At 39.1% G+C, this 288358-nt stretch overlaps 8 protein-coding genes and 10 non-coding genes across 25 annotated transcripts in view; 11 read left to right on the forward strand and 7 right to left on the reverse strand.

Moving 5' to 3' along the window:
* The first annotated feature begins 5190 nt into the window (after window positions 1-5190).
* On the forward strand, window positions 5191-32477 carry LOC146314725 (dihydropyrimidinase-related protein 5-like). Its single transcript, XM_084737307.1, has 14 exons — window positions 5191-5205; window positions 15922-16036; window positions 17584-17733; window positions 26251-26409; window positions 27720-27899; window positions 28062-28130; window positions 28809-28853; window positions 28938-29013; window positions 29135-29291; window positions 29446-29587; window positions 30155-30297; window positions 30377-30584; window positions 31277-31457; window positions 31566-32477. The coding sequence occupies exons 2-14, from the start codon at window positions 15938-15940 to the stop codon at window positions 31649-31651; spliced, it is 1695 nt and encodes a 564-aa protein (XP_084593433.1). The 5' UTR covers window positions 5191-5205; window positions 15922-15937; the 3' UTR covers window positions 31652-32477.
* Window positions 32478-34892: 2415 nt separating this feature from the next.
* LOC146314726 (microtubule-associated protein RP/EB family member 3-like) lies at window positions 34893-46466 on the forward strand. Of its 3 annotated transcripts, none has more exons than XM_084737646.1 (9): window positions 34893-35019; window positions 39249-39316; window positions 41248-41375; window positions 41475-41620; window positions 42436-42586; window positions 42690-42731; window positions 43756-43892; window positions 44442-44594; window positions 45206-46466. In XM_084737646.1, exons 3-9 carry the CDS (start codon window positions 41255-41257, stop codon window positions 45272-45274), a joined length of 819 nt encoding a protein of 272 aa, XP_084593772.1. In that variant the 5' UTR covers window positions 34893-35019; window positions 39249-39316; window positions 41248-41254; the 3' UTR covers window positions 45275-46466. The 3 variants fall into 3 exon arrangements, with proteins under 3 accessions (XP_084593772.1, XP_084593773.1, XP_084593774.1); XM_084737647.1 differs by having other exon boundaries at window positions 41251-41375; XM_084737648.1 differs by lacking the exon at window positions 42690-42731 and having other exon boundaries at window positions 34900-35019.
* Window positions 46467-49290: 2824 nt separating this feature from the next.
* On the forward strand, window positions 49291-71045 carry tmem214 (transmembrane protein 214). The gene is made up of 17 exons (XM_084737325.1): window positions 49291-49506; window positions 59081-59274; window positions 59722-59872; window positions 60039-60173; window positions 60850-60932; window positions 61125-61230; window positions 63684-63765; window positions 65018-65119; window positions 65666-65807; window positions 66540-66631; window positions 66820-66868; window positions 67103-67210; window positions 67602-67719; window positions 67844-67940; window positions 68607-68775; window positions 68951-69102; window positions 69789-71045. The coding sequence occupies exons 1-17, from the start codon at window positions 49350-49352 to the stop codon at window positions 69913-69915; spliced, it is 2064 nt and encodes a 687-aa protein (XP_084593451.1). The 5' UTR covers window positions 49291-49349; the 3' UTR covers window positions 69916-71045.
* Window positions 71046-72822: 1777 nt separating this feature from the next.
* Window positions 72823-72911, forward strand: trnay-gua (transfer RNA tyrosine (anticodon GUA)). Its single transcript is given in 2 exon segments — window positions 72823-72859; window positions 72876-72911. It is a non-coding gene; the product is annotated as a tRNA-Tyr (tRNA).
* Window positions 72912-74471: 1560 nt separating this feature from the next.
* trnad-guc (transfer RNA aspartic acid (anticodon GUC)) lies at window positions 74472-74543 on the reverse strand. The gene has a single exon. It is a non-coding gene; the product is annotated as a tRNA-Asp (tRNA).
* Window positions 74544-75115: 572 nt separating this feature from the next.
* On the reverse strand, window positions 75116-75187 carry trnad-guc (transfer RNA aspartic acid (anticodon GUC)). Its single transcript has one exon. It is a non-coding gene; the product is annotated as a tRNA-Asp (tRNA).
* Window positions 75188-75577: 390 nt separating this feature from the next.
* On the forward strand, window positions 75578-75649 carry trnad-guc (transfer RNA aspartic acid (anticodon GUC)). Its single transcript has one exon. It is a non-coding gene; the product is annotated as a tRNA-Asp (tRNA).
* A 747-nt stretch (window positions 75650-76396) lies between these two features.
* trnaa-agc (transfer RNA alanine (anticodon AGC)) lies at window positions 76397-76469 on the forward strand. Its single transcript has one exon. It is a non-coding gene; the product is annotated as a tRNA-Ala (tRNA).
* A 1478-nt stretch (window positions 76470-77947) lies between these two features.
* LOC146314733 (5S ribosomal RNA) lies at window positions 77948-78066 on the forward strand. Its single transcript, XR_014771980.1, has one exon. It is a non-coding gene; the product is annotated as a 5S ribosomal RNA (ribosomal RNA).
* A 3312-nt stretch (window positions 78067-81378) lies between these two features.
* LOC146314734 (connector enhancer of kinase suppressor of ras 3-like) lies at window positions 81379-130686 on the forward strand. Its single transcript, XM_084737273.1, has 13 exons — window positions 81379-81604; window positions 103718-103881; window positions 112891-113093; window positions 114499-114586; window positions 118674-118715; window positions 121364-121483; window positions 121847-121906; window positions 122182-122250; window positions 122619-122768; window positions 125025-125155; window positions 125354-125535; window positions 126696-126782; window positions 127843-130686. The coding sequence occupies exons 1-13, from the start codon at window positions 81553-81555 to the stop codon at window positions 128148-128150; spliced, it is 1656 nt and encodes a 551-aa protein (XP_084593399.1). The 5' UTR covers window positions 81379-81552; the 3' UTR covers window positions 128151-130686.
* Window positions 130687-132461: 1775 nt separating this feature from the next.
* On the forward strand, window positions 132462-142859 carry LOC146314735 (interactor protein for cytohesin exchange factors 1-like). Its single transcript, XM_084737274.1, has 9 exons — window positions 132462-132720; window positions 135126-135297; window positions 137580-137653; window positions 138745-138816; window positions 139671-139726; window positions 141206-141297; window positions 141399-141630; window positions 141918-142090; window positions 142461-142859. Exons 2-9 carry the CDS (start codon window positions 135139-135141, stop codon window positions 142635-142637), a joined length of 1035 nt encoding a protein of 344 aa, XP_084593400.1. The 5' UTR covers window positions 132462-132720; window positions 135126-135138; the 3' UTR covers window positions 142638-142859.
* Window positions 142860-143535: 676 nt separating this feature from the next.
* On the reverse strand, window positions 143536-150226 carry rps7 (ribosomal protein S7). The gene is made up of 7 exons (XM_084736919.1): window positions 150157-150226; window positions 149378-149463; window positions 148339-148410; window positions 147618-147761; window positions 146519-146583; window positions 144843-144993; window positions 143536-143647 (listed from the first exon to the last, which is right to left on the reverse strand). Exons 2-7 carry the CDS (start codon window positions 149450-149452, stop codon window positions 143570-143572), a joined length of 585 nt encoding a protein of 194 aa, XP_084593045.1. The 5' UTR covers window positions 149453-149463; window positions 150157-150226; the 3' UTR covers window positions 143536-143569.
* LOC146314737 (small nucleolar RNA SNORA73 family) lies at window positions 144489-144708 on the reverse strand. Its single transcript, XR_014771991.1, has one exon. It is a non-coding gene; the product is annotated as a small nucleolar RNA SNORA73 family (small nucleolar RNA).
* LOC146314738 (small nucleolar RNA SNORA73 family) lies at window positions 145453-145673 on the reverse strand. Its single transcript, XR_014771992.1, has one exon. It is a non-coding gene; the product is annotated as a small nucleolar RNA SNORA73 family (small nucleolar RNA).
* LOC146314739 (small nucleolar RNA SNORA73 family) lies at window positions 146855-147074 on the reverse strand. Its single transcript, XR_014771990.1, has one exon. It is a non-coding gene; the product is annotated as a small nucleolar RNA SNORA73 family (small nucleolar RNA).
* On the reverse strand, window positions 147971-148190 carry LOC146314740 (small nucleolar RNA SNORA73 family). Its single transcript, XR_014771993.1, has one exon. It is a non-coding gene; the product is annotated as a small nucleolar RNA SNORA73 family (small nucleolar RNA).
* A 141-nt stretch (window positions 150227-150367) lies between the features above and the next one.
* rnaseh1 (ribonuclease H1) lies at window positions 150368-155801 on the forward strand. 2 transcript variants are annotated; one of them, XM_084736918.1, is made up of 9 exons: window positions 150369-150536; window positions 150716-150817; window positions 151217-151341; window positions 151808-151987; window positions 152241-152340; window positions 152458-152512; window positions 153784-153868; window positions 154017-154141; window positions 155521-155801. In XM_084736918.1, the coding sequence occupies exons 2-9, from the start codon at window positions 150753-150755 to the stop codon at window positions 155635-155637; spliced, it is 852 nt and encodes a 283-aa protein (XP_084593044.1). In that variant the 5' UTR covers window positions 150369-150536; window positions 150716-150752; the 3' UTR covers window positions 155638-155801. The 2 variants fall into 2 exon arrangements, with proteins under 2 accessions (XP_084593043.1, XP_084593044.1); XM_084736917.1 differs by having other exon boundaries at window positions 150368-150817.
* A 49257-nt stretch (window positions 155802-205058) lies between these two features.
* Window positions 205059-288358, forward strand: part of myt1la (myelin transcription factor 1-like, a) — a 103716-nt gene continuing 20416 nt past the window's right edge. For 3 of the 5 annotated variants that reach the window (XM_084737764.1, XM_084737769.1, XM_084737767.1), the window contains exons 1-14: window positions 205059-205197; window positions 232596-232684; window positions 234186-234240; window positions 235109-235142; window positions 239817-239879; window positions 258810-259339; window positions 263579-264212; window positions 267349-267767; window positions 274052-274186; window positions 278295-278385; window positions 281146-281256; window positions 282256-282476; window positions 287076-287374; window positions 288091-288108. In XM_084737764.1, the coding sequence (XP_084593890.1) occupies window positions 232655-232684; window positions 234186-234240; window positions 235109-235142; window positions 239817-239879; window positions 258810-259339; window positions 263579-264212; window positions 267349-267767; window positions 274052-274186; window positions 278295-278385; window positions 281146-281256; window positions 282256-282476; window positions 287076-287374; window positions 288091-288108 (2640 nt within the window). In that variant the 5' untranslated portion in view covers window positions 205059-205197; window positions 232596-232654. The remainder of the gene's footprint in view (window positions 205198-232595; window positions 232685-234185; window positions 234241-235108; window positions 235143-239816; window positions 239880-258809; window positions 259340-263578; window positions 264213-267348; window positions 267768-274051; window positions 274187-278294; window positions 278386-281145; window positions 281257-282255; window positions 282477-287075; window positions 287375-288090; window positions 288109-288358) is intronic. The other 2 variants (XM_084737766.1, XM_084737768.1) reach the window with 1 other exon arrangement.

Consider the following 288358-nt stretch of genomic DNA (forward strand, 5'->3'; position numbering starts at 1 on the left):
AATTTTGGTAATATTCCATATTCCTGACCTCAAGATCATAAACAAAATGAATTAACTGAACATTTTCTGATCTCGTCACTTGTTCTTGTTTCACTTAATCTACAGATGATTTTCTCTGTTAATCCTTTGGTCTAAAAAAAAACATCAGCAAATTGTGAAAAATACCACAAAATATCACAAGCTCCCCTGAGGTCTTCAAATGTCTCGTTTGTTCAATTAATAGACTGAAACCCAAATATATTCAGTTTACTGTCATAAAAGTTCCCAAAAAACTGAAAAATTATGTTTCTCTTTTTCAAATTCCAGGATCAAAATATTCAATTTTGAGAAGCTGGAGATTTTTTATTCATTTATGTTTTTAATAACTTTTAACAATTAATCAAAGTTGTTGTTGCAGATTAACTTTCTGTCGATGAATGAACCAATCAGTCGACTAATCGTTCCAGTGTTTCTCTTTTCCTCTGCAGCTGAAAAATGACATTGAAGTGTATAAACTGCAGTTCATCAGAAGGCCACATGAGGCAGAATCCTAAAGCGAGTCAATCCTCATAGACCCCCATATTAAAATACAGCAGAAGTAAACATGTTTACAGCCCGGTATTTGTTTGTTTATTTGCACATTAAAATCAAACTATATTTAAGTAAAATACTAAACGTATAGTTTTAAGTTATAGCAGTGGTTCCAAACTTTGCCAGGGGGTCCAAACATAAGTCTGAGGGGCCACCAGAAGATTAAAGGCGTAAAAAAAAAAATCTGCCACAGAAAATTGTTTACTTATTTTTTTGTTTGGTGAAATATTGGATACTCTGACCTCATCTTGGCTTTTAAAATCCCCTAAAGGAGACAACCAGCAAAGATTAGTCTTCGGTTGAACTGCTCACAAACTGCATCTACGCTTTAAGGCGCTGCTTCATCTGCAGGGGTCACAAGCTAAAAAGGCTGGGAACCACTGTGGCGTGACGTAATATAAGAACCGACCAAAATATGAGAGATTTAAGTATTTTTAAAATAAGCTCTGTGGGACTTTAAAGAAGATTTTTGTCCAGGGGCCTCATTACAGAAGAAAATCCTAAACTGCTTGTCCTATTTTAGGAAAAATCCTTTCTTCCTCTCACACAAGCAGTTCCTTAACTCAAAGCTGTGTAACTAAAGCTGTAACCTTGATTCTTCAATCAGCACTCGTTCTGTCAGGCCTGTGTCTGTCTTTAGGATGTACAAGAGGCTGCCTGTATCCATGACAACGGCTGTCTCACTTCACTTGCCGTAATGGACAAGGGGAAAGGGGCGTTTAATTTTAGCTTTGATGAGTCCGAGGCCTTAATCAGGTCGTTGGAGGAGAAGAAACTCCACCTTTTTTTGGGGGGCTTGAGTAGCCTTTCAACCATAATATGTAAGTGTTTTGGTGTTCCCATCTTCACTGTCGTTGTCATAGAGACCAAACAACAGCCGTGATGCCTTTTTCGGCGGAGTCCTAACTTACACTGTAGACACCAATTCGCTCGCTTTACTGAAAAATTTATTGTAAACAGCTTGTAAATAACTTTGAGCTGGCCCAACTTAAAAATATAAGTTAAATGAACTTAACCGAATTGGTTTTAACTCACACACAATGCATGCTGGGAAGTCAGTTAATATGTTGCAAAGGAACTCTTGACTCTTGACTTAATGTTCAAAAATTACGTAATTCTCAAGTATTTGTGTCAAGTGAACAAGTTTTTGTGTGAGTTTAACTCCACTGAATATTTGAAATGTGTCATAGATGAATCGTCGTTTACAGCTCTGTTCTTCAGTTTGGACATTTCTGTGACATTTTAATTCCTATTCTAAGATATAATAAGATTTTTATTCCTAAATGCATCCACAACACACGTTTCTGTCATTCCAAAAATCCTAAAGTGAGATAAAATAGGATTGCAGACTTATGATTTTGCTGTAACGAGGCCCCAGATGACTGAAAACATTAATATCATAAACTGTAAGAAGTTCAGTTTCCTGAAATAAAAGGTGTGGGTGGGCTGAAATGAACTGCTCATAATTCATCAACATATACATCCTGTGATGAGGGCTAACAGATAGCTTCATTTTAAAGCCTCAAACGGCCCCAAAACTTGGAAACCACTGGTTCAAAACAAAACAAGGGCAGAAGTTCAGGCGGTGTTGTTTCCACACGGATCTGTTTGAGAGTGCAGTGGGACAAAAGTGAGAGCGGAGTGGAGTTGATATTTTTAACTGATGGGTGACACGGTGATGATGTTTCTGTTCGCCTATCGACAGCTTTTAGGCTAGGTGTTCTCCACACTGATACACTTGTTAACACATACACACAAAACACTGTTATTAACACACAGAGCGACCGACGCTCGCACGCAGAGACACATGCACAACACCTTCAGATACAACGCTGTGGCGCATTCAGACACTCATCTCATGGACTAAATGAAAGATGAGCTTTTAGGAAAAGGAGGACCTGGTGGTGTTTCAAAAGGTGCTAAAATTTTATCTGAAAATAAGAAAAATATATTGTTAGGAGTATAAATCAAGTTTGTCTTTACAATGACTGTATTTAAGTTTGTCGTAGTAATGAAAAGGCACTATTATTATTTTACTCTTGTATGAATATGAACTAATTAAAAAGGCATTTTAACTTTGTACTTGAACAATGTAAGAAATGAAACGTGAATAAAAAAAAAGACTGTTTCTTGTGATTTAGTCTAAAGGCTCTGTGTTATCTATCTTTATGTCAGTTAATAATAGTTTAACTACTCAGATCCAATTCAGAAATCTATTTTAGTTTTTTTTTAACAGCTTCTTTAACTGTCTTTCATGTCACTTTGTTGAGGTTTGTTGAGGTTCAGCAAAATGTGCTGACTTGAAATCAGCACAATAACACTCAGCGTTTTCCTCGTGTCTGTGTGTGTGTGTGTGTGTGTGTGTGTGTGTGTGTGTGTGTGTGTGTACAGAACAGATGAAACTCTCACTAGTGACAGTTTGTCGACTTGTGAGAGTTTGTTGAGCACAGCAGGAGCTACAACACCAGAAACTCTATGCAGGTTATTTTTAACAAGTCAAAAAAAACAAAACAAAACAATGATTTAGAAGTCAGAATTGTTACATCTCTAATGTCACTCTATGTCTGTTGACTTTAAAGTTATGATGCATGTGCAAAGAACGTAAATGTTCAGTGTTTCCAGTGTGTTGAATGGATAACTGCTTAGAAGCGTTTGAAGGGGTGTACATATGACTGCCATGACACTGTCATAACTAGAACATGTCAGTTGTCATGAACATGAAATCATAGAGTTGGAAAAAAAAATTGGATTGTCAAGCAGACAGACTGACTTAGACTGTAATTAAAACAGTCATAAAGGTTGCATGCACCTGACAAACTTAACTGTATCACAGTCTATGTAGTCCAGCTTAACTGAATACAAACGTGACATTATTTTAAAAAAGTGAATTAAATACCATAGGGAATAGCCAATAATCATCATGTTATGACTCATGTTATCATCAGTCATAACATGAGCTGCATGTTACCTGCAAGATAATAGTTTGCTAATCTAGACACAAATTATTTATCATATCATACTTAAATATTCAGTAAACCATCAGCTCTGGCTCCTGCTGCTGTGAATTTTGATCTGCAGGCAGTTCAGACAGACAGTGAATTATTCATCAGTTCACACCTGTAATAAATCTGTGTTCACACGCTGCTCTCACATGTTTAATTCCCATCACAGCCCCAGTCAGACATGCTGCCAAGGAGGAGCGACCAGTCTCCATACTGTGGTCCTTCAGCCCCATATTGTCGCCTTCAAGTGCTCCTTGTTAGCTCTTCTGGGTGCAAGCGCCGCATTCAAGTGCTCTGGGTCAGAAATAATACCAACCAAACTGGATGCTGTGGTTTAAGAGGATTTTGTGTATATATGTGTGTGTGTGTGTGTGTGTGTGTGTGTGTGTGTGTGTGTGTGTGTGTGTGTGTGTGTGTGTGTGGTGTTTCATCCCAGAGATCAATCAGTACAGCTTTTATTTTGTGATGCAAAAAAGAACTAAATAAAAAAAAATGTAGTTTCCCATCAGAGGGGTAGGCTGATTGATGTTTTCATCCATTTACAGCTTTGAAATTAAATATCAGGGGGAAGTTTAATATTTTCTGCTATTCTACGCAGCATTAGTAGATGGTTCATTGATCTAATTTTAGCCACCTGGCTTCAAATTAGTTTTTTTTTAACCATTCACTGACAGAGCATCATTTTTATTCTTTGTAACTTATAAAATTAAACATGGTAGTACTGATGTGGGCCTCTAAAGCCCAGTGGGATATTGGACAGTATGTATTGATTAACTTTACAAAATACTTTTCAGTTAAATACAAGATAAGATTTTACTGAGCTCCTTTAGGAAATCTGCATGTTACAGCAAATTAAAAAAAAAAAAAAAAGAAATGTTATGCAGATGTCTACATCTTAGACTATAGAAATGTATGCTAATATAGTTTATATATGCAGAAATAATGAGTTATGTAGTGCAGCTCTTATTGAGGTAGTGCAGTGATTTGTTAAAGTCTTATTTATGTGGAAAACATGTAATTACAATTAAAATAAAATATATTAATAATTGTATACTGGGCAACCTTAACTGAGGAGGATTATATGATATGATTGAAAGCTCCAGAACGACTGCAAATGTACATTTTGGAAAAAATGATTTGTCAACTGAGTCCAAAATTATGACTGAACTTTCAATCTCAGCATATTTAAATTAAAAATACATAATTTCTCTGCAAATACAATATTTATTTTAATAGTTTGGGTTTATAGTTTTCTACATTTACCTGAACTTCAGCTATTAGATTTAATCATTAAAAATATTCACAATTCATGTAATCAATTGGATTGTCAGTTCATCAGATAGTATGCGCATTATTTCCGACAGCATATGAAGGCAGCATGTGTCTCCGGAGGCTCGAGACACGCCCCTGTCTACTGAGGAGAGGAGACCCCTTCGCTCGTCAATTCTCGTCTCCTATTGGTCGCATATTCCGTTGCTCAGGTTCGAGCGGCTCCTGATTGGCTGCTGCCGGACTGTCGGCATTGAAGCATCTGCGGCTCGCGCTGTGCCAGCTGTCCTCGCGCACTCGGCTAGTGCTGGGCAACGGAGAGAAGCTCCTACTGAGGAGGGTCTGGGAATCTGGAAAAAAAAGGGTAAGAAGCCAAAAAAGATGTGGAAAAATTAGGACGACAGGGGTTTATTTTGATGTTCGACAAGAACTGAATGGATTTATCATCAATATTTGTATTTAGACCGTTAAAAATCGTTTTTATATCTCGTCTGACGTTAATAACCACAGCGTTCTGACGTTAATAACCGTTGATTTTCCATTTGGTTTAACGTTAGCGTAATATCAGAGGGTTTTCTGGATCTCATTTTGATTTTCAGTCGCCTAATGATGTAATTATCTGTTTGCAGGTGAATGTGAATTAATTAATGCGAGTCTTTTATTTGCTGAATGACATTTGAATGAAATTGTGTGAATTTCATATAAATCCGGAGAAAAATGGAAGATTGGTTGTGTGTTGCAAGCTAGCATCGTATGCCTTTCGGCGACGAATTTGTGTGTGTGTGTGTGTGTGTGTGTGTGTGTGTGTGTGTGTGTGTGTGTGTGTGTGTGGCGTGCCATCAGTGCAATAAGGCTGTGTGTGTGTGTGTGTGTGTGTGTGTGTGTGTGAAATGGTCGTTATGTAAGTCTGTTGTTCGTTTATAGGTTATTTCTGTTCTACCAAATATATTGAGTCACAGTGATGATGATGAGGAGGGTCTGGAGTCGTCATGCATACAAACGAGCCTGCTGGTGTGTGTGTGTGTGTGCACCGTGATCGTTTTGTGTGTGCTTGGGAACGTCATGTGAACTGAACAGGTGATTTGATCTTATTTTTCTGTTGGATTTTAACTGACGTATTATGGATCAGGGGGTGTTGAAGCCTTCATCATTTGGTTTAAGGATCCTCAAGGGTACTTTTAGGGGCTCAAGGGGTTTTCAGTGCAGCACAATGAATTGAATATATTAGACAGCATCCTAATTAGATGATGTAACCTGTTTGCCTACACATGGTATAATCCATTAGGGTTCCATCTATTCTGTTACTATAATTAATCCCTTTTTGATGAGTTGCTTTATCTTTTAGTCTGCAAAGGCTTGCGACAGGATGAAGCAGAAGAGAAAGCAAATCCTCACATTGAGAGGTTGTAATTAGAAAATATTTTTTTCATTTGATAAATGGGCAGCATGTTGATCCAATGTGCAAGAAGGCTTCTTGGTTCAGACCTCTTTGGCCACCATGTGTGGAGTTTGCATGTTGTCATCATGCCTGTATGGTGTTCTCCCATAGTCCAAAGACATGCAGGTTAGACTACAGTAACTGAGGCTCTAAATTGCCTGTAGGTGTGAAATATTGACTGTATATAAAGATGGATGATGTGTCTCCACTTCCTCCCCCTTAGGGGTGTGCCATATCATGTTGTTCAAGATATATAGTTATATTTTTTTCATGATAAAATCATATTGTGATGATAATATAATATTATAAATTCATATCACGATAAGGCCATATTAGGGTGGAGGAGTTAGTTTCAAAAGGGAAGAGACTTCAGTACTGTAGTAGTATCAGTAGTATTGATTAATCGGTTTGAGCATTTTTTTATTTTAAAAAAAAGTCGAGAATTTCTGATTCCAGCTTAAATGTAAAAATTTTATTGACTCCTCTGTCACAATAAACTGAAGAGCTTTGGGTTGTGGGTAACACAAGATGTTTGATGATGTCATTCTGGGATTTGGCAAACTGTGGTCGACATTTTTCATAATTTTCTGACATGTTATAGATCAAACAACAGTATTTTGTCATATAATCAAGAGTATTGCTATTGTAAAATATGATACTACTACAGCTCCAAAAATGAAGCCAAAATATCCCCGATATGAGTGCTATCATCTTGTGCTGGTGAAGTCATTTGTAGTGTGCACAGTTGTGACCAGAGTTAGGGAAAATGAGAGAAAACATCTTTGGGAAAAGCTTATTTGATGTGTGCTTTCATTTTTTAGTTTGGCCCATGTCCTATATGCTAACATGGAGGGCGCGGGATTTATGACCTACAGTATACTGCAGTGAGCCACCAGGGGGCAGTCGAGATCTTTTGGCCTCACTTTTGTGGAGATGTCATGTTGTCCATCTTCTGTCAATGATGTGAATAGCTAGGATATGAAACAAAAAAGAGTTTTAGATATTAAATGGATGGATATTTGGCAAATGGCTTGTGTCTATCGACTCTTGCCAATTCTATGTCTGTTGCACTGACCACTTTTTTCAAACCATATATGGTATAGACTTTTACATATTTCAATCAAGTAGAAAAAATGTCAAGGAGTAGATCTTACTGTCATATTTGAAGTAGCATCCTGAGGTCCGAAGGCCTGGTTATGCTTCAAACAAACTAGATTGTTCTACATGTGGTTTGAGCACGTCTGAAGTCAAAAGTGTTAAAATTTGGTTTAAATGTCCAACACTCAGAGGTGGGGTGAAAAGCCTGCTGTTATAGTCAAGGGCGAGACCCAATGAATCATGCACACTTTCAGACAGTCTTTCCTCAAAGGCACTGGTGGTGTTATACAAAAAGTGATGGACTGAAGTTGTTATGTGAAGGATTAACAAAGAGAGCTTTAGAGAGAATTTCAAACCCTGAAGGCTTTCCCACCTCAACGCACCTGGTTTGTCACTGTATGAGGTGTGTGTGATTGTCAGTTTGAGAGACTAAAGAGACTCTTAAAAAATGATTCAGAATGATTAATTGCATATCAATATAATTGGAGATTAATTCAATAGCTGATGACTAATGAATTATGACAACTAATCATTGCAGATTTGTGTAAATTAAACATTTTGGTACTAGAAAAATCAATTTTTTTTCCACTCGATGGAGTTGAGGGATGGTTTTATGACAATATTGGTCAGTCTCTCTGCTTGACAAACACATTTTACTGCATTAAAAATAATTTAAGTAAGATGACCTAACAGAAAAACTTTATCTCATTAGATAAAACAGATGTTGTTTACCTGGGGGATAAAAATTGCAGTTGAAAAAATGTAATTACAATATATGTTATTGCAATAAATCACCGTAACATCATATTGTGACTTAAGTATCAGGATAGTATTGTATCATGATATAAGTCTCAATGATTACTGACTTAAATATGATGATTATACCGATTCCCACCTCTACTATTTGGCCTGTTGATGGCACTGAAGGAAAGGTCAAAGGTCAGACACAAAAAAGAAGTTATTCCTTTGATAACTTCTTTAGTTGACTTGAAACAGGGGAGAGTAAGGGTTAAGATGAGACTAAGATGGAGTACTAAAAAGATAATAGACCTGAATTTCTTTCCCAAAAACATACAAAATCCAACATGATGAGAGTGTGTGTAGAGAGACTGAGGTGCCCCTAATCCTCTGAGTGATGGCCTACTTATTTATGTGACCGCTGTTGTTATTGTCTGTTTATCTATGTGTGACTCACTAATGGCTCATTCATCCATGAACCTCCAGTAGCTCCCACAACTCTTTAAACCGTATCCTCTGTGTGTGTGTGTGTGTGCTTAATGTTTATTTTTAATCGCCGATTGGTCGTAAAGTCGTTCAATGCACGTTTGTTCTGGATTTTTAAATAGCTCTTGTGTTCACACACACTGGCTCACACATATTCAAGGTAGTACACCCAAACATATGTACTGACTCTCACACGCACAGGGACTGTGCACCGTCCCTCCCTGTGGCGATTACTCTTCAGATCAAGCAGGAGTCAGCAGCTGTCCACTCCTTTCTTCTCACTTACAGCATGCATCAACACACATCTCCATACCACACATGAAGCCTGCACTTGTTCAGAAACAGACATGTGAGGATGTCAGCAGCTACTATGTCACATTTAACATGCAAGCGTTTTTTCTGAAAATAAAGTTGACTTTTCTTCATTACAATAAAATTTTGCTTCAGTTTTGTTTAGAATCACAATTAGAATACTAGGTTATGTTAATTTGATCTTTTTAGTTTACTTTTTTTGGTCACAGTAGGCGTTTTGTAGTCATAATGTTGGTGTTTCATCAATGATAGACAGTAACACTACAGAAATTGTTTGATTCTTAAATGAAAGAATCGAGAATGTCTTTTCTTGTACAGTATTGTTTATGATGCAGAAATGATTCTTACCTGAAAGACTAGCATGCAGGGTTTTATTAGGAAACTGTGAAATGGTTGTGTGTTTGGTATGACCATATTGTTATGAAGTCATGTATCTGTGTGTGACATTGTGACGATGTGACTTTGGGAGTCTGGACTAAATCTGCCTGCTGCTCCTCATTCATTATTAATTAACACCCCCATTTAAAAAAAGCTGTCTGCATGGGTGTGGCTCTGTGTGTGTAATTGTGAGCACAATGTGTGTGTGTGTGCTGTGTGCATGTGGGAGCTGATTTGTGTACACGCATATGTATGTTGCATTGCATGTGTGTGTTGAAGCAGCTGGTCACAGGGTGAGTGAGAATTGCTGCCTGGTGTGGCACCGTTTGTCTGAGTGTCTCTCTCTTTGGCTTTCTGTCTGTCATACCTGCCATGAGACAGCAGAAAGCGAACACACACACACGCACACACACACACACACACATACTGTGGACCTGCAGTGTAGAAGTCTAAAATAGACCTTGGCTTTTCAGCCTGGTGGTCTAAATTTGTAATTTTTGAATGCAGTTATGCCGTCTTTCCTCTGAATCGTACATCTCGCCTCAACTCGACTCGGCTGATTGTCATGGCAACTCTGGCTGAGGCTGCTGTGACATCATTTTCAATGTAATACAAACACACAGAAACAATTGATTATATCCTTTCATCAACAGCCAAATAGGTTGGTTTTGAGGGCTGCCATCAAAATCTGGTCGATTGAAAAAAAAATAGCAGGAGCAATTTGTGGTCAGTGTGCAGGGTGTCCATGTTGCGATATTCTCTGACCAACCAGTGGTCTGCATTGTTCTCACCCCTCTATTTAGTATTGGCTCAGCTCACTTGGAACCTTGACCAAGCTGATACAGAAAGATGGACCAGGTGCCAAGTACTATCTACAACTTCTGACGATGGAAAACCAAAAAAGAGTGAACAGATTTGAGTCATGCACAACATACGTGAAGCCACGCCAACAGTACAGACAAGAGATGAAATTATATTAAAACTTCATATGACTATTGTAGTGGCCAAAATTATTATCAGTTATATCTTGGTATTGTTAAAATTGGCTGAAAATAGGCCTGGGCAATATAGCTTAAAAGCCTATCACAATAGTGAAGTTTCATATCAGTCAGTATCAGTTATTAATTATTGATCATGTAGCTTGTGACTGACTACAAGTTGTGTACTGCAAGTAGTAGAAGTGGCTAAGGTGATAAAATGAAAAAAAAAAATCACAATGTTTTTGACCAAATGCCTTGATATTGTAACAATATTGTTGGAATGACTATTGGTGCTTTCACAAAATATTAACTCAATGAGATGTTTTGATAATTAGTGTCTGTTATGACTTACTGGGTAAAGGCAAATAATAGAGCAGCTAGAACAGTCTGGTAAGTTCAGAAAATTATATCACTTTATTGTAATGCAGCCTTTAAAAACAGGAAAAGACAATACTTTTGCCATAGCACGATATAACTATATCCAAAATCTATCACAGTATCTAGTCTCATATCATGATATGATATAATATTGATATATTGCCCACCCCTAGCTAAAAATGTTCAAAAAGTACTGATACACACACAGAAATAAGGTTTATATTGACAACCTCTGCAACAGTGTTTACATTGACACACAACAAACCTGCTCTCCTGCTGCATCTGGGAGACTGTTTGCTTAACTTTTACAGACACATTCAGAATTAACAAAGTAACTGTGACAAAGAGCGACATTCTACTAATGATGACACCTCACAGCGCATCATGTCGCCTTACATCACATCACAGCACCTCATAACACCTCACATTGCCTTATGTCCTATAGCCTTTCCTCAGTCACCTTGTGTCACATCAAGCCTCAAGTCGACTCGCATCACTTCAAGTTGGCCCACTTCTGTGTTAAAAAAGTCCTTTTTCCTAATGCAAAAAGCACCAGGTTAGGACAAACAGATCTTTTTTTGGTAGAAGAAAAATTAGACATTTAATGAAAAATTAGCAGAAGTACACTAATTAAGTGAAAGCACTTATTCGTGAGGCTGGACAATCAGTCCAACAGGTCAGATTGTCTGATGCTGAATCTGCCACTGATTAAGTTCTGATTTGAGACAACTGTGCTTGAAACTGTGCATCAAAACTAGAATCGATGGTCTGCCACATAGAATAGACATTCTGATTTTTGTATGTCTTTCCTTTGTGCAGCTGAAGGGCTCACTGTCTGCCTTTGTGAGTATTAAAGGTGTCACTGTGTCCAGAATGTCAATTATATAAGTTGACTTTAATTTCCTTGGACTTTACAGTCCTCACAGATGCACAAAGCTCCCAGTGTCCAGTGCAGAGCTCTGTTTAGTCAGCGTTCCCATTCCCCCACACACAGTCAGTCAGCTGTGTGGGTTTGGACAGAGCTGACTGGAAAATAGTGACAACAACAGCCTTTAAATATCAGTAATAGATTTTCATGTAGACATCTCTCTCTGTCTCTGTCTGTCAACCTCACTATATTTCAAAATTTCTCATTGTGCTGTGGTGAAATTTTTGATATTGGGGACCATCAAAATGACAACAAACACAGCATACCATTTGTCCAGTAAATGTAATCAGAATCATCCAAAGTATTTGCCATTTTGTTTTTGTCGTAAACAGGTTTGAGTCTGACTGTATTTATTGTGGCAGAGACACTGATTTGTGAATGGTGGCCAGACAGGCTGGTAATTCACTTTCTATACAAGTGACAGATGTCTAGCTGAATCAGTATCACCTACATCAAAAAGAAACATACATGGGTCATCTGTCAAAAATGTGCTTCAACTTCTAGTTAATATTCAGCAGCTTTTGAAACTAGAGTCAGAACATTTCACAACTATTGTGTTAAATATTTCCTAAAGTATTTCCTTCTCTGTAATCTAAAGAAATAAAGTACTTGACGCACTATTCTATGTAATAAACAAACACAGTTATAGGGCTGAACAAGTAATCACAGCCATTTAAACATAAAACTTGAAATGTAGTCTTTTATATAACCCACACATTAAAGAGTACGGGTAGGTGAAGGACTCAGCCGCAGTTATATCAGTGCATGAATGTTAGCCTATACATACCCTTCTTTTACTGTTTACAACAAAAAAAAATAGTTTAATTACACTGATTTGCCTGATGGGGGCACTACAGTTAAAGGCCAGAAGGTTTATTGAAAATTATCCAAACAAGGGCTGCAAATAGTTTTTAATATCCACCTCATTGTGTTGTTTTTGTAAACAAGAACTTGCAAATCAGTCTTGGTGTTTTAGTATGCCTCACCATACCATGACATACAACTGTGTGTGTGTGTGTGTGTGTGTGTGTGTGTGTGTGTGTGTGTGTCTTTGCAGGCTTTTCCACTGAAAGCACTCCAGTTCCCATCTCCTGGGAAACCAATCTTTTATTCTGGCTGCCAGGCCTTTAGGGCCTTTCCATACTGCGCCCCCACCCCCACACCCCCAATCACCATGTTTACCACCATCACTTTATTTTTCATCTCTACACAATCATCCCCTTCTACTCTTCTTCCATCAGTGGACTTTCTGTTTCTAGCCTTAATCCTCCGCCTCTCTCTTTTTAAGTTCTCTATCTCTTTTTCACTCCTTCTTTTCACATCAATTTTCTCTGAGCTCGACTGGAGTCTGACCTGGTGCCCAGTGATTTCTGTTCATTGCTGAAGCAATAGGCTTATAGTGTGCCTCAGAGCAAAGCCAGATAATACACATATTTTGTTATTCTCTTCTTTAGTCTCTTCTTATTATTCTCTTTGTCAGCACTGAGCTTACTATCACACTGTGGCACTAACCATTGATCTACCAGGCATGTGTGGACTATTTTGGTATCTACATGATCTTTGTATTACTTAAAAAGTAACTTGGCCGGCAGGAAAACTGAAACTTAAGTGGGAATTTCTTACTTACCTTCCACCTTTTGGACCCATTTTTGTCTCATGTGGTTAGGGTGCAAATATTAGGCTCTAGATTTTTTTCTTCTCTCCTCATTATTCTGTTCACTGTTCTCTTTCTTGTCCTGTCGCTCCCCTCCTCTCTCCTCTCCTGCCACTCTCTATTCTCCTCCATCTCTTTGAGTTGATTCTGTGTGACTGGGAGGCCTTTGTGTCCCACCATCAAACACATTGCATACAGCCATCCATGCAGAATACACACATATACACAGAGGGATGTTTGTATAAGAACCTCTCAGTTTGTTGATCCCATCAGCTGCATCTGAAAGTGTCACATATTGGACCAATAACTGGTAAAATGCATGTGTCCAAATACACATGTCGCATACAGTATACTTTGTAATACATAGATATTTATTAAAAAAAAACAAAAACACAACAGTAACATTTCTGTCATTAGACAATACTGCAGATTGTCTTAAAATCCCAAACCACAAGATTCAGCTTTATTACTGTAATTATAAAATGTTTTAACCTTTAGAAATGAAACATCAAGAGCCTACATTGAATAGGGGTCTATAAAACTTTCAAAACCACCTAAACTGAGTGCGACATGTACCGTAACACAACCTGAAATTACCATTGCCAGGAGTTATCATTATCTTTTGTAAAGGAGGGGGCAGGGACAAGAAATGCTCCCAAATACCACCAGGCACTTTTCATTTTGAAAAGTGCTCATTATGCAACATACAGTAGAAATGCCTGAAATTAGGTTAATTAGAGCCATGTTTCTTAACCAAAAGGCCAGAGGATCATTAAAATTCACCTTGTTTTATATATATGCAAGAAGCAGGGCTGCAGTTATTTTCATTATTGACTAGTCTGCAGATTATTTTCTGAATTAATCATTTGATATATAAAATTAGGGATGGACCAGTACCACTCATTTTGCAGATTAAGTACAAACAACAAAGTACATTTGGGTACTAGAAGATACCGATACCCATATGAATACAATGAGTTTAAAAACATGTTTTATTTTTATCAGATAAATTTAACAAATTGTTGTTGCTGTTTCCTGCTGCTAGTATCAGCAAGCTCCTTGAACTTTGCATCAGCTTGGTTTTTAGATGCTTTATCAAATTGTTTGTGTTGAAGGAGCTACTCTTAGTTTAGTTATATGAGCACGAGTACATGAGAACAGTATCAGATGGATACCTGATATAAAATGTTAGAAAATTGTGAAAATAAGAGCCCAAGATGGCATATTTAGATTCCATGCAGGACGGCCTCACACTAGAAAAGTTGGAACAAGAGAATGTTTAGAATATTTGCTTAAAAAATTACTTAAATGATTAATAAATTATTAAAATGTTATTAGTCAGATATGTTTTCTGTTGATTGAGTAGTTGTTTTCATTAGAGCATGTCCAGACTGTCCACTAAAATCAGAAGTTATATTTGATTCCTTGTTATCAATCTTTAGTAAAGGGAAATTTCTAAACAGCGTTAATACTAGTCTTTTAAACCCACCTGCCTTTCTCCAAAATGCTGGCAAGACAAGTGGGTTTTCTGGTTAGTAAGGAGGGTTCCATCAGTCCATGCAGTACTCTGAGAATCTGTCATATTCCCGCTGAAACTGTAATAGATTTGTAAATTATAGATTCTCTGCTTGTCCCTTAATATTTCATAGGCCGAGCTGACACACTAAAAGCTGGGAGGAAGTTTTCTGCCTCCCGAGACAAAAACACAGAATATATGTGTCAGGAACTGTAACTCAGCAGAAAATGCAAGATGACCAGGCTGGTGTAATTATAGATGATTGTCCTTTTATGTTTTGGCATTCAGAGGCAGCATTGGACCAGTCTGTTTTTTTTTACTGAGTGTAAACTGTAGAGGACATATCCATTCAACTTCTGCAACAATGGCTGTGAAACGCATTTATTGTCACAAGCCACATGAGACTTGATACTTGCCTTCCAAGGCTCCACAACACCACTCGGGATGCTATTAACTGTTTTGGATTTATTCTTGTTGGCAGTGGCCTTAGATTTGTTGTGGGAGGACTATGAAATTAATCTTTGGAAATGCCAAGTTCTGCTGCTGCCACAGACATCCAGGTTTTTAAAAACTAATGCTGTCCTTTACTGTACATGAGTTTTCTTTTTACATTGTTCTATTGAAGAAATTAATTACTGGATAGAATTTTTTTTCAAGTATGGTTCACCTCTGAAGCAACATTTGCACTGATACAAGCAAAATTCCACTTTAGGTCTACTTAGAAATGTCCTGGCCTACACATCATGTTTTTACAGACTAATAAAAACATCATTGTTTGGTATAGATCCTTGCAAAAATCACACCATAATGATGTTTTAAATGAAAGTGAGAATAATGATGTAAAAAATTAGTATTCCCTCTAATATTGCAAATCATATCACAATACAATATTAGTTAAAATAATTGCAATTAGATGTTTTTTAGAATCGTTCAACCCTAATTTGTGCCCAGAAATATTTGACATTTTTGTGGAAGGAGTGTTCAGAATTCAGAAAAAATGAATGCAACTCATACATGCAAAATGAGTGATGCAGCTGTATTTTTCTTGGTTGTTTAACGTGCATTCCTTTCCCACAAGAAGCTTCCTGTATGGGGCTCAAACTGTGTCTACATTCTGGTCTACACCTTTGTAATGTAATATTGATGTCAAATGCCTTTTTTGCTCAATTTTTAGGACTCTGGCTGCCAACATGGGGTCGATGCGTATCCTCATCAAGGGAGGGAAGGTGGTCAATGATGACTTCACCCAGGAAGCAGATGTCTATATTGAGAACGGCATCATTCAGCAGGTACAACACATTTACTCACACAGACTGTATAAATGCATTTTACTGAAGTCCATGCATGCTCACAAAATACCTTCTGTATCAAAAGTATGTTATATCCTTTATTTATCTTTATTTATCTGTCATGCACACACATGCACACACACTTTGACCCATGCACTCACTGTCCTGTATACCCCCAGCTGCTGGTGTGACTCATTTCACAGTAATACTGTATGAAGAGAATGAACCTCTCAGTGAACTCGGTGGCTCTACGTGATGATTGTGAAGGCTATAATTAGCTCTCGGAGTGTTGTCATGGAAATAAGCATCGGCTTATGTGAAGGGGATGCATTTGACTCAGAAACTTGGAAAGCTCGTCTGTACTCCTATTAAATCACTACACAGCCATGGTAGCTCATGAGCTTATACACTTTGTCAATGCTTATTTCCATCACAATGACAGTATTGCTGAGGATCATGTCAGTGGGTGCCATCCTGTTAACAAATGAGGTTTGGTTCCTTAAGTTTAAGACGGTTAGCACAGATAAACAAAAATCATGCTACTACAAAAGAGCCATTGAAGAATCTAAGAAAATGCACGTGTGGGATAAGGGTGGTGTGGTTGCTTGATACCAGACCAAGAGTTTACAGGCAGTTAGCAGTTCTGTGAGGCTGTAAAGGCTATGAGGCCTAAAGGTCTGGTGTATAAGATTTACTGGGATATGCTGAGGATCTAAGTATGTTTTCATTCCTGTATAATCACCTGAAAATAAAAATCTGTTTTTTGTTTCCTCAAATGAACTGTTTATATCTGCAGAGGACACAGGTCCACGTTCATGGTGGTTGCCATTTTGTACTGCCATGTTTCTACAGTAGCCCTAAACGGAAAACGGAACACTGGCTCTAGAGACAGCCTTTAGTGTTTTTTGCAAATTCCATGGCCACCGTATTTGCAGTCTGGAAGTGTTAAATGCCACTAAATCCTACACACTTGTCCTTAGAAGCTAAATACTAGTGTGACAATGCTGTCATGTTGATGTTAAGCAGACAACGTTTACCATGTTCACCATCTTGGTTTAGCATGTTAGCATGCTAACAGCTGAGGCTTATGGGAATGTCACTGTTTTTTCAGGTATTTGATTAGTCATAAATGTATGGGACAAATTAAATTAAATTAAATTAAATGATGATGATGGTGGCACTGATATGATGATGATAGTTACGGGATCACTGAAGTTATGAGGATTCATCCTGAGGAGGAGATTAATGTGTGCACCTGATTCTGTGGCTATTCATCCAGTAGTTGTTGAGATATTTAGTCTGGACCAAACCTCACTGTGGTATAATGTGCCATATAAAACCTCTATATTGACCAAAGAACCTTTGATTGACCCTCTTAAATATCTCCATTCAGTCTCTGTTTATAATTTAACGTACTTTATTAAAAGTACACTGACTCAAACACAGATGCCCTTAATAGTACTTTATAGTCATCATATATTCAGTGGTTCCGATGACATCATGGGGACAAAATCCATTTTAAGAAAAATTTGTGTTGTCCATGGCAGGTTGGAAAGGAGCTGATGATACCAGGCGGTGCAAAGGTGATTGATGCCTCTGGAAAGCTGGTGTTGCCGGGCGGTATTGACACCAGCGTGCATCTGCAGGAGACTTTCATGAACGCCAGCATTCAGGATGACTTCTACAGTGGGACCAAGGTAGGCACTCACACACACGCACACAAGACAGTGTTATGACTAGGCTTGTGAGCATGCCTGTGATTAAACACATTTAGAAACCAGTGACAGCTGTCACACACAGACATACTTTCTCTCCCTCTCACTCTCTGTCTTTTCTGCACTCAAACCTTCACCCTGTGTTCAGCGTCATACGCTCATCAAGACTAATGACCACATATGTTCTCACACTGGTCCTATTGGAAATAAATCCAAACAGCTGCCACAAGTTTCTGGTTGAAAGACAAGACTTCTCACACACGCTCACACACAGCTGTTCGGTCTTCATTCGTGCTGGGCTTATTAGTTCAATTCCTATTCTATGGATGCTCTGCATGTTTTCCACTGATCCCCAGAGACTTGGAGCTGAGAGGATGATTTAATAATTAGGAGACTTAAAAATTCAAAAGGGGAAGTGTAATTGTTGCCTGCAGCGGTATGTGTTGGAGGATGTTGTGGGCTGTTTTTGTTTTTGTTGCCTGACAGACTTTTATCACTGGGAGGGTTTAAGTCAGGGGTGTCAACTGTGTTTACAAGGGTGTGGCAGTTGTTATACATGAGGCAAGCTGGGAGCAAAGATCAAGCAAAATGACAGAAATCCATTGTGTAACCTTGTCTAAAACAGTCAATTAACAGCAATTGTGCATTTAGGACCAATGTTCCTTCCTCTGACTATGATTTGCTCAGTGAAGTAGGTCAAATAATTCATTACATTTACAAAATGATCATTGCACCACTGGGCTTCTACAAAATGAGGAGAGGATAAAGAGTGCCTGAAGAGAGCTTGGGTTTCAATTTTGTAAAGCTAAGAGAAAATGTTACAAGTGCCTGGCAAACATTTTCCTTCTGTCTTCTATCATCTTAAAATTTGTATCGGCAAATTAAGGTAATTATTTCTCATGTATTAAATGCAGCCCGTATTGGGTGTCACATTATACAAGATACATTTGTATAAAGTATAATCACAAACTTACCTTTTTTCTTACATAAATATAATGAGATAAAATTATGTAGTTGCTTGTTGTTATTGTTGTTGTATGTGTCAGACAGAGAAAAGTAAACCTGTAATGATGTTTAGGTTTCTACAGCAAAATGATTTTGCTCATAGCATATAAAATATTATGCTAACAAATTATGCCAGCAGCAATTCATTGCAACTGTTAAAATCTACTTCTTCGTCGTCTCATACTCTTTATGCAGCTTGTTGAGACACTGTTGTTAAGTTTATTTTTTTGTTTGGATGTTTGTACAAATGCGATTTTAGGCCCATAGCCATAATGTTGCAGCACAAAATAAAGAGTAATCAAAAAGTTTTGCAAAGGTATCCAATAGTCCCAATATTTTTTTGTCTCCCAGAATACTACAAGTAAGATGTTCAGGTGGAGCTTGTGCTGTATCATCAGCCTACTGTAAGTTATGTAACATGACAGTCTGCAGCTGGGTGAGTTAGTAACAGATGGTTAACTCAACATGTCTCTCGTTTGGGGTCTATCATTATCGGTATCAGCAGATATCCAAATTCAGGTATTGGATCGGAACTGGAAAAAGTGAATCAGTGCCTCTCTGTTTGTTTGTTTCATCCATCCATCCATCCAGCAACTGAATGTTTGGAGAAGCATTTCTCCGGCCCTTCTTCTTCAGGACACTGCCAGTGCATCTGGAAGATTTCGTGGTAGCCTAAATGATATAAACTGCAGGGACTTTGCAGTATCTCAGTGAAAGGAGGTCGGAGTCTAATGGAATGCCAGCTGAAGTGGGGTGAGAGGAATTCAGGGTTTTAATCGTCCGGATGCCAGCTTTACTCCAGCAACCCCCCAGTCACCAACCCCTACCCACTGACCTTGCTGCCATGGCAACTAACCCCCACTCTTAGTGTGGAAATCAGAGGGAGCAAATGTGTGTGTGTGTGTGTGTGTGTGTGTGTGTGTGTGTGTGTGTGTGTGTGTGTGTGTGTGTGTGTGTGTGTGTGCGCACGCATGACCATAGTAGTATTGTGTGGTCTCTATGGTGACTGCGTTACTGCGGCAACATCTCATGTGCAATTGTGATGAACCCCAAAACTATTTCCCTCTGCATCCTCTTCCCTCCCTCCTATCGTTTTGTAACAGTCTGCTCTTCTCACGCTATCCTTCCTTCCTCCTCTCTTCCCTCCACTCTGTTTCCTCTGCTTCACCCCCTGCTGTTTCACCCACTACTCCCCTCCAGTATAGACTCACCCTGACTTGCACAAGAAGGGCGATTTATATAACAGAGTTGACTGGTTGACTGAAATTTGAAAGAAAGGACATGCAGTGTAGATACAGACCCATTTATACACTTCTGGTACCAGTTTTGTGTCCAGATATTGAGTTGTACAGTATGTACACACGACAGTAACAAATCTCAGATCACACCAGATATGCATATTAGTGATGACAACAATTATTCAATGATTAATTAATCAGTCATTAAGAATTTGACAGATCAAGTAATTTTAATCAATCTACTATCAAATAAAGATCTGAACTATAACAGAGATTAATTTTATGAGCCCATTCTGCATGTTATCTGATACTTGAGTATATACTGTTTATTTAATATGTAGACCTTTACATCTTTATATGTTCAATTGAATATGTAATGCTGTCAGAGGATATTCACTATATTGCTGTGGAAAAAAGCTTTGATTGAGGGGCAAAAAACACATTTGATATAAGCAAAACGTCTAATTAATTATTCATGTTATCAATGATCGATTAAGGAAAGTTTTAACAATTTGCGACCAACAAGGATTTTCCAGAGTAAAACTGATATTTTATCCGATACAAGGGTATAATAAAGTAGACTATCCGCTGCACGCTGAAAGACAGTCATGAAAATGCTTACCTTGCTTTTTATAAGATGTATGAACTCAGTGAACCTGAACCTGGTTTTCAGCTTTGCTGCAAGACAGCTGATAAGAAAACAAACATCTTCACAAGGCAACTAAGTTTATGCACCTATATACAGATGTTTTTTTCCAAGATTTTCTCATGACATTTATATTTTGTTTTAACTGTTTTACAGTCAGAAACCTGGTTGAACATCATTTAATTCCAATCTGCAACCCAAAATCCCCTTTAACACTGCAACATTTTATACTTGTATTATTATTGTGACTATAAACAAAATACAGTATACTGTTTGTTTAATCCCCTCTCACTGTGATTCACAGTCAGTCTTCTGTAGTACTGATCAATTTAGTGTTGGGTGATATGACGGTGTAAACTGTGACACAGTCTACCATGGTGCCCCGGTAGCAGAGTCCTCAGCATGGCTGTGGTTTCTGTACCAGTCTGTGGCACTTTGCTGTGTGCCTTGTGTGACTTCCACCTCTCTCTCCCCTGTTTTTTCCTGTCTATCTACAAGCTGTCCTGTCAAATAAAAGCTAAAAGCCCCAAAAAATAATCTTTAAAAAAATAATAATTGTGTCCACCGGTTAGAGATTTGGCAAAACCATTTTCACAGCAGGAGCTGTTCTCACGTGTTCGCGTGATCTCGAGAATCCAGCTGCCTCACAAGGTAATGGGATTTCAGCAGCAGGACTGCTTACCACGTTCCCACATCATGTGAAAGTGACAGTTAATAACAGAGTGCACCTCTAAGCTGGTTTGCCACAGAGCAAGGGCATCTCAACCAGGCTTGTATTTATTTGCACCTATTAAAACATACACTTGAAATTGTTGTTCTCTTTTAAATTTTGAAAGAATATTAGTTTTACTGTTTTGAGACTTTTGGGTATTTTTTACTGAAGTGTTGTCTCAGATGAGGCAGTTGGTTTTTTTTGTATGAAAGTTCCAAATAAAATATGAAAATAATCAAATGTGATGAAGCCCAACCCTATGATCAATCATATGCATCATATTAGAAATTCAGGTTGACTGCTGTGGATCAGATCAGATTTTTTTTTCTAAATCATTAGCAGGGCAGCTCAGTATCTCTCTCAGCAGGCACTGCAGAGATCTTTTTCATGTCTCTGCAGGCAGGAGAGGCAGAAGGAGGTGAGGAGGAGGAGGAGGGGATGAAAGACGGTGAGGCGTTGAGCTGTAATGTGAAGTATGAGAGGTGCTGATAGAGACTGATCAGAGAGTTTCAGTAATAATCTCTCTGACACTGATAGCCTCTCAGTCCAACATGCAGGGACCCTCTCATCCCCTCAGATCAGTCATGTCTCACTCACACTATCCCCCACTCTCCCCTTCATTCATACATACAGTACATGTAGCTTTTCTTGTACTCACTTAATAATTTCTGTGTGGTTATTGGTTATAAAAAAATTCTATGCATACTGCAAACTTAGTTGGCAACTAATGATTATTTCCCATCACAATTAATTCAATTAATTATTTGCCCATAAAATATAAAAAAAATATTGTGTCTTTATTAATGTTAGATCAGTTCATTAATCTGCCAGTTATTTTCTCAATTTTTGGTCAATAAAATGTAAGGAAATGGTCCTTTCAATCACAATTTCCTAAAGCTCAGGATGTTAAGATGACTCGTTGTCATAGCCAACAGTCCCAAACACAAAGATATTTAATTTAATTTAACAGAAGTAATAATCACATTTAAGAAGTTGGAACCAGTGAATTTTTTGCTCCTTTGCTTAAACTGTTATTTCGATTATCAACATAGATATCATTGGCATGATTTCAGCTCTATTTCAAATTGGTCGTTCTTTTCAGACTAACATTTTAAAATTTTAAATGGAGTGAGAAATTACAATTAGTTATAAGGTTGTGAGTGAATAGTTTTCTGTCATTATCACACTGTTTTGTTTTGTTGTATAAACAGTCATTTGTATGTGTGCGCTTCACATTCTGCTGCCAACACCAACACACACCGACAGATGCATGTTTCCACTCACCCCCGCTCTGTCTGTCTGTTTTATTTTCTTGTCAGGGGATTATCTTCACAGTAGGGGTTGGGGGTCTTTAATAGAGTGGAGGATTCATGTTAAAACATTGTTTGGGGTTTATGTGTCACCATCCACTTTAGCCGTGCTGTCAAGGATCAGTGATACGTTTAAGGAACCAAAGGGGGGAGTACAGTGTGTTGGATTTACTGCAGCTTGACAGCTGTTAAATTAAAACCAACATAGATGATATGATGGTGTAGTGTATTACAACAGGATAAGCACACAGCTACACCATATGTATAGAAATATTTTCACACATTTTTTGTTTGTCTAACACAATGACACCTAAGTGTGTTGTGTTACAATAATAAATCTGTTTCTGTTTTGATAAATGCACAATAATACCACATGCTTACTTAATAATTGCTGCAGCTGCAAAAAACGTGAAAACCATTTAAGAGTGATAACATGGCTGTTTACATTCATCACAACACACAGTGATGATGTTTGTATTTACATAATGTTTTTATTAAATAGTATGTGAAGTAAAATCCTAGTATTTTACAATAATTTGACCAGGTCTAGCATTTTTGGACATTTTTAAATCTTGAGTAGAATGGGCGGGTGTGGACAAAACTTGTCAAACCCTTCTCAAAACTGAGAAACCCAGTGTAATGATGGATTGGATGAAAAGGTTAATGAAGGAACAAAAACTGAAGTTTTGCCAAGTGAAATGTCTAAAAACTGTCTGGTTTGTCTGATTTCTACACTGTGTTGGATGAGAGGTTTCATCAGCAGCACCAGTTACAAACAGTTTCATCAGAGCTGTGCAGACTGATTATGTATTACAAACTATAACTGCCTGTCACTGATGATTTGGTACTTCTTTAATCTCTTTAGCAGGTTTGTAATTTAGAACGGTCTAAAATTAGATGTTTATTTAGTGACTGTAGTTACAGAGGCTCCCTAAAAAGAGGAAAGAGGGCAGGATAAAAGATATTTCATCCTTCAGACATTTTCTTTATTCCTGCTTGGCAGAGAAGAAGCTTCTACTAACTTCTGCAAACCTGAAAAATGCACAATTATAATGTTCAATATAGTAAAGTTGCCACAATACCAGAATTTTAAACTTCACAGTAAAAAGAAGTCCTATGCACACAAAATAGGATATTTTTTAAATAAACCTGCACGACATGCTGGTACAGTAAAAGTCAATGAATATTGTATTTCAAGCGTGACAATAAAGACTGGACCAAACTGGGGTCTTGAATGAGGACTTGTATGATTTTTCTTTTTAGCTTCTGTACTTTTGATTCTATCAAATGTTAGTATTCTATGGTTAAACATGTGGCATCAAACAAGTGTCAAAGTTTAAATCAATATGTTTGACAAAATTACAATATACCATGCATATCCCTTTATTTAGTTTCTCTTGCTGCTTGCACAACCCCTCTTTTTTTTGAGAAGTGCACTGGCAGTAAATTTTAATTAAGGCCATGCAGACAGACAGTAAATCCCACAATCCCCAGCTGCGTCCATGTTCACACACATACACATGCAGTCACACACATACTGACAGTGATCAATGACACTACACTCTTCATGCGCACACATATGCAGGGACCGTAGATGCTGATGCTGCAGACGGGTTACTATGGTAATGGGAAACCTGATAGCTTGTTGGCTGGTGAAGCTGTCATTTAAAAGCAGATGACCCGCCCCTGTCTGCGACACGTCTGGAGTCTGGAGAAACGACTCCACGCTGACACGAGGCGGTAGAAATGATAGAGAATGACTGCTGTTTTGGTTGCAAGCACCTGTTTGGGTTTTTAGTTCGACTCAGCTGAACTGAAAATAACTGAAGACAGTCTGTGTGGTGCAGGGAGAAAGACGGCATGTTGCATGTTTTTATCTATTTCTGTTCATTTCCTCTGTCATAAATTATTTTTGCCTGTTTTTTTTTCCATCATGCCTCAGTGCAATATCGCTGTTAGAGGATAGATAAAGGATATTGAACGGGTGACTGTCAGTGCAGTTTTGGATGGAAAGAGGAGGAGGCGGCGTAGGAGGAGGGTTGGGACATGCGACAGGCATGGCTGAGCAGTATCTGTTGTCATGGCTACACAAAAGTGCATTTACTATTCAGTCGACTGAGACGAAGTCACTGCAGACCAATCCCTTCACTTCATCAGTTTTCCAGCCTGTCCTCACCTTCTTCCATCCTTCCTCCCTCTCTTTTCTTTTTTGTCTTCTCTTCCCTAACTTTCTCCTCTTTCTTCCTCTTTTTAATCACTCCTTTCACATCCTCTTCGTATCATTTTCATGTTTCATGTCTTGGAGCTGTTATGAAAATCAGGCTTCAGATTCAAAACAATTGCTGTTGGTACAGAGTGTTTGAAGAATTTGTGTTTTTATAAAGGCTCTTCTTAAGTACCCATCCTAATATTTTCATAGAATTAGCCTAGTCTCTAATTTTGTAAGAGTTTTGTTAATGGAATGCAGTGAAATGGAGAATAAGAGAGTTATCAGTCTATTGATATTACCATTATACTAAGAAAACAAACCATCATTATCAATTATTTTGATTTTAGGAATCTCATATTTTATTGTGCAAAACTAAGCATAATACAATACAAAGTTCTACATCACACTCATTTTTCCAAAGCAAGACAAGCTAAAATACTGTACATCTGTCAGATGCAAGTTGTGACAGGTGTTATAATATCCCTGCCAACTTAAACCATATGTTTTGGTCATGTCCTGATCTGGCAGCTTTTTGGTCTGTGATCTTTAAAACACTATCAGAGGCACTTAATATTGATTACAACCCAATGCAGCTGCAGCAGCATTATTTGGTATCACATACAGAAGACACTGACATAATATTAATATACTCAACATCAACAAATCAACAATCACTCACACTGGTCCAGGGACAAATTCCCCTCCATCTGGGATGTAATTTTGACATATTTAAGTAAACTTAAAACCATGCTTGCTACCCCTTAGAAGTCTTCTCAAATGTAGGGTATTTATTTAGTTTTTCTTAATTTGTATGTACAACAAGGGCCCGGACAAAGCATAGTTTGTTTGCTATTTTTAAAATGATATTTATCAGAATATAAGCAGTTAGTTAGGATTTAGTTCTGTGCTTTGTCAAACATTTGGCCTGTCCTACATGGGATGACAAGACACTTCTTTAGATGCTCTGGTAACACAATATAATATACAAAACAAGCATTTCAAAGGAATTGTATAGAACAGAATAGCAGTAGAAAGATAAGAAATGAAAACAAGCTTTCAGTTTATCCTCATCTCTGTGGTTTTCTAGCTAGTAACTTGTAACTAAGTAACTTAAATGTTTTGTATGTGAATAGTCAAGTGAGTCTTTGTGTCAGTTTATGTACAGCCACTAACAAGTAGAACTTATTATGATGAGCAAACAGTTTATAAAGAAAGACTATTGCTTATTGTCACTAGGACAAACAGTGTCTATATTCTGTACAGTAGAATCATTGTTCTCGTCAATCAGTCTCTTTTTTCTCTTTCTCTGCCTCTCATTTTCCTTCTCCCTCCTTTCTTCCTCCCTGTCTCACCTCTCCTCACCCCCTCACCTCACCCAGGCGGCTCTGATGGGTGGTACCACCATGGTGATGTCTCTGGTCTTGCCTGAACAACACTGCTCCCTGCTGGACGCCTACGAGAAGTGCCGGGTTGTTGGCGACGCCAAGGCGTGCTGCGACTATGCTCTGCATGTTGGGGTGACCTGGTGGGGACCAAAGGTAAGAGCCAAACAGCACCAGTGAAAAGCATGGACACACTTCCACTTATATTTTATAACAAATGTCAATCTTGGCTGTTTTGCTCCACAAGCTTTTATCCTGGCTGAATGAATAATAAAGCAGTCACCCCATTTTCATTTATGGGTTAAATGTGAAATGACCTAGATTAAACCATACATGAACTAGGTTAACACACATGCTCACTGGGCACATTAGGCAGATTCTCTGAGTCAACATGCCTCATTCAGCCTTTGGCTTTGATGTCTGTGTAGTATCGTCTGCTGACTTTGTACATGTGCCCCATCTCATTTCATACAGTAACACTGTATAAACTCTCGCTGTTAATAACATCCTTGTAATACCATGATATAATGTCAATTAGAGCTGCAAAGGATGATTGTCATTATCGATTGTCGAATCAACACCTGTGTTTACCCTACTGTTTCATGACAAAATGGCTGTTGTGAAAAAGGCCTGTTGATCAGTCATTTGGTTCATTAAACATCATCATTAAACATGTCTTCAAATGTCTGATTTGTCCAACCAACAATCCAAAACCCAAAAATTTTTAGTTTAGAATGATTCCATGATCATTTAATTGTTTCAGCTAATGGAACTATGTTGCTTGTAATTGCCTTTTATAATACCCTGCTAGTGTTTATAATAGCTGATACATAAAGAGACTATTAACTTGTCTGTCAACACTTAATATTAATTTATGTCTTTAGTTTTTGTGACTGCAGCTAGAGTTACAAGAAATTAGAATAAGCCAACACTTTAAATTTCCTCCTGAAGCTTGCTAATTAGTTAGCTTTGATGTAAACCAGGAGGGATATATGTTTAATGTGTGCTGCATCAAGTCAGTTTAAAGCTATAATGGCATTTTAAATGAATGATGGTGCTACATATCAAGTGCTTCTTTCATATGGATGAAGTCTCTCTTCATTTGAATTTTGATGACCCCTTTCACTGCAGTATAGTTATAATATTTTCCTGTTAAACACCATATTGTTTCTGTTGACTACATTTTGATTGAATTAAATGTGCGGTGAATGTCTCTGTGGAACTGAGATACTTGCCAATGTGAATGCAGTGTGATCTCATTCTGGCTGCTCTCCAAGCTCATTTCATGCCCCACATAACACACACACACACACACACACACACACACACACACACACACAGACACATGCACGCACACACTAACACACAGTTTCTCTTTCTGTCTGTGCCCACATTCACACCGGCTTATCCTCTTCGCTGTCTGCCTTTGTCAGATCCTTGACCTTTGACCTTCATCCTGTGCTCAGGTGCGTAACGAGATGGAGACCCTGGTGAGGGAGCATGGCGTGAACTCATTCCAGATGTTCATGGCCTACAAAGATATGATGATGCTGAGGGACTCTGAGCTCTACCAGGTGCTGCAGACCTGTAAGGACATCGGGGCCATCGCACGTGTCCACGCTGAGAACGGAGAGCTGGTGGCAGAGGTGCACATCCCACAAACACTCAAATAACCACACAAATATTGACTCCCTTCATATATTCCTCTTAGAAACAGATCTCCAGCACAATGAAAATTGAGATACTTACTATTATATTAACTTACATTAGCTATTTTAGCCACTAAAGTGTGTGTTGTGTGTTGTTAGAGTGCCAAAGAAGCTTTGGATTTGGGCATCAGTGGACCAGAGGGTATTGAGATCAGTCGACCAGAGGAGGTAAAATGCTTTTAACATCACTGCTTATCACTCAATTATTTTTCATTACCTGGGAACCCTGCTAAAGTTACATGAACCAAAATAATTTGGAATTTTTATATATTTAGTTTACCTTTTTGTACCCTTAAAAGGTATTAAAACTTCCTCCACTCCACCCCTCCCCACCATAGACCCATTTTGTCATTTTGAGTTTGGGGTTGGGGCGGCGGATCTTTGGAGAGTCATAAATCTGGAATAAACTGTTTATTTTCTTTTGGCGCCTATTCAAATTTTGAAACGTTGTAATTGAAGTCTATGATGGTTATTACCATGCTCAATTATGTCTCATAAGTTGTTGTAGCGGTTTTTGGGTTGACACAATTTATTACAAAGATTTGGTGTAAAATTGAATAATTGTTGACTGCTTGAGAATTAATTAAAATGGTCAATCCCTCCAAAATACCACATGAAGACACCGAGACCCTCAGGAACATCGCAGAAAACATCATGCTGTGATTTTTCATTACAAACAGTTTCAGTGATTGGATTGTGAGAAGTTCTGTTCTTGAAAAGATGATAAACAAGCTGACCATAATCATACATAGTTTCTTAGGATAGAAGTTCATAATAAAGTGCTATATATGTTTGTCTATCGAGTACATTCTCATTTTGGTATTCTGTCTGTCTTATTGTCTACAGCTGGAGTCTGAGGCTACCCACAGAGCTGTCACCATCGCCAACAGGGTAAACAGATACAAAAGCAGATTTTAATATCCTTTCTGTGTGCAGGAGTCTGTATGTTATCAATAAATGAACTTGTGATTACAGGCTCGTTGCCCGATCTACCTGGTGAATGTGTCCAGTATGTCTGCTGGAGATATGATTGCTGCCGCTAAGATGCAAGGTGAGTCACAACAAAACAACACTAGCATTAAGATTTTATCAGTGGTGATGATATGAACTAGATGATCTTCTTCTAACAAGCCACTTTCCTCTTTTGTTTTCTTTCTCTTGTGTTTCTGCAGGTAAGGTGGTTCATGCAGAGACCACAGTAGCTCATGCAGTGCTGAATGGGATGCAGTATTACCACCAGGACTGGGCTCATGCCGCCGCTCACGTCATTGTCCCTCCTCTCCGTCTCGACCCTAACACGCCCGGCTACCTCATGGGCCTGCTGGGCAAGTATGTGATCAATACAGTCATGAATGTACTGTCCTTGTAAAACCCTAAAATAAAATACAGTACTGGCATATTTTTTTTTATCATACAGGAGGTCAATAATTAGTGATTATTTAGATTTGTATTGTCAGTGAAACTGCATATGTCTTGTTTCCAGCGACACTCTGAGTGTCGTGGCATCAGAGCACCGTCCATTCAGCATCAAGCAGAGAGCTTTGGGCAAGGATGACTTCACAAAGATCCCTCATGGAGTGGCTGGAGTCCAGGACAGGATGAGTGTCATTTGGGAGAGGGGAGTGGTATGTACACACACATACAGTTCACACACACACACGCACACACACACACACACACACACACACACACACACACACACACACACACACACACACGCACACACACATACAGTTCACACAAACCTGCAAGCAAGTTTATGTTTATCATTTAGTGACATATTTTAGTCACCATGTCCATTGCCTTAGGTATTGTTGCAGAGCAGCAGGTTTTACTGCAACTACTTTCACAATATGATAGTATAACGTGGTGACAAATAATCATATTAAAACAGCTTTGGAAACTAGATTTTAGTAATACACATGAGAACTCTGGACAACTATGGAAGTCTTCAACTTAGAATTTCTTGACACATCAATTTTTAAGTGATGCTGCCAGTGTATCCACATCCTTTCAGTGTCAATTTGTGTTTGTAGTAGTACTGGCTTATATTAACTCTTGATGGTAACCAAACAGAGTAAAGTCTAAACATGACCACAGTCTAAAACAAGCTGCCAAATTGTAATGTAACAACATTCAGATGTTACAGTTGTATTTTTCCATACATCTTTTTAACGCATTATTGCCTGCAGGTTACAGGAAAAATGGATGAGAATCGTTTTGTGGCAGTGACGAGCTCCAACGCTGCAAAGATCTACAACCTGTACCCACGCAAGGGTCGTATCATCCCCGGGGCCGATGCTGACGTGGTGGTCTGGGACCCAGACGCAACAAGGTAACACACGCTCATAATTATTGCTTGATTTAGTGGAGAACAAACACACTGGCATTAAATGGTTCGTCTGTCTGTGCAGGACGATCTCTGTGACCACTCAGGTGCAGGGCGGAGACTTCAACCTGTACGAGGGGGTACGCTGCCACGGTGTTCCCCTGGTCACCATCAGCCGAGGACGTTTGGTGTGCGAGAACGGCGTGTTCATGTGTGCCGAGGGCTCTGGAAAGTTCTACCCACAGCGCACCTTCCCTGACTACCTCTACAAGAAGATGGTGCAGAGAGAAAAGGTGTGTTCACTTTTGTTTGTGTTTCTGCCATCTGATAAAAACTGAATCAAATTATGTTACTAAAAGTTTCTCAGAAAGTTAGGTAGCTCCGTGAGTACACCAGGGCTCACGCTGTGCTATGCTGTGTCAGCCGACAGCGAACCTACTGCAAACACACCCATCATACTGTGTCTAACTGCACTGATTTGACAGTCCATATAAAGGATTTAATGCTCTTGCTCTCTCTGCACGCTGACACTGTTTTTCTGCTGCTGCTGTCTGCAAAAACTTCCTCCATCCTGTCCTGCTGGGTTTGGTTCTGCTCTGTTTTACACTGAACGGTTTATACTGCTCACTTATGGGAATTATTTTTTAATGCTTTATGCATTTCATAAGCTAAATATATTTGTAAGCACATTTTGAAGTATCACATTAGAAAACGTTGATGCAAATGGAAGAATTTCAAAAAACTCTCAATTTTGCAAAAAGGTTTTTATCCCAGAATAACAAATTTGCTTTTTATACTTAATCAGAGATACAAGCAGGGTAGTAAAATAGCTTTTTAAAATGTGAACATTTACCAGCCATTGACAGATAAATGTTTAAATCATCAGTCACTCAGTAGTAAATTGTTTTGTGTCTGAAGACTTGCATGACTCAACATTCCAGGCTTGTTTTCTGTTTTTATTCTTTACTTTTCACCTCTGTTTCAGACTCAGGCTTATAAAGGAGTTGCCAGGGATCCCTACTCTGGCGACGTGGCCAAGGTGGCGAACACTCTGAAGAAGGAGCTCGGTTTAGGCCCCATAGATGGAGAGACGCCCAGCAAAGGGGGTGGCACTCGAGTGCACCAGGGAGTGCGAGACCTCCATGAGTCCTCCTTTAGCCTCTCAGGTAGGCTGGAATAAAACTAATAATATTCTGGTTGTTTAATAAAAGGTCTGTAGCTTCGATGATTTTTTTGTGCTCACGCTTAAGGAAGAATTAATGTTTTTCTCACAGGGTCTCAAGTTGACGACCACATCCCGAAGAGGTCCTCAGCTCGGATCCTGGCCCCTCCCGGCGGTCGCTCCAGTGGTATCTGGTAATCGCCGGTGCTGGAGCTTCACCCGTCCAAACCCACCTTGTTTTGTATTATTCTCAGCAACCAGGAAAACTGCACTGATTTTCAATCACAGGATTAATGTTAAGAAGGGAAAATAAATTGAAGCACGTGTCTGTGATTGGTGAAATCTGACGATCAGTGATCTGCCAAAGTGACTTTTACTAATCTAATTTGTGTCTTAATTGGAGTGACTGACCTGATTAATTACATGAGAGTGAAGGGCTACCTATGAATTTGAAATGTTTTCCCAAATTCAAGCTGATCATACTAACATTGACAAAGTCTGCTCATTATCACCCTGTTGCTCGTATCCCGTGAAAAAAAGCTGTGAAAGATCAAAACCAGTACAGTTTTTAATGGTTTCCACTGAAGTGATGTCGACTGAATTATTTAAAAATAGTAGAACTGGATTCAGTGAAATATCTATTATACCCCTGTCACACACATACACACACACAAACATACAGTACACTGTAGACACCATAGCTTTAGACTCATACGAAGATGTGTGGATTCTGTTTGTGATTAAACACCCACTGTGCTCGGCCTCCTGCCGGGTTCCTCCAACAGTGTTTTTATTTCCGATGGATGAACTGTGCTGTGTGGTGGTGAAATCCAACTGCTTCGAACACAGTGTGATCTTAGCTACACTCTCTAAATAGAGTCAGACTCGACCTTATCCATCCTTATATTTTCACTGCCTCCGACTGAAACAACACTCACATATCCCAGAAACATCCCTGCCTCACCTGCAACGTAGCAGGGTCTATAGACCGAGTTACAGACGTATGAACTGACCTGAGATTACAGCTAAATGTGGTCATTTCTGTCATGAAAATATGGTATCTGTAGACCCTGCAAAATGCTAGAATACTGAAAGGATGAAAAGAACATGATTTAAGGATCATAGAGGGGATAACAAGAAGGGAAGGCGTTGTGTGACTTTGCTACTGATAATACAGAACATAAGAGTAACGTTTGATGTAGTTTACATCAAGAAAGTTGAATGCAGTGCCTTCTCAGTCACCAGAGAGATCACTGAGTGAAAACAGCTGGAGCTGTTGGACTGCTGAAAACAGTAGGGGCCTCATTTATCAGACTGTGTGTAAAGCAAGCTCTAAATCTGCGCATAAGAACTCATAAATTAGCGCCAACAGGCTCATTTAGACAATGAAAAAGGGGTTAATTACCACAAACAGCTCTGTAAAGCATTTGGGCATCTTTCAGCTCATTGTTTTGGTTTTATAGCTCACAACTAAACTGTTTCAGTTCACTCTCACTGCTCTCAACAACCCTGTTTCCATCCATAAAGTTCCTATAAACCCACTGTACTCTACTCCTCCACCACCAAACAACAGACAGACAAAACTAGCAACTAGCCAGTGGCAAAAATTGATCATATCACAATATCAACGAAAGAGCCAGGATTTTTCCCTCGAGAGTTGGTGGAGACCAAAACAAAGTTTGAAGGAGAGTAAATTTATGTACATGAGTGTTCACCAAAACCAGGGACTTATCCATAAAAGACTCACTGACGAGCAAGAACCTTGTTAGATTTAAAGGAAACTCTCCTGAAAAGATTGAAAGTTTGAATAATCCTATGTATAAATTGTCCAATAGTAGGTCAAATTTGGCAAGTGTTTTATCTGTGAATATGCTTGTCTACAACGTAGCATCAAACACAAGACAAATCTTAGACATGAGATTCTCTGTGTGCTAATGAGCTTTTCCAGTTTATGTACACAATTGTCCGTACGCACAGTTGATAAATGACGCTCCAGATTGTGCATAGAAGGAACAGAAAGTAACTGAATGAGATCATATTATGTTGTTGAGTTTCAGTAGCATCTCACAAACGTTATTTTGGAAGCAAACTTTGTATTTATAGGAAAATAAAGTGGCATTGTATTTAGAGAAGTGTGTGTCTACAGAGCAGGAAGATTGAGCTGCACAGGCTGAAGAAAACCACTGATCCTCTTTCTCACCTCTTGATGATGTCTCATTCCTGCCTAGCAGTATTATATTTATACATGATCATGTCTTCTTGTCTGTGAACTATATATTTAGGATGTTTGTTTTGTTTTTTTTTAGTTTAATGAATAAATGTGCCAATGTGAATCACCCGTGCCACACCCACACCTACACCCATGCATGAAGAGCACCACATGGAGACGGAGGAGTGAAATGTCTCCTGAACGCCACAGGCTCACAACAACTGGTGCTGTTTTTTTACGATGACCTATAATGGCGTTATTTTATTGTTGGATGGTTTTATTGTTTTGAAGGCACTGTGACTGGTCAGTGGCTGTGTGTGTTTGTAGATCCTTGTTGTGTTGGACAGTGAACCTGTTGAATCTGTAAGTGGCTGCTTGTTTCTTACCACAAGAGTAACGGCAAAAGAATAAAGTGATTAAAAAAAAAAAACTTCGAGTCTTCATATGTTTTTTTTTCTTTTCATATTTTTCTGACATTGGCCATTCAGCAATGAGTATTTTAACTTTTGGTACTTTTGGTACTTTTGTATATTTTGATGCTAATTGGCTACTTTTGTCCCTGTTGTTTTATAACATCTACAAAACTGAAAAAAAAAAAAATCTAAAACTAGTACTTCTCCTGATATCTGATATCTGTCTTTTTAAAGTAAATGCGAACTTTTATTCAAAGGTGGTGACAAACTGAGAAGAGGCAAATGGGTCTTTAAAAAAAACAAAACATTTCATTAACAATGCTAGTGCTAATGCCAGGGGATCAGAACATTGACAGAAATTATTATTAAGCACATAAAAATGTTATATAGGGTGCATAAATTAAAGTTTTGAGGGCTTTCTAATTTTTTAAATATATGACTGATTTAATGCAGTGGTTCCCAGACTTTCTTTTTGATATGCCCCCCCCTTCAGAAGCTGGAGAAAATCCAGCCCCCACCACCCCACAGTTATCAATAATTAACAATAATTGGTGAGGCAAATGATTAAAACAGAATGTATTGTTTGAACTCATTTTCAAAAGTTTTGTTTAATGCGAGAATGTGTAATTTCGCGAATCAAATTGATGATATAATATTGATGTGCTTTAAAAGAAGACTAACTGTGGGTCACCTCAATCACCAAACTTGAGCCGCAGTCACGCCGCTGCACCTCTTCTCCATCATGGCTGCTCCCGGGACTCCAGCTTCACTAAACTTAATACAAAAATCCTGCAACTCTGCTGCGCATGCGCACTGCCAACGGCTTAGGTGAGCGCAGTCTCGCGCAGCTTGCTGAGGCAACAGTCGGGGTTATAGCAACGGAAAAGCCCATCAGCGGAGCAGACACAACGGGACGGCTGAGAGAGGGACGCTGTCGGACTTCAGTGAGTAATATTAACTCAACTTAACTTAAAATGTGTTTCTTTACGGTTGAAATCAGTTTATTTAACGGTTTGTTTAATTTACGTCTCAGATAAATACTTATATGATCCGGGTGGTGACAGTTATCCTCTCACTGGTAATGTGCGTGTGTGTGTGTTACTGAAAAGGCCTTCAGAGGGGGGTAACAGTAAACGTCAGGAGAGAAGAAAGTCTCGTTTTCAGTTCCGCTTGGATGTATTTTGAGTTCATTAACATCGCTGGGGTGAAATAAAGTCTCTAAATTCAACAACAATAACAGCCAGTCGCAGTGTAATATTAGCAGTGTAACTAGTTAGCTTGGAGCTAGCAGCATGACAATACAGTCACACACACACACACACACACACACAGACGCAGCAGTGCCTGTCGCACCGACCGACCTAACGTCAACTGTCACAACAGACGGGCTGAGCCGTGAAACTGACTGGCACCAGGCTGGATCACTAAACAGACGCACGAGGGTTAAACTACAGCGGTTATAACGTACTTTTATAACGCTTGCACCGAAAAACGTTATTGTATCTGCTGACCCAGAGTGCCTTCTGGTACAGTAACTGTCAACCTGAAAAGGCATTTTACTGGTGGTTAAATTAATTGTCTTAATAGGACAATAAAAAAAAACGATGTTTGTAAAGAGTTTGAGATTCGTTATAACCAGTTAAGTAAAAACGTTGTATTTACATCAGTTATTATAAACGTATTTCGCCTTTATTCTCATTTTGTAAATCTGAAATAGGTTCCGTATTAAATAAGTTTTCAAAGTGCTGGTAGTCAGAAAACATTTGTTCAGATGTACCTTGATTAATATTTAGTTGCTTTAGAAAATATATTTATTTTTAATATAAGATTAACTTTATAGTGGCCACAACAGGGAAATCCACTCGTTACAGGTTGAACGAAAAAGAATGAACGATAAATAAAAATACGAATGAAAAAAATATAAACATAAATATACACACAAACATTATACTCTAGAAACTCTTTTCACTTAAATATATAGATAATGGTATAGAAAAATTGAGTAAATATACTACATATATAGCATGTAACATTATACTAAGATAAAAAAAAAATAATTAAAAGAAATATTGCCCTGCAAAATGGATAATTGCTCAGAGATTTGGTTTTAAAGGATACAAGCTGATAGTTGCATGATATGAATAGTTGTGAATAATGCAATTATTTGCATTGCAATTGCAATGTCTTAATACTGTTATGAGAACAATTTAAGACTCTGAGGGACTTGTCAGATTCAGTTATGAACAGGGTTCAACAACATGGCTACTACTTGCCTGAAGTAAATTTTACTTGCCCCCACACTAATTCTTTTATTAGTGGTTATTAAATCACAACAAAGACTAAAGATAATTGGCATGTTTAATGTAGGGCTGCAACATATATAAAATGTCAGAAAATAGTCAAAAATGTCCATTTTGGTGTGTCAAAGTCCAGTGCGATGTCTTTAAATGTCTCATTTTGTCTCTCTAAAAACCCCAAAATATTAAGTTTATTATGAAAAAAAATGGAGAAAAGTGGGAAATGTATATCTATATTCTTGTTCCTTTACATTTACTTATATGCTGCTAAGTGGAGTGGATTACTGCCAAACTAAATTCTGTTGTGTTTATGCAACAATAAAAGCATCTATCTCTCTATCTGATTATCTGATAGGATGTTTTACTTTCCCAGGTCAAACAAACAGTCCTTACTATTGAGACCTGTGATGTGCCTGGTTTCAGGCTTTTTTTTACTAATTAATTTGTAAAACTTTTATGTAATGTTTAACAAGCTCGACATGAAACTCCTACTTTTCTGGAAGGGCACATTTGACGTTTGTCGACTCTAAAATTAAAATCATTTAATTAATTCATTATAATGCCCCTGATTCTGGAGCTGCTTTGTACTTGTATGTGCAGAAGTGTGTCAATCTCCTGTTCTTCTCATTTTATTTAACAGCTTTACAGTCTGTTAGTACTGTGATATGGCAGCACTACAGTGTTGATAAGGTTAAAGGTTTAGCTTTATTGTCATTATATAATACAAGATTGCACAATGAAATGCAGTTGTAACCCACATACACACTACACACACAGACAGTGTTACATCATATCAGTTTTATTATACTTCACCACATAGCCTACTTTCTTTTAATAACAACTGCTGGTGGTTACGATGATTCCTCCATAGTGTTTAGACAGGGTCACAAATTCTGATAGCTGAAAAGAAGAAAAACTATTCCATTTAGTGTCGCAGTGGTTATTCTCATTATTAATGACTCTGTCTGTTATGTCCCTCATTGATCATTTGGTCTACAAATAAATAATATCATAAAATAAAAGGTCCATCAAACTTTCCAGCAGCCCAAGTCGAAAAATTTAGAATTATTTTATTGGACCAATGGCCAAAACCCAACCCCAAAATATATTCAATTTAATATAATAAAGACTGAGAAAAGAGCCACATTTGAGGAGTTTTATTTTTGCATTTGTGCTTAAAAATAATTGATTTGATTATCAGAATAGTTGCCAATGCATTTTCTCAGATGCAAAAAAAAAAAAAAAAAGTGGCGTGATGTGTTGAACATCTGGGGAACGTTCTGGAAATAGGATCTGTCAGTTGGGAAAGTCCAGGTTTAGGGTTGCACTCTTAAATTAAAGTGTAATCATGCTTCTTATTATAAACAACTGACACTATCCTCATGGCATGTATAAATAATAAATGATCATCATAACTAATATAATAGACAAACTCTGAGTCAACTGTAGACATTTTTTAACAACTTAAACAAAACCGGGGAAGTCTTGTTCGTCTGTAAAGTATTGATCTTACAATTAGGGCTGCAATTAATGGTTTAAAATAGTTCTGTCTATTAATGGTTTGAAAATGTTCTTCACATGTTCCCAGAGTCATTGGTGATATCACAGTTAAAAACTAAAAGAAATTAATTATACCACCAAACTAAAGCAGGAAGTCTGCAATTTTAGGGGCTGCAATCATCTTATATTTGTTGATTTAAAAAAAAACATTTTTCTGTCGATTAAATAAAAGTTTCAACAGTTGTTTCAGCCTTACTGAATAGCCAGTAGTTATTGCTACTAATGGAGGGTTTGTCTTTCACATACCAGTATCTAAAGAGGTCTTAGTAACCTGACAGTTGTTTGTAGCACTGTGTGTGCAGTTTGTTTCGTAAATGGACGAGAAAGTCGGGGAGAAAAATTAACTCTTATACAAATAGGCCTTTAGTGACTTTGATTTTGCAATTTCTAATCTACAGGTCACTCAAAAAGGTAGATTTGTGAGGTAAAAGGACACTGTGTGAATCCATCAAAACCAGCATGAAGAGTAGCTGCAACCGCAACCAGATTAGCAGCATTTTCCTGGTGGACAGTGTTACCTCTGTGTAGCCCTGCAGGCAGGAAGTGATTGTCCAGCACAACATCCTGTATGATGTTTATTTTGGAGGCAGTTGGTTCACCAGAAAAATGCTTTGTTATTGTTGGATTTGTCCTTATCTCAGTGTGATGAATCAGAACTGTATTGGTTTCTGTGTTTGTTGGATACACCTGCTGGTGATCTCAGCTGCCTTCGTGAACTATGATTGGTTACAGCATGTTGAACCTGGGCTAAAAGGATTAACTGTGACAGAGATTAGTGGCCTCACAGGTGAACTAGTGACTGACTGCTAGTTCATCTCAGGTGTGTGTGTCTCACTTGGCTACCTTGGGGAGGTGCTGTTGAGCAGGACATTAGACCACTCTGACCATTCATTAGAAAGGCAGGTATAGAGGAACGCATGTTTTCATTTTCATTGAAAAACATATAAAAATAAGTTTAATGAATGGTGTGATTTTTGCAGATATCTGCACCAAACAAAGATGTCGTCTGTAGAATATGATTTGCATGCCAGGACATCTCTGCAGCATGACTATGTTTAATTTAAAATAGTATTTTGACCCACATTTGGCCTTTAACAAATGTTGTATCTCTTGGGATTTGAAAAGTAAGCTGTATTGTAATTTTCTGTAAAATTCTGATTAATTGTGTAGTTCTAGAATATACAAAGACAAATGTCAGTGATTTTCAGAAAAAAACAACAACTTAGATTTTTAGAGTTGCCTGTAAAGTAATTTTAATGATTGATTATCTGCACAGTAGCCAGACTGATCTACACAATACTGGTTTCTGTCTCCAGGTCTTTCTATAAGGTGGTCCACCACAACCAGATTTGAACAGTTCACACCCAACACACACCCAGCACAGGTGAGTAGTTTTTGTTTTGTACTACAAAAGTAAAAGAGAATTAAATGTTCAACAGTAATATAAAATACTGCATATGACTCCTCTCTTATTGTATCGATGCAGAGAGTGGATTAAGTGATTCTACAATTTTAATGAAAAAAATGTGATGGTTGCACTTCATAATTCTTTTTAATGAAGTCTGTGTTTCTTCAAAAGGAGATTAATTGGAGTCAGAAGTTTATTTTCTAAATATAACATGCTTCCTGTCACATTTCACCAGTTCTTTCATAACTTTGTTGCTGTTTTGTCTCTCTTATCTTTATTGAAATAATTTGCATCATATGATCGCCACAGCTTTAGAGGGGATACAACACAGAGTCAGAAAAGCTCTTTCCCCTGAAGCAGTCGATCTGTTTGTAAGTTTAAATGGAGACAGAAGTCACACAGCTCACCTCATCCCAGCAAACCTGGAATAATATCTGACATCTCCTCCGTCACTTTGATCTTTGAGTTGTTTTTCTGTACCTTTCACTTTTAACATAAAGCAGCATAACAGATGCAAGGCTGTAACATGAAGATACAGACAGAAATGCTACACAAATATGACCGATTTATCACTCTTATCTGAAAAATAAGAAAGATAGTAAGAAAAGTGTGAAAACCAAGCTATAACCGTGAACATTACATAGACAAACCAATAATAACATACTTGAAAAAAGCAGCAGACGTTCTGTAATATGAGGCATTTATCAATAAAAATGAATTATTATGGAAAAAACAAGAGTGAGAGAAATAAAGCATAAAATAGAGTAATTACAAATATAACAGAGGCGTCACAGAGGTGAGCTGTGGGTTAGTCACAAGTTTAACAAGCTGAGTCACGGTTGACTGGGAGTCCAATCTTGGAAAGAGTGGATTTTCTTGAAAAGTTACAGTTACATAGCATTATAGCTGTATTTTATATTTAAGAATATATTTAAGAATGCATACACATCTTATGTATGCAAAGCTTAGTATTTTTAAATGAGTAAATTTACAGATATAGTTGCAAACACTTAGCAGTCACTCAGTCAGTCCAACTGTGCAGCACTTTTCAAGCAAACAAAATGTAACACAATGATAAAACAATATCCATTAATAAATAAAAACTGCAAACTGTAGCTTAGAAGTAAAATGATAAAATACTAAAATGTGTGATATGTGTTGAAATGAGTAAAACCAAAAATAAAAGGTAAAGTGTTTAAAGGAGAACAATACAGAACATAAAAATAAAAACGTTAATACTAAGAAGATTATATACCAATGAGAAAAACAGTAAAACAGGCTAAAATGTATAAATGAATAGTCATTAAATGAATAAATAAGTAAAGTTAAATTAGACTAAAAAGGTTTATCACCAGTCTCTGCTGCCCTCAGGTCTTCAGGCAGCTGTTCGTGGACCGTAGTAATAAAAGGATGTTTCACCGTGGGTTTCTGTTCTAACTTTGGGGATTTTTAAAAGGACACTACCAGAAGACCCGAGGGTTCGAGAAGGTTCATAAGATCAAAACAAGTCTGATAAACAGCTAGGACCAAGACTGTTTTATAAACCAATAAAAGGATCCTCAAATCAGTTGGTGTAATGTGTTCTCTCTTTCTGTTCCTTGTCAGAACACGTGCAGCTGAGTTTTGTAGTAATTGTAATTGAGCTATATTATTTTTAGGAAGACCAGAAGGTAAAACATCACAGTAGTCAATTATGCAGGTAATAGAAACATGCATTAGTGTCTCTGTCGCACGCTGGCGATGTTCTCAGGATGATAAAATGAAGTTTTAGTTAAGTTTCTAATGTGTGATTCAAAATTAAGAACCAAATCTATTTAATCTAAAAGTTATCAGCCTTCATTATCATCCACCATTCAGCTGTTGCATGTAATATCTCTGCACGTGTCTGTGTGTGTGTTGTTGTGAAGCAGGAGGATGGCGGTGAATGTCTACTCCACCTCTATGACCATAGAGAACCTGAGTCGTCATGACATGTTGGCGTGGGTAAACGACTCTCTACAGCTCACCTACACAAAGATCGAGCAGCTCGGTTCAGGTAAACACACACAGTTTGTTTATGTTGAGCTTGTAGGTAAATTCAAAATGTTTATTTAGCTCTGAAAGTGAATCTGTGTGTGTGTATTTTTGTTCCCAGGTGCTGCTTACTGTCAGTTCATGGACATGCTGTTCCCAGGGTGCATATTGTTGAAAAAAGTCAAGTTCAATGCCAAGTTGGAACACGAATACATCCACAATTTCAAGGTCTTACAGGCTGCATTCAAGAGAATGAATGTGGACAAGGTGAGAGCACACACACACTCACACACACACACACAATATGGAAGTTGAGATGAAATACATCAAAGACAAAGAGAAGGAAGAGACCTTTAAGAAGCACGAGCAATAAAAGAATTACTATCATGACATAACCCCTTTACTATGATATCAATACGTGTGTGTAAAAATGCTACATTACAGTTTTCATAACTTGATCCTTTTACTTGTGAACCTTTTTCAGAGTGAAGCTCTCTGGTCAAAGACACCTCTAGCAACATGTACTGCATAGCTGAGGAGTTACAAAAGAAAGTTTTTAATGGAAACTTATAGTTGAAAAAATAGTTCCTTGTTTTAATTATTTCTTTAGGTAGTTATGTCTTTATTTTAACTGCAGTCAGTGTGACAGAAATAAGTAGGGTAGGGTTCCGAAATCTGGTGCTAACATGGCACTGGTTCCTATACAGTCAATACCTTCTGGACCGATTCACAGCGCAGATTATGATGCCTCATTTCAGAGCCACATGCCAAAAAGAAAAAATCAGGCCTGAGCAATAAATCAGAATCGAGCACTAAGGCCTGCACTGTGAACGTAGCCTTAAAGATGGCCACTGAGATGCCCCAAAATAATAATGTGTAGTTATCATCTTATCCCCAAATTTTTGATCACAAGCTTGCCCCTCTGTTCCCTTTGCAGTACTTTGTCATTTTCCAGAACTTTTTTTTAGATCCGTCTGCAGCTGCTGCTCTTTAAATAACATCATATAGACCGTAACAGCTCTGTGAAATCTGTCTACAGCACTTCATTCCCCTCTGTTCGTTTTCTTCTGTCTCTCTCTCAGATCATCCCTGTGGAGAGGCTGGTGAAGGGGAAGTTCCAGGACAACTTTGAGTTCCTTCAGTGGTTTAAGAAGTTTTTTGATGCCAACTATGACGGGAAAGAATACGACCCTCTACTGATACGGCAGGGCCAGGAGGGAACGCCGCCTCCAGGTATAATAGTGTGTGTCCGATACAATCAGCTGTATGTGAACTCAAAAGCTTTATTTCATTGCCCTCACCTCTTCATGCAACCACATCCCCACCTCTAACCCAGGCGAACCCATTCTCCACAAACCTAAAAGACCCTCACGCTCAGGTAACCTCACCTGCATCCAGCATGTGTGTGTGCTTGTCAGTGCTTCCAGAGTGTCTTACCTCCATTAAACTCTGAGTTACTTGGATTGATCTGTTCTTGCTGGTTGTGTGTGGTATTAGGGGCTCTGGTTGTATCTCTGTAATTACTTCAATTCATTTCAAACCTTTATTTAAACTCAAAGAATCATTCAGGTTGCCCTCATTTACATGATGTCAAGTTATAGACTAGTTAAAAATAAATCGGACAAAATATGGATGTTCCAATACCAAACGTTTTGAAACCAATGCTAGTGAATTTCCACAATTCAATCGATCAATCCCTAATTTAATACCACAGTAAAAGAATGTGACAAAAATTCAGGCATTGTTGTTTTTCTTTGCCTCCTTAAACAAAAAAAGCTTTTTTAAGGCCTTGAGGCTGAGAAAAATTTTGCAAATTGAGAACATTCTGGTCGTCTTCTCTTGAAAGGGCTTATTGACGGTTAGGACTTGGCTTTTAAGTTAGAAGTCAGTTTAGCTTTGGGGTAATCATGGCGGTTGTTTTCTGTGTGTGCATTGGCAGCACAACAACAATAACCTGAAATCCTTCATCAGTCTCTACACTGCATCTGTTCAGCCCCACTACTTCTGCACTCTCAAATCTGTTTGACAATAATCACACCCCAATATGCAACACTGTACTTACACATGAATGAAAAACCTTAAGACTTGAAGCATAAAAGAGTGTTTTGGATTACATTTACGAATATATAATGTTAGTGAAGCTAACTGTCACAGAAGACTAAAGAAACCAAAAAATATTCACATTTAAGAATCAGAAAATTGTTACTTTTTTCTTTAAAAAATTACTCAAGTTTATTAATTGAAATAGTTCATAATTCATTTATAATCGATTAATTGTTGCATCTCTAAATGAAGTGAATCTGTCATCTCACATAGATAACTGTCGGCCGACTGAAAATAACACAGCCTAAATGCATAGACAAGTGTGGATATATAAATGTGTGTGTGTGTCTTTCTTCAAGGCCCCATGAGAACATCTCCCACGGTACCGAAGAATGTTCCCACCCCCCAGAGGCAGATCAACGTCGCAGCAGCCCGCAGGAGCGCTCCCATGACCCGCAATGGAGGAGACGCAGAGCTCATAGAGCTCAACCAGCAGGTACCTCTGGTGTGATCTGTTCAGCCATTTATAAAAACAACTTTTGACGCCCCACCAAGATACCTGCTTCCCTGTGCAGGTCTCACATTAAATTGCATGATTAATGGAACCCTTCAGTGTTCAGGAAGGTGCTGGCGGTTTGGACGTTTGTCAGAATTGCGCTGTGACGCTCGTTTCACTTTGAGGACGCTTTTTGGCACGCACAGTGTCATGTTGAGAATGCCAAATGGTCTCCGCTTGGCCCAACACTGCTCTCTAATTATGAAATACCAACACAAGGTCACTGTGCCCAGTCTGTGCCATGATGAAAACAGGTTGACTCAACATATTCTCACATTGTTACGGGCTGTTAATCTTTTTTAAAGTCTGTTAAAGTAAATTAAGTTGCATTATTTGATGCTGTAATACAACATACATTTTCATTTGAATGACATCAAATTTACAGACTTTTTTGAGATATCTTTAGGTTAAACCATAAACCACAATATTATATCTTCTCACGTTTCTTTTAGGTATATTAATTGTCTTTATTGCTGTCTTTGTTTATAGCTGCTGGATATGAAGCTGACTGTAGAGGGACTGGAGAAGGAGAGGGATTTCTACTTCGGAAAGCTGAGAGACATCGAGCTCATCTGCCAGGAACACGAAAACGATAACAACCCAACTCTCAGTCAAATCATGGATACACTGTACGCTACAGAGGTGAATACAGTCACATCACACACACGGAGAACATGCATCCAGAGAGAATTTTATACTTTCACAGTGAGAGTGAGTGGCAGAAAAATGAATTGGGATTACCGTTTAGGTGACCAGTAAATAATTTGTAATCACAGCGTAGTGCCGTGTTTACATCTCTGTGTTTTTTATGTGTACTGGCTGAGAATAATGTGACCCTTAATGTTTACAACCAGTGAATCAAATTTGTGTTCAAATAATGTGCTCATGATGCAGTTCTATGTCCAGTAAAAAACATTTTTAGCTAGTAAATCTTCTTACCTGCTATAAGCAGCAGAGCCAAAAATTTAGTTTTGGCCCCGGGTGGTGGTCAGCCTCAACAACACCAACAAGAACAGATTTAATGGGCTCAAAATCCATAAAAATATATAAAATAAAATAAAAATTCTTTTGCCAGAGGTTGTTCAAAAATTACAGTAACATAAGAATAAAACACTAGAGCAAAGGTTATAAGGAGTAAATGCTTGAAACAGTGCCTGATAGAACAACAATTAAATAAATTGACTAAAATACAAAAGTTATGACTTTTGTGACTGCTTATTATAGCATACACTGACCTCAGCCTTCTTTTGCAGGAGGGATTTGCACCACCAGACGATGATGAGATTGACGAAGGGGCACAGGGAGACCAGGAAGAGTTCTGAACTCTTCGTCCTCCCTTCATCACCTTCATCAACCTGTCCCTACGTCTTACCCTTTAACCTACCTGATTATTATCGTCATAATCCCCGTTTCCCCCCTTTATTTTATTTTTTACAGTCCCCCTCCCTATAATTCTCCCATCCTGTCTGCGGCTGTCCATATCCATGACGATGTTGTTGCACAGCCTAGCTTCCCAAACTCGTACTAGCAAAGGACACTTAACCCAGACCTGTCTGGACCAGGGCCCAGCAGCCTCGACTTATTCTAACCTGTTACCAGAGAGGACAGCTGCAACGCTAGTCTGCAAAAGGTTTAAAGTTTATAGCAAAGAGATTACAGGGATGCAGCACTGACAGCCTGGAGCCAACAGTGCTATCAATCTGTCTGTCTCGAGGGGCAGGTCACTTCCTCTCACCATGCACTTTGATTGGTGACCACACACAGACGCACACTTGTATCAGGGTTCATGCAGAGTTTATATATGAAAACACACAACGTTCTCCACACAATGTGATCGGTTTTAGGATGTTTTGGCTGTAAATTTGACAAGGTGAGATTATAAATGGTGTTAAGCCCCATAGGAGAGAGGCCTGCACATATATTTTGAACATATTGCATTTGATGACACATGTGAACGTACATTTAGCCTATAAACATATCACAGACTTTGAACTGCTCACATGTACATGCATAAAAGAAGTCATCATTCCGAGGTAAAGACACCACAGAGTATGCTATTATTCATCATGTTGTCCCCACCAGAGAGGGTTTGCTCATGAAACTGCTTTGATAGCTTGTTTATGAGACAGCATTACAGTATGTATTTATGTTTTTATTTATTTATCTTCTTTTTTTTAATCTGCTCTCTACAGTTTCTGAAAAAAAAAAAAAAAAAAAAAGCGGTTTTGGATTTGGGGAAATTGAAGGTCTTGCACTAAATGTAGCGAAAACAAACCGACTGAAATGCTCCAAAATGCCAACATGCAGTGACTGGCTGTAGCCAGGAAGATACAGGAAGATGCTATTTTATATTTTGTAGATTTCTTTTAAAGAGGTTTGTTTTTTATATGCATTGAGTTCCTCAATGGCCAAGTCAGAGGCATCAGTGTAAAAATTATTTATCAGACAAATGTCAGGCTTTGAATTCTATGAATGAACAAATGTAAAAGAAACAAAGGTAAGACTACAGACAGACACTACTAAATACTAATGTTTGACTGTGTTAATTGAGTTAAACATTGTAGCTGCTATCGTTATTTTTCTGTTGCTATTTAATTGAGTTTTGTTGCAAAGCGTTAAAACACCACAGTGGCTGCCGAGGCACTATGGGTGTGGCTTATTGTGACTGACAGCCAGGCTGAGTGTGATTGACAGTAGTTGGACCAGTCCGAGAGAACAAAACATCAAACCCTCTCTCACCGTTTGTCGTCATGGCGGCCATGTGATAAACTTGCATCATTTGGAATTACTGCTGGAATGAAATAAAGCTCTGAGGTTCAAGAAAAGTAACAAACTTTATTGTTGTGTGTGATATCTGCCATGTAGGTGCTGTGTTTCTCACTGTTATTATTATCTTATTATTCCCCATGCAGATCAGTGTTAAAGGGATAGTTGAAGAGGGCTTGTATGAGGTGATTATCCACAGTCAGTGTATTACCTACAGTAGACGGTGGTCGACACATCCCCAGTTTGGAGAAACAGCAGGATTACCAGTGTAGGAAGCTAAGCAATGTGCTGCTGTGGACAGGGTCGGCAGCAAAACGTGTTTTAACCAGCTAAGAAACGGCCAGACTAAAGAAAATCACCATCAGTTTAAGTGTACGCTATAGTTAGAATATTTTCACCGCCTTTACTTTGCCGTCAGACAGCCTTTTCCAACGGGAAAACTACATTATATATGCCAAATATTACCCTTTCCAAAGCCACCAGACTCCTTTAACAAAACAGTAATTTTACCTGGTAGAACATGGGAGTTGCTGGTTGATTAATTAGTTTGTTTGTGAATGTGTTGGCGAATCCAAACCAACACCAAAGTCACACAATAACACAAACTAACTAAGCGATCAAGGCTGTGATAGACCAGCAACTCCTGTGTTCTGCAAGGTAAAATTGCTGTTTTTGTCGAAGGAGTCTGGTGGCAGGAAGAGAGCATTTGATGAGCGACATTCCTTAAGTTTACCATCGGGAAAGGCTTTCTGACAGCAGGGTAAAGCGGTGAAAATATTCTAAATATAGCATACACTTAAACGTATGTCTTTTTAGGTGGCTTAAATATGTTTTGCTGCTCAGAAGATTTGAACTATCCCTTTAAGCTCTGGCAAACTCTTAACAGCACAAATACTAATAGTGAAAACACAAGGATGTTAAGCCATTATGTTGCCTAGAAATCATTTGTACTTGAAAAACTATTCTTGGATCCAGAGGGAGGGTTTTTTTTCTGCTAAGGAACAAAAAGTACAATTGACTTGAAAACGATTAACATATTGACCCAGCAGGACGTCCACTGTGGTCGACGGTTAAACTTTCACTCAGATCAAATGGACGAGGTCTAAGGAGAGAGGTCCAGAGGGTTTGTGCCAAACACTAAGTGACTCATTTGAGCGACACTAAGTGGCTCTTTTGAGAGACGCTGCAGCCAAAACTCACCGTCTGTTCCACACACGGCAGCCAGACAGAAAACTGCGGCAGGGCCTCGGTTTAAGTGGACCTTGGCACTTGTCAATGATGGAGACTACAACAGAGAGCTTAAAGGAGGAGGAGATAATACATTTCTAGTGCAGGAGTTTAACTGGATACTCACTTTAATCTGCTGTCCATCATTACCTCTGTATCGCTGCATCATTCTGTTCATATCTCAGATCCAGTTTATGTCCAGAATAGACTCACAGAAAGAATGAAATGAGCTGAACATTTTTAATTTAAAAAAAAAAAAAGAGCTCTTATTTATTATAAAGAGTTTTATCAACAATTTTTGGAAGTACAGAATTTTATGTTTTTCACACTCAAAAAATCAAGTTTTTCCAAAAATGACAAATTATGTCAGCAAAAGGTTATAGGTCTGCAAAAAAGTTTATTTCTAAACTTGAATTAAAACTCAAAACAATTAGTTTATCTAAGGGATAACGTATACTGAGCAGGTCATTATTGTGAAATAAACCCAACAGGATGCAGGACCCTGATGCAAAGTGGAGGGGTCTTGAATCACCCCAATTTACACATGTATGTGATAAAAAAAAAAAAACCATGACACTCATATATGTGACACAAAATAATAATTTTGAAATGATTTTGTGGCTTTATTTTGCAATTGTCACCTGTTCGCTGTACATTATCCTGTTTGTTATGTGGTTATGTACCAAAAAAATCAATAATTTGACACAAAGTATTAATTTTGAAATGCTTTTAGTGATTTTATTGTCCTAGAGTTTATGATCAGAACTGTGTCCACACCAACAGCCTGTTATACAGAAATAACAGACCTTAGACTGCTGTAATTGACCAATTAGAATGGAGTATTTGACAATGCCATATAATAATTGAAGATCAGTTAGGATTTTTTTTAAATGACTTTTAAAAAATAATCAATTAATCGATTAATCATTGAAGGTGTAAGCATGTTATATCTGATAGATTTTGCTGTGAATATATCAGTGTTTTGGGTTTAATGATAAATGCTGGTTCAAATCAAAACAGGCGCCATTTTTAAATATACTTTAGGGCAACAGTGATTTCCCTGTATCACTGTGTTAGGAAAAAAAACACATACAAACTTTGATATGAACGTAGAGAAAACTTAAATTTATTTTGAAATACTCGGGGTTAGTTGAGGTGAATTTTTAAAATGTGCATGAACATGTAGGAACTTGTCTACTTCCCCCGGAGAATTTAAACTAACGGTCCAAACGCATCACTCTGACGTCAGGTCGACAAAGAGACGTGGCACGCGGACAGTTAAATGATTCGGTAGCAGTTGAGTGAGTGAGCTCGAGATCAGCAGCGTCCTGCCGTCGTTCAGGGAGGAAGTAGTCAGGAAGTCACGGTACCCCGAAGAAGTAGCACCCGATCTGGAGCAGAGACATGGCATCAAATAATGGCTCAGTCGGCAAATGGGAGGTCGTGGGGAAGGGGAAAGGGAAGAAGAGTAACAGCTCAGGAGGAGCGAAGAACCCGACTGACAAGAAACCCGGCGGCGGGGGAAGGAAAGCCCTGGGCGAATCTAACCAGCCATCCAGACGTAAGTGAACATGGCCCTGCTGCTGCTGCTAGCTGCTCTGTGACCCATTTACCTCACTGCTAAAGTTCAAAATGAAAGGAGAGAGATGGCGACAGCTGTTCTGCTGTTTAAACTAACTAAACCGTATGTTTTAACATGTACTTTCTGATGTCTTAATAGTAATACTGGAAATGACGATGGCTCGTAGCTGTCATCTGACTTGACAAGCTAGCCACTGTTAGCATAGCATCGCGCAGTAACGGTACTTCCTAGGATCTTTTTTTTTCTTGTCTTGTTTGTTTGTTTGTTTGTTTACCAGTTTATCTGCGTGGCCATAATCACCCATTTCTGCTGACACATTCATTTCAAAATAAGAGCAAACTGGCCTTTCTGGACTGTGTGCTGCTGCCACATACAGCTGGAATGAATTGCTAGCCAGCAGTTAGCTTCCTTGCTAGCAACCTTTCAGACAGCAGTGTGTCAACACAGGCAACGTCATCACTGAGGAGCTGCATCTCTGAAACATGTGTTAGCTGCTTTCTGTCACCCTTTTCTCTTTGTTCTTCTGTTATACTTTTAAATGCATCTCCAGGGTGTTGTCATAATGTAGTTGAACGGTAAAATATTAGGTTAATTAATTATTAAAGCATTTGCTAATTCCCACTTAGCTTACACAGACAGCTGTCGATGCTCTGAGTGGTCACTTATCAGTGTGGCTATTTAAAGGCACAGTTCACCCCCAGATCAGAAATGCATATTTAAACTTTTACCTGCAATTCTATTTATACATCTACATCTGTATTGTTTTAGTGTGAGTTGCTGAGGTATCATCTGTAGTGACGTCTGCTCTTTCTCAAATATAATGGAAGTAGATGGCCCTCGGCTTGTGGTGCTCAAAGTGCTGAAAAAACTACATTTGTAAAACTCAGCAGAAATGATTCTTTCCAGAAATTATCACCCAGTTTCTCAAAATAATCCACATCCCCCGTTGTGAGCAGTTTTATGTAGAAATTAGTTTCTTTCTACAAAACTACACCCGTCGACCATGTCACTGCACAGAAGGAAGTTGGGTTAGGCCGTATCATGATGGCTGACAGTCATAGACCACTGAGCCTTCTGCCACATTAAAATCTTGATTTAAAAGCTTTCTGTGTTTGAGGTAGTATGTCCCCTCAGGGTTGCCATAGAGTTGTTCCATATTTGATGTGGGAGAGAAGATAAAAAGAACCTGTTTCTGCTGTTCATAGCACTATTTCTCCATGTTGTATTTATTATTTTATTTTTAAACACAACTAAATTACTGACATGTGGTGCTGACTCCAGCAACAGTATCATCACCCAGTGCATTGTTTTACTGTGGATTTTGTCGTCTGCCAATTTGGTAGACGTGGCCAGACCTTAGGAGAAAGTGTATATCTACTCATGGACAAGAGGTTACAGCTCTGTTTAGGAGGACGCATTAATGTTTACATGGCTTGCTTTCATGAACATGAGTAGGTGCGAGCTTCTCTCTGTGTGGTGATATGGTTGGCGGTCGTAAAGAGAAAATTGTTCCTGCATGAAACTGCTCACAACAAAGTCTGTGGATTAGCTTGAGTCACTGTGTCATGATTTCTGGAAAGTGGTGCTTTGAGCACCACAAGCTGAATGCCATATAGGTTCATTAAATTGGCAAATATATCCAAAACTCAGCCACTGACACCAAAACAATCTAGATGATTAAATAGCACCACAGGTAACAGGAAAATATGTATTTTTGATTTTGAGGACTGTCCCTTTTAAAGGTCATGTTTTCCCCTTGTATGATTAATTGAAGAATGGGGTTGGCAGTATTCTATATTTTGCTTACTGTCAGCAGATCTGGTGAAATGAACAAATATTCAGTTGATCACGCTAACAAGTACCTTATTGTTTATGCAATTGCCACCTGATACAATTTATTCCTCCACTGTTGTACAAAGTCTATTAGAAACATACTGTTGCACTTGAGGACACTGCTACTTCATCAACACGGGACTTTCACTGGCCTCATAAAGATTAGTTCACTAAATGTGAGCTGTATGAATATGCCTCTGAAAATAGTCACCACCAAATGCATGATTTTCTTGTTTGAGTAACAACAGTCCCCAACTGTTTTAGACAATTATTTATCCTGAAAAGACAATCAAAATATATATTTGTGACCCATTTTTGAAGCTTTACGCCTTCAGTTGGAATTAATGGGCCTGAGGCTTAGTGCCACTGACCGTCAGGAAATTGTAAAATATTAAGAAGCACACTAACACATTAATGGTTTTGTTGACAGTGATAATATATACAGCATAAGGCCATCCTTGTCCTGTAAGGATAAAGAGTTGACAGTCAAATTATCTCTCTATACACTAATTTTGCACTGTTATAGTGTAAGGTAGGTGGTGGCAATGCACATGAATTACCAGCTGTGTAAACTGGCCAACTGTCTGGGGTCCCAGAAGTCCAGGGGCCCTGAAAACTTCAGGCTTACTCTGTGCCTGTCAGTTTTCAGCTTATCTTTCCACCACCAACAAAGTAGTCCAACATCAGCCGACATAATAAGGGCATAATGATGTGACATGGTTTATGACCTGATTTTGAAGCCCTGTCTTGAAGGGTGGACCCTGTGTTAAAATTAAGATCTATATTATCAGTTTTGTTCTCATGCGTTACCTGTTCTAGAAGTAATTTGTGTTTAATCAACTTTCCATACAGTAAACATGGTACCAGGTAGTTTTCTAGTATAGAAAAACTATTGGTTGGTTAATGGTAGAGATGTTTGGATACCATTTATTCATTCCAGTGCTGATCTAATACCAATGCATTAAAAATTTTTGTTATTGTTTTTACCAGTTCTATATGATTAAACCTGAATGGCCGTGATATAATGAACAAATACATATAGAGAATGCCACAGAACATGATTTCACCATGCTAAAAATGGTGTAGGAAGTGTTAAGTTGCAGGGTCCAATCAGATTGATGCATAGACTTGCATACTCGTCAATACCGGTATCAGTATTGGAACAGTCCCAGTTAATGGGGGACAAGCAGCTCATTTTTGCACTATGGACCTCAGCAGGTTAATCTGCCCATAAACAACATCGCAGTAATCACATTAACTCTGTTTGCTGTGTGAAAATTCCTTCTCGGCTCACGCTACTAGACCCTGTGATGGATTGTTTGTTTTTATATTCAGCATACTTTACATTTGGTAGACCTGTCAACAACTACCCTCACCTACTGCTCCTTCTCCACAGGTATGGCTGTGGGTGAAGTAATGGGTGTCAGAGAAGATAAGATCTCACTCAGTCACTGCTATTTGTTTATGCACCAGTTTTATCAGTGAATCAGCCTGTCCAAAGTCTGTCTGCCTGGTCACTGTGACTGTGTCAGAGATGAGGTGGTGTAAAGATTTTGTGTAAAAGAAATGCACTTCTATTTTTGATTTATACACACTCTAACCACCCCCATAATATTTATGTGAAGTATTTCATCTAAATTGCTATTTACATAGCGTAAATATTTCTGGGGAAGCACACTATCCCTTCAAAGTGTGCTTTAGCATTAGCAGGCTCTTTGAAGGACCATCAATATTGTAATCAGCTCACTAAATCTTAGTTGATTTCCTTGAAGTCTCCCACACTTGAATCATGAGACCATTACTGTTGAGTTTGTGGTTTCGGCATGTTCAAAATAATCCTGTGGCCTCAGGTTCGGCTTGAGGCTTTTGTATCTGTTAGAGCAGGCTTTGTGGGTTGTGCGACTTTACAACAAGGCAACACCAGAAAGAAGGACGTGACTAATATAATGCTTTATTTTGCTTGAAACAGTTTGTACAAGGTGAGACTAGATGAGCCAAGAGTCTTCTTCTTAAACTGCTTAAGTTGACTGTTAACTGCTGACAAAAAAAAGTAAAAATGTATATTTTCTTAGCCTCTGCTTTGCAGCCTTTGGTCTAGTTTCTAACGTCTGTTTACATCCATAGCTTCACCTCCAGGAGGTCATGTTTAAGACAGCTGGTATGATACCTATATTGGACTTGTTCCACATTACGTGTCTGAGCAAGTTATAAGATATCTGACGAGGACTCTTCTTTCAACAGAAGTGAATATGTCAAGTCTAACATGTCATTCTGTTGATTTACATACCACATGCTGTTTTGATGGTATTTTAAATGGGTAAAAAAAACAATGTCAGGCATCATGCTAAAAATATTTTCATTTTTTCCCACAAACTTTATTTTTTTGGTCCTTAGCTGCTTGATAGAAATTGCAAACTCAAATTTGCTGCATAGTAATGATCTCTGTAGAAAGAGGTTAATAGGAGGTTAATATCTGTATTGGTATTACTCAGTTTTTCCAGTTCTCCTCTCAGCACGATTCATGTGTTTCTGAAATAGGCCAATGCCAGACTGCCAGACAAAATTTGGGAATCCCACTGTTATGACAGTGTACACTGAGAAAGAAGTGTGATCAGAGAAGAAGACTTGTCTTGCTGCAGTCTGTTCTAAGTTGTTGAGAAGCTTCTGAAAGTGGTTTTCTCCATGTCTATATGTGAAGCATCCTGTCAGCTATTCTTCTGCTGGTGTGAGAATCCAATCGAGTCCAACAGCCCTCTAAGAGGGCATCTACTCAGGTTACACTCCCACCACAACCCAAGACCCTCTGCTGACAGACCCCAGAGCTGTGTCTGACATCCCTCTCATTCACTTACTCAGTACTCCCTGTTGAATAGTTTGCTCTTTAGTGAGCAGCATTGTAATTGGAAAAGTCGGACACTGATTGATCATTGTCATTTTGCATCAGTGGCAGGTGTAGAGTCACACCACAGTAATGTTTGCATCCACAGGGTTTCCATGCACATTTTCAATTTGCGTACAAAAAAACCTCAGTAGAAGCACTAAAAAATGTTCTTACACTTGGAGGAAGTGGAAAAATTTGTGTATTGTATTCATGTATTTGGAGAATACTAACACGTCTAATAAATACTCCCTTCTACATATTTTCCTTTTTCCTTCTCTGACTTCTCCTTGTTCTTTTCCCCATCAGCACATTTACATTTACATTTACTTGTGTCACCAGCAGTTGAACAGCTCTGAGAATTGTTAAGTATGTTTTATTGAAGTGGTCAAGATGTTTTTTAAGTAGAGCTGATTGATGATCCATTGATATCTGTTGTGTTAAGACATCCAATCATCACTGTCACCATTAAACTATGCAATGCAAAGTTTCATTATAGTTGTGGATGGAACGGTGCATACATTTCTTTCATAGATTTTCTGATAGTTATGTAAAAACTGAGCAACATTGCATTCCTGGATTGTTTAAAAATATGTAGTATTCATGCCATTGACACCAATTTTTTGATTTGTGGGAATTTAAGGGCCACAGATTTCGAACACTTAAACGTAATGGCTGACTCTAAACGTAGTGCACATAATAGATAGGGAGCAATTTCAGACGCAGCCCAAGTCGCCCATCTTTACACGGCTTGTGTGGCAAGAACTGTCTGCATTTTTAACTCGGTGTGCGTAGTTAGTAGTTGTTGGTGCATGCCAACATTTAAGGTGAGATACCAGTCCAGATAAAAAGATAAGCTGCACTCAGCTGAACCTTTATTTCTCAAATATCCTGTCTCACAAGTTTTCTGTCCAGCTGTGTTCTTGAACATCTGATCTAATTAAGGTCAACAGGTCATCATGATAAGCTAATGCTAGCATGTGTTTGATCAAGAGAGCTTGATCAAAACCGTTGCAAGACATTTTTTGTGCAGTGTTAGGACATAAAGTTGTGCCAAGGCTATGTTGGTTTCCATACCAGCCTGTGATTACACTTTGTGACTTGTTATATTTTAAAGACTGGAGATGCCTTGTGTTTAATCCTTCAAGGTTTTCACTGAGACGGTAGATAGGAGAGAATAGGAATTACGCCCACAAGGACACAAGACTAACATTCTTGAATTTCTATTCACACTGTGTAGTGTCCGCGTGCCAGAAGAGCCCAAGATGCATCATAATTCAATCAGAATCATTAAGCCAATTTGGAAAGTGTGTTGTACAGGCTGCAAAACTTTAAATCACTCTGCAGGTGAAAAACTGATCAGGTTTTCACACCTTCATATTGCTTTCTGTTTTTGTGTTTATTTTGTTATTCTTGCTTTGCTTGTTTAGCTCATTGAACTAACTCCAACATATTCCTCTGAGAGGACACTCCTCTCTTTCTCTTGTGGTGTCTGACATTTACAAAGACACATGGCAAATCTCCAAGTAGTTTGTTGGATTGATGTGGTTTTTCTTTCATTTAATTAAGTTGTCTAGATTCTTGGAAATTCTGTCTTGGCAGATACTCGGGCGGCTCACTTTGTCTTATTTAATTACTGCAGGAGAAGTACATTTTGACAAAACAGTTTCTTCATTAGGAAGTACTGTAGCAAACAAATAATGGTGCCAAATGCTCGACACAGGTGCATTTGGAAGTGTCTGGACATGTCTTTGTGATTACTGTGGACTGCATCATGTAAAATCTAAGCCTTGTAGATATACGTTCATGAGAATTGTCAATTATATTGATTTCAGGAAAAATCTTGTTAAAGCATAATCATTCCACCAGACAGTCTGATGTTTCAGCAAATGTTCTTCATTCATTTTATTTGAGTAAAGTAATATTTATAGAGACACTGTAAGCCTTTCACAGTTATAATGTTTATATGATGTTCAGCATGTATCATGTTAACATGTTAACAGGATGCATTTACGTCAGTCAGAGCAATGAAGTATGTGATGTAGCGCCGCCACTTGGGATTGTGCTTGGCCATTTTTTCAAGCAGTAAAAAAAATTCTGTCTGGTCATAAACATTCTCAAATTTCAGCCAAATTCACTAATATAGTATGTTTCTGAAAACATTTTAGGTGAGAAATAGGCAATGCTGGAAAAGAATATTGATTGAGTGAGACTGGCCTCACTTGTTGTTTCTCTTTTGTATTTCACCGTAGCAGGTGTCTTGTTGTGTCACGAGCTGTGACTTGAAATGACTGACTTCCTGACACTTAAGGATATTTGTTTAGTATTAATAGACATGAGCACCTGGTCAGATTACTTCATTCCTCTTTCAGTGCTTTCCATGTTTTCTAAGCTGAGGCATTCACAGAGACAGAGACAACTGGCTTCAGTGTGGTGGAAAAAATACACTGAAATGTTACTCATGTGTTCAGTCTGCCTGTTGAGATGAGTTTATTTCAGTTCAGGGAAGTGAATAATACTCCTGGCTGACCAGCTTATGAATAGAGAAGTTATGGCAACAGAGTCACTGAAAATCTACGCTGTGATGAAATAAGTTCCTTCTTTGCGTCACAGCCCTGTGTTGTGCCCACACACACACACACACACACCCGATATAGATTTAGGTTTGTCAGCAACATGTACAGTACAGCTGAATGATCAGTGAACAACTGGTGACCTCTGTCAACACCGACTCAAGTCTGTGGGAGGATCTGACTGGGATTCTTCTGTGCAGACGAGTGGACTCAGAGTTAAATTCTGGAAATAGCTTTACTGCATGAGTTAGGATTAGAGCCCAATGGAGCAGCTTACTAAACAAATAATAACTGTAATATTAATAGAGCGGGTTTCAATGAGATAGACCGGGTAAGGCTAGCAATAATAGGCATTTTTCCAATTTTTTTAAACATTCTTTGAAAAGACCAAAACCAACAATAAAATTAAATTGTCCTACAAGCCTGAGCTTATTCCTCTGTGACATAGATCATTGTTGACCAAAAATGAGATTAAGTAGCATTTTTAAAGAGCATATAATGTTGGGAGGAGTTCAATTTGAATGTTGGAATGACATCATGCTGTTGCTAGCTAGGTAACAAATGAATCTTAGCTCTTTGCTGCTAAAAGTTAAAGTTAATGGGTAGATGTCATAATATGGTTGTTTGGTTGTATGGCTGGTTCAAGTCTGTGTAAGCGCATTTAATATTTTGTTTCACAGGAAGAAAACATGTTTAGATTTTCTTCTAAGAATACAAGGAAATGTATTGTTTTTTGTTTGTTTGTTTGTTTTTTGCATATTTTGTTGAGTAGCTGCAGAATATGACTGGGGATTTGATCTAATGTGATCTATGTGATGTTTCAGTTCAGTTCAAATTAAATTGAATTGTTTGTTCAGTACAGTGAACATTGTCCCACATAAACCTTCCAGCTGCCTTAAATAAAAAAAATTGTATTAATCTGCTGCAGAAAATAGTCCCCATTAAAATGCACTTTCCACTCCTGTACTTGTAACCTGTACTGAAAAACCGACCTACTAATTTGTGGCCTGTCTTGGAAGATGTTTATCTTCCTGGGAAAAAAATAAATAAAAATAAACTTTGGACTGATAGTTGGAGTCTTGTACAGGTCCAGTTTTGCAAGCCCACACCCGCAAAGTAGAGTGACAGAGCTGATCTGTTAGCTGCAGTTATCTCGAGTCAAATCCAGATCCACCCAAAATCATTGTCCTTTGATCCCCAATTAAATACACAAGCTACATAGTCACACGCATGAACTCCTGCAGCTCCCAGTGTGTTTTCTCAGTGACGATGTACGTAGCTTGCTATCAAAAATTAATACTTTTTTGCACTTTTTACAAGCAAAGCACCTGACAATGTCGATCTCTCACACTCTCTGATCTCACCAATTTTTTCCCAAATGTCCAACAATGTTTGCCCACAATTTCATATTCTCTATTGGTTATTTTTGCCTGTATGTCATCCATTTTAATGCACTAGCTAACAGCTACCCTGCATAGCTTTCAAATCAGGTATGTCCTATTATTTGGTCAGATGTGAATTTAGGCATCAAATGTTGTGTCATAGTCTTTCGCAACACAAAAAATACTGGTGGCTGATAATAGTAACTGATTTAGATATTAAAAATACTGCCCAGTCATTTTCATACCTAATTTTGTTTGTTTGTGTTTGTTTCCTACATATATATATTTTTTCATCCATTACACAATTTTTTGTGTAATCCTGGAAATTAAAAATAATAATAGTTTAGTAAAATAAAATAAAAACTTTGGTGAATACCAGATATTTAAAGTGGAAATCATTATTGTTTTGATATTTAATATTGGTCTGCAGGCCTAAAATATCAGCTATTAGCTAACTTAGTATACATTACATATATACATTTATTTTTATTTGCTCTTCAAAACTTAAAACTGGTCAAACTCTAATATGAACTCAGTTGAAATGGGCACAGTTTGTTTACCAGTGGGATCTTAGCGAGTAACACACAGTTCCCCTGTACCCAGAATGCTGCTGGTGCTTAACTCTGTCCCTTTGTGAATTGTAATGAGTGTTGCATGAATATTGTCTGGGAGCCCATTACGCAAGCTATAGAGGGAGGGTAGGAGCGCTGAATGTGAGGGGAGGGAGCAGCCAGGGAGGGGAATGACACAGTTTCATGGATTAACTTGATTTTATAGAAGACCAAAGAAGTTCTAAAAGAGGCTGCGTTTAAAAAAAAAAAAGTACAGACGCTCATATCCACACAGAGGAGTGTCTTACTTAACCGCTGCTGCCTTGTTTCCTTCAGCACCCCTGAAGATGTCAGAGACTCTGTATGACGGCTTTGAGAAGATGGGGAAGAAACAGAACAAGGAGCAGGTTCCACCAGCAGCCGAGCCTGAAAATAAGAAGCCCTCATCAAACAAATCATCCAAGAAATCACACTCCAGCAATACAGTCACCCCCACAACTCACAAGACCCTTGAGGAAGCCTTCAAAGCCGTGAGTAATGCGCATACGTGTCTGTTTTCTCTCATCGTATTGACAGTCTTTTTAAAACTTCCTTGTTGCTAAGAAATTGGGACGCTGAAATTTGTTTTAGGTTTATACAAAGCTGAACAGTCGTATTTCTTGTATTTCTTGCAGTTTAATGAGAGGAGAATCAAATATTGGACTATTTTGAAGATTTGGTGTGTGCTTTTTGCCCTAAAACACTGTTTGTGGCTAAAATTTAAGATTAAAACTGATATGTCAGTGAAGTGAAAATAGATGTTATTGTAAATCTTCCAAAAGCCATAAATACCTTCATGCAAACACGTACAATGCTGCATTGTGGCATCCTCAAAGCAAATTTATCACATGCTGAAATGCAGTCTCATCTTTGCATAATGGTTGTGTTGTTTCTGAGTGAACAGCCTGAATGTTTTCTCTGTCCTGTTCTCTCTTTAGTTGGATGTCGGGGACCTGAAGCAGCAGTTGGCTCGCAGTCAGACACTGTTTCCAGAGAACCCATCAGTGTGGGTCAAAGACCTGGCAGGATACCTCAACCTCAATCTGACGGCACCAGAGACTGAGCCCACTCTCAGCAGCTACACTCACGGTCGGTTAACTCCGGATTTATTTTGTTTCAAAACAAGATTAAGAACAAAATATTGTGCACATGCAATAAAGCCCAGACAAACTATCTGTAAATAAAATGTTTAAAGACACATGATAATCAAAAGACTCTTATTTTATGATGAAGTTTTGTATCTTTTTGTCCCCAGATTACCCATACTGCCTTACAGGAAAAGAGCTGAAGGGTGTGATCAAAGGCCTCATTGGGAACTGCAGTGACATTCTGCCAGATTTCTTCGACCACTGTGTTTATACTATGCTCAGGGAGCTGGACAGACAGTCAGGTAAGAGTTGGGTTTTGGAAGTAGTTTGTGGTCACTTACTGTTGTGTCAAACCATCTCTGCCGTTTCCCCCCATATCTTAAAGGAGCAATATTTGGAAATTGCATGTCCAAAAAATTAGTGCAAATAGTGAGTTGTAGCAGTAGACGGTCGAATCCCTGGTTGAAGCGAGTTGCTTCCATCTGCCTCCTTCTACCCAAACCTGAGGAACTCAGGCAGGTTGCAGGAACACCGCAGGAGCACAAGACAGATGCAACCTTGTGAATTGACAATAACAAGCAACAACAAGTTCTGCACTGTAAGCTGATTGACTGTCAGTTAGCTAAGTCCATTGACCTGAAAACAAAAGCTCACTGCTCTGGAAATACACACTCTGGAGTTTGAGTTCAGTGACTGTCTCACTGCTGCCAATACCCATTAACATATTGCTCAAATAAACCATTATAAACATCTACTCCTTCTAAAAGACTACTAATGATTTCTTACTACTCATAAACAGACACTTACTCACTCGGTAAATATTCAGCATTAGTTTTAATTCTAATTAACATGAAACAGGCAAATAAAACAACAAGTTACTGACCAGAATAGAAATCTAAAAGGAGGACACCGTGGCTATGGTGTTGGTTTTGTATTTCAACTTAACATGTTTCCTTTGCTTGTCTTCTCTGTTTCCAGGAGAACCTCTGCATGGCTACAGAGTTTGCATTCAGGCAATCCTACAGGACAAACCCAGAATAGCCACCCAAAACCTGCCAGCGGTGAGTGCATGTCCTTGAGTCCTGCGGATAACTGGCGGGTTACTGCTTCACTGCCCTTGTCTGCTCTGAATGTACAATTTCTTTTTCAAACTCACGGTTTCACTTTACGACTGAGCACTTGGGATTTGTCTTTTGCAATAACCTTGAAACAACGTTCTAATGTCTCACTCTCCCCCTTTCTTTCCTCTTCAGTATTTGGAGTTACTGCGGTCAGTTCAGAATCGTCCAGTGAAGTGTTTGACCATCATGTGGGCTCTTGGCCAAGCTGGATTTTATGACCTCAGCCAAGGACTAAGAGGTAATAGTCAGCCAAACCCTTACCCAAAGAATTTGTACACATTTACACACAGCTATGAAGCATTATACTCCTTCTGTCATTGACTTTTTTTTTTTTTTTAACAATGACAGAAAAATCTGTCCACTGTCCATCATTTTCACTGATTAGGATGCTAAGGGAGATCTACCTTAGCATTAAGTAATTCACACGCAATACTGACAATTCCCACCTGAGGACCACCTGTAGTAGGAGGCCTTGGAGCATGTCTGTGAACACTACAGGTCACAGAGGGGTGTAGCTGCACTCCTGGTGCAGAAGGAGCGCATGTTGTGGGTTTTCCTCCCGGTGAAATGAGTATTTGCAGGAACGGGAAATCCCACGTTCAGAGAGTCTTACCGACGTCTAATCAATTCCCTGAGAGAAATGTGTCCCGACTTCAAATCACCAGCCGAAGTGCTGCTGGGAATTCCAGTCTCCAGTGTGGCAGCAGAGCACGGGTTTCAGAACAAAATTAAAATAATCATTAAAAGTTGTTGTTGAAAAATCCATTGACTTCTTGTAAATGGATTGCTTGATTTGTATTTTATTCTGTAAAATTGCATCATTCATATTTGCCTGTTTAGGTGCAATGGATGCTGTTTTGATGCTCTCTGCTGTCACTGCAAAGGAAAAATAATTGATCTTCATGTGGTGCTAACAAGAAAAGTGACACATGGTCTCTGTCTTTGTTAATCTTTTCCCTCTGTGGCCTTATAAATGCATTAGGGCTGGGTTTAAAAAAAAGATTTGTTTCAAATTGGATTTTCCCTTTTTATGGACTAATATTGATTCATAAAATCCCAAAATTGATCTTTTAATACATGTATTTTCTCCTGTGGATGTGTAGTACAGCCTTCAGTTTTAACCCTGTTAGTTTTACGCGATCAGCCTTTCATGTGAGAGCTCATCTCAAAATGAAGAATTCACAACGTAAAATAAAATATTTTGCTCTGTTCAAGGGGGGAGGGTCGTCCCATAGGGAGGACAGGCCATCCCCACAAAACAATGGTAGAGGAAACACTGTTAACGTAACTGTTCTGGGATCAGTTCTTAACATAAACATAATATTTTTAATAATGCACCAAGTTAGAGGGTTCCTTGTTCCTTGATATTGATATTTGATCAAATTGGGACCTTGTAAATCAAATCAATTTGAGAATAGATACCCAGCCCTGAGATGCATTATCTGTAAGTTTGTTCTGTATATTAGCCTAAATGTTGTGATCAATTTCTTTTTTAATTACATGCTGGTGCTAATGCTGGGTAAGACATTAATTATGACAGAACATTAACAATCCTGTTCATCAAAGTAATGGACAATGAGAAAGTCTAAAACAACCTCTGGTAGATGCAGTATTTCTTCATTTTTACATCATCAGTCCTCGTCTGTGTCCGTCTCCCCTTTCTCCCACTTGCTCAACAATATGTGCTGGCAGAAATTGTGGGTCGGGGTTTAATGAAGCAACAGGGCACATTCAAGCAGTAAAACATCCACTGACAGCCATCTGCCAGCTTCAGCACACGATAACTCCAAAAACTGCTCCAAGTCTTTGCCTGGTATTTTGTGAGGTGGGAGAGAGGTGGGTGTCAGTGTGTGGGCATGGGAGGATGAATATTCTTGGAAAATTACGTAACAAGCTTGATCTGCAAAATAAGACTATTGAGTACCGTTTGACTCGCCCAAGGCGAGGGAAGACTGAGTTCAACTCATTCTCAGGCCATTTACAAAGCTACAAATGTTTATTATCTTTTTTTTGTTTAATTTTTTTTTCAGTGTGTTGATGATATGTCAACCAGCAATACGAGTCAAGAGAGTAAAAATATGGTACATTTTCAATCCCAGGGGGAAAAAAAGAGAAAAAAAAACTGTCTTGTGGCAAAAATAGTCTCTTAGCCTCATTTTCATTTAGAGTTACTCTGCTTCTTTCCATACCATTTATCTTGATGTTGGACTGTTTTATCAGAATAAATCCCCTCCAATGTGAGAGTTCCTGTTGAGGAACACTCTAACCCTTGTCATCAAGAATCTCTATCTGAGCTCCAGACTTTGATATGATTAGACTTGCCAAATATACACAGCTTGACCTGATAATGAAATATTTCCAGTGCAATATGCAATGGGAATGTGGAAGTATAGAATCTAAAATAGCAACAGTGAATGTCAGGAGAACAAAATGAGTGCGTTCAACATTACAGACTTATGAAACAGTGCAGCATATGAGGGATGATTTGTTGCACAGAATCATCCTTCATGCTGCTTTAGTTTTTATCATATTAGCTAACTTAATGATTCATTTCATCATGCTACTTAAATAATTAAGCATACAAGAACTCATGTTTTGCTGCTGCAGTTGCTCTTGGCCAAGTGTTGACACATTTAATGCCAGAACTAAAAGTTCCCGTGTGATGAATCAAGTTCTTTATTTGTGTTTCAGTGTGGCTGGGAATCATGCTGCCTGTGCTGGGAGTGAAGTCCTTGTCGTCTTATGCCATTGCATATCTGGAGAGACTTCTTCTGTAAGTAATTCTAAGGAATATGTGGCTTATTTATTTTTTGTTTGGCTTAGTTAATGTAAAATACAACAAAACATTCTTTTATTTTCATTACACCTAAAATGTGACTGCTGAATGTGAGGTGTTTTCAGACCAAAGAGTTCTTGAGACTCTCGGAGAGAAATGTTTACATTTTCTACAAGGCTGATGTTTTAAATGATAATTCTAGTCAACCAATCAACATCCACTTCTGTCTGGACCTTTACTGTACATTTCTACACTGTTACGTTGATTCTGCAAACAAAAGTGGCCCAAATCTGATCGGCTTTTTCTCTCAAACATGACTCAGATCTGTTTTTTTTTTGTTTTTTTTTATGCACAAATCACATGAAATCTGATCTTTTTAATTCTGATTAGAGCCGCTTTCATATGTGGTCCTAAATCAGATACAGGTCTCATTTTTGAAATGCAACCTCAGTGTGAACATTCATATCAGAATTCATGTGACTTATATGCCTTCAAGAAAGGCGTCGACTGATGAAGTTAAAATTAGCTTTTAACATCCTGATCTTTTGGATTTAATCTGTTTCTGCGTGCTGCATGTGAAGTGTTTGTTATTCTTCTTTTGCGCATGCGGGTCACTTCAGGACTGTGAACAGTTCATACTGAAATCTGATATTGGCCACATTTAAAGACCCCCGTCTGTGAAAATCACATTCCTAACCTTGTTAACGTGTCCATGTGGTGTTTTTCATGTTTAAAGAGAACATATCAGACACAGTTTATTTCTTCTTGCAGATCATTTTAGAATGTTTAAAACATGACTGGATGTGGACTTAAAAAATAGTATTGACAGTCAATCTGAGCAGTAAATCAGAACTGAGCACTTTCCCTTGTGCTCGGAGAGTAGCTACTCTGAAGTAGGAACTAAAAACATCTTTACAGCGTTCTAAGAACTACGATTTGGAACTACATTCCCAGCTCTTGTGTGGGTCCTGCTTGAGTTGCTCCTCCAACTGAGCTCAGAGCTATGAAAACGTTCCTCCAGTCTGAAATCACCTTATGAAATCATAGTACAAAGATAACAAAGACACCTCAAGTTAAGCTTTCAGTTTTTCCATGATTGTGCCTTTGTGTCTTTTGAATTAATTTTGTGTGTAGTTAGTATGATTTCCTCAGGCTCTTAACAAAAGAACTCAATGTTTTACATGTTTGACTAAATTAAACTATACCCTGACTCTTACATTTGTACTAATTTGTTTTTAACTTTCTCCAGACTTCATGCAAACCTGACAAAGGGATTTGGCATCATGGGTCCTAAAGAGTTCTTTCCTTTGCTGGATTTTGCCTTCATGCCTAAGAATGCCCTGTCATCAAGGTAAATATAATCTAACGCGAAACACAGTTCTCAGTCATAACATTTTTCTTTCGTCCGTTGTGGAATAATCCCACGTGTAAAGCGTGACTACATAGTGTTGGAATAAGTGGGTGTAGACAGTGGATGGTTGAGAATTCAGCCCGGATGCTTGACCCTAAATTACAGTTCATCTGACAACCACAAGATGTGGGAAGAGAAGAGGAGAGTGACTGTGTGCACTGAAGCGAGGTCATCTCTCTTTTAGTACTGAAACATTTTGAATATGCGAGTTTCTGCTTTTTATCTTCTGGTTAATTCTCCCGTTGGGCAATTCATTTTTTCCACCTGTAAGAGCTGCTGACATCCTCATTCACACCGTTTGATTTTTTGAATCCAGGTGATTTTGTAAAGGATATATTTTTGTTATCTCCTTATTGGATCTAAAAGCATTTCTCGTGTATGTATTTGAACACACCGACCACAGCTTTAACAGTGATCTTTACTTCCCAGTGGCTGTTTGCTGCCGATAATAAAACCGATAATAAAACCGTTTTTGTTTGTGTTCAGTCTGCAGGAGCAGCTGAGGCGTCTGTACCCTCGACTGAAGGTCCTCGCATTTGGAGCCAAACCAGAGAGCACATTACACACATACCTGCCATCATTTCTGTCCAGAGCCACGCCGCACTGTCCAGATGACATGAAGAGAGAGGTAACACACGCACATGTGCACACACACACACCCCTAATGTGTGGTAGACTTCACACAGATCTTTTCTATTGAATATTGCTGCTGGAGTTTAGTTTAGTTTGGTGCATCAGAATAAATCATATTGATAAGTGACCTGTCATATAGTGGGCTTTTATGGCCTCATTGTGGAGACCACCAGCGCCACAAACATTCAAGCACATTCTAGCAGATTAGCTTAGCTATTGGCTATGCTTAAAGGAAAAACATAAGTGTTTATAACCACTGTCTAGCAACTTCCTTCCCAAGGTTAAGTGGCCATATATTGCTGCAGACAAATAACAAACTGCAAACTGTTTTCTCAGGACAATAAAATATTTCATGAAAGTATTTCATGAAATAAAAACAAGTTGTGAATTTTGGAAATTATTACATCTGTGTTTTTACAATAAATTCTGACATTTTGGACACAATGTTCTGGAGTTACTGGCTCACACAAGTCAGAAAACATCCTATACAGTCACAGTTGGAAGCTAGTTCTATAAATAATTATAAAATAAATAGGTTAGTGTAGACAAATCTTTATCTGCAACTGTGCACAAATTTTTTTAGCAACATAGATATGAGACATTCTTGAGTAGGATGTGGTCTTGATCTGCTGTCACTGTCATTATCAAAATTAATGGAATTGAATCAGAAATTGAAAAGTTGACTCTTTCTGTTCCTCTGTCTTCCTCCCGCTCGTGTTTTTTGCAGCTGCTCAGCAGTATGACGGAGTGTTTGTGTGTGGATGTACAGAGTCTAGGAGTGTGGAGGCAGCTCTATACCAAACACTTACCCCAGTCCAGGTGAGTTATAAACCCTTATTTTTCTTTTCAAACTGTGAAAAGCGGAAAGAAAGCAAGAATGTTCTGTGGCAAACGCATATCTTACTGTTACATTTCCACAGATGCAAAATGCATTTGTGTGTTAAATATAGCCTCTGTGATAATTCTGGATTTCAAGCTGACCTTCTCTTCTCTCTTCTCTTCTCCAGTCTGCTGTTGAATCATTTATTGAAGTCCTGGAATATCCTGCCACCAAAGGTACGACTCCTGTCACAAGGTCTAATGGTTCATAAACCAAACTCACCTCCCTGGAGATAGTTTAATTAGAGGATTAGGGCGCGTTCACACTTCTGCTGACGCTTAGAGTCACAGCTTTATTAATTAATTCAAGCTCGGTGTCATGCAGCAGCAGGCTCAGAGTAAAGAATAGAGGATTAACTGTGTTTCTTCCGTTTTGTGTCTGACTAATTGTGCTTTATTTTCCATCTTTAGCTTCGTAAGAACCTTGAAGAAACAATCCAGTCTTTCAGAGTGACCAATGAGGAGATGAGAGACACTGTCGAATCTCAGGATCTTCAGGAGTGCAATAACCTGTGCCAGGTAAGACAGACAGTCACTTTAAAAAACAATAAATGTCTTTTTTTTTTCATAGAGATATTGGGAATTCTGAGGTATTGGACTTAGATTAGATAATGATTAAAACTTGCTTTAATATCAAACTTCAATCTAAAATGTAGTTTGCTGAGTTCTGGGTTTGATTTTTAGACAGAAAACAGTCTAATTAAACACTTATCTATGCCATATCATCACATGGACACTTTTAAGTTAACATGCTTATCAAGTTTATGTATATACACATCAAGTTTTTCCCACTTTCATTCACAAAAGAGCTCTAGAATATGTTTTATGAATGTACTCAACACTTGATTTTCCAAAACAGAAGCAGAAATTTGGATTTTTTTTCCCTCACTTTTTCCTCTTCTGTCTCCAGAATCTGCAGGTAAAGATGCGAGGTCGTGGCTTCCCCTGGTCCAAACTGCTCATGGTTCTGCTCGTGTTCGCTGCCGGCTTCATCACTCATGACATCAGATCCCATGGCTCCTTCGCAGGTCTGTTCGAGTCCTCTTTACCCCTCACAGAACCTAGTTTTCATTTTTGTTTTTCAGGTCTTAACATTGTGTGTTGTTTGTGTGTGTGTGTGTGTGTGTGTGTGTGTGTGTGTGCACATTTCAGATTCCACCACAGCCAGGCATCTTCGCAGCTCAGGGGTCACAGCCGTATCTCAGCAGGCCTGGGGCAAAATAACAGTCTACAGCAAACAAGGCTTCAGGTATGACCTCAAACATTCAGGATCAACTCCTAACATACAGTATGTGTACGTGAAGCAAGCATTTGACCAATTCACCATGTATTAGTAGGTCTCCCCTCTGACAAATGAACCAAATTACTGTCAGTCGTGTGACACGTATTGGTAGAATTTGTCTCTTGCTCTTTTTTTAGGCTTTGTCCCAGTTGACTCTTGCACACTGTGTCTGACCAGTCAAACCAGAGTATAAAAATAGCTCTGTATCAAGCACGCTTTCAGATTCACTTCCTGTACACAAAGCAGTCTTTGTTTCTGCTAACACTGAGTCAGTTAAGTAAAATATTTCCTTGTAGTTTACCTGAAGTTACTTTGAACATCAATGAAGCTGTACAGTGATATAGCTAATATATTTTTAAAACAATGCAGTAGCAATTAGTCAAATTTTAATTTCAATTACAGGCTTCCCATGATCATTAAAACAAGATAATGGAAATAAAATGGTTATTGTGCTGCATGCTGTGGTGGTGTTGCATTTTGTCTTGTGTTGTAAATGCGGCACACCCTTCCTTTTCAGCCAGTTTCAGATCAATGGCCAAAGGGACCTTGACAAATAAATCTTTAAAATCACCGGATGTTCATACAAATACACCATTTAACTTTGTATATTGTGTGTTTTTGTATCCTCTGTAGCTGGTTGGAGACAAACACTCCCCATTATTACTCTGAGTGTGTGCGGGTCGTGGGGCCACTAATGGAACAAGGTCTGGAAAAAGCAAAAACGGCAGCCATCTTCATCTCCGAAAACACCACGCAGTTTATTCTCTGGGTCAAAGAAAAGACACCGCAGGCCATCGAATGGGTAAGGACGTGAAACTGTCCCCCCCTGCTGTGTAAATGGACCCGTTGTCCATTTAGGGGTTAATGAGGCAGACTGAATGTGTTTTCTCTTCAATCAAAGAGTTGGACTTGACAAAATGGAACAGTCCTGTTTTATGTCACTGATGAGCGTCTCACCTCTGTGTATCTTTGCCCAGGTGAACACCAACACTCCAGACAGCGTGTTCCAGGTGTTGGCATATTTAAAGGAGCTCCTCCTCTCCCTCCATCAGAACTACATCCTGCCAGCGCTGGCGTACATAACTGAGCTGCTGCAGCGAGCATGGACCAGCCTACAGGACTCCTGCAAGTCAGTACCTTTTTAACCATTGGTCTAAGAAGACCCAGCTGGGTTTTTATTTTCTAGATCTTTACAATAGACTAATTTTATCTGTTAGTATTCTAGGTATTCCTCAATTAACTTGTTTTTAATGATCACAATTCTTTATTTTCCTGTTTCTTTTCTTAGTTTTTGAATAAAAATAACTTTACTAATCTAATGCACAACATGGGTCACTTCCTATGTGATTTCATGCATTGCTGTGTTCTAAATCAGTGGTTCTAAACCTTTTCGAGTCAAGAACCCCAGAATAATCAGGTGGGTATTTGTGACTATCCTCCGTCTGCCTGAGACTTAAGCGATTACTGTATAATATATGTAAGCTAACAAAATCCATATTTTTGAGTGATTTGACTGATTTTGAATGTCTTATAGAGGGTTATGTTGGTGAGAGCTGCTTCCTGGCTCTCCCTCTGGGGAGGTTTTGGGTGAACTTTCCCTTTAATGGTGCAGCCCACTTCAGTAAATCACTAGTTTGAAACTAGATGTAGTTCCTAAGAGCTTATGAGGACCACATAAACTCAGTGATGAATTTACAGACAGCTGGTGCATCCCAATCCTGATACCAGAATCAAACACTGCATTCACTGTCTTTTTATCCGTAGGTATCAGAGCAGTTTTTTAAAAAAAAGTGCTGTTCTTTGTTTTCCCTGCAGCGGTGAGGTGTCAGTATCGTGTCTGCAGGGTCACGCTGTGTCCTTCACCAACTCCACGTGGCAGCTGCTCCAACACACGACCTCGGCCATCAAGACGTGGGCTCAGGAGCTGCTGACACGAGCGTGATGACATCACAGATGCTGACTCATTTACAAACACACAGAATTTACACACATGAAGTTATATTCACACACACACATACACACGCTGACCCAATCTGTGGCTGCCTTCCAGTGCGTCGGCTCCCCTTCGCAAGCCGTGATTGGACACTGTGGGGTCAGACAAACAAACTCTCACTCAGAAAGGACCCTTCTGTCTCTTGTTTTGGCTCAATTTTTAAATCAGTTTGCTGTTGTATAGATGTTCTTTTCTACCAATCTCTTTTTGTCACTGCTGGATGCAGAGGTCGTATCTTTCTCTCTGTCCCTGAGTTTTCTACTGCAAATTTCAGCTGTTGCTTTAACCGTTGGGTTAAACAAATTGTGTAATTTATAGAAGATGTAGGTTTGTAGATGATTTATAAAACATTTTTATTTAAAGATATTAAAAAAAAAATGTTATGTGAAAACTTAAAGGTAAAGGGCAGGGAAAAGACCAAAAAAACATATTCCAGACTTCTCCAAGCCACTGAAGACTTTGTCAGCTAACTTCTGAGGTCCACTTCATCTCCACACACTGTGGTCACGTGCGTAAAGCCTTCAGCATGAAAAATATTGTGGGTAAATGGTCCCGTCTGTCGGTGGATTGACTCCATCAGAAGTGGACATCACAAAACGGGACACAAGGAGTCTCGCATCAGTCCAGAATGTCCAGAAGAAGAAATCTGCCTGCTGTCTTATCTGTCCTGCACATCTCCTCGTCTCGTCTTTGCTGCTTCATTGTCTGACTGCTGCTGTTTCTCGTGCTTGTTCATTCGCCATCAGAAGCTCAGCACCTGAGCGCCTATAAAAGCAGCTCTGCGGTCAGTGTACTCATACTTGAAGGCTGATGATGTTCTGTGTGTGTTTGTGTGTTGAGTGCCTGCGTGGATCAACAAGCTCTTTCTCTGAAATGGGATCATGATTAACCCCCGTGCCAACATCCTCCCGCAGGCCGAAATATGATTAGAGAATAAAACCCTCCTCTGGGCAAAGCAAACATTTCTGACCAGCTGATTCACTAACCCCTCCTCGTAGACAAGATGTTTGGATGGATATGGCGATGACTAATGTCTTACTTTGTAATGTAAATGATTTATAATAAAGACTTCAACCCTGTTCACGGTTGGTTGGTTCATATGTTTCTCTTAAGTAAGAATACTGGTTCAGAAAACATTGGGCCTCATTCACCAATATCTTTCTAAGTTTTTTCATAAATATGTTATGAGCGATTCAAAGAAAAGTCTGAGTGAGATTCATTAAAGTATTCTTGGATTATCTTTGTGATTAACAGTAGTTACCATGTTCATGCGTTAAAGAAGCGCTACTTGAGTACTTAGTTTGTATTCAACATGTTGCATAATTTGAAAGCCCAAAAGGTCACAACAATGCCTCTGTGTTTATCAAATATTTGATTTGATTTGCAAATGAGGTGTGCACCCAGGTCCCATTCATCTGCCCCACATCTGAGCTCAGATGTTGTCCTGAACAACACCAAATGTTAAGACACATTTAATTATGATTATTTTTTTAATATTTAAGAGAATGCAGCTATGCACTGAAACCTGTTTGATTCTTTTTTAGTTGTGCTTTTTAAGATTATTGTAAGCTATAAATGATCACACTTTAAAGTCAAATTATGCATTTTAAAATATGACAGTTTTGTAAAATACTGAAAATTATTATTACATGTATTTGTAAATGAGTAAGATTTTTTTTTTTATTTAATTCCTATAATATTCTTTTAACTGGAATATATACATATATATATATATATATATATATGTTCATACCAAAAGACAAATCCAACAAAAGAAAACATTGGTGAATGCTAGAATCCTCATGAAAACTGCCTAAGTGGGTTTTAAGAACACATTTCTTCTAAAGAACAGTTGCTGAATGAGGCCCAGTCTTACCAGTCCAGTGACGACTGTAAACTCAATCTACTGATGAAGAACATGAGGTAATGTTGGAAAGCTCCAGAATGGCCACTAAACAGACCTTCTGCTTATTTTGTCAACTTCTGTTCCTAAACTCAATGATTTTTGAAGCTCAAGAATTAATGTGTCAATCTGCATCTTTATCTTCTGTCCCATTAATTATTACTGATATAATTTCCTGGAACTTTCCCACAACAATATTAATGAAGATCTTGTAAAGATTTCCCACCAATAGACCATCCACAGTCTTTGCCAGACACCAGTTATTACGCACAACAGCATTCCTACCAAGATGTTGACAAAATGTTGGTAACAGGAAAATTAATCAGACATTATTTTTATTGACAAAAAGTGCTTCACACAATTAAAACAACTAGAAATGAGTAGAGAACTATAATAAGAATATAATCCATTAAAAACAGGTACTTCGGAGACACAAGAGGCCAATAAAATAATAAAAAATAAAATAAATTAAATGGTTAATAAATAAATAGATTAAATAAAAGAATATACCAAAGACTAAAATGTATAAATAAAAAGTGCAATAAATAAATTGCATTTCAAAGTCAGAGTTAAAAGGCAGGTGTTGAGTTTGAGAATTTAGGGGCTTTGCACCATGACAGTACAGTGTAAAATAATGCAGGTCCTGCAGTTTTGAGATCTTTCCATGACCAGGGAACTTTGAGGATACCAGAATCCCTCATTAAGCTAAAGAGGCCATACAGCACAGTAGCAATGACGCAGTTCAATAAGGCACACCTGGCAGGTAAGATTACAGCTCAGTTTTTTAATATGAAGTCTGAAACAAGGTTTAGATAAACCTACAAATATGATAAACAAGTTGAAATGAAAAGCAAATAATTTCGGCCAGTTCTGTGTTCCTGTGTAAGATATACATAACAGATGGAGTGAAGGTTCAACTGTAGCCAGATTGTTTTCCGTTATGAATAACAGCTCCTTCGATAGCTCAGTTGGTAGAGCGGAGGACTGTAGAGTGTAAACACAAGACATCCTTAGGTCGCTGGTTCAAATCCGGCTCGAAGGAGGTGGTTACTTTTAGTTTTTAAGTCAAAACACCGCCAAACACGCTAGCTAGCTCTGTTGCGGAGCGCATTTGCGGAGGCGGAGCTAACGTTAGCTTAGCAGTGCTGCAAGCTAGCTAGCTGTTGTTACATTAAATTTAGGGAAGTTAGCAGAGATAACCGTTGGTTCCGGTATTAATAAGAAACAAAATAATAATGTTTTTGAATATTCTAAATACTAATTGTTGGGTGCCCGGTGCTAATAATACTCGTAATATACAACTTTACCATAAATATATCCATATTTAGCACTTTGAAATATAGAAAGCACATACACTTGTAAATTTGTAAACATTTGTAAATATCTTCTTTTGTGTATGTTCAACATAGCTATTAAGGTTCATATTAGAAGTATAAAATCCCGTTAAATGGGACAGTTATGCCACCTGGAGTCGTAAATGGTCATGTCTGGAAAGGAACCATAAAATCTCGCGAGATTTTTACGCGTTGTTTTTTTTAATTGTGCAAGTTGTACTAACTAATTATGATTCAAAACGTGACAACGCTGCGGATAAACCTGGGTACGTTTAGCGACAGAAAACACTTCGTTATGGTTGGGAAAGATCTTAGTTGTGGTTAAATTGATCACTCTCGTGAGATCTTTCGCGGGTAGGGCTCCGAAAGTAACCGGTGTAAATTGGTATCTGTTAATAGCGAAGGATTATGGGTAATTCTCAATCGCGAAGTGGGATTTGCGTCAAGGTAACGTGTTGGTGAATGTTCGTCGACAAAATAAAGGTAACTGACTTTAAAAGCACATAAATGTTGGGCTGTCCTATACTGGCTGGATATTATTTATTGCAGATTAAGTTTTATGTTTTTAATAAGTCTTCAGTTGTTTTTTTATGGTTTATTGCTAGTTAGTTAAATCCCGTCAGCTAGAGCTAAGCTAGCTAATGGTAAGGTAATGCCGTCTAACAAGACAGAGCATGCGCTATTTGTGAGACGACCTTTCTGACTCTAGTGGTTACTGACCGCCTGTGTTTTGTAATGCAACATGTTGTTATAGAATGAATCTTCACCCTGGTGACGGCTATAAATAGGCTATTTTGTTTTTGAAGGCGAGGGGTGTCAACCTGGTCAGGATGTAGAGGCAGGTGCATGACTTAAAACGTTTGGGATGTGCTGCATTTAACGATCACTGTGTGAATGTCTTATACAGAATATAGATTTTAAAAAGTGTAAACATGCTGTATCAAGAAAGCAACAGAGGATTTACCACAGCACACACAACACCAGCTGTTACCACCATCCTGACCAGCTCCCGGAGACAGAAGACATCTCACAAAGGTAACATATGCATTATTATGGAATATGTATAGAAGATTTTTCAATTTTTAACTTCTTCATACCTTGATAATGATGTAACATTAAATGTAAGGGGCCTTGATAACATTTAAATAACACTGAAAAGCTGAAGTCACAATTTTGTAGTGATTTTGATAACAAAGAAATGTTTTCTTGTTCCCTTTGTGTATTTAGTCCTATCAAAAAATGGATACAATGGTAGAAAATAATGTTTACTCCCCGTCGGGGAATCGAACCCCGGTCTTCCGCGTGACAGGCGGAGATACTGTCCACTATACTAACGAGGAAGTGATACGTGAGAAAGGGTGACTACATCCACAAAACCAGTGGTCTGTTGGCCTTTGTTAGTTAAACGTTTAATCATTTCTGTAGCCTACGTACTGTTTTTTTTTTGTTTGTTTGTTTGTTTGTGTGAATTCATTTCAGCAATTTTTATATTGTGGTCTTTTGACAGGAGAGATGACAATGTAAATACATTCACCATATCAGAGGGCTGTTACTGTTTAACATAAGTCTGACATTTAGTCAATATTGAATATTTCATTTGGGGCATGAAACAGAGCAGCTTGTTGGAGAAACTGTTTGACTTTTGATAGTGTCGTCTTTGTTTCCATATACTCCACTTAGCACTTTTTTGCACACCGTGCTGTTATAGCTTGAACTCAATCTGTGATGTTTCTTTAGGCATCTGAGAAAGGGAATACATTTGGTTTATTTTTACAACAAACCTGCTCCAGCGCACTGAAAATCTTAAGAGTGGTCATGACAACATAAAACAAACCTTTAAGATAAAAACTTTGTCATTTGCTTTGTCTTTACACTTACCAAAAATTGAAACCAGAGAGAAAACAAATGTACACTCCCCGTCGGGGAATCGAACCCCGGTCTTCCGCGTGACAGGCGGAGATACTGTCCACTATACTAACGAGGAAAGGCCTGTAAGGTCATGTGACCACATCCCAGAATTCAGTGCGCTGTCAATGGTTAATTATTCATTTTATGATTCTTTCTTTCTTTCGATTTTTTTTTTTTTTCCAGTATCTCTGTTTATTTATTCATGAACAATTTTGTCTGCTTTGTTGGTCTTAATGAGACGCTGCTGCGGAGAAACCACTTTACAGCACTGAAACAGTCATTTAAAAGAGGATGTTACTGTAAAGAGAAAGATCTTTTTCACAGCAGCCATTTGGACATGAAATATTAGGTAAACACGGGTGTTACTAATGACACTTATCAGTGTTACACCATAACCATGAACATCATGTTGAACAACAACGGGTCAGTGACCTCTCGGATGTGGTCACTCCACTTATCAGGCCTCTCCTCGTTAGTATAGTGGACAGTATCTCCGCCTGTCACGCGGAAGACCGGGGTTCGATTCCCCGACGGGGAGTTTACATTTGTTTTCTTTAGTTACTACTTTTGGGGAATAAGCAGTTACAGAATGATTTTTTTTTTTTTTTTTTTTAAAGATCATTTTTTGGGCTTTTGCCTTATTTGGCTAGGAATCGCTGATGATATGACAGGGAAGAGAGAGGGAGAATGACATGCAGCAAATGGGCTACAGGTGGGAATCAAACCAGCAACTCCTGCAGACGACCAGCAGCCTCAATACATGGGGAGAATGCGCTATCAACTGAGCTATGGGAGCTCCCCAAGATGAATAAATTTTAACTTTCTGTAACCAGTAATCAGTAACATGCACAATGAAGAATTAACACATACAAATTCCGCAAGAGTGTCTCAAGTCAAGGATTCCCTTCTTAATACAGCTGTTGTAAATTCGCACCTGCATTGAGTAGTTATAGCAAGGAATTATGGGTAATTATCCAAAACATTGGATTTTCTAGAAGGTTACATGTCCATGGTCAAAATAATGATAAATAACTTAAAAGGCACATAATAGTTGAGCTGGTTGTTGATTCGAAAAACAATAATTTTGTGCTCTCTATTCCTATCTGGGATCAAACCACAGATGCTGTCCAGTGGTTTTTGTCTTTTGGTTTTGAGTTTCTTAGATCTTAAAATTTGTTAAGCTACAACCAAAGTTGTAGATTGAGTATCTTGAATCAAAATCTCCCAAGTAAGAGTGTTGTTGGGGATACCATTCAATTAGAATACAATTTTGAATGGTAACCAAGGGGGATTAGCTCAAATGGTAGAGCGCTCGCTTAGCATGCGAGAGGTAGCGGGATCGATGCCCGCATCCTCCAATTCCCTTTCTATTAAACAAAGTGGAGTCATCACACTGCTCTAAAAACCTACACTTAGCCCATGCGAGGTTGAAAACCATAGACCGGTTTAACCCCTCCCCTTCCTGTCTAAAATACTTGAGCACGCAGTCTTTAATAGTGTCTGTATTCCTCTCCAAGAACAACCCCTATGAGCTGAATCAGTCTGGCTTTAATCAGGGTCACTCTACCCAGACTGCACTCCTGTCAGTAACAACATCCCTGCGTTTAGCTAGACCTGCTGGTCAGTCCTCAGCTCTACTGCTGTCAAATCTGTCAGCTGCATTTGACACAGTTGACCACCAAATCCTCCTCTCCACACTCACTGAGCTTGGTATCTCAGGTTCTTCCCTCCGCTGGTTCATGTCCAACCTCTCTGGGAGATATTTTAGAGTATCTTGGAGGGAAGAGGTGTTCAAACTGCACAACTTATCCACAGGGGTTCCTCAAGGGTCACTGCTCAGCCCTCTTCTTCTCAATATACTAGGGGTGTCCCGATCCGATATTGATATCAGATATCGGTCCGATATCAGCCAAAAACTGCGTATCGGATTTTATCGGACTGCATCTAAAATCTCCAATATAAGTGCTCCGATAAGCAGTCCATTTTCCGCTCCAGCACTTCTATCCATAGGTGACTCTGGGTGGTGACTATTGTTCTCTGTTTGAGTAACATCACTTGATCAAGCCTTTTCTAACATTCCACACTACAAAATAAGTAATAAAAGTATGTATGATTCGTGCTGATAGCGTATCGGATCGATATCGGTATCAGCCAATACTCAAGGCTGCAATATTGGTATCGTATCGGAAGTGAAAAAGTTGTATCGGGACATCCCTACAATATACACCACCTCTCTTGGTGCAATAATCCACTCCCATGGTTTCTTTATTATTGCTATGCTGATGATACCCAGCTCTTCCTGTCATTCCCTCTGGAGAACCACACAGTTTCTGCTCGCATCTTCTAATGCCTAGCTCAGGGGTCTGCAACCTGAGGGTCCAGAGCCACATGTGGCTCTTCAGCTCCTCTTCCCTGTGACTTTGGCAAAAAATTATATGGAATTGAATAACTTTATATTTTTAAAATATTTTTCATATTTCATTGTCGTAGGTTTATGAAAATGTTGAGACAGCTCAAAATTTCAAGCCAACATACTACATATATAGTACATCAGTTTTGAGCCCAAGTCAAAAAGTTTTACCAACTACTGATCTTTTGTTGAGATAATTTTCTTCTTTAGATAAATTTAAATATTTGAATTTTAGAAGCACCAAATTGTTATATTTAAAAAAAACTATAGTGTAAACCATTTAGCAGCAAGCGTGGCAATGAATATGGTTTTGAGCTCCTTGGCTCTCCCTGCCTGGAGTGAACGGGGCTTAACAATGAGGACTAGCCATGTGCCCCAGTGGTGAGGGGGACATGTATAAGTAGCGTATCGGTGGTTGCTTTCCTCGCTTACGGCCATACCACCCTGAACACGCCCGATCTCGTCTGATCTCGGAAGCTAAGCAGGGTAGGGCCTGGTTAGTACTTGGATGGGAGACCGCCTGGGAATACCAGGTGCTGTAAGCTTTTCTCCCTCCTTCTTCTTCCTCTTTTCTTTTCTCCCTCACTTCCCGGCACGGACAGCAGAGGGCGCTGCTGCTGCTTCAGTGGAGGCATGCAGGGCTTCGTGAAACAGAGCAGCTCGCTGGACAAAGTGCCCGACCTTTGACAGCCTTGACCTCCTCTCTCAGTATACTCCATTTAGCAGCAAGTGTGGCGATGAATATGGTTTTGAGCCCCTTGGCTCTCCCTGCCTGGAGTGAACGGGGCTTCAGAATGACTGCCCACGTGCCCCAGTGGTGAGGGGGACATGTATGAGGAGCGTATCGGTGGCTGCTTCCCTCGACCTTTGACAGCTTTGACCAGTTGAGTCAAATGCCAAAACAATTTCGATCTGTGAACAGCACCACAGGCTAAATGATAACCTATAAGTTCCTAACACTGACAGATAAAAAAAAAATCATTTATTGCAACATTTACAAGTCAATATCCCATTTTTAAATCCTTCATGCCTTCATTCACTTATCATTTCCATGTCCAAGTTAAAACAACAATTTAACGGTGCCTGAATAGGCAACCAAGCTTTTTATCATGATGCATTTATGTGGTGTTAGACATAAACAAATGTTCATATGCTTCTTTTAATCATCAAATTTAAAATGGGGATTGTTTCCTATCACAACATTTGTGTCTTCTACATTTTGTAATTATATTATTATGCGATTTAGAACATTTCTTTTTTTACTTAAGGTGTTTTGTAACTGGATTAGCTTTAAGGTAAATTTGTGACTTCTGACATTGTGCTATTTTAGAGGAAAACTGACTTGAGTTTTACAACATATTAACAAAAATGTTATAAAAATAGAAGCAATTAGTGACATTAGCAATATTAGCCTGTAGTTCCCACAATAAAGGGGATAGTTTAAGAACAGTGGAAATTTAAATATTTATATATAAATATTTTAAATAAATCAAATTTCTGTTGCAACAGTTATGTTGCAGTTATGTTCATTTTTCAGATTTCCCTTTTATCTTTGCTTCTTTTTTTCAAAATCATTTTTTTACTTTTGTTTTTTTGTTTTCAAATGTGTTTCCAACACTTTCAGATTATATTCATTTTTTTTCTTTTCTGTCTTCTCCCCCACTTGATGTTTTGAACTTCCTTGTGTCTGTCAGTGAGCACAGCGCAATGTTCTCTTCCCATGGGAAACATCTGCAGACCCTAAAAAAGCTTAACAAGCCAACACCCAGAACTCATAACAGAGCTGCTTCTGAGCTCAGAAGATTAAAGACCTGATTAGAGGCTGAAGGAAGATTTTTAATGTGATAATCTCTCATATGAAGGTTTTGTTTCAAACAGAGGTCGAGAGGCTGGAGAAAACCTCTATATCCATTAAGTTATCTATCTTTGCATGCACTTAATGTTACCAAAGTGCAACATGCAGATGAACAAATTAAATGAAAGCACATGTGAGTTTTTCCATGTCATTATGACTCATAATAACATTTAATAATTATTGATAACTTGCTCTTGCTCCTGCTATTGTTAAGTTTTAAAGTTGGTCCATAAGGTGTTCTGTCTTTCTAGTACAATAATAAATAAATAAATTGCATTAAAGACAAGTTGGAGGCACTACATAGATTCACAAGATTAACAGCTCTAAAGATTATCAAGTGTTGATGAGTTTCTTTCTTATTAAGTTTGTAAATTTTCTCTCATTAATATGGATTTTTGGTTTGTCCGTTCAGTAGAAACTTTGTGACCTCCGTGGAAGAGGAGCCACTCACTCTGTAGATATAAACATCTCATTCTAAGGTCACAAAAACACCATTATTTTTTATTTCCATGTGATTTTACACAAATGAAAACCTACTTATGAACATTATATTCCACTTCTGCAATCATTCTGCCATTAGATCCTCCTAAATCGTACATATTGGGTCTTTAAACAATACATGTTCAACACATACAACGTGAGAAATATTACAGCACAAGTTAAATTCTCTTTTCTTTTTTTCTGTCTTCTTTTTTCTGAAAAGAAAATATATATGGAAAAAAAAGAAAATGCACTAGACTGGGATGGTGAAGAAAGGACCATTGTACACATGAAGGGCAGCTAATGTTGAGAGGTTTATTATCACCCATGAAATCCTGCACATGTGAGTAAAGTACGTTTTAAAAATGTTATTCACTATATCAAAATTCATACATGAGTCTGAGTTTTGCAGCTCCTCTTTCAAGTTTTTCAGGCCTGTAGTGTGTCAGACTCCTGCCGCAGGTTGGCGTATTCATCCTGAAGCTGACTGTGTCTCATGTTGAGACATACATGTCATATTCTCTCCTTGGAACTGGGGTGTCCTCTTCACCCTAAGTGCAGAAAACTTTACAAAAGATCAGCATATGCAGCAACCATGGCAGACACAAGTTTACAATTAATCAGTTCATTTTAAGACAACAATATATTCATACCAGGACGGTGATCCACGCAGCATTCTTGTTCTGGAGTATCTGAAGCAGCAGGTGAATTTGGTGGGGAGGTTAAAATCTCATCTTAACCTCTTTTTCCTGTGGTACCTTAAAAGTGAAAGTAATAAAGTAATGAAAGTAAGAGAGTAACGTGCAATACACTGATCAGTATCTGAAAGCAAGCAGCTGTATGCACCAACGCATGCTGACTGCTGCACCCAGAGTGCAAGACGAAGCGCAACCACATGCTGTCAGACTCACCAACATGACTTAATGTAGCAATGTTATGTGTCTGTTACATCACTAATTTATTATTTATTTTATTATTTATTATTATTTGCATTATTCTCTGTTTCCGGGTGCATATCATACCAGTATTTATATATATTGCATTACCATATGGCATAATATATCCTCATAAACACTTTTTTTTTAACACACACTGTTAAGCCATCTCTAATGTGCAGTTACCTGGTGCAATATTTCGAATATTTACATGTTCTGCTATTAAATCAATCATCTGTACAATATTCAAACTGTAAATCATCACTGTGAAATTTTTACTGCTTGTATATAGTCCACCAGTGGAGTATCGATTCTGACAACCGGACATCTGGTGCTGGTAAAACGTCTAATTAAATGTTTACAACTTTCTAACTCGCCTGAATGACCATATGACTGGCAGAGAACACTACTTCCGTTGCCAAAGAGCGTGCGCATCCTTTTGATAACCGTAAAGACGTCTACTGCCCGTCTTTCCCGCGGTCCATGAAAGCAGCATCATCATACTCTTATGGGATTGGAGGAGAATGAGCGAGGGGCGTGGTTAACGCGCTGGTAACCTGACGCCTGCTCCACGCGCCGCTCGGCTCGTGTGTTCACTGTAAACTTTCTGCACGAGCCCGTGTTCCCTCAGTCTGTCAGTGAGCGGAGGACCGTTGGACCGCTGGAGCCGTACAGGAACGGAGCTAATTGATCATGTCTGATTAACGGTTTAAATTCAGTAGTTTGGAGAAGCGAGAGATCATTTAAAACCTGCCGGAGAGATGGAGGCTGTGAGTAAGTGGAGCCCGCAACAAGTGGTGGACTGGATGAAAGGTAAGAGCTGCCAAATAGCGAGACTGATGTTATCTCATGGGTCACTGTTAGCTACCTAACGGTCCTGAGTTTCGTGTTTTCGGTCAGGATTAAATAAAGTTCACCGCCTACTGGAAGGTTTGACGTTATTAAGGAAAGTCTGAAGTTTTGAAGTTATTTGTTAGCTGCGAAATCCCATAACTAATTCACCAACTTAATCCAGCAAATCAAAAACAATAGTTATTAAGCCTTAAATTCAATTACTAAGCTAATATGAGCTAAGCTAGCTTGACTGTGGGAATTACAAGTGTATGCATGCCATGATATGACATATTTACGCTATAGTATGAAAGTATGGTGTTATGAAAGATAACAGTCCAGCATTAAGCTGTTGGTGACAGGGCTGCAACTATCCATTATATTCCTTATCGATTAATCCGATGATTATTTTCACGATTAATAGAAATAGTGAAAAATGCTCATCATAATTTCCTAGAGCACACAGTGATTAGCGCTGCAACAATTAATTGATTATTCATTGATTAGTAAATTAATCAAAGTATTTTCATTATCAGTTAACTGGTCTGAGTAGTTTTTAAAGAAAAAAAGTCAAAGTTCTGTGATTCCAGCTTCTGAAATGTGAATATGCTCTGGTTCCTTCACTTCTTTATGATCGTAAACTGAATATCTTTGTGGTGAGAGTAAAACCAGACATCATTGAGGACGTCATCTTGGGCTTTGGGAATCACTGGTCAATATTTTTCACTGTTTTCTGACATTTTAAAAGAAACGATCGATTAATCAGGAAAATAATATAATAAATTGACTGATTACTCAACTATAAAATAATTATTAGTTGCAGCCCTTGAAGTGATGTCTTGAAATTGCTTCTTTTTAGATTAGTTGTCAACTGTTAAATCAATCACATGCTATTTTTAATCAGTTTGAGTAATTAAGAAAAGTCAAAATTCTCTGATTTCAGCTTCCTAAACATGAATTTTCTACTTTCTTTAGGGCTGCAACCAACAATTATTGTCATTAGCCTATCCATGAGTCTTTGGATTATTTTCTCTATTAATTGATTGTTTGGTCTGTAAAATGTAAGAAAATCTTAAATTGTTGATCACATTCTCAAATGTTTTGTCAAACAAACTAAAAATATTTATTTTACTGTCACAGATAAGTAACCAATCCTGAAAATATTCACATTGGTTATCAAAGTAGTTGACAGTTACTAGGTGATTAAAAATTGATTAATTGTTGCAGCTCCACTTTGTGCACTACTATGGACAGTAAACATCTTCAATATCTTTGGGTTATGGGCAAAACAAGACATTTGAGGATGTCATCTTGGGCTATGGGAAACACTGATCAACATTTTTCACGTTTTTTTTTTTTTTACATTTTATGGTTCAAACAATTTATTGACTTAATTGATCAAATTATTGACAGTTTAATTGATTAAGGAAATAAATGTTTGTTGCAGGCCTAGAAATTTTTGCCTGAAAAGTGACTAAAAGGATTAATTTATTATCAAAACAGCTGTCAATTGATTACTTTCAACTGACTAATGAATTGACTTTTGCTGCAGGTCTAGATGACTTATTAGGGTTACTTGAGGAAACCTTTGGGGTTTTACTGCGATGTGTTTAAACAGTTTTACTTAAATTTGCAAATCAGACTTCTGAGTCTTTCTCCAGTCCAGTGTTAGTCTCTGTATTGACATTGTTGTCAATCCATATTGACCTGAAAGCAGGTTATGTTTTAGATTGCACCTTTATGTTGGATTCAGGGCTGCTTTTCCCTTGAAATTTCTAGAGCTGATACTATACCTGAATTTTGGTACTTTGAGAAATCTAAATGTGCTTTTCCTCAGAACATTTATACATTTACTAAAAGAATACAATATTTTTAAATGTCTAAACATGAGCAGCAGCCCATGAACACAGTTTAAATAGGCCAACAAAATTCTACTTTAAATCAGGAACGAAGGAAAGAGTAAGATGACAAATGAAATTCAGTGGCAGCTTTCAGTACTTGACAGTTTTTACTGTATGTAATGATGGTCCAGGTTAATTAGGCTTGTTTTGTGTGTGTGTGTGTGTGTGTGTGTGTGTGTGTGTCCAACAATGTCTGTGTATGTGTGTTGGCTCAGTAACAGGTTGTTACCTTGTTTACTCCTTTTACTGTCATGTTTCTGCCATCAGTGCAGCTACACAGATGATGAGAAATAAAACTTGTTGAGTAGCAGCTGGATGGGACACACACACACACACACACACACACACACACACTCACACTCACATAGTGTGTCATTGAGCAATAAACAGGCTCGACCAGTTAACAGATGACCCATAAAATGACAATCAGGTTATAATTCTGGTTTGATAACGACCTGCTTTTAATTAGCAGAAGGTTTGAACAAGAAGCTGCACTGTTGTGTGATCTAAGTCACAGTTTGTGTCTCTTATGTGATAACTGTTTTTTTATTTCAATATTTTAGATTGTTGCATTCGTGATGCCACTCAGTTGGAAATCTATTGCATTAGATGAGGTTTTTGTGCACATTTTGCAATATTTAATAAAAAAAATAGATGATGGTGGCTGGAACTTAAACTTTTAGTTCAAGACTATTTTCAGCAGCAAATAACAGTGAACATGGTCAGTCTTTGGATGTGTTCTGGAAAGTGTCTTGGAAAATTAATTATTTAGATATAGGGGACATTTTGCTTTTAGTTGAAAGATGTCAGTCAGAAATGTTAGCACCTTACTTGTCCTTCTGGTTTCTTGTTTGGCTTTTAAAGTTATGGGAAGAAAGATTTTGCTGAAAAATATGTTTATACTCAAAATAAGATATTTAGAAATAGGGGCTTGGTCTTGATAGTGCCATTCAGGTGTCACAAATATCAACAAATATCTTTACAAATATCAACGCTCTTCTATTTTTTCACATACCTTAAATCTGAGGCTTTCTTCTGGCTGGAGGCAAATCAGATTTGTTTCTCAAATTAGATCTTTAAGACAGACTGTCTGCATTGTCATTTGCAAGTGATAAGATTAGATTTGTGTGTCCAGACATCATCAACCTATCTCCATGGGTTGCTGTGGTAACAACGTAGGCATCAGTAGCTGATGAACATTCACTAGTGAACAGAACTTTTCGGCCAAACTCTGCAGCGTCCTCTGTATGGCTCTGCTCGTAGCAGCATGGATACTGCTCAGCCGCTCTGATGCACCTCTGACACATTGGATTTGACATTGTCATGTTGTGAGTGACGTAAAAGACCCTTTAAAATTCAATGTGAGTGGCCAGACTGAGACGCATCTTTAGAAATCTGATTGGAATAGCAAAAATCTTATTTTATGGGGTTTCTCTGCCATCCAGACGTAAATAAATATCAAATAAAATCAATCCAGATATTTCAAAAATTGGATTTGGGCTGGCAGTCTGAACAAGGTCTAAGTGTCTTGTTGTGGAGCTCTGACAGTCAGCGGTTGTGTCTGTAGCTTTGGCCCGCTTTTGTACAAGTTGAATTTACTGTTGTGAAAAAATGAGCGTCCATTCAGCCTCTGACGGCACATAAACACAAAACACACAGACTGATACACAAAGCAGAGCTGAGTGTTGTTTGTGGTCAGTGAAGACCCAGACAATCCCAGCTCTTGACAAAGGTCAGCCTCCTGCTGTGTGGAGGGTCAGGAGGTTGGCGCCCGCAACTGTTTAACCACATGTGTGTCAGACTTTTGTTCTGCATGAAAAGAGTCAGAAACACATAGGGGTCAGTCACATGACCTGGATGGCTCCATTAAGCTCGTTCTGTCCCTGTGTTCCCTGAGCAGACACACGTCCTCGTATTGAATTTTGATTTTATTTCTTAATTATAGAAACTAAAGTTGTCAGTGACCCAGATGCTGTTCCTGTTGCATTTATAGTGTAACCACAGAGCAGATTGCTCCCTCCGGCCATAGGCTGTCAGGGTGTGTGTGGTGTGTGTCTGTGCGTCTGATCACTCACATCATACAACGCAAGCAACAGGTTCTTTTCATGGTGGGAGGTTCAGGCGGTCTCGTTAAAATGCTTCTGTTTGATCTGGAGTTGGTTCCCACCAGCTGGCGGTCACTGAGCCGCTGCAGCTGACCACAAACACCACAAACACTTGAGCCAGGATCCTGGAATGGTCCTGGAATATCACAGAAGCTGTGTTCCTGCAGAGGGATAGTCAGGGAATTCCATGGATTCTTTAGGGGAAGTCAGGGAATGCTGTAGTCCTCTTTTTTGCAGTCTTGCAGGGAAGAATATTCGGAGAATAGACTTAGAATTAGTAGAATATTTATTATTACACAATTAGGGTAGGGTAACATTTGGAAAATGTCAAGCTGCAACACACTGATTTGCCCATCAAAAGAAAATGAATTACCAATATTGGTAATTCCACAAGTTCTGTGTTTTTGGTCCATTCATTTTCAGTCTCAGTTTATTTTACCTCTGCTTACTGTCTTCCTGTCACAGCTGAGCTTGAAACTAATCAGGGATGATGTATGGTATGCACGCTACATGATCATTGTGACTATGTAGGAGGCTGATATTGAAATAAAAATACAAGAAAAATAAACTTAATTTAAAGGAGAAGTGTGTGATTTCCAGTGGCATCTAACGTTCAAACCTTAGATTGCAACTAAGAGGATTTACCCCGACACCGCCCCTCTCTCACCAAGAGTACGGTGGACTGTGAAAACGTTTGTCCTCCATCAGCGATTTCCATCGTGTAAACGCTATGTCGATGTTGATTCGTGTTTTTGCCGTTTCCTGTCATGCTTGCATTTACTTTCTTCGCGTCTCCGCTTCTTGGATGACGGGGATTCACTGTCCGCTGCTTTTTGTTCTGGTACAGTGTATGTATGATCCTCCATTTGTCAAAACTGTGCCAGTCAAGTTTCACGACGCTAAATGGTCTGCCAGCAATCACCCGCGTCTATCTTCCCCGTCTCCTTCCGTGTTTACGCTGCGGCGTCTACGTAAGGTCGCCATGGGCTTCCCAAGACTCACTGTTAGTGCAGTTTGTCTGCTCTGCGCTGTCATAGACGGCGCAGGATGATGATCTCTGTAAGTCGACCCGACCGTATGTAACTATAAATGGCTATTTCTAAAGTAACGGGAACATATCGATTATGAGTTTACGTTGATTGATAATAATAAATAACCTACTTATATATAATATATCTCATTTATGTACATAAATTCCTGTAATTATTACACACTGGTCCTTTAAATGCCATTTTAGTCATATCATATTCATTTGAAATTTTGTGTTCTTTTGATAGTTTTATGTTTCATAATTAATTTATTTCATTAAAAAAAAAAAATAATTGACATTCCTCTGTGTACTATTAGAGGCAATTTGTGTACCACCATTGGTACTCATGCCACAGTTTGAGAAGCCAGGATTTAAAGCTAACTTTTGGTGGATTTAGGAGAAATCTACAGATTATAGACAAAGTGTAATTAATGTTTATTTTAGAAGTTTTCTTTCCACTAGTCCGAATGTTTTACTGTTGCCATAGTCTACACCAGGACCCGAGTACCTGATTTTGTTCTGTCATCTTTAGAATGGCAATAAAAAAATCTTTATCCTTACGTAAGCAATATAGATCTGTGACAAGTGCATGACTCTTTAGGCCTCTTGCCATAAAGCCTTTTTCATATAATTAAATATCCTATAACAATCTTTTAACACTAGGAGATTACTAGGCGTAGAGCAGCTTATGTGTTCACATATATATGGTCAAAGAATAAGGAGAACCAAGAATCTGACAGAGCATTTTGGACTCATTTCAGTCCAAACCCAAATAAGTTTGATGATCTGAACAGTCAAGACAAACAGTCTTGATGTGGCTCTCACATCAGAGTCTCTCTTGTGTTAGTGGAGCAAACTGATCAGACAGCTGTAGCTCAGAGGTAAACACATACATGTCAGCGTGTTCAGACAAATCCACATACTTCTCTGCTCGTCTGGCAGGTGCAGTGATGTCAGGCTGGTTCGAGCTGTTAGGAATAAATCATGAGCGTGAATACCTCTGCCTGTACGGCCACGACTGTCTCTGAAATACTGATTCGGTATTAAACCAGTTAGTATTGGGTTTGAAATACCAATACATTATTGGAATACATTATGTTATCATCATATTATAATTTAAAGGAGAAGTCTGTAATATATTTACTGCAATAAATCATAAAATGAGATTGACAGAAAATAATAAGTATCTATCTTGACAATTGATTAATTGTTAAGGTACTTTTTCAAGCAAATATGCCAAACATTCCCTGGTTTTAGTCTCTAAGTTAAGAGGATTTGCCTCTTTCTTTGTCTTCTGTGATAATAAACTTAATCTCTTCACTGTTGGTTTGACAAAACAAGCAATTTGATTGTTTGTCTCTTTGGGATTTAGAAAATTTTGATAGTTTTTTGCAATGTTTTGGCATTTTACAGATCAACCAATTAATTGATTAATTAAGAAAAATGGAATAAGAGTGGTAGACTTTTCTTTGTTTTTGCTCAAGTGCAGCAGTCCGGTGTTAAATCTTTGTTTGGGAACCCCTTGATGCATTATAACCATGAACATGTATGATTGTTCATAAGTATAATTATCACCAAAAACAAACCTCTTATGCGTTTGTCCACAGATTTCCATCCAATCTCAGTACATTTCTTTATCTTTATGAGGAATTTTGCTATCAGACAGCTGAAAACATAATAACACACTGTGTGATTTAAAACCTGTCAAACCCCTGATCGTATATTCACCTCTAACAGGATTTTAATTTGCACTTCATGAAAAGCCGACAGAGTTTGTAAAATCTGATTGTTACCGTGTACTTTGACTCTTTGACCCTCCTGTTCCTCTTCGCCAAAACAAACTTGTTTTATCTTTGAAAATGGTGAACGCTGGAGACCGGCCAAAACTCTGCATCATTGTGCTTTCAGTTTGAAGAATTTCATCCAACAAAGACCTTCCTGCCTGTTTCTTTATTTTTGACATGAAGGAAGGAAGGTCACAGGTCTGTGAGACTGAGAAGCATATTTTAATAACAGTTATTGAACAATGTGCATTCATTTATCCTTACAGAAGCTCACACGGCTGTAAATATCTCTTATCTCTAATCTGGTTTTATCATTGAAACCTCCCGTCATAAACTGTCAAACCAGTTACCGTACCGTCACAGTTTCACCACAGATATCTTCATTTTAAATCCAAATAAGAGCAGTTTGAAGGGTGTGATTGCAGCTCCAGTTGGTTTCTTTTGGTTGAGTAGTTGAAGTGGAAAAGGTAACTTGTTTTGTGTTTTGTATTCGGTTTTGATTCACACTGACCAGTCTAAAGGCAGCCAGAGCCTAGAAATGAGTCACGTGACTCCCAACGAGGGATTTACGGCAGAGTTGGTTCTTCTGCTCAGCAGGGCTGCAAAAGAATGATTATTGAAATTGCAATGTCTTGGTATCAAAATCATAGTATGAAGCCATGTCTTTTTCAGAGCCACAGGATGCAACATCCAATCAAAAATCATTCAAATCTAAAATATCAATAACTGACTTAAAAATCCATGAAGTGAGACAATGTATCTGAGCATTGACTACGTTTACGTGCACAGTAATTTTCCACTATTAATCCCAATATGACAATATAATACCCGTCAACATATCCTGTTTGGATATTCTTAAATTAATTCAAAACTTAATATGAGAAAAAGTTGAAAATGAGGGGGGGAAAAAGGAGAAAAAAAATGTGCAAAATATGTGCAAAATTGGCAAAACCTAGAAGGAACATAGGTGTACAAAATTCCAAATTACAGCATAAAAGGAAAGGATTGTTCGTCCATATTTTGATATTTTCCCTCCAGCAGCCTCCTACCAAACCCTCACCTGTAATAAAAATGTAATAATTCTAAATTAAATAAACATGATAACAGTAATAACAATTATAAGATGGATCTAAAAATTAAAAATACAAATAAAATACTTTGGAGAACTTTAATTTCTGTTCACTAAAATGTCAGAAATAAATTACTAAAACCCAAAGTGAAGTCTGACCAGCAGTCAAAAGGCTTCAAATATTTAAAACATATTTAAGTTGTGATATGAAACAGAAAAGAGCATCAAAGCCTCACATTGTTAAAGCTACACATACATATGGAATATGGTACTAATATATGTATATTTATGGAAAAATACATCATGAGTTGCATCTATCGCCTCCTACCCATAGTCCTTTGTGTTTTGATGACAACGGCCCTTGAATAGATCAGCAAACAAATAGAAAACAAAGCCTGCTCTCCGGTCTGCACCTGTCTCACTACAGGACTCACCTTAGTGAGGGTAGACAGGTGTGATATTTTAACTCATCAGCTGGATTGAATCCAACATCTCATCCTGTAAAACGAGATTACAGAAACTCTCAGGCTTTGTCCTGATGAGGAGGATCCGAGGTGCATGTGATGAGGTTCAGAAGCAGAAAATGAATGTTGGCTGTTTGATCAGTGGGAGGAGAACCTCTGTCACCTGAGAACGTCGTCACCGTGGCATGATGTAGTCCAGCAGGCAGAGCAAAGCACCAGTGTTGGACAAACTACTTTCAAAATGTATTACATGTATAACATATTATTAGTTACATGCAGTTGAAAGTGATGCTACTTTACAGCATTACTGCCTGTGTAGAGTAATGCATTGCACGACTTTTGCATTACCTTCACCAAACGTACGAGTAGGCATTAAAAAGTGGAGGCAGGTATTGTTGTTTCATAGTGGTATCCCTGCAGGTGCCCCTATATTGCAACACTGATGGTCATAATATGTTTCAGTCATTCCCCTCCACCCTGTGTCCTCTGCAGCTTCATGCAGGGTTGCATCTCACCTGCATCGCATCACCATCTGTGATCTGAAATGTTTATTATGCTTCAAGTATGAAGTGTAAAGTGTGCAGCTCTCTGACTCTCTGCTCTGTTTTGTATAGTAGATTAAAATACTTTATTGTAGTGAGCAGTGACGGCCCACATTTCCCATAATGCCTGTAGTGCTGACTAAGTGGTTTGTTAAGTTTGCTGCTTTATGTCCCAAAATGCAAATTCTTCTTTGTTAGTTTGTCTGTTCAGAACATGGTAGTTTATGTTGGTACTTGTTATTTTTGTGCTGGTTTATAGTTTGAACCATCAGTAAGTTGGCTGTTATATTTCTTGACACCAGCTGTATTTAAGCCATTCCACTTCTGAAATGAATCTGGTTTCCTTGGTAACGTGATACTAGATATAGTAAATGTAATACGTTACACAACTTTGTCGCAGCTAAAAGTTGGATATTATTGTAAAGTGTTACTTCTTGTGTTAATTCTTTTAACAAAATATTACAAGAATAACTTTGTAATGTGTTATCTATCAACAATGTTGGAGACATTAACAGCATTTTGATAGTTTAAAATAACAGGATTGCTATGATATTCTATCGGTATGTGGACACCCAAAACAAGTATGTGGGCGACTGAGCATGAGCATTATTACTTCTGGCCATGTAGTGAAAAGAAAAAAGGTGACTGAACCTTTAACCGTAATGATCCATCAGCAGCTGAAGTGTCTGAAGTCGAATTTTAACAAATTTGAGCCAAAATTAATGGCTAAGGAAAGGAATGGGAAAGGAAATCCATCCGTAAAGTGACTGGTGATTTAGAAAATGTTGATTGACAAAAAAAGGAGAAATCTGTATTATATTGTCCGTAATAAATCATAAAATGATCATGATATGTGATCAGAGGTTAAGGAAATTGCTTAAGTTTCTGACAACAATATTACAGCCATGATGTCCTTTGAAATTTCTTGTCCAACCAGTAAATTGTGTTTATTGTCTACCCATTTCACACTTCGTAATTTGGACTCCAGTACTTATTTTTGGATCTGCATTTCCAACATTTTGCTCCTTTTAGGTCCACTTACTAGTCTTTTTCAGAGCTTTCACCCATGTTTCGCGTTCTTCCTCAGCAGGTGGAGAAAGTTTTAGTTATGATTATTTTTGTTAGTTGAGTCAAGCTCACCCATAGATGTTGATAACACAGGACTGTATGAAGAAATTGAATCTGCAAAGCTAGAAAGTTATCAAGATAATTTGAGTACTGCTGGTATCTTTCGTGCCAGTTGTTCATCTGTCCTAAGTATTGTCTTTCCTGGATGTTTGCAAGGAAAACAGAGTGAGGTTACTGTGAAGTGATGAGAGGTTATCAAATGACTCACTAGAAACCGTCATTACATTCATTGCACTGCTTTTAACCGTAATTACTCCCATGAAAATGGACTGTAAGGTGATTTCCATCAAAGCATCCATCAGCTGGCTTATAGATTTGTTTGTTTCGTCGCTGTTGGTCTCCCACCCAACGCTTGTCTTATCAGTGAAACTGAGGTCACTGAGGGAGTGCGGTGAATCAGAGGAAACATCCAGATTCTCTTCGCTGAGCGCCTCTTCCTGCTTTTTTTTCTCCCACATTTGTGAGTAACTTTAAAGTCGTTCAGTAGTGAGAGGGTCCAGAGCCACGTTTACATGGGCCTGATAGATACAGTAACATATAACACTCATACAAATTCTCTATAAAACAAAAATATGTTGCACTGGTGCTGCAACAAACATAGTTTAATTTTTTATGTTCTGTTTTTGTAATCAAACCAGTGTCCCACCATCAAACTAAATTCTAGACCCTAAAATGTCTTCAAAAGGCTTATTTTGTTGGAAAACTGATGAAACGCTAAATGTATTTTTAAATTCTAATGATATAAACATGGAGTTAAGTGCTTGTAAGTAGAAAAAAACCTTCCCATGGTCCTGCTGGAGTGAATCAGACATAATGGTTTCTGTGGGAACTTTGCTATGTAATATCACCCCCCATGATTCATGTAACGCCTCATTAATGGATGCTAGTAAAACAGTCTATAACAGTTGTTCAACCTGCGTCAGAACAAACAGCCGCAGAAACCTCAACATCATAACAAACTGGGCGATAAAAAACCTGCAGGACTGGTCCCATGATATGTGACAGACATCAGCTCTGTACCATCATTTTATGGCAACATAATCCTCTGGTTGGTTGTATGCATCAGTGTGTGCGTTCGTCCACCACTTAGTTTGGATGTTCCTGACCTTGTTCCTGATCTGATCTATTTGCTTTCAGTTCATGACAAGGATGTGTCTAAAACTGATGACTGAATTCTTGTTAACCTCAACTGTACTTTGAAATTTAAGCCAACAAAATGTGATAACTTACAAATGTCAACAAAGTCACACTAACATGCCATATAGTCTAAAGTTTGCATAATCAAGACAGTGTGTTGATTGCATCTGATTGTTTTAATACTGTATAAGTGATTTTACTTTTTGTCTTTTAATACATTTGAAAAAAACAAACAAACACAAAAGGTGTGAAATTTTAAGCTACTGTACATGATGACATGATGGACATGAGGTTAACATTTAATTAAATAATTCTTAATCTTAATAAATTCTGGTGCTGCATAAAAACATAAAACCACAATCAACAAAAACCAAAATGGGAAACATACTGTACTTTAAAGAGAAACACTCGGCAACTACAGAGACACTTTCACAGTGCAATGATGTAAAAAATGCATGTAGAAGAATGCGCAAAGTCACAAAACTAACTTGTCTTAAAGTCATTTTCCAATCAGATTTTGAAGAAAAATACAAATAAATGTATCTTTTTTTCTATTTTTGTGTATATTGCTAAATATGTGGATTTTCCATTTCATGTCAACTTCAAAGTACAGCTGAAGCTGATGAAATCCAAGATCCAATTCTGGCAGTATAGAGTCTGACAGGCTGAGTCTGAGGTGTCTTACAATTGGCCTTCGTACAGAAGATAAATCCTCTTGATTTACATGTTCTTCCATATGATGCCTAATTCAGGACAAAGCCAAAGGAAAGTGTTTATGTTTTTATGCTGAAGCTGCAAAGTACAAAGACTGGAAATTGGGGAAACAGCTAGGATGGCTCTGTTACATGGCCACCTAACAGTACAGATAAAGCTAAATTAGTGACATGTTGTACCCTATTTGTTTAATCTGTACAAAAAAACAGAACATAAAAATATCAGTTTACTGTTTAACAAGGGATTATGGGAACTAGACAGGCAGCACCAATTACTTCTTACTTCTTAAGAAGTAATTGGCCCAGTTACGTTAGCCACCTGCAAGCTGAGGCTTCATATTTAGTGTGCAGATTTAAGAGTGGTATCAATCTCCTCATCCAACTCTCGGTAGGAAAGCAAATAGCGTATATCTCGCATAGAATTTATCTCAGGGCCCTTTTCATATAGAGCAGACTGTACTCTGTAATATTATTTACAGAGACCCAACAGTTCCCACCATGAGCAAGCACAAAGGTTACAGTGGTGAGGAAAAACTCCCTGTCCAGGGTGAACGATCTCAATCTGCTGATTGAGCGAACAGGATAGCTTCACAGGGCAGCACCTCTCTGCAGTACCCTGCACAGGTCTCAGTCAGTTTGTTAGACATTTTAATTCAGACAGTTACAATGATAACCATCCATTACAGTAGATTGACACTGCTGATCTGTGCTGTGGACTCACAGCTCTGCTCTGCTCTGCACACAATGACCTCCCACAATTCCTGTTTGTTTGAGTTCATAAGACTGCTGAGTCCAAACCTCAACGCTCAAGGAAATCCTTTTTCCTCTTGAATAGTGTTTGTTCAACAGAGAGTGTCGCTCCCCCCCCCCCGCAGCATTGTACCAGTGAGATGAGATGAATGGCCAGGGCGTGTGTGTATGTGTGTGATATAGTGAAGGGTTTATAGAGGCCCAGTGAAGCTATGAATAGCCTTAGTGCTCTTTTGCCACTTTTCCTCTCTGCTCTCCACCCTCGTCCTGTTGTGATGGAGGTGGGGTGAATAAATATTCCTTTTGTTGCCCCCAGCTGGGGTGTGTTGGGTGCGAACTCCATCTTTGTGCTTCAACAACACAACACGTGCCATTTGTTGTAATGAACAGGCAACGTACTGTAGAGAGATTAACTGGGGCTGTTCAACCGCTCAGAAAAAATGTTACTGAGCAGTTTCATCTCATCTGGAGTTTGTTTAGTCAAAATGAACAAGAATAAACCAAAAGTCAAACTGTTATTTACCCTGTTTTAAATATTGTTGGAGTTTCAAATTTTGAAATGTCCCTCTAGTTATTTGTTGTTTGGTTTTACATAAAAAAGAATTTAAATTAAGAATTGACTCAGTTTCATTATACCAAAAGTTACTTCCCAGCTTTATCTATTTAAGTACAAAGAAAAGCAAGTTAACAAACTGTGTATGTAAAAACAGTGAAAGTTAAGTTACAGTAGAGCTACAGTGGTATACCAGTATCACAGTATAGAGTGGTATGAAGATTGACAGTTGTCATATAATGTACAGTTGTGCATCTGTGGTATTTAATTCTACTGTATTAGTGTTATTTAAACATATTATATTCCTAATAACTATTTTAACTATTGATGTTTAATGCATTATCATTAGCAGGCATTCGATCAACAGGGGTTTCTGTTCTGGTCATGGTAACCTCTGCAAACCTGTGCCTGCTGCAGTGTTGTTGTTTCCGTCCATATGTCACGTTTTCATTGGTCCATTTGCGAGCAGATAGTCTTATTAAAAAATGCAGATTAAAGGTTTGGATATTAATTGAAATTTTAGGCCTGCTTAGTAGTGAATTATGATTTTAAAAGTATATTTTATCATTATTGAAATGATAATATGTAGATTAATTGATAATGAAAATAATCATTAGTTGCAGCCCCAGCTGGTCACTTTTTTCATGTTTCTGCAGTAAATAGGGCAAATATTTGTCAAATATTCCCTGTCTGTGAGAGGATTTTCTGGGTGGGATGCTGTGTAATAACACTCTGTAAAATGAGGCCAAACATCATGTTTGTTTTGATCTTTCTGACAATGATTAACCGGACTGTTTATGAGCAGCTGGAGTTTCACCTGCAGCTCTTTTTACTGACTTCCTCACGTGTTTTGCTGGAGCCTGACAGGCTCTCCCACTTTATCATCAGGTTGCCATAAAAATACTTTGAGTTATTGCCGGGACAGGAATTTAGGGGACAGGCCATAACTGTAACTATGTCAACAAACTACAGCTTATTGACGGATAAGATTTACTACAGGTTTACTACAACTGATGCCTCAACAGTTTTTATGTGATGCCTGAAAATATGCTGAAAAAATGAATTCAAGAGGAAAGACTTTTATCTGACTTTAAGATTTTTCAAATTCACAAAATGGTGCAGATAGAAAAATCCTTGTTTTCTTGAAAGCCAGTATGAACACAAACTGGATCAGAACTAAAATGAATTGAAATAAAGTGAACCGAGACTTTAAATGTGAAAGTTCCTTAAGTGTCAAACCGTGAAAAATAGACCCAGACAGAAAGTAGGCTGTACTATATATAGACAGACATGTTCCTGTATTTTGCAAAAAGAAACATAAATACTCAAATACAAAGTCTATTGATGTTCTAGCAAAATGTTTTTGCATCTTGAAACAACTGCATTCATATTGAGAAACATTAGGTGAACTATTGATTGCTCAGCAGGTGTAATATCAGGTAATATTGGATATTATTAAACATTTATTGGTCCATAACTACATCAAGAGAGGTTGACTTTGTGGTTAGTAAGGTTGTTTATTTTTCCCATAAAAGACATTTTATCAGGTTACTGATCATAAGCTGTGCAGTGCAGTGAGGGTTTTGAGGTAAGGCAGTGGTTTTGTCCCTGCAGTAAGAGGTAAAATGTTCCCACCCTGAGTTTCTGCTCCTGCTGCCTGTTGGTACACGGAGAGTTTCCCAGCAGCAACTGACTGACAGGAAGACAGAGGCCCAGAGTCGTCTGCAAACACAAGATTGGTTGGAGACGAGACCACAGACAGGGAAATTCACTTTTGTTACATCTGTGATAAAAGCAAGCTGTGTAAACTGGGTTTCTGGAAATTCACTGGAAAAACATCCATCCTTGCAGGTTTAAAGTCTGAAAATCCTAATTTTCTTCTTACAATTTACCAAGTTACTTGTTTCTAAGGTTGTCTCTAATCTGTGATCATTTTATCTTAAGATTTTGGTAATATCAAGAAAAACACAGGTACAGTTTGGAGACTGTTGAGATGTACTGGAAATCAGAGAACGTTCTCTTTTGTCAGTCTCCAATCTGCTTTCATGTTGAGTCAAATTTATTCTGTCAACAAACAGGTCGGTTTCAAAGTGCTTTACAAAGAGCAAAGGCCAGAGATCCAGATTAAAGCAGGCTGTTTTCTCATGTGAACTGTGCTGTGGCGTTGGCGAGCTCAGAGCTGATGAAGATTAAGATTTGTGGTGTATCACAAAACATGAGAAATGGTTCTGCCGCTGAACGTTAGTCTTGTTAATAGATGAACATGAGATAATATGATATTATGATGATTCAAAAGTTCTGGAACTCTTGGAAACACAGGCAATGATTCAGAGGACTTAATCATTCTGGAAAGTTTAGAAGGAGTTGCTGTATACCATAGACATACAGTAACCATGTATTCTTTGGAGAGGTTGTGCCCCCCCCAATACTAAGAAAATACCAATGTGAGCACCAAGCAACACTTGCATAATAATATTGTTGGCAGCAAGTCGCATGTTGTATCAGAGTTTGTCCAGGGTGAGAAAAAAGTATTTGTGGATCTTGGCTCATCAGCCAACCTTCTGAGGTGTCTGTCTCTGTTTGGTTACACTAAAACTAACACTGGCAATCATCGATAACCAGTATCATAAAGCTGGTTAACTCCCGTCTTTGACTGTTAACACTGGTGTTTCCAGCTAAGAGCAGGAGGCACAGGTTGTTAACCTTTACATTACAAGCCACATAATCAGAAACATGAATGAAGTATTGAGATTAGATTAAAACAGTCAGTTGATAGATTATAGTGACAATTAAGAGTGATATTCAGCAAAGGAATTGTAAATGATATAATCACATCACTAGAACATAAAAAGAAAAACAGAAATAGTAAAGACACATCCTCCTGGATGAGCATCATCAGACATTAGTGCTTCATTTTTTGTAATGTGCAGAGTTAAATGTACAGATCTGGTAAAATGCTTTGTTTGGTTTGTAGGGAGCCTGAATTTGTTCAAATAGAACTTTCTTTGGCCTCAGGAGGGACAGTTGGATCTTTTAACCGAGTGAGGTGAGATCAGCAGCTGATCTGCTTCCAGCATCAGAATCTCCCTGTTTGTTGAGCAACAACAAGATCAGGTTATAAATATTTCATCATCTGAGTCTGAACCTGATCTCAAAAAACGCTGCAAATAACAATCCTTATCAAATCATTCATTCTTTTCTCTTAGTAACCAAAAAGTTAAAGCAAATGTGTTAAAAATGGGATGATTTTGCAGCATTTGAATCCTTTTCATTGCCATCTAAAATTTCTTGGAAACAAGTAATCTCCAAAGTTTTAAAGAAAACTATTCAAACTCATACGAATATCTGAAACAAATAAATTAAATCTCAGATCTGAGCCCTTTTTGGAGGATTTCTGATTCTTGTTTTAAGACATGACTGGATATGGCCTGGGAACAATGCAGATTTAAATATCAAAAGTCAAAAAGCTTAAGAAACGTAATGAAAATATTAAAATGACAGAAGCATTTGAAAGGTGAAAGAATAAGCAGTCTAAAATTTATTCAGGTTTATTTAAACCATCTTAACGTTGCACAACTTGTCAGGACTCATTCTTTGCAGTGTTGGTGCTACAGCCTCGCTGTGTTTCATTAATCGTGCTGCCTGAGAAGCATCTCTGAAGCCAAAAACGCAAACCGCTCAGCAGTATTTCAGCGCCGTGATCCCGCTCGTTCCCCAGCGTGTGCCAACCGCTTGAAGCCGCTTTCCAAGAGTTTGGGCTGAGCGCCAAACCCGACTGCAATCTTCAAAATCCGGAATGAGAAAAATGTCTCAACTGTCATTTTATTTCTCACGAGAACATTGGATCCAGCTCTGGATGTTGGCACTGGGCCAGGCTTTGTTTTATATTCAAACTCAGTTGAACCTGCTTGGATCAATGTTCTTTTTCTACAATGCAAATTATGTCTTTACCCTTGTTTTTCACAATAGTTTAAACTGTGGAGAATTCACTTTCATTTGTTTTAAAAATGTCAAAATAAGATGACTGCCATGACCTTGAGCGAACAGTTGAAGCTGGTCAACGTGGAACTGAAACCATCCATATTATCCCAGTTGACCTGGCGGTTTGTGCTCATGTTAAAGGAATAATCCCACCTAAAGGCCCAACAGAAGCTCAGATCTGCTGGTTAAGGTTTCTGTTCTCTGCAGGGAGGCTTGGCCCAGCGCTGTCATGCTTTCATTAGCAGGTGATTTGGCTGTCGCGTGACATTTAGCCGCCCCTGCTGTGCAGCTGAGAGATTATCGGCCTCCTCGGGTGTCAGTAATGTGATCCAGGCTGTCGCCAACACATTCCTGTTGACCACAAACTCTCACTGACCGCCGTCCAACTCTGACAAACAACAGTGAAAGGACTTTTGTTTGAAATATGGTCATATTTTTACCATCAGTCAAACTTTTTGGAGGGGTGTGCTGCAGGCAGTGGCTCTGAATATTTCTCTGAGCGAGCTGGGAGTGAGGGAATATCATGGATGTTTGCAACTGGCATCTTTCCAGGAACATGCAGGAGCAGAACATGTTTTTTACACGTGTCACAAATTTGTTGCAGCAGCTCAACACGAGCAGAAAGCAAAACAAACCAGTAAAGAAGGAGCAGAGAAGTTTTTAGTATAGATGTTCAGGGATGCCTCTACAGTCTTTCAATTAAGTTCAGTTTTCATTCGCTATCTGACATCCCATCTTTCCTTTTTGCCTGATGTGTGACAAAATTTAAATTTGATTGGGATTAAAAAAAAAATAGCTATATTTGAAATGCATCACTGCTTTCACAGTTAAAATTGAAATGAAAACTTAATTTGCAGATAAATTTCATAGTCAGCTTCATACAGTTGAAGGAACAGCTGCTTTTCTTAGCTTTTTATTTTATACATTGAAGACTTTTTCACTGTTAAAGCTGGGGTTCTTTCTTTCATGACCAGATATTCTACCTATTCTTTTCTCAATGAACTGATTGATATTTGATAAAATAACAGAAAATAATGTTTAACGTCTTTAAATGCAACATCTTCTCACTCCCACCTTGTCAGATATGGCAGCTTGGTCCGTGGCCCTACACTTCAAATGGAGACACTTGACGTATCCCTCTAGCATCAGTTTTTCATGTACAAGGCTCCACAGTCAAGAAGTTTACAATAATAAATATGCAATGTCTGGGTAAACTTTCAAAATAAAGGCACAAAAATTTCTTTACATATTTGTTTACTAAAGATAATTAGAGTTAAAGTTATGGAATGTATGCAAGTTATGTATTTAAGTTGTGTGATGTATGTAAGTACAAGACATGAACACATCTCCTGGGAGAAAGTCCTGTGTTTGTTAAACCGTAATAGGGGTGTAAAAAAAACATAACGGTACACTTCCTGTGATATTATGTTTTGTGATAAGACATCGATTCTCATAAACACTAAAGTATTATATTGTGAAACATGCAAAGCAGTGGCAGTGGTTCATTTTGTGTTATCAGTGTTGTCGCTGTTCTGATTACACTAGATCTGAAACAATTAATTGATTATCAATCGATTATTCCCTAAATTCTCTGATTTCAGCTTCATAAGTGAATATTTCTTGTTTTTTTTACTCCTGTTGGACATTAAACTGAATATTTTTGAGTTGTGCACAAAACAAGAAATTCAAGAACGACATTTTATGCTTTGGGAAACACTGATCAACATTTTTCACCATTTTCCAACATTTTAAAACAAACTATTAATCTATTAATCAAGAAAATAATCAAACGATTTATCAAGTATGAAAATAATCATTAGTTGCAGCACTAGATTTCACAAAAAGTAAACTTTTTAATCTCAGATTTTATGCATATAGTAGTGCGTGTATCATGACATGTATCACTAACTGATCCACTCTACCTCCTTCATACGTGGACTTTATCAATCTGTATACTATGTCACCTGACTTGGATTGTACATCAGAACATAATGATAGATGGGTACCCACAGAAATGACTCTTGAGTGGCACATTTTGAAACATAGGACCACTGACCGAGCTGCTGTATTCGTGGAAGTAAGAAGGGAGTAATACCTTGGATCAGTCCAAAGCCCTAAAATATTCATTTTAGTTTCATATAAGACAAAGAAAAGCTACAAGACGGATGTTTCTGGATGCAGAACCAGAAAATGTTTGGCATGTTGGTTCTATGAATGACTTAAATGCTTATCAAATTGTTGGAAGTTATTCAACTGATCAATGAACTGACTAATCCTAAAAGCTGATACACACTACAGATATCTCAAGGCGCCAAAAGTGCTTCATTAAAAAGGTTAATTCGTTACCTTGCATGGTTTTAGCTGTAGCTTTTGAACATAAAGAAACGAGTAAACAAACCAGCTTGCTCTGTATTGTCTCACTGTCTCTCAGTGCATTGCTGTTGATGTATCTGGGTGTCAGAGGTGTTAGCTGGTGAAAGCTCCGAGGTGTCACATCAGCACTTAAGTTAAGGAGGAATTTTCCTCCCTGCTGGCAGTGTGAGTGTCGGCCATCTGTCGTCCTGCGTGTCCATCTGAAGACAAACAGGAGTCACAGTTTCTTTGGGACACTTTAATTACCACATGCAGGGGCAGTTGTTTTCTTCTCCACCGTTCACACCAGCTCAGGCATTTTGTTGGCCAGCTGATGTCCGGCCCCGCTGCTGAGGGCTTCACAACATCTGCCATTTGGTGGACACTCAAGAGCTTTCTCAAACTAACATGTATTTTTAGTTTAGGATGATGACAGGCCATCGACAGTGTTGCTGCCTTGTGCACAAGTTTTTTTTTTAACATTTAGCCAACATTTTTTTCACTATTGAATAATATGCCAGTTATTTTCACAGTTACTTGTTTGCTATATAAAATATTTATCAAACTTTCTCAGAGCCAGAGGTCATATCTTCAGATTGCTTGTTTGTTTCACCAACAATCCCAAATCCCAGAGATATTTAATTCATTAGAATGGAAGAAAGAAAGAACTGGAAGATCACATTTTACCACCTGGAAATGACTTAAATGAAATTGTTGCTGAAGAATCTTTTGTCTGTCAATTAATCTATAAATTGTTTCAGCTGTAGATTGAACAAAGTTGTGTGTTTTGATAGTTCTGACTTTTAAAAGTGACAATCAGAAGATTTGAACCTCTCTGCTGTATTCTAATAAATGTTAGTTTCTGTTTAGCCTAATGTGTTCATTTTTATTTATTTATGTGTTTATTTTAATTGTTTGTTCTTAGATGCCACTGCATGTAGCAGGAACAGTTGTTTTTAGTGGTTATTTTTTTGTCCATGACAATTTCTTTTACATTGGTCAGACTAATAATCATGTTTGGTTTTAAAACATTCAATCAATCAAGGATTACTTAACCAGAGTTTAGTTTAAAGTTGTGTAACAGAGGTGACAATTGTTTATCAGACAGCTTGAGATAAATTTAATTATTGTATTAGTTTAATACCAATAATGTGACCTTCTACGGTATGAAAAAGTGCTAAATAAGTAATTAATTTGACACCTTCTTTTGTGTCTCAGCATTTTACAAACTAAACACATCCTCTCACCCCCTGGGCTGAACATGTTGTCATGTTGTACTGATGTGTGTCAGTAGTAGCATGTGTTGGATGTTGGTTGATGTCCCTCCATTGATCCAGCGGTGAAAACTCTTTTATCTCATCTCCTGCTGCTGCCGTTCACTGAGAGGTCAGAGGTCACAGTTCAGGGTCGGGCACAGAGTGGCGCCGCTGGAGCTGGCGGCGTCTCGCTCAAAGTCAAACGAGGTCACGAGGATTGAATCATGTCGGTCCAGAACGGTCCAGGTCTTCATGGCTATTTCTGCAGAATGGATTTATTATTATTGAGGCATTCGATGTTAATTGGTTGTTTTAATGATGTCATCATACTTTTTAAAAATTCGTGGAGGTTGCTCTGATGTTGAATAATAAAAGTTGTTGAATTTTGGATATCAGAAATAATCCTGACAATTGCTGTTTTCAGCATCTGAAATGTGAGGATTTGCTGCTTTTCTTTGCCATTTATGGCATTAAATGAAGAGTCTTTGGGTTTTGGACTGTTGGTTGGACAAAAGAGGCAAACAGAAGACAGTCACATTGGGCTCTGAGAAATTGTGATGAACATTTTTCACTTTTTTTTGACATTTTATAGACTAAATTATAACGTTACACCCCTACACTGAATGTTGTTTTAAGTCAAAACCAGTTATCTCTTTTCTTATTTTAGTCAGTTTTGGCATTTTTATAAACACCATGATTTATTGTATGTGATTGTTTCTTCACAGCCTGACAGGAGCTACTTAAAGCCTACAGATTTAGAAATATAGACATGGTTTTGCTGTAATTTAGGGCTGAAACTAAACTTTTCTTAATGGTGAAACATCATTTGATGTTGATGAATGTTGATGACGACGGGGTCAAACCTGTGACCTCCTGTGTGCAGGACGGTAGGATTTGTCTGTCTGTATAAACCCAGACTAGTGATCTTGTGGATCCTGAGGTGGGGTGTGGTGAGGTAGCGGGACAGTGTTAGCGCTGTTGGCCGTCACAGTGATGGATCAGCAGGAAGAGTCAATACATGAGTGTTGACTCATCAGCTCTGTTTGCTGTCAAACTTGAATGGATCATAACAGACGACTTTCACTGAAACTCAGCTGCTGAAAGGATCTCTGTTAGTATCGTTTACTCTCTCGCATATGCACAGGACTTACCATCTTCCTCCTCATGTGCTTTACTGCATTCCAGACAAATATTCCAATATAAATATGTTTTTTATGACCTGTTTAACAGAAAAACGTTGCCAATAAAACTGCCTACAGAAAGCACAGAAATACTTTGTGGTTTCCTTGGTGTCCCCTCTCAGTGTGTTGTGTCTCTGTGTGTCCCTCAGGTCTGGACGACAGCCTGCAGCAGTACATCCCGTCCTTCCAGCGGCAGCAGGTGGACGGGGAGAAGCTGCTCAGGATGTCCCACCAGGAGCTGCTTACTCTGGGCGTATCGCGGGTCGGACACCAGGAGCTGGTGCTGGAGGCCGTGGATCTGCTCTGCGCCCTGGTCAGTAACCCGCCACAGTGTCACGTCTTTTCAAACTTCACTGTCAGGGTCTTTCCTTAGGATAAATATTGGGGTAACGTCACACTAAAGCTCACAGTACAGCAGGCATGTTTTATGAATTTTAAATAGTTGACAGTACTGTATGACTGACCTGTTGTTATTGTTTTTCTTACTTCTATGTGGGATAATCAAGTTCTCTGTTTTGTGCACTAAAATCCCCATAATGCTTTAGGAGATTAATGCAGGAAGTGTAATGTTGCCATGGAAACAGTGATTGAGCTGTGGGCTTCAACTTGAGACTTGATTTTTTTTTAAGGCTATATTTGTTTTAGAGCCAGATAGATTTATCTGTCAGCCAATTTTATTGACCCAAAATTGACCTATCACAGATCAGTCTATATCACTATCGGTGTATATGTCTGATATGTACCGATGTGAAAACTTTTATTTTACAGAACATTATGCAAATTGTTTTTATTATCATATTTTCTGATTTTTTTGTTCCCTAATATTGGCATTGGCATCGGCCCCAAATATCTAGCATCAGTTAGGCTTTAACTTGTAACATTTTGGCTAGTTTGCACCATGAAAATACACGCTAAATTAGCTGTTAGCAGTTCCTATTTGTGCTGTAACCATGAAAAAGGCAACTATTACTGGAATACTTTGGTACTCAGGAAAACATGAGGATTATGAGGGATCCAGGGAGATATTTCCAAGGAACATGACTTGCATTAGACAGTGTTGATACATACCAGCTTTGCTCACTGGTGTTCGCAGTACAGATGATTTGGGCTGGGCTCAATTTACTAGCATGGTTTAGCAAAGAGTCAACAACTGACAAAAGCTTTGAGTTCTGTTCACCACACGCTGAGATGTAGACAGAAGCTCTGTACCAAACCCAAACATCTGTGTTCTGTCACACCCCAAATAAATATTTGAAGCTGCAAGAGGCAGCTTCGCACACAGGGGACCTCAAGTTACAGCAAGTTGTCTGAATTTTTTATCTGACTTTTTTTTTAAACTTCAGAATCCACCAGAAATTTATAGTCCATTACACAGTTCCAAACCAGCAGGTGTTTAGTCACATAAGGAGAGTAAAGGGACATCCTCCTTTTTTCCTTTGGACATAACAGAGTATATGCATACAAATCTTAAACAATACATCGGAAAACAGTGGTTTTCATGGTAAATACCAGTGATCGGTGGTATAAAAGCACTAATGCTAAGGTTGCCTGTAAATTTCCATCTAAGGATGTCTTATATATACTATTATAATATGCTTTGCTAGAAGGTCCTTAGTCACTGTTTTCCTTTAAGGGACCTATATCAGTCTCTTAAAAGTGAAATAATTTGTGGAACATAAGACAAAGGATGAATTTATGGTGATTTAAAAGAAAGAGGAGATACCAAGATGCATTTTTCTGGACAGAGAAAACCCATTGGACACTGAGTGATGTGCAACTTGTTAGAGAGTCTAGATTTCATGTCAGCAATAGCAACTTTGTAGCTAGCTAGCCAAATGTTAACATAACTCTATCTCATAAAATAACATGATGTAAGTACTGTATATCATTTTAGTGGAACTGTCAATGTTTGTCTCCTTTCTTGCTGTCACAGTTTTTTCATATTTCATTACTTCACAGCAGATTTGTCACATTGATTTTGTCAGTTGCTTCATGGCACATCCTCATTTACTATTCCTCTTCACACATTGTCTTTGAAATAGTCATCTCTGTAGTTCATTACTCTTTTATCAGATAAAAACAGTTGTTTGATTGGTTGGTTGTCATCATGTAGGACGTGATACTTCAGAAAAACTGAACTTGTTCTTAAAGAATATAAGCCTCCCTGTCCCTCAGTGAAATTCTGTTTTTGATGTTTGCATTAACTGCATATAGGTTTGAAAAATATAATTAATTTGAAAAAAAAAAAAACACACATTCCATATGAATATCTTTTACGTCTGAACACAAAAGAAAGAGAACAAACTAAAAGGCTTTATGCAACACTCAGTTTAGGGAAATATTTTTCAGAGGCAAACTTAATTTTGAAATTTAATTTATTCAGCTGCGCACATAATTTGATTATATGAGTTTGTGTTTGCTAGTTAACTGAAACGATTAGATATAAAAGAGCACCAGTATCTGTTCTGCTGACAACAGCTGCAGAGTAACGTTATCTTTTCTAAATGTGTGAATTTATCGAGTCTGAACCATGAAGTTGCTTTATGTCCAACACATAGCTGTGGTTTTATACTGCTCTGGCTCTCATGCAGAGAATGTGCTGATGTAAATAAAATGCACTCTGTTAAATTTTTATCTGATCTGGCAACATGCCCTTACTGCTGGGTTTAATACTCCTACACTGTAAAAAAAATGTAGCGATGGTTTCTAGAAAGTTTCTAGAAATTAAATAGTCTTGAAAATCATTGATGTCCTCCTGACTTACAGTACATGTGTTTCTAATAGTTTGATTTATTTAATGTGAAAATTATACAAGTCTTGAGTTAAAAATCCTTTAAACCAATAAACTCTGCACATCTCTCACAGATTGTCTCTAAACTTAAGAAGAATTTGAAACCATTTAGACTGACACATGTAAAACGTGGCAGTCTGCTGTGAAATTACTATATCTTGCCAAAATGACCAAAATTGCATGTTGAAAAGTAAATGAGGAATTTCACAAAATGCCTCCACGTTTTCAAGATACAGTGTTTGACCTCATATGAGGAGAGCCCACCATGACAAGGGCCAAACATTTGTTTCAAGCCAACAGAGTTGTTGTCTGAAACAGTTAAAAGCGTCGAGCTGCAGACAGAAGCCCTCAGTCAGCTGTTTATGAGCTCTGACTGTCTGTGTCACAGTGAAAAGGAGGATTTACAGTCGGTGCTGAGGTTTAATGGTGACACTGAACTGAATGGGGTCCCGCAGCCTTTTTAAATGGAGCCTGACACTCACTGACAAACAGTGAAAATAAAAGGACAACTGACCGCAGCAATGGGACGGTTATCAGACATGAGAACGACTGCAACTGTTTAAAGTTGTGTTATTGAAGCTTGATTAATCTAATGAGTGGCTGCAGATTACCTCAGAGAATAAGCATAATAAAATCCCTCAAAGTGCATTGGAAATGTGGAATTGTTACTTCAATATCAATGTTTCAAGGAAAAATATTAATTTTAGGCATTTTTTGCAGGGTGGGATTAGTCTAAAACGTGGCAGTCATTTAATCAGTGAGTGAAAAATGTGCTAATGAGGTGAGATAAGTTTGTGTCTGATATGACTTAGCTTGTTGGAAATGAAGTGGTGACATTATCTTGAAGTAAAACAGATCAACTCCAGCAGCTCTGGTTCTTACTGCATGTGTTGGCAGAGAAAAGAAAGTCACTTCTGTTCTTCAGTGCAGGTTCGGTCAGTGGTTCTCAACTGATTCATGCTCGGGGTCCCTGTTTTTTCTGCGTTAAAAATCAACTTAAGCTGAGTTGAGGTGGAGCCCCTGGACAGATGTGGCATGTCCACCATAACACCCTCAAGCTGGTCGGTGTGTGCATCTGTTTTCGGAGCATGTGAAAGCAGGAAGCAACTTTTTTGCAATACGCGCAGCTGTTGGCAGGATGCATAGCATGCGAGCTAAAGTATCTATGTGTGGTTTTGTGTGATAAATGAAAAATGATGATAACATGATTGTGGTAAACATTAATTTATATGTAGGTTAGGCCTACAACTAACAGATTCAGTTGCTCAATAGTATAGTGGATTAAATTTGTTCAGAAAGCTGAGGTTATCAACATTCCCTAGTATTGTTATCTCTTCATAATAATAAGCCAAGAGCTAGATATAGCTCAGTAGCAAGCCCAACATAAAATGTTGGATTATAAACCAGATGTTAGGCTGCAGTCAAGTAATAAGGAATTGTCCACTGCTGTACCACCAGACTGCAGGGCAGCTTCTTCTCTCAGGCTGTCAGACTGCTCAGTTGATCCTCTGCATTCCAAAATAGTTTTGTTTTTATGACTTATCATTGGAATTAAATAGACAATATACAGGCAGTGTGACTATAGCAATTACCAGGTAATGGGTAATCAAAATGTGCTTAACATACACATACTGGGAGGGCAGAGTCTGGTCATAAATACTTTTTTCACTTCAGTGGTCTAGCCTCTCCATTTTATACAAATTACTGTTGAATTTCTTGGAGCATATTAGACATCATGCTCATAAGTTAGCTCATGTTATCTAATTCAGGTATCCTTAGCAAGGTGTTAGCTTTGCTTTGCTTTTAGCCACCAATGTGAATTCATATATTGATGTAAAAACATCTCACCTCTCAAAGTGTATTTCATGAATAAAAGAGACACATTACATACCTGTCTAGGACGAAGACAGCCAATTCAGGATCAGCGTTAAATCGTTTTAAATCCTGCGATTCTCTCCATCTGTTGAATGACCGCCAAAGATTAGCCTTTCTCTGTTCTTTGGTCTATTCTTTTCTTTTTCTCTTTGCTGATTCTTCTCCAGTGTCCGCCATGACCTATAGGGTAAAAATGAAATAATGTAAATAAAACTCCACTTCTGTCTCTTTTTGACTGTCTAATGTATTACTTAATGACATACTCTGCCTGGCAAAATGTAAACACAGGTTCTTCTGGGTGTGTGCTGTAAACTGCTTCATCAGTATGAACTTAAGACTGTTTCATAACCAGTTTAAAACTCCATGTCCTTGCTTTAAGTGGATCTGAACAACACCAAATCCAGACTGCAGGTCTTCAAGTTTTTGCTACAGAAGGGGATGGTCAAGGTGACATGGCCTACTCTGTCAGAGGCATTTGACAAATCAATAAAACAAGCTGCACATGTAATATTTTTTGCAGTCCAGTGGGAAAAACATACATTTTAGATGTAAGACTGATAGATATTTTTGCAGTGTGGGATTCACCCAGAAAGTGTAATTTAATCAGTACATGAAAAATGTGCTAATGAGGTGAGATAAGTTTGTGTCTGATAAGATTCAGCTGGTTGCAAATGAAGACGTGACATTATCTTGGAAGTAAAGCAGATCAGCTCCTGCAGATCTGGTTCTTACCGTATGTGTTGGCTGAGAGAGAGGAAAGTGACCTCTCCTCCAGTTCTGTACTACAGTACTGGTTAAGTCAGTGGTTCCCAACTGGACCATCCTCTGGCTCCACATTAGTCATTAAGCCACAGCCCACACAGTAAAATTTGCTTCCATTTGTTGTTTCTCTCAACCACTCATCCTATTCAGGATAAATGGGAACTAGAGTTTAAGCCAGTCAGGGTTGGGTGATGTGTTAAAATTTTCCAACTGGACTCTGTCAGCCCAACAATCCACGACTGATGATGTATTTGTGCAGGTGTGTATATGTGAGCAGCGGTTCTCAGTCGTCCTTCAGAGACAGGCTGTGACTGATTTGGTCCTCTCATGCATAAACACCAGTTTTGGTTATTTATTTTGCATGAGAGATTTCTCTGTTTGTGTTTTTGACTGTGACTTTGAAACTCATATTGGTGCGTTCAGATACATAATGTGAATGTTTATGTTACTGAAAGAAACTTATTTACCCTCTTTTTTCTTTATTCTTTATCTTTCTTATTGACAAGCCAGTTAAATGACATTTAACGTAACGACAACAAATCTTCCATCATTGTCTTCTCGGTCAACTCTCCTTAATGAAAAGAGTGAAACATGATGAGACATGCTTTATGGAGCAATTTCAGTTTCTACATGTAGTGCTTGTTGTACAACTAAGTATTAATAACACACCTGGTATTTTACAAAATTAGTTTTTTATTTAATAAATGTGGGGCCTTATTTGTGAAGATGAATTAAAGTGAGTTTATTTCCGTTAAAGAAAAGCAAAATAATGTTTGGTGCAGTGGACAAGTAATGTAATCGGTGTGTAATTAAACTCAACCCAAACACCGTGCAACACCAGTAACACTGACTACTGTGGCAAACCTATCAGCAAGTTTAACTTCTGAAAATGTCATTTTAAGACCCAAGTACAGACCTTTGTTCATGGGACAACAAGTAGTTGGGGGGAGATCACACCCCTGTCTCTTTGAATCCCTGAAATCACATCTCACTGAAGAGAAAAGCACCAAAAAAACTAAACAGAGTCATGAATAGATGATTCACATCAGCTCGAGTGTTTCAGGGAGAGTTTTCCTGTAAGACTGAATTGAAGGTCAGGTGACGTGTTGTGGATATTTTCTGCAGCGCAGAGTTGAGTTAACTGTTCTCTGGTGTGGAGCAGGAAACAGATGTGACCCCTCCCACCTGTTGGAGACCCCCCACCCTTCCCCTGACACACACACACACACACACACGATCAAACAGTGTACAGCACATAGAGGAAGAGCCATTGCAGTTTTGTTCCAGCAGCAGTTTCCTTTGGCTGTCAGATGATCAGTTTTCCATCAGAGACTCGTTCAGTGCAGCAGGAGACACTTTCTCTGTTCTCACTTTTACCTCCCAAACAAGTTTATTATCAGACTTAAAAGAACACAGTCATGCTGTTTAGAGTGTTTAGTCCATCAGCCATAAATATTTAGTGAAGAGAGAGCCATTGTGTTGTATAATATCCTTTTTTTCATCTCGCAAAAGTGATGTGTATTGTTTTCTACTTGTGATGAGTAAAACGTGTTTTCCTACAAAAAAATCTGCATTTTGGGGTGTAATGTCACTTTAATGATTTGTAAAATGGGACAAACAGAGCAGTTAAATATGTTTCCCACCCTGTTAGTCAGGTTTATTATTGATTAAAGACACATTGGTACAATCATAGTGGTGCTGAAAGAATTAATTGATTACTTGATTGTCAAAAAAGTAATTTATTCAGGTTCCAGCTTTTCAACATGAAAAATTGCTGGGTTTTTTTCTTTTAATAGTTTTGGGTGTTGTCTGACATTTAGAGACTAAACAGTTCATTTATTAATCAAAAAAAGTTTAACAGGTAATCAATAATGAAAATAATCAGTTTCAGCTCTAAAGGACAGTTTCTGGTCAGCTGCATTTCTTCTTCAGTTTTTCAATACTTTTGGTCGTGATTTTAGTTCAGTGAAGCCAGACTCACATGTCTTTAGTCAGATTAACAGATACATGCAGCCTGTTTCACTTCAACATGGGTCTGACTTCACTTTACAGCTCATTAATGACTGACGTATCTGCTGCTGGCAGGGTGAGATCATTTCATGTTAACATAATTTGAGTATTGGCCTGAGGCTTGATTTTAAATGCTCTGTCATGTTCTGTTAAGGTGTGTGTAAAAAAAAAAAAAAAAAAAAAAAAAAAAAAATATATATATATATATATATATATATATATATATATATATATATGTGTGTGTGTATTTTTTTTTTTTTTTTTTTTTTCCCCACAGTGCAGTCAGCCGACAGGTGAAATGTCAGTTTGGCTGCAGATGTTTTCATTGGCTGTGAGCGTCGGGACGCGTCAAACATCTGAGCTGCCTCAGGCGAGCCAGCGTGTACACACCGTCAGCTGACAGAGATTTAATCACAGAGCTGTGAGGACGAGGCAAACAAGAATTTATTCATCTGCAGTTATTGATCAGTTACAACTTCACTTATGGTGTGCAAACCTAGACCTCAAGTATCTCTGCAGTTCTGATGTTTGTTCATTGATTACATGGTTGAATGATTGATTAACTGATTGATTGATTCATTCATGTAAATAAATCTTCAGGGAAGCATGACCGAGATGTTCCAACAACATCTTATTTTTTTAACAGATCAATCAACTTTTGTTTTTTAATTTGTTACTAAGGTAACCAAAGATCCTCACTGATCATTATTTTTAATTGATAAACATTATTGATTATCATCATTGTTCCTGTAATCTGTCACATTGGCTCACTTTGGGTTTGGATTTGGTTTGAGTGAGGTTTACACGGTGTGGACTAATTTTGTTGTCATATCATCGCCATGGTGACTGGCCTGTAGGAATGTGTGTGTGTGTTTTTGGTTGGTGGGGGATGGGTGGAGGTTTGTTGATCATGTGTCATGAGAATCTGTTCCCATCATCCCTGCGTATGATGTGATGGTTGTGGTTTGTGTGCTTTGTTTTGTTTTTTCCTTTATTAACATCAAAACATTTTCAGCTTATCTCAGATTTGACAGATGAAAAAAACAATAACAATATAAAACAGGTCTGACACAGGCAGACACAGTTAGGAAAATAAAACATCTACTGTCTCCACGCCAGACCACAGAGCCCTGCAGTTATCGTTTGCAGACAGTCAGGTCCCAAGTAAGTTATAAAAGGACTCCAGACTTTATGAAACTGAAAAGGTTCCTCTCTGGTGTGTGTTTTCTTGACCTGAGCTCACTGGGACTGTTTGTTCTCTGAATTAATTTGTATCTTTAAAGGTTAACAAATAATTTTAACATTAGTTTAGAAGGATTTGATCATTTTGTTGCAACAAAATATTGCATGCATCTTGCAAATATGTTGCAATAAAATAAATATAATAATAGTTTGTGGGTATATTTTTAGCTGCTTTCCTATGTGACATATGGATCCGATTTAGAGGAAAATCTGCTGGATGGTAGTTTGGGTTGGATTAAAAAATGACGATACCAGTACCCTTAAAATGATACCAATACCAATGGATTACTTATTCTGATAAATTTCTTCTGTATGAAGAATGCTTGTGGTGATTGGCTGCGAGCTAAACCATATAAAAAGTCTTTTTTTTTCTACATCTGGGTACCAAAAGGATTAAATGTAGGTATAGTTTGACTGGAGAAGTTTCGATACTACTTGGCATTGGGTTATTTCAATTGATACCTAACAGGGCTGATGGGAAATGTGGTCTTGGAAGATGCAGGAGGACTGAAAACACCACTGGTACAAGATGGAGAACTAAGCTAGAACTAATTATTCACACTGTAGTTTAACATATATATTTTTACATATAACGTTGGTCATGTTTGAAATGTACAATCTATAATTTTTATGTTTTTACAGAACTATGGTGTGGAGTCGGACAACCTGAAGACTCTGGTGGGGAAGATGAGAGCGGCGCACCACAGCTTGAACAGCGCTGTGACGCAGCGCAGGAAGAACCCGGCCTACCACAACAAAATCTCCCATCAGCCCTCCAACGAATTCCTGACCGCCGTGGTCGAGCTGATCGGAGCCGCAAAGAGTCTGCTGGCCTGGCTGGACAGGTAAACACAGACACTATCAGCACACAGGGAACCCTGGCCAAGATGGCAGCAGCACAGTATTACAAAAGCACAAAGACGTCTAACTGAAAAAGGATTTTAAAAAAAGTTTTAAAAAGTTCACTTTTCATAGAAAACATCAGATTTGTGTGATGTGAGAGTTTTATGGTTCATTGGTGTGCAATAGCAGAACAAAAGAGTGCTAAAGCCCCCTCTCAGACACTCTCACTGTCGCTCACACTCACAGTTGTTAGTGCTGGTCCTTGTTAACGTGTGTTGGTGTGTGTCAACTGTCACTGCGTCTCTCTGTCTGTCTGTCTGCTGTTTCTCAGCTTGTATCAGCTTGAAGAACATTCCAGCTCACTGCAGCTGTTACGCACAAACTCTGACACGTTGCTGCACTGACGCCCAAAACACACCTGACATCCGTCGTGTGTCAGATCGCGCAGACACAGACACCTCCGGCTGAGCTCCTACAGCAGTTTTACTGAATCTAAATTAGAGATACACCGTGTTGGATTTTTGACAAAAAATAAGAAAACTATTGCTGAAGGGTTTTTCTTCTTTTTCTTTCATGTTCTACACAAATTTGTCATAATGATTGAGATGACGTCTCTTAGACTGGGGCATTAAATTTATAGTGTTGAAGGAATTTGGCAACTTTGCTATCAGTTTTCTTATCAGCCTGTCATATCAGCAGATACTAATACAGATATTTCATTTTAAAGCCGGTCAGTAATATTGTGCATCCTTAATCTCAATCTAATGCTAAATCCAGATAATTTAAAATATAATTAGATTCAGCCTTCAACATTTGTGAGGATCAAAAATTGTTAAAAACCTGTCTACAACAGGTGCTGCTTCTTTTTGTACAGCTTTTTTTTAGTATTTAATGGATATTTAATAGCCAGTGTTTTATTATGAATATATAATTTAATTTTTACAAGCATAAACAAAATGTTTATGCATGCTCTTAATTATATTTCTTTGAAAGACTGGAAATCGGAATCAGGCAAAATCAGAATCGGCAGGTCAGACCCTTAAAAGAAATCGGAAATCGGAATCAGACAAGAAAATTGAAATCGGTGCTTCTCTAACCAAAACATATGTACTTTGACCAAAATTGAAATGTATGAATTTGAATACAGAAGGAAAACTACTGGGAAGCTGCAGAATTAAAACCGCAAAAAAATAAATAAAATAAAATAAAATAAAATAAAATAATGGACCCACCCTTTAATTTACTGTGAGCAACATGAAACATTACATGGTTTACAAATTATATTCAGCAGCCTTCAAGTGTTGTGAATATGGGTCTTTTGTCCTGACCCTTCAGACTTCTGACAGAACCTGCTGAGTTTTTACTACAGGCCACCACTGTAACAAGACCAATACTCTGTCTTTCCAGGACTCCTCTGACAACCGCCAACGATTTTACCTCCACCAAAGGCAGAATCATCCAGCTGTGTCTGGAGCTCACCTCCACCGTCCAGAAGGTCAGTGAGGCTTAAACACTCCAGCTCAAAAATGATGATATCCAGGCTGTTTCTACACGACTTCATGAGAAACATTATCTCAGAGTCTGATGCTGAAGGAGATGAATCAGATATTTTCTGTGTGAAGCTGCCTGTGCTGAGGGGACATCAGAAAAAGACAGAAGGTCGTGAACTGAAGTCTTGTCATGTTGGGACCCTCAGGGACAGTTTATTTTCTTGCTTTGATGATGATAATCATGAGGATGAACTTGTGTTTACATGTACAAAGTCCCTCTGATGATGAATCCCTTTCAGATATCAGTTTCACCAAAACAAGCAAGAGCTTTTTAATTTCTTAATCTTTTGATTTTGCCCTTAAAATATATTTCTTTTAATTAAATAATATATTGTGCATCATTTTATACATATTTCAGTAAAATTCAGGCTGACATATTTAGTAGCTTTGGAAACTTCTCTATTAGCTAGAATTTCAAAGCACCAGACTCTCAGCTGAGACAGAGCAAGGTCAGTGGGAAAAGTCAAAAGCTTGTGTGTTCATGTTTTAGCATCTTGCAGTTAAATCGGTGAGGTTTGCTGCACTGGTCTGATGCAGGTGTTAACGCTCACTCGCATCCCGTCACCACCTTCCTGCTGACAGGCACGTACATGACAACACACACACACACACTGAGGCTGTTGTGGAAAAGACAGCAGATCTGCTGAAAGAGTGTGTTTGAACAGTCACCGAGGGGCCGTCGCTGGGAGTGGACAAGGATTAAACGTGTGTACAGTGCCTGAAATTTATGTATTTTTTTTCTGAATCAGATTTTAAATATCTTCTCCAGTGGAGACAATAAAGAACAAAGAGCTTAATCAGACGTCTTTGGATGAGTGGTAGGAAAAAGTTTCCTAGGAGCCAAAGAAATTAAGGAATTACACATTTTAAGGAACAGTTCAACCCAAAATCAAAGACACATATTTTTCCACTGGCCTGTAGAGCTGTTTATCCATCTAGTTTGTTTTTGTGTGAATAGCAGAGTTTTGGAGATACCAGCTGTAGAGATGTCTCCCTTCTCTCCACTAAGATTGGACTAAATGAAACTTTGCTTGTGGTGTTAAGGTGCCAAAAAATACAATAAAAAAACCCCAACAGCAATGTATCTCTCCAGAAATCATGATCAGGTTACTCAAGATAATCCACAGATCTGCTGTTTCATGTAGGAACTGTTTTCTTTCTCCCAAACTGCACCCTCCAACTGTATCACCGCACAGAGAGAGGCGTGTATGGACAAGAGGTTACAGGTCAGCCGTGGAGGACGCCATTAATGTTTACATCTCACATTCTCATGAGCAGGAGCCTCTCGTCCATGAGTAGTTGCATGCTTCCTTTGAAAGAATAGTTCCTACATGAAACTGCTCATAACAAGATCCTTTGAGCAACAGGGTCATGATTTCTGGAAAGAGACGTTGCTGTTGAGTTTTTCAAATGTATTTTTTTGGCACTTTGAGCACAGCAAGCTGACATCTCTATCTCCAAAACTCCACAACTCCACAAAACAATATAGATGGATAAACAACTTAACTGTTGGTCAAAAATCATTTGTCCATCATCAAACTTCCACTTTGGTTTCTTGTCTGTTCAGGTTGAACTATTTTTGATTTTTGAGTTTTCAAAAGTGTCGGCCAGTAAAAAACGATCACACAAAATAGCCCAAAGGGGAGCTGCTTTAGCCAATAAGAGCCAAATTTCCCATTTTTACTGCAGGTCAACCTTTGTGGTTATATTGTCTGAACATGGCAGTGAACACACAGCTTTCATGAGACCTTCTGTTTGTTTAGATTTTCACGTCATTTAGTGGAGAGGTGCGATTATTTCACGTGGTTTAAAATACTGTTTTGAAACCCGTAAATTAAGGCAGATGATTCCAAGAGCAACTGATTCCTAACACAAAACAGGTGAGATTTGGAAAGTAGGTCTTGGGATTCACAGTTGATGTTGAGCAGTTGGATGTTTTTCGCAGCGTGTCACCTCCCCACATGTGAGCGTAGAGCTTTTGAGCAGCGCTGAGGCGTCGCCCCGCTGCGCTGTCATGCAATCATCCTGTCAGCCTGTTTGCAGGGAGCTGTTATTTCACCGACCGCAGGAGGAATCCTCTCAGTGTCTCTGGGAGGCGTTTGCGGTCCCTCCCTCTGGTTTCACTCTTCTGTAGGCTGTCATTTCTCAAATATTTGTTTTCCCGCTGATTGCTTTCTCCTTTTTTTTTCTCTCTCCCATCCCGTTTCTCTTCACCCACACTCACTGTTCATCACACACACACACACACACACACACACACACACACACACACACACACACATATATGTCTGGAAAGAAACTGTCTCATTTGAAATGATGAGATCAAAATTCTACCTTTTTTAAAACCAAAAGAGTTTGTTTTAATATTCTGACAACATAAACAGTGATGTTCTCCCCATTCCCTTCAAATTTCCCTTAAAACATCTAAAAAATAATAATAATAAATAAAACAGTTTTCTAGCTACATGTCCTTATTCCATCGTTTTCCACTAAAGCTACAGTATGTAAAGCTTTATACTGAGTACAGTCTTAAATCTGTGCCTATCCCAGTTTGTGCCCCTCATGTAGGCTATCAGAACCATCTGGGTTATAAAATAGTCAATATGCTCTCCAGAGATTTTACTCATGAAGTACAGTTTACTTGTCACGACCTGCTCAGCTTGTGACAACAGTTGTATATTTTCTCCTGGGTCTCTGCGGGGAGCTCTCAAAAGTCAAAAAAAGCTGGGACATGTGTCACGTCTGCCTGCCATCATTTTTGGAGCAGCTTAGGAAACAAGTTTAAAATCTCTTCTATCATGCAGCGGATGGAATATTATTTTATTTACTGCTCTCACCAAACTCACCAGACTGCTTTTTAAAAAACATAGTCAGTCGTCAACACAATCAAACTCACCAAAAATGTTCTGGTTCATATTTCCACTGTTCCAACAATCACCAACTCTGGTTTTGTTTAAATAAATCCTTAATTCACAATGTGAAGTAATGTGAAGTGTGCAGGGCAGGTGACTCCGAAAGAGCCTGGAGAGAGATGCTCTGTGGGATGCTGATTTTATAACTGAACTATAGGTGGACGGAAACTTACTGTCTCTGACTGTGTGAAAATGTGACGTTGTCACGTCACATGTGACAAATAAAGGCATGAAAAGATGAGTCATACTAGTAAAACATTCTTGTGTAAGCTGATATATGAATTTAGGGTGGTGCACTGATGTGAAACAAAAAAAGTTAAATTGAACATCCAAATCTGATTAGACTAAAACTGAATTGAATTTTTGGCTAATAAAGCCAAAAATAAACTCCCTACTCCAGCTTTAAATGTTTAATTTAATTTCCTGTGAGGAACTTTTTTACCATCCCTCATCCCTATCCCCAACACATGTCTGGAAATAAGAGCACATTTATTCAGAATTGGCCAAAATTTTTTGAAATACCAAGGTCATGAGTCCTCCCACCAATAAAATTTAACATTTTATTTACTGAACTGTTCCATTATATTGTATATCTGCCTATATTACTGTCTAAATGTTACACTGCCACAATGATATCTCTCATAGTTTGTTGTTGTAAAAACCTTTAATCTCAGGGATATTTAGTTTAAAAAGGCTAACGTGTATGTAATATGAGAACTTCACTTGATGTCATTGAACCTCTCAGATTCCCAGGAATATTACTCAGACAGGACCTCTGCGGTCACTACAGATCTGAATTGTTGCACATTTTTCTCAGCCTGACAAACTTGGTGTCTTTGCTTGACTCAGATCTGAAGTAAAGTCATGTTTTTCTGTGCAGTGAAGCGTCAAACAGTTTATTCATGTGAGTTTCTGTTCTCCTATCCCTCTTCAAAATAAAAGCACAAAACTGGAAGATGTAGACATAAATCACATCATATTATTACATTTTACTATGAAGGCACCTTTTTTCTACTAATATTTTCCTCTTTGTTTATCTGTAATGAAACTAGAGGTTTAAAAGTGGCTTAAAATACAGTTTGATGTCCGTCAGTCAGTGTATCTTTCTCTTTAATTTCAGGACTGTACTGTTTATGAGATCGAAGAAAAGATTCTGGAAGTGGTGAGTACTGCTTCTCATTTTTTCTCTGGTTTGGATGCACACACACACACACACACACACACACACACACACACACACACACACTGAGCACCATGGGACACTCAATACAAGACAGGAAAAGGAAATGTGGTGTTTTCCACCAACTCTGTGTGTGTGTGTGTGTGTGTGTGTGTGTGTGTGTGTGTGTGTGTGTGTGTGTGTGTGTGTGTGTGTGTTTGTGTGTGTGTGTGTGTATGTGTGTGTGTGACTCTGCAGGTTTGTTTATTCAGCTCAGGAACATCCACTTCCTGTCTTAGATAACACTTCCTGTTGGTTGTCGTGTTGTTCCCAGAAAACTGAATCAGCTGATGTCAAATCACTTTTCGTTTGTAATGAGACCTAAAGTTTTAAACACTGAAAACCTCACATCACTAAAAATAAACACCTTGTGACTCCTGTGCAGCAGCAGTGGGACAGACTGATAAAACACACCGTATCCATAAAGACCCTCAAAAAAGCTGCAAATTAGTCTTGTCTTACGGTGGAAATACATACTCTGTGTAGCCTGTTGTGGTGCCCCAGCTGTGTTTTCTGAGGGAATTTAAAGTAGGAAACTTTATAATAATGCATTTAGTTATTCAAGGTTTGGAAGCGAAAGCTGTATTAAGTGATACTGAATTAATTAGCTGAATCATTTTAACTGCAGAATCATGGATACACTTGATTTGAATGGTTTATTTGAATATGTAATATAAACCCACAAGGCTTCTCTGCTGCATCACATTGCCTTTGGTACAATAAGGTATGTCTTTTAATAATTTTGAAACAGATTGTACTTTTTCTCATCAATATGCTGTTTTTTACCCGTTAAAAGGCCACACAGCCACACTTAGAGAAAAAAAATAGCTCAGCCACACAAAAAAAATGAGATGTGTTGCAATGCTTGTGCAGATGCATGCAGCTCCTGTAGTCAGTGTAACAGCTTCAGCTGGTTATAATGGAGGTACCCTGCTGTGGCGGATGTGTCACAGTCTGTGTACCATGTAATTTCATCATTATCCTTAAAACTGACATCCTTAGTTTTGGTTTTTGTATGAATTAAACAGATTAGATGCAACATTTGAATCAGTGAGCTTTAGAAAAGTTGGATAGATCTTTTGGCAGAATCAGGCTAGCTGTTTCCTTCTGTTTCCAGTCTGTATAAAAGCTAAGCTAACTGTCTCCTAGCTCCAGCTTCATATTTACCATAGGGACATGAGAGGTATCAGTCTTCTTATCTAACTCTCAGCATGAAAGCTAATGAGATTAGTTCCCAAAATGTTGAACTACATTTTTCGGTCAAAAATATTGTGATATTTGATTTTGTCCATAGATAGATAGATGGATAGCACACTTGTACATCATTGATGCCAAATTCAGAAATTCTTTAAAAATTATACAATGGGATCTACTGCAACAGGCCTGTTTAGTAATCCATCCATGTATTCCTGGATTTCACATGATGATTAACACACTTGAAGGAACATTTACCATGTGTGGAAAAGTCAGTCAACTTCACTCAAGTCCTTAGTTTTTTTGCATTTAGTTAGTTAGTTAGAAAAATTAGGTGCTTTAACATTAAATATCAAATTCCATGTAGTTTTTAATACTCTGTCTCAATCCTAGCTTAACAGTGTTGTAGGTGTCTCAGTTACTCAGTGAAAAGCTTTGGTTCAGTGTGTTTGTCAAGGTGATAAAGAGGGAAACACTGCACAGACGGATAAAGTAGCAGGAGTCCTGAGGAGAAAATGACCCCACACAGTGAGCTCTCAAACATCAACAGCCATGTAGTTTTCTGTGTATAGTCAATTTTTTTTTTTTTTTTTTTTCAAGGTGATTACATTCCACATCAGAGATGAGCATGTACATTTTTAATCAAGCAGTAAAATCATCAAAATTTATAAATAAACCAACAAAAAGTTATTATCTCTTCTGAGCAGCATGTTTTTCTGGTTTACTTGTAATTTCCTGCTGGTTTGTGTTTTCCTGATCACCTCCCTGGTTCCTGTGACCTCAGACCCCCCGCGGTGCTTCAGGGCTCAGTGTCTAGTCAGTGTAATGACAATTTGAGTTCGGTGTGTGTGTATATAGGCCTCAGGCTCCTGAAAGATCAACAAAACCAACCTCCACAGCACTGCAACATTTAAAGAGTCTATGATGATATGATGTTGCTCTGATCTCTGAGGGCTTCATCTGTCTGTTTCTGTCTTTTCCACAGAGGTCAGAGGTCAGGGACAGAGAGTTTGCCACAAATGAACACTTAGATTCATGGATGAACTGATTAGTATTTGAAGGTCAAAGGTCTCTGTGACCTCAGAACACACATTTTTGGTGTTGAATAATTCATAAAGGTTAAATGATGAGTTGATGGTATTTCAAGGTCAAAGGTCAGCTTCACTATGACATCATAATGCTCAGCTCTCTATCAGTCCTCTGTACTCTGTGAAGACATTCACTGGAGCCGTACATGTCATACAGACACTTAATACCATTTATTAAATTACTTCAAAGTCTTTACTGCATACATAATGAGTCTGGACAGACATGGAAGTAAACTGTAACTTGGCTGATTGGTGGAGGCATATCACCACAAGGTTGTAATTCTAGATTTGTGTGTGTGTGTGTTTCAGTCACGATCTCTGAACGGCATCTGCGAGAAGACGGTCCAGGCGACCTCTGACCCGTCAAAGACTGAGATGTCCTGTCTGGAGGAGGTGCACATCACCAACGTCAAGCCTGGAGAGGGACTGGTGAGCTCTGAAAATAAGATAAAATACCATAAAAAAACAGGATAGAATACAAAAACAGGACAGACATTGTTTACATACAGACTGTATCAGCTGGACGTCACTGTCACATATATAAGTGGCGAGTACAGTAAAAAGAAAACCCACAATTTAACCCGACTTCCCCCGAGAAACACTAACAGGTATTTTAGAGCTGAGCCATGAACCACAATCAGCACTGACAAGAAAACAGAAACAGATGTAGGTCGAAAAAGAAAAACCTCACAACCTCCACTGCAGTGAGGAATTACAGAGAAACCGCTGAGGATATTTATATATAAGATTCATATATAACACTGACTCCTTCAAATGTGTTTAATCTTCCAGGGTATTTACATCAAATCCACCTACGACGGCCTTCACGTCATCACAGGAACAACAGAGAATGTGAGTCTCGTGCTGATTCTTCTTTATTACAACCGTTTTTCTGATTAAAAAATCCATATGGATACATTTAGTCTGTCTCAAGTCTGAAAAATCATGTCAGTGACTTCCAGTTTCTGAGCATCAGATCATCTCTTAGGTAGAAAATCTTCTGAAAAAGCTTCTTTACTGGCGAAACAGTAGAGATGTTAGTGTGTTTGTGTATGTTGTGTTTGATCAGTCTCTTCAAGTTTACTTTCTAATGAGAGTAAAGTCATGTTCCTTCCTTCTGCTCTCAGTCTCCTGCAGATAAAACCCAGAGGATTCATGCTGGAGATGAAGTCGTTCAGGTCAACAAACAGACTGTGGTGAGTCACAAGTCCAGTCTTTAAAGGAAAAGTTCAGCTTTTTGGGAAATGTTCAAATAACCGACATTAAGTCACCTCCTTTTTCGGTATCAGCCGCCGTCTCTGCAGGGTGTGTAGGTCTAGTTGTTCTTGTATTCGACGACGAGGCATCCTTCATATGTCTGAGGTTGCACTGTGCCATACAGCATAGGCAGGAGATATTTGCTTTTTAAGTTTTAAAAAATTGGTTTTGGCAAAGAAAAATGGCAGAATAAAGATAACTGTTGAGGTGAATCTGTGGTGCTCACATTTGCATGTCCTTCCTTGTCACATGATTTTTCAGTGCAGTGTTCATTACTGATCTGCATTCTGCTCTGTGATTGGTCCAGGTGGGCTGGCAGTTGAAGCACCTGGTGGAGAAGCTGAGGGCGGAGTCTGGAGGCGTCGTCATGGTGGTGAAGAAGAGGCCGTCTGGAATATCTGGCGGCTTTGCGCCCGCTCCTCTGAAAAACCTGCGCTGGAGGCCGCCGCGTGTACAGGTGAGTCTGTGAGTGTGGTCATCAGGTCTGGGTTGTGTTATTTGATGAAGAATTCTGGGAAAATGAATGCCAAGGTGCCACTGAGCCAGGCAGCGAACCTGCAGCAGGTATCAGCTGTGAAAGTGCAGCAGACTGTCTCATTAACCCTTCACCAGGTAAACAAAGCCGTCAGTCATCGAAGCTTTAAGTGTTTTTGTTTCTATTTGTGAGGAGTCAGACCAGAAAACACAGCAGCCACCCAGTCTGCTGCTTCTCTGAGGTGTGTGGAGGAACAATGGATCCTTTCTTCCCTCTTCCTGGAAAAAAAAGAGGATAAGAAACAGTCCAAACATCAGGCTGCGTTGATGTCATGAAGACATCTTTGGGGGGTGACTCACTCGTTGCTCCACAATGTGACAATTATGAATTCACCAAACCGCCTGCAGGGGTTTTGTGTTGACGGAGGTCCAGGATGTGTGTGTTCAGAGAAGATAGGCATCTGTAAATGCCCCTCGGCCGGTCGATGTGTTCAGTCTCTAATTTGAGCTATCAAAACACATCTGAAGTCATTCTGTCTTTACCTCATCGTCACTCCCAGCATTCAGTTCAAAGGTCATCTTCAATCAACGCACTCGTCCCTCCTACTCATACTCAGCCTGGTCATCTTCTTCCAGCGTAAAGTGCATCAGAATTTAGGATGCTAATAAAGGTTATTTTCATTGTTGAAACACTAATATGACAATTAGTTTTCAGTCAATTGATAGAAAACAGAGATTTTCTGGTTCAGTTTACTCTAAACTTATTTTTCTTTTGGTTTGAACTGTTGTTCAGACATAAGAAAGGTTTTAGGCATTTTTTCAATATTTTCTGACATGTAATGGATCAAACCACCTAGAATGTATAGATTAATTGATAATGAAAACAATCAATAATTGCAGATGTAAAATTGGCAACATCCCACCAACAACAGGCCACAAGTTTTCTGCTTAGTTATATGAAGTCAAGGCAGCAAATACTAACATTTGAGAGCCAGGAAACACTGAGGTCCAAGCCTGCGATGACAAACAGGTGGTTTTGTGGACATCATAGTGTTGGTGCAACCCACTGAGAAATCCACAATACGTAGACTAGTTTGATGTAAATGTTATCCCAGGCACAGTTTTTCTTCTGGTTGTCCTTGTACGTGGCTACTGCCATGTTGGACAGCTCCAGATATTCAGACAATATTATTTTGAGCTCCTCCCCACCCCCTTTTATTTGATTGGCCAAAGCCTGGCGTTAAATGCTAGAAGTTTAGCAGAGTTTAGCAGTGAATGAAAAGGCCTTTATGCTAATTATCAGCCTTTTTTAGCTTGTCTTTACTGTGTGTTAACATCTTATACGTAATTTCTTTTTGTTCATAATTTCTTTAAATAACAAAAACAATTATTTAACATTTTAATTATCAGTAGTTAATTGTTAGATGGAGGTCTAAATAGTGTTTGTTTGTTTTGAAATGTGTTTGTCCATCTGTCAGTGCTTTCTTATTCCCTGTCTGTGGCTTTCATCTCCAAGCTAATTTAGGTAAATCTTAAATTATGGCCCATGAATATATAGTTTACTTTTTATAAAAGGCTCAGTGATTTCTCAGAACAGCTGCTTACTGTAGGTTTTATCACATGTTACTCAAACAGGGAGAAATAAGACATTTGTTGGGGACTATTTTCAGCTGCGGATGAAGCCACTTTTGGTGCTCCAGTGGGTGTTGTTTGGGCGGTGTGACAGTGAATGTGGGATTGCGTCAAAATAAAATCATTGGGGTGTTTTTAATAATCTTTTGACAACAATGGAGTTTCTGTGGCACAGAGGAAGAAGATATATCAGGCTTTGTTAGGAACACAATACTGACCAGGCTAAACGCTAAAATTAAAAATGATTTTTAATCGGCAGAGGAACACGTGTTTCTAGGTGGGTCTCGAACTCCTTCAGACGTGTTTTTGTAAGACAGACAAAGCAGAAAAGGAGCTGAGTGAAGTTCCTGTGTTTATGGAATCGCAGCAGCTTTGGAGGCGAGGAAGGAAACAGAAGAGCTTCGTCTGCCGTTTCTCCTCTTGGGCTGGAACGTCTTACTGTTGTTTTATGATAAACACCATTAAAAGACTGATTACCTCCTCTGCTCTCTTTCTTTCTCTGTGACAGAAATGTTGTTTAAAAACCAAACAGAAACACTGATGAGCACGAGTTACGGCAGGGAAATGTGTAAAGTATTGTTGTTTTTCTTTCTCTTGTTGTGTCCAGACGTCTCAGGGAGCTCCGGCTCTCTACAAGTCTCGACAGCCAGAAACCTCAGATGCTCCTGGGAAGAGAGGGAAGACGACCATATTGGATTTGTACGTCCCTCCTCCCCCTGCAACACCTTACACACCACTGTGAGTACCAGAAATTTGCCTTCACCACATAGTTGTCCTTCATTTATCCTGCCTTATGAACGTCTGAACTGATTACAGTATTATAGTCCTAATCCTAAAGTAGAACAAGCAATTTCTTTTTTCTGGATGGAGAAGAAATCTGTAGAATTAACTTGTTTTGAGTTTCACGTCTCTCCTCCTCTCTGTTGCTCTCTGCAGAGATGCGAACCAGAACGTGTCTCCAGGTGTCAAAATGAGGCCGAAATCTCCAAACTCGTGTCTGGATGCAGATGTGCGGCGACGCTACACTGTTGCCGACGACAACAGGACGTCCGTCAAACCTCCATCTGAAAGCAGCCACCCAATCCCTGTAAAGCTTAGACAGCGCTCCTCTTCACGCTGTGAGTGCACAAACACACACTCCTCTGTATTTACGAGGACCCTCATTAACATTAATTATTCAACCATAATCATAACTGAAACTGAATACTGAACTCTTCAACAGCTCTTTAGAGAAGTAAAGAAAAGTCACTTTCTCACTGTCAAGGCCTGAAACACAAACTGATCCTCACAAATACAAAAGAACAAGAACACACAGAAAAACACACACACACAGATAATATGTAAGGGTTAATGTAGTTGTTGGGGTTTATTTCACAATAAATATACATTATCCCACTTATTGCATGGCTACTTAGTAAAATAAATCAATGCTTTGACACAAAATATTGATTTAAAAATTATTTTATTGCTTCTGCCAACTCCTCCAGAGTCTGTGAGCAGAGATGTGTCTGTAGCAACAGTCACTTATTCAGAAATAACTGACCATAGGATGCTGTAATTGAACAATCAGAATGAAGTATTCAACAATACCATTTTATAACCTGGTTCAGTCTTGTCTCATGAATGACATGCATTTATATTATGTCTATTTTACTGACTGGTAATGTCTTTAAATCCTTAATAACTGAAATTATTAGAAAGACAGTTTGATCAGTTTGTACTCAAAGATGTATAAAAATACATTTTGGGAAATATGTTTTTTTACTTTCTTGTTGAGAGATAAACATGAAAATACCAATCTCATGTCTCTACACTAAATATAAACCGTACAGCCTGCAGTTGGTTAGATTAGTTCACCAAAAGTTTGGTATTCTTCATGAATTCAGTTTAGTGTTAGTTAGTGTCCACAGTGGGGTTGCTCGTTTCAGTTTAGTGTTTTTTTAGTTTACTGTACAGATATTAGAGTGGTATTTGTGTTTTCATCTAAGTCTCAGCAAGAAAGTAAAAGTCTTTTTCCTATGATGTAAAATTAATCCTTTGAATTGAAGCATTATCAACTTTAAGTCTAAAACTGACCTCAAAATGTCTGCGGTTGACAGATAAGATACAAAAGATCAAACTTTATTGGTCCTTGTAGCTGCTGCAGCTGTTGAGATTAACGTGAGCAGATAAGATGTATGAGTAACATGAAACAAACTGAAGATTGAATTGTTATATTCAATCTTTATCTACATACAAATGCATGTTTTAACTTTTGTCCTGTCTGGGCTGTTGGTAGGCAAACCTCGACCCGTCTCCATGCCGGTGGAGTCGTTCTCAGCTGTGTCGGACTCGTCCTTCAGGCCCGGGGCTCAGGGAAGGAAAGGTAAGCTCCACCTGTCAGACTGAACCGGACGCAGCCTGTAATCTAACGGTTATCAGCGATGGTCGTCCGTCTGTCTGTCTCATTAACAAACGGCGGCAGGACAGGCTGCATGCTTTGAATTTTTACCTTGTCGATTATTAACCCGAGAGCTGCGGCTGCATCGACAGAGCTGATTTCAGTCACAGTTCTTAAGGCATTTCACCTTCAGGAGCGGAGCGCCTGTTCACAGTTTGTCCAAGATAGCAGCAGGTTGTTAATGGACTCAGAGGAGTTAAACAAAGACACATTAAGAGTTGGACTGTTTTCCATTGACGCTAAACTCGAAGCTAACAATAGAATTACCTCGACATACTGGTGTAGGAGCCTGTGATCAACTGAGTCATGTTTCATGTTGAGTCATTTACATGCGACTTGAAAACAGTCACCAAAAATATTCTGTGTCAGTGTCTGCCTTTAGCAATTTATTTTTTAGTAGTAGTATCAAATATTTGTATATAAACTTGTATTTATCTTTTTTTAATAATAAATTCCTCTCTTTTAGTAATTTCTTGCATAAACACAAATGATCTTTAAAGTGATCTGAAACATTTCGGAGTATAATCCTGGGTGTCCTGGGTGCCCAGTTGGTAAAGTGTTTGCCCCACGTTCTGAGGCTGTGAGCAGCATTATCAAATAAAGAAAATCAATGAATGTGGAGTTTTTTGTGCTGTGAACAAGCCGTCTTTATTTCAGTTTGTTCTGCTCTCCCTTTACCTTTGGCTTTGTTTGATTTTTTTGGGTATTTGAATGTTTTATTTTGCTTTAATACTTCTTTTTTCAATATCTGATGTCTATATATAAGTAAAACATGAAGAGCAATAATGAGGAAAGTCTATGGAATAAAAAATGAAGTGATTTTTGAATTCTCTCAATAAAAACTAAAGGCATTATAACACAATCTTGTCTTTAAAAGTGAAACATTCAGAATAGTTAAAGAGGAGATCCACTGTCCAAAAGGACAGAAACATTGTTCCAGTTTCTACAGACTTGTTAACTGGTTCTCATCTCGTCTCCTGAACAGGTCAGAACCTCCTGCACAGATATCTGAGCAACGAAGGAATCAGCACCATCACAGAGGAGGAGCCATGTTTCCCTCTGCCGTACCGAGGACACCCGTCTGTCCGCGGCGTTGACCACATCAGAGGCAGCCAGTGCTTCATCAACGCCGACCTGCACAACAGCGCCACCATCCCTTACCAGGAAGCGGCGGCGTCCAAAAAGTCCGCCGCCTCCAGCTCTGCTGCTGTTTCTCCTCCTCTGGCTGCGAGCAAACAGTCGACGTCGCTGCTCGGAGGCTGGCTGGCTCGACTCAGGCTGCTCAGCCACTGACACGAGAGTCTTACGTTTCTTCTGGCTCCCACAGGAGGTTGTTTATCCTCAGCCTGAACCTCAAGATGTCTGCAGGAAAACAGGTTTTTAAATGTCTGGTTGAGGACTTGAGCTGTAAAAAGTCATCGCCAGAGCAAAGAAGAAAAGAAACAGCAGCAGAGTGTTGAGGCTTATTTTTCTTCATTGACCAGGACAGTTTTGTCTGCTTCAGGATTTTTCATGTAATTTATTACCAAGAACATCATACAAGACAGTTCATGTTCACACTTACCTGTTTAAGTTTCCATTTAAACAATCAGTTATAGAAATCTAACAAAATAAAATCTAAGGTCCAGTGTGTAAGATTTAAGGGGATCCATTGGTAGAATACGGCAGAAATGGAATAAACTATTCATAAGTATGTTTTAGAGAGAGTGTGTAATCACCTGAAAATAAGAAGTGTCGGGTTTTGTTACTTTAAAATGAGCCATTCATATCTACAGAGGGTGCAGTTCTTCCACGCTGGTCGCCATGTTGCCATCTTCCTACAGTAGCCCAGAATGGACAAATCGAACACTGGTTTGAGATACGGACTGTTGCATTTTTCACGAGTTTTGCAGCCAACATAGGTTCTCCTATGAGTTGTTTGCAATCTGCAAGCTCGCCGTTAGATGCCACTAAATCCTACACACAGGTCCTTTAAGTACAGCGAGAGATTAAACTGATGAGTATTAAAGTAAGTTTCTGACTCCAGTTTGTGAACCAGTTGAGGTGAACTGGGATCCAGTTTAGGACATGATGGACAGTTAGATGGTTCTCTGCAGTTCACCTGGTCCATCCACAGACTGAATGAAAACAGTTTCTCTGACGTCAGTCACAGCATTTTGGAAAATAATTTGAAGCCTGGAGTTTGATTTCACTGCCTGCTGTGTGATACTTCAAGACTCCAATCAAGACCAACACACTTCTGAAAACACGCTTCTCTTTAAGCCTTAAAAGACACTTCAGAAGTGAATCTAGCTGCTGAAACCTCGACATCTTCATCTTGACTTTCTGACAGTTTGGATATTTTCTTTTTCAACTGCAGCTGAAACAAAAGAAAAAGTATGTTGACAACTGAACAGTTATTACGTATTTCACAGTGGTATCAAAGAAGCATCAAGCATCTATACCAGTTGTAAAGGTGAACCAGTTTTTTAATATATATGAAAACTTCTAAAGTTTTCAATGTTGCTTTTTGAATGCTGAAAACAACCTTTCATTAACAAAGTTTGAACCTGCTCAGCCTCAATACAGGATGCAGAAGCTTCCATTTCAGCTTGTACATGGAAGCTTTTTTTGGTTTTGGCCTTTTAACACCTCCAAAAGAATCACAGAATACCTCAGAATGTCTATTTATCACAGCCTGAATCCACTGAAAATGAAGCTGGTTTTTGTTTTCAGACGATTTTGGCTTCTTTTTATTTGTCAAGTTATATGACAACATGAATAAGCAAAATTAAAATCTAAATGATCCCAAACATTTTAGGAATTCAAGGCCTTGACATTATAGTTCAGATAAATAAATAATCAAATCTCAGTATATTTCTTAAAAATGTTACAGCATCTCTAAAAATCACAGGTGCTGCAGTTTTTTCCTCTCAATCTCAGGAGCTGTTAGTGACAAAACAGTTTGTAAATATGTTCTATTTTTTGTTTTTATTTTATTACTGCAGACCAAAATTTCATTTATCTAAGAAAAGTGTGCTTCTCAGAGTAGAACGACATTGTTACTAAATATTTCTGAAGCTTCACAAAACTCTTGTTACAACAGTAATAAGGTTATAAACCTGTTTTAGGAGAAATTATTGAATAAAAGTTTTAATAATTATATGCTTTAACAGTCAAAGGGAGCATGGCTAATAATAACAATTAAAAGTTTACTGACAGGGTTTTTATGACTTACACACATAAATAAAAACAACTAAAACATGTCTTTCTGTAATAATTCATAATGTCGAAACTTTCAAATCAGTGTTAAATTATTTTAATTGAAATGACTCAAAAACATGAACCCTGACGGCAGCTGGTTAAGCTCGCTGTTGAAAAGAGAAAATCTTCAAAATTGTCTTAGATTTTAGTTTAAGAGTGAAATTTAAGTGTTAAATTCCAAAATGCTTTACTGTCCTTCAGAGATTTCATCTTCTAAATCTCAAACTTAAACTTCAGTTTATTTTGAAAAGTGTTGCTGACATCATTTGGCAGTTTTCTGCTGATCCCTTCACACAGGTCTCCTCGAAGCTGCTTAAAATTTCAGGTAAAACTAACTGATGTAAAGTATTTCAGGTGTTGCTTAATGCACTGTAAAAAAGCTTCAGTGGTTCTTCTAAAGGTTCTATGAAGACACACTCCTGTGTGTTTGAGGTTTCTTCATGTACCGTTATGAAAAACGTTCTGAAGGAGTTCCTCAGGGAAGCGTCTTGGATCCCCTGATGTTTACAATCTGAGAAGCTCCTTGTACATTTCCTCAAAGATTTTCTTTTGTAAATAGTTCTCTTGTTCATGTTAGGTGCCTTTATACTAACAAAACATTATGCAAGAGTTCTGATCGCTTATAAAAAAATATTATGAGTGTAACTGAAACTGTAAATATCACAGAGGCGAGAGACAAACTGTATTTTCTTTGCGGGATAAACATGGAAAAAAGCATCTGTCTAACAATTTGAGGAGTTTAGATTTTTGAACAAAACATTTCTGTTTAAAGTGAGACTATGTAACTTTATAAAGAAAAAAAATTAGTCTTTATTTTACAAATTAAAAGTTGAATTTACAAGCAGTAAAATATCTTTACTGAATTTATTACACTTGGTTAAATCTTACTCAGTATTGTACAACCAGTAGCTTACGGTTGCTAATGTTAGCAAACTTTGAAGAGAGTCATGGGAAATGGAGGAAAATTCAGCCTTGCAGTTACCACTTGTGGCCACAGTGGCCGCTGTTCAGCAAAAATTACACAATCTCACTTTAAGGTAAAAATCCATCATTTATTTCTTGTTCAGGATTTCTCTTTCTTGGATGATCCTGTTTGTATCATTCTGCCAAACATGTCTGATATTCTGAATTTATTTTGTCCTGTTGAGTATTTTGTAAGAGTCACTTTCATTCTTCATGTGTAAATCTGAATTATTCCAGAGCTCTGCAGTATGATGCCTCTGTGCTGCTTCGTAACTTGTGAAAAATATAAAGAATAAAGTGCAATTTATTTTGAAAGCTTTCAACTTCCCATCTAATACCATCATTTTGATATGGCATTAACAACTTTCAGGATAACTGGTAATAAAATACATGTAGTAACAGAGGGAACGTTCTTGGTTTTAAGAAAGGACCATCTGTGATAGCTAGTCAATAAAACAAAATGTTCACTCTGTTCTATCAAGAAAATATATTTGGTCGACTGGAACTGACACTCAGAAATACGTGGGTTTTTTTTCCAATTGATGAATTTAGTAATGATGAAATTTAAAAAAGAAGCAATCTAAAACAAACCAGAAAATATTTGTTGATAAATTATTTTGCACATGAGAATCATTATGTAAATGGTGTTCACACTCCAAGGGTTTGCAGTATAAATCTGGATCATGAAGTGATTAACAGAAAGCAAAGAATAACAAATTAACAATTCCAAAATGCTAGAGAATTTAAAGTGGAAAAAAAATGAAGAAAGACACATTGGTTGTGAACTCCACTTCAAAAAAAAAAAGCCAAACTATCCCCTGTGCTGCTTTAAATGAACCAAGTTCAAGTCTGATGCATGCTAGAGTTACATGGCTAATGACGCCATCTGGTGGACAATGTTAACTATTGTAAGTAAAGGAAAAAAAAATCTCAACATAGGTTTTCTCAAATCAATAACTAAGTATTTTATTCCCATTGATTGGACAAACTGATTTCCATCTAATAAGGTGATTTATTCTCCACCAGACCTGCAGTGAAATTTGAACTTAGCAGTCAACCCTTAATCATAATTCAAAGTACATTTACCACATGAAGGACATATTTGCCTCTACCAAAGAAGAAAATCTTGACAGATTTCAAATTTTTGGTTTGGTGTGAAAATGAGGCCATGAGCCAAAAATCCAACTGATAGTTGTGACATTAGATGTTCAGACCAATCAAGCCTGCATGCAAGAACCCCCTATTACTGAATGATAGATGATAAAACAAGGAAATCTTAATTTTCAAATCACCGAGTCATTAATGTGTAGATGTCTGAAACCAGTGCTCGCTGTAGAAGCAGCTTGTTTCAAACAGTGAAAAAACGAAACAAAAAAAAAAACGTGCTTGTTTGTGTTTTATTTTCTCAAAAACAAAGAGGAAGTTTGAGTCTCTAAGTAACAGAATAAGAGAGCAGAAGGGTCGTGTTAAACATGAGAAACAGGAAGGATGGTGTGGGTATATGCATGTATGTGTGAGTGTGATTTTGACTTTTGTGGTCTGCTTGTGGGTCGGTGTACACGCTCTCACAGACAGCAGTGCTGAGAAACTCCAGTTCCTCCTCCGCTGAGCTGCTGCACAGACACAGAGACGCTGCTGGACGTCCAGACTGCAGCAGGTAAGAGACCTCTTTTCATGGTTTGTCTGTGGTGTTGAGTCTCTCTGTGCAAATATTAAATATCACAGGTAGAAAACAAAAGCATTGCACAGAATTAAAAACACTACATTAAAGGAACAGTTCGGATTATTTCAATTGTTTTTGTATGAGGTACTTGTCAATAGTCAGTGTATTACCTACAGTAAATGGTGGTCGACACGCCCTCAGAAGCACGGAAGCTAAGCAATGTACTGATGTGAGAAGGGTCAGCGACAAAACAAATTTTAGCCACTTAAAAATCAATATCAGTTTCTTTCTTTAGGTTTTCTTTTACAATAAACCTCTGTTATATAAGCCAAATACCGCTCTCTCAAAACCCACCAAACCCCATAGACAAAATCAGTGATTTAACTTCACAGAACACAGGAGTTGCTGGTCTGCTGCCGCCTCGATCACGTAGTTAGTTTCTGTTATTGTGTGACTTCAGTGAATCCAAACTAATCTTTAAAAAGACTGAAGTCACACAATAACGCAAACTAACTAAAAAATCGAGGCAGTGGTAGACCAGCAACTCCTGTGTTCCACAAGGTTAAATTACTGTTTTTACCAATGGAGCTTGGTTGGTTTGGAGAGAGCGACGTTTGACTTTCCAGAAAAGGCCTGATGGCGAGGCAGAGTGGTGAAAATATTCTAAATATAGTGCCCACTTAATAAACTGATTAGGTGTCTGAAACATGTGTTACTGCTGACCCTGTCCACAGCAGTACATCGATTAGATAAACTGGTACTCCTGCTGCTCCAAACTGGGGGCGTGTTGACTGCCATCTAATGTATACTCTGACTGTGGATAATTACCTCAAACAACATCACTTCAAAAAATAAGAACTATCCCTTTAAAGTCCTCCCCAAAAGGGAGGAAAATTTTATATTTTATATGTTTTTGTTTCATGATGGCGCCCCCATAGTTTCTCATGGGTTTGATTGAATGTTGTTTCAGTAAGCTTGTAAATGAAGACAGATGTGGATTTCAGTCTAGGATGTGCAGGTTCATTTGCACAAATGGTTAAACTAACAGGATACTTAAAACCAAAACTTTAATGTAATAAATTTCTTCAAGCCCTATAGATGTAGAATAGATTTACAATGGTTATTGATAAGTTCAGGCAAACAAAATCTAAATGTATCTAGGACACAGATCGACCTCATGACATTGTGGGCAGCAACTTTTCTACAGCCGTGCAGAAAAACCACCCACACTGCCCAGCTGTTAAAAATATATTAAAACCCAAGTAAACAGGAAGAAACAAGAACCCACATTAAAGACAAGATAACTCATTAATGTAATAAATAAATACATGCATACATAAAGAAATAAAACAATGCAACAAGGGAAGAATGCTTAGGCAAAACAGCAGTGGCAGGCTCTTACAATATAAACAAAAAAGTGCTATTTAAAACTAAGAGCATTTAATGTAGGACTTGCAGGTTTTTTAATCAAACTAGTCTAGTATTTAAGAAAAAATAAGATAAGATAAAATGTACCCTTATTGATCCATCATAAGGGAAATTCAATTTGAGACAGCAGTACAAGGGAAATATAGTGAAAAAAAAAAAAAAGTATAATAAAATCAGGAAAAAAAGATAAAATAAGAATACGATATACAATTAATATATTTGTGTGTATATACGTGTGCAGTGTTTCTAGGATATTCAAGGTTCTCAAAACTTCCCAAACAGACACACAAGACAGCTATTTTACAACCATTACAAGTAGAAATTTTAAAATAGTGTGCTGGTCAATACAGCTCAAACGCTGCAGCAGAAATTAAATATTTACATATCAATAATTCCACAAACAAACAAACAAAAAACAAATTCATAGTACAAGAAGAAAAAAAGTTAATATTACTGTCACTCCTATTTTTATTCTTTGTATATGAGAGATAATCATGCTCTAAGTTGCAGAACTACAATTCCCTTGATGCTTTGGGAGATAAAAAAAAAAACAGGAAGTAAAGGAATCTTTGCTACAACTTGTTGCCAGTATTTTTAGTTTATAATTTGGCAAATTGGCATAATTTAAAATATGCCGAATGAGCTATTATCAGCTCTTGTTAGCGGTTTACCCATGAATGTACCAACAACTGTGACTGGTTGAGTTTTATACTGAAGAAATTTTAAAAACGTGATGATTCTCAGGCAAGTTCTGCAGTTGTAAGGAGCATCTTTTTAAATGTGATTTCTAGACGGATTTTTGGATGTTTATTACCGATGGTCATCAAGATTAATGGTGTCTTCATGAAGTGTTTGTCCCACTGAATCTAAAAATATATACATACTGTCTTTGTGTTACTCCAAGAAGGAGTGTTTTAAGTTGATTTTGAGGGATATTAATTGTCTCTGTTTTCTGCTGTCGCCCCCTGCAGGTGGACTGCAGCCATGAGTCGGCGGCGGGTTTCGATCAAGGACCTGGGTGTGGTGGACTGTGAAGGTTGGCTTTTCCGCAGGAAGGAGGTCCGCAGCTTCCTGGGAAGCAAATGGAAGAGATACTGGTTTGTCTTGAAGAGGAGTTCACTTTACTGGTACAACGACAAGATGGTGAGTCACTTTAATATTCCAGTGGTCACACATGAATGCTAAAGGGATCCCAAAACCAAAATGCATATTTATATTATACCTGTATTGCTGTTTATACAGCTGGTTAGTTTCTCTCCAGTAGACTGGACTAGATCGCACTTGGCTTGTGTTGCACAAACTGCCATAAAATTACATTTGAAAAATTGAAAACCAGTGTCTCTGACCTGGTTACACAAAATAATCAACAGGCCTTGTTGTGAGCAGTTGCAACATGTAGGAAATATTTTCTTTCTAGTTTGAAAAATAGTAGTTTTTGATTTTTGCATGTTTTTTAGAACAGTGTTCCCCAACCCTGGTCCTCAGGGCCCACTGTCCTGCATGTTTTAGATGCTTCCCTGCTCCAACACACCTGATTCAAATGATCAGGTTGTTGTCAGGCTTCTGCAGAGGCTTGATGACGAGCTGATCATGTGAATCAGGTGTGTTGGAGCAGAGAAACATCTAAGACATGCAGGACAGTGGGGCCCTGAGGACCAGGGAACACTGGTGTAGAAGGTACCAGACAATATCTGATGAACATTTGATTTTTCTTACTTTTAAATGAGAGAGAGATAAATATAAACTTTGTTTAAAAAATTTAACAGCAATGTCTCTTACCAGAAATCATGACCTGGTTACTCAAGATAATCAGCGGACCTTGTTGTGAGCAGTTTCACGTAAGAACTATTTTCTTTCCAGCCGAAAGAAGCTCTGGCAGATTCTACTGCAGAAAGAAAGCAGTCGTGATTTCTGCAAACACACATTGGTTTTGAATTTTTCAGTAGTGTTTTTTTGGTGCACCACAAGCCAAGTGTTGTTTGGTGCTGTTATACCGGAGAGAAGTCAGACATCTCTACAGCTGATATCTCCAAAACTCTGCAACTCGCACCAAAAAAACAAAATCTAGATGGATAAACAGAACTACAGGTCAGAGGAAAAATATGTTTTGATTTTTGAGGTGAACTGTCCCTTTAAAGTCCTCATAACATTTCCATTCAGCTCCAGCGACCCGTGCTCAACTTTCAACCCACTACAAACAGCAGTAAGTAGTAAGAGCAAAGCAAAGCACCGGCTCTGATTGGCTTTTTTTTAATAACCAAATTTTATCACATCAGAAACTTGATGAATAGTGAGGAGTACCTGGGACCGAGGAACCTGATTCAAGCTTCAACAGCACTTAATAACATCTGGAACTCCAAAATACACCCAGATTTATTTGTTATAATTTCATGTTCCTTCCACAGAATCCCACAAACCACCTCAGTCCTCTTTCTCTCTTTTCCCTTTCTTCGTTTTTGAAATTTGATGCTACGACCCACAGTAATATTTTAGAATATACTGTGTGTTGAAGCAATAGTGTTCTACCCCACTGTGTAAGAAGTGTTTGGCGTTTTCCTCTCGCAGCGTGACAGTAACCACATGCACAACTCGGCCTCGTCCACCAGGTGTCGTCCAGGTGAACTGGACCTCACTGATGCAGGTTCAACATCTGGTGGAAAGATTGAATCCAGAAGAGTGGAGGCTGTGTTAGCAGCAGATTCATTTTAATGGTTTTATAATCACATGTTCACATACTTTTTTACAATTCAGGTGTCAAACACAACTTTAGAGATTTTAAAGCTTCATCATCTGAAGTTTTCATCACTTTTGTAGTTGTTATAATTAATTATTTTCTGTCCTTTGAGTGTTGTCTGGTCTTTTATTTGTTTAACTGTGGCTCTGGTTTGTTGTAAGCATGCTGTGTAGCTTTATGTTGGATTTGACAGTAAATACTTTATATTCTAAACATTATGGAAGCCGAGAACAGCCGTGATTTTTCTTTTTATATCACTCTCTAGTTTTCTTGTTATCTTAAAAAAACAAAAAGCAGATTTCTTGAGAAAACAAAATAATTTATCAAGAGAAAACAACTTCATAAGACTCATCAGAGCAGACAGTGACAAACACACACTGCTCTCCATCTGTGCATGCTTTATGGCCCTCCTGCTCTCTGATAAACATTATATTAAATAAAAGTTAAATAATAGTAAGAAACTGGTCCACAGAAGCCAAACAACCAAATGTAACCAAATCTCTGTTATACACTGTAATTAAGCGACATGCAGGCAAATACATCCTGTGACTACGACCACCGAGAGTCAACAGAGACCACACAGGAACCAGTGTTTAGCTAATAAACAGTCTCAAATGCATTGCAGGTTTCAGTGCATTGAACTGTTTGACGACAGGATCTCTGAGGTGTTATTTATTTCTCTCCTGTGCAGGCGGAGCAAGCAGAAGGATTCATCAACCTGTCCGGCTTCACCATCGAACAGGCCAAGCAGTGCAAGAAGAAACAGTACGACATGTTTGTTTTCGTCTGTCTCCTTCGCTCTGTGCGGCGTGTAGCGAAGGCTGGTCCGAGTGCGGAGAAGTGAAGTAAACAAGAAAAAACCCACAGTGTTAGTCAGCTGCCTGTGGTCAGTCTGCTACTTCACACCGTCAGTTTCACGCTGCAGCAACATGTTGCACACATGCAGCTGCAACCAATTATAGTGTCTCACCATATATTCATTTTGCACTGCCAACATGTGAACGTAGTGTGATGTAACTGAAAAATGACACCCCCCTTTCTTAGTTGGCTGTAACATCTTGTGTGCTCTCAAATGTCTTGCCAGTCTTTAGCTCCCCTTGCAACACCAGCTAATGTTGCTTAGAAATGAAGTCCACTAATGTCAACAAATGACTGGAACCCACCACAAAATCTACATAAGCACAAAAACCCCCAGTGAAGTGAAGCCTGTCTGCATCTCTGTCGTCTTTCACACCTGCTTCAGTATGATGAAAGCCTTGACAGCACATGACAGCTAAAGTAGCTTTGAAACCAGCGATAAGAGGCACTGAATTAACTGAATTTACTGTTTACCAGACCACAAATGAGACAAGGATTAGGTTGAAAAAACAAGAGACGCCGGTTGGGGCTGCACAATTAATCTGAGGTGCAATATTTGTTAAAGGCAAAATGTGTCAAAAAACTTTTCTTAATAAAAATAAGAATAATGATGTAAAAATGATCATTTCCTCTGAATTGCAATATCAGTTAAAATAATTACAATGAGATATTTTTTAGAAATCGCTCTGCAGAGTTCGTCTTTCCCGGGCTGGGCTTGGTTTCTGGCTGTGTTCACTGTTTGGACCGATGCCCAGGTGGTGCCGGCGATGCTGACTGCAGGTCACTTCATGGCCACCGGCGTCATTAAAAACGATTTTCTGAAAATTTCACATCGTGCCTTTAAGTTAAATGCAAGTAGTGAGAAATGTGCTGGAATTCTAAAACCTTCAAACCCTCATGTTTTCCCTCTGATGTCTTCTCTTATTCTCAGCTGTTCAATTCACAGAGCGATAATTATTTTAATTATCAATAATTACTTTATTCTGTATTATTTTCAGTGCAATCACGGCCAGTCATCCTCTGGTTGTGACCATTTTCATCGCTGCAGAGAGTTTGGCAGACATGAATAAGTGAGTATTTGATTTTATTCTTAGTAATTCTGTGTTTGTCTTTGTATTTTATCATGATTGTCTTTGCATCTGCTTTTTCTTACATCATGTAATGTATAGGGGAGACCAGGGACAGTTGCAACGCTTTGTGAGTTTTACAAAACCATTTATACTGGTACAAGCAATTTGCTATATTATAAACTTCAGTGTGTCAACAACCAAAACTGAAACTGAAATATTTATGTGGTTTTACGAAATATGCAAAATTGATTATACACTCCACTTCACCTCATGTGAACTGACCTGACTGCTTGTTTGACAAATGTTTTTATTTGTTTATTTTATATATTTTTAGCTTAAACATGTTAATAATACTTGTTTACATTCCTAGAAATTTGACCTGATAGTTAAGTTACATTTTTACCTAAACAACAACTCAACAGGATATAAAGTGGTTAAAATTAACTGAACCTTCAACATCTACAGCAGTAAAATTCAACATGCACATTAATGCAGCAGTTATATTCATCCAAAAGCATCAGATATAATAGTAAGAGGGATGATTTTTCTGCACAGTGAGCATGTTTACTTGTCTTGAATGCATGAATGTCTTGAAGGATTCATTCTCTGGTAAACAGAAATCAACAAGTTTTAACTAAATCTGAGGTCAGGGAGGGCGGTGAACATCTACAACAGACTTTCTTTCAGTTTCACTGTTCTCTGTACTCACACGAAAATAGATTTAGTTCCTCCTTTTCTTGTTACCATTTCTCAGTTTTTTTTTTGGTCCACTTCTTGTTTTGTGCTGTAAAATGAAAACGATGACTCACTGGCGTAAATCAAGTTGAATGTTGCAGCAGCGTGTCTGTTTGCAGGTGGATCAGTAAACTGTCAGAGGCAGCGGAGCCGTGTGAACTGATCAACACCGAAGGTCAGACGGTCAACACTCAGCACTAACATGTAGCTTCAGTACTGCACACAGACTGATATAAGAATCACTACACATATTGTACACAGGAATAAAATCAAGTTCACATTTGTAAAAAAAAACACAAATATGTAAATACGCATTGAAATGGAAAGAATTTAAATGATGTTCTCCCGTTGAACTTTTTCCCCTTTTCTTCCTGTGGTCCTTTCTGTGGATGATTTTTATCATGACTGAAAACACTGGCATAAGTTTATCATGCTGAATTTCCATTTAGGATAATTGTGAATATCATGGACAAGGAATTCCTGGCTTTTTGAATGCCTGATTTCATGGCAGCTTTCTAAAGAAATGCGATGCTTGGTGCAAAATCTTTGCATTCTTTTGCAAAGAAAGTAGGAACAAGTGAAAATTGCAAAAAAAAAAAAATCAAAGGCAGCTTGTTTCAGGGAGCGAGAAACCACACACTTGTTCTGAGTGTTTTATCTAACCTGAACAAAAAGAAGCATTTGTAATAAAATATGCTTTAAATGTAAATGAAGAAGTTCACTTGGGGGGATTTCCACAAAGAAGAAAAATCTGTTTGGAGCTCCTTACTGTAGGCCCTCGCAAATTTTTCTCTGCCTTTCTTCCCTCCACCATTTTTTTTTTAAACCTGTGCTTCTTTGTTTTCATCTTTATTTCTGTTTTCCACTGTTCTTGTCGTTTGTTTCTTCTCCCCACTTCTCTCCCTGTGGTTCCTTTCCCTTATCTTTCGTTCTTTCCTCCAGTCTCTCTGTCCTTCATTCTTCCTGTGGTCCTTTTTTTTTTCTCATTTTCACTTCTTCTTTCTAGAGATGCACAGTGATATCAGCACATCATCTGTTTCAGGCGATAAAGGCTTTAAAATGAACATTTCCGCTGATAAGATGAGGTGTGAATTATGCACAAATAACATGAGTATGTCTGCAGTTTGGAGGTGTTTTGAAGTGTGTGAAATGGATAACACGGTTATTTGCAATGCAAATTGATCGATTGCAAATTGATTCAATGTGCTGGAGACAATGTGGCGTGTGAGCGCTAATCATTATCATATTTATTGAGATTGCAGTGAAATTCATTCCATTTATTATATTATTTGATAATAGATACTGTTTTATATTAAGATTACCTTCAGTCTTATTGTATTATACTTGGGACAATTAACTAAAAACATGATTTTAAGAAGACACAAGTATTTAAAATAACTTTGGCTGCAAGTAAGACGGCCATGACTTAGAAAAAGGTTCCTGTCAGTATCACCAATATTACAAGAAGTCAGAATGATGAATGATTTATGAAATTCTCTCAATAAAAAATGAGGAGGTACCAAATCACATTACTTCAGTGCTACACTTTTAATTGTCCATTTAAGAGCTGTCATACGTCTGTCCATCTGTTGTCTGTGTCCTCCCAGTCTTCTGTGGTTATTCTCCTCACTTGTTTGTTTCTTCCTGTGTGCAGAGTGCTACAGTGAAAGCAGCGATCAGGACGGTGATGAGTCTCTGTCCTCATCTTCTCTGGAGCCCGAACAGGAAGTGATGGAATCTGAAAACGTCAGTAACGAAGTCTGAAGGGTAACTAATGAGATTCATTCAAATCCTCCACGCAGTGTGTAAAAACCCTGCTGTCCTCCTCACAGGGAGACGTTCTTCAGCCTCTCTGTGGGTCTTCGTCCTCCACCCCGTCCACGACACCGACCAGTGAAAAGAGAAGCAGAAGTGCCTCAGACGGTCCGCCTCTAACTAGAAACAGAAGAAGAAGAGCGGCCTCGGACGGAGGTGAACGCCGGTCCTGGGTTGACCTCCCCGGACCAGACGGAGCTGATAGACAAGTGTCCCTCCCTCCGATCCGTGTCGAAGAAGAAAGAGGTGGGGAGGTCGTCCACGGTAAACACGTGGTTACCATAACAACGGCTGCTTTGAAGGGCAACATAACTTTAAAGTTTGTTTCCAAGTGTTTACAGCGTTTAATAGTAAAACTTTAGCTTCTCCAGAGGAAGCTGTGTTCACCTGTATCACTGACTGAACTGTCAATAGACAAGTTGCATTGTGGGTAATGTAGGCTCGCCAGGTTTTGACAAAGATGAAGAGTATGTGGAACAAAAAAAGACATATCTCTGGTTATGCTGCATCAATTTTAATACTCTTAAATTCTGACCTTTTCATTTTTCCAGAGAAGCCAACCGATGAGATGGAGTGTCTCTACAACCACCTGAAGGCAGCCAGCCTGTCTCCGATTGGACAGTCCAGTCAGAGGGACTTCAGAGCGTCGTTTATCAGGCGGTGTCAGAACGACAAAATCAACGACAAGCTTCACCTGCTCAGGATCCGCAAAAGCACATTAAAGGTGAGAGAAATCATATTGATGACAAAAACTAACTGGTTATAAAACAGTCTCAATTTAATACTGATGATTAATTGATTAATTAATTATTAACCACCAACTATTTTTATAATTGTTCGATCATTGGGTCATTCTTAAAGAAAAAAATGTCCAAAGTCTCTGCTTTCAGCTTCTCTTTCTGGTTTCTTTAGTCCTTTGTGACAGTGACTCGACTCGTCTTGTGTCTTTGAGACACAAGACTGGAATTGAAGTTGTTTTTTTTTATAAGCATAAAGACAAATAAGAAGTGAAATAAATAAGTAGTTGATGGGTTCTTGATGGTCAGTCATGATGCCTGAACAAACTGCTGCTGCTCTGTCTGTCCGTCCATCAGGCCAAAGAGTTGGAGCTGCAGGCCTTGGAGGAGATCCTGAACCTCCCGACTCTCACACCGCCCACATACAGGAAGTGGAAACTCTCCAACTTAATACTGCTGCAGGAGATCAGTCGACGCAACCAGGCAGCAGGGGGCGCCGAAGAGCCGAAACCTCCCGACGCCGCAGCAGTGTGACCTCATTGTCCTTCTGCACTCGAACACCAAATTCTTCCACCATGAAGCATCAACAGGTGGGACAGAGAGCAGGTTACTGGGCTGGATCTCACTGGGTGAACTGGGACCAAGTAACGGTGCTAAACATCTTTAACATGAATGAATATTAACTTATATGACTGTTTAAGTGTTTTAATGTTTGATGTTCCCTCCAGTGGTGGAAGGTAATTAAGAACATGTACTCAAGAGGAATTTAGAATTTTTATTTTCTGCTACTTTTTTACTTTTACTCCACTACAGTTTGGAGGCAAATATTCTACTTTTTATGCCACTACATTTTTTGACAGCTTTAGTTACTACACTCTAATATTTTGTTGGACTGCCTTTAGCTCTGATTACGGCGCTCATTTGCTATTTGTTCGATAAGCTTATGCAACGTCACACCATTTATTTCTGTCCAGAGGCGCATTAATTTTTCACAAAGATCTTGTATTGATGATGGGAGAGTCGGACCGCTGCGTAAAGTCTTCTCCAGAACATCCCAAAGATTCTCAGTGGGGTTCAGGTCTGGACTCTGTGGTGGACAATAGATGTGTGAAAATGATGTCTCATGCTCCCTGAGACCTCAGTTATGCTCCCTGAAGCCTTTTTTCCTGATTAGCTTCACTGAAATGGTTTTCTTAACACCTGTTTAGTCCCAACCCCTTCAGTGCTCTTACTTTCACTATTAAACAACTGTAAGTTCTACTGTTGATTTGATTTCACAAAACATTCAAGTCATCTCTGATCACTATCATGCAAAAAAATGTTTCAGACCACATTTCTTCCTTGAAGATGATGGTTCACCTCTAACATTCCAGGTTTTAATGTGTTGGACAAGATTTTCTGTGCAGGAAATTAAAGAGAGCCACCAACAGTCTTGACAGTAAACAAATTTATTTTGTTATCTGCATTTACAGCTGGAATTCTGGGAATTCAAACACGACGTCTTTGCCTGTGAGCTTCTTGTAGACACCAGAGAAGGTCTCCACCTGAAAGACAACAGCCGACACGTTAACCACAACATCACATCAGTTTTATTCACAGTCTACCAGCATTAACAAGGGTTCAACTGATTTGATGGACCTCAAACTATTTTTCATAATTGACACAGGGTTCATTTAAAAAAACTGATGTTCAATTCCTCTTGACATGATCAGAAATGTGCAAATTTGATCACACGTGTATTACTGAGGTTTATTAAAGTCCTGAACACCCACACAGGTCTTTTAAATTAATCTGGCTGATTAGATCTGTTCTCAGGACTGTGAGAACGTGTAGACTGATAGACATCTTTGAGTCTCCTGTTAACGTGAGACAAAACACCTTTATTGTCCTTATTGGTGGGTGAGCTTTGTGACCCAATCAATTCCCATCAAAGCTTCAACCAGAGCAGAGGTCTAATCAGCTGGAATAATTGAAAACACCTATGTGGGCATTCAGAGCCTTTAAATGTGGTGTGTTGTACTAAACTACATTTTATTGAGGTGTTTCCAAAAATTTGCCCCCCACGAGTAAGTAAATGGGGGACAAAAACTTAGAAACATGTCTGAATATAATGCAGTCCAACACAGCACTAACCATGAACTAAATGCTAAAACAATTCTTAAAAAATCCCCTCTGATGGTGTCAACAAAAACTGAACCCTAAGGAAAAACAGCAGGCGTACCTTAAAAAAAAAAAAAAAAAAAAAAAAAAAAAAGTAGTGACAATTGAGTGTATCAGTTAAGTAAAACTACTGCTCGTACAGAAATCAGTTGAACCCCAGTAACACCGGACCATTGGTTTGAATTCACCCTCAGTGAGACGTAGATCATCACTGAGGTGAACACAGTTTGTGCACTGCATGGTTTAGCTCCCCAGTAACGGCCCCAAAAGGACTCTGGGAAGATGTAGGAATATGCAGGACGCCCGTCCTCACCAGCCAGCGGCCGGGGACAGAGCTTTGTCTCCGACGATGTGGAACGGGACTGTACGTCTCGGCTCAAAAGCTACGCTCCCATACGCCACGAGGACAGAGCCAGGAGAGCAACTCGCTGGATGTCCACGTCGGATAAAAACTATCAGCCAATGACTGCATAGAGTATACTGTGACTCAGTGTTCTTATGTTTTACTGACCAAATAATTGAGAAAATAATCTGAACATGACACATATTTCCCCCCTATTTTCTTTTAAATCGACTTACTTTGTGTTCCACGTTGTTCTGCTGAGCCTTGTCCAGATGGACCTTGATGAGCTTGCTGCTGTCCATTTTGATTCTGATCCTCTTACCCACGATCTCACTAGGGAACACCAGGTCCTCCAAGATAGCGTCATGGACCGCAGTCAGAGTACGGCTGAGGGAGGAATCAAAGAAATCACATTAATACCCAACAATCATGGAGTGCTAACACAAAGCTCATGGCTCTGAGTTTACATAACCAGAAATTAAACAATTTATCGATTAATTGATAAACTGATAACCATGAACTTAATCTGCATATATTCTGATTATTCACCGAGTCATTCATCTAGCAAACAATGCAAAACATTTCCCAGTTATATCCTCTAAATTGTGACAATTTGCTACTACTCCATCACTGTAAATTAAATAACTTGCTCTGTATGACAAACAGTCTAAAAGCCTGACATCTGCAAACATCACCTCAGGCTTTAAATTATGATGTGCAGATTTTTCAGACATTTTAAAGACCCATACATCAGTTGGAAAAAGCTAATATATTAACTATAAATATAAAAACAAATTTCACTTTGCTTTGGGGTTTCAAAGGCCTGATAAAAGTTGTACAAAAAGATGTTGTGCACTGCATGGTTTAGCTCCCCAGTAACGGTCCCGTGAAGGACTCTGGGAAGATGTAGGAATATGCAGGACGCCCGTCCTCACCAGCCAGCGGCCGGGGACAGAGCTTTGTCTCCGACGATGTGGAACGGGACTGTACGTCTCAGCTCAAAAGCTACGCTCCCATACGCCACGAGGACAGAGCCAGGAGAGCAACTCGCTGGATGTCCACGTCGGATAAAAACTGTGTTTACACTTTACATGATCATCACTACAACTCCTGGGGGTTTGAAAATTGGTATTTTACACTAATCTGATATTTTATAGACCAAACAGTCAACTGACATAAAACACTGCAGTTTAATCAATGAAGATAAATGCTAGCATAGCTCAAATTGTTTGTGCAACAAGATTTTACCTCAAAAATTTGCCAATCAATCAAACATGGAGATTTAGTCACTCTCCATTCAGGATGGCCACATGAAAATCTGACTAATTTGTAAGCAATGTACAATAACAAAATTATAGTCTAATTAATCTGTTTGACAAATCAGGTTACATCATGACGACTGTTTTTGTAATCACTCAATTTGTTACAAAAAAAAAATTGTCCTACAATTTCTGACAGCTTAGACACATTTCAACTGAACCTAATATCATTTACAGTCAAAATTTCCTCACAAATCGCTGTAATTGCTTTATTTAAATCACTTGTTTTAGCTGCACAGCAATCCAAAACCCCAAATGTGATCAGGTGATCATCACAAACTACAACTAAAATCAGCAAATATTCACTCAAGATGGAAGCAGCAATTTTCTGGAACAATGACTTCAAATATTTTCTCATTTATTTATCAACCCTGCGTTTTGCGTGAATTATCTAATGACACAACTACAGATTTCATTTCACTCAATAAGGGTTCTAAAATTTTAATCACTAAATTATTCTATACCAGTAAGAAATAAGAACAAAGGTGCATTTTCATCCTGACCATCATTCCAAATAAACTCGTGGTTATTTTCAGGGTCCAACAAGAATAAGTCTCACCCTGTGTGACACTGAACTCAGAATTCCTACTCACCTCCTGGGACGCTTCTGCTTATTCTTTGCGCGGCTTTTCCTGGTGGGCTTGGGCAGAATTCTCCTCTGAAAAATCAAAGTTGTCTGATTAATCTCCAAACAGGATTTGAAAACATTTAAACAGTTTTTAACTCAAATAATTCAAGAAAATAAAAAGCATGACCCAAATGAATCAGGGTCAGACTGATATTCTGGGCCAATACAGGATACTATCATATACAGAATTTTTTTTAGTCAATTTCCTATTATCCAAACGGTCTGATTTCAAACTATCATGAACAATAGACAATCAATATCTGACTTAAAACACCCATATCAGTCAAACCCTGATTACAAATAATGTGCACTGCATGGTTTAGCTCCCCAGTAACGGTCCCGGGAAGGACTCTGGGAAGATGTAGGAATATGCAGGACGCCCGTCCTCACCAGCCAGCGGCCGGGGACAGAGCTTGCTCTCCGACATTGTGGAACGGGACTGTACGTCTCAGCTCAGAGCTACGCTCCCATACGCCACGAGGACAGAGCCAGGAGAGCAACTCGCTGGATATCCATGTCGGACAAATACAGTCAAAACAGAATAGACAGATGACTTCTCCCTTAATCTTTCTGGTAGCAGGTTGAGGCAGAGGTCTGTTTGCATTTGCATCAGATAATTATCTTCCAAGTTACTGACTTTTGAGCTTGTGACAGAGTTTTTAGATAATTCCAGACAATTCAACATGTTTTAGAGCACAAGTGGGACTAATTTCTCAGAACGTTCCGCTTAAATATTACAATATTAGAAAATGTCCTCATTTGATTGATCATGAGGCAGACTTTTTTATTAAACTAAAATGGCTTAACTAACTAGAACAGAAATTTGAACTCTTAATAAGTTGTGAATTTGTAGTAAACAGTGGACGAAGCGCTCTAATACAGACATGGTCCTCACACCGGAACACAAGAAGAAATGCAACTGCATCCCAAAAAATCCAGATTACGCTCTTGCAAACCTTAAGGCACAACATCAGGAAGGTGACCAACCTTCAACTAATGCATAAATCACATGTGGACTGGGCAGGAACCCCACGCAGCCCTGCAGTATCCATCAACCTCCTCACCTGTGCAATGAAGACCACGTGCTTTCCGCTGAACTTCTTCTCCAGCTCCCTCACCAGACGCACCTGAATCTTCTGGAAGGACTTCAGCTGAGGAACGGGAACGAAGATGATGATGGCTTTCCTGCTGCCACCAACCTCGATTTCCTACAAACAAAACAAAAGCAGATTTATAGCCAGATGAAAGATACACAAAATCTGATTACAAACCAGTGAAGAAAGCCAGAGTGATTTCAGGATTTACCAGCTACAGTTAAAAGTTACAATAAGTTAATTTTACTGTTAACAATTAAGCTTGAATTACTGCATAAACATGTTAAAACAAATACTGCTATTTCAATCAAGCGCTGATATCACAATGTGCACTGCATGGTTTAGCTCCCCAGTAATGGCCCCATAGGGACTCTGGGAAGATGTAGGAATATGCAGGACGCCCGTCCTCACCAGCCAGCGGCCGGGGACAGGGCTTTGTCTCCGACGATGTGGAACGGGACTGTACGTCTCGGCTCAAAAGCTACGCTCCCATACGCCACGAGGACAGAGCCAGGAGAGTAACTCGCTGGATATCCACGTCGGACCAGATTTCCATTTTAGATCTCAAAATAAAGTGACTGACAGCGAATTAATTGTGAAGATAATTAGCTCTTGATGAAATTAATATAAAGCAGAACCAAGAGCTAGGATGAGCAGAAATGCTTCAGCAGTAAGATTCCTGTACACCTACTTTTGCTGCAGTGATGTTCAGCTCTCTCAGCTGAGCCTTCAGGTCGGAGTTCATCTCCAGCTCGAGCAGAGCCTGCAGGGAGAAAAGTAACACAGGGTTCCTTAAACTTTTCCAAAGTAAAATTCAAGCACTTTAAAAAAAATATTCAAGGTGCACTTTTAAGCTTTTCTAGCACTTTACAGCTGTGGGACATTACACTTTTATATACTCAAAATGATTTCACTTCTTCATATTAAATCAGATATTGTGCTCTAAAGAACTAAAATTATGCTCAGTCATAGCATTCTACTGAAGGGTGGCAAATTAAAGACAAAATGAACAATGCTGCATGTATCACCTGTCTAGAGTTAGCATCTTATATTACCTGGCTGAGTTAATGACTTGTTTTATTTCTTTATCTAAAATGCAGTAGTCTGGTTGCAATTTTCAACAAAGTAATACAACTACAATTTCGAGCACTGTACAACCCTTAGTAACAAGCAACCTGGAATACCTGTTTTTGCAGTTTTCTGACACATTTACATCCACTGCAATTATCCATATCATTTGGTTGGACAGTGTCTAAACAATTTAGTTCATGTCTGCTTACATGCAACCAAGCAAAACCTTTTTCCTGCTCAGACAGTGATAAGGTCAGTCACTGAGTCCAGTGATTTTTTTTTCTCTTTTCTTGAAAACAGTACCACCCAAAAGACAAACTAATGTTCAGAAATTTATGTTTCTCTCCAGTATCGAACTTTAAACTACTCAGCTGACCCTTTGCAAACACTTAATGACATTCTACGTTTAGTCAAGATGACACTCCTAAGGCAAGAGTATCAGTTATGTGGTCTCAAGTGTTTCTGAATAATGTTTAGACATTAGAATTATAATGTCTATAACAACTCAATATGACTAACAGCAAATTACCTTGAGCACTGGTTATTGATGTACTGTTAACTACAATTACCTAAACATGTTAAGTCATTCTACACGCAACATGCTGTTTAGGAAAAAATACATACAAGTAAAATAAACATGATCTGAATCGTCGTCTTACCTGGGAGATCCCAGACTCAAACTCGTCTGGCTTTTCGCCATTAGGCTTCACTATTTTGGCGCTGGTACTGAACATGGCCTTTGTCTCTGCAGAACAGACAATACAGAGATATTAGGATTAGAAAAAGAGGTCCCTTAACACACTGGACATGTACCGTAGAGGAGCTCCTACAAACCAGCATGTAACGTTACTTCGCTATGCTAAAGGCTAACCGGGAGCATAGGCTGCTCCAGGAGGAGAAACGGTGTGGAAAACAGTTTAGGACAAACTAACACAAAACTACAGCCACGATGCAAAGAAAACTTGAATCTCAGCCCATAAAGAAACTACAAGTTAGCTAAAACAAGTAAGACGTAGAGCTAAGTTAGAGGGAATGCTAGCCAGCTAACAATTTAGCCGGCTGTCACTCGTTCCTGCCACAACTTCGCTGGGTTTTGTGGCAAACTGTAGCAACTAGTTTTCTTCATATGAAACGATTCAACGACCCACACATAGCGCTTCATGTATCCAGTCTACCACCTTCTCAGGTTGCTCCTGTACCCGCTATCTGAACACATGCACGGCCTGCTAACTACTCCCTATTACATGAACCCAATCACCAGAGCTCCTCTACTACGGTAGATTTTAAGATATAAAACAGCCATCCACCCCTACAAACCACATAATCTAAGGTATCAGAGACTTAAGGTGCTTTACGATGGGTGAAAACGCAAATAAAACGACATTAAGGCACATTTTGGAACAGAAAACCCACTCCAGTGAAAAATAGCACGACTAACCTCTGTCAACGACGGCCAAGGAAGAGGCCGGAACATCGCGAGAGTTCTACTAATCTAATCCGAGTGAGGCATGCTGCTATCGCGAGAGTTCTGAGTCCACGCTGGGAGTGATAAAAACATCGCGAGATTTTCTGAGAATACGGGCGGAAGTGAATTTGTGTGCTTGTTAACGGATGTCAACATTACTTGTGGATTTCTTCGTTTGGAGCGCTTTACAGCGTTTAAACATACGTTTAATTTCGAACATGTAAGACTATACGAGAGTTTATACTGTTGCCATATTTATTCGGGATACTTTTTTGGCGTTTATGTTTCTTTTGTTCTTCATAGAAATTAAACTGGCTAGCTAATAGCTGGGTCTGAAATCCTTTACTCTCTGTGTACGTATGTCGTGCTGCTGAATTTTCACCATAGTTTTTCATTTTCTTAGCAAAACACTCTTTTGCCAGTCGGATTTAATGATATTTCACTGTGTCTGAGTCAACGTCACGATGTCAGCCGCCCTCAGTGTCACGGCAGGCTAACAGACAGTGATGTTTAGACTGACTGGTCTTTTCAGAGTAGCACGCAGGACCGTTTGCAGCGCCGCAGACGACATGGCGAAGGGCAAGTTTTTCTACGCAGTAAAGAAAGGATTCAAACCAGGAGTGTACACTTCATGGTGAGACTGTTAACATCTTCATGTCAGCACATCTGTTTGTACGAAAATAACAGTCTTTGATTCCTATAAGTGCATTTCCATTGCTATAGTGGTACCTGGAGATGAGGGTTATACCCTTAAAGGACCCTTAACCCGCAACGCCCTGTGTTATAAAAAGTACCATGTAAGACTATTCTTATGTATATAATTAATCAAAAAAAAAAAAAAAAAACTGAATGATGTGCAACAGAACAGATTTAAAAGTGGGTATGCAATGCTGACTGAGGAATAAGTGGGCCCTGCACAACATCTTTTCCTTTAGTGAAAGGAGCTACATGGCAAATTCCATCCAGATAATCAAGAATAATGTTAAAATTTCTTGAGCAAATCATTGATCATGTGTTTTTCCCTGTGATTTAGGGATGAATGTAAGAGCCAGGTGGACAAATTTCCATCTGCTTCTTTCAAGAAGTTTGCATCGGAGAGAGACGCCTGGGCATTTGTCAGAGGAGTTGAACTTAATGCACCTCCGGATGTGAAGAAAGGTACGCTGGTCCAGAGCAATGTGAAGCTTGGAAAGTTTTGGTCATTTATTCAGCTTTATTGTCAGTATGGGAAACACTTGACTGAATTTCTCCTGATTCAGGACTTTGTACTGCACATCATGACCCTGCATGGACATTTGTTTTGTGTTACTTGTGTTAATTAGCACCCACTTGATGTAATTTTTTCCAGCTCATAGGTTGCTAAGAAGATTTCCTACCATCTGGCGAATTAGTACTTTAAGCATTTTTCCTTGAGTAGATTTTATAAGTGGATCTGTGACTGGAATATCCAAGTTCTGTGATGCCATGCCATGAAGGATATTGGCATGTAGTACGGTTTTGGATCAGGGCTAAAGACCTCTATAAAATCATTAAAATGAGATGGGTAAAAACTCTAAAATGGCATTTTGAAAACCATGTCTTTCAGATTAAAAAAAACAAGACAGTTTATGTTCTTGATTTTCAGTGTCTAAGATTGTAGAGTCAAACGTCAATCTGCTTCCCAAAAGAGGCCCGGAGCCTCTGGAGTACATCCCTCTTGGCAAGAAGAGATGTCACTCAGAACACGAGGAGAAGTCGCCTCCCAAACGAGTCAAACAGTCAGAAAGTTCGTCCTCGGAAAGCGCAGACGGATTCACATACATGGGTAAGATTTCTGTGGTAAAAAGATAAATGTGACATGGTGACGTGGAGCTTTCACTCAGTTCTCTGTTCAACATGAGTAGAAATTTTGGCATTCTTGATTTAAAAATGTGAGTAGATGATTTGTAAATTTTTTTTAAGCTACTAGTTAACACATACAGTGCTTTGTAAAATTTCAAATGGAGAAAATGGTTTAAGTCCAGCAGGGTTTTGAGTGTCAGTTCAACATCACTCAGGTATGTTATCCCTCTTTCCAGGTGATGCTGTGGTTGTTTACACTGACGGCTGCTGCTCAGCCAATGGAAAGCTGGGCGCCCGAGCTGGCATCGGAGTGTACTGGGGCCATAACCACCCACTGTGAGAAAACACAGTAGACAGGCACCTTAGACCATTGACTGAGTTTTAGTTTCATTTAAATGATTATTGTTTATTTTTATTAAATTATCTATCACATTTATCACTGTTTTTCTGCAGAAATGTTTCAGAGCGACTGCAGGGAAGACAAACCAATCAGCGTGCAGAACTACAGGTACCTCTCACCTCAAGTGCTTCAGTTTTACAACCATAATGTTAATTTCTGCTGTGAGCACAAATTATTTTACATGACGAATAACAGTTTTTATTCTTATTCAAACAGATTCCTTCATCATACCCATGACTTTGACAGTAGAACTTATTATAGGGTTTTATATCATATTGTAGCTTCTCACTAGTTTTCCTTATGTATTCCATTACGACCAATAAAAGTTTGGTAGAAGTATGTATGTTTTGACATCAACCCCGAACCCCTTCCAAACACATTTTTTATGTGATCTGATAGTTGTGTGGGAGTTTCCGTTTGAAAAACCTGGAAAAGAACACAGATGAAGTTGACTTTTAAGAACCATTCTGAAGGATATAATGTCCTTTAAGTACTTGGTATAATATTTCTAACATTTATAAAATTAAGATGTATTAAATTATAAGCATAAGGTCGTGGTCTTATTATAAACAATTCAAACCAGTGTGTCTGTGGGTCCTTCAGATCTTACAATGTTTCAGACTTTTTTTTTTTTTTTTGCAAAAATTAGACCTTAAAAATAATTTTACTGTTCAAAATTTGAATTTGTGAAAGTTTAAATTTAACACAAGCTCTTTGTTCATTTTATGTGTTTTTTATGTGGAATACTTTGTGCATGTGATTTCTTTGTTGTAAAGCTTTTTGAGCTTGTATGAAAGCTGCTGTACAAATAAAGTTTATTATTATTATTGTTATTAAATTTAGACATTTTGGTTGCCAGCAGAGTACAAAGCCAGCCTGATGCTTCCCTTCATTATAAACGTAAAGAAAATGACCTTTATCCTGAGTGGCTGCACTGCTCTGTTTTAGAGAGGTCCTGTTCTAGATAAACTAAACTCACTGTGCACTGAACTGTCCTACTGACCTGAAGAGAGAGATTCCCATGACCGTAACTGTATTTACCAAGATCTGAACAAGGAAAAAGTGTTGTTTAGATATATTGCATTGCTTAAAAACTTAACTATCTGTTCATCCTAAAGGACACAAGTCTCACAAATGAAACATTTACAAAGCTGACAACAGTAACTGTATGAATATGTGTTGCAGCTTTTAAATTGGTTCTTCTTTAAGTATTATAGTCACTCTGAATGTATAAAATTTGTTGTCAGAAACGTGTTACAAAGGTACACACCCCTGTAATTTTTTTTTTTTTTAGAAAGTACAGAACTTTTGGAAACTTTATTCAATACAGACACAACAGTGTGTTAACAGATGTGTGTGTGTTTTTGTGTATGAACCAGGCAGCCTGCAAAGCGCTGGAACAAGCCAAAGAGAAGAAGATAAAGAAGTTGGTTCTCTACACAGACAGCAAATTCACGATCAACGGTGAGTCACAGAAACAGATCAACATTTGTTAAAAAACAAGCCGGGTTTTCTGAACATCAGTCCAGCTAAGTGTAACTCTGATCAAAGCAGGGTTTTTGATTTTGAAATGAAGGTTTGGATCTGAGTGTCTGTGGTGTGTTTGCTGCAGGTGTGACCAGCTGGGTGAAAAACTGGAAGCTGAATAACTGGAGGCTGAAATCTGGAGGTCCGGTCACCAACAAAGAAGACTTTGTGAAGCTGGACAAACTGAACGCAGAGGTGGAGGTGGTCTGGGTAAATATCAGGCTGCATCATCAGTCGCTTCACCCTGAACTCAGTTCTTTGCTTCCTAATAGACAATTAATTCATTACAGACTCACTGACTTGCAGCCTTAAATTCTAACTGTCCAACTTGTGACGTATTGTTAGCCTCTTCTTGTGTGTATCCTGCTCCTGTTTCTTACATTTTCAGTATAACCTGAAGAGCAAAACATGGATTTTAAAAATCAGTATTACACTAATAAAGAAATTTAATTGTCAAAGACAAATAAGTCTATTCTATCAGTGCCTGTGATGAGTGACACTGTAAGAATTAAGTGTTATTTTACTAATTTGGAAGAAAAAGCAATGATTTTAGACTTATTGTTAGGTGATTTTCTGTCAGTTGTCATCCAGTACCGTATTTTTGCAGTCTAGCGCCCTCTGCTGTGAGGCGGTGACTTTGTGTAGTTTCCCTTTTGAAAGGAACACCAATCTCACAACACAAAAATGTCCACAAGGGGTGCTAGAGGCACAGGACATTCAGAATATTCAGACCAGGGAGTGTCAGTTACAGCTCTGGTGAACCAGTTAAGAACCGTGGTGCTTTTTAGTGAACCAGCCTGTGGTTACATCAGTTTTTGGTGGAACCACTGTAATCAAAGATGCATCATCTACAGAGGGCACAGCAGAATCCACAACAACCTGTAGAATACGACATGCTGACCTTGGCTCACACTTAAGGTCAAGGGATGTTCTTTTGGTTCCAGCTGTAAACCAACTTTTCAAGTTCTGAACCGATTTATTTACAGTGTAAATCACTATCAAACAGATTGTCTTTGTTTGAGAGATTTTAATTTGTTTTTGCAGTTAAATTTTAGACTGGTCCTTTGTTTGCTTTTGCTGTGTTGCTCATGTTCTTTATGTGTCAGACTTCACACCTCATGATGGTGGACATTCTTCATAAATTATGAGACAGTGGCATAGAAGGGGAGTTATGTGTCCTCTAAGAAAAATGGGCCAAGTCCGCTCAAACTGTCAGGGATGCAAATATAAGAAAGATTGCTGTTTTTTACTTGCAAGCATTATCATCGCCACACCGTTCAGCATCACCCTGTTGGGGTTTAGTTTGTAATTATGACCTGCTCACTGTACAGTATCCCACCTATTAGACAGCCACTTACAATAAGATTAATAATTTGACACGAAATATTGATTTTAAAATTATTTTGTTGGATTTAAAAATGATTTTATTGCTTCTGCTACATCCCCCAGGATCTGTGATCAGAACAGCGTCCATGAAGAGACAGAGGAGATGACAAATAAAAAGATAAAACTGGAGTTTTTAGCAGCAAATGCTTTGTCTTGAGATTAATTTTTAAGTTAAATGTTTTTGTCTCTTCATCTTCCTCCAGCTGCATATTCCAGGTCACGCCGGCTACAGAGGCAACGAGGAGGCCGACAGACTGTCAAGAGAAGGAGCAGCGAAGCCGTTTTGTCAGCAACAGGATGAAGACAACGATGCTGATTAAAAGATCTGCTGCAGGACTGTTCATGTGTGTTCTGCTTTTTCTCTCAGCAGCGTTTGTGACGACACAAAAACGCCACGGAGGGAGTCTCTGTTTGTCAACTTTTCTTTTAAATCTCTATTTTAATTTGTGTTTCTGCTCTGAATAAAACTGAGTTTCTGCTCCGACTGCCTGTTTTTGTGTTTTGTGACGCAGTGCGGAGGAGAGTCAGGATGAGAGACAGAAGGTGACTAAAGGAGCGAGGAGGAAAGCAGCACTGACAGGTGAGGAAGAGCAGGAAGGGTGAATAAGGGAATTGAAATTCAAAGAGAGATGGAAGGATGAGGAGAGTAGAAATCTCCAAGAAGAACAACAGGAGCAGTCAGAAAATATCTGCTGGTTTTAGTTTGAATGATTGAACTGTTTCAGTCTAGTTGTAATACAGTCGGCCGTCCAGCAGGAGGAGCTCCAGGTTACTGTTAGAGCTCAGACAAAGATAAAACGCACACTGAGACGGAGGGTTTATTTAAGGATCTGTGTGAATACTGATTGACACATTTGCTGCATATTGTTTCACACACATCATTGCTTTGGGAATATTGTTTGGAAATAAAGTTTATTTCAGGGAAATAATTGAAAGTGAAGGTGGATCAAATCCGGATCCACATTTTCTGTAACAAAATTAAAGTGGGAGACGTCTGCTCCCAGTTTGACAAGCAAACTGTAAACCAGTCCACATTATTATATCAAACAATATTGACCTTCAGTGTTTTGCTGGAGCCGTCTATATGGAATACTTACGCAGGCAGTCAGTTAATTTATTCTTATTTCCATGATGGCAATAAAGACTGAAAATGGGCAAATTAAAGCTCAAAACATTCTCATTATAAATAACAATTTATTGTGGATATTAACAGACTGGCCTCCTATCATCTCGTACCTGATAGGATGAAAACAGTCCCTCCATGTGGAGGCAGAGCAAACATTTTATTTTATTTATTAAGATCCCCCTTTAGCATCATCAAACAGAGGCTTTTCTCTCTGGGATCCAATCTCACACCACATTAACAGATAAAATAATGTTTATATTCATTCAACACCAGCTGACGACACACAAGACCAGACACACTGAAGAAATAATACCCCTGAATAAACAAAGGATTATACAGCAGAAAGCTCCACATTATAAGTAAGCAACATTTCTAAGTGTCTCATATGTCCCTAAAGCAGAGTTTCTGATGTTTCCTCTCAGGCAAGATGGAAACTAGAATAACATCCATGTCTGTCCAGACTCATTTAATGTATGTAGTGAAGACTTTGAACTAATTTAATAAAAGGTATTAGAGAGCTGAACGTTATGATGTCGCAGTGAAGTTGACCTTTGACCTTCTGGATATAAAATGTCATCACCTTATCATTTTATCCATGATATTTAAAATTTTGTCATAATTAGTGTGTGAATTCCACAGTTAAGGTTTGTCCACACCGAGAACTATAACGTATAAAAGTATCATAAAAATCGTGGATGGATGGAAGTGGATGAAGGAGGCCACGCCTTCATTCACTTGAGTAAGAATGATTTTCACAGCGATAGTTTTAGTTATTCCATCAAGCGCGGCACGTCTGCGCCACGGTTCTGATCCGTCCTCCGCAGGGCTGCAAGTCCCACCAGCAGCATTTCAGAAGCATTTCAGCAGCGGAGCTGTTTGCCCGCCTGATTATGTTACCTTGTTCAGGTTTTGAACTATATTCTCCTGCCTTTTCTGTGTCTGACTTCCTGCAGAGCAGAGCGGAGAGACGCTTCTGGGACACACCACTGCGCTGCTGGTGGAATCACAAGCATTGACATGGCACAGCCATAACGCGACACAGCCGCACCTGCTGGGATGGTCCTTTATGGCCAAAAACACATTTTGTGAGGTCACAGCGACCTTTAATTTTGACCTCGAAATTCTAATCAGTTCATCCTCAATAGATGGACGTTTGGACCAAATCAGAAGAAATTCCATCAAGGTGTTCTTGAGATATCGCACGTACTAGAATGGGACTGTACATGAGGTCACAGTGACTTTGACCTTTGACCTCTGACCACCAAAATCAAATCAATTCATCTTTGAGTCAAAGTGAACATTTGTACCGAGGAGGAAAAAACTCTGTCAAAGTGTTGAGATATGGTATATGATACCGTGGACGCCCTCATGTAATGTGATGCAGCCTTTTTTTGTACACTTCTACTGAAGCTACGTGAAAAAACGACACAAGAGAAATGTCTTAGAAAAATGTTAGATAGTTATTAAAAATATTTACTCCATGTCAACACAGGATACCTGCGTGTAGAGAGACAGCCTGACTTTGAGAATGACCGCATTAAGAATATTTAATCAACGCAATTTAATATTTATTACAGATGTTCAGCATATTATAGGATTTGATATAATACTTGACTGTATATTACAATTTATTATCCTTGTTTCCTGAATCACATCTTCAGGCAGATTCTTCCATACATTGCTCCGTACATTACAGCATTTTTCAGTACACCTGTTTGCAGTTTTGGCAAAATAAATGTACCTTTTCTAATTTGCCTAATGTGGTAATCATGTACACCTGAAATAAAAGTTTTGAAGCAAAGAAGTAATACAGTTGTTTACTGTGTTACATACAGTATGAATGTCTGGTGATGGATACAGTGGAAATCGAGGGATGGAAGTAGATTAATTTATGGCACAGAAAAGTAGTTGTGTGCGCATCTATTCCTATTTTTAGGTCAAGTGGAGGATAGTCGATTCTGTAAAGGAAAAATCCATCTGTATCTGCACACAGGCTTATATCTTTCAAACTTTTACAAGGAATATATAGGCTACAAAAAAAGAAAAAACTAAAAAAAAAAACCAATAAAATAGATTAAGTCCTGGCCCAGGATCTATAGATGGAGAGATGAGTGCCAAAGAATCCTTCAAACTGTAACAACCGAGCCCGGAGAAGTTGAAGAGAAGTTCTCTGAGGCTGAGGACAAAGAGGCCAAGATACCCGGAGAAGAGCTGCAGTATGTTAAAGTTGCTAAAAATCAATTTTTATTCATATAAATCTATTTTTAACACCGACATCGCCTTATACAGTTGTATAAACTTGTTAGGAACAGTTGCCCGTCAATACATCCAGCAGACAAACATTCATTCTTCTTTTAGTTCTGGTTTGATCGCCATTTTTCCCTCCGAGTTTAAACAATAATTGATCCACCAGCGGCTTCGTCTTTACAAATTCATGTTGTTCTGCTTTTTTCAACCTGACAGAACTTTATTTCACGATCTGGCGGAGTTTCCAAAGACACGACAGAACATGCAGGTGAAGTGTGCATCACTTCCTGTCTTTTCTTTTCCTTTCCTCCTATCCTCTTCCTCACCAACTCTTCTTCTTCTTCGTCTTCTTCATTACTTATTTGTCTGTTCTTCTTCATCACTTCCTCGCCATTTCTTCATCAGTTCTTCTACTTGTAACTTCTTTGTTGTCATCTCTTCATCGTCACATTTTCCTCTTCTTCTTCACTTACTTTGTTGTCACTTCTTTTTCATCACTTCTTCATTTTTTACACTTTTTTGTCATTACTTCTTCGTTGTCACTTATTCCTCTTCATTTTTGGTCACTTTTTGTTCGACACTACTTCTTCATCGTGACTTCTTCTCCTGTGTCACTTCTGTGTCGCTTCTTTCTCCTTGACCCTGCTTCTTCTTCTTCGTTACTTCGTCATTTCTTCTTCTTCTTCACTTCTTCTTTGTTGTCACTTTTTCTTCATCACCTCTTCATCATGACTTCTTCTCAGTCACTTCTTCATTTTTGTCACTGCTTCTTCATTGTCGCTTCTTCTTTGTTGCGACTTTTTCCTTGTCACTTCTTCTTCATCGTGACTAATTCATCACTACATCTTTGTTGTCACTTCTTTGTCACTTCTTCTTTGTCACTTCTTCATTTTCATCACTTCTTCTCTGTCTGTTCTTCGTCATCTGTCTTCTGTCACTTCTTCTTCATCATCACTTCTTCGTTGTCACTTCTCATCATGTTTTCTTCTTCTTCGTCACTTCTTTGTCACTTCTTTGTCATCACCTCTTCTCATCAGTTTTCTCCTCCTTTCCTACCTTCCTCACTTCTTGTTTACTTCCTCCTCTTTTACCTCTAGTCAGGGAGAGAAAGTAACTAAGTACACCTGACAGGTGTGACATATAAACATGCTGAGTAAACACCACGATTAATGCAGAGGTGTTCACAATAAAAGGCCACTCTAAAATGTGCAGTTTGACAATTTTAGACACTGAACTACGACTACTTCACATCGGGCTACAGATACCGTTTTTTTCCCTGGAGGCAGAGAAGTATTCACTAACACGGATTTTAACAAATTTGTGAACAAAATGTGAGGGGAATAAACTTTGTGTGCACAGAGGACGACCTTTTACTTCAATTCATGAAAAAAGGGAGAAAAAACTAAATAGCTGTGTTTATATTTTGTTGAAAGTACACATATATACTACATAAGACAGCAACATCAAACTTTTGAGTGCCAGACTTAAACTTGTAATGGAGTATTTTAACCCTGGTGTAGTACTTAAGTAAAGTATCTGAGTATTTCTTCCACCACTGCTTCTTGTCTCCTTCCCTCCAGCAGATCTTCTATATGTGTTCATAAAAAATTATTTGTATCTGCTGATGGAAACATAGAGAAAAAGAAATTAGCGCCTCACCCCTCCTCCCTTGCTCCCTTCCTCTTCTTCCTCCTCCTCCTCCTCCGTCCTCCTGCGGCCAGTCGATTGGTCGGTGTCGATGTTGGAAACAGCAGGACGGAGGCTCGGAGTTCCTCGCTCTGACCCCGACTGCTGCCTTCCGGCGAGCGTGGGGCGCCACGACCCCGCCGGAGGCAACCCAGTCTGAGAGAGAGCGCCTCTCGGAGGTCAAAGGTCATCTTGCAGCAGCTTCACCTCCTAGCTGGCTGAGCCTCGTTAGCACTCCTCCTCAACAAACACATTTCTCCTCAGCAGACGGAGCTCTGGCATTGGTCCACCGCTGCCCTGCTGGAGGGGAAGAAGACCGAGCAAACTGTAAAGAAACTTAACAAACCAGACATTAGAAACATCCTGCTCACACTTCACTAAGAGGCTTTGTCAATTTTTAGACCAGCAGTGTCTAAAATAAACCAGAATGTTCTGCCGGGGTTGAAGAACTCTCTGACACCAAAAAAAAAAATGTCTGACACCGAGCGGGGGATGTTCGCTAAAGTGCTCGCAGTTCTGATGGGGAAGAAAGAAAACTTCATGCAGACATTCAGCTGCTTGACAGAAAACAAACCCAGACTGCGCTGCTGTTGTAGCCAAGTCGCTTAAAGTCCAAGTCCAAGTTGAGTCCCACGAAGTTAGAGATTACATCAGAGTCTTGGTCATGTTTGGTCACTGAGGTCACATCTCAGCCGCTCTGCTCTTTCTGAGGTCGAGTCCAAGCTGATGAGCCGATATCTTACAGTTCCTGAGGTCACAGCTAAGTCATCAAGCTCATGTCCAAGTTGCTAAGGTCATGTCCGAGTTGCTGAAGTCATGTCCAAGTCGCTGAGGACCACGTCTGGGTATTCGAGGTCACATCTAACCAGCCAAGCTTGTGTCCAAAATGTCTCTGTCAAATGCCACTGAATTAACTTAGCACGTCCTATAAGTGTTATTTTTTCCATCCAACACTGTGTCACCAGGTCCTGCCCTACTGTGATGTGATTGGCTACGACTACTGTGGTTTCATTGGTTGTGAGTTCAAGTGCAATATGTAAGGAGGTTGAATAGATTAAACACAGACCTCTCACCCAGGAGACTGAGCTTCGTGTCCCATGTGACGCTAAATATCACTGTCAACTTTTTTTTTTTAGACTTAGTTGACTTACAACATCAACTCCAAAAGGTTGGGACACTGTGTAAAATGTAAATAAAAAGCAGAATGAAATGATTATTCAATTGAATACAATGGATGGGGTGAGGTTCATCACTTTGTGATAATCTGTGTGGGCAAATAGTTCAACAGTTTAAAAACAACGTTTCTCAACATAAAACTGCAGGAATTTATGAATTTAACATCTACAATCCATAATATCATTAAAAGATTCAGAGAATCCAGAGAAATATCTACATGTAAGAGGCAAGGCTGAAAACCATCATTGAATGTCTGTGACCTTTGACCCGTCAGGCAGCACTGCATTAAAAACTGCATTAAAAACCCACATCATCTTATAAAGGATACTACATTGGCTCGTTCTCAGTAAACACAGTTTGTCTCTGCATCTACAGATCTAAAGGTTTGGACTCTACCATGCAAAGAGAAAGACATATATCAACAACATCCAGAAACTCTGCAGACTTCTCTGAGGCCCGAGCTCATCTGAGATGGACTGACGCAAAGTGGAAAAGTGTGCTGTGGTTGACGAGTCCACATTTCAGACTGTTGTCAAAGATCATGGACGTCGTGTCCTCTGAGCTAAAGAGGAAAGTGAAGGCCCCATTAATGCTGAAAGGTATGTACAGGTTTTGGAGCAACGTCCCTGCTTATCTCTGCAAGGCATCGCCAAGACACATTCTGCACATGAGTTCAGGTACCAGACTGACCCGCCTGCAGTCCAGACCTGTCTCCCGTTGAAAATGTGTGGTGCATTACGAAGCACAAAATACGACAACAGAGACCCCGGACTGTTGAGCAGCTGAAGCAAGAGTGTACTGAGTGTTGTTAAAAGAAAATGTGTGTATCACTGTGGTAACCACGTCCCTGTCACAATGATTTGCAAATCATTGTATTCTGCTTTGATTTACATTTTACATTTTAATTTCAGTTTTAAGTTGCAGTTTAGGCACAAAAACTACCTGGGTAGGTTTAGGAAAAGATCATGGTAGACCCTGTCACAAAATGACTTTCTGTCAGTCACAAGCACACGTTGTCGAGGCAATCACTAGCTCACCTCTTGGCTAGTCTTTCCACCGCTCCAAAAATCACCAACTCTGGTTTGGTTGAAATGAAATGTATAATTCACCCTGTTAGATGTGAAAATATTCTGGCTCTGGATGCCGTTTCTCCATGCAGCTTCTCTGATTCAACCTCCTTTGTGCTCCTCTCCCAATATTTTCTAATCTAACGCTTTGAATTTAGAGTTTATTTTGACCAAGCCAGAGTTGGTGAGTTTTGGAACAGTGGAAAGACGAATCAAGATGTTTTGTTCTGTTTCTATCAGGTTTTTTATGATGACAAAATTACTGCTTCTGTAAGTACAGTCTGGTAAGCTTGATGGCAACAACAAAAACAATCTCTCCTGGGTGAAATTTTGTAGTCTCCTAGTCCAAAAATACTGAAGTTACCCTTTAATGTCTAATTTGCTAATTCGCAGGGGTCATGTCTTAGTCTCCACGGCTGAGCCTCTGAGTTAATATCTGTGGTTCAGAGGTCATTTTCAAATCTCTGAGTTATTATCTAACTCTCCGAGGTCACATCTGGAATTGATGAGAACATGTCTAATTTACTGAGCTCATGTCCGAGTCACTGAGGCCACGTCCAAGTCTCTGATTTAATGTCTGAATCTCTGACATCATGTCCAGAGCTGCTGACATAATTTTAGTCTCTGAGGTCAACAAATGTTCCTGTGTGCAGATCTGCGTTCTCACACTTATTGTAAGACACTCTGGATGAGAACTTGAGCTGATTACTGGAGAATGAACCCCTAAGTTGGTTTGTTTGTTTGTTTGTTTTTTTTAAATTATCACAGCACATCTGGCAGTGACGACGTGGCTCCTGCTCTCCTCTCCAGCAGCATTTACCATCAAATCACTTCTTCATCCGATCCGGTGACGGTGTTTACACTGGCGCTTCCTTTCTGATCCGGCATCAAGGAGGAGTGCGGCGCAGCACTGAGCCGGTGGAGGCGAGCACAGGAGGAGTCGCAGTCAAAGATGGTGAGATGAACAAAGTGGTGTCTGTTTCCATGACAGCTGTCTGCATCTGGCTCTGAAACCAGCTCCTCCTCCACTACCAACATGACGTCTGATATGATGAAAAAGGAGGGTTTCTTCAAGGTTTTTGCATTTTGGGGGGTGGTTCCTGGTTTTCCCATACATAAATCTGATATATGTAAAGTATAGTGTCTATGCTCATGCATGTCTTACACATGTGTGATGTACGTATAAGCAGAGATGAAACAATTACCCATTTCATGATAAAACATGATAATTTCCCAATGATTAATATTACTGTTTAAGAGGTTCATCAACATTACATCCATGTTTCATCACTGCACTTTGAAAAACACGAGATGATTTTTCTCAGCATCACCCAAAGTTAGAAACAGTCTCCCAGAAACAGACACCGCAGCAACAAGGGTTTGTTCTGCATCAGTAAAAACACTGACCTTGCAGAGAACATCATGCCATTTCAAATCATGCAAAAGTTTTTAATACAACTTTTCAGCACGTTTTAACAAAACCAGACTGATAAACTTATACTCTTTATAATCATGATACATATAACATATTAAACTTTAAGTCAACTTAAATAAATAAAAACATACGTATATATTATGATTATGGTCTTCTGTTAATATTCTAAAATTCAAAAGTTATAACTCAAAGTGTGCATCTTCTAGGAATCTGATTGGTTGGTCTGTTTGTTGGTTTCATAGATGTATAAATGTGATCTGGATACATTCACAGGATTCATTCCCATGATAACAATGGAGGTTTATAGGGAAAAGTCTTTTTGAGCTGTAGTGCTTCCTGTTACGTCATTTCACAGTTTTCCCACTATGGGGTCTCGACTGGGTTGGTTAGGTTTAAGGACGATGAGTGTTGCTTCTGGTTAGGGCAAAAATCTCAGGGTAAGCCAATCAGAGGCAGAGTAGGGCAGGTCATGACTTTGCCCGTCAACACAAGTCACATCATCATGATTTTCATTTCAGTGAAAATGAAAATTTTGATGCAAAAATTATCATTTTCACTAAACGTATCACAACATCTTTTTGTTCCCATTTATATCGTGCAGCAAATTAATTACTCTAAACATTTTAATTATTGTATTTTGGTTTTAGAAAAAAGTCATACTGCGATTATTTTGACTGAAATTGCAATTGTGATATGTGATAAGATTAGAGGAAATGATCAGTTTTGCGTCACAATTTTCATGTTCACTGAAAAAACTGCTAAAATCTTGATGATGTGATATTTATTGATGTTTTCTTTCATTTGGAGAATATGATCATTTTTAGGCCAGAACATCTCTGCATCTCCGCTACAGTGCCTCATTATAATGCTGTTTTCTCACACATTTCGCAAAAAAAATTGCAGTTTGGTTTCGGTTTTGCTGTTTGAATATTGCACTTGGACATATTTTGATTTTATTTCAGTTGAGATTAAATGTGCAGCCCTAATTCTTTTAGCCACTGGTTGAGTTCCTGTTTCAAGTCTATTTCTAACATTTTGGTCAATAAATGCATCAAACTACAGATCAAATGCCAACCTTTATGATTGGTATATGCCAATGAAAATTTACATAGATAATAATTTGAACATATCTCATAGTAAACACTTCATTTTACTTTATAAACACCATGAAAAGGTGTGTAAATGCTTGTGTGATGTAGCATAGAGCTCACGCTGGTGCCATCGAACAACAAGTTTCTCTATTGTCTCAGAGACAGTATGTCCCAGGTGCTATTTTTTATTGTCCCTGGGACAATGGGACGTCCTTAATTTTGAGCACAGCTGTGCAATAATCCTGCTGTTTAATTGGCATCTATATATGACACACCTGATAGGTAAATGGATTATCTTGGCAAAGGTGAAGATTTTAACAAATTTGTGAACAAAATTTGTGCACACAGAAGAAGTCTTCGATTTTTTTTTTACTACAACTCATGAAAAATGAAAGCAAAGTGTTGCTTCTATATTTTTATTCATCCTAGTTTACTTATTTTTAGACTTGCACCGATTTCAACTTTCTTAGCCGATTCCGATTTCCGATTTTTGAGGGGTCTGACCTACCGATTCCGATTTTGGCCGGTTCCGATTTTCAGTCTAAGAACTGTAATTGACAGCATTCACAAACATTTTTGCAACTTTTCTTGTAAATATGTTCATAATAAGACACTGACTATTAAATATTCATTTAATACTTTCTCCAAAATCATCCAGATTACAACCAGGCCTTATTATAATTTTATATTAAGATTATGAATTGGGTGAACGTGATCTCGCGGGATTTCGTGGGACGCGATTTCACGTGATCTTTTGTGGAAGCGGATGTAAACAAAGCGCAGACTAACGCAGTGCAACAGTTTGAAGTAAAACTTTGCCGTGAGAAAAACAAACACAGAAGTTAAAGGAGTCTGGATGAGAAAATGTTTGAGGAGACACATCAACTCAGGTTGTTTATTCTTCAGCCAGAACAGGAGGTGAGATTTTAACTGTCCCTCTGTGAACAGCAGTCTGCTGCTAGCTTGCTAGCATTAGCCTGAAGTGCGGGAGAGTTAACGACTGTTTTGCGACATTGTCAGCTGTTCTGTCTCGTTGTAGACTGTCTGTCTTCTCTTTATCCTGTTCTTGGAATCTGTCTCTGACACCAGCTTCAAGCAGACGTGTCAGAGTGTGTAGCTGTTATCAGCGCTGTGTTGACGTCACGGTCAGTTTGTCCGCTGCGCGCATGACGTGACCATCGTGCAGAACATGTGTGTGACAATGACGGGCACAGAACCGGTTTTGGGACGCTGACCGGCCGGTCACCGGTCAAGGCCAGTAACGTGAAAACCGGCCCGATTCCGAGCTTTGTCGATTAATCGGTGCAAGTCTACTTATTTTATCATATATCAGATTTATGTATGGGTTCTGAAGGAGAGAACTGACTCAAAGAACTCTCTGATTTATTACATAAGGACTGTCATTCTCATTAAGATGTGATTTTTCACTCCAACTTGTTTTCACTAAACCAAACACCACAGTTTTCGCTCTCCAGCTGAGGATGTATTAATCAGTGAAATAACAGAGCATGAGAGGTCAGAGAGAATGAAAAGAATGTGCTCATTAAAAGACCTTTAGATTCATCTGACAAATTCTCAATCTCTTATTTCTACTTTCTTACTTTGATCAATTACACTGAGATCAGACTTTATCAAAATATTGGTACATAAAACTGAAAACCATTTTTTAAAAATTGGTGAAATGACCCTTTAAACCTTAAGTATTGAGCATATGGACAATTAAATCATCCATGTGTCCCTGATGGACTGCTGCTGCCTGCCAATACAATATATACAAAGACTGGATCTCGTTTGTGGATGGATGAAGCTGTTGGTCAGTGAGGTCAGTGAACACACCACAGGCCTCGGTCCGTCTCTGTGATGCTGCCTGATCAATTTGTTCTTTATACTAAGCGATCAGCGTATCAGCAGCTATTAGCAGCTTGGCAGGTTCCTGTCATCTGGGGCTTCATTATCTCGTCTCCCTGCTGATTTGCATCGTGGACAGAAAAGTATGAATCAATCTGTGCCCTCGTCGAAAGTTTTGGCGCCGCGTTCTGCACCCCTGCAGCCATCTCTGCGTTTCTAAAGTTTCACTTCAAAATGAGATTTCCAGCATTTGGAAATTATGACGCCTACTCTGATTAAGAAAAAAAAAATCAAATACTGGCATGAGAGTAAAACTCATTATGGAAATACATTGAACTTATTGACTATTCATAGGATTTGGCTGCAAATGAGGAGTTTCCAGGAAGGTGAAGAGTTTTTTTTTTTACACTCTTAATGAGTTTGATGAGTTTCATTCAGTAAATTATTTGTTTTGGACGAGTTAAACTGAGGTGCAAGTTTCCCATCATGTGAAACATGTGAGTCCTTATTAAAAGATAAGTCTGGTGATGGTCTATATTTTATTATTGTCAACAAATCCCATGAAAAGACGAAAAGGAACAGCGGTGTTTCGCTGTGATGATATATCTTCTCCCTCTGGGCCAAAGGGTGAAGAGAGAGTGGAATTTCATTTCCCACAAAAATACACCCGTCCCATCTCACTTCCAAAAAGTACTCTGGTCCCATCCAGATCCCACAAAAATAGTGTCCCGTCCCAGTCCCAAAATGCCCGTATGGTCCCAAACCCCAGTACTGCCCCGTCCTGCCCCAGTCCCACAAATCCTGGCCTGTCCTAATCCCAGAATTAGGTAAAACCCTTTATGTTTAGTTCTAGGTAGAACTCTCTTAAAGAGTTCCAAGTACTACCAGGAACCAAAAATGGTTCTCCTGTGGGGACAAGCCAAATAACCCTTTATGGTTCTAACTTTTATTTCTAAGGGTGTAGTTAAAATCTGTTTGTAATAAAAAGGCCAACCGAAGGCTGAACGGTGAGGATTGTTGGTCCACGGTGCGGCTCGTCTCCTGGTTCAGGTAGAGTTTCAGACCTGCGCGGACCTCCGCCCGGCCGAGGTGAGGCCAAGGTCGGCAGGGTGGAGGTGCTGCAGTGCCATCCATCAGCTGCCAGAGCTCTAATTATGCAGCAGAGTCCTAACCAAGCGTGAGATGTCATTACACAGATGGAGCTCCAGAGGAGAGAGAGCGTGCATCTGTTTGTCTGTGTGTGTGTGTGTGTGTGTGTGTGTGTGTGTGTGTGTGTGTTCATTATCTGGGGCTGTATAGATGGAAGGCAGGTTCCTCATATTCTCCATATATGAGCATAAACACAGATGCTTCCAGCCATGAGATGATGTTTGATTTCCTCCTTCGCTGTGTTTCTAATATCACCTGAAAATTCAACATGCTGCTGATGAATTCACCCCCTCTGTGTGTTCACAGGGTGCAGGATGACTGTTGTCATTTACATATGTGTGTTTAGGTTATATTTAAAACAAGCTGCTGCTGCAGAGACAAACCTGAAGTTTCACTAAAACTACACACATGAAATAAAAACAGTTTATGATTAAAATTGAAGTTACACATTCTAAATGTAATAGGAAATGTTTTTATGTCAGTTAAATCAACACTAGCGCTTAGGTCCTAATGAAACGGTTCACACAAGATAAGATATTCCTTTATTAGTCTCACAACAGGGAAATTTATGGAAGCATCAATAAAAATTATTTTTAAAAAATGAAATGAAAGAAATATGAACAATTTAAACAGAGGAAATATATAAATAGAAATAGGAACAGTATAATTAGGGGAATATAAAAGTAGGAACAGCATGTACAATATTAGGAGACTCAGCGGTCGAATTTACACCATTGCACATTGATAGTGATATTAGAAAACGTACTCTGTAATTTGCACTTTCGAATAGTTAAGTATTTTTAAAAGCAAGTACTCTAGTACTTTAACTCAAGTAAAATTTTAACTGAGCAACTTTCACTTGCAGTTGAGTAATATTTGATCAGGAGTATCTGTACTTTGACTCAGGTACTGGGGTTGAATACTTTGTGTATTACTGATGAAGTGACATTACACCTGAAATGGATTCATCTATAAGCTCCTCTCACGGGTGGCAGAGGGCGCTGTTGCCAGTTCAGACATGACAAACTGTGTCTTAGTTCCTTGTTTAAAATACGATAAAAGCCACATAAACGATCTGTTAGCTCACAAACAGCTGACTGACCTGAACAGTTCAGTGACTGTGAAACTGAACTGAGCAAAAAGATATGAATCAGCAGACTAATTAGTTGTTTCTCAAACTTGTTACAGCCAATCTACCATTTTCCACATAAAATTAGTATTTTATCTGTTTCTTAAAGTTTGTAAATTCAGGACTGCCTGGCACTCATCATTTAGATCACTTGAGGGAAAGAGTTTTGAAGCTACAGAGGATTAATCTACATACTGGATGAACATCAAACCCTGTCACCAAGTTAAGACACAGCCTGTAGAGCAACAGTTCTCAGCCCGAGGGTCCCAAGATGAATATGTTGGATCTGAAGATGATTAAAGAGATAAAAAAGAGAACACCACCAAAATGATGTTAATTTCTCTTAAATTTTCTGTAATTTTATGCATTTTTTCTTTTGAACACTGGACACTTTCACCTTTTCAGCCCTCTAAAAATTCCTCAAAACTTCTTCTTCTTCTTTTTAAAGGTTCACCAGCCAAAAAGTTGCCTTGAAACTATTCTCATACCTAAACAACAGAACAGGTCAATTGCCAGTGACTCACAAAACAACATACATGACTGGTGTAGAGTAACAGAGACAGGCTTATCGGACTGTGAAGTCTTTTGATGTAAAAAATGTGGTTAAAGTTGTCAAACAGTCGTTTGGTTAGACACAAAAATAACTTGGTTAGATTTAGAAAAAGATGATGGTTTGGTTACACGAGTCACATATGTAACGCGATGTAAACTTTAAATAAGTCAACGTTTACCTTTGGTTTCACATGTGACATGAACCGGGTGAAAGTCTTTTCTTTGTTTGAGTCATCCACCAAACTTACCTTCTCCTTCTCGCTCTTTATGCTGCTCTTACCATAATAACTACAGCTACCAGAGGTCATCGTCTAACAATAAACCTAAATATCTGTTGTATATCTCTGCCTATATGTTTGTTTTGATGGTTACGAAGGGCGGAACCAATCATGTCGCAGTCAACTATAGCAAAGAAAACCCCAACTGTCAGTTTGTTAAAAGAGGGCTGCACATTATGAAAATACATTTTGTAAAGTACCATTATTCCACCCTCCAACACATTCCCAATTAGGGCTGCAACCAATGGTTATTTTCATTGGCAATTAGTCTATTGATTATTATCTTAATTGACTGATTAGTTGCTTTGTGGATAAAATGTCAGAAAATGGTGAAAAATATCAACCAGTTTTGATCACAACCCAACGGTTCAGTTTACTGGTTACTCAAGATGATTCACAGACCTTGTTGTGAGCAGTTTCATGTAGGAACTATTTTCTTTCTAGTAGAAAAGAAAGCAGATTTTACTGCAGAAAGAAAGTAGTAGCTCACAAGGTCTGTGGATTACCTTTAGTAACTTGGTCATGATTTCTGGAAACAGACATTGCTGTTGAGTTTTTTCAAATGTATTTTTTTGGCGCTTTGAGCACCAAAAGGTGAGTGCCCTTTGGTCCTGTTACTTTGGAGAGAAGGCTGATGATATCTCCAAAACTCTGCAACTCACACCAAAAATAATCTCGATGGACAAATGGCACTTCAAGCCACCGGAAAAACATGTATTTTGATTTTTGGGAGGGAAGTGTCCCTTTAAGGAGACTAAATCTGAGAATTTTTACTTTTTTTCCATAAAAGAAGGACTCAAATCGATTAATCGATTATTAAAACAGTTGACAATGTGTTGCAGCTCAATTCCCAGTTCTCTACCTCAAATTTAATAATGCTTGAAACTCCCACCGCTGGTGTATCGTCTAGTCACCATCGTCAGGTAAACTAAACTGTATTTAGTCATCACGCTTTTGTTTTGAAAGATAATTTCGTCATGACTGACTAGGAGCATGTAACGGAGGATTTTGATTTTGAGACCGAAATGGCCAACTTTTCAAATTTCAGAGTTCAAAGCCTAAAAATATGAGCTGTAAATGGTTTGGCGCATCTAGTTGTGTGGAAAAAGTGAAAAACTACATTGTACTATAGTTTTTTGTACATTAAATAAGTGCTGATGTGTCTGTTTTGATTTTGTGTTGATCACACTGTGTGTTGTTCAACAGACGGAAATCTGATCAGTCGCTGCAGCAGATGCAGAATAAAAGTCTTTGTGTCAGAATTATCATGAGAAAGACATTAAAAGCTTTACATCAGAGGAAAACACTGACAGCTGACTGCAGCATCAAACGCCACAGTCCCGCTTTCACCCCTTCACCAAAACCGACTCATAAACTTGTTTTAATTGCTGCTTTCAGTGTTTGAACTCTACACCGCGAGCACCCGCCGTCCTCATTATGAGGAGAGGTGAATTGTGGGTAGGATCGGCGGGTGGTTCGACGGCCCGCTGTGAGCGCTGATGTTTCAGAAGGCAGGAAACAGGAGGAATGAGACGAACGAGAGGACGAACGTGATGGAAGGGGAGGGGTAAAAAAAAAAAAAAGTCGGCAAGGGAGGGGAGTGAGAAGAAAAGGAGGCGAGAAAAAAAGAGGAGAAACCGGCGAAGACGGTGAGGGAATCGGAGGACATTTGAGGAAACAAAAGACAAAGATAGACAGAAACAGAGGGGAGGAATGAGGAGGCGAGGGGGGAAGTTGGGGAAGAAAGAGTGACTCAGGAAGAGAGGGGGGAAAAGACAAAAGTGAGGAGATGAACAGGAGGGAAAGTATGGTGGTCGAGGGACTGGAAGCAAAATGATTGACGGAGGAGGTAGAGAAGAAAAGCAAAAGTAGGAAGTGAAATTAGGAACATCTGTATTAACACTTCTTATTTAAGCTTTACCTGTGCAGTGTGTCCCCACTTACTGTAAAAATGATAGAGTCTATTTTAAAGTGCAACTTTTTGTAACTATTAAATTGGGTAAAGTTGAGTGAGACGTTTGTCAGAGGAAACTTAATTCATTACATAATAAGAAAAAATCAATAAAATGAAATTGCAACTAGAAGAAGTCACTTAATAGAGTGCAGATTCCCATCGGGCAAGAGATGGCGAAGCACCTGCTGCAATGACACCACAACTACTAGATGCAACCAACAGTTCCACCAACATTAACAGGCTCACAGATACATTGTCCCGAGCTCTGAAACGAGATTTGAAACTGAGGCAGTTGTTGATCACTTGCAGCCCCTAGTGGCCGGTTAAGAAGAGTCAGAAGTCAGCTGTCAAAAAACAGAATTACAGGTATAATCTAAAACATTTTCCTTGCTGTCTGCCTGCATTTCCTTAGTTTTGTCTTCTTTGTATTGTTGTGCTTACGATGTTTCACCAACGCAGGACGTTTGTGTTTGACATCCTGATGCGTTCAAGAACCACTCAGACAAATCCTACTGACCCAACCTTTAAAATAGAAATAGAGTTTGCACTCTTGTCTGTCCAGACTCATATAATGTATGCAGTGAAGACTTTGAAGGAATTTAATATGGAACTTACTTCTATACTGACCTGTAACTTTAAAGAAATTCAGTAAACAGTTTTTTATGTATTTGTTTTGGCAAAATGGAAGTTCTGACTGTACATGTGTGTGATTCCAGTGAGAAACATGCTGTCTGTTTTTACAGAGGAGTACAGAGGACTGATAGAGAGCTGAACATTATGATGATGAAGCTGACCTTTGAGCTTTTAGATATAAAATGTCAATACCTCATCATTTTATCAGATTAGACATTTGACAATTTGGTCATGATTATCATATGATTTGTTGAGTTATGAAAAATGTAGTGACGCCTCGAGCTGCACCAGACACACCCTCCATGTCTGGCGGTCTATTTAAATCTCTTATTTCTCCCTCTGCCTGTCAATATCATTGCTGCCCTGCAACAGAGTCACTGCCTGTTCGCTCAGCCCCACCACCACCCCAGTGTCCACCTGCAGGCTCCGACAGGACAGGGGGTCACTCCTCAATATCTCTGTGTAAACATAATCTACCAGGAGTGATGAGGTCGGAGCCCAGACGCCAAACTCTAACTATGTCCTGCTGCTGCAAGAAAATTTTTAAATGTGACTTGTCTGACTGAAATATGTTTAGTGAGGTCACCATGACCTTTGACCTTTGACCACCAAAAGTGAATCTTTAAATCCAAGTGTCCTGTGGCCATCAGCAGCATGGAGGCATAAAAAAGGGTTTTCAAGACAAGTGGTTTTTTTTTGTGAATCACAGCCGACAGTCATGTATGTGCACAAAAACAAAATTAAGCTAATCGGTCCCATAACGATGATCACACACACACGAAGCGATTGCATGATCCCCCTGGTGGGAATAATAATAGTAATAATAATGATGATAATGATAATAATAATAATAATGATAATAATAATAACAACAACAACAACAACAACAATAATAACAGTTGTAGAGCTCTCCTTGATGGATTATTGTCTCTTCTTGTACTCAACCAGATGCCTCCGCTGGAGAGAAATTAGTTTGTGTTATTGCTCATTTACAGTCTTCTTGCACTTTTTTTTTTTTTTTTTTTTTTTTTTACATATTTCTGTGGTTTATTGTTCATCTGATGTTTTGTAACCAAACCACTTCTACAATACTCTCACGTGTGACACAAACCCACCATCTCACCTCCTCCATACACAGACTTTCTCACTCTTTATAAAATGTCACTTGACCTTTTTTTTTTAATGGGAGGATTGGTGTATCACCTGCATGCAAAATTGGATTTTGGCGTATGCACTGCACACAGTTTCAAAATCTAAAGTCATGTCATCAGTTGTTAGGTTTAGCAGTGTGTATTTTTGGAGCGATGAGCATTTGTTTTCAGGATAATGGGCTGCCGGACAAGTCCAACGTCTAGTGGGACATTTTTTGGACTATTGGGTTTTACTGGGTCCATCAGAATAACGGCATGGCACTGGTGAACAAACCAGCACTGACACCCCTGGAGCCTTGCTGCTGGATGGCTAAAAATGCACCTTAGCATGTAAACTGATGCTCTATATTCATGATTTTAATCTGCAAATAAATAAAATATATCTGTCAGATAAATGTACCATGTTAAGTACAATGTTTACCTTGAAAAGAAACCTAGTGAATGTAGGAAGGAAGTGCTTCAACACTGTATTTGAGTAGAGTACCTGAGTAAGTGTACTTCATTACTCTCCAGCTCTGCTGTCAGTACTGTCTGTGGTAGAAATGGGACGCTGTGGTGCTGTGAGCTGCCTGCTGGCTCTTAAAATGCTGTTCAGGTCTGCAGCAGGCTGAGATCCAGTGAGGCAGCCGGCAGCAGAGGCTGACTGTCTGAATCCCAAAAAACACATCCTGCCTCCACAGAATACGTCTCCATCCACACGTTTACACTGTTCGAGCTGTTACAGGTTGTGTTTTAGCACTGATAAATCACCACTAACATGTGAAGTCGACACAAAATTAAAATGCAAAGAGGCCGGATTAGATCTGGAGAGAAAATTAGCTGGAATGGTTTTTTTTGAGGGAAATGTGGGGCTGATGGGAAATGTGGTCTTAATTCTGACAAAAAAAAACCCACCACAAACAATGACAAGCAACCCGTCGTCCGCTCCTGCTGTATCATTTGATTACAGGGAGCCAAAGTGAAGCCCTCTGAGGTCTGCCACAGGCCAATGAGCGTCTGCATATTTCTACATAAATTAGCTTTTAGTATTTGGCTCATTTCTTCACTCAGTATCAAGTGTTTCACATCGTTTGCTTCGGGGGTAACCAGAGCTTCCTCTGTGGTTCAGCTACAGGAGGAATAATTATTACGTGGGCGCGTCGTAATTGACTAAGAAACAAAAAAAATATCTCCGGTAGTTTTTAGCTTAGTGATTTCTCAGTGGTGCCAGGAGATTTCAGTCACACAAATAAAAGGCTTCATCTCCCTCAGTGAGTCAAAGCTGTTTGTTTAGATCAGTCCATCCCATGGGCGACTTTTACAGGACTGTTTTTTTTTTTTCACTTTCTTCTTCTTTCTTTCTTCAGAAACATCCACTCATCCAGATCCAAGTGTTAATGATGTTGATCAACTGAAAGGCAAAAAGTTGACCTTGTGACATGACAGCACCTTCATTTACATAATAAAGCAGAAATGCATGAATAAATGTGAAAAAAACAACAACAACAAACAGAAATAAATAACTTTCAAGACACAAGTCAGGGGAAAATGCATAGGGGAATAATACAGAAATTAAAATAATCAATTAATGAATTAGGGCACCATTGATTATTGTGACCTGCTAATTATAGACACAAAATGATATGTTTTCAGGTTTTGAAAGATTGTGTGTTTCTCCCCTCAAATGCTTTGCAGTGGTTTGGGCCTCCTGTAACAATGGGCCTCATTTTACTGTCAAAATATTTAATATACAAAATAAATGACTAGTTATTCTTCAGGGGGCGTGAGAAATATTTGCCAAAATAATATTTTGTAATTTATTGTCATGCATGTTGTAATCTTAGTCAGCACTCCTCTGGCAGCAGCACCCAGTGTCTCTCCATTCCCTCACGTACCGTACACCCGAGGCAGGAGTCTGACAGCTTTTACCAGGCAACAGAAGAACAGACAGAATACACAGAAGGAGAACAAGGAAAGGAGGTAGAGAACATAGTTCCAACAGACTTTGTAGAGATGAGAAAAAGAAACCCTGCTCGTTTTCGTTCTCTTGTCACTGATGAACTGACTCATGAACACCCCCATGTTTTTGTCCCCACCAACCGTGATATGAAAAATTCACCCCTGAGAAAAGATTGAATAGAAATGATCTGCAGACTGTACTGTATTGATTAGTATAAAACATATTTTTATAGATTCTCCCAGGTCTGTGGCTCCATAATTGTTTTTATTTTGATTTTTTCTGCTGTTTTGCTGCAGCTTTGTTGAAAATATCTGTATGGAAAAAAATATGTAAATCAACAAGTGGGTGTAGGTTTGTTTTCAGATGTCTCTACGATTAAAAACTTAAAATGAATCTGATTATCATACGAGATCAGGCTCGCTCAGGGTTGTATGGCTGTAAGCATCCATAAATAAAGTAGGGCAGCCTGTATGTTGCCTGAGAGGCAAAACTCAGGGCAAGAAAGGATTTTAGCAAATGACTCATAACTACTCAGAGGCTTATTGCTGTGAGAGCATGGTAACAACTGAGGGCGACTCAGATGAGTGAATCAACATTTTGAAACTTTTTTCAATACCTCCTCCCCCCTCTTGTCTAGAATTTGGCAGCTGGACAATCAGACCGCAGCATCATTATTGAAAATGAGTGCCCTCTTCATCTTCCATAATTTCGACAATTATCATTTTCGGCAATCTTGTATTCTCTCTTTCTGTCGTTGCCTGTTATGTCCATCTGTTTCTCAGTCTTTGTGCTCTTCCCCCCAAAAACACTTTTCTTTAAAGGCCTTGAAAATAAATCTTCTTATTCAGCTTCTTACTAACATGCACCGCAACCCTGAAATTATCTGGGTATTATCGAGAGGAACTCTCCGCCTGGACTTTACCCTGTCAGATCTCAACACTGTTAGAAACAAGGGCTCCAACAGGGTTCTGCCTGAAGGGCTGAGGTTCTACCCAGACACACTTGTTTCTGTAGAGCCCTTTTTGGGAGAAAGGATTCTTCAAGGATTGTTGAAAGTGTGGGTGTTAAAAGATGTTTCCTCAATGAAACAACTCTTAGTAATCACATATCAGTAGCGGATGGATGCAAGCTTTCATTCAAATTTTCTTTTTTCTGAACTTCACTTAAAATTTGGCCAAAATTTGTGAAACCTTCGGATGGAAACACAACTAGTGACCATCATAACACACACAAATGTAGTGTAGTCTGAAGCAGGCAGTAATGCAAATGACTGTTGCTTAGTAATCTTGAAAATTTCAAGTAATAGTCCAAAGTTTTTGTATTGCACAAATTTGAAGCAAAAATTGCGCTAAAGGGTTGCCTAACAGAAATGGTTATGTAAAAAGGGTAGGTGCAATAAACAATAGCTTCAGCCCACACCTTTTCAGTTAATGTCTTAATTTTCCTCCAAAATTAAGCCTTATTCTTTGTTTAATTTTGGAAAATGGTTTATTGTTTCATGCATAAGGACCAAAATAAACTAATTTATTCATTCATTCGTTAAAAAAAGGTGAAACTGAAGCAGCAAAGGTCGAGATATCCTGACCTTTATCCTTAAAATATTTCATGCCTCAAAATTACTTAAATTTCCATAATGCAAGTCAACAGCATCTTTCATCAGACCCCTGCTGATATCACAAGAGTTATTTTTTCAAACTTTGCAAAGCTCCTCCAGACCCAGAGACAACAATCGGCTACACAACTGTCTTCACCATTTACTCCTCGTGACAAAAATAACAAACTTCATGTATAAAATCAGTGGAATGACCATTTCTATTAATGTTACAGAGAAATTCTTTCAGAATTTCTGAATTTAATGTATTTGACAAGACAGGAAACCAAACTGTTACCAAAGCTAATAAGACATTTGAGTGTTGTGATGTTGTTTCTCTTCATTTATATCAGCTCATATGAATTCCTTCAGTAACACAGACAGCTCCGTCTCTGCCTGTCTGTCTATCTGTCTCTCAGTTGTATTAAATGTTAATCAGCCTCCTGCAGACTCAGCTGCTCTCTCCGGCTTCATGTTTCTTAATTCAGCTCCAAATCTTCTCCTCATTCTTTATGCAAGAAATCAGCCCCCCTAAAAAAAAAAAAAAAACCTTTTCAAAGCCAAAACCCTGCAGAGAGACACGCTACGCTCCTTAAATACAAGGTAGGAAGACAGACAGATGGAGAGCTATTTTTAGACACCTGAGGAAAGGTCATGGGATCATCCTCTGGGGAGCTTAAATGCTGTCAGTAAATTTTTATGATAATTTGACCACTCTTACTGTAGTATCTGATATTTCTTGGGTGCAGATGGAAACTTTGCACTGATCTCAGCGTTAGCAGAGAGGTCAGATCACAGCGATTCATCCTCTGGGGACCTTAAATATTCAGAGCACATTTCATGTCAGCTTGGTTAGCAATCTGAAAAAAAGATTTGGACTCTTAAAGCCGCATTGATGGATTCTTTTGGCCACTTGGGGTCAGAGCGGCAATAGCATCCCAGTTGAGTAGGAACCTGATGAATGCAATTCAAACATTCACTCTCTTTTATCTCTGTTTTTGGTCTCCACCAACTCCTGAGGGAAATATCTGTCTCTTTATCTGCTAAATGTTCAGGGACCTCCCACTGGACTGAAAGTCCATTTGTCTGACAGTCCGCTATCCTGAAAACAGGACGGTCGTGATATCATTATCTTAATTACATGATCATTGTGGCTAAAAGAATTCACAATGATGTTATTGCAATATCTATGGAAGGTTTGCAAAAATAAAAAGTAATAATGCCATCAGTCCAATTCATCTTTAACCTTTTTTGTTTATTTTGCAAACAAATTACACTCAAATCATGACTATAGGGAAGTGGAGACAATTAGTCTTAATGGTAGATTTTCGAATACCATCTTCTCTTCCATGATACCAATTCCGTTACCTGAACTTTGCATATCGGCCAATACAGAATACCGATCCTGTCACAGTTCTGCTTGTCCTACTTTTCCACTCACCCTGCCTCTGCTCACTCCACCTGTCAGCCACTCCCACCTCATCAGCCCACTCCACTCACCTGTGCTCACAGCTGCAGCTCATCATCAATCAAACTCCTGCTCCTACTACAGATTGTTCTTTGCCACTCATGCAAGACTCTCCAGCGCTCTTTTACGGACTGATTTCCCGTTGCCGACCCTGCCTGCCTCTGACCCACCTGTCTCGTCTGATCTCCGGTAAAGGCACCAGTCTTCCGTCCCTGACCATGAGATCTGCTTTGGCGTCCTTGGTCCTTGGTCCTGTTCGTCTTCTGTCTGGCAGCGACTCTACAGTGTAAGTGTTCCCGTCTTCTTACGTGTTGCTGCCCGGGGTTCAGAACTCTGTGTCGCCACACTTACCTTAGTGTGTGTGTCCTGTGAGGACTTACCTGCTGGCTCCTCGACCTTCTGTCTGTTTCCATCTCCCTATGTCCTCAGGACTTTGCCATTCAGGGAAAAAAGTGGCACACAGGATGGTAAGTGTACTCGCCAATACCAATATCAGCTTTTTAGGGAGTATCAGGAGTATCGGTTTTGCTTTGATGCACACTGTTGGTATAATCTGAACCATTTCTCCTTAAAAAAAAAAAGAAAGGGTAAAAATAAATATTTGATTGAGAAGTGTGTCCAAACATTTGTCTGGGACTGTACTGTACTGTACTGTACTACTTCAAACTGGACCCCGTAGTTTTGTCATGTTGTCAAGCAGGGACCCAAATGCAGACATGCAACGAGCTGACATGAGCTCCAAAGTTTAACACAAAAACACAGAAAAAGACCAGCAAATAGGCAAACAAGGTAAACCAAGTCCAAAGCCTGTTTAGTCACAAAAATGAAAGACAAACTAGCACCTGAAGAGAGAAACAACACAAAACTGAATACATTAGGGACAGTCAGACATCAAAAAAGGCAAGAACACAAAGACCAGAAGTAAACATAGCAAAGACACACAAGGGAAGACTTACCAAAATAAAACAGGAAGTGAACTACAAACCCCCAAATCATAACAGTGTTTGTGTTGTTTGTGTGAGGTTAAACTCTGTAGTGATACTTTCCTCTAAACCGTGTTGTCAGACATTTAGAATAACAATCTCAGCCTGTCAGTGGCAAAAACAAGCCACAAAAACATCCGAACCAAAAGTAACCAAAGTTTAAATGCATTTTATATCAGTCCTCTAATTTATCACAATATAAAACTACTGAGTTTTAATTTAGTTTGAAGACCAGCAGCTTCATCATTGCATCACCATTTCATTATTCACTTTACCGTCAAGTCTGCAGCTTTTGAGTTCATTTTAGTTAGAAAATAATTTGGAAAACATATTTTCAAGTGTCAACATGTGTCAAAAACACACATGAACTACTTTTTAAAAATGCATATAGTGAATGTGGGATGTAACTACTTTTTGCATGGATTTTTTTTTACATACGTATACTGTATTTCAAACATTATAAAATATTCAAGTTAATATCAGGATGCACTACCTTTAAATCCACTGTAGTATATATATGTGTGTGTGTGAGAGAGAGAGCACAGTTTCTCCCTGCAGCTCAGATCAGAAGCCCCGTCACCACAGGGAACCACAGTTTGATTGATGGCAGCCGCATTTACACCATCAGCTTCCCTGTGAGAATCTAAAATGGCTGCCTGTTTCCACGGAGACAACAGACGTCCCCCCCGCCAAGGAGATGAATGAAAATTCTCCTTTTCCATGAGAGATGGAGAGAAAAAGAGAGGTCACAGATTTTATTTTATTTTTTTAGTTTAATTTTATGGTAAAAACAGGAAGCCCCATTCATTCCTGTTAGAGGTGATTTTAAAGTAGCTCCCCCTGGTGGCTGCCTGCTCCACCAGCAGCCGGACGGTCCAGTTCCGCCAAACGGTTCAGCTTCAAAGTACAAGTGATGACGTGCAGCCTGGCAAATTCCAATATCCGACTTTGAACAGCTCAAAAATATTCGATTTGAAGTTGTGTCTTATCTCGTCTTTCCTTTGTCCTTGTCAGTCGTCATGTTACGTCTAAAATTCACCTCATGTTCTGTCTGAATTCACAGTTACACAGAAGTTTATTTCTTTAGATTGAGGCTTGATTCTAGAAATGACTTTGGGTTGAGTTGGATCATCGTTATGTGGAAAACGTCTGCAATTAGAGGTTGGATTAATTTCAGTTAACTTGCAATTGAAAGATCGTAGGATCCTGAAGAGACTGTTGGTGTCACGGTACAGACATCACTGTTTGGTGCGAGTTCAGTACAGCGGGGGACAAAAACAAATGCTTATAGATACTTTCCCAAACTCAGACAGAGTCCTCTTGCTAGGGACTGAGGTAGGTAAAAATAAGGAACTTTTCCGCACTGTACAAACCAACACGTTCTTATTCCCAGCTGTCTAAATACAGCAGCTCGGTCAGTGGCCCTTCAGGTCAAAGCTTCAGTTTTGCATGTGCAACAATAATAAATATCTAACGTCCAGGTAGACTTTCAAAATAAAGGTACACAGGCTACTTGATTATGTTTAGGAAAAGATCCTGGTTTGGGTTAAAGTAAGTTAGTTACATAAGTTAACAAGAAGTCAGTGGTGAAGGGATACGAGCCCCAGTCTCCTGAGTAAAACTCCTGTGACTGTTTGACCCGTCCATCCATCCCAACTCCTCGATGTGAACTTCCTCACTCTTTATACTCCATCACCTGATGCTGAGGGCACATCAAAACAAAACACTACAAGTGTACAGGGTCATGTGTTGAAAGAGAACTGACCAAGCTGCCATGTTTGATGTGTTAGGAGTCAGAACAGGTTGGTATGAACACTGAACAAACACTTTCCCAAAAGATAAACTGCGAAGCATCTCTTAGGCTTTGAAACAGAAAATGCAAATGATTTTTTTTTTTTTTTTTTTTTTTTTTTAAACCAATCATTAACAATCAAAGCCCCTCCTGTTGGGGAAGCAATTGCTCAAAAGGATTCCAGATGAATTTTTGTCAAATAAAAGTTAGCACGATAGCATCAGCCAACTTTTGCTTGTTTATTTCATCTGGATAAATCATATTTATTTAACTTTGTTTCACTCTGTATTTCTCCCCTGGCCATCCACACACCCCTTACAGTTTGATATTGCACATGTTGTTCAACCTGCAGACTGTAGCAAAGCGGCACACTGTTTTTTGACTCAATGCAAATCATTTAAAAGATGCCGGCAGTAGCATTTCATCACTATAGGGTGACACCAAATAGCTTGCTGGCTGTGTACTAACCTCAGCACCCATCATGCAGTGTTTAGTTAAAGGTTCCCAGGAGGAAGTTGCGCTTGTGAACTTCAGTTCCACATTACATGCACCAGTCTACATAGTGTGCAGTTTGTGTGTGGTTGCATGCATCAGACTGTGAAGTTTTGTTGCAGCCCAAGAAGAGACTGATTAAGACTTCCTCTGAAGCTCTTGACTTGAACGGCTCTTGAATTAGTTTAAATTAGTCTTGAATAAGTTTTTTGGGTTTGCACATTAACAAAAAGTTAGTGACGTTAGAAACAGAGTTCACCTGAGTGAGATTTTATTTTAAAGTAGAAGTTACGTCTGCTGGAGTCAAATCTTCACTCTCTAGTTCACAGAGACGTTCGTCCCCCTGAAGAAACCAGTGAAGAAGAGTTCGTCCTCGCCACCACCTGCACTTCCTGTCAGTGGTGATTGCGTGCGCCTCTGATTGGCGATTCATCACCCGGGCGCTTCACTTCAATACCTCCCTCTCCTCCAGCACCGCGGCCGTGCGAGATAGGAAGTGACCTACATAGCGTGGCGGCTCCCTTGCCTCGCCTCGGCTGTCGTTTGCATTTCAAGGGGTGATGAATAATTTACGCACTCACGACTCCCAAATCTCCTCATCCGAACGTCGAACGTACAGCCCACCGCAACATGACAGGCCTCAATAACGTTAGATAACTGAATTCAAATATGGATTTCTGTGTGTGTGTCTGTGTGTGTGTGTGTGTGTGTGTGTGTGTGTGTGTTATGGAGGTGGTGGTAGAGGCTTTGAGGAGGTGTTAGGAGGAGATCTTTGTGCTTGAGGCGCCAACGCTGAGAAACCACAGGTGAAAACTTTCTATCTCGAGGAAGAGATGAAGAGAGAAGATGATGATGGTGATGATGTTGAGATGGAAACGAGAGAAGAGAAAAGAGGAAGACACATCAAAGAAGAGGAGGAGACGAGAAAGAGAAGAACGAGACACGAGGGAAATAAAAAAATGTTGGAAAGACTGAAGAAGAAGATATGAGAGGAGGAGAGAAGAGAAAAGAGGAAGGACAAAAAGGAAGGACGAAGAGGAGAAAGAGGTTAAAACGAGGTGGACACAAGAGAGGAGTCAGTTTTATGTTTTTATGGTGTCCAGATGTTTCTTTTACCCATGATGCACCACTGTGGAAGAGGCATCCACTGTGTGTTTGTAGAAATTTGGGATGTTTGTGTGTGTGTGTGTGTGTGTGTGTGTGTGTGTGTGTGTGTGTGTGTCAATGATGTCCTCTCTGTAGGTCATTCAGCTAGCACACACACACAGTTTGCTGATGTGATCAGGGTTTAGCTGATAACCACAGCTGGGCTGTGAGGCGATGTATTGCAGGTCACATGACAACCACTGACCCAAAAATGACTTTCTCCTCCCATATACACAAACATTACAGCACAAATGGCTGTAAAATAACAGACATACGACTCTTTGTGTTGTTACAATTTGAGCCACATGGTGCAATAATAATCATTATTATTGTTTTTGTGCCATTTATGCATTAAAAACTGAACATTAAAGGAAAAAGCTGGTGATAACACGTATGTACCTAACACATATTGTGAGTATCAGAGCCTGATATCTCTCGTTCCATTCTCCATCTATTACAAGATCATTCCAGTTAGGTTTAATATTGCCATTTAAACAATACCTGTCTGTATAATGTCTTGGTGTCAAACACCACTGTAACCTGCAGCTTTATTGGACGTATCCAGACATGTTTCAGAGCCAGAGGACGGTGACAGGATGGTATATTTTTTTCTTCTGTGTCGGGTTGATGGAACTGAAGAGAGCTGACGTGAACTGTTGGGCTGATTTGGCCTGAGATAGTCGTGATTCGTAACTGACTGGAGGAGGGTGAGGGGAGGCGGTGTCATTTGTCAGGTGGTTCGTGGGGCTTATATAATGTTGGGGGACCATGGCTCCGGTACGTCACCGAGGCATGTTTCATCTCCACCCAAAAACAAATCCTGAACACAGAACTCGTGAACAACAGTTTAACCGTCTGACTCCTCAATTCTACTTGCATTTTTTCCTTTACAAGGACTTTAACGGAGGGGTCTTCAACATTTTTCAGGCCATAGACTGAGCTCAGCTGATAGACGGGTGGAGCAGGGACCCCCTACAACATCTTGCATCAAATATTTTCAGGTCTTCTCTCCTTCGCACTTACCCATAGCTGTTAATGTTAGCTGTGTCAGCCTCACCCTTTGCACACTCGCTGGAGATTTCTGAGGTGGAGGGTCTGTCAAAGCTGTTTGTGAAGTAATAAAATGATCAAAATGGAATTCAAGTGACCTGAGAGAAACTAAACTTCTGCTCCTCCACAGTAAGAGATTCTGGAGAAACATAGTTGATTGTTGATTCTCAGTCCTAGTTTGTCAAATAACAATGTTTGTCCGAGCCCAGAGCCCAAATGAGACTTAACTATCCTTTGTCAGAATCATTTATTGCGCCTTTAATCCATAATAATAATTAATCATTAGTTACAGTCCAGTATAAAGTAGTTAAAATTAATTTAAAAAAATGTTTCATTTCAGGAAACTACAGAACAATTCCATCTAAATATTAATGTAGGTGTAATCATAATGATATAATAATATACTATGTAATAGTAAATATATAGTCATGAGCTATACACACTCACTGGTAACATTTCCCTGCACTGAATACTTTTACTTTTTATACTCTAAGCACATTTTGTACTACATTTTCAATGTGCAGGACTTTAACTTGTAATAGAGCTTTTTTTTTTTTTTTTTTTTTTTTACAGTGTAGTGTATGTCTGTAGAAGCATGTTGCAGCATTAACAGGGAGGGATGGAGAGACGGAGGAAGGAGGGAAGGTAACGAGGAGAGATGAAAGGATCTTTCTCTTCTCTTTCATTCTTTCTTCTATCCGTCCATCCGGAGACCATCAGTGTGTATGTGTGTGAGAGTCTGGAGCAGAATATCAAGCAGGGGAGCAGAGACACATGGGATATACTGTACAGTCTGTCCCAACACACAGGACGCAGAGAGGAAGCAGTCACGGTCGAATTCAACAGATCTGCTGGTATAAAACCTGCAAAATTATGAAAAACTAAACCAGAATGATCTGGTTTGAGCTCACAGTTTGGTCATCAGAAAGCATCAGGATGATGCAATTTAACCCCATATGAAAGATAGATGAGATATATGGGGTTTTATATAAGAATATATTAATGTTTATAAGGGTACATGTGGGAAATATAATGTATATCTGGTATGTGGGAGACATACATTGATTAGCATGGAGGTGTAAACTGCAAATGTCAGTTAAAAGTTTGTTGGAAATGGCTTGGACATAAAGTTTTAGTGTGTGCTGTGAATAATTTTGAGCTTATTCAACCAAAAAAAAAAAAAAAGAAAGATAACATAGGCTGAATAGTTAAAGTCTCATTTGAGTTTTGCAAAATATAGTTAAGTTGGGCTGCAATTACAAATTATTATTATATAAATTTGTCAATTATTATCTCAATTAATCGATTTATTGTTTCATTCATAAAAAAAGAAAATAATAGAAAATGTTGATCAGTGTTTCTCAACCTAAAGATTTTAAGTTTACTGTCCTAGAGGACTAAAAAAAACAGAAAATATCCACATTTAAGAAGCTGAAATCAGAGAATTTTGACACCTCAAAGAAAATGACTCAAAATGATGAATTGTCGAACAATATAGTTGGTTATTGACTTAAAAGTTGACAGCTAATCAATTACTCGACTTATCATTGCAGCTGTAGAGGTAACTGAACTCGGAAAAGCCTGTACAATAAACTCATGATATTAAGTTGAAGCAACGACTGTTCAGTCACACTGACGAACATTACAAACAAATCTGATGTCTTTTTCACTTCGTCTCAGTTTGAAAAGTCAGTTCTTAATTTCACACAGAGAACTTAGAGCTGCAGCTGCTGGAGCTTCTTTGTTCCAACGTCAACACAAAGACAAACTGTGAAACTGCTCCCAGTGAAGTTTAATAAATTTTAACTGAATTCAACACTAACCTTCATTATCCTTCTGCTAACATGCTGCAAATGAACCATAAAAAATTAACTTTGATTTGACTAATTTTTACTTGTGTGCACTACAAAATATCATTCGGCTCAAAATAAGTGCCCCATGTATGTGTTGTGGTCTTAAACTAGTTAAACTATTTCCAACACATCTTCAACGCCTAAATAGGTCAGTTTACTCCCGTAAAGATTTATATTACTGGTAAGGAGTACCAGCAGTGACAGGATTACTGGTTAAAATCCAGTGCTTGCATGAACCATCCCACAAACAACGCTGCGTACAAATGCAGCCTTACTTGCTTCCTACTCTTCTCCTGTCAAGTTTACTAGTTTACTACGTCCTTTCCTTTAGGAGACTTTCAACCATCACAAATGGTTTTCTGGTGAGGACGGGCTATTTCAGCTTATTTTAGTGAAATTAAAAGTCAAAACTTCTAGACTTAAAATTAAAAAATAATAATAATAATAAAAAAAAATATATATATACATGTCACTTTGACAGGCCTGAATGTTTCTGTGAACTACACTCAAATTTTGTGTCATGGAACAAGACAACATAAAAACAAGAGTAAGTTTTCAGCATCTTTGTGAGATTTCCTTCTTTTTTTTTTTTTTCTTTTTTTTAAAGAAAGAGTAGCAATACCACAGTGGAAATGAATCTAAAGGAAGGTAAATAAGTGAAAAAAAGTGTAAAAGTGTCAACAAAGGACTTATGTTGCTGGTTGTTATGGTTTAATCTGCAGTACATCCAGTTCTAGTATAAACAGATTAGTGGTGCTATAGCAACATCACACCACTATTATCAGCCTTGTTAGATGGTGGATGTCAGAAAAATGTCACGACAGGCTGGCAGTAGTCTTTAAACAGTACTGTGCAAAAGTTTTAGGCAGGCGTGAAGAAATGCTGTAAACTAAGAATGCTTTCAAAAATATAAATTGTAATTGTTTATTTTTAACAATTTACAAAATGCAAAGTGAGCGAACATAAAAAAAAAAAAATCTAAATCAAATCAATATTTGGTGTGATCACCCCTTTCCTTCAAAACAGCATCACTTCTTCTAGGTGCACTTGCACGCAGTTTTTGAAAGAACCCAGCAGGGAGATTGTTCCAAACATCTTGGAGAACCGACCACAGATCTTCTGTGGATGTCGGCTGCCTCAGATCCTTCTGTCTCTTCATGTAATCCCAGACAGGGATTAGGTGGGGGTCAAACCATCGCTTCCAGGACTCCCTGTTCTTCTTTACACTGAATGACATTGGCTGTATGTTTGGGGTTGTTGTCCCGCTGCAGAATAAATTTCGGGCCAATCAGACGCCTCCTTGATGGTACTGCATGATGGATAAGTATCTGCCTGTATTTCTCAGCACTGAGGACACCATTAATCCTGACCAAATCCCAAACTGCATTTACAGAAATACAGCTTCTCACTGTAGTTTTTATCAAACAGGGAGAAATAGTGCAATTGTCAGGGACTATTTTCAGAGGCGGAGTAATCCACACTTGGAGTCAAAATAAAGTAGTGTGTGTTCATGGTAATGAGGGAACATGTCTCCCAGTGCAACAGTATGCTTTGAATAGTTTTTAACAGATATTTGTTGACACAAGTAAGAACGCAGATCCTCATCAGACTTATATTTTAAAGGGTTTTCTGGGGGGAAATGTAAAGTATGGAAGTGTTTTTAAGGTGACATACAGCAATAAGTGGGATACTTTAATTTATAAAAAAAACCTTCATGATATGAACTGGTTAAAGGAGAGCACAGGGGTGTCTGTTAGGGTTTATTCAAAAATGGAGGTACAGTTTATTGTGGTTCATTGAGGAGTGTATTGGCGTATTGGGAGATGAATGGGGGTATATGAGATATAACACAGTAATCAGCTCACTGCAGGAGGAAAACCAGTGGAGCTTATTAGCTTCTGCAGACAGAGAGAGAATCAGCCTGACATTCGCTCTCTGTTTGAAACGCAACACTGCTGCTAATCCTGTGCAGCCAGGAGCTTTTTGGGCTTTCAGAAACACAAACACACACATACACATCATTATGTTCCTATCTCTGTGAGGACCTTCAGCTGACATAATATATTTTCTCATCTCTAATTTTACTGTTAAGTAAAACCTAATTCTGACTTTATTCCTAACGCTCAAACAGCCCTGAGTTTAAAGTGGCTGTGACCGATGTTTTATAATAATAATGTGTTAAATGACAATGTGAAAGAGGTTACTTGTAACAATGAGAATTATCACCTGAACCCGCAGCTCCCTTCAGCGTTATGGAGCATCATAATGAATTTCAGATAGCCAACATGATGCCGGAATAAACACCAGGGTTTTCCCTATGGCTTGGATGCAGCCATTGTCATATATATATATATATATATATATATATATATATATATATATATGTATATATATATATATATATATATATATATATATATATATATATATATATATATATATATATAAATGGACAACATGAAAATGTCCCAAACTGAAACCAAAGCATCAGGATCGCCCCCTGGTGGTGGGCTGCAGTATAGGTCATAATCCCAGCCGCCTCCATTTTAACAAAGTGGGAAAGTATTAACGTTGGCTCAAATTAGCTGCTGACTCAACAGGAAAAAGGAATTGCCTCTGTTGTTGGTTGTTACTGAGGGTCGGACTACTTGCTGGAGCAGTAAAGTTAGTTTCATTACATAGGAGTTCTAATGACGTGGCTGATTGTTTTCCAGTAAATAGTCAGACCAAGTGTGTTTCCAGGAAAACAGATAACACTAGAATTTTTTTAGAGTGAATTTCTCCACAATGTAAATATATTTTGATCACATCATTCAGTGATGCTCAGTGATGGCATCACTGTTGTGCTAATAGTGACATTACAACATACCTTATCGTGTAATATTGCCTAAATATGCAACTGTTTGCAAACTGGGTCAACATATCAACATGTTTTCACTGCACCCAATTGGTCAAAAAATCAATTATTGATGGGTTATGGTCTAAAACTCTCATAAATATACAAGTACTGGACACACACACCTGGTTGGAGTTGCTTTCTCTGCCTCCATTGCTGGGATGAAAAATATGAGACCACAAAAACACACCAGCTGAGAGCCAGTCTCATTGTCTTCATAGTGTGTGTGTGTGTGTGTGTGTGTGTGTGTGTGTGTGTGTGTGTGTGTGTGTGTGTGTGTGTGTGTGTGTGTGTTGAAGTGTCCCTGAGGTTGACACATACTCTGTGTTTGTACATATACGTGAGGATGCATTCAGGTGTCCGTCTGTGTGTAAATTTCAATCTTCATGGGTATTTTCTCATCGTCACATCTCTCCAGATCCATGTGTGTGTGTGTGTGTGTGTGTGTGTTTGTGTGTGTGCATGTATGTAGCTCCTGTCTCCTGGATGCCAGAGGGGTTGTTCGTCTAGGAATGAACACAACAACAACAATAGCAACAGCCTCCAGTTTGCTGTTGCCCGGACGCTGTTATTGATAGAAAAGCAGTGATTCCAAATAAATTGAGACTTTGCAGTTGTGTAATCTGTGTGTCTGTAGAAATGTTTGTCAGTTTATAAACCAGTAAACACACAATTTGATTTGAGAGTGGAAAAATTTCTGGATTTCAAAACTAAACCAGGCTGGATTTGGGTGAAAAGTTATATAACCGATGTTTCAATCACATTTCAGTTGCCATATCTAACTGACTGCACATTTTAATATTGTAATCTGAAAGCTGCTGAATCAAAGGTTACATGCTACCCAAACATCTGATGAATCTTGTGCGCAAGCCTGAAAATGACAAATAAAATGTAAAAATAGACACAGGAACAATTAGACTGACGAACAGTTGCTGCCTCCGCTCTAATGTGTGAAAATTCATCGTGAGCGCAGTGGAAAGTTTTCACTGACCGCTCTTGATCGATGTCGCCCTCAGACAGCTGCGTGGTGGTTGAGGCACTGAGGTATTTTTATTTCATTTTCCCTGTCACCCACGATATCTTTTGTTTTAATCAGTCCAGATGGTGTAATATTCCATATAGGATCCTGTAGTTATTTGTCTGTATTGATTTGTTGTGGCAGGAAGGATGGGATCAGATTCAAACAGCCTCTCTTACATAAACACGCTGATGCTGTATTGTGGTGAAAAGGTTCTGTTTGCGCTGTTTATTTAAATTGTATTTGAGATTTTTCAATCAAATATAGTCCTCTGGACTTACTGAATTGAATTGAATCAAATGAACAAATACTATATTTCAGATGCAGCTGTCAGTAGCACTTAAAGTGGCCATATTTTGCTTTTTGGATTTTTTCTTTTCCTCTAATGCATCCATGGAAAAGGTCTGCAAAGTCAAAGACAATAATTCTGGTATCAAACATCCGATCCACTTTTTTAATACGTAAGCTACATGGTTGCTGTTGCTACCTGAGAAGGCTGTTACTGTGATTATTGTGATTGCTTGTTACCTTTCTGGATCTGCCGCTCTGAACTCAGGAGACCTCTGGTTTTTGGCAGCCTGACTCATTTCTGCTAACTAGCCTTTCACAGTCCAGACAAGCTCTGCTGTGAAAAATGCAGTAAGATACCATGGCAACTTTTCTTTCTCCCCATGGACAGTGAACACACGTTCTTTCAGTTAGTATTATGCTAGTGGAGGGGTCAGCAACCTTTAAAATCAAAAGAGCCATTTTTTGCTAAAAAAGGAAAACAAAAATATGTCTGGAGCTGCCATTTCCTTCTCGTCTGGGTTTTTTCTTTTGTTGGATTTGGCTTCCATAGCTAGCTGTAGATGTAAGCTATGACGCACAATTTATTGCATTTTAAGTGACATTCTGTTTAATTTGGTGAGCAGGCTACACATTTTTCTATACAACGGAGAGTGTCTCGCAGCCAGGCCAGGCGCGGCTGCGTCGCATTACGGCCACGCCACAGCAGCTGGAGCGATCCACAGCCATTCTAGACAATGCTCCACTTCAAATACGCGCAGAGTCTATTTTTTGACGGATGCCGCGTCAGTTAGCACAGAGCAGATCGAACAGGCAGGAAGTCAGACACAGAAAGGGCAGGAGGAATCCTGTTAGACCCTGTGCAGACTCACGTTCATAAAGACAGACAGAAAAGAAACTATTTAACTACATAGGTATATAGGTCCATAGTAGACAAAGAGCAAGGAAAGAGGACCTAATCAACAAAGTCTGAGCAAGTAAACATAATCAGGCGGGAAAAACACTCCACTGCTGAAATGCTTCTGAAATGAGGCTGGTGGGGTTTGCAGGAGTGCAGAGCACGAATCAGAACCATGGTGCTGACATGCCCTGATTGGTAGAATATACTGATAAGAATCAATTAAAGTTAAAGCTGAACGATTTTGAAAAAAAAAAATCTAATTGTGATTATTGTGACCTTGCAGTAATAGAGAAAATAATCGTTTTTACATAATTTTTTTATTGTTTTCACTGAAAAACATTGAATGATTTTGGCATAATTTTTGCAGGGAACTGTACCAAACAAATATGTTTTATTTTAAGTCTATAGAATATTAAGTATAGACCAGGACAACTTTGCAGAATCACAATATTTAATTTACAATGGCATTTTGACATACATTTTGCGTCCTGTGATTAGAGTACTGCAGTAGGCCATATTGTGAATTCTATAACATTTTGATTACTTGTTCAGCTCTGATTTAGGCCTGAAACAAAGATAAATGAAAACTAAAACGTAAAAGAAAAAAAAAATAATTTCTACATATTTTTTTGTCAAATCCACAGGGAGTCACTGGAGAGGGGCAACAGAGCGACATGTGGCTCTGGAGCTGCAGGTTGCAGACACTCATGCTAGTGGTTACTATGACAGACAAAAAAATGTTATAAACCAGAGTTATCCTTGAACCTGAGCTCCTATGTGAATATACTGCAGATTCAGATGATCAGCAATGGCTGATTCAGCCTTTAAATTGATAGAAGTAATTGATATTAACTTGTACATCAGAACAAATGACATTAAACACAGTCACATCATGTCCTCTCCTGTGTTTCAGTCTTCCCTGCTGCAGCTTTCTGTTTCTGCGTCTGGAAAGAGCTGCAGGAGGGCAAAGTGCAGCGCTTGCCGCCCATGCATGCAGCCAGGGGAGCGCTCGGCGGCAGCCATCTTTACGTTCTTATCTCCCTCCCATGCGCCCCCCCGCAGGCCAGGCTCAGCCCTGCTGTAATTGACTTTCTCCCACTGAGCCCGGTGGAGGCTTCAGGCTGCAGAGCTGCACTGAAAAACCTATTACACACTGCTGCACACCTACACACTGCAGACCTATAGAGAGGGGGGGGGGGATGGAGGAGGGAGCGTGTCTCTGAATTCATCCAGAGGAGTCGACAGCTTGAGTCTGTTGATTCAGATCCAAACAGGTAGGAACGACAGAAATCTGATTAACCAGCTTAGATCAGTGTGAGGGTGACGGATGTGTGTGTGTGTGTGTGTGTGCGTGTGTGTGAGTGAAGGTGTGAATGTGATCAGACAAAACCAACCTGCAGAGGCTTGAAACTTGCTCAAGTTTCTGTAATCTATCAGAGCAAACATCACGTCTGCGTTTATTGTCAGAGTTATGCGAAGAGAAACTAGCCTGCAGCCGACAGTGAGGAAGAAGACAAGGTCACTGTCTAACAGAATACCATAAACTCTCTTATAAAAGTCGCTATTCAAATAATATCCGGCCACGGCCAGCACAAGAGGCCGGGCAAAATAAAAGCACACTTCCACAGGATAAAATCTGTCAGTACAACAACAGAGTCATGCCATAATGTGCACTCTTCTGCTCCAAATCGTTCTCTTTTTTTTCAGCAGAAATGTTTTCAAGCTCTAGTCATTTCATCTTCTTGTACTCAAGATCAATATCAAGACAATGTCTACAAAACTTAACACTTCCTGATGGGTTTTCTTTTGCATTAAAAGCCTAGATTCTTGCAGCCTGGCTATGCAGAGAATGATTAACGATGGATAAAAGAATTGGAAGGAAAATGCAGGCAGTGATGGACATATAGAGGTATTCATTCAAACCATCAGATGTGAGAAAACTCAATCTATCCACAGACTCTCTGAACTGCTCCCAACTTGTCCAATATGGCAGCTTGGTCACACCTACAGCTGTAGATACCCCTCTATAGTCAGTTCAGACAGATTCAGACAATTCCCTAAATGTGTATATGTGTGTTATCTTTTCAGACCAAGCAGGATTACAGTCGTCTGCGGGTAAATGAGATTGTTAGCTGCAACACAGTGTGGCCAACGTATGAACAGGACAAAGCCTGCAGTCTTATGGACTGTCTAAAGGGAAGACTGCAAGACAAACTGGTGTCAGAACTTAATGTTGACAAATCAAATGGACACGAAAGATAGTTGATTGTTGAGTCTCATTCCCAGGATGTCAAATACTGACGTCTTGGGTTGGTAAAGTGTCCTGAGCACAGCAAAATAATGAGAAAATAAGAAGGCGGGAGGTGGGGTCTCTGCAGACGCAGGTGCAGCCACACTCTAATTCTTTATATTTGATTATTTTATTATTTCAGATATAAACTGCCTTGTCCTGCATCAGAAAAGCACACAGTTTAAAGCAACCGAAGAGCTAATAGAACAATGACCAGGCCTCAGGGAGAAGAAAACACTGAAATTGTGAAGTATATGATGCAATATTCACAAGAAATAACCTGCTCAAAATTTATCCTGGTGACTTGTTTTATACAGACTTCCTACAGTACACTGTTCACTATTTGTGAACTGTAGGATCCAATTAGTTTTTGAAAATAATCCAAAAATGATGTGTCACTGTTTTAGGGCAATGTTATATATATATATTATATATATTATATATGCTTTATATATATATGTTAAATCTAGTTAATGAGAAAATTAGTATTTTACTTTATTTTTGGTTCTTTATTCAACATTTTCAGAGAGTGTTGATGGGTGTGTTGGAGCTGTCTAAAGCCCTGTATACACGTACCCTGCAGTGTTGTGGGGTGAAAAGAAACAAATGTTCCCGACCAAACTTGATTCGAGATCTTTGAGGTTACACTGCAATGATTCACAGACCTCGGGGTTACCTTGACAACCTCACATGACGTTTTTACTCCTCAGTTTTTGGTCTCTCAGCGGGGGGGTCTGTGAGCGCTTTGTTTCTAGTAGTAGAGGAATCAGAGGCATCAACATTTTTGTTTATTTGAAAATTCTATTTTCATCAGGCTGCCATATGTGATTTTTTTTTCATTTTCTGGCATTCTGGCAGAAGTTTCTTTAATGCACAAGGTTGAAATGCTGCAAAAGATGAGTGGATGTAAATGAAGACTGATCTAAAAATACATACTCACAGTACACTGTCTTGGCAACTGGTATGTGAGAGATTCATGTTCTTTAACCTACTGTTTGAACTGAGAGGGAACGCCAGAATCACAGATTCAAACAGTGATAGAAAACAACGCTGTAAGTTTCACATACTGAGCAAATATTTAAATCTGTACTTTTATATTTTCCAAACTTATTAAAACTCTAGACAATTAGTTTGTTTTTTTTTTCCCAGCTCATCTTTCTGTTGCGTGTTGTCAGTGTGTATTGCAGTCTGACTGAAAAAGTCTATCAGCAGGAGACGTGAAATTGATTTCTGGATTCACCCTGAATACAGTAAACTGCAGCCGTCCAACCTGGATGAAATAAAAGCACGGATGAGACTTTTCAAGATCAGGTCAAGAGAGAAATGATCCGATCTTTGATATACTCTTTAGTAGAAGCATGATTGACTGATTTGTTTATCAAATGAAAGTTATCACCTCAAAGTTCCTGGCTGCAGGTCTGAGATCAGATGACAGAGATCCCAGATGTTTCTGCACGATGGCAGTGAACTTTGGGGACCCAAATAGTGTTATTTCAGATTTATTTTAATTTAGTTGGAGAAGGTTTTGGGATATCAAACACTTAAGTCCTGACAGACAGGATAAAAGATGGTTAAAATCGCCCTCTTCACTGTTTTTTAAGGTGACATACATCAGTGTATCATCTGCATAACAGCGGTACTGGATTTTGTGTTCATTCAGGAAAAGTTAGCTAAATATTGAATAGCTAAAGTTAAATAAGCCTGGTTGTAGTGTGTTGATAGTTCACTTTGATAAGCCTAGAGATAATGTTGGACAGAAACTTTTGGGGGGTACTTGTACGTTTATGAGTAGTAGCTGTAATCTACTTAGTTACTTCACAGTTGAGTACTGAGCACAATTTGAATTAATATCCAAACTTTTCGTCTGCATTTTTGTAGCCAAACAGGTGATCTGATCACAAATGGGCAAATGAAAACAAAGACATATGGGCAGAAAACAAAACAAAATGCTGCAGCAGCACACATTTGGAGTAAGGATGTTAATGATTAATTATTATTCAGTTAATATTAAGAATTTAACTGATTAAAAATGTATTCATGGATATTTAATCAAAGGTAATAGTAGTAATTGCACCTCATTTGACTTTATTTTGTCTTGTTGAATAAGGAAACCTAAACTTAGAAAAACATTACATAAAAAATTGAAAAGAAGGAAATAAACATGTTCTGTATCTTATTAATTATTAATAATTAGTTGTTTGTTAGCGTTCTCAACTATTGTTCAGGAAAGCGCACAAAATTTGCAACCCTAGATTGGAGAGGTGACTGTGACATCAGCGGTTAAAAGTAACTAATACTCTGAGTAGTTTTTGTGATTAATAATTAGTACTTTTACTTAAGTATATTTCTATCACCAACTATTTTACTTGTACAGATTTTCAGAACTCTTTACACCACTTCTCACTGTTGACTATCGTTCATATTTTTTCCAAAATTAGGTCCCGTGGGGCACAGTGGAAGGGGAGGGACTTTGCGATGCTATGGTATTGTGAGGCTCATGCCTTGGTTGTAGCACTGTGATAGCTTGCTGTGATGGACAGATAGCGAGTATTTTTTAATTCAAATGTCACTCTTAGAGTTACAATAACAATAAGCTGAGTCAAAGTTCACTGTAAATGCAACAACTACATCAACCCTTGATCGGTTCCTATGTATGACGTGACGGAAGTGACAAAACTGATGCAGCACAAGTCGTGAACAAAACTTAAGTAACTTAAAACTTCAAATAACTATATGTTTGCTTTTCTGTGTTTATTTGAATGATCTACCATCCACCTCCTCCATATGGGGACTTACTTGGTCTTTATAATTCCCCTGTCATACTTACTATGACCACCAGGAGTCGCTGCCAGCAATAAACAAACATATCAGTCGGAGGAAGCTGCTTGATCATTGCGATCAACACGCACGTTCTTCCGGCTGCGTCTTTGACTTAATGTCAAAACTGAGTCTTTACATTGTGCTCATAATTTAGTTAAATTTTAAACATTTTAAACCGAAATTCTTACATATAAGCGCCTTTAAATCTTAAACTGAAAAGTGTGTGTGAGACAGACCTGTGTGTTTCTTTTCTCAGTCTCAATGTTTTATTGAAGGGAGAGTCTATCTAGGTCAGCCTGTTCAAACCAAGCTGGCTCTGTCTCTCTCTCTCTCTGTCTTGGTGTCCTCAGTTCACTCCGCTGTCAGAGCACAGAGACAGAGAGAAGAAGAAGAGATCGCGGGGAGGTGGAGGAGAGACGAGTGCGGCGAAGGGATGTGAAAAAAAACGGGGAGACAGATGAATGGAGGGATAAAAACAGTCAGAGGGATGTGGGAATGAAAAGGGAGGAGAAATGAGGGATAAAAGAAGGATGAGGGGAGGAGAAAGTAATCAGTGTAGGGGTGAGGTGAGGTAAGGTAAAGGATTGGAGAATGAAAAGGGAAGGAAGCAGGGGAAAGAAGGAAGGATGGAAGGTTAGAAAAGAGGTGAAAATTGAGAAATGGAAGGAAAGGATCAAGGAGAAGGAGGACGGAGGGGATGAATGGAAGGATGAGGGAGGTAAATGATCAAAGATGGAATTAAAAATTGAAGGAAAATGGAGGGAATGATGACAGATGTACAGAAGGAGAGAAAATTATATTTGGAAAGTAAGCAAAAATGTGGAGGATGACAAAAAAAAGGTCAATGAAAAAGAATCTTCATTCAAGCCATCAGGCATGAAAACACTGAAAATAATCCGTCCACAGACTCTCTCTGAAACAATTTGCCTCTGTGACCCCGTCCTTTGTTGACCTCTTCTATACCACAGCTCTGGCTAAAAATAAACCAGCAAATGTTTTCTGCGGAGAAAAGGTTTTTCGAGCGCCGTTAACGTGAGATTGCACGCACAGGTGAGAGGCAGGAAACAAACCAGGAAGACAAGGTGCGTTTCAATCCACCTGCTTTTATGCTTGATTAAATTTATGCAGAAAATCTGCAAATAACATGTTTTTTTTTCTTACCTGCAGTGGGAAAAGTTGGTTTATTGATAAAAGCAAAAAGTGAGAATGTGCAGTTGAAAACAGACCTGGCAAATAAATCATGAAGCGTCTGACTTCAACATGTTTCTGCTCCACTGAAGAGACAAAAACATCAGATCTGTGTTGAGCGATGAAGATACTTTACCCTTCCTCACATTAATACATGAAACTAAGAGATATGTCACATTTTTACTCTGGTTTCTACATTTTTATTCACCAGTTTAAGTGTGACTGTAACTATTTTATTTATGCCATCTTCCCCTGAAATAGTTTAATGGTCTTCTGACTGGAGAATTAGCGCCACCTTCTGGGAGGAGTTTTTGTCCTCTGGCAGACCTGCGATTAAGAGGTCAGTTTATGTACAGCTGCCATAATCTTTCCTGAACCATAACCATAGTTTCCATGCAAACATAGCTGATTCAGTGTAATACTTTGTTTTGCCTTGGTGAAAACAACATGCTAACAACAACAACAACCACTGTTTTCAACATGAAAAAGTGGATAAATAACTACAGAAGACATTCAGTGTTGGATCTGTTGTTATGGATTTATTTTACCACGCCTCCAAAATTGATGCTGCAGTTCAAGGCTGGATTACAAAACTTTTGTAATGTATACAATCGCGCCGGAGCTGATGCAGTAAAGCTGCAATGTTAGTGTTAGCATTAGCTTAATGTTAGCCTTTTCTGCTCAGTTTACTTCAGGGCTAACCCCATCACTTTTCCAGCAGTTGGACAACAGAGAAGCTGCAGCTTTTATTAAATGACACACTGTGACCTGAACTGTATATTTACTGCCACACTGACTGCACGTTCTCCCCTTTCTCAACAGTGCCACTCATACTGCGTACCGCTCTGTTCCTTAAAGGAACCGTAATGCTCTTGAAACAGCATCCCTCAATAAGGTCCACTGGAATGTAATTAATTTTACAGGGTAATTGGGGTCGTTGTTAACTGCCATCCTGCAGGAATATAACCTTTTCACTCTGGTAAGAAATTGTGATTAATTGTGCAGGCGTAATAATAATTAGAAGTATGTTGTCATTAGTGTATAATCACCTGAAAATAAGAGTTGTTGTGTTTCCGTTAATTTTGACTGATCCTTTTATATCCGCAGAGGGAGTGGGTCCTCCATGTTTCTACAGTAGCCCAGAACAGACAAAAGAATAACACAGGCGTTTGCTCACCACTATATGCCACTAAATCCCACACACACTGGTCCTTAACGTTCCCTGGCCAACATCTTTTAAAGTATGTAAAAAATATTAATATCAATATTTTGGTTAACATTAAAAAAGGGACTCTTAGTTAAATAATTGACAATTTCTGGACGTGGCCATGCATTTTTTTTTTAGCCTTAGACTCAGATGAGGAGATGACGTACTATAGACATATCAGAATGGTAAGTGTAGTTAGCATCTTTGGACGTTGGAAAAACTTGTTCCCACGTGATGAGACGTAGGTTTCTGCGTGATGACGTTGTTATAGAAAACTCTCAGGTTGAGGAAGCGATAGAATGTGTCCACCTGTCAAAGTTAACTGTAAACAAACCGGAGGTAGGGTGACATCAGAGTAACTGCTAAGTGTTCCTCACTTTACTCTTGTTGTAACTTTCTTTAGCTGTAGCTACCCTCCTAGCTGCCGTTAGCACAGTTAGCTGAGTAGCTTAAGTCCCTAATGTGACCGGAGTCTGGCCGGACCTGCAGCTCGGTGCACCGGGGGAGTGTTTCTGTTCACACCGCGGGAAACTTAACCGGACTCAGCAGCCTCTCAGTGAACAGGGGACCAAACAGTCTCTGAGACAGACAGGGACCAGCTTGACAAAATGAAGTAATCTAGTTAGCTAACTCGTGAAGAAGACGGCAGACGGGGACCAGAGGGACGTGAAGCGAGAGGGAGGTCGGGCATCAGGGAGGCAGCAGGGAGCCACGATATTTTCACATCTAACGTGGTGGATTAAGGATTTCTTTTCAGCCAAACCAGAGCTGGTGAGTGTTGAAGAGCGGAGAGACTAACTAAGAGTTTTTGGTGAGTTTAGTTTTGTTTCTGGTGAGTTTGAAGTGTGTTTTACGGACAGAGAAACGTAACGTTAATTCAGAAGCTGTAGGCAGGGTTGCCAGGTCCGCGGTTTTCCCGCGGAATGGTGCTACTGTTGACGTGTTGCTGCACAAAGGCCGATAGTTTGAATGAAATTATGTTTATATCCAAATCTTATTTACTCCAGGCCAGATCAGCACATGCACATAGTTGCAGTAAGTTGTTGCATGAACTACAGTAAATCCATATGAAGTGAAAACAGTACATTTATATTATCCAGGCAGGCAGGGAGGAAGAGAAGAGAAACGGAAAAGACAAAGAAACAGGTTAGTTTGTGTTCACAGCTCTATTTTATTTATGATAATATACTGTATATAATAACACAAGGCCATTGTAGAACCTAGGTGAAGAACTTTTAATGCTGGCACACATATTATGTATTGTGTTGTTTTGTAGATATTATAATACAGTTTGCAATGGTAGCAATACTGTTGGACTTTAAAAAACAGTGCATATGATTTGTATGGGCATAATTTCAGTTCTGGTATTGGGTTGGTTTTTGTACAGGATTTATTCTCAGTTGGGCTGATTTTGAGTGGCTGTTTGGCTGGTTTTATCACACAGACCTGGCAACCCTGGGTGTACGGTTTATTACAGACAACTGGTGTAAGAATATTTTCTTTCTTGACATTTTTGTGAGGTTTTTTTTTTTTTAGACCATAAAATCTAAGAGCTTGTAGCTGTTCAAATACATCTCTCAGCTGAGGCTATGAGAAGAGCAGACTCCTTTTGTGTGTGGGGAGGAAAAGCAACAACGCTGTAACCCGTGCCACTGCTTTTTGTAATGGATGAAAACAGAAAAGAAAGGATGGAGTCGCTCTTTAAATATACAGACATGTCCCCTATATGAAAACATCTTAGACAAACTTTGTGTAGATACAAGTCGATAGTCAAGGTTAACCGTTTTAAAGGACATCAATATAAGAAAAGCAGTGGAGAGGAGGTTGGAGTTGCAGTGCAGAGAGCTGCCAGGGCAACAGTTGAGTCCCCTGTTAATAAAACAACATTATTCATCTCTGGCCTCTAAATCTATTACAAATCGCACAATGGAAACTAAATGTGTTTTATGATCTGATATAGGGCTGCAACTAATGATTATTATCATATTTGATTAATCAGTTGATTATTTATTTGAGTAATCGATTGATCGTTGTTTGTTTTATCAGAAAATAGTGAAAAATGTTGATCAGTCTTTCCTAAAGCCTAAGGTGAAGTCCTTGAATGAATGAATTGTTTTACGTACAACTCAAAGATATTCAGTTTACTTGTTATAGAGAAGTAAAGAGACAAAAAATGTTCATATTTAAGAACCTGTAATTTTGGCTTTTATTCTTAGAAAGAATCGATTTCATTTAGGTTAGAGGACCATCATCCTGATGATTGTTCGGGTCATGTTTATAAGAACCCAGCATCGACCGGGAAACAAACAGCTGTCCAAGAGTCCGATATTTTTTTGACCCATCCATCCACCCTGACCTCCTCCCTCTGTGGACTTTGTGACTCTTTGACATCACCTGACTTCCTCCTTTGATTCGGCCTATATTCCTACGGCTGTTTGAAGACTTTGCTATTTGACCACGGGGAAAAAAAAAGAGAGAGACGAAGTCATTTCAGGACACTGTTGGACAGTACTGATGCTGGTGTTTCTCCTGGGAGGACAGTCTCTGCTGGAGAGACAGCCTGCCACTGTGAGTGTTTGCAGACCGTGCTGCACGCTGCTCTGATACACAGACTAAAAGAGCACAGCCTGAATGTGTTCTTCGATCTGTGAGCACCTTACAGCTGCTGCACGCAAAGATACTGGAGAGAGGGATTTTAAAAATGCTGGGAAGTAAAGTAGTGCCATTTACTTAAAGGGACAGTTTGGATTTTTTGAAGCAGGGTTGCGTGAGGTACCTATCCATAGTCAGTGTAGTGCCTGTGCTTAGGGAGGCACAATATGGATTATTTTCAACCAGTAATTACTTGCTTCTCATTGCTTATAAGATAAGATTTGTATTTTCAAAAGAAGTTCATATAACCTGTAGTGATGAAGATGAAAGATGATTTAATGTTCCACAGCTATGACTGAACCAAATCTAACTAGTTAGTCAAGTTCATCAAAAAATATCACTAACGTGGTCTTTTTCATAGCATTTTGCCTAAGAATTAAAATTACATGCTTTGACAGTCTGTCACATAAGATATTATTAGAACCGATATTATCCCGATGGTGATAACAACATAGACGGATATAGCTGTGATAAGCAAATATCAGCACGCCCTCAGTTTGGAGAAGCAGCAGCAGCAGGGGTACCAGTGTAGGATGTCGGACCTGATATCAACACGCCAGCAATATTCTTTAGTTACGTATATAAAATCTAAAATTATATCAGGGCACCGAAATAGTAAAATGTCACTCATATTTTTAATAATTATAAATTGTCATGAATAAAAAAACACACATGTAGAACAACCTGAATTAAGAAAAAAAATAAAATATACATAAAATGCAGACATGTACCTCAACACCGATAGCTCCAAGAGCTATATATTTGCCTGGTTCTAGTAGGAAGTGAAGCAATGTACTGCTGTGGAAAGGGTCAGCAGCAGAACATATTTTAGCCACCTGAAAAAGTTAATGGTAGTTTAACTGTATGGTATATTTAGAATATTTTCGCTGCTTTACCGTGCTGTCAGACAACTTTTTCTGATGGGAAACTGCCGTTATATAAGAAAAATATCGCTTTCTACAAAACCACCTAACTCCTAATTTTACTTCACAGATCAGAGGAGTTGCTGCTCTACAGCTGCTTCGAGCAGTTAGTTTGTGTTATTGTGTGACTTCGGTGAACTAACCCTTTAAAACACTGAAGTCAGACGATAACAAAAACACACTGATTGTGGCAACGGTGTCACAGTTTGTCACGCAGGAAGATGGACTCAAAATGCAGACCAGGCAGAGCTGGTGCACTTTAAATGGTTCAATGTGTGGAATCAAAAATACAGCAGAAGGCTCACGGGTAGTCAGGCAGGCAAAGGCCAGGGCATCTCTGCAGCACTACAGTGCGTCATTATAATTCCGTTATATCACATTCTTTACCTTTATCAAAAAAAAAAAGCAGCTTCTGCGATTTGGATATTGCACTCGGCCATTTTGCAATAATATTTTGATTAATTGTGCAGCCCTAGTCACAATCAGGATAAACAGCCCAAACGCAATCAAAATCCAAAAAGGAGCCGACAGGAAATCAAAAGTCCAATAGATCAGCAGAAAGTCCAGAAACTAAACAGAAGTCAAAAACACAGAGAAACGCTGGGACAAGGGCTGGAACGCTTGACATGAAAACAAAGATGAACTGACAACGAAGGAGGGAAGACACACAGACTAAATTCACAGGGAACTAATCATAAAAAGACAAAGACAGGAGGTAAAGTAAACAAAGACACATGATGGAAGAGTCTTAAGTATAACAAAAAGTAACTGAGCAGAAGCCCAAAACTATGACAAGTAGTAGTCTGGCAACTTCCATGTTTGGACGGGTAAAACTACTGTTTTTGCCAGTGGAGTCTGGTTGGTTTGGAGAGGATGATATTTGACTTATATAACAGCAATTTCCTGTTGAAAAGAAGAATTGAAGAAGATTGCTTAGCTTCTTAAACCAACTGCTTCTCCAAAGTGGGGTCGTGCCGATCGCCATCTACTGTAGGTAAAACGCTGACTATGGATAACTCATACAGTTCACCTTCAAAAAATCCAAACTATCCCCTTAATCTTGGATTTTGTAAACTCTGTATTTGGTCCAGATGCTGTGCTGCCCTTTTTGAGCAGGTAGTCAAACAGTCCATTGGGTGGTCCTTCCTAATGAATTAGAGAGCTAAAAGACAAACAAAGTGTCGTGCCAGGGGAGGACACTAAAAGGATTTTTAACAATCTGACAACCTACAAGTTATTTTAAAGGAACAATATGCAACAACTGCAAAAATGAGTCCTGCTGTCCAAATAGTGAGCTGGAGCCATAGACCGTATATTAAATAGGTTGAATCCCTATTTAAAACACAATCTATGGTTGAAACTAATTTTTTTCTCCTCCCCAGAAATGCCAGAGACAGGCAGGCAGCAGAGGCTCTGCAGGAGCGCAAGGCGAATGCACCATCGTGAACTGACGATAAGAAGCAACAACAGCAACTCCTCCACTGTAAGTTGATCAGCTGTTTATAACTGTCAGTTGTCTGTCAATGTAAAAGTTAAGCCCGTTATCCTGACAACAGAAGCCCACTGCTGTGAAAAAAAAAGTGGCTGCCTGTCTGACTGCCTGCCTGCCAAAGTCCATTAACATTTTGCTCAATTGAACCGTTTTAAACATTTACTCCTTCTACAAGATTGCTAATGATTTCTTTCGACTCATAAACAGAGTCTTACTAATTCGGCCAACATTCGGCATTCATTTTAACTCTAATTAAAATGAACTGGAAATATAAAGGAGGACAATGCGACTGTAGTGTTGCTGTCAGAGAGGCAAGTATTTCAACTTCCCTAACCTCTGATGACATATCATGATTGTTTTATGGTTTATTACAGTAAATACATTACAGATTTCTCCTTTAATTAATGGTTTATTAATGATCTGTTAAACTTCAGATTTAGCAATATGAATGGTTAGATAGTGCAACTAATAATAATAAAGTTACAGTCTAAATTGGAGTCTAACTGCTGTGTTGCAGAGCTGAACAAAGGAAATTACACACTGATGCATTTCAACGCCTATAGAGACTTGTGTGTGTGTGTGTGTGTGTGTGTGTGTGTGTGTGTGTGTGTGTGTGTGTGTGTGTGATCTGGTCTGCGGGCTGGAAAATCAAAACAACACCCAGAGACTGACTGCAGGGCTGCCACACACACACACACACACTCACACACGCGCCGTCTACATGCTTTGAATTAATTCAGGGAGAGAGAGAGAGAGAGGGAGAGAGAGAGAGACAGGGAATGCGTTGCCATCCTTGGAGAGAGCCTGCCTGCACATCCCCCCCACCTCCCCCTCGCCTCCTGATCGCTTGTTCGCTCTCCATCGGGCGCGTCGCCGCCGCCGCCGTGTCTGCGTGCGCGCCCCCGAGAAATAAAGAGAAAAGAGGAAAAAGGAAGAGGAGGAAGGAGAGAGAGAGGTAAACCCGCCGTCTTCTTCTTCTTCTTCTTCTTCCTCCTCTCACTGCTGCAGTGTCTGATTCTCCCTCCACCATCTTCATCATCACCACCATCATCATCCTCCTCTACTCCCTCCTATCTGTGTGTCTGGGTCTCCCCCCTCCTCCTCCTCCTCCTCCTCCTCCTCCTCCTCCTCTCTCCTCCCTGCTCTCATCCCTCCTCCTCCTCCTCCTCCTCCTCCTCCATCCCAATGAAGGCACGGCCAAATATCACAGCGACAAAAGAGAGTGTGTGCGTGTGTGTGTGTGTGTGTGAGAGAGAGTGAGAGAGAGGGAGAGAGAGTGAAGAAGGCTGCAGACTTCCCGAGCAGAGCGAGAAAGAGGAGAGGAGGAAGAAGAGGCAGAGGTAGAGGAGTCTCCATCTTCGCCATTCCAGTACGTTTCCCTTTCTTTCTTCTATATTAATCCTATAGTGATACTCTGAGGCTCGTGACGCTCCGTATGCGCCTTTCTCTGCGCCTTTAACAGCTCCGGTCACCTCTGTGATATTCCTATAATGTTCCTGTAGTGTGTCAGTCATGCTTGTGTTGTTCCACAGCTCAGTTTGTGTTGACAGTCCTCTGTGATATTCCTCTAAGCTCTGACAGTGTGTCTGTGCAGCTCCGAATGCGTCTTTACAGGGACATTGTCTGCTTTATGTTCCTATAACACTCCTATACTGTGTTAGTCATGCTTCTGTTGTCTCAAGGCTGAGTTCTAGTCTCCTCTAGTCCTATAATTTGCTCATGTTTTCTGTTACATTGCAGTATTCTTTGTCTTTAGTGTGCTTTTAATGTGAGTTTTCAGTCTCATGTCTTATGATATTCCTACAGTGACCTGTGGTGTCTTTGCTGCTCGGTCCTTAGTGACCTTATGGCACCTTTTGATTATGTTTATGCTCATTCTTCATTATCATAGCTATATATAGTTCCAATATTATTACTTTGAGGTGCCCACTGCTCTATAATATCCTTGTAATATTTCCGTAATGTTCCTCCAGGGTGCTGTGAAGCCTGTATTGTTATGTATAGTGTCTATAGGATATGATAATCCCGGCTGGAACCGTTGTGTGTAATATTTTGTATTCCTACAGGGTGTCAGGGAGTTTCACTGCTCACATAATATTGCTATAATGCCTCCACACTGAGCCAAAGTGCGTCTGTGCTACTAATTAGTGAGTCTGCAGTGACCTTATGGCACCTTTTTATTTAAGTTTATCCCTCTGTTTGAACTAAAAAAAAAAAAAAAGTTATTATATACATGTGGCGTCTGTATCAGCAGTGGTGGAAGAAGTTATCAGATTTTTTACTAATTGTAATTGTAGTCCTGCATTTAAAATCTTACTTAAGTAAAATATGGAAGTATTATCAGCAAAATGTACTTATTGTGCAACCTAAATATTCAAGTTCCCCTGGTGGCTTAAAAATGTGAGTTATCTGAACATGTGAACGTTAATTAAATGATCAAAAGTAAAAGTACTGATTGTAAAAAGCTGTCAGTGTTTCAATATTATATATAATATTTTTGGTTTAATTTTATTACTGCAGTTATGTTTATGATGGATTTTACTTATGTAGATGTTTATGGTTGAGATAATTTTCACTGTAAATCATTTTAAAGGGTAAGTGCACCCCAAATTCAAAAATACTCACTTTCCCCTGGACTGTCGTGTTGGTTATCCAGTGAGATTTTGTTTGGTGTGAGTTGCAGAGTTTCGGAGATATCAGCCGTAGAGATGAAACCCCCCCCCTAAAAATCATAACCCGGTTACTCAAGATAATTCACAGACCTTGTTGTGAGCAGTTTCATGTAGGAATAATTTCTTCTAGTCTAAACAAGGTAGTTCTGGAACATTCTGATACAGCAGAAAGAAAGTTACGAAACTTTAAACATGATTTAGAAAAAGTACTTAAGTATTGATACTTTTGACAACCTTCAGATCCTTTACTGAAGTAAAAATACTAATACCACACCGTGAAAATACTCCATTACAAGTAAATGACCTGCATTTAAAACCTCAAGTACAAGTATATAATTATCAGCAAAATGTTAAGTATCAACAGGAGCTGCAACTAGACTGGACATTTTATATAAAAAAAAAAAACTCAAAATGATTAATTGACTGTCTGTTAATAATTGAATGAATAATCATTGCAGCTCCAATATCGAATTCTGCAATAAAATAGTCCCCGTCAGTGTTTTACTCTTGTATCTGATGTTTTTGGATTAATATTACTGCTGCTTTAATGTGTGTGTTGCATCTTACTGCTGTAGATGTTTGAGTTTGAGCTCATTTTACACTGTAAATAATTTTAAACTGGTTCAACTTAAAAACTGCTGCCTGGAAAATGTGCTAAATATTTGGTTCAAATTCATCTTATGAGTTTTGAAAATGGAAAAACAATTGAGTTAGTGGGCTATAATATTCCTACAGTGACCTGTAATCTGTAATGTGTCTGTGCTGCTCGGTTCTTAGTGACCTTATGGCACCTTTTGATTATGTTTATGCTCATGCTTCATTATCATAGTCGTATGTAATGTCTGTATTATTACTTTAAGGCACCCACTGCTGTGTAATATCCTATAATATCCTTGTAATATTTCTGTAATGTTCCTACAGGGTGCTGTGTGGCTGTATTGTTATGTATAGTGTTGGCTATAGGATAGACTAATAGGATATTATAATAATCCTGGCTGGAACCGTTGTGTGTAATATTTTGTATTCCTTCAGGGTGTCAGAGTGTCAGTGCTCATATAATATTGCTGTGCTACTAATTAGAGAGTCTGTAGTGACCTTATAGTACCTTTTTATTAGGTTTATCTCTTCTGTCTGAACTAAAAATACCAGAATTTTAAACTTCGATACAGTACTAGTAATAACAAATGATAATCAGCACCTCTTTCATCAAAAATTAAAAGTGCTCATTATGCATTGAAATGGACCTTGTCAGTGTTTTACTATTATATATGATGTTTTTGGATTAATATTACTGGTGCAATAAAGTGCATGTTGCATTTTACTGCTGTAGATGTTCAAAGTTGAGCTAATTTTACACTGTAAATCATTTTAAGCTGGTTCAACTCATAAATATAAGTTCTGCTGCTGCCTTAAAGAGGTGAATTGTCTCTACATGGGTTGAATATTTGGCTCAAAGTCATCTCATTTCATCTCTCTCTCTCTTTTTTTTTTTTGAAAATGTAAAACTAAGTGAATACTAAGTGAATTTGACAAACAGTGAAGTTTAATGAGCTCATGAAATTAAGTTGAATTAACTAAATGCATTACGGTACACTATAAAACATCATTAACTTAACATAGATATGTAGCTTTATTATTATTCTCAAGTTAATTCAACTTAAAATTTTTAGTTTTTATTTCCTTGCATGTTTTGTTCTGACTTGAAAACTTTTGACTTGAAATGATGAAATGAATGAATGCACTGCTGTGATCAAATAAGAGACATGAACATTAGACAACTTTGAACTAATTATGTTGAGCATGCTTCAAATGATTTACATTGTACAGAATGAATTTGAAACCGATCTTAAATCACGGTTAACATCTTTTAAACTATAATTAAAAGAGACAGCCATGATTTATCTTAACATGTATGAAAGATGCACAGTATGTTTCTTCAAACTAAAAAAAGGGGGTTGAACAGAGTTTAACTCTGAAAAACTGCATTCTGGGAAGTCTGATGAACACATTTCTTTTGAAACCTAATTTAATGAACTCACAGCAGTACATTGATTCAGCTCAAAAGAACAACTCAAGTTCTGAAGTGATCTGAAAATAAATACTAGAAATTTTAAATTGATATAACTTGTGAGCATTTAAACATATATATTTATGTTAAGTTAACAGGAAAAAATCAGTTGATCCCACTATAATCCTGTATGATGTTTTACAGTGAACTTTGCACTGTCAGGCAGTTGAATTTACAGCAATGCATCATGGTCTATGAGATCATTATATGCTTGTTGTGTCGCTCTTCAGTGAAAACCACGTATCTCTAAAAGTAAACTTTTCATGGTGTCAGAAAAACAGCCTGTTTTCAGATTTTCCAGCTCAACCAAGAAAGGTTTTAAGTAGTTTATTTACTTTAAGAAGAAGTTGAATTTTTTCCACCAACACTTCAGTTTATCACAAACATTCAACATCAGCACATCTGGAAATAAAGGGTTTTCACTGGACAGGAAGGGTGTGAAAAATTATAAAGTAACTAAAGCATTGACAAATGATGATATAATGCTGATAGATGATCAATGTAGTGGAGTAAAATGATAATATTTGATTCTGAGATTTCCTGAAGTGGAAGTATGAATTTGCAAAAAATGGACACTCTCAATTACAGGTACCTCAGGTTTGTGTGTCAGTGTTGTTCTTCAGTAAAAGTGCTTAGTTACTTTCCATCACTGTTTACTGTTTTCTCAGTTGAACTGTCCTTGAATTATTGAATTGATTTAGTTGAATCTGCACAACAAACTCATTGACTCCTGCAGTAAAATATTAGTAAATGAACATGAGTTTATTATATGTTTATGTTTAAGTAACGCTTGACTAAAGTAACAGAACTGAAATACACTAATAGTTAAAGGAGCAATATGCAGCAATTGCATGTGCAGAAATGAGTAAAGCAGGCCAAACAGCGAGTTGAAGCTGCAGACTGTAAATTAAATAGGTTGAAATCTTATTTACTATACAGTTTTGAAGCAAGCAGAGAGCTCTGCAGGCTGCAGGAACGCTGCAGGAGCGCAGGATGAATGCAGCGTCGTAAACTGACAAGAACAAGCGATGATGTTGTTCCTACACTGTAAGTTGATCAGCTGTCTGCAGACTGCTTTCCAAACTCCGTTAACAGTTTGCTCAATTTAACCGCTCTAAACATCTGCTCCCTCTGAAAGATTATTAATGATTCGTAACGACTCATAAATGGACACTTACTCATTCGGCAAACATCCAGCATTAATTTGAGCTCTAATTAATGAAACAGTCAAATTAAAACTTTTTTTTTGGCCCAGAATAGAAATTTGAAAGGACACCGCAGCTGCAGCACTGCTATTAGAGAAGCGATAATTTCAACTTAGCATGTTTCCTTTATCTCTGATGACATATCACGGTCATTTTATGATTTATTACAGTAAATATATTAGAGATTTCTCCTTTAGATCCACTTCAGTTGGCAGAAATATGACTTTTACATCTTGTGGCAGCTGAGAGTACGACAGAAACACAGTGAGACACTGCTAAAACTCACCCTGCAGTATAACATCAAACAATGTCCATCAAGGGACACCATGACGTAAAACCTGGAACGCATCCAGCCATCATCATCCAACCCAATCACCAGAAGTACAGTAATGTAATGTCTGCTGGAGTGAAATATCTCTCATTACAGGGTCCTGTGAATTATAATATGTTCTCTACAGGAAGTAAGCAAGTCAAAAATATTTAAGTATACATAGTTTTTTGATGCCACATGTTTAAAATTATACAGTATCCCCTAATTGTAGTACCAAAAGTTACCAAAGCTATAAAAGAAATGATCTAAGTGCTCATTCAAGACCTCGATTCAGGTCAGTCTTTATTGTCCTGCCTGAAATTTGGCTGCAACAAAACCAGACAGTGTTCACTGACATTGTCTCTCCCAGCACTGTGTGCACAATGTTAATAAAAAAACAGAAAATAAGTCATATTATATGTGCCTTGGACTTTTTTTTTTCCTTTTTGTCTTGGTCTTGGAATAGCTATTGATTATTGTTTTTTAATACCAGTATTGTTGCAAAGTTTAAAATTCTGGTATCATGACAGGTTTACACTAGGCTTCAGCAACCTTAATATATCCATGTAAGTATTCTTAGTATTCATGTTAGGATCAGAGTGGACAGTGTAAAGTTAACTTTCTTCATTTCAAAAGTTTTACTGCTGTAGTGCGCTCTCTCTGTGCTGTTTGTGTCACGGAGCTCCTACATGTTGTTGTTTGAACGCACCAGCAGCGAACTGGGAGGAAAGTTTAACAGCAAAGCTGGATTTGGAGTCAGAGAAGTGTTCGAGTGAAGTTTAGAAGTCCTGATGTCTTTCTGAATGAATGATTAAAACTTGTGGGGTTCTTCAAACTTTCTGATCCCTCTGTAAATAGAGAATATAATGAAGACAAAAAACTAGAGAGGGATATGGCTCGCCGCAGGGTGAGAGCTTGCAGTGATAGCCTGGGTATGAAAAGTTAGATGAAAAGATCGATTCAGCAGGAAACTAAATTTATGCTTAAAGTACATCGTGGATGATTTATCGTTTAGTGGCGCAAAATCGTAATCATAGTCCGTAGTCTACAGTCCTCATATACTAACTCAGAACATGTATGGGAAGTACATTTACAGTAAAGTACTTAATTCTAGAAATACTGTTCCACAAATGAGGTACAATCAGAACCCTAGTAGATTTTGAAGAAGTGCCATCACACTCCACACCACCAAAATAATCAATATACATTTTCTAATAGTGACTTAGACTTGTATCTGCACATTATTTGATCAAATATCAAAAGTAAAAAGGTAAAATTGTTCCTTAGAGCTGCACTAATTAATATTAATGACAATAGCCGTGTTTCCATCAGTGTATTTTTATGCGTATTGATGGAATCAACAAACTTCCTCAACTTTGCAGCAAAGTTTTTACGCTCGCTTGAGGGCTTTTTGTCTTTTTCTAAAAAAAAATAGCTGATGCTCTTATTGAGAGATCTGACGTAGCAAATATTAACATGACTGATCAGCTGTTTCCGCTCATGGCTCTATAATCAGAGAGTTGTTGGGGTCGCAACAGTTCACGCAAATTCAACGAATCCCTGTGAATTCTGCACTATCTTGCAATTTTCTCCAAACTTTTCAGCAAATTTGACTAATCGTTGTTGCTTCCTGTGAGTTATACCAGTCGTAGCAGTCCCCCTGTGCAAACATAATACATGTATGTTTCAATGAACTCAATATTTTGTTTGATTATTCACTATTTTTTACATTCATATATCGCGGTTACTGAAAAGAGCACATTTGTCAGTGTTGTTGACATTTATCAACGCTCTGTGCATCTTTAATATTTGATCATTTTGTTCAATTTTGACTGAGTTTGGTCTCCAAAAACATTTTGCTTTCTTGTGGAATATCCCCCAAGTGACCCTCTTCATCTACAAACAAAGCAGATTTTCTTATAATTTTTATAATTCTGAGCCTTTTTGGTGAGGTTACTGAGAAAACACAGAGCACTTCTCCCTGGTACGCATTGCCTTTGATTTTAATGAATCAAACAAAAAAAATCTTGAACTTTCTTTTGCAATCTTCACTTGTTCCCTCAATTTCATTGCAAAAAATGCTTAAAAACATTGCAACATGCGTTTATTATTAAATTTGGATGAAAACATGCGTGAAGAATACAAGCTGTACAGTACATTTTAGCGTCTTTCAGCTCATTTTGCTTTTTTTAGGCCACAGTTGGCAGCTGATAACCTCCCTGTTCACTACCTACCCAGCAACAAAACAATCAGACAGACAGCATTAACAACTGTGTCGACTGTAGCAGCTAAAGAGCTACAGAGACATTTTTCTCAGGAGACGGTGGGACCCAAAAACAGAGCTAAAAAATGAGTAAATATTTGATTTACATTAATCAGGAGGGCACAAACACAACTCCAAATGAGTGTTAATGTTGCTTTGTGTCTGTCTGAATGTGAAATAAGTAACTGATGCTAATTTGTTTGCCATAATAACCCCATACTTCATATTGGTGCTGTGTTTTCAGTTCGTTCTTCTGCCCCCAAAAGGCCAAAGAAGTCACATAAATGAGGGATAATGTACAGTGAACAGGCCATTATTGTGAAACAAAACCTGACAGGATGTTCCTGAATAGTTCTGAAGGGGTTTATTTAACAATAATGTACTACTCGCTTTACATTATCACACTTACTACATGCTTACCTGCCAAAATACATAAATAATTTGACACAAAATATTGATTTTAAAATGATTTTATGGGAAAAAAAAATCTGCGTCCAGAGCAACGGCCTGTTCTTCTTTTATACCGATCAATGCCTGCCATACAGAAATAAGAGACCTTTTCTGTCTAAATTCTAAAATTTTGTTCCTCCCAGAAAGATGGCTGTGTCTCCAATTTAAACTGTTTTGGTCCAGTGTTATCCAGCTTGTTTGTTAGCCTTTTAGTTGTTTTTCTAGTTAGTTAGTGAGCTAATTAGTCAGGGAGCCGAGGTTGTTAGATAATTAGCCTGTCACTTATTTGGTTATTTGGCTTGTTAGCGTTCAGGAAACAGTTTTCTGCCTGTTAGTGGATGTGGAATCTCTCTCTTTATCTGCATTTTATCATCATGTTCATCATTCTGGAGGGACAGGAATATTGGCCTGTGACCTCTGACCTGCTCTTTCTTGGTTTGAAGCTAACAATCATCTTCTCTGTTGAGAAGGACGACGGGTGGAGAAAAGACAAAATCTGGTACAGTTATACCTGATGTGTGGCTCCAGTAGTTGGTTGTTGTTTGGCTGTGTAAACATCGAAGGTGAGCTCAGCTGAAAGCTAATGAAACAAAACCCCAAAACCCTGCTTTATTTCCTGTCTGCTCTCTGCAGAGACAGACCAGAGCTGGTGATCGTCCATTACTGCAGAACAAAATAAACCTTCCTCCTCTCTGCGGTCGTGCACGCCACCTGTGTGTGACCGAGCATATCAAACACAGGCTCAGCTTACAGTCGACCAGCCACACCAGACTGCTGCTGGTCACACCTGTAGGTCTACTCACATCACAGACCTGAAGCATTTCCCTGTGATAAACTGAGCTGATGCATTTCAATGTGTCTTTGCAACCTGGCTGTTACTGTATTTTCATAGTATTTGCGGTCTTTCCTATCTGTTAGGATAACTTTTCACTTAACAACTTCATTTAAAAGATCTGTGGTTAAAGCAGCGACACTGAATGCAGCTTTATGACAAACCGCAGGGACCCATTTCACCAGATTTTAAATATTCAACTGGGATTTAAAACCAAAGCATGTACTTGCAACCCATGCATCTATGAGACCTTTGTGAGACTTAACTGCACAAGCTGAACTTTACTCAAGAATATAAAAACAACACTTTTTGTTTTTGTTCCCATTTTTCATGAGTTGGAATAAGAGACCTACGACCTCTTCTGCGCACACAAAAAGCTTATTTCTCTCAAAGTTTTTTGGTCACAGATTTGTTAGAATCTGTGTTAGGGAGTGCCTCTCCTTTGCCAAGAAGGGAATCCAAGATTTGTGAAATTATCAGGAGATTTTTCTTGTGGTTTCCGTTGAAACGAGTTTTTTTCAGCTTCCTTTGTGGACATGCTGTCTGCTGTTGCCTGCCGACAGGGACAGCATGAATAACTGGACTGACGATGTTAGACAGTGGCCGTCAGTGACTATTGAAGGTACCTGTATCGATGGCGATATCAACGTAAAGTTTTACGTAGTAGATGTTGGTTGTGACAATAGCAAGAAATAGATAACGTAGAAAGAGAAAAAATGGACCTCTGCCGTATTTAAGTGTTGAAATTCTGTGGAATAAACTTCTGAAAAAAAAAATAGATGTAGGAAAGTTTTCAAAGTTTTCGGGAACTGAGTCGTTTCTGTTAATATGTGGGGCACTCTTCATGAAGTAAACTTCCAGTACTTCCAGTACTTCCATGTATTCATGTGTAGAGATGCTGATTAACCAGCACAGGTGTGTCTTAGACTGGTCACAATAAAAGGACACTTTAAAATGAGCAGCTAAAAGGCACTGAACTATGGCTATTTCACATCAGGCTACAGGTACCAATTTACTACTCTGCCTCTGACTGGCTTATCATGATATTCTTACCCTGACTCTAACCAATCACTGCTCATGCCTCAACCTAACCAACCAACCAATGCAATGAGTTCTAGCCAATCAGAGGCAGAGTAGGGCAGATCATGACTTTGTCCTCCTGGGAAAAGAATTCGGTATCTGTTGCCCTGTGTGACATAGCGATAGTTTGGTGCCTAATTAATGTCTTTTTCACAGATTTTAACAAATTTGTGAACAAAATTTGACAGAAGTAGACATCTTGTCTGCACAGAAGAAATGAAAAAAGGTAGCAAAAAGAAAACTGTTGCGTTTATAATTTTGGTGAGTATACAATAGCTGCCCAACATGATCAGCATCTGAATGCCAAATCTGCATATCTAGCTCCACTAGTCTTACAAATAGCCACTAATTAGCAACTAATTAACAACTTTTGTATGCATGTGTTGTGTCCCTTGACCTTTCTTACCAGTGACAAGAATGGCACTGCTCTCATAACAAATTGCACAATAAAACCCTCTTTCTCTGTTTCCTTAACCTGCAGCCTTTACATTACTGTGAGCTTATTCAATTTAAAGCTGGAACACACTGTACAGTTTCATTAATTGTGTATGTTGTGTTAGCTTGCACTCCGCAATGGTATGTCTGGACAGCCAGAACCTGCAAACACTGTACAGATCAATGGACCAGCCATTACATGGAGCTCACATTTAACAGTGAAATTCATTCAAACAAAATGACCATATCCTCGATGTTTAGAGAAGGAGAGAAAGACAGCTTTACTTTGTGCAGTTCTACAATGATGATAAAGTAAGAAGACAAAAACAAACATTGAGCTGCAGATGGTTGGAAGATGCAGGCAGGAGTGTTGTGCATAAACGTGCTCATGTTGTGAAGAGTGAACTGAACATATCCATTTGCAACTAATGAAGGTGATTGTGAGCTTGGAGAAAACGAAAGCAAATCAGTTCGATTCAATTAGTTAATTGAAATTTATTGTCAGTAATGTGCCGACACATATGTAAATGAAAACGAGCACATAGCACGGGGCTGTTAGAGCTGCTGTGTCCTGCGCGCTGCCATTTTGAAAGTAACATGATATAATTAATTTATTGGGACTGTAAACCTGTGCAACACTGGCTGATAATTTGGTTTGTGTTCTGCAGCAAAGTTCAATCTTCTATCACAGTAGAGATGTAATAATGCATCAAATATTCAATATTGTAATAAAAAATGTCTGAGTAATAGCTCTAAATCAAAATTGAAATGAACTTTAAGTTTCAATATTGGAATCAAATTGAAATCAATCACAGGATCTCCCAGTAATTTTTTTGCACGCTGACATGGTGGCAGGCATTAAGCATAACTGTACAGAAACAGCATCACAATATCTACTGTCATATCACGATACAATATAATATCAATATATTGCTCAGAGCTACATCAGTGTTAGAAGATTTTCTTACATCATGACCTCGAAAATTGAAAGTGCGATTGAATCGTGAATATTGAGAATCACGACACCTCCGCTCAATACCGCACCAGAATATGATGATATCTACCCTGATATTACATGTTGGATTATATTATTTTATTATTTTTATGTTATTTTGTAAAAGGACTCCTACTGACTGCTGCATTGTTTTTGTTTTGTAATTGTACAATTCAAACAGTCATTGCCAAAGACCTTAGGTTGGGCTGGCTACTTTTATTTTAAAGCAGAAACACTTAACAAGTTAAGAGGAAAACCAAATTTTATACATTTAATAAAGGACATCTTTTCAAATCATTGTTTTTCTTTGTTTTTCAATATCACGATAAGCATCGTATGTGGACTTTTTATCATGGTTTTAACGTACCTTGAGATTTTAGTGCTGTTACATCCCTATAACCACAGCACAGTCTCAGCCAAGATACAGTTTTACTATTTCAGTAATATTAAAAAAAGCTCACTGCAGTTTATAAACCAATCTTTTGACAGCAGCCGTGAGGGAAATCCCGCTGTGGAACTGCTCAAACTGCAGGCCACAAATTTCAAACCTTTCAGAAATCTGATTGTCTTGTGATCTCATCCAGATCGTTGATTGTTGAGGCAATTAATCAGGCGTTGTGACTTGAAACAACAACTGATCTGGCAGAAATTCGGCCCCGGTTTCTAGGATACCGGGACTGCTGAACTGTTATCGAGTCCAACTCGGTAACTCGAGCGCTTGTGAGACGTGAGACTGACAGAGAAAATCAGCATCACATGTGTCTGACAGGGGAGGAACAGACTGTGTTTCTCCATGATGGAGGATCAGCTGGTTACTGTCGAGTCTGTGATGAAACTGTCAAGTCAAACCGCTGAGACCTCATCTGAACTACCTGTCTGTCTGTGTCACTGTCTGTCTGTCCGTCCCGCTGTCTGTTTCTGTCTGTCCGTCTATGGTTTATTAAATCTGAGCTGCCGCCAAGACACCCATCAATCTGATTAACTCCTTGTGATCAATAGAGGTCACCATACACACACACACACACACACACACACACACACACACACACACACACACACACACACACACACACACACCAGAAGGCATCATCCACTTTCTATTCTTGAGCTCCGAATGACTCATACTGTAAAAAACACACATACACACTCTGTACAACACACACGCACACACACACACACACACTTTTAATGATTCATCACGGGTAGATTCTGTTCTTCATGGCGTGTGTGTGTGTGTGTGTGTGTGTGTGTGTGTGTGTGTGTGTGCTGAGACTCATTCATGTGAATGGCAGACAGACCAGCAGCTGTGGAATCTAATTTAAAGTCGTGTTATTAATGCAAAACAGTTTTTAATTTGCTCCATCAGCTGTGATCTCTGACCTTTGACCTCGCCGTAGTCTGTTACCTGTAACTTCTCTCATCCCTCACCTGAACTGAACTCTCCACTGACAGTTTTTCTGGGTTTTCGGTCATGAAAAGGGACAAATTATCACCTCCGATTCGGCTGACTGTTTTCTCTTCACACACAGACGCTCACAGACACTAACTCAAGCAGGAGTAACGATTGTGGATCTTTGTTGCCACTGACAACCTGCCTCGTCTGCTTGTTACGGATCATTAAAGCTTCACTCACTGACCACATCTACCCTTCGACCTGTCAATCACAGAGCCCCGCCCCCCTGTTCTGCACTGACAGAGGTGAATGATGGGGGAGGGAGGGGGCACGTCACTCTGATTGAGACCAGGCATGTAAGTGTGTGGTTAGTTACAGCGATTAATTAAGGGTATCACGACTGTCCAAATCCATGCTTTGACTTTTGACTCTAAGGTCACAATACGGTTTGGGTTAAACATATTTATTTGTTTTGTTTTTTGCGCTGAGGCTCATGCCTTTGTAAGACTGTTGAGTCTTGATTTGTTAAGATCAGTGGAAGAACGATTCCCTCAGCTTTTTTAGCACCACTTAAACAGGTTTTTAAAGATTTTATTTGTCTAATCTGGAGTTATGCTTTGATTGTATTGTTGTGCGTTCTCCCCATATGCCACTGCCATAGATAAATTTCCATTTTATGTGAATTTAATGGACAATAAAGTAATCTGAAGGGCGCCTGGGTAGCTCAGCGCCCCATGTCCTCTGCAGTGGCCATGGGTTTGAATCCCGCCTGTGGCCCTCTGCTCCGTGACATTCCCCCTCTCTCCCATTTCCTGTCATATCTTCAGCTGTCCTTTCTATTTAAGACATAAAACTACCCCCCCCCAAAAAAAAAAAAAAAAAATTAAATTAAATAAATAATCTGAATCTAAGATCACTGGTTTCGTGCTCTGACACCTGTCAGTTACAGTTGCAATTTCTTCTTTAGAAATATATCAGGGGAATCAAACTCAACTTTGGCATTATGGTTGCCCTCAGAGGGCCAGTTGTAAATGTAATATAAATATACAGTATATACTTGTTACCATGCAGCATAGTTACCCCTGCATTTGATTATTACTAGTTATAACAATAATTATAATAATGATTAATAACTAACTCTGAAAGTAAAAGGAAAATAGGAAACATAACGACATACAATTTATTTAAAAAAATATATATACAAAGTAGTAATAAGTAATAAAATCAAAATAACAAGACGGAGTAACTCAGTTTGTGTAGCCTACAAGAAAGGCTTCAAATACAAAATATAAATTTGCTTAAAAATGAAATGACGGCATTTTGATAGGCTGCTATTAACATTACCAGCTACAGCCACTCGGGTTGTGTGTTACTGCTGGAAACGGCTATATGATAATGACACAGTGTGTATGTTGACGTCTAGGAGCCTTCAGTGCGCAGATAAATTGGGATGCATTCAGGGACATGTAGTTTATGGACACCGTGCCTCCATAACGCAGCATGGAGCTCTATTGCATTCATTGTATTTTTTGCAAGTTCTCGCAGACCACATAAATTTAGGGCCTTAAGTTTGACACGTGATCTACAGTATATGGTGTCAAGTGTGATATCACGGCCAGTAAGTGTCTTTGAAGTGTTTTTTTTTTTCCTTCAGACACGCTGGACACTGCAAGTAGGCAGGAGTGGAGGGAAAAAAATACTGCAACCAAAATTGCACACTAACATGACAGTTAGTATCCTAAAACAGTATTTTAGATTTTATAGTATGTCTAAAAACTTTGTATGAAACCAGTAGTACGCAACATTCATACTGTTTCCAGGGAGATACTACAGGATGCCAGCATTGGACACTACGCTGACATAAATATTCCATCATGCGAGAGTTTTTTGTTAGGATATCATTCGTCCCAATCTAAAATTGCTAGACATACTGTGTGTTTTATACTATATTTTGTCATTATTCTAAATGTTTCCAATATTGGTCGACCTAGTCCATAATTTATTCAGAGAAACTGTGCATTTCCTGCTGGCGGTTGCTAGCTAGTTGCTAGTTGCTATAACATTTGGGAAAACACGGGATACATCGGTTTGGTCAAAAGAGAGTGAGGAAGGAAGACAGTAAACATAACGCAAATAAAACTTTAATACATTACCTTGTCCATAGACTTTCTTCAGCAATGAAGACAACAACTCCCATGATCCCGTGCCACTTCATGATGTCATCAAACTATGTCTTTCGTCACTGTTTTAACGTGAGAGACTCAGAATGGAAGAATCTACATATTGTGTGTTTAAATATATACATTATTTTCAATTGCATGATTTATTTAGAAGTACTTAATTATGGGAGGCAGCGTCGTGTTTTTCAGGAACCCCCCACCGTTCAACCAACTGACATTTTTTTTTTTTTTGCAGCTCTGTATTCATCTGACAACAGAAGCAGCTGCATGTGGTCGTCATGAAAAGTAAAATTCAAAGTAAAACTGACACAGTAGCCTGCAGACATTTAATACTGTGACTGTGTGCAGATACTCACAGCAGATGAGTTCCTGCTATGAGGTGAATATCCTCTGACAGAAGATAGTTTGAGGGCTGAAGAGGACTTTATCTCTTCTGAAGTGCTGACATGACACCGCAGACCTGGTCATCGAGCCGGGGCGAGCAGGCCGGCGGTGCGTTTGTGTCCAGGCGTGAAAATCTGCAGCGCGGCCCCTTCAGATTTCCACGTTTACAGGGTTTAGAGGGTGAACATGAAGTGTATCAGGGTTCATTATGGCCAGTAAACCCCTGCAGGGGGATCAGGCGAGTTCACAAGTGGAGTGGGCCCATGTATCTCTCATATTTCCAAAATGGAAATGTGGAAATCTCAAAAAGAGACTAAAAATAACAGAAAAAAGAAAGAAAGAGTTTTTTTTTTCTTGTAGTTAGGGTACCTACATCAAGATTAAAACAGAAAAACAAAGTAATTTCCCATTTTTTAAGCCCACAAACAAACACAAAAACAAAATCTTGATTAATTTTTCCAAATTAAACAGACAATAAAGTGCTTTAAAAACCTACAACCACAGAAAATGATTCTCTGGAGTTGGTTATGAAAGATGAGACCGAAAACAAACCCAGTGCAGGAATGTAATTTACTATGCAAATGCAGAACTCCCATATGCTTTCATTGTTATTTAGCATGCAGTGTTCAGATGTCTGAATTCAGCTGTGATCCTATCTGCAAATCACAGTCAGCTGCTGCTGCTCAGGCTCCCTCCGTGATTGGTCAGAGGTTAATTGATGCGGCTAATCACCCGATCAGTCCAGTCTCCATGGAAACCAGGAGTGGGGCTGATGTACAGGAGGGAGTCGGGGCTGTCACACCAGGCTTAGCTGTGTGTGTGCGTGTGTGTGTGTGTGTGTGTGTGTGTGTGTGTGTGTGTGTGTGTGTGTTTACACCACAAACTGTACAAACTGTGCTGCTGGCAGTCACAGTGAAATGCATTAAAGGTCCATTGTGTCGGTTTTTTTAGCAGCTGTATGTGTCTTTAACAGTTTAATCTATAAAAATGAACTGTATTTTATGTAAAATCTTAATATGGAAAGTAAGTGCTTGGAGTAGTGGAGTAAAATATACAGTATTAGCTTGTGAAATGTAGTGGAGTAGAAGTGGAACGGAAACACTTAAGTAAAGTAGCAGCACTGTGTGCTTAAGTACAGTAAATGTTGGTACTGAGTAAATGTACTGTATCTTTTTTGGCCTTTATCCATGTAGGCAGCATACTATTTTATTAATGTGAGCCCAGCTGGGTTTATAAATGGAATTTTTTGCCCTGAGTTGAGTCTCTCAGGCAGCAGCTCCTGTCAGGCTGAGATGGTCGACCTCATTGGACACTTGTAAAGCTCTTTTCAGCCTATAGGCTGTGTGCAATGTTGGTAGAGACTACTGTTGTTATTTCTGTATAGCATCCAGGAGTTTGTCATTTACAGGGCCTTCATGTGATAAGAAATTTTTGCACGCTCACTGTGAGGTGAGGAACAGAGAGATGAAGCACAGCGTTATGCTGCCTGTCTGCCTGTTATACAAATGGCTAAGCTAACTATAGCATTGGCTTTAGCTAACTATAACTATATGATCCACAAATCTTGTAGCCTTATCTGACTGTTGACATTTTGCCAGGCATTACATTTACTAGCAAGATCATGATATTTTTATGTTGTGTTATAGAGTTTGGGGAACTCTGAAACACTTTTCTTCCACCACTCTTGGACGTATCAGGAAGGGAACCCTTGATTTGCAAAACACGTGAGGTTTATAAGCCTTACATCTTGATTGTGACGTTGTACAAACATTAAGATTATCGTTCTTGTGAGATCTTTTGCAGGTTCCTTTCAAGACTCAACCATCAGTCTCTCCCTCCTCTGCTTGTTTCACTTCTACATGTCTATGGTCTCTTCTGGCTCGTTGTCACGTACAGATGTCGTCTCACTGATTGTGCTTTGAAAGGTCATAGGTAGCTGGACATGTTCAGGCTCTTGAAGACGTTTCGCCTCTCATCCAAGAGTTTACAGGTGAGGAGCTGCAGATAGTCCACAGAGGTTAAATACCTGGAACTGGAACCTAAGGAAGTCCAGTTGACTACGATAACCCTAGCAAATACCACGACCTGGATGACTGAGAATCTTCACAGACATTTTGAAAGGTGTGCAGCAAACAAAGTCAAATTTCAAATAATTTGAACAGTGAACCCTGTAATGACAGGACAACATTGTTAGTCAGTGCCTTCCAAAACGGTTACAACTAACTGTTCTGCTGGTAACTGTTTGGTTAGGTTCAAGCAGATTTTACTTGACAGGATTTCACCCCTGATGTTTCACTTGTCAAAAGTTTTTGGCAATTGCCGACAAAGGCCCTCAGATCAGAGGCAAAGCAGCCCACGCTCCCGTGAGCACTGATCACTATGTGTAAACTTTTCAAAGACGCTTGCAAATGCCTCGCAGATACCCGAAAGATGTAAAGTAGGTTTAATACGGACGTGTCTGGTGGGGTTAGCAGCGAGCTACAGCCAGCGAGAGCAGACACGGTCTGGGGGAGGAGAGGAGTCGAGAAGGAGAAACAGAGGAGCACCAGAACAGCAGCCAGAAAAGCCCAGATATAGAAAAAGTGAGCAAAAAGTAGTTGTAAGTCCACCTCCACCTCCAAAAGCAACAACAGTAACATGCTGCACACTGATGTCTCAGTGTTAATGATCTAATTTTACTTCTAGTATGTGTTCACAAAACATAGTTTTGGAGAGCAGACAGACTCCACAGGGATTCATCCTGGTGAAAGAGTTTGTTTTGCTGCTTGGTCATGTAGTGTGAGAACCACAACAACTTTAAGGTTCCTGAATAAAGAGATAAAGTTGTGTGAACATTGCAGCGATCTGAACTTTGAAAGTTCTGTCATGTGTCCGAGGCATTTGGCTTAAAAACTTCTTGGTTTGAAGGATTAAGAAAAGATGGTGATCAAGTTTGAAAGTATCCAGCTATGACCATTGACTTCACTAGTAGTGAATAATAAAGTTGTGCCAGGCCTGCTGTTTATGCTGACATAAACCAGTTTTAACTCACATTTCCACAGGAGGTCCTTGCAGGGTTAATATAAAAAGAGCGTCAATTTATGACCAGTGGTGTAAGGATAGTCTTGATGAGGAACATGCAGAGTTCTAGCTTCTTCTATCAAGAAAAAGTGGCTAAATTTAACTGAAATACACAGAAAACAAGGAATGTTTTGAGCTGAATGCTAACATCAGCATGCTGATGTTCAGCAGACAAAATGTTTACTATGTTTGTCATTGTAGTTTAGTGCGTTTGCAAGCTTGCTTTGCTAATTAGCTCAAAACACAAAATTACTTTGGTCGTAAACCAAAAATAGTGGACAAATCAAATTCAGTGGAATCTGTTATTTGGCAAAAAACAAATTTGGTGCCAATCTATCCAGCAGATGTTGAGCAATTTCACTGGAGAAGTGAAAAGTTTGACCAGCAGGTGGCGCTAAATGTAAAATCAGGCGATTGCCAGAGTCATTCTGGTCCTCTAAGGACCACAGATGTTTGCACAGAATTTCACGGCATCCGATCCAATAGTTGGTTCAATATTTGAGTTTGGACCAAACTAGTGGATAAACCAGCCAATCAACGTTTTCCATTTTATGTGTCACTCGTGTTTATATTCAGAATAACACAAACTCTCTGTTGCTGTGCAGAGAGACAGAAGAGCAGAGAGACAGAAGAGCAGACAGACCTGAAGTAGCGCTGCTTCTCTCTCTGTCTCTGTTCGGTTGTGTTGTTTGGTTTGTGCACTGCAGCGTCACATCACACACCAGGTGTTTCTGTTTGTTGGGTTTGATAAAAGTGCTCTGCTGTAATAAAACACTGAGCTGCTGTCGAGCTCTGTGGCAAACACACACCTCACCTGGCTGCTGTGTGTGTGTGTGTGTGTGTGTGTGTGTGTGTGTGTGTGTGTGTTTGTTCTTTGTTTGGGCTCACAAACATTTGCCTGTGAGTGTTTGTGTTTGTGTGTTGCAGACTCTTCAGGACTGAAACTGGAGCATTTTTAGGGATTTGTGACATGTGACTAACAATCATTTTTAGGTTTGTAATTGAGTCGTCCAATAAATTTTCTATAAAACTTCTAACAATAATGGCATTTTTTAAACTATACAGTAACTTTAACACCAATGACTCTGGACTTCACTTGGACTTGAGCCTTTTGACTTGAAAATCCTTGAAACCAAGACCAAAGAAGACGACATGAATCAACTGACATTAACATGATTCATTTTCTGTTTGAGCAAATCCGACAGCATCCAATCAAGTTGCAGGAGAGAACCACAAAGAACTGACATTATGTTGCTGAGGTTCAGGTGTAAAAAATGATACCAAAAGTAATTTTGTTTGCATACAAAAACTGTGTTCTGGTCGAAAATTACTGACAGAGATGCAACAACTTCCAGTTTTGTTTGATGCAAAACAATGACTTGCACCTCTGTTGTAACCCACTCATAAAATTAACTCATAAAAACACTTTTCTGGACTGAGCGCGGACAAGAAATGTGTTCAGGAGATTCTTAGGCCTCGCTACATCTTCATATACTACCATTAAAACGCTGTTGTAACAACAGTTAGATAAATAAAACTTGCACTTTTTTAACATTATTTATCTCAGCTTTAATAGACACCTAGATCCCATTTCTCCTCATCAAAACTAACTTAAAGCAACCACAAGGAGCTCGTTCATATTCTGTTGATGTTGGAGACCACTGTGGACAAAAGCAGAAGGGTTTCTCCATCATAACAACCAAAAAATATAATGTCAAAAATAAAATTATAGACATTAAAATCTCCTCCTGCTAATTTATTTACAGATTTATTTAATCTGATCAAGGAGAATTTGACTCAGTGCCATGAAGAAGGCATTAAGAATAAGTGTATAGAAATAATATCTGTTCGCTGATGATTTTGTTGAATTATGTAGGTCATATAGAGGCATCAGTATTAAATTGAGTCTCATACCCAGTTAAAAACTGGTAGCTTTAAAAAGCTGCTCCAGCAGGTAACAGAACTCTGCACCATGAAGTAATTTTTACTTAAATTCAGCTCTGTCTGAAACCTTGTGGTCTGCATAGTTCACGTTACACTACTTCCTAAGTGGAAGTGAACAAACTTGAGCTGATGGAGAGCAAAAAATAGCCACAGTGGTGCACTTGTGATTTCTCCCTCTTTCCATAATAATTTATTCATAACTAATATAATTTCTTAAGTCAGCCTTGTTGCTATATAATTGGGAGGCAGTTTGCTTATTTGCAACTCCCAACAGGTCTCTGTCTGTCTTCAAAACTTTGTCCTTTTTGAGGATATTCCTATAAAAATAGTCTGTGGCTCATATAAAAGGTTTTGCTTTTAAACCTTGTTAATATCCTCCCTGTTTCCTGCCTTTATGGGGCAAAAAACTTAAAGGACAGTATTGATTAAACATTTGTTGGTGTCTCAAATCCAGAAAAAAACAACAAACAAAAACAGCACTTTCACAAAGTAAGACAAATGGAAGTTTCTGATTGGCAGGCAGACTTTTACTTTTGAGGCACCTATAGATGCACCGTAATTTGCTCAGAAGCAATTTAACCACTGTTCTCAAGTTATATTAAACTGCAGGTAACCATAGCAACAGTGCAGATGCTGCAGGCTCTGTTAGCAGTTAATTGACAGGTGAGATTTGCCAAATTAGGGGTTAAACTGATGACAAACACACACCAATACACGGAGAAGTATTTAACCACGGCGTCTCTTTGTTCCTGTGGGGACTGACCACACGTTATTATCTCTGAGACGTCCTAATATGGAAAATAATCGACTCAATGGAGGAAAATCCTCGACTTTATTTGCTTCACACACTTCGTTGTACATCATCGCTTACTTAATAGTGTCCCGAGCACATAATGTGGTTGTTAAATTATCAGTTGGAGCAATAAGAAAAAAAAAAAAAAAAAACCTGGGACATCAGTGTGAGATGCGGTGTTGGCTTTGACCTACAGGGGGCGCTGCAGTCACCAGGCAGCTGCTGAAGTGGCACAGTATCTCTTGAGAGAGAAAAATCACAGTGTATGTTCCTATATTTCTATGGAAAAGTGGGTGAACCTACATGTGTGTGTGTGTGTGTGTGTGTGTGTGTTTGATAGTATAAGTATTTGAATGTGTGTGTTTGTGTGTGTGCGTACCTGTATATTGGTATGTGTGTGTCTCAGTATAGAGCTCTGCATCATATTGTACCAGACAGGCAGAGTGTCGGACTGAATACTAAACAGCAGGAAGCTCCTCTTCACACAGCGCCAATCCAGCCATATAGGACACTGTGACACACACACACGCACACACACACCCATAGACACATGCAGACACACACAGACACACACAGACAGACTACTCGAGCATGTTTTTTTTTATTTTTTGCTTCAATAATTCAGGTTAGGCTTCCGTAACACCAAAATAAATGAAAGAACTTCTGCAAAAAAAAAAAAAAAAAAAAACTCGAGAGGCGTCTAACATTACTATTCATTACTTATACATATGTGTACACCCACACACATATGGCTGTATTTTTATACTTGTGAGGACCCTCACTGATATTATTCATCCACTAGCCTGTGAAGAAATAAAGACGAAGACCAAATGTTCCCCAAAATGTTCTCATTTTCCAAACACATCCTGGCCTTCTAAAAATGTCCTGAGTTTCCAAAAACTCCAAAATAAATATCATGACTTTCCTAAAAGGTCCTCACCCAAGTCCCCACTGACTATTGAATTGTCAATAATTTTGATCAAAATATTAAAATACATTGTTGTCTGCCAGTTTCCAGTCAACGGTAGTGTTATTGAATACTGTGACAAAACACCACTGCTAATTATAGATGCAAAACCAGGCATTTGTGTTTTGAACGATCCCCCTTATATCCCTCACAATGGTTTAATCCACTGCCTTCCTGTGTTTTTTTTTTCTTCAGCCAAAATATTCAATATAAATTATGAGCTCACGCGAACCAGTGAATGTTTTTCGGCAAACGTAACTATCCCCGCCCCCTCACACACACACCATGTGGGTTTCCAGCTTAGCAACTTTTCAGTCCCTCTTAGCAACTTTATTTCTAAAAAGCGACGAGCAACAAATCTAGTAAAATATTCAGATTCAATTTATGACGTTGTAATGTATTCCCATGCATTCTGCTCAGAGTAATCTCATCTCTTCTTGCAGCATGTGCAGACAAGAGAGTGAGTTGCTATGGTTACGATGATGCTCCGTGTCCCTGTCGTTCCGAAACTTAGCGACAACACAGAAGAAGAGAGAGCAGTTGGAGAGAACATATAGCTGCAGCAGAATGGTTCTTGAAGTAGGCAAATCTAATTTGGTTTGTTCACCCACTGCTAGTGACCTGACCGAACTCTCCTGCTGTAGCTCTGCGTGACATGAAATGTCCACCCCTGTCCTCACTTTCCAAAATAGCCCTCACTTTGTCCTTGCTGTCCCCAAAATTTTCTTCTACAAAATCTACTGACCTTCCGAAATTTTGTCACTTTTGAAAAATGTCCTCAGGTTGAAAATTGTTGTGGCCCTCTCTCCCAAAAAATCTTACTTGTCCTCAAACTACAGAACAAAACATTCTGTCCTTCCAAAAATGGCCTGACTCTCCTAAAATCCCCTCTCCCCAAAAAATGGACTTGTCCTTACTATAACAAAGGTCCTGTCCCTCTAAAAATGTCCTCTTTCCAAAATTGTCTCAACTCCCTAAAAATAATTGTACTTTCCAAAAATATCCTCACTCACTGAAAAATGTTGTGGCCCTTTCCCCCAAAACTGCACTTGTTCTTATTGTACAGAACAAAAGGTCCTGTCCTTCCACAACTGTCCTCACTTTCCTGAAATAACCCCCCCTCAAAGATTATACTTGTCCTTGCAATACAAAAAGTTCTGTCTTTCTAAAAATGTCCCCACTTTCCAAAATGTCAATACTTTTCAAACATGTCCTGACTTTTCAAAACTCTCTTCACTTTCCAAAATGTCCTTACTTTGAAAAATGTTGTGGTCCCCAAAAATAATTCTTACTCATTATTCTAACGGTACTCACTCTCCTAAAATATCCCAAGTTTCCACAATACCCACCTATTTCTAAAAATGTCCTCACTTTGAAAAATGTCATGGTCCTTCCTCCCAGAATTGTACTTATTCTTACAATACGAAAGGTCCTGTCCTTCAAAAACATTGTCTCTTTCCACGTCCTCACTTTGAAAAATATTGTAGCCCTCCCAAAAGTCGTGTCCTCACTGTATGAAAGGTCCTGTTCTTCCAAAAATGTTCTCACTTTCCTAAAATATCCTGACTTTCCAAAATACATATCTACCTACTTTCTAAAAATGTCCTCACCTTGAAAAATATTGTTGCCCTACCCAAAATTAATCACACTTGTCCTCACTATAGAAAAGGTCCTGTCCTTTCAAAATGTTCACAATTTGCAAAATATCATTGCCTTCCCCCAAATTTTCTCACTCCTTATAAAAAAGGCACTGTCCTTCACTTTCCATATACAGTATGTCCCAAAAAGTCTCATGTGTCCTTCCAAGTATTTCCTCATAATTCAAGAACATCCTGATTCCTGACTTTCCAAAAAAAAATGTCTACACATTTCAAAAAGTCCTCACTTTCCATAAATGTCCTGACAATCCAAAATGTCCTCCTGCTCAAACTGAAAACGGTCCTTACAAAAATAGAAGTACTACAGCGCACAGACACACACACATGCAGAGGCAGATTAAGGACACAGCCTATGGAAACACACATTCATGGAGACACACTCTGCTGAGGATAGTACATCATGTGCACACAAGAACATGCATGGACACACTGCAGAACACAGACACACACACACACACACACACACACACTTAGTGTGCAGCCCACTCAGTCGTATAGTTTCCAGCGAGGTGGAGATTTTTTTTTTCAGGCGAGCTCTTCACGGCAGAGGGAGGGAAGACTGTGTTTGATGTAGGGTGCGTTGGAGCACGCTCAGTGGAGTGGCGGCCTCAGATGCACCCGGCCTCGGTATGCTGTGGCACCATAATGGGAGTAGGCTGAGAGTTCAGGCGAGGCTGTCCAGAATTTACATTTATATTAACGCTGCAAACCCCCCGAGCTGCACTGCAGCGGAGGAGAGAGAAGCTCGCAGAGCTGTGTTCACGTCTTCATCATCAAACTGTTGTCTTACTGATGTCTTTTATGTTGCCGTTTGCATTGAAACGCTGCCAGCGAGCGCTCATGTTCTGCTGTAATAATTACAGCCCAAAGTGAGAATTTTTGTGCTGTTAAAAATTTGAAAATGCAGTAGTTTTGTTTGGATGGCATTTGTGTTGTATTAGTATTGCAGTGGCTGCACTGGTGATGAAAAATGACGATGATTAATAAGTGTGAGAAATCTCAACTTACTGCTAACTTTGGAGTAAAGTACCAAGTGTCTGTTGTAGCGTAGTGAGTGAGTTTGTGGCATTATTTTTTGTTTTATTCCTTTCTAATCATAGACACACACAAGTTTCCTGGATAATTTATGGGTTTCTGATATGACCATCGCCACTTTTGTTTCTGAGAGTTCACGTTTGATATGGTGCATGGCTTGGTATGGCTTTACATACTGCAACAATCAAGTCAACCATGAGCCTCAGCTGCCATTGATTTCAACACATCCGAGCTGAAGCAAATTTAGAACACTTAATCATTGCAGCTGGGATCAAAATCAGTCAGAATATCTGCGCACTGTACTGATGGCTCCCAGCAATTTTAATTGACCAATGTTTCTATCTAGCAGAGATCTTTGTCAGACATTGTCAAAAGACAATTTGGCAATGCCTGATGAAGATCTCTGTTAAATGTTGTTCACTTAAAATTGCTGGGAGCTAATAGTACACTGTTCAGATCTTCTTTTTTTTTTTTTCCTGATTCTCGCCTTTAGTTTGCTTTTTGATGAAGATTTCAACATGTGCATACCCTCCACGCAGTTAAACTGGGGTCACAGTCACAGTTGTTTAAGTCATCCAGATCTGACCCAGAATCTGAAAAGCAGCTGATTTGAATTGTTTAAGGTTTTATCTAGTTTCTACAAAGTGTAATTTTTAGCTTTTGCTCCCCATTGGCAACTCTGTTTCTTAGGCAATGCAAGTTTGCTTCTAGAGCATTTCAATTCACATGTAATGTAAAATAATCCAACAGTAATACAGCACTGAAATGCAACTTAAAATGTGCTAAAACAATTTCAAGAGAAATTAAAAGCATAAAAACAGAAGGTAAGTGCAAAGCGGTTGTGTTTGTTAGGACCAGTCGTTTGAGCGAACTTTACACCAGTTGCACCAAACAAACTTAAGTTTAGGCTTACGTGCACCAAAGAAAATGGTTGCGTCTGTCCCTAATATATCTCCCAATTAAAACGCTCACTCGTAAAGACAAGGTGTAAGATTTTTGCCATGTTTTAGCGAGAGGAAGGCTTCAGTCTAGATGGTGCAACTGATTTAATTGTTAGGTCAGAGTTGGTCAGGCTGGTATTATGATTTCCGCATCTATGAGTGCTCAAGGGTCCACTAGGATCCGTGGGATGTGAATTTTTTCATTTCATCACATTGTGTGGTGATCAGCGTACCCACCTGTTTGTTGTGACCACGCAGACTGATTCATAGACCCTTCCATGCGGCCACTACAGGCTGCAATCTCTTGCACAAGTGTGGCGTGCTTCGTCCAAGTGGACTCCAGATAGTAGTATATAGAGAACTAAACTGTGGGGTCTGCTGCTGTCTGTGTATGCATCCGTTCAGGACTATAATCGAGACTTTGAAACACCAAGTTACGATCAACTGCCCTGTCGGTGCAGCGAGCCTGTATAACTAAATGCGACCTCTTGTGAAATGCACTTCAGGAGGATAGCTTGCATGTTCACACAAAGATTGATCCATCTTTTGTACTGATAATTCAACCAGGAGAGTTTTGTGATTATACAGGCCTTGATGAGCTCCACCTGCCAGTGAGAAAATTATTTTACTTTCAGAAACCTGGATGTCCAAAGTCAATCCCCGCACTTTTCAGCTGTGTAGAGCCGAACAGTGACCACCCACTTTTTCAAGACCTACAGTTCCAAAAGTGAATTTTCCACTTATTCCCTCCACTGACAGTTCAGAAAATGCTTATGTAGAGTTTTAAGCCTGGAACCAAACCAACCAACTACAAATGAATCATGACCATAAAACACTTAATTCAGAACAAAAAAAGATCAGAAAATGGTCAAGTGACTGAACTACTCATCCCATAAACCACTGTGAATGATACCACCTCTTAAATTTAACTTTTGTCGTTATTTTACTGTATATACTGTTAATAATAGTGTACTATGTTGTAGTTTGTGTTGTGTGTAGTTAATATATATATTATTTGATTCACTGCAGCACAACATCATTATTAGTACGACTCCTGTTAGCTAATGTTAGCAACATAGCTTGCCAGCCTGCTAGCAGAGCTGCCTGTTCTTGGGTGTGGTAAACCTTTCAACACGCGCCAAGTTCAGACAGTAGGAGACTTGGATTACTGTGGTTTTTCCGTTTAAAAGCTGGTCACCATTCACTTCCATTGCTTGGGAGATTCTGCAACACTGTTTTCCTGTGAAACTCCAGCAGTCTTTTGTGGACCAAAAACCTAAATCCAACTTTCAGTTGGCATGAGGGTGAATAGATAATGACTGAATTTTCATTTTTGGGTGAACTGTCCCTTTGATATTGTTGTTCACATTTAATCTGATAGTTTTTGCTGCAGAATTACAAATTCCTTCAAATTAAATTCAGTCCTGACGCTGGGATGTTCAGATGAATGATTGTTCAGACTGTGGTCGGCTTCTGTCCGGTGAGACCGTCTCTGGTTTTTGTGATGCCCTGTTACCTTCTGCGCCTCTCAAAACGAAAAGCACCGCTCATGCATTTCAAATCTCACGTCTGGCGCAGTAAGAAGATGTCTTGCCTTTGAATCAACAAATCCTTTCAGGACTGAGATAAATGCGATAAAGGACTTCTTTTATCCATGTCGCTTGCCTTGTTATGGGTCATTTTCTGGCTATGCTGCAGGTCACTGAAATGTTTTCAGCGGTGAATCTGTAAAACCTCTCCAGAGAAACACCTAATTGACTGAATGAATTAAATGTTATGCTGTAGGTTACTGAAGTGTTTTCAGCGGTGAGTCTGTGCAACCTCTCCGGAGAATCACCTAATTGACTGCATGAATTAAATTTCACATTTGAAAATATCAGTAAGAATGTGTAGATGGTATTTGATGGGAGTCTCTCATGTGTCGAAATGTCATTAGAATATTATAATTATATGTTTCACAGAGACAATTAAGTTCAGAAGCTGTCCACAGGCGTTCGGTGTCCTGCTCATGGAAACTCAAACTGCTGCTCACGGGTTTGATTTCTGCAGCAGCGCTCTGTTATCCTGCAGAACTGAGACGTTGCTGTGTTTATGTTTTTGCAGATCATGACTCTGGAAGACGGCTTCTGAAATTCTGTTTGGTATAAAGACTCTTCAGCTACATGACCAGTGCTACACCGAGCTCTGACCAGGTACAGCGTTACAACTCACAGCCAGCTGGTGTTTTTGTCAGAATAAATAAGTCACACTGTTTGTTTTGCATATTTTCCATTCATTGCTGTAAAATCAGGGCAATAAGAGAAACAGTATTTAATGAATGAGCAGACAAATAAGACAAAAGCAACACCAAAAACAACAAGGACCTACATTTGTTAAAAATCATAGGTGTGCTTGGTGTTTAGTTTGTGTCTCAGGAATCTGGAGCAGGTGGTTTGTCGGTATGTGCAAGCGCCAATACCTAACAAGATTTCCTGCTTAGCTGTTCTCTGGTCCAAGGGTTAAGATTACTCTGCTATTGATTCACCTCATGTTAGGATTTTTCAACAAGGAACTGTTCATAAATTAGCCTAATTATAACTAGTATTGTTAAAAACACAAAAGCTAGTGAGTATAGATTTATGCAGGCCTGTCACTAAATTTAAAAAAAGGTTGTAACTACGTCATATTAGAGGGGAGACTTTACTGAATATTTTTGCACAGTGCACCTGCACTGTTAAAAAAAAAGTTGAGAAAATTCATTATTTCAAGGCAGCTTCCTTCACTTGACTTTTGAGTCTTGAATCAAACTCAAGCTTCTGAGTTTTAAAATAAACTAAACAAAGTTTTACCAAACTATAATTTTTTGTTGAGATAATTTACTTTTCGTCTTCAGATAAACTTGATTCTTTGAGTTTTAGAACCCCCCCAAAAATTGTATTTCAAAAATTGTTCACAATGAGTTGTAAATTTTGGGTGCTTGAATATTAAATGAAATATTAAATTATTAACCATTATTCAGTTTAACTACTCAACATTTTTTGGAAATACAACTTTTGGGGGGGTTCTAAACCTCAAAGATTCAAATTTATCTAAATAAGAAAAGTAAATTATCTCAACAAAATGTAATAAGTTGGTAAAACTTTTTCAAAACTAAAGAATCTGTTGAACTAAGTTACCTTGAACTTTTACATTTTTTCTCATAATTTTCATTTTTATAGTGTCACTGTTGTGTAGCTAAATGAACTGACAAAGCTAACTTTAGCTCGCTGATGTGACGTTATGACGTACGTAGAGTGAAGATTCTAGCAGACAGGTTATAAATAGTTGCTAAGGCTTTACAAATCTTTCTTGTGGAGATGGTGGATTATTAAGTCACTGCTAAGGTGTTAGCAGTGGGTGCTAGTATGTTTAGAGTTACTGTAACAACCACCCACTGTTCAAAATGGTTGCAAAGTCCTCGCAAGTTGGTTGCTAATGGTTAAGGTGTTATACATTGGTAAATATGGTAACGTTAGCTATTGGATGCTGTTAGCAAGTTATTGGGATGAAAACTGAGGGAAATTGCAATGGATTTACTTGTCTGTTGCTTTGTGTACAGAAACAGTTCTTTCTATCGGCCTAATTATACAACATCACGTATAATGAATTATAACACAACATGTTTTCTTTCTGCTCTCACAGTCTCAGAGTGTTGACCTGTGTTTTCTTCTTCAGATGGAGGTGAATGTGGTTAAAAAACGCCATCGCACACGATCTAAAGGAGTCAGAGGTAAGAGTCTGTCTGCTCTCTGTCTGTCTTTTCAAAGCCTCGTTCACGACCTCTGAATACTGAACTTTAGAAGAGTGTACTAATGAAGGCAGCCTGGTTAGCTCTCAAACGCTAAAGCTGAGTAAATAACTGAATCAGGGTGAAACAGGAATTTTAACATTGTTTGTCAGATATATTAATAAGGATACCTCTGAGACTGATATTTCAGGATATATGAATTGTAACATAAACAATACTTCGAGTGACGTAAACTGTGTAAAAGCTTACATTGGCTTGTTGCAAAGGTAGACGGAAAAAAATTGTTGGAAACAGGGATTACTTTCACACGCCTGGTAATAACTCCCCTTCAATCTGAAGTCAGCATACAGTGGAACGTGCCAATTATTGGGTCAAACCTAACCAGCTGTACTTTGTATCAAATACAATAAGAAATAGAAATTATATGTTCTTTTTAAGACAGTATTAACCACATTACAACAGAGCTGTACTACAGTTTTACCCAAAGTCTAATAAAGATCTAACAGAGGAAATAATACACTTTAGTTTACAGCACAGTTCTGTTGTGATGTGCCCCTAATTATTAACTAATAAATGCTGAAATATTGTCTAATAAAGAACATAAACCTATTATTTCTACTTGGTATGTAACGCCTTGTTACATCTTATTAGTGTACCTTTAGTTGTACGGTGTCTAATTAGGTGTGTTTATTTACTGTCTAATAAAGAAAGTATTAAGTTTTTGTCTAATTTGATGCAGTGCACAGCTTGTTATGTCTTATTAGTGTTCTGTAAAATGCAACCAGTTACTGTTGGTTGGCTGCAGATTGTTGAAGTTATAACATTAATCTTTTTGTGTTTGTCTCTGAAGCCGCTGTGGAAGCAGTAACACAGGAGTTGTTCAGGTAGGTGATTCTCTGCTGATCCACACTTCAAAATACATTCATCATTGTCTTGCATTATTGTTATTATTGCAGTTTTGTTTTGCATCAGCTCACTACCCCGCATTCATTAAGAGTAAATAATACTGAGAGACATTTTCGTGTAATTAAAGTTATGTGTCTCATAATTTTCACTATGTGGACCCACCACATTTGGTTGTAGTGGGAAACCAGTCATTTTTTATTATTTTTTACTTTTAACTTTTTATTTGCACTCATAGAAAACAACAATAAAAGCCAGATAATGAGAGAGAGGGGAAAAAAAGTGTAAGTAGGGGTCAGGAAGCCACAGACTTCTACAAGCTACCTCCCGCTGTGTCGGATGAAGGGAGACTCCAACGCTCTAGTGGGCAATAATGGAGAAACCTTGAGTTGCAGTTTAACCATCCAGTAGAGTTGTGCTCTTTGATCGAGTCACCCAGGAATGAGAGTAAGAACTTGTCAAGAACATCAAACGGCGTACTTGACATAACGTTAAACGACGATGTTACACTGGCGACCGCGGCACAGCGGGGGGGGTGTGTCTGTGTGTGATAAGAGATTGAGGAAATATTCAGATCCTGAAAGAAGCAACACCCCAATTTAAAAAGACTCCCAAGTTGTGCGCTGAAAATGTCAGCAAAATGTATCAGAAGGGATAGTTTGCTATATTTGAAGTGGGATTTGTAAGTTATCGATCATGTGTTAACTACAGTAGATGGAGGTTGACACGCCCCCACTTTTGAGAAACAAAATCTATTTTAGCCACTTGAAAAAAGCCAATATCTGTTTAAGTGTACGTTATATTTAGAATATTTTCGCTGCTTTACCTTGCCATCAGACAGCCTTTAGTGATGGGAAACTGCTGATATATAAGCCAGATATCGCTCCCCCCAAAGCAACCAGACTCCTGAAGGAAAAACAGCAATTTTAGCTCACAGAACACAGCGCTGGCTTGATCCATCAGCAGCTGCTGACAGTAAATTCTGAATATGACTGCTACCTGTGTGTGTGTGTGTTTCTGCTTCACTTAATCTCATTTAGTAAAACTGACAAATATTGGTGTGTGCAGCAGATTATGGTTGAACCCGGTTTGATCCAGGTCAACGCTCTACTGTAAACAACATGTCCTGTCTGCGCCGTGTGAGCCCCGAGCGGAGGAGCAGAAAACTCAGCATGATTCACCCAGAATTTAAATCTGATGGGTGCCGGTGAGGGCAGCGCACCCAGGGCCACACGGACAGAGAAGCTTTGAAGTCAGCAGTAATGGTGGAAATGACTCACACCGGTAATGCTGTGAAATACCATAAGCGCGTCATGAGCAATCACTGAATATTTTTTCATCAGTTTTATTTTCTCCATCACACTCACCGACTAATCTGCAGGGATAAACATATACAAATTAATTTGTCATTGTGGCGCGGCAGATTTAGGGAAAAAAATAAGACATGTGGCCACGATATTAAAAGTCTTCCATGACTTAATTTTAATTGCTAAATAAACACATCACATCTGTCGGCTCAGTGGGAATCAGAGCTGCAGATTCTGCTGCATCACAGCTCGGAGTTTTAACTCCAGTTTGCCTGTAAGTGATTTTTGTCCTGCTTAACTGAGGAGACTAAAGATGGTGATGTTGCAACACCAGAGCAAAAACAACTGGACAGATTATTTATGGTCTGGTGAGGAAGAATCCTAATGTTTTTGGTGAGCGCCAACATTTGGTCAAGATTTCCACTTTTCTATTTTCTCACTCCCAACTCATCAAATATGGCAGCTTGTTCAGGGGCCCTATGCTTCAAACAGCTACGCTTTTTTGTCTTTTGTGTAGCTTTAGTTGATAGCATAGCTGTAGATGGACAGGAAAGGAAGGAGGAGAGAGGGGACGACATGCAGCAAAGCGCTGCAGGTTGGAGTTGAACTGCTGCAGAGGACTCAGCCTCAGTACATGTGGCGTAACTGAGCCACCAGGGCGCCACTATTCTTCAAACTATGACACTGTAGGAACCCCTGTAGTGTCGGTGCACGTGCAGGGCTCTGCAGTGAAGTTAGTAATAATAAATATTATATAACTGTAAATCAAAAATCGATTGAAATGAGCTTTCAGTTTCAAAAACTGAAATCAAAAGCAGGATGGGTGAATCTCCCAATGCTTTTTTTGCATGCCGACCTGATGGCAGGCATTAAGAATAACTACATCGAAATAACCAGCCCTCTCACAGATGGTCTGGTTTGCAAATGTAGGTCATATCAGTATTAAACTGAGACTGTTTCATAACCAGTTAAAAACTCCTTATAGTACATTTAACAGCACCTCATAGACGTGCACTCTTCTCTGACATATGATTCATGACCTGTACTGCAGCCGGCCACCAGGGGGCCATCAAGATACTTTAGCTTCACTTTTGCGAAGCTGTCATATTGTCCATTTCTGTATACAATGCAAGTCTAAAGTTGAATATTTTCAACTTGCATAAATACACAAATGATGCAAAATTTGAAGAAAAAGTCAAAGTCAAATTTAACCATAGATATGGAGAGTCGTAACACCCCTCAAAAATATGCGATGTCTGGGTGGACTTTAAGAATAAAAGCACAAAGCTGCTTGAGTAGCTTTAGGCTATAAAAACTACGTGCTCAGGTTTAGGAACATATCGTGGCTAAAATAAGAAACTCTATAACTTAAGTTCATGTGTGCAGTGTAACTTATGTATGTTTTACAGGTTAAAAAGAAGTCAGTGGTGGCTTTTGCTTTCACACAAGACACAAATCTCCTGAATCAAAGTCCTGTGTTTGTTTGACCCATCCGTCCCCACTTTCTCCATACGCTGACTTTAGTGCTCTTTACACGACATCGTTTGACTTAATGGACACTGATAAAGCTGCTGTATTTGACGCTTTGGAGAGGAGAACAAGTTTTGTCTAACCAAGCTGGTCTTGTACTCGATATTTTCCTTCCTGCGACGAATAAAATTTTTGTAAATACGAGATATGAGTTGACACAATTTAATGTGTGTAGTTCTGTCTCTTGTTTGCTCTGGGTCAGGATGTTGACATCAGTAAGTAACAATAATAAAATAATAATAAAATCTCTGCACTGAGATTAAAAGAAAAAAAAACTGGAGAAGAAACTTTTTGAAAGAAATATTCAGTTGCTTTGGAAACAAGTTTTCTCACCACGGAGGAAAAAGTGTTTTGCAGCGTTAAGAAAAGGGGGATTTTAAGACTCGGCTCAGGAGCTTGTTAAGGTTAAGGCTGCAGTGATGCATTTTGGGAATTATATCATGATTGGAAAGTGTGTTTGACATTGTATTGGGGAATTGAAGACACACACATACACACACAGAAGCGCACATGCACAGAGCTGTGCTGGGATCAATAAGTCAACACGATTAGTCTCTGCTCCCACACTGATTGATGAGCCGCCTTACCTTGAACAAACTGCCTCCTCTTCCTCCTCGTTCTCTCTGCTTGTTCTCCTTCTCAGCATGTTTTGTCTCCCTCTCCTCTTCTTCCTCCTGTTCTCTCTCCTCTTTCTTTTACATTTTCCACCTCATTTCCTCAGCCTGTTTCTATTTCTTCTCCTAATGCTCCTTCTGGATCTTTCGCTTCCTCCTTTACCTCCTTGCCTTCCTCCTCTCTCTCACCATCCTCCTCCTCCTCCTCCTCTGCCTCCCTGTACTCGTGATGCTAGATTCTTCTCCGCGCGGCTCTCGTTTTAGCCTCAGTGTATGGATCAGGTGATGCTGGGTGGAGGGTGGGTGGAGCTCTGCAGCGTGGGGTCAGAGGTTCGCGGGTGTGGAGTCCCTGAAGTCAGGCGGCGTGCGTTGGCTGGCGGTCTGCGTGTCTTCCGGGCAGAGAGGCCTGAAAGCTGCAGCGGAGTGACTCAGAGCTCCGGAGAAATCTGCTGCTGCCGACTGCAGCCACGATTAAAAAAAACAAACAAACAAACAAACAAAACATCCAGACAGAAACACTTCAACCTGCTGCTGACGGAGAAACCAGCTACATGACGTGAGCTGTGTCCTCCAAATTAAGGACAAATAAATAATGTTGAAAATTCATCCTTAATCTTTCACATTTTCAAATAGTTGTTTACTTCCTCCACTTCACTTGCATTTCTCTGCTCTGAACAAGCCCAGGCTAGCTTTCATTCTTAACATTATGTACATTCAGACTGAAAACAGCAATGCACAGGGCTTAACCTCTGTGGGACTGACTTATCACTAAGGAAAAAGTAAATCTGATGTTCATTTTACAAAGTAATCTACCGGGAATGTGTGCAGGAAAAGTTGAGCCAGGTTAAATCAGACAACCCTGTATTTTATGCAGACTGTAGCTGAAGTCAGTTTGGATTTATAAAAATTACTTTCCAATAGAAACTCAGAGTCACGGTGAACATTAATAGAAATTCAAATCACTCCTGCAAAATAATCCACTTCTCCCTCATTGATCTGTGTGTTCAGTATGTTCCAAACAATCATCACTTTGCCAAGAAAGTTTTCGGTGGAGCTTCAAAACAAGCAGCGACCAAACTTAAGACATAAAGACGGGTCCAGATGGACTCATGTAGCAACCATCACACAACACCAGTGTACAGATCGTGTGCTGCTGCTGTGTGTGTGTGTGTGTTCTGACTGTGTGTGTGTGTTTCCTCCTCAGCTGTCCCACCCCAGGCTGTGATGGCAGCGGTCACGTCAGTGGGAAGTACGCCAGACACCGCAGGTACGAACTGCTCAGCTTATTCTGCCGCGCTGATAAAGAACGATTTAGACGGTTGTTTAAGTCAATGTCGAAGGAATTCTGTAACTTTGGACGGAAGGAGAGACGTCATTGATATTAAGGATATTTGCTCTGGTGGTCTTTGGTCAGTTTTCTGGTTTTTGCTGTTGATTTAAAATAACTTCCTTGTCTTTTGGTCTCTGGTCAAATTTTGTATGAATATCGAGAAGTCTGAGGAAATCTTAAACTTTCTGCTGTAAATTTAAAGACGGCTTTTAAAGACTTGGTCAGATTATCTGTTGTACTGTTGGTCATACTTATTATTAAACCAAAATGGACGCACGTGAAGCAAAGAAAGCAGCATCATGAGAGAGACAGAAAAAACATTGGTGCTGTTGTCAGAAGCTTCTTTTATTGATTTTTAAATAGTGTGAAAATCTGCAAAGGTGTGGACTAGAATTAGATTTAGAGATTTCTGGTTTCAGACCTTTCTCTACAACTTTAGTTTGAAAGATTCAAGGAAAGAATGTGTGTAAGAGGGTTCCTGGGAATATTTTCCCTCAGATTTCCATTAAAATTGATTAAATTTCAGTTTTGTGAGAGAGGTTGCATCTCACTGCATCGTACTGCTGTGGACACGTTCAGCAACAAAATGTTTTTTAACCATCTAAAACAATCAATATCAGTTCAAAGGACAAATCTGTAACACGTTTATTGTAGTGCTTCATAAAATGACCACAATATGAAACTTGTTAAGTTGAAATACTGGCTTCTCCAACAATAACACTACAGCTGGCATGTTCTTCAAAATATTTATTTGAGGCTGGAATGTATGTTTCTTTGCCCATTTCACGTTTAAAACTAATGCCAAATGGTCGCTGAATGAGTACGTTTCTGCTTATGAGTCGTAAGAAATCATTAATAATATTTTAGAAGGAGTAGATGTTTATAACAGTTAAATTGAGCAAAATCGTAATGGAGTTTGGCAGGCAGTGAGACAGGCAGCTCTGTGTGTATTTTCAGAATAGAGGGCTTTTGTTTTCAGGATAACAGGCTTGACTTTACATTGACAGACAACTGACAGTTATAAACCGTTAATCAACTTAAAGTGAAGGACTTGTTGTCGCTTCTCATTGTCCAAGTATAATGTTGTGCTCATCTTGCGCTCCATCCAGATCAGCGTCCCTGCCGCCATGAATCCTCCTATTTAATATGTCATTTATAGCTCCAATTTACTATTCGGACTGCAGCACTAACTTTTGAATGCAAGGGTCTTACACTGTATATTTCTCCTTTAAGTGTATGGTATAGTGAGAATATTTTCTTGCCATCTGACAGCCTTTTCTAGCAGGAAACCGCTGGTATATATCATTTTGTTCAAAGCCACCACACTCCATTGGCAAAAATAGTAATTTTACCTCGTAGGACACCGGAGTTGCTGGTCTACTGCTGCCTCAATCGGTTAGTTTGTTTCTGTTATTGTGTGACTTCAGTGAACCTTTTAAACTCACACAATAGTCACACAATAACACAAACAGACTAACCAATTGAGGCAGCAGTAGACCAGCAACTCCCATGTTCTGCGGTATAAAATTACTGTTTTTGACAAAGGAGTCTGGTGCCTTTGAAGAGAGCAATATTTGGCTCAGTTTCCCGTTGGAAAGGCTGTCTTACAGCAAAGTAAAGCAGCAAATATACTCTAAAAATAGCATACTTTTTGAGCTTGAACTGGTTTTTCAGCTGGTCTTAATACACTGACTATTGATAAATACCTCATACGACCCCACTTCAAAACCAAACTGTCCCTTTAAGTTTCCTGTTGTGAATTCAAATATGTCTGCTTCATTCAGTGAGATTTCCTATAGACAGAAAAAAAAACTATAAAAAGCTTCCAGTGTCGTTGTTCAAAGCCTGAATTTAATTTTCTCATTGGGTGGTCTCGTGCAACATGGGGCTGCTGACCCAGCAGGCAGCACCTGAGCCATACCTTGAGGACACCAAGCTCATGTCTTGGGTATTTTTTTCTTGCAGGTTTTAACAACCTGAAAAGTTTTAATTCTATAATAACACACCGAATGCACATGGTGACTCATTTTAAGGCTGATTCTGTATTTATCTTGACACAGTATCTTTACATTTTACTGTTTTTTGGCACAAAATATTAAATTAAGCGCACAATACATTCTGCTGCCAGCCGTCTCTCACATTAAACCAATAACAAAAACAGTAGTTTGATGATATGTTCCCTATTTTACCATCAGTTAAAGCAACTTGTAGCTAAAAAGATTTCTGTGTTTAGGATGATGAACATACAGAACTCAGCAAAATACGTGTATAACATATGTTGAGTGTTTTTAGACATATTCATGCAGAAATGTTACGCATTATAGCTTCAATTTCCTAAAATTAAAGGGTCTGAAATGTTTTTTTGTCATGTAGAAAGACAGCATTTATATTTTAAATGTAATTGAACATTTAAATGAGAAAAATGAAAAATGAAATGTATTAAAAAAAATAGAAATAAGCAGAACATTGCACAGTCTTTTCTTCATGGACTGTAAAAGAATTACTGGGGGAGTGGGGTTCGACTGCGGCCCTACCTGCAGGCTTCAAACGTCTCACTCAGCAGCTCAAAAACCGAACGGCACCAACAATAAATGAGCTCACGTCACGGTTTCAAGCCTCCTCCTTGGCAGCGTTTGCAGGTCGCAGCCTCGAGCGCTCTGTCACAGGGCCGCAGATAGAAAACCAATCAGGCAGAGTGTGGAGCTGTGAAGTCCTCGGGTCACACCGACCGATGGCTGTCCGTCGGCCCGTCCGTCCTGCAGCTGGAGGGGTCGGACTGCTGGATAGCTTCTGCCTCAGATCTCTGACGCCTTTGAAAACGGTGAATTTCCAACAAACGCAGGGGGCCACTGCAGAGAGTGACGCTCTCTGTGAGTCATTTCAGCTCATGTCCGGTGTTGAAATCTTTTCAAGTACACCTGCTGCAAAATTAGCTATATTAACAGTTTAATTCATCAAGCAAAGTCTTAATATTATCTTATTCACCTCACAATTAGTCAAATCTGTCTATAGGATGTGATTATTTCATTTTTTTCTAGTGCATAGGAGTTGATTTGATTGTTAAAGTGGAGCTAAAAAGCATTCTCCTGCACAAATCCTGGTCAAAACATCATAAATTTTATAAAATAAGTGAAATATATATCAAAGCAAGTGTGCTGCTGCTGCATTGAAGTAGAAGTGGACCACAGAGGTTTTCACTAAAACATCATTTGAAGCCTGAATCTGAGGCTGTGGAGGAGGACATTGAAATATTTTTCATTTAAAAAATCAGATTTAAACATCCATTATGAAATCAAAGCACTCGTTGTGTTTTGAGGTTATTTTGGAGCATCTCTGTGGTATTGTTTTCCAGTGTAGAGCCTGCGTGTGTGTGTGTGTATGTGTGCGTGTGTGTGTGTGTGGGAGGCTGGCATATAGAGGTTGCACGGCTCAGGACAGCGGTGGTTTGACGCCTGAGGTAACAGAGAGATAATGAGAAGGGCAGGATGGCGAATCGCTGGCAGAGCAGACTGATGGTGCTGCGAAGGGCACAGAGACACACTCGGGAAAATTCAGCATCAGGCGCACAGAGAGGCGAAAACCAAAATAAGAGCGCTAATCATACCTTCTGATAAATACTGTAGTGACAGTTTTTAAAGGGTAACACATGATATTTGTGGGAAGACAGCGAATGAGATTTAAAAACCCACTTACCTCTCCTTCTTACAGGGGCTCAGGAATATTTTTAGTGCTGTCTTACTGCTTTGTACTGAAGATGTTATTGTACTTTGGTTCACATGGTAAAAGCCTGGTCATACCAGCGTTTAAAGCTGCAAAAGTTTGCAACAAAAGCAGTTCGTTTCAAAGGAATCTCTGCAGTTCTCTGAAGGAGGACGATTTGAACTTTGAATTTGCTTCAAAAGCAAGTTGTCTTTTAGGACTCGATATTGTTTAAAACAGTGATCCTCAAACTTTTTAGACCACATACCACCTCAAAAAATCTGTCCAAGTACCAACATTATGACTGATGTTAACATACAGTATTACATGGCTTTGTTAAATACTTGATTTTGATTGGCCAAACATTTGTACGTCTGTTGCTATGAATAACAAATGATTGTTATGACGAACAGACTGTTGCTATAGACACATTTCTGACATAAACACAAGAGGAGCAATAAAATCTTTGTTAAATCACTAAAATTATTTTAAAATTAATATTTTGTGTCAAAGTATTGATTTTTTGGTACACAACCATGTAACAAGCAGGATAATGAACAGTTAGCAGGTCACTATAAAGCCATAAAATCATTAAAAAATTAATATTTTGTGTCACATAAATGTGTGCACAATATTATTTTTTGGTAAGTGATGATATAATAAGTGGGATAATGTAAAGTGAACAGGTCATTATTATGAAATAAACCTCTTACGTGGCATCTTTGATTCTGAAATCACTGTATCGTGATATTGTGATACATACATAGATTCAGATGTTAATACAGCTGGCGGTTTGTTCTTTATACAAATACAGCTTCCCTAAAATTAGAATTAAAAAAAGGAATATATTATCTTGCTTACAGTATCGCAATATATCGCAGTATATTGAGTCGTGATACGTATCGTATTGCCATATTCTTGCCAAGACACTGCCCCAGTGCTAATAACCCATACCCTTAAAATGATACAATACCAATAGAGTTCTTCATTCGATACCTTATTTTTCATACTTCATTCAACACCCATAATGTGAATGGAAGCATTTCTGGAATAATCCTTCCACATTTTATGCTTTTGTTTTTATCAGACGCCACAGGAGTGTGGTATAGCCATACTTTTGAATAATTCGGTGGTATCTCAGCATGCTGAAATGCCAACTCTGTCAAATACGCAGCACTCACCTTCGTATGGGCTGTAGATGCTCCATTAGTCATCCAATCACACGTAACGTAGAATCGAAGAATGCTTGCTGTGATTGGCTGCGAGCAAAACCACACAAATAGTTTTTTTTTTCTCGATCTGGGTACAAAAATAACTGAATGCATTTGACTGGAGAAGTTTCAATACTATTTGGTACTAGGTTAAAGGTACTGAGTACTAATACTCAGCCCTGCTCACATTCTGTGGCATCCTTCCTCACTCTCTCAAACATCTGACATGTCTAGTATTTTTCCGTAAATTATAGCAGCCAGCAGGAAATGCATGTTACCTTGAATAAATTAAAGATTTCTCTGGGTTTGACCATTGTTGGAAACACTTGGGATGATGTAAGTACACACTTTTAGACATTTTTTATGCAGATATGTTACAGCTTTATATACATTATTAATATCCCTTATACTTTGTTTTTTTATGTTTATGTCTCCTAAAACGTCTGACCTCGGCTATACTGACGTTTATCTGTCAAAGTCTGTTGTTAGGATATAAACTGCACGTAATGAGTGTGCATCAGAGAGCTTTTTCTCCTCTTCAATAACTCTAAATGAAATTATGTTCAGTCCTGACAACAAAATGCCAGTGGGAGTAAACGGCACAATACAAAGAAAATAGATAGAAGCTTCAGAAGCTTTCTAGTGTGTGAGCAGTTAGCTCGCCTAGTAGTTCATAAACACTACAAGTACGACACCAACCTTCAAGGAACAAATATTTCAAAAAGACATGTAGATGAATTTGGCTGTGCCACTTTATGGTGTGACCGAGCCTTTAATGTTTCCGGTAGAATCTGCAGAGTGCAGTTTAAACATTTGTAAAAGTGTCAGTGAACTGCGTCACATCAACTCTGTTTAGTGGAAACAAAACCCAAAACCTACAGTAACATTTGAAAAGCCAAAATGCAGAACACAACGTGAGAAAGCCAAATTTCAAACTTGAAATCTCAAAATAAACCCTAAAATTCCCAAAGCAGCCAAGATTCAAAACTTTATTGTGCATAAATGTAGATAACAATCGAAATTGGTCCTTCGCTGGTGCATAACGCAGTAGAGCAGTATGGCATATATAAGAAAATAATAAATTACATGTAGTAAAATCTCAAAGAGATTGATGATCTGTACTAACAGGAGTAGGGGTTGAAAGTTAAAGACTTGACCATTGAAAATTAAACCCTAAATATAAAGTTCTTTATGCTGGTTCAGCTCAGTGAGTCCATAGGTTCCTTGCTGTTAAGCTGTTCCATGCGTGGAGATGAAGGATTTTATCCGTGCACAGGGAACTCTGAACCGCTCCAGTGGCATTGTCTTAAAAAAAGGTATGAAGGGGGTGGGATGTGTCATCGAGGATTTTATTGGTCATTCTGTTGCGTGATGCATTGAGAGCTGAGTGTGTGTGCAGTCTGTGATTTTGGTTTCCTGGTTTGACCAGACCAGGACACAATGTTGAGGTTAACAATTCTTTTGATGAGAGCTTGGTAAACGCTGCTCAAGATGTCTTTCATGACATCAGACCCTCTAAATTTCTGCAGCAGAAAAAGTTGCTATGGGCTTGATGGTTTGACTTGGAGTGTCAGCCCAGCACAGCAGAGTTTGCATGTTCAACTGATGACATGTCATCTTTAGTCAAGTGTCTGAACAGTGGATAAACATTTTATTTCATATAAGTTCTTCACAATAAAAATTTTCCTCTATTTTGTTATCTAAAAGCTTTTATTGTGAAGCATCAAAACCAGGAAATGTTGTTTTTTTATCAGCAGTAACTTAACATGATACCTATCAAACTGAAAGTGACAGGAAACAAAGCAGTTACCTTAAATTAGAAGCAGGAGAGAAACTAAACTTCAAACCACAGAGATTTAGTTAGAAGCTACAAAAACACTGAGAGCTCAACATGCAGAGACTTTCCTAAATTTGGTGGGCAAAGTGCATTTTTGGTGCCCCAGAATTAAACTTAAAGTGTAGAGAAATGGCAGTTTAGTGAAGTGTAGTCTTGCATAGCTGGACCTCTCTCCACAGCGCACAGCATTGAAGAAAACGCCCTGCCTTGTTCGCATTTCTTTAAACCAATCAAAATTGTCCTGGGTGGCGCTCAGGCCCAGGATGCAGCGACAGTGCTGCTGCAAAATACTGTCAAGGGGGAACTTGTTTTGGTGGAACATTTGCACATCGGGAGGCGAGTTCTGGCTCTAAAATATCTACATCACTGCAAGTGACAGTCATGTTGCCCACTTCTCCCATTAATTGTGATGTGGTGTTTCTGATGAAAAACGAGATAGATTTCGCAGCCAGTTCGTTGAGACAGTGAAACTTGGTGGCCACAGTGGGCCAAGGAAAGTGAAGATGATCAATTTCCAAGTCTTATATGCGTGAACTTGAGAATTAAAATCATATGGATGATGGTAAAAACAAAGGCAAAAACAAATGTTTACATATAAACACACTTATCAGATGAATATTTATGTTTTCTGAACAAATGGACCTGAAGCCTCAGCAGAGTTTGAGAGAGCTGCCAATCTTACCAATCATTTTTGCAGAAAATTAAATTTATGAAGGTTGGAGTGGTATATTTTTGCCCAAACAATATTATCATCAATCAAATAGGGTTTAATAATGGAATAATATAAAGTTAATGAACAAGAGACATTTAGTTTGCTGATGATTCCCAGTGACTTCACAATTTTGTTATGTTATTTTTTCCAGTTTAATTTCTCCTTTTCATACCTCCTGCCTCTCGCTGTTAATTGTTAATGTTGTTAATGTCAGCGTGCTTTGCTTGCAAAGTTTAAACCTAGTTTCTAAAATTACATCTTTTAAAAACTGCTCGTTGTTTTAAGAAAATAATCTCTCTGTCAGGTCCATCTGTTAGGTGTTCTAGAGCTCTCATTCACATTACATGATCTTCATCAGCAGAGGGAGTTGCCCAGTTTCCCAGAATAATAGATGCTCAAATCTCCATCTTTCATGAGAACTTTAAGGACGTCTCGTACACGTTTCATTTAAAAAGCTGAGGCTCAAAGTTCTTTCTTGACACAAGAAAAACAGCAGTAGCAATCTCAGCACAATAATGTTTTTCCTTTTATCATCTCTGATGAAAAGTCATGCAGACAAACTACTGAAGTAAGAAAAGTGACAGAGAAGGAAAGACAGAGGTACCAGAGACACATGGAGTCAGACGGAGACTGAGAAAAACAGATAGAGAGAAGTAGGTCGTCTGATGGTTCCCTCTCTGGGGAGAACAACGGCTGAATCACTTAATCAGTTAATCATTGGCTGATCAAAGGAGTGTACAGTACACAAAGACACAGAGAGAGGGAGAGCACAGTATCTGCAAAATCATCCTTGTTTACTGCCTGTTTTCTTTTTAGTCCTTCTATACGGTTTGGGAAGTTTCCTCTGACTCCACCAAACATTGATCAACCACATCTTACTTTATTTGACGTGAGTCAGATCCCCAGAGGTGGATAAGAAGATGGATATCGGCTCCATCTCAGTGCGTCCAGAGATACAGTAGGACCAGGATGTGTTTAGTCTCGATTAGCACAAAGGCTGGATGTAGCAGGGATGTGGTAGCAGGTAGTGTACAGACATTTTTCACTGAAAACCGCTTTCTGTTGCTGATGATGTGCAGTGATCTGAAAGGTGCTAAAATGTTCTGTGCATTTTTTTTTCCCTGAAGGCCCTTAAAAAACACAATAACAAAAAAAGACAAAACAACAACACAATAATCTGAATTTTAGGCCTTAAAATGTCTCAAAGAACAAAAGAAAACCAACATGGAATCAGTAACCACTGGACAAACAACAACATGGAAGAAAAAACAAATATAAAGCTACAGTAAGCGATTCTGGAGAATATGGCTGATTGTTGAATCTCATTCCATTATGTTTTGGGGATGAGACTCAACCATCAACTATCTTACTGACCTGTGATTGGCCTTAGTCATCCATCGCGGGCTAGATTTTCTGAAACCTGAAAACAGAGCCATGAGGCAGTTCAAGAAGTTTAGTTTTCCGTCAGACCTCTTGATTTACAATATGGTAAAAGGTTAATCTGGAACTTTTGCCCAATGACACCAAAAATAAACCGGCCTCCTCAGCTTTAACGTTACTTTGATCTAATATGAGTGAGTTCTGTGAGGTCTGGTTCGAAAACAGTGCATTTGAAGCTCAATCGAAGGTTGTTGAAAGTAACAAATTTGAAGCCTGCTGCACAAAGAAAACACTCTTTCTCTCTCACACACTTGGATCAGAAAAGCCAAACACATAAAGTCACTCTTAAAAGCTGCCAACAAATGCTTGCCATCACCAGTATTATTCTGTATTCACACTGGGAGCAGCAGTAACATCTGGCTCTGGTGTGACCCACTCTGCACAAACAGTGTTAACACCTGGAACTCCTGTAAGTGATGCAATGGCAATATCAAAACTGGTATGCAGTATGGAAATGAAATAGATCCTAAGCTGCATTGATAATGGTCTTAAAAAGGTCTTAAATTTAACTTGTTCAGACCTGCTGAAACCTTGTCTGTAGAGCTGAGCGGAAACTGCAGATTTTAGTGAGAAGAATCATAGTTGATCAAGTTTTTATTTATTTGTGAGTCACAGAAAATTAATAAATAAACAACTCATACTCCATTTGAGAGCTGGGGGTCTGAGATTGTTGCAACATGGACATTTTCTCTCGTAACACTGAAGTCATTGGTGCACTGCTGCTAATTGTGCTATAGTTGCCATTCGCTCGTCAGCCAGTGAGCTCGGTTAGTGGTCCTGGCACGCCGCCTCCTTCAAGACGGATGGAAGCCAGTTTGATGACAGGGAATACAGTGCCAAGTTGATTTAGCGTTACGAGCAGGACTGTGACTACTACGAGGACGATGAAGTCACGGTGAGTTCAGGGCGAGGCAGGAGGCGTGAAGCGTTTCAGGAGCGAATTTGTAGCTAGTTAATTTGTAAGTAGACATCATCCGTCGTGTTGATAAGTTCTCAAGTATTTGTTTTTGGTAAGTTTGAAGTTATTTATTCCTGTGTTTTGAACAATGAGACTTGTTGTACAGTGTTGAAATTAATTAACAAGTCTCCGTGCTGGTTGCTCAGACACATTACCGCCTTTGCTGTTAACATTCAACAGGCGGCTCGCTGTGTACCCCTAAAGTATATATTTAAATAATTAAATTAAAATCATAAATGTGGGACAACTCGTCAACTAATGTTGTTCTAATAAGACTAAAATTTGACCCACCGATCATATAAAAATATTGGTTAATGCAGGTTTAAACGTGTGATTCTTAAGATGTAATTCCATTGTGTATTGGCATTGTGTATCAATCCCATGCATGAAATCTGGACTCCGTCAGGTCATTTCATGGGATTTGCTGAGAATAATGAAATGATAGAATATGGCCGTTATCGCCTGTTATCCTTTAACCTAATCTTACTCCTTAAACACCCAACCTCCACAATGTTTCTCGTCACCCTGCTGGGATCTATAACTTCTTGAAGCAGAGACACAGTTATTGTTGTTCATGGTACTGAATGAGTTGGAGGTGGGGGTGGGGAGTGGGGAGTCTGTGTGTGTGGAGGGGGGTGTAGTCAGGTTCAAAGTCACTGTCTCTCCCTCCCTCTGTTTCTTTCTTCCTCCCCTACCTTTCTTTGTCTCTCTCTCTCCCTCACTTTACCTCTCTCTCCCTCCCTCTCTCTCTCTCTATCTCTCTGGAGGATGTCACCATGGCGACAGCACCGTGCGGATGCTGCAGTATGAGGACCAGGAGGGATGCAGCCTGTCTCCCATGGCAACCGCTAGTATAGGATGTGAACATCGTGTCGCCCACATTACCCCCCCCACCTCCCTCTCCCCAACTCCCTTCGTCTCCCTGCCGCCACCCATTCTCTTATATACCCCCCCCCCCCCCACCTATTGGCGCCAAAGCGATACCACGGCGATGAGTGTTGGCATGTGGCGTTGCCGGTGGCGATGATCCACCTAACCACACATACCTAGATGTAATTATCACGCTGCAGCTGATATTTCTGTCGCCTCCATCGGTCTCTTCATTGACACTATTTGCTAACATTTTTTTTAAAAATATGCTAATATTAATATTACAATAATATAATAAATCAAAATCTTGCAGCTTTAATCATAAAATAAATCAGTTAAATCCACTTAATCAGGAATAAATAATTTGACAAATCAATCCCAGCAGTGATTCAGCCTTTATTAATTAACGAAGAAGTGGATAGTTTATTAGAAATGAGTAAACAAAATTAAAACTCAATGTCTCACCCCAGTGGTTCATAATGATAATACTGCATGCCTGTCTCTGATTGGATGTCAGGTGGTCGGCTCAAACAGTTCTGATCTAAATGAGTGCTCAAGGTATATTGAACTGTAGGTAACCGTAGCAACAGTAGTGATGCTTCAGGCTCCGGCAGCAGTCAAGTGACTGAAACTGATCTGATGATGGGTTAAACTGACTACAAACACATTCTAACATAAAGGTGGATTTAAAGACATGGCATAGGAGACAATAATGTACTACCAGGTGTCTTCATAGAGACGAACATGCTCTCCTTGCTGTCCTCGTAGAGACGATAATGGACTCCTACGTGTCCACATAAAGACAATAACGACTCCAGGTGTCCGATTAGTGAAAGAAATGGATTTTCAAATTTCCAAGTTGATGCAAAAAATGCACCCTAGGTGTCCCCACAGAGACAATAGTGGACTCCAGGTGTCGATGCTGAGACAATAATACGCCCCAGGTGTCCTCATAGAATAATTATGAGTTCTCAGTGTCCTTTAATGGACTTAGGTGTCCTTGTAGAAACAACAATGGACTCCAGGTGTCCTTATAGAGGCAAAAATGAACTGAGGTGTTCTCGTTGAGACAAAATTGGACTCCAGCTGTCCATGTAGACAATAATAAAACATGTAGGGATAACAATGGACTCCAGGTGTCCTCATAGAGGTAAAAAGAACTCCAGCTGTCCATGTAGAGACAATAATGGACTTCAGGTGCCGTTAGAGGTATAAATGGACTCCAGGTCATCACGTAGAGACTATTGTAAACCATGTAGACACAACAATGGACTCCAGGTATCCTCATAGAGACAAAATGGTCTCCAGCTGTCCATGACAAAGATGGAGACAAAGATGGAACCCAGGTGTCCAAGTAGAGATCGTAATAAACCACATAGAGACAAAAATAGACCCCTGCTGTCCACGTAGAGACAATAATGGACTTCAGGTCTAGTTGTAGAGACAAAAATAGACTCCATACTCTCATAAACCATGTAGAGACAATGAACTCCAGGTTTTATGGGGTTCAGTGTGTCCATGCAGGGACAAAAAGAGACTCTGGGTGTCCATGTAGAGATAATAATGAGTGTCAGGTGTCCACAAAACGACAACTTCAAGTTTCCTTGTAGAGACAAAAATGGACTCCAGATGTACACATAAAGGTCATAATAAACCATGTAGAGACAAAAACAGATTCAAGGTATCCTCATAGAAATGATTTGGGGGTTTCATGTCTCTATGCAGGGACGATAATAGGCTCCACATGTCCTTGTAGACACAATGATGCACTTGAGGTGCCCTTGTAGAGACCAAAATGGACTCAAGTTGTCCATGTAGAGACAATAATACACCTAAGGTGTCCTTGTAGAGACCAAAATGGTCTTCAGGTATCCCCATAGAGGCAAAAATGGACCCCAGACATCCATGTAGAGACAATAATCAACTATAGGTATCAATGTAGAGACTAAAACAAACCACATAGAGACAATGGACTCCAGGTTTCTTCATTGAAATAAATATGGAGTTCCAGGTGACGATGCAGAGACAATAATGGACTCCAGGTGCCCTCATAGGGGCATAAATGGACTCCAAATGACCATGTAGAGACAATGAGTAAAGATTTTCTTGCAGAGACATAAATGGACTCAGGATGTTCATATAGAGACCAAAATGAACCACGTGGCAACAAAAATTGACTCCAGGTGTCCACATAGAGACCAAAATAAACAGTGTAGAGACAATAATAAACTCCAGGTGTCCATGTAGAGATAATAATGGACTTCAGGTGTCCCTGTAGATGCAGTGCTGAACTTTAGGTTCCTTTTTAGGTTCTTCATTGAAGTCATTTTGGGGTTTCGTGTCTCCGTGCAAGGACGATAATGGACTCCAGGTATCCTTATAGAGGCAAAAATGAACCGACGGTGTTCTCATTGGGACAAAATTGGACTCCAGCTGTCCATGTAGACAATTATAAACCATGTAGGGATAACAGTGGACTCCAGGTGTCCTCATAGAGGTAAGATTTGACTCTGGGTGACCATGTAGAGACAATAATCAACTATAGGTGTCCAATGGACTCCACGTGTCCTCATAGAAATAATTATGGGGTTCTAGGTATCCATGCAGTGAATATAATGAACTTTATGTGTCCTTTTAGAGACAGAAATTGACTCCAGGTGTCCACACTGTCACTAAACACTGTATATCCTCTGTGACAGCAGACTCTATGACACAAGCCATGAATCTCTAAGTACAAGTGAGCTAACTAGGAGTTTTTATAGCTGATACCCACAACAAACTTAAAGTGAGTAACCTAGCAACATTGAGGCTTCAAACAACCCATAATGCAGCATTCTCTGTAGAAAGTGGTTTTGTATTTTTCAGAAATATAACAAAATTATAACACACTTTCTCCAAATGAATTTGCAGACAAATATTTAGCGTATTTCAGCTGACGTGACTGGTTTCGATCGATTCAACACACAGTATCTGATCAATCACATTGCATCGTATCAGGCTGCAGCAGATCGGTTTAGCACGAAGAGAAAATGTGATGTGTAGACCCCCCCACTTCCCCCACCTCCTTCCCCCCTCTCTCTCTCTCACTCTCTGTCCCTCCACATAATTACCATGCGTAGTCTCTCGCCCTTGTCTGCAGCATTCCCTCGTTTCTGATCTGCTTTAATTACCACCGGAATTTTAATTGGCGGGAGACAGCAAGGTGGCTGAGGTCACACACACACACACACACACACACACACAGATACACACACACTGGTACACACAGGCAAGCCGACAGCTTATAACGTAAAAGATGGAGGGATCATTTGAGGACAAGTGTGTGAGTGTGTGTGTGTGTGTGTTATCTGGTAGAAATATACGCTGCCCTGTTATACGGTGAATGAAATCGATTTAATCACAGTTTCTCTACTCTCTGTCTCTAATCAATTTTCTATTCTACGTCGGCCTTTCTAACACATCAAGTGTCACCATTTCATGAACATATAATCATGTTTTAATTAGATTATATGAAACTGAATGTATGTCTTGAATGTCATGAAGAATAAAAAAACTGTTTAATCATAGACCATACATGAAGACATACATGCTTTCTTGAAGCAGTGGTGTTGTCATGTAAATATTTTACTAGTATGATAACAGATGCATAGGATGGATTGTGTTTATCCCAAATGTTTTAAGCAATGGTCAAATCCAGAGAAATCCATAATTTATTCAAGATAATGGTGAATTTAATGCTTGCTAACTTCCAGAGAAACTTGGGATATGGGAAGGAAATCTGTGAACGTAAAGAAAGAAAGTAGTTCCTACATGAAACTGTTCACTGCACGGTCTGTCAGTTATCCTGAGCACCTGGGTCACGCTTTTTGGAGAGAGACACCGGTTTTGCGTTTTTCAGTAGAGCTGGGCGACATGTTAAAATTTTCCAAACGACCATCGTCAGCCCATCAATCAGCGATTGATGATATCGATATCGTCCCCCCTCCTGCCTCCTCCTGTCCTCTCGGTTCTCAGCTGTGAGATGTGCGCAAACGGCGAATTCACCACAATACGCACGCTGCGTACGTTCACTACGTCCTATAAATAAAATGAACTTACAAAGTGTCAAGAAAGTAAATGATTGCACACTTCTTTTCTTGTTTTAAAGGAGGAATACAACCGCACACCTTCTGAATTAAATTTTTTCTCTTTTACCACACTAAGACGACCTTAATTGGCTCGTTAACTCTAAAAAACACATAAAAACTCACCAAAACCATCTTTGTTAGTCCGTCGACTCTTCCAGCAACCACCAGCTCTAGTTTGGTTGAATTAAATCCTTAATTCGCCGCGTGAAAAGAGCTGAAAGAAAGGATTTTTTTTTGGTCAGCTGAGTGGGCGTGTACTGCGCCGCTGGATGAGAGCGCGTTGCAGAGTGGCAGCTGTCACTCTGCAGACCATTACATTAGCAAAATAAAATGGCAAATATCGCCCCAAAAAAGCGGCTGGTGATGGATTCAGTCCACTCGCACTACTTTTTAAACATGCTTTTTTGGTGCTTTGAGCACAACAAGCCAAGTACCATCTATTCTCACTGTATTTGAGGGAAGTCAGACTCTACAGCCAATATCTCCAAAACTCTGTAACTCACACCAAAAAAATCCAGATAGGCAAGAGACAAAATATATATTTTTGATTTTGGGGTGAACAGTCCCTTTAAGGAAATAGCGATGCTTAATGAAAGGTTCACTTTGTGGTATCTGCTTGTTTTGGCGGTTGCTGCTTATCTCTCAGAAGCTTCCTCTTTTTCCAGATTGGGCTTTTCTGGCTCGAGTAAATGTGAAATTATAAAAAAAAGGCTTGTGGTCCTTCACTGCCTTCAGTTCAGTTTATCTCAGAAATTGTCCAGGAATAATTTACTGTCTTAATAATTCATATGAAGGCATTTCAGTGGCAGGATAACATTGGCACTTTGTCACTTAAAGAAAACAAAAGAAGGAGGTCATTGTTACATAGTTAAAATGTTTTTTCTTGGCAGGTTCGTCTGAGAAACACACAGCGGTTTCAGTCAGAAAAGCAGCGTCACCTCCTCCAACTCGCCCTCCAAACACAAAATAAGCTCTTTCATATGGAAATACGCTAATTGATTTCCTAAAATCCACATTAAAGCCGTGTATAATTGTGCTTGCTGTTTTGGAGCAATTAAAGCAGAATTTTCCCAACAGTTAATGACTATAATGGGATTTGCGTAATTGAGGCCCCGGTTGAATAAGCTTTGGTTTTTTTTTTTTTTTTTTAGAGGCCGATTCTCCTCCTCGATGAGGGCGAGTGGAAATCCGCTGCAGTGTCTTAACACGTGGGCCACGGCAGAGGGGAGTCACTGCACTTTGACCTTTGACCTTTACACACAAACCTTTTCCTTTGGATGACCCCCTCTGATACAGGATATCATCGTGCTCTTTTTTGACAGTTCTATGTAGGAACCCATTTTTCTTGGAGCTAGAAAACATCTGTCAACACCACAAAATGACATTAAATTTATTTTGTGTGCGTGTGTGCGTGTGTGTGTGCGTGTGTGTGCGTGTGTGTGTGTGTGTGTGTGTGTGTGTGTGACAACTCTGACCATTGCCCTGTGTAACAAAAGTCCAATTTATATCTGAGACCTCCTTGTGGATCTGTGTCGATGCTTCTTGTTTTAAAGCTAATAGAAACATCAGATCTGAGTCAAGTGAAATCTGTGGAAAGCTGCTGGTTATTTTTATCTTTTTATATTAATTTATTTATTTCCTATCCTGAGAGCAATCAGCCTTGATATTGATTGTGAAGATTTCAATTATGTTGTGAACCTGACAGAACAGCCTTTATGTTCTCGGGAAACAAGTAGTTTGAGATCAATTTATTTTTAAGTGTTAAAACCACAAATGATTTTTTTTTTTTTTTTTTTTCTGAAACATTGTCTCGCTCTCGCTCTTCTCCACCTGCACGTCACTTTGATCATGAAGGCGACACTAAACTATATAAGTCACTGTAATTGAGTAATTTAAGTATAGACAAATCTGGCAAAGTGCGTCAAGGTAACGAGCCACCATTGCTGCGGTGGCGTCTCCTCATGTCTGTGAAGTCAGGAAGAACCTGTTGAGTTCGGCTGCTGCAACGTCACGTCAAACTTCAACTTTGGAAAAAAAAAACGCAACGCAAAATACACAAACTTTTACTTCGTGAAAAGTGCTGCTGTCTGAAACCAGTCCATCCCAAACTCTGGGTCGGGGCCCACAGGTGGGTCACAGGACATTTTATTTGGGTCGAAAAATATCAATGTGGCAATAATGTTTGGTGCATAAAATTTCAGGAAATCGGTTAATTGATCCTGTCACAATCTTGTCAACTGAAGAATGGGAAATATTGATCAGTGTTTCACAAAATCCAAGATGACGAAGTAAAGAACCAGAAACTGTTCACATTTAAGAAGCTTGCGGTGAAGAAAGATGGCGGGATGCACAGAGCTATGGCCGGATTCGTCTATAGAGTTTGGAGAATGTGAGACCCAAGATAAAACTGAAAGAAGGAGTGGGACGGAGAGAAGAAGATGCTGTTATAAATCCATTTGATATTCCAGCATCATTGATACACAACACAGTTAAATCACTAATGTTTCAGAGCCGCGGTCGAAGCTTGATGGATTAGATGGATTCTAACTTGCACAAAACTCAGTCATATATATTTACATTTGTCTGTAAAGTTAGAAATTTAAATGTGTAAAAGAATGCACCTCTTTTAAATGTTCAGTTTTCACAGTTGCAAAAGTAGAGCCTTTGTAATCCTGTGTTAGAAGTAGTTTGTTGTTTTATGTTGCATTTAACATCTTTTTCATTCGGCTCGAGTGAAATCTTTTTAATAAGTGTGCTTAGCAATAGACATAACCAATGAATGAGCTAATTACCCTTTGTCTCATTTGAAGAAATTATTTAATTATGCTTCATTTTCATATTCATAAATGATCAAAGGGCTGGATTGAGGTTGTTAAATAGCCGAATTCGGCCCGCGGGCCCCCAGTTGAATAGGCCTGCAACAGACTAATATATTCAACCAAACAGCCCCTCTGTCCCTGGAGAGGGGAGATGGCAGGGCAACAGAGGGGATGCATTTTGGTCTGTTTCATTCAGGGGTCGGTAACCTTTATTATTAAAGCCATTTCTGGTCAAAAAAAGAAGAAAAAAATCTGTTTTGAGCCACAACTATTAAATTCTCCATTTTACTCTGAGACTTTTAAGTTTTTGGATTTGGCATCCACAGCTAGCCAACGGAGACTTAACACTAGAGCTGCAACGATTGATTAATTGTCAATGACTAAATTAATAAGTATTATTAATTAATGAATTTATTATATAAATAAACAGATTAATAACAGTGATAATAATCGTTAGTTGCAGCCCTACTAAGGCTGACCACCAGCAAAATCTAGAGGAAAAAGTGCTGAACCAGATGTGACGCACATTTTAGTTGATGAAATAATAAAAGTTTGGTGGAGCATGTAAGCACTTTAGGGCTACCATAATGGTAAATGAAAATTAAAACACTGAAACAGTAAAAATGTATTCATTCAGTCACTGGAGAGGGGCAGAAGAGCCACATGCGGCTCCAGAGCCTCAGATTGATGACCCCTGCCTTCCCCCCTCAAATTGTCTACTGCTTGTTAGCACAAAACAGTAATTTTCCTTTGTCCGCACTGCCAAAATAGTGCACTTACAACAGCATAGAACATATAACAAAGACAATCATGGTTATGTTTTGACCCCTACAGGCTTCCATCAAGAAGCGTTCATCCATACAGATCTGATCTTTTGTCTGACAATGACTCAATAGTTCTAAGGGTTCAAAAATAATATACGACTGAGCTAGCCTACCCAGTAGTTTATGGCTCAGTGTTGGCACATTCGGCTGTGTTCTGGCTCCGTAGGATCAAATGTGATCTGGCCCATGTGTGTGTGCCAGCTTGGCTCGGCTTTCAGACTTATTTGACCTGAGAATCGGCTCCAGTTAGCGGCAGAGGAGCGAGCTTTGGGCCAGCGAGGTTGAAGATAAACTTGCTCAAAAGATCAAATAGTAAATATGAGAACAAAGATGGCTGCTGATCGTGTGTGTGCCCTCTGTCTCGTTTCAGCGTCTACGGCTGCCCGCTGGCCAAGAAGAGGAAGGCTCTGGAAAAACAGCCACTGGAGCCAGCTGCCAAGAGGAGGCCCTTCCTCACCTCCTGCCCGGGAGAGGAGGAGGAGGAGGACGAGGAGGAGGAGGAGGAGGAAGCCATCGCCTACACCAGCTACGAGAACGAAGCCATGGAGGTGGGCGAGGACGGGAAGGAGCAGGGGGAAGTAGTGGAGGATGACGAGGAGGAAGACGAGGGCGAGAGGGAAGGAGATGAGGACGGGGACGTGGAGGACGAGTTCTCGGAGGACAACGAGGAGCAGGGAGAGGAGGAGGAGGAGGAGGAAGAGGAAGAAGAGGAGGAGGAGGTAGAGGTGGAGAGGGCGGATGTGACGATGGGAGGAGAGCGGGCGGAGGAGGAGGAGGAGGGGATGTACGAGGAGGAGGAAGAGGTGGAGGATGGTGATGATGAGGAGGAGCAGGAGGATGAAGGAGAGGAAGATGAGCAAGAGGAGGAGGAGGAAGAGGAGGAGCAGAATCGTCAGCATGGTGAGTTTACTGATTCCTGCATTTTCTTACTGTTTTACATACATTGTTGTCAAAGTGCCTTCTAGAATGACCCATGTGATAGTTGCAAAAATATAGATTAAAGGGATAGTTCAAATTTTTTGGAGTATTGCCTATAGTGGATAGTAGTCGACACAGCTTTTTCTGACACGAAACCACGGTTACATAAGCCAAATAATGCTCTATGTCGCACAACCGTACTCCTTTTGCAAAAACAGTAATTTCCTCCCACAGTCCAAAGACATGCAGGATAGGTGCATAGCATAGCATAGGTGAATATAAAGTGAGAGTGAGTGGTGGTCCGTCTCTATGTGTCAGCTCTGCGATGAACTGGCGACTTGTCCAGGGTGTGCCCCGCCTTTCGCCCAGTGTCAGCTGGGATAAGCTCCAGACCCTCCTGAGACCCTTCTAGGATAAGCAGTAACAGACAGTGAATGAAAAAGATGAAACAAAAGGATGGCGGTCGACATGCCTCAGTTTGGTGAAGCATCAGACAGCTTTTTCCAACATGAAATCACTGTTATATAAACCAAATGACGCTCAATCATACTCCCTTTGCAAAAACAGTAAAACAAAAGTTGCTGGGCATTTTGCTTACCATCCTGTTACCTGTTATCAAACCTTTATTTTGAAAGGGGTCAGTGCTGTGCTCATTGGTAATGATAATGAACTGTATCTTTTGTATTGAACTAACTTTATTTACTCAATGCTGTACAACCTGTGTGCAGCATGTATGTATGTATGTATGTACACTGTAAAACATCAAGTTTTTGTACATTGCCAACACAATATTAGCCCACAGTTCATCACGTGGTGATTCAGAAAAGATGACCAACAGTACAAGTTCCCTGTAGAACACTTGACTACTTGACCATTCCATTATTAGAGATTTGGACATTATTAGGACCTTATATCATTTGTGTCTGTCCCACAGCAGCCTGATCAGTTTCCATGTGGTCCCCCATTAAAAATAATTGCCCACCCCTGCCTTAAGTCTTGGTTAAATTTAGACCAGTAGTTTCAAAAGTCTGCATGACTGAGTCCTGAAACCTGGAAATGAAGTAGCATTTTTGCACCCGGCTGGTTCCCCCGTCTCCAAGTCAATTGAGGTTCAGGTTACTTTATTTGTATCTGTAGGTAGATTTGGTTTGCAATTAAGGAGAGACGGGGCATCTATCTTGACACTTTTGCAAACAAAGACAAACATGATAAGCATGAAAAGTTCTCAAAGGCTCCAAGGACTTAATAAAATAGAGAAATAATTAGTTTTGAATCAGTTGGATGTTTGTGATAATGTCACAAGCATAAGAGACTTTTGCAGCGATACGATAAAATACATCAGTAAATCGTAAATGTTCATGCTTTTATATGACTTCCAGGTGGTTGGTAACAAGTGGTTAAAAGAGACTGCAGAGGTTGATGGGAACGTTAAACGTCACACCACACACTGGTCATTTACTGGTGGTGACGCTGAGTAGGCGTTTATAGCCTGATGTTAGCCCTTTACTTCTGATGACGAATCCATTTACGCTTTGAAGATTATCTTGCTGGCCTGTCCATAAGACACTCGGTCCAGCACTTTGGAAGCCACTTTAGACAACAAGAACTATTTGGTTAAAGTTATGTAAAGTTTGTAAAGTTGACTATTTGTAGGAGAAAGGATGTGTGTCACTGTCTCTGCTGCTACTTGTTCTTCCTTCTTTGTGTCTGAAGGACAATGTTACAGGTGCCAAGAAAAAAATATTCATTAAGACTTAAGAATTATTGTATTTCAGGCAAATTATTTAAAAAACTTGATCGAGATAAAGTATGTAAATTTGTGCCAAAGGTCTTTGTCACGGGTTTCAGAGTTTCGGGGTTCAATGTTTATTTTCGTTTTTTTTTACTTGCCCGGTCGGGCATGTGGATCAGAAATCTACTGTTTATTAGTGATTATCATATAACAACACAGACTAAAGTTAAAGAAAGATGTCCTTTATTGAATAATAACTGATGTGACTAGCATTTTTTTGTTTGTTTGTTTAAAATTAGTTTATCCTTATAATTTAAAGTTGTTCTGCTTTCGATCTTTAACAAAATAAAAGTAGCCATCTATGACCTGTGTCAAAAAATTTAAATGAATTCTCTTTGGTAATGAATGTGTATACAATTTAAAAACAACGCAGCAGTCACACTCCTTTAATAAAATAAAATAAAAAGTAATAAAATAAACAGTTATCCATGCATATCATGTTAGATATTGTCACAGTCCAGTGTGATATTGATAAATGTGATATTTGATGTATTGTTACATCTCTACAGAGCAGAGAAAGTATTGAAATGAAATGATTACAGTATAACAGATGTATATTCAGGGGCCACAAAAAATGTTTCTGAAGGCCCCCACTGGTCCGCATGCTACACTTTGACAGCCTCTAATTTAGAGGATTTACATTTAAAAAGGACTAAAAGTGACCTCATGTGGCCACGTTAATAATCACTGCAATTATCTTATTCTTATGATAATTACAGTCATTATTCAAGAGGTCACATTTCAGGAATATTTTAACATAAGTCACAGGTCGAGTTTTCAGCAGGAGGACAGCGGGGACAAAAATTAGCCACCACCCACCAGACAAATTCTGAAAAAAAAAAAAAAAAGAGATAACAATGTTAATCTACTGAGTAGCTTCTAATTTTTGGCTCTTGGTTTTTAAATCACGATGGCACGATGGTAGAGGGCCAAGCTGTCGAAGCAGCGCGATGGACGAGGACATCCATCGGCCTACTTTGACAATCAGTCAGTTGATTTGAGTTTTTTTTTTTTTTTTTTTTTGTTAAGAAAACAAAAAAGAAGTCAGTCTTTTCTGATCCTGGCATTTTTCGTGATTATTTTCTTGTTTCTTTCTCTGGAGACACAGATTGATGTTTTGATGATTGATGTTCTGACATTTTTTGGACCAAAGAACTGATCACTTGTTCAAGACAATGATCGACAAGGGAAATAAATTGTTAGTTGTGGATCTAATTGCAGTGTAGCAGTATTCAATCCATAATAGGGTTTTTTTTTATTGTAATTTATTTTTTCCATTTGTTTTGCTTTGTTTTTGTTTTCTTTTTGTTTTTCTCTTAGTTTAGTTTCCTCCTCCTGTATATCTCAGTCAAAACTGTGTGATAATTAGTGTATTTATTTTTCTCTCTTCTTTTATAAACCTCTAACTTGCAGGTTTTGATGCATGTAATTGCTCCAACTTTGTGGATGAGAGTTCTAGTACATGGGTGACAAAAACGGGCAGAGGTGAAACATCTGTAACAAAATCTGCCTGTTGTTATCCTGATCTCTGAAAAAAAAAACAAAAAACAAAACGTGAAACTTTTTTGTAAGGCACGCATACTGTGTGTGTAAAGGCCAAACACTGATTAAGAGATACCAGTGTTACAGATTCCATTTCAAAGAGGCTCAGATTCTGGTTCTGGTCTAACTGGTGTCCGGTCCTGGTTTGAGAGGAGAAAGAGCTGCTGAGCTGAATCTCTGGTAGACCAGATGCTCTGCGCTCTCCCGCCCGCCACTTTTCCCTCGATCCCCCCCTCTCCACAACACCCCCCGTGTCCTCAATCGCTTCTGACAGCGCTTCACGAATAATCGGGAGAGGAGCTCTGCTGAGTTATTAACTCCCACCCTCCCCTCCCCTCCCCGTTCGCCTCCTCGTCTCGGCGGACGTGTCACATGCGCTCTGCCTCGGCTTCTCCTCCTGAGAATATTTATGGCTCCCGAATCGGAGCACCTCACACGCCTCCCTTTTCAATTTCTCTGCTCTCATTCGCCGTCTCTGTCCCCAAAATCAACAGCGAGGCTTAGCAGGGAGAGCGGCGCTGCTCAGCACAGCTCTGGGTTGTATGTTTTTTGTGAGTAAACAGTGAATCATAATTGGGAGAGATGCAGCTAATGTATTCAGAAATATATGAGAGGAATCTGGGTTCATCAGCACTGCCGAGTTTATTAGAGACTGAGACTTCATTTCCTTTTCATCTGCAGGATTTTTACTCTATAAATGAGAAGATAGTTATATTATCAACAAAATGAAACCTCTTTTTGACCAATTACCTCCTGTTTGTGTTGTTTAAAGTGCAAAATACTGAGCAAAACTCTGCTGATTGGTGAAAACCGGCTGTGATGTGAGATGTGTTTGGATGTCGAAACGCCATGAAGCCTGACAGGTTTGTGTTTTTCTTTCCCGACAGCAGAGAACCACTACAAACCCAGTGGACAATCAAAGCTCATTCCGATCCTGAAGGACGACAACAACAACAACAGCTGCACCATCAGCGCCGGGAACGGCACCGGGGAGGAGTACGAGAACTACGACGAGCTGGTAGCAAAGTCGCTTCTCAACCTGGGAAAGATCGCGGAAGACGCCGCCTACCAGGCCATGACCGAGTCCGAGATGAACAGCAACTCCTCCAACAGCGCCGGGGAGGACGAAGACGATGAGGAGGATGACGGAAGCGACCAAGGCGACAGGAAAGGCGAACTGAGCGTGGACCTGGACAGCGACGTAGTCAGAGAGACGGTAGATTCCCTCAAGCTGCTGGCGCAGGGCCACGGCGCCATGCTGCCCGAGGACGGATACCCAGAAGGTGCCATGGTGGATGATGGCGGCCATGCTAACGGGCGGCCCGGCATCGGGGTGAGGGTTCAGGCGGAGGAGAGCGAGGAGGAGGTGTGTCTCAGCAGTCTGGAGTGTCTGAGGAACCAGTGCTTCGATCTGGCTCGGAAACTGAGCGAGACTCAGACGTCTGATCGGCCCGCCCACCACGGCCTCCACCACCAACTCCAGACCCCAACAGAGCAGCAGATGGTCCATCACCTGAACAGGTACGTAATCTCTCAAACTGCCAGCCCAGTCCAGTTGCAAACAGGCCAATGAAAAATGCTGCAGCAGGCGCAGTTCAATCTGAATACGTTGCACCGTTTTTAAACAGTTTCAGGATTGAACTTCATGTTTCCCTTAAATTGTCAACAGCGGTGTTCAACGGGATTTCGAGTATGTTTCCTCGTTTGATGGTTGTGTCGAAGTGTTACCCAATCAGCAGTGATGTCTATATAAGCACTGCAGTATGAAAAAGGTGTAATAGTGTGCTTGTATGCACAACATGGTGTCCCAAATCTGTTTGAATATGTTTTGTCGCAGCCCTGGACTCGACCCTGGTTTGGCAACACGTTCTCAACCCAGAACATACTGACTGATGCGTCACCGCCCCTCGATGTCTGATACTAAAGCAAAGGTCCCCTCTTGCGGCTGCATGTGAAGCAGCCTGAAAACATACCCAAGCTACAACCATTTCACAGCAGGTTTATGCACAAAAAACAACTTGGGCAGGTTTAGGATACGTCCATGTTTGGAGTTTCAATAACAAGGTAACTTTACATCATCGAACCGAAACTCGTGGGACACAGTTTGCTTCCATTAAAGTAAAATAAAGGGAGCAGAGAATATATATTCATAAGTCAATCATAGAGAAAAGGTGATTATTTTAACTCCAGAACAAACCTAAGAATCATCAAATATTTAAACCTACCTGAAGGAGTTTTTAACTGGTTATGAAACAGTCTCATTTTAATACTTTTAACTTAAGACCATCTGCAAGAAGATCGACTATTTCTGTATGGTTACTCTTAATGTCTGCCGCCAGGTCAGATTCTCCTCGAAATCAGATGCAACAAGCCTGTCTTCATTTTCCCAGCATGAGCATTGTTTCAATGAAACAGGAGGAGATTTTTATTTAGATAATTTTATTTTTGACGTCATATTTTGCGGTTGTCACTGAGGAAAAACGCCCGCTTTTGTCCCCAGGGTTCTCCAAAATCAATAAAATATGAAATTTCCTCGTAGTTGCTTTAATAGAAACAAAAAATATGTATAAAACAGTTTGTTTTAATGTTGCATCTGAGTCAGAATTTCAGCAGCTTATGTTCCTTCTCATTTATATGAACGTACAGTATGTTGATGTATGTTCTGTGTGGCACTACGAGACTCGACGTGTAACTGACAGGTTCTCCACACTCAGTAAACAGGAGCCTGCTTCATTAATGTTTGATGACAGTGCTGTTGTTTCTGTTGCTGTTGAAAAAAAAGTCATTAACACGCCATTTTTGTTCAAATGCCATCTGTCGTTTGTGTTGATACAAATTTACTGTGGTCAAAAAGAGAGAGCTATCATAAGTCGAAAAAAACGTGACAGTATAATATCGTATATCCATGAGACGAAGACCTCTCCGCTGAAATAAATATGAATATTAAAATACTTGGATTAATAAGAGACATAGAGATACTGAGCACTAAATTAAGTTTTTTAATTTTCTGGACTAGAAAAGTAACATAACTGCAGCGCTGGAGAGGAGTTATCTACATGTAGTTCAGTCATGTCCTCGATGTCCAGTAATGTCCTTTGTTTTTCCCAAAGTCCAAACTGAGTCTGGAAATTTACAGACTGATCTTCAACTTCAAAACCTAATAACCTTGAATGATTTTAAAGCTCTGGTGAGAACTCTGGAGTCCAGGTTGTCTGTGCAAGTGTTTTATAAGTTTTAATGTTGTGTGTTTGCATGTTAATTACTTTGTAACTGTGCTGCTGCCGTCTTGGCTGGGTCTCCCTCGTAAAAGAGATGCTTGGTCTAAATGGGACTAACCTGGTTAAATAAAGGCCAGATAAAGAAAATCAAACACTTGTAAAAGGTCAGATTTGGTGGCACAATTAAATAAACAGCGATATGTCCAAGTGAAGTTTCCAAATCACAGAACCAAATCACAATTTTTGAAGAAAGGAAATACGTGTGAGACAACAGCATTATAAAGAGGTACTGCAGTGCTGCATAGATGACCTGGCCTAAAAATCTTATTCTCCAAATGAAAGAAAAGATCTTTGTTCATAAATATCACATCATCACAATTTTATTTTATTTTTTTTTCAGTGAACATGAATATTGTAATGTAAAATGATGATTTCTACTAATTGTATTGCACATTGCATTGCAATTTCAGTCAAACTGATTGCAATGCAATGCAGTAAACACAGATTAATTATTGCATATTTGAATGACTTTTCCCACTTGGCTGTAAACATGCAGTGAATTATTGTAATGAAGAATTAGGCTTCTTTGTGTTTTAGCCCACACAGTCTGTAAATAGCTGTTACAGGCAGTAAGCTGCATGCTGCAGTTTATGAATACTGTTGTCTGTTTGCATTGGTCCCGTGCACCGTGCATCGTGGGTATGCAAGACTGTCCGGCATGGCCTGTTGACACAGAGGAGTGTAGTTCTGTGTGTTGAGGCTGAACCCTGGACAGCCGTGGCAAATTTGACTGAAGGAGACATGAAGGAGATTTGTTCGTCGCCCGTATACACCCACCCATCTTCAAATCTGGACAGTTCACAAAGTCAAAGTCACCCAATTTGATGTGGAATAAAACAACATTTGACAGAAAGCAAAGTGTAATACTGTAGGTTAAAGCTCTGGAATTGAGTTTGAATTTAAAGGGTACTTGTGTCACTGGAATTTAGGAGACTGTAATATTTGAAAATGTTACAAATCTGGTAAGTTTATTAGGTCTCAAATATTCTGCAGCAGAACGAGGCACAGTAGTGTCAGTTTGCTTCTCTCTTCATGTGGAGACGTATTAGATGCACTTACATGACCCTTGTATCTCCGTAGTTTTCAACAGAAGATTTGATGTAAATTATTAAAGTGAAAAATGAGCTTTTGTGTATCAGAGACTGATATTAACTGTAATTTCTGCTGCCTTTACTTTAACAAAACTGCACCAAATTTCTCTCTCATACTGACTGAGGGGAGCAGGACCTCCAGTGTCTGGTTTCCTGGACAAACCATTATTCCTCCAGGCTCGGAGAACAGATTTGGATTTTTTTTCTCAGTGCTAGACGACTTATCAGCAAAGCCTTCTTGTATTTTCCCGTCACCGGTGGTCATTTCTCCTCCTACTTACCTCTCAGGTACGACAGCTGCCAGCAGGGTGCACAGGAGGAGCCCAGGTCCCTGGAGCGCAACTACTCCGACATGGTGAACCTGATGAAGCTGGAGGAGCAGCTAAGCCCTGCGTCCAGAGGTTATCCAACCAGCTGCAGCCAGGAAGGTGACGAAGACACCACGTCGGTGGCCTCGGACCGCTCCGACGAGACCTTCGACATGGCCAAGGGAAACCTGTCGCTGCTGGAGAAGGCCATCGCCCTGGAATCGGAGCGGGCGAAGGTCATGAGGGACCGGATGGCCTCGGAGCACGTGTTTCCCCGTCGGGATCACAATCATCATCATCGCGGCCACGGCGAGCATAGCCCGAGGCTGAGCGGCGCCGGCGAGGAGCGCAAGTCGAGGATGAACCACGACGGGTTGAAGAGGGCGTACTACCCTAAAGGTAGGCAGAGAAAACCCACACACTGACCCTCACAGTGTCAGTATTGATTTGTGTTCGGCAAAGTTATGAGATTCTATATGTTAATTCTATATGTTTATGTTGTTATGGACTCTCAGTCAACAAGTCAAAAAGTAGAGAAGCACCAACTTAAAGTCGGTCTCACGTCTTCGGTATCACATAACACATCGACAGGGATCAAGATGAACTTTTCACCACAAAAAAAAAAAAAATCAATTTTAACTGTCCTGAAGTGAATCGAAACTGTCACAAAATCAGAATGTTGTTTCTTTAATTTATTGTCTTTTATATTATATACTTTTTAATGGCATAATACATAATTAATAATACATATTTTACATATATTTTTAGTCCCTTTCCTCTTTTCTCAAGAGGCTCTTGCCTTTTGCCAAGACTTGCCTTGTTAAATAAAGGTAAAATAAATAAATAAATGCATCACTAAAATGTTGACGAAATAGCTATATATATAGCTATAGCTATATATATGTGTGTATATATGTATATGTATGTATATATATATTTGATAAATTTCTGTTTCTTATTGTTTTATATTTGGTTTATGTAAAGAACCATAAACAGCCACATACACATTTTGTTATCAAAGTATCTCGGCTACTTCAGTACACAACTGGAGTAAATGTATCTGATTACTTTCATCTCTAACAGAAGTTATGGTAAAATGTAAACACTAATGTAAAGTATCTGTAACTTCAAACTCTAGAGCAAACTTTAGAACATTTATTTAGCTGCTGTAAAGTTATTTTGTGATGCTTCATGTTCCAGAACAGAAACTCTGTTAGCTTCATTAGCTGATAGCTCTGTTAGCTCTTAGCTCTGTTGGTCAAACACGCAGCAGGACGCTGCTGTTCATCAGCTGCTAACAGCTAACTAGCGCTGCTCCTGCTGATCGCAACACCACGATCTGTCAGCTGTCCAGATGTTGGCTGTGGCGGAAACAAAGTCGACCTCTCTGAGTGTCGCCTTTAAATTAGATTCATCACCACAGATTCTCTCTTGAGGAGCCAAACAAACTCAAATAATGATACTTTCACCTGTGGAAAGTTTTCTCTCTCTCTCTCTCTGTTCCTCATCTTTCATCCTTCATTCAGATTTTTGGCGAGCAGCTGACATTACCTGTCCTGACCTGCCGCACGCACACGTCATTAGATAATCTACTTAGGTCGAAAAGTAACTCAGTACTTCAGAGTTATTTGGATTAGTAACTGTCATACGGTTGCTATTTTGGAAATTAGAATCCCTCACAGTATTTGTTACTGGGTAAATTAATGGTATTACAGTAATATATTACTCAATAATACATTACTCACTGTTCACGATGTGGCACAATCAGGAAAAAAAAAAGGTGTGTCCCGTGTCCATAGTGAGTTTACTGTCTGAGAAGATTCTCGGTCATCCAGGTCGTGGTATTCGTTAAGGGTTATTGTAGGCAAATGGGTGTGCTTGATTAATGAATAGTGAGTTTACTGCATCCTTTCAGATCTTAACATCTAAACCAAAACATCACGAAAAGAAAAGAGGAGAAGAAGAGAAGATCACAATGATATATTGAAGTGATCTAGCTAAACGTGTGCTTTAGCTCACTCACAAACAGGCAGGAGCGCCTGAAGTTAGCTCACTAGTAGACTGTTTCACTAATAAAAGAGACATTTATTTTTGAAGCATTTCAAGAATCTTACATAATACAAAAATCCCTACAGGGGTCCTGGGAAAGGGAGAGACACATTTTCTATCGTCCCTGTGATGATTGGACGTGGTTAGTCTTGAGCCCTGATATCGTGTTATAGACGTCTCTGTGTGTAATTTTAGGGAATCAAAGTTGTAATGTTTGCTGCAGTTCACAGTGTAACGTGTTATGAAATAGACTGCATTTAATTTTAAACAATTCTTTGTCTTCATGAGGAATTTTCTGTTTCTTTATCTACATGGACGTTACACTCAGATGTTTTATATCTGGGAAAAAGAAACTGTTGTCTGGGAGTTTTTTGTTTTTTTTTCATACCAGGACTATTTTTACCACTACGGCTGGACTTCCAGAGGCAAATTTAGTTCAGTCAGTCAGTCAGTGTGCAGCTCTACACCATGAAACTACATCAGTGCTCACAGCACCTGAAATAATGTCATCACAATTTTAAAATAAACGTCTTGTTAAAGGGTTAGTTCACTTTAAAAGACATATTTTTTTCTCTTACCTGTAGAGTTATGTGTCCATCTAGATTATTTTGGTGTGAGTTGCAGAGTTTTGGAGATATCAGCTGCCTTTTCTTGAATATAATGAAGCGTGATGGCACTGTCAGGGAGCCGGGAAGTCAACAAAGGCTTGCACCTTGGCCGTAACGGGGCAAACTTGGCCTTGACCCACTTGTTTGCCTAAGTAGGCGACAACTGCCTTTCCAAACTCACATTTGGCCAGGTTAAGCATTAGAGAGGCAACAAATATGAAGAATTCAGCAGTGTCTCCTGCAAGAAATCATGACCTGATGACGCAAATTATTCCACAGACACAAATGACAGCCATCACCCGTATCAACACACAGAAGGAAGCGTGCATCTACTCATGGACAAGAGCATCGCGCTCTTCACAGCACCAGATGTATGATGCCGAATTATTGTTTATTAATTTTTAAAACCTTTTTGTTTGTTTTTTTCAAAAATTCAAAAATGTTATTATTTAAAATAACATGAATCCATCATGTTATTACCAAAGATAAGTCAGTCTATTTGTAAAATATTCAATGCAGTATTGTAGGGGGTCCCTGCTTCCTGCTAAGGGGTCAGTGGCCTGAAAACTATTGAGATTCCTGATATACAAGGTTAAAAAGCTGTAAAGGTAAGAAGAAAAATGTGTTTTTTTTATTTTGAGGTGAACTGTCCCTTTAATTTATCATTAAAATGTGTATACAGTAATAAGCTAACCGTAACAATCGATGAAACTGAAAAGAATCTTCACAAGACAGCTCAAACTGTCAGATGGTAAAAACAACAGAAACGCTCTCTAATGTTCTTGAAAACTGTAGTTTTTGAACCGTTTTCACAAAGTCGTCATCTGATCATGTTCCTGCTCCAAAATTGTGCCAATTTCACATCACCTCTTTGCATCACATTTGACCTGAACCCGCTTCTACTCCAAAAATATGACCCCAGGTCAGCAGAGAGGAAGTTTATCTTGTCTGCCTGACTTATTGTAACCCTCCACACTGCAGCAGCCGGAGGCTACGAGTGCTGTAGCAGGAAGAAAAAAAAACACATAACTATAACTTTAATGTGAATCTTTTTCCTCCCTGAGTCAAACATTTCTGTGCACACTGCTGGGTTGAATGAGTTTTCTGACCCTCGGGCTCTTAAAACCTGTTAAAATCCCATTGTATTATTTCAGAGATGCTGTACATGGCCGCCGATGAGATAATGGCCACTCATTTTCTGCATTCAGGACCAATAGGGGTTTTTTTTTTGCAGATGCATGGTTTTCCTCTGACAGCAGCTTATGTTGTTAAAATAGGCCGGTGTGGGAACATCAGACGGCCGGCTTGTCAGGCATGAGTAATGGCAATCTGCACGGCCCGTTAGGAGAGCAAATCCATCTGTGGGACGCTATCTGCGGCCTATTTCTCTAAATCCATTCAAATTCAACCCCACCGCCGCTGAGGGAATCGGAGCTGTGCAGTCATCAGCCCCACAACAGACTCAGATGGGCTTCAGATGGCTTCATTAGCACAGAGGATGCCTTTGATAGCCCACGAGAAGTTTTTTTATTAGTCCACAGGAAAGCTTTCATTATGTTTTGACCGAGGATAGCAAACTTTCTGGCCCAAAGCTGACTCATGAGCTGCTAACTGGAGCTGAGTCTCAGCCCGATAGAACCAAATCCACACAGCTAAAACTGTAGCCTGCCATTTTTGTCCCACCCTGGTAACATAGGACCTTGGGTATATAGGGCCCAGGGAACACAGGGACCGTGGAACACAGGGCCCTGGGAACAGAGGGCCCAGGGATCATAGGACCCTGACAACATAACCTTGGGAACATAGTGCCCAGGAAACATAGGACCCCAGGAACATAGGGTCTGGGGAACATAGGACCCTGGGAACATAGGACCTTGGGAACATAGGTCCCTGGGAACATAGGACCTTAGGAAGATAGGACCTTGGGAGCATTGGACCTTGGGAACATAGGACCTTAGGAACATAGGACCCTGGGAGCATAGGACCTTGGGAACATAGGACCCTGGGAGCATAGGACCTTGGGTATATAGAGCCCAGGGAACATAGTGCCCGTGGAACACAGGGCTCTGGGAACAGAGGGCCCAGGGATCATAGGACCCTGACAACATAACCTTGGGAACATAGTGCCCAGGAAACATAGGACCCCAGGAACATAGGGTCTGGGGAACATAGGACCCTGGGAACATAGGACCTTGGGAACATAGGTCCCTGGGAACATAGGACCTTAGGAAGATAGGACCTTGGGAGCATTGGACCTTGGGAACATAGGACCTTAGGAACATAGGACCCTGGGAGCATAGGACCTTGGGAACGTAGGACCCTGGGAGCATAGGACCTTGGGAACATAGGACCCTGGGAACACAGGACCTTAAGAACATAGCACCCTGGGAACATAGGACCATGGGAACATAGGACCTTAAGCTACTAACTGGAGCTGAGTCTCAGCCCGATGGAACCAAATCCACACTGCTAAAACTGCCAATATATTCAGCCTGATATGAGCAGTTTTTACATGGACCCTAATACTCAACTAATAATTTGAATAATACCCCAGTCAGAATAGAGATGCCCCATGTAACCACTTCAATTGGAAGACTGGTCTGATCTGTTTGAGAAGGGTGGTGTAAACCTTTGATAATCCATTCAATAGGAAAATATTAGCACCTAATAATCATATAAACGCTTAAGGTTCTTTAATGCTAAACCTAAGACATATATATGAATATGGACAGAGCCTTTTGTCCATAGTCGACATTCATTGCATTTGTATTTGTGCTTTCTTAGAACTTATGGATGTGTAGCAGATAGTATGAATGATGCACAACCACAGGACTCTACAAAGAAGTTTCAAAAATCTGAACATTTTGGAAATAACGTTCATTGTCAGATAGTTACTGAAAAGACTTCACCATCCAGACCACTGCTTCCTCCGCTTTTGCCTTTCTGAAGAGATACATTGTTATTACTTCCTCCAGCATCTGCATGTTTATTGTTGCCAGAAACTTTTGACTCCTTTTCTTTTTCTTTGGGCAAAGTATAGATGCTCAGTAACAAAGACTTTAACAAATTTGTGAACAAAATTTGAGAGAAATTAACCTTTTGTCTTACATCTTTTACTTCAACTTGCAGAAAACATCAAGTCTTTCTTGTAGTCGAATTGTCATATTATTATGTCCACTCTTGTCGTGATGACTCACTGGCAGAAGTAGACATAAAATACTGTTTTGTTCAAAATATTCACATTCACTTGGCAAAATAAGAAAATTACTCTTGAAAGATTTTTTTCTCTTTGTTCATCACAGATTTGTTGTGATGATCAAGATGTCAGCTCTTAGTATGGCCAATTAAATTTGTAGTGCTGGTGGAATGTGATTTGGCTCCTCCTCACAAGACTGACATTTAGACCGCACCCCTAGGAACATAAGACCATGGGAACATAGGGCCCTGGGAATATAGGACCCTGAAAACATAGGGCCCTGGGAATTTAGAATCCCAGGAACATAGGTCCCTGGGACCGTAGGACCTTGGGCACATAGGGCCCTGGGAAGATAAGACCTTGGAAACGACATTGGGAACGTAGGTCCCTGGGACATAGAACCTTGGGAACATAGGGCCCTGAGACCGTAGGACCTTGGGCACATAGGGCCCTGGAAAGATAGGACCTTGGAAACGACATTGGGAATGTAGGTCCCTGCTACCATAGAAACATGGGAACATAGGGCCCTGGGAACATATGACCTTGGGAACATAGAGCCTGGGTAACATAGGGTCCTGGGAACATAGGAACCTGGGCACATATGTCTGTTGGAACATAGTACCTTGGGAACACAGGGCCCTGGAAACATATGACCTTGGGAACATAGCATCTTGGGAACACAGGACCCTTGAGTCATAGGACCTTAGGAACATAGCACTTTGGCAACATCGGACCCTTGAAACATAGAACCTTTCGAACATAGGATTTATACATTCCTGACTCAACACCACCTCATTCCCATTTTCAGTCTCATCTTTTGTCTTTTCCAGACTCTTCCAGAGGGGAGAAGAAGGAGAGTAAGTGTCCGACGCCGGGTTGCGACGGTACCGGTCATGTGACGGGTCTGTACCCGCACCACCGCAGCCTGTCCGGGTGTCCTCACAAAGACCGTGTCCCGCCTGAGAGTAGGTCCACTGCCTGGATGTCACGCTGCACTGAAAACACACCCAGCTTTAAAAAACTTAAAATAATAACAGTCTCACAAGTCATTTCAGCTCGCATAGTACTACAGACTAATCTGTAGGTTGTAGTTTTAACTGTGCAATCATTTCTCGGAGGCAGAAGTCGTCTTATTGGTTGAGTTAAACCTCAGCTGGTGGTTAAGACTCCTGAACTAACTGCTGAAGTTGACTAAATAAATAATTAAGGGGCAAAGATGGAAGCTAGCCATCATTAGTATCAAGCTTTAGGCTAAAACTACAGATTGAACTACAGGCTAATTAGCCAACAACCTGCCAGCTGATTCATAACTAATATAAATTTCTTCAGTCAGCCTTCTGTCTATATAACTGGGGGACAGTTTTATTACTACTAACTCCCAACAGCTCCTTTTTCCTTCCAAACTTCCAAATTAGTCCCCCATTGTGCAAGTTTACTTCTTACTGGACGGGAAAGGGATGTCAGTGTCAATTTTGACCAAAGAAAATAGGTTGGAGGCTAGAGATTAGAAGAACTTAGCATGTTCGCTATTGTCTTCGTTTGGAAAAACCGAAACAGTCTGATGTTTGCCTGTTTGCATCGCTGTCAGTTAGTTCCAGTTTGACTGTGTAATGCCATATTCATGTCATGTTGTTCAGGCTGTAATTACAAGCAGCTAAGAGAAGAAAACTTTTCTATTCAGTTTTCTAGTTATAATTCAGAGTTGAAGATATTGGATATTTGCTGCTACGATATTTCCCAATTACTGAAAACACACCACAGACGTGTCCCATAGGAGGAGTAGGAGTTAGGAGGAGGAGTTAAAGGAGTTAAACTGTTTGTTTGTATTTGCTTTCACTTGTTAACAAACTGCTACAAATAAATTAAACAGTAAAGTTTTTTAGCCTATTTTGTGCGACTACAGCGTTAGTAAAGGGGCTTACTTACGTATCGTGCTTCTAAGATGGAAAACATTTGCATGAACGCAGTGTAAACCACTTTCTCCATTCAGGGAAAATGGGGTTCTTTAATCTGTAATCAGATTAATATTATTTTTTTGCCTCTGAGAAATGTTTATGGATTTGAAACCATAATATTTTTTTATTTCACCTCAAAACAAATTATTTGCCAAGAACTTATTATCTGAGAGTATTTAGGAGAAATTGGTAACATGCACACAGCATTGTACTTTGGTGTTCATAAAAAATAAAATAAAATTTCTGTACGTACAGTATCATGAAGGCAATAAATTTAAGTTATGGAAATGTTTTATTTTGTAGGATATATCACTGACTTCAGGTGCCAAAACTTAACTTACTGACTTCAACTGAAATTTATTTACTGGTCAGATCAAGAAAATGTCACCTGATTTCTGAAAACAATGGACACATTTGATTTGCTCAACCTGCAGATATTTTTCTCTTGATTTAGGAAGGACATTGTTTCAAGAATTAACAATTGATTTCAAATGACTTGTTAGATGGATTGTGTGGCAGTGAAAGTTGGACAGTGTTGGGCATGTTAGCTGTCCACCACCATGCATCCGTCCTGCATGACTCTACATCTGTGTTTCGTTGTGTTCGAGGTGTTTTGTAGACATGCTGAGTTTGACTGGGTAAAAGCTACATGTGGAACAATGTTTGCAATGTCTTAAATGAGATTTTAAATGAGTGGCAGAACATTCAGACTACTGCTGGTCTTTTTGATCATAAGATGATCGCTGCGATACATTGTCAAGGTCTTAAGTTTCAAAGAAATACAGTGTTACTTATATCTACTGCAAATCAGCTGTTTTATTCAGTAGCTACAGTGAAACAGAAAAAAAGCGTTGAGATGAACATGTAGGTGTTTTTGCACATTCTTCTTTGTACAAAAATGCTCTCAGAAGTTGGTCATCTTATGTTTACTGTGGCACAATAGAGGAGTTTTTCCTTTTGCTTTAGTTTTTGTGTCCTGCTTTTCTTTCTTTTCTTCCTCCTCATCACACCTGCCTGATGTCTGGTTTTGGTATCTGTGTTGCTGATGTAACGTGAACTGCATGAGAAATCAGTTTGATTCACCTGCTGCCTGCAAGAACTCACAAAAACGACCCGCATGAGAACTTCTCCGAGCAACGCACACACTAAACTCCCAGGTAACATGTTACATTGAATAAGATCAAACTTGAGTTGCTCAGTGGGGTGATCTGGGCGTTTCACCTGAAAAATGTAACAATATAAAGAAGAACGTGATGTAATACATATCAAGAATACCTGGCTTCTTATGGGGGGCATGCCAGAAAAAGTTAGTTAAAAGTTAGTCAATGTTAGAAAAACACCAGCTAACTAGTTACCTAATCTACATAAAGCATTAGCAGCTCATTAGCCTGCATTTTGCTAACATTCTCCAACTCAAGATGTGACCCTATATGTTGCTTTTGTTTTTGTAAGTCAAAAGGGGCGGGACTTAGGAAGGGGCGATTGCATCCAATAACCGGGACTCTTCATTGTGTACAGATAACACAGCTTTACAGTTCTAAGTAGCGTGCAGTGCATAGTCCAATTTTGTCATGGTAGCAAAAACGTGGTTACCGTTGTGAAATGGTCACAGTTTGGTGAGGTTCAGGCAAGAAAACTATTCAGGTTCTAGAAAATATCAAAATCTAGGTTAAAAGTCTTGTGCTGCACGTATCATTATGTTACGTAAAACTTTAAATAACTTTGACTTTCTTGCTTTTTGGGCTGCATCGCTTCTTGACTTTTCCAATTTTTTCAGGAGAGATTTTAAACAGAATTCATGGATTGAAAATATTTTGATAAATTATATAAATTGTGCATTAGAAGAGGAAAAGCTGAGCCCCTCCAGCCCACACATACAGTGATTCATTCCAAATCTTTATTGTCAGAAATGAAACACAATTGTAATTGTTTCCATTATTACAAAATTTAACTTTGATGAATGTCTCTTTCCCAGAATGAGCTTAACTTTTTTCTTTTAACAACCCACCAGAGTAGCTTATACACGCTCATCCTCACTAAAAGAATAATAATGATTCATAATCACAGAGCTTGAGAGGTCACAGTGGTGTGGCCTAATAAGTTTCTGAGTGAGGACAAAACAAAATTATCTTCTTAAATAGTTTTGTGTGCAGACTTTTGTATAAATTGTGATTTTAGTTAATAAGTGCAAGTCTAATTTTGACAACCTCAGAGCAGGCAAAGCCTTGTGGACCCCTGTGATTTTTAGCGCCCCCCTGTCCACAGGTTGGGAACCAATTTTTTTGTGCATGTATATTACACAGTATGCAATACCAGTATAAGAGTTAAAGGGAAGTGTCTCAGTGTAGAGACATGCAGGAAAATTTGTCAGTATGTGCACATTACAAGATGGCAACAACATATTAACAGAACTGATTAAGATGTAAAGTAAACTATTGTTGTAACACAATATCTAGTTCTTCTGATGTAAAATCCTAAACTGTTGTGCGTTCATCACCCCACACACGTTGTTCCTTTACCATCTGCAGAGTCATCAGTAGATTTTAACAGTGCATGACAAACTCTTGCTCCCAGTTTGTTCTCGTCTCATGAAATTTCATGAAATGAGCACAGTGATCAAAATGCAAATGAGACTTGTGTTTCCCCAGCAGGGAAGGATTACATGCAGCAGACATGACTGGAAACAGAGAATAGTTTTGTGAGGGCAAGACTTTTACCTAACTTTTTTTTTTGCAACTTGTGACTTAAAACTTTTCTACTGGGAGGGAAGTTTCCTTTATGTCAAACTAAAGGGAAGCAGAAACCGTTGAGGTAGTTAAAATGAAAATGTGCCTAAAACAAAGTTTTCACTACCTAATTGAAGTGTTGTTTTATGGGACCAACAGGTGAAAATGTCTTCACTTGCTGCTCTTGATCCTTTCACGCTCAAATGTCATAACACTGATTTATTGCTGCTGTGTTCATGATCATTTTTTGAAAGTGAGTCGCCCATTATCGTGTCGTGTCAGTTGTGCAACCGTGATCTGCGCATGCCTAACCGTCGTAGCTGAACGCTTGGTAACTCTCCTGTCTGCTCCTAACCCTCGCTGTCTTTCTCACCTTTTCCTGTCTGTCAAAGTCCTTGCCATGTATGAAAATGTTTTAAAGTGCCCCACTCCTGGCTGCTCTGGACGGGGTCATGTCAATAGCAACAGGAACTCGCATCGCAGGTGAGTGAGCGTCCTTCAGCCGGGCCGCTTACAGCTGAATAACACCGCCGACATGTTAGTCTGGCACATTCACTGTACAAATACTGTAAGTTTGCTTGTTGTTTGTGATTACTGACGTTTAGCTTCATAATTTCAGTAAACAAGCACAAGTCCAATTCAAGTCCCAAGTCTTCATGAGAAAATTCACTTGCAGGTGTTTCAGTCTCTGAATGTTGACTTTTAGACGACACATTTTTCTTTCAAAGTTGTTGATCTTGTTTTTATTTTATGAAACTGAAAACAAGATTTGACCAGGCTTAGAATTACCCTAAGTCAAGTCTTAAGAGGTGTGTTCTGGAACAAAACAAAATGAAAAAAATAGTTTGGAAAATGTTTTTTAGATTCCACATTTGTGTGTCTCTTAAATAGGGGATGCCAAATAGTGCAAACAAAGCACATTGATCCTTTTTTCTTTTCCGGGTTGTCAGGGAAGTTAACATGCATTCTGAAACAGAACAGCTTTCAGTCATATGTGCAGTCAGTTCAGGTATAATGTGGATGCCAAATGGAGCAGTTAAAGCTGTAGTTTTCTTGAACCAGGGATACCAGTAAATAACCAGCATAGAAAAACACAATGTAGCTGTTCTTGCTGGTTTTCTCCTAGGATGAGGAAGCAGATTAGAGAGAATCTTTTACTGTTTTGGACAGGCAGGTTAACGTCTAAATGTTATATGTTAATTAGGGATGATGAATGGAGCATGGGAAATTTTGCATAACCCAAAAATACAGTTTTGTCTATTGCCAGTGTGGGATTGGAAAACAGCAGTACGTTATATTTAACCATGTTACGTAAATCTGGGATGCTGAATGGTGCAGGAACATTGCCTCACTTTTGTTGGTGGAAAGCTTTAGTCTGATTAACGTTGGATACACTATACCACAGTAACAGCTCCAGCCTCTCAGAAAAATCAATAGGACAAAAGGACTTTTGGAAAATGTCTGTAGACTAAATTTGTGTCTTAAATCAAGGATGCTTAATGGTCTAGTGATGTCAGTGGCACATACTGGATCAGAATGGATATTATTAACATGTATTAACATGTGTTATGTTAATGAGGGATGCTGAATGGCACATTGAAAGCATAAACTACAAATGGGACCCTCCCATGTTTTTTTTTTTTTTTTTTGTTTGTTTTTTTTGTCATTTGGGACAGAAAAAGAAATCAGTTGCAAGTCTTTCAGCCTCTGACAAGTTGATGAGTTCTTTCAAAATGGTTCATAATGTTGACTTTTCTGAATAGTGGACTTGTTCTTCCAGGTTAAAAATCAGAGGCAAAATCCAAAGAAAGTTTCTTGTGATAGTCTCTGGTTTTATACACAACCCTGATATGTTCTAGCGCTTTTTGTGCCACAGTTGTTACAGTTTTTGTCCCAAATAGAGCTGTTGGCCAAAGATTTACACAGGTTTATCTCAACCCTGGTATGAAAAATTGACACATTTTCTTTTGTAGGAAAAATCCTCAGTTTCTACTGCCATCATGCAATGAGGCCAGAAGATTCTCTCATTTAGGTGCATGTGGGAAAGAGGCTTAAATTAAAATTTTGCCATGTTTGAGCTGAAGGTGTGTCTGCGTCACATCAGCAGTTCAGCTGTTTAACAGGCACAGCAGAGCATCACATGCAGGCAGCAAAAACACACACAGACACGCACACAGACACACACACACACACACACACACACACACACACACACATATTTTTGAATTATGTAATGTGATTAGGATTCACACTCATTTCTCACACATACGTAGGGACTCAGCTCACAGACATGCACACTGTTTTATGCACACAAAGTCTTCCTGGAACACACATTCACATATCTGCACACACACATGCACACACACAGTTAGACACTTACAAATTAGCTCACAGACAGCAGCACACGTGCGCTGGCAGACAGAGAAGCACACACACACACACACACTCGCTCAGACGTGGCTGCAGGGTGTGTTATGTAGCACAGCTCCGCTGGGAGAGGAAACAAAGCAGTAGCTAGCTAGCTAGCTTAGCTACTGTTAGCTACCAGCTCACACAGCTTTCATGTCTGGCAGTCGCCATGGAAACGCCTCCATAGTGGCGGCAGCAGCAGCCGCCGTGCTGATCTGTCACACACTCCTCACACACTCCTATCAACCTTTAAAATGTGTGTGTACTGATTGTGTGTTGGCAATAAGAATATTTCAGTCCTTCTGTGTGTGAGTTGGTTAGAATTTGGGAGTGAGACACAGACAGAGAAGTTTTAGTTTAATACAAACTTTCCCCCCTAATTCACACCAGAAACGCCATGTCAGTGACTTGTAAACACTACGTAAACAACTGTCTGACCAATCAACACCAACTTTATTCAGATGCTGACTGAATGTCAGCAGTCGAGGGGAGCTGTGGAGTTCTGAGGAAAACCTGTCTTCACCAGAAATACTATGAAAATATCAGCCTTTCAATGGCTAAACCAACACCTGTAAACCAGTCAGTGAGTCAGTAACCAGTCAAACTTGAGTTTGTAAACCAGTCAGTTAGTCAGGGCATCAGTCAGATATGCAGTCATCATAAAGTAGGCCATTTCAAATTCATAATTCATTCTGAACTGCTGTTACTGACAGCTGAACCTCTCTTCATTCAGAGCCAGATGCTATATGTGTGTGTGTGTGTGTGGGTTCAGCACAGTGTGTAACCAGGCCGTGTGCTGTCTCTCTCCCCTTCCTCCTCCTCCTCCTCCTCCAGTCTGTCCGGCTGTCCCATCGCTGCCGCAGAGAAGATGGCGAAGGTCCACGAGAAGAGTCACTCGACTGACAGCGGCAGTAAGACCAATCAGACGTCAGACCGTGTCCTCAGGTACCACCCATTCGGAATTAGTCATACCAACATTAAAAAAAAGTGCTTTAATAAGGATCTCGTATTTTGTCATGCAATGCAGCCTCTAATTTTCATATATTAATGAGGGATGCTGAATGGTGCATTCAAATCTAAACACATACTAGAAACACAAACCTTGTCTTGTTTATTGCCATCTTAGGTTTGAGAAACAGCTACAGATTACATTTACATTTTTTCTTACAGGGATGCTGAATGGTGCAGTAAAATCTCCACATTTGCAGCTACAGATCACATAAACCTTAATGAGTTGGGATGCTCAATAGTGCAGTAAAACTGCAAAGTAACACTGTAAAAATATTTCAGCCATGCCTGTCAAAACATTCTATAAGACAAGACGGCTTTGGCAAGACAGCAGTAAGTTATATTTAACCTTATTACTTAAAGCAGGGGATGACAAATGGTGCAGTAAAATCCCTTCACATTGGCAGTCTTTTCTTGAATTAACTTGGGAAGTACAATAGTGCAGTAATAGCCATGCCTGACAGAAAAGTCAATAAGACAGAGGGCTTTTGGAAAATGTCTTGAAACTAATTATTATTGTTTCTTAAATCAAAGATGCCAAATAGTGTAGTAAAGTCAACAGTACATACCATGTTATTTTTGTTTATTTCATAAGATTTGAAACCTTTTGATTATTTATATCACATAAAACAAGGATGTTCAAGGATACAGTGAAATGAGCAGTATGCAAACATTTCCCTCCGGAGTCAGTGTGTTTATTATATTTATTTATCAAGAAGGGATGCTGAATGGTTCAGTCAAATTTCCAGCATACATCATGAACAAAGTGTTCACTTTGTCTTGTTTACTATCGTCTTGAGAAACAAAGATGACAGTGAAAACTAGTTTTGGAAAACATGTTTGTTATATTTACAGTAATAAAATCAGGGATGCTGAATGGTGCAGTGAAATCCCTGTGCACAAACATAGCCTTTTTTGCCTTTGGTTGCCTTTCAGGCCGATGTGTTTCGTCAAGCAGCTGGAGATTCCTCAGTATGGCTACAAAAACAACGTCCCCACCAGCACGCCGCGGTCCAACCTGGCCAAGGAGCTGGAAAAATACTCCAAGACCAGCTACGACTACACCGGCTACGACAGCCAGCACAGTGGCTATGGAAAGAGAGGCCCAACAAACAAGTCCCACCACGGGCGAGACACCTCACCAAAGGGATACGATGGTAAGAAAAATGAACGCACATCAACATCAGATCATGTGACTATCATTTATCATTTATTTGTCTCCTTTGTTTAAAGGAGCTCTGGTGTTCTTGTTTACAGATATTTCTCTGCTTTTTTTGGCTTCCTGGTGGAAAGAAATATGTCACAGTGGGAGGCAGCAGTACACAGACGCTGCATCTATAGTACAAGTGAGAAGAGGAATAATAAGAATTAACATCATTCTTTCCAAGAAAAATCTGTTACATTCAGTCTTAATGGGATAATTCGGATTGTTTGAAGTGGGGTTGTGTGAGGTACTTCTCCACAGTGCCAGCACAGAAGCTAAGCAATGTACTGCTGTGGACAGGGTCAGCAACAAAAGGGATCAGTTTAAGTGTTTATGTTGGATATTTTCACCACTTTAGCATCAGACAGCCTTTTTTCCGACATGAAACCGCTGTTATATAAGCCAGATACCAAACCAACCAAACTCCATAGGCGAAATCAGTAATTTTACCTCACAGAACACTAGTGTTGCCGGTTTACTAGTGATGCCAGTCAGTTAGCTTGTTTGTGTTATTGTGTGACTTTTGTGAATCTGAACTACCCTCTTAGAACATTATAGTTGCACAATAACGCAAACAAACTAACAGATTGAGGCAGCAACAAACCAGCAACTCGTGTGTTCTGTGAGCTAAAATTGCTGATTTCGCCTATGGAGTTTGGTTGGTTTGCAGAGAGCAGTATTTGGCTTATAAAACGTCAGTTTTCCTTTAGAAAAGGCTGTCTGACAGCAAGGTAAAGCAGTCACATTGTTCTAAATACACACTTAAACTTACTGATTTTGCGGTAACTTAAAACTTAAAATGTATATAGCCATATACCATCATTAATAAAAGGTAAACTGATATTTAGTGAAACTTTAGCTAATAGTTATTTTACTGTTAACAAACATTCAACTTATATTTTTACAATCTTTATAAATCATTTATTAAGCAAATGTAAAGATTTATAAACTTTATAATGGCCATCTAAATAATTTTTACAGGTGCCCCACACAGTATTTATTAACCATTTACAGTCTTATAAACATCAGTTGCATCGTTACAGTAACCATCGCAATAATGTTTATAGACAACACATTCTCACCCCCAGCTCGCCAAATACAAACTTGGCCTGTGGCCCTATGTTTCAAACTTTGACACTGCAGGTACTCCTGTAGTGTCAGTTTTAGACGTGCAGGACACCTTGGATAGTAATAATAAATATGCAACGTCCAGGTAGACTTTAAATAATAATAAATGTGCAAAAACTACATATATGTGGGCAGGTTTAGGAAACAAAACTACTTGGGTAGGTTTTGGAAAAGATCATGTCATGACTTAAAATAAGTATGCTCTTTACATACAAGTTCAAATACATAGTATGAAAGGTATTATAATAATCAGTAACAACTTAACAATAGCCATCTAAATCATGTATATATTCAATTAACCCTGAATAAAGTGTATTTAGTGTAGGTGGATCTTTTTTAAGTGGCTAAATACCTCTTGGCTTCTCAAAACTTGAGGCGTGCTGAGTCTGACCAGCATCTACTGTAGGTAATACACTGACTATTGATAAGTACCTCATACAGCCCCATAGGAAATAATCTGAACTGTCCCTTTAAAGACAGGAAAAGACAAAACCCAGCAAAACCACTCGCTAATAGAGTACAAACCCAATAAATTAAGTATAAAGTAGATATTACCCAACTCATTAAGTAGTCATAAAAGCATAAAACAATACATAAAAATTAAATAAATAAATAATATAACAGTAATACTTGTAGGGAAATTAACAGCAAATTCATGACATTACATTCCAGATTTTTCTTACTGTCGTTCACTGACAGTTCTTTGTCTTTTTGAAGGGAATAAAACCTGCAAAATGATCCCACTACGGGGGATTTCTATTCATTTTCCTGTTCTAGGGAGAACATTTTGTACTTGACGACAAAAGCCTGACAACACACACACACACACACACACACACACACACACACACACATGCTCAGTACTCAGTGTATTCTCTTTGTTAGAGCACTGAAAGCGCCGGTGTTTTCCGCCTCTCCACATGGCTAGAGTGAAAGCAGAGCAGAGTTATGGAAATGCCAAGCTAAGAGCCTGCCTCCTCTCTGAGCAGTGGATGGAGGGATGGAGGGAGGGTGGGAGGAGGTGCAGATGGAGGGATTGTGAAACAGGAGAGAGATAATGGAGGCGAGCCCTGCTTCTTTGGCTGGGAGCCATTAGTGAGACGCAGGCAAGAGGGAGGTTTTTTAGACGAGGTGTCTGCGCTCCCCTCCGTCACGACTCCCTCCCTCCGTTCCAACATCCTTCCCTCCATCAGCATCACTCCAGCCTGCTGAGCACCCGATTCACCATCACACCAGCGTACAGTCGCTATCTGTTTCTCCCTTTTTCTTTGTTCCTTTAGACTTCTCTCTTTTCATCTCTGCCTGTATTATTTCTCCTCTCTGTGTCTCCCCGTCTGGTGATATTTTGTATTTTTCTTAATGTCGACAAATCCCATGAAAAGACCAAAACCAGACATGTGTTTGTCTGTCTCTCAGTACTTTCCAATTTCCCTACCCTGTCTGTGGCTCTCAGCTCCAAACACATTCACTCCCACTGAAGACAGAAAAAATGCAGTCTCAGTATATAGTTTTGCTATAACAAAGAAGGTCCTAAAACATAATCAAACATCACGGCAGTTTTATTAAGTTATTGAAACAGGGGGAACTATTTTCAGGGGTGGATTAAAGTCACTTATGAGTATGGTCCACCCAAAATTCAATATCAATTTAAGTGCCATCAGACAGCCTTTTCCTGATGGGAAAACATGGTTATAAAAGCCAAATATCGCTCTCTTCAAACCCACCAAACTCCATTGTTAAAATAGGTAATTTTACCTCACGCAACACGTGAGCTGCTGATCTACCACTGCTTTGATCGGTTGGTTTTTTTGTGTTATTGTTCCACCTCAGTGTTTTAAAGTTTAGTTCAGATTCATCAAAGTCACACAATAATACAAACTATCTAACCAATCAAGGCAGTGGAAGACCAGAAAGTCTGGCGTTCTGCAAGGTTAAAATTATCATTTTTCCTTAAGGAGTTTGGTTGCCTTGGAGAGAGTGATATTTGGCTTACATAATGGCAGTTTCCCATTGGAAAAAGACCATCTGATGGCAAGGTAAAGTTGTGAAAATATTTTAAATATAGCCTGCACTTAAACTGATAGGGCTGAGAAGGAAAACATCATCATTTTATAAGAAAAAATCTGTTATATTCTGTCTTAATCTCATTTTCTGGTTATTGATATACCAGATTATCCACCTATGGTAAGTATGAAAGAGCCCAACAACTTACTTTAATGTATAGGATGAGGTCAGAAGAGGAGTTTGAGAACTGTAGACTTCAGTGTTTTTCAGGAGGCACAGCATCACTTCATGTTCGTCATGTAACTGTTGTTTTGTTTTTTTTTTTAACTTTGGTACTACCCCAATTCTAAAAAAAAAAGTTGGGACATTGTGTAAAATGTAAATGAAAACAGATTGCAAAGACTACTATTTTTTATATATAAATATACACTCATTCTGAGTTTGACGCCTGCAACATCTTTCATTAATGTTTCTCGTTCTTGCTTGATATACGACTTCAGGTGCTCAACAGGTCAGTCTGGTACCTGAACTCTTTTACTTTGAAGACACGCTGCTGGAACACGTGCACAATGTGTCTTGACATCGTCTCGCTGAAATAAGCAGGGACGTTTCTTAAAAAGACGTCGTCTGGATGGCAGCATATGTCGCTCCAAAACCTGTATGTACCTTTCAGCAGACCACAGCACACTTTGCATCAGTCCATCTCAGATGAGCTCGGCCTCAGAGAAGTCTGCAGTGTTTCTTGGATGTTGTTGATATATGTCTTTCTCTTTGCATGGTAGAGTCTTAACTTGCATTTGTAGATGCAGAGACAAACTGTGTTTACTGACAACGGTTTTCCAAAGTGTTCCTGAGTCCATGTAGTATCCTTTATACAATGATGTGGGCTTTTAATGCAGTTTTTACTGCAGTGCTGCCTGAGGGGTCAAAGGTCACAGACATTCGATTTCGTTTTAAGCCTTGCCCCTTATGTGCAGAGATTGCAGCAGGAAAGGGAGGAGTGGTCACTCTGCAGCTACTCCTGTACTGCACACTGACTGCCAAAGAAACACCCCCAAAAAGACGGCTTGACTTTAAGACTCTCAGTTGACTGACGGGTCTCCGACTGATGATTCAAATCTTTGACTTCCAAGGGGCAGCCCTCATTAGCCTTAAACATCAATTAATTTTTCATCTTAATACAGAAAATCACCAGCCTCTCAGTTTCTGTCTCTCTGTCTTTCCCTTCATCTGTCCACTTATTGTTTTTTTTGTTGTTGTTGTTGTTTTTTTGCATATTTTAAATGTAACAGACGTTCTGTTTGTAATTTTGGATCCTCTGTAAAAATCCATCTGCTGCACAGTTTGGCCGAACGCCAGCATCAGTCTCACAAATCAACCGTACGTGTGTGTGTGTGTGTGTGTGTGCGCGTCCCCACAGCGAAGCGCTACTGTAAGACGTCGAGCCCGGCCAGCAGTACGACCAGCAGCTACGCTCCCAGCAGCAGCAGCAGCCTGAGCTGTGGAGGAGGAGGTGGAGGAGGAGGAGGAGGTGGAGGAGGAGGAGAGGGAGGAGGAGGAGGAAGCAGCGCCAGCAGCACCTGCAGTAAGAGCAGCTTCGACTACACCCACGACATGGAGGCGGCCCACATGGCGGCCACGGCCATCCTGAACCTGTCGACGAGGTGCAGGGAGCTCCCGCACGCTCTGGGAGGGAAACCCCAGGACCTGCTGACACAGGTAGTCTGAGGCGGGACGCACAAACACGTCTGCCTTCATACGTCACATACACACACACAGGAGGAAAAAATAAACATTACAATAATTATCAGAACGTTATTTTGACTTTTACAGGGTAAACTTTAGTCCCAACATATCAAATAAAGCAGCTTGGTCAGTGCCCCTGTGCTTCAAAGTATGGCGCTGTAAGTAGCTCTCTACTGTCATTTTTGGAGGCACACCTATATTAGGTGATGTGAAGAGGAAGTCTGCACATGCCAAACTGATGCTAAAGGAGTACCTACAGCGTCATAGTTTGAGGTGTAGGGTCACCGGCCAAGCTGCCGTATTTGACAAGCTGGGAGTGAGAATGTGCTGAGAATATCAAATGAAGTACTAAAAATGATGGTTAAATTCATGTTCATCACAGTGAGTTTTTATAGGAGACTTCAGCCTCATTATTGTGGTGTTGACCTTCTTTTCTGTCAGTAATATTAAACCCATCCAAGGTAACTGTTGGGATCTGGGAAGACGGTAGAATCACTAAAAAGAAGTCTGACAGATCAAGAAACACAACAGATAATCAGACGGGTTGCAAAGAAAACAAAGGCGAATGGTTTTAACTAAACCTTCTACACTTAACATAGTTTTTCACACAGTTTTCTCTCTTGCTGTTTAACCTCTAAAGGAAATGGTTTAGATAATGTGGATAAACTGTTTTTTCTCCATGTTTCCAGATCTCAGCAGTCAACTTGGTGAGTACAGTGTTATATTTTTTCAGTTAGAAATGATGGACAGAACTATGAAAATAATTACGATGATGCTTTCGTGGCTGGCTCATGTTTTTGTAACACAGCTATGGACCAGATCGTCTGAAACTGGTTCAAATCCGACTCTCACAAGAGCCTGACTGAAACCTTTGAGTGAGATACTCATGTTGATATTTGAGAGCTTAAAAATCTGGTGCTGATATATGAGCTGAGGTTTTTTTACACTTACGTCAAA

The sequence above is a fragment of the Lutjanus erythropterus genome, chromosome 15, assembly GCF_056507025.1.
Source record: "Lutjanus erythropterus isolate fLutEry1 chromosome 15, fLutEry1.hap2, whole genome shotgun sequence".
NCBI lineage: Eukaryota > Metazoa > Chordata > Actinopteri > Lutjaniformes > Lutjanidae > Lutjanus > Lutjanus erythropterus.

What these genes read in the sequence shown, in the direction of transcription:
- LOC146314734 (XM_084737273.1), top strand. Translation starts at nt 81,553, where the DNA reads ATGGAGGCTGTGAGTAAGTGGAGCCCGCAACAAGTGGTGGACTGGATG. An exon ending in AGTGGTGGACTGGATGAAAG is followed by an intron (nt 81,605 to 103,717) that starts GTAAGAGCTGCC and finishes TGTGTCCCTCAG; the next exon opens with GTCTGGACGACAGCCTGCAG. An exon ending in TGGATCTGCTCTGCGCCCTG is followed by an intron (nt 103,882 to 112,890) that starts GTCAGTAACCCG and finishes ATGTTTTTACAG; the next exon opens with AACTATGGTGTGGAGTCGGA.
- LOC146314735 (XM_084737274.1), top strand. Translation starts at nt 135,139, where the DNA reads ATGAGTCGGCGGCGGGTTTCGATCAAGGACCTGGGTGTGGTGGACTGT. An exon ending in AAGCAGTGCAAGAAGAAACA is followed by an intron (nt 137,654 to 138,744) that starts GTACGACATGTT and finishes TATTATTTTCAG; the next exon opens with TGCAATCACGGCCAGTCATC. An exon ending in AAGTGATGGAATCTGAAAAC is followed by an intron (nt 141,298 to 141,398) that starts GTCAGTAACGAA and finishes GACGTTCTTCAG; the next exon opens with CCTCTCTGTGGGTCTTCGTC.
- rps7 (XM_084736919.1), bottom strand. Translation starts at nt 149,452, where the DNA reads ATGTTCAGTACCAGCGCCAAAATAGTGAAGCCTAATGGCGAAAAGCCA. An exon ending in TTGAGTCTGGGATCTCCCAG is followed by an intron (nt 148,411 to 149,377) that starts GTAAGACGACGA and finishes TTCTCCCTGCAG; the next exon opens with GCTCTGCTCGAGCTGGAGAT. An exon ending in ACGTGGTCTTCATTGCACAG is followed by an intron (nt 146,584 to 147,617) that starts GTGAGGAGGTTG and finishes TTGATTTTTCAG; the next exon opens with AGGAGAATTCTGCCCAAGCC.
- LOC146314725 (XM_084737307.1), top strand. Translation starts at nt 15,938, where the DNA reads ATGGGGTCGATGCGTATCCTCATCAAGGGAGGGAAGGTGGTCAATGAT. An exon ending in ACGGAGAGCTGGTGGCAGAG is followed by an intron (nt 27,900 to 28,061) that starts GTGCACATCCCA and finishes GTGTGTTGTTAG; the next exon opens with AGTGCCAAAGAAGCTTTGGA. An exon ending in CTGTCACCATCGCCAACAGG is followed by an intron (nt 28,854 to 28,937) that starts GTAAACAGATAC and finishes TTGTGATTACAG; the next exon opens with GCTCGTTGCCCGATCTACCT.
- LOC146314726 (XM_084737646.1), top strand. Translation starts at nt 41,255, where the DNA reads ATGGCGGTGAATGTCTACTCCACCTCTATGACCATAGAGAACCTGAGT. An exon ending in TAAAAGACCCTCACGCTCAG is followed by an intron (nt 42,732 to 43,755) that starts GTAACCTCACCT and finishes TCTTTCTTCAAG; the next exon opens with GCCCCATGAGAACATCTCCC. An exon ending in ATACACTGTACGCTACAGAG is followed by an intron (nt 44,595 to 45,205) that starts GTGAATACAGTC and finishes CTTCTTTTGCAG; the next exon opens with GAGGGATTTGCACCACCAGA.
- rnaseh1 (XM_084736917.1), top strand. Translation starts at nt 150,690, where the DNA reads ATGTTTAGACTGACTGGTCTTTTCAGAGTAGCACGCAGGACCGTTTGC. An exon ending in ACCTCCGGATGTGAAGAAAG is followed by an intron (nt 151,342 to 151,807) that starts GTACGCTGGTCC and finishes CTTGATTTTCAG; the next exon opens with TGTCTAAGATTGTAGAGTCA. An exon ending in TGGGGCCATAACCACCCACT is followed by an intron (nt 152,341 to 152,457) that starts GTGAGAAAACAC and finishes GTTTTTCTGCAG; the next exon opens with AAATGTTTCAGAGCGACTGC.
- tmem214 (XM_084737325.1), top strand. Translation starts at nt 49,350, where the DNA reads ATGGCATCAAATAATGGCTCAGTCGGCAAATGGGAGGTCGTGGGGAAG. An exon ending in ATCTAACCAGCCATCCAGAC is followed by an intron (nt 49,507 to 59,080) that starts GTAAGTGAACAT and finishes TGTTTCCTTCAG; the next exon opens with CACCCCTGAAGATGTCAGAG. An exon ending in TATCTGGAGAGACTTCTTCT is followed by an intron (nt 63,766 to 65,017) that starts GTAAGTAATTCT and finishes AACTTTCTCCAG; the next exon opens with ACTTCATGCAAACCTGACAA.